The 260594-nt window shown below is 39.0% G+C and overlaps 2 protein-coding genes across 6 annotated transcripts; one reads left to right on the forward strand and one right to left on the reverse strand.

The window, feature by feature from the left end:
- Window positions 1-18381: 18381 nt before the first annotated feature.
- mgat4c (mgat4 family member C) lies at window positions 18382-228171 on the reverse strand. 5 transcript variants are annotated; one of them, XM_067420362.1, is made up of 6 exons: window positions 193421-193820; window positions 115413-115510; window positions 61237-61284; window positions 26092-26243; window positions 24356-24503; window positions 18382-22576 (listed from the first exon to the last, which is right to left on the reverse strand). In XM_067420362.1, exons 4-6 carry the CDS (start codon window positions 26218-26220, stop codon window positions 21420-21422), a joined length of 1434 nt encoding a protein of 477 aa, XP_067276463.1. In that variant the 5' UTR covers window positions 26221-26243; window positions 61237-61284; window positions 115413-115510; window positions 193421-193820; the 3' UTR covers window positions 18382-21419. The 5 variants fall into 5 exon arrangements, with proteins under 5 accessions (XP_067276463.1, XP_067276466.1, XP_067276465.1 ...); XM_067420365.1 differs by lacking the exon at window positions 193421-193820 and adding an exon at window positions 49588-49655 and having other exon boundaries at window positions 115413-115472; XM_067420364.1 differs by lacking the exons at window positions 61237-61284; window positions 193421-193820 and adding an exon at window positions 228084-228171.
- On the forward strand, window positions 55001-64685 carry eps8b (epidermal growth factor receptor pathway substrate 8b). Its single transcript, XM_067420367.1, has 7 exons — window positions 55001-55032; window positions 57390-57483; window positions 58419-58553; window positions 61141-61228; window positions 61471-61648; window positions 63650-63782; window positions 63879-64685. The coding sequence occupies exons 1-7, from the start codon at window positions 55022-55024 to the stop codon at window positions 63954-63956; spliced, it is 717 nt and encodes a 238-aa protein (XP_067276468.1). The 5' UTR covers window positions 55001-55021; the 3' UTR covers window positions 63957-64685.
- Window positions 228172-260594: the final 32423 nt, after the last annotated feature.

Below are 260594 nucleotides of genomic sequence, written 5' to 3' on the forward strand. Positions count from 1 at the left end.
CAGGGGAGTGTAACAGCGGCCCGCCACATAGAGCAGCCTTTACTTGGGTAAAAGCCTGTTGACACGGCTCCGTCCACTGGACCGTATCTGGTAGCCCCTTTCTAGTAAGATCAGTCAAAGGGCTGCTGAGGTCCGAATAATTTGGTATAAACCGTCTATAATATCCCGCCAGCCCCAAGAACTGTCTTACCTCCTTTTTGGTCTTGGGCCTCGGACAGGTTGCAATTGCGGCAGTCTTATCAATTTGGGGACGCACCTGTCCATGACCCAAGTGGAAGCCCAGATACCTTACTTCCACCCGCCCAATCGCACACTTCTTCGGATTGGCCGTGAGCCCCGCTCTCCTCAGCGACCTCAAACGGCCCCTGCCACTTTGACATTAATTTTGAGCTCGACGTTGGGAGTAGAACGAGCACTTTCTCTCCCGGTGTGAATTTGCGTAGTTTAGTACCCCTGTTATATGACCGGCTCTGGCGGTCCTGGGCTTGCAACAAATTCTCCCTAGATAGCCGCCCCAATGTGTGGAGTTTTGTTCGCAAGTCCATGACGTACTGAATTTCGTTTTTGGCCAACGAAGGCCCCTCCTCCCAAGTTTCTCGTAGGACGTCCAGCACCCCCCGTGGCTGTCGCCCGTAGAGAAGCTCGAAGGGGGAAAACCCCGTGGAGGCTTGCGGGACCTCGCGCACAGCAAATAAGAGGGGTTCTAACCACCGATCCCAATTTTTGGCGTCTTCCTGTACGAATTTACGGATCATGGATTTAAGAGTGCGATTAAATCGTTCGACCAAGCCGTCTGTTTGTGGGTGATAGACGCTGGTTTGAATGGATTTAATGCCCAATAATCCGTACAATTCGCTTAACGTGCGTGACATAAACGCCGTGCCTTGATCAGTGAGGATTTCTTTCGGAATCCCCACCCGGGAGATCAAACGAAACAGGGCGTCCGCAACACTCTTCGCCGAGATGTTGCGGAGAGCCACTGCTTCCGGATATCGTGTTGCGTAGTCCACGATAACTAGCGCAAAACGATGTCCGCGTGCGGATCGCTCTAATGGCCCGATGAGGTCCATCGCAATTCTCTCGAAGGGGACCTGCATTAATGGTAGGGGGCGCAATGGCGCTTTTGGGGCGGCCAGTGGGTTCACCAACTGACATTCAGGACAAGACGCGCACCACCTGCGCACATTGTCATGAATGCCTGGCCAAAAAAATCGGGTCATTAAACGATTCAGCGTGGCCGCCTGTCCCAGGTGGCCCGCCATCGGGTTAGAGTGAGCCGCCTGGAAAAGCATTTCCCGGCGGCTCTTTGGTACTAACAACTGGGTTGTATCCACTTTTGTCTGAGGGTCTTGGGTCACTCGATACAACCTATCCTTAATTATGGCAAAATAAGGATACGTGACGGGCAATGCGGGTTGGAGGGACTGACCGTCGATAGTGCGGACCTGTTGGAAAGCATGTTTTAGAGTCTCATCTTGGGACTGCTCCAGAGGGAAGTCATCGCGGTCCGAGAGAATCAGTCTCTCAACCCCGCTCGGTTCCCCTGAAGCTGTTCCCAAGGGTCCCGTATCAGTCTCGCCAACCTGCACTCGCACCGCCCCGTTCCTAGCCTTGTTTCCCCAAGCGGCATCCGCGCATAACGACCCCAATAACGCCGAAAAGGCGGGCCAATTCGTCCCCAGAATTAGCGGGTGCCGGAGGTGGGGACTAACCGCCACCTCAACATTATGCTTTTTCCCCCTAAACTGTATCGTGACTGGGACAACCGGATATTCCACCACATCCCCGTGCACACACCGCACCTTAACCATGCGGCTTGTATCCAATGCCCCAGGCTGCATCAGGCTTTGATGGATCGAGGTTTGGTTACATCCTGAATCCACCAAGGCCTGATATGTACCCCCCTTGATACTCACAGGAATTTGGTACTCTCCTGCTTGATCGGGGGTGGTCCGCTGGACGTCCGGGATCCGGATCATTGTTCCGATGTCCATCATCGGACATCGGTCCACAAAATGATCCGGATCGCCGCACCGCCAGCAGGCCAGCCCAGGCCTACCCGCCGCCCCGGCGGCGGGGAGTGGGTTGGAGGATGAGCGCGGAAAGGGGGCGGAACCAGAGCCATTGTCACCACCAGCCCCCAGCGGCCCCGCCCCCCTGGGCGGGACCCGCGAACTCCCAGACGGTCCAAGGCCCATCCCACCCCGGCCTCTGGGGGGGACGCGAGGAGGGCCTGGAGGGCGGGACCTGGGGAGAGGGACAGGTCGAGAGAGAGAGAGAGAGGGGGGAGAGAGAGAGGGAGAAGTTAGTGGGGGTTCGCCGACCCCCGGGCACGCCACCAGGTGGTCCTCCGCCAGGTGGATGGCCGTCTCCAGCGACGTGGGCCGGTGGCACTGGACCCACTCGGCGGTCTTCCTGGGGAGCCGAGTGATAAACTGCTCCAGCACCACCAGATCGACAACATGGTCCACGTCACTGCCGCCGGCCAGCAGCCATCTGCGGCACTCGTCCCGGAGCTGTTGGGCCAATGCGAAGGGTCGACCGGACTCACCCCACTCCAGGGAGCGGAAACGCTGGCGGTGTTGTTCTGGGGTCCGGCCGACCCGCTGAAGTATGGCCCGCTTCAGGTCGTCGTAGTCCAGGAGGTTCGCGACCGGTAGATGTTGCGCGGCCGCCTGGGCTTCGCCGGATAGAAGGGGGATGAGGCGCACCGGCCACTGTGCCCGGGGCCACCCGCAGGCCTCCGCGGCTTTTTGGAACAGATCCACGAAGGCCTCGGGGTCGTCTTCCGGCCCCATCTTCTGTAGGGGCACGTGCACCGGTGCGCTGGCCCGCCCAGCGGCCTCGGCGCGAACCTCCCGGTCCATCCAGCTCCGGAACCGCTCGCGGTCCTCTTGCTGGCCTTGGACGATTGCCTCGAAGCGGCGCTCCTGTTCGGTCCGAAGGTCCAGCAATGCCTTATGGTGTTCCTGGTGGAGGACCGCGAGGGAGTTGATGATTTCCGCAAATGGCGAGGCGGAGGGCGTTGTCATGGCGGCGGCTCTGTCCTGCTTCCTTCCCGGGTTTCGGCACCAGTGTAGCAAGTTCGATATAGTGAGGAAGGAAGAGGACACGGGGGTCGGCAGGACTGTTGATGCTCTTTATTTTCTCAATAACTCAAATCACAACGTGCACGCTTCAGCGTGTGTCTGTCTCTGTATATGCTCAGTTTCGCTTCCGGGTCACGCACTTCCGGGTTCCGGATATCTCAGTGGGTCGCATCAACAGCCCGACTCTCTCTCTCCCTGGTCTCCGGTTCCGCTGGTGTTTTATCCCGTCTCCGCGCTCATTACTAGAACAAGAGACAGGTGTTATTAATCTGCGTCCAACCCACTCACTTACCGCTCGTCCCGCGGCCCTCTCTCCCGCTGCAGACCTCGCTGAACCACGCCCCCCTTGCCACACTTATTTAAAAAGATTTTTGCTAGCCTAGAAATCTAGATGCACCCTAGCGGCAGCAAATCTAATCTGCCGGGAGTATCTTCTTAGCTGTAAAAACCAAACTCTGGTCAGGCCAATCACATCATGTCTAGAGTCAGTGGGCGGGGCTTAATGCCTGGTTCAGACTAGACGATATTAGCCTGAATTTGGCACGATCTGTTTGACGTAAGGTGTTGTAGGGATTCCTAAATGATAATGGACGTCGGGACGCGAGAATCGGGACGCGAGTGTCATAGTATACGACAACCGAATCCGCGTCTGCGATAGTTCATGACGTCATGACAGAAAAACTAGCATGTTTAATTTTTTTTGTGGTCCTTCACGACGGGTTCTGACACGTGTGACGCTGACCAACCGGAGCACAGACAGTTTTCGTACACAGCTTTCAAATACGGCGAAACGCATGAGAGATGACGGAGCGGCTAACTTTAGGTGGAATTATAAAATGGAGGAAAGGTTTGTGGAGTTGTGGCAATAGTATTCCTGCCTGTACGATGTGTCATCAACGGACTACCACAACCAAATAAGAAAAATGCTGGCGAACAATAGCAGAAGCCCTTCAGGAACCCGGTGAGTAACGTTACTGGAATGTAACCATTGCACTTTTCTAAACACCAAAACACGCTGCTTCAGACATCGTTTGTTTACGCTCTTGTTTCTTAAAGTCAATGACATCACGCACGTCGTGACAACAAGCGATGATTGGTCGAGTAGCAACGTGTAGTCTGACATGTTTCTAGTCCAGGACACGACAAGATTTTAGAAGGAAAACGTACATAATCTGACACAGTAACTATCGTAACAGACAAAAATATATTGTAGTCTGAACCAGGCATAACATAATGACGGCCGAGTTGCACTTGCATGTAAACACAGATGCTGGCGAAAGGTGGTTTTTGAATCAGCTTTGACCGCGACTCTGAAGACTTGGAGTTAAGTTTTTCTCTGAGAAAAGAAAAAACAACGGCACTGAAGTCATTCTTAAAAAGGGAAGATGTGTTCGCAGTTTTGCCGACCGGATACAGCGAATGTTTAATATATCAACGAGCTCCGCTTCACGTTGCAGCCTACAACCAACCAGAGCAACTTGAAGTGGAGCTCGTAGCGCTATCCTATCGTGTGCAGAGGGAGTTTGAAAGACAACCGTTTATCCCGCCCCTCTGATTGAGCCCTGTCAATGGTGAGTTTCCAGACCAAACATCTTGATGTGGGTCTGGCTTGTCAGGCTAGATTTTTGCAGCAATGCCAAGAAAAAAAATGTTGGGCTTAAAATAAGAATTTATTCTTAGTTTAGCTGTGTTTACACCAAAATTACCCAGAACCCTCGCGAGGTAGTACTTTAGATAGCTCGCTAGGGTTCTGGGTAATTTTGGTGTAAACACAGCTAAACTAAGAATAAATTCTTATTTTAAGCCCAACATTTTTTTTTAGGACTGGGACATTTTTACCCAAGACTTAATTTAGAAGTTTAAGCACAACAAGTATCACCACAAAGTCCCTTGGAAAAGTTCCTATGGTGGAAACACAGCTTTTGAAGAACATTTTCATTTAATTTAATTTTCCAAATATAAATAACGTTTTGTGCAATGAAAAGATTCTATGGATGCTAAAGGTTCTTCAAGGAACCACATCTCAATAAAGAACTATTATTTTTAAGAGCGTATGGTAGCAAGTAAAATCACACATTCTACTTAGCTTTTGTTATATGTCTATGAAATAATATAGTCTATGAAATAATATAAAATTTTCACTAAATAAGCCCAATGCCATTAAATGGCAAAGGAAAAAGCAACATTTCCACAGCAAAAAGCAACCTTATCCAATTTGTTCCTCTCATGTGCCGGCTCTTTTTAAAGTTCCCACTAGAAAAGGAAGAAAGAAGCCTGATGGTCTTCGACAGGCTCCAAGCAGAGCCATTAAAGAGCCTGATGGAGACGGCGGCAGTAATTGCCACATGGGAGGAAAGAAAGGTAGCCACTACGCAGGATTTTAAATGAGCTGATTGCATCTCTTTGGTTGCCAAAATTGAAATGACTACCCACAACGTCGCACCTCTATTTTCATAGCCTCGCTCGGTTATTACATGGCCTGCAATGGGAAAGAGGAAGAGGGGATAGGCCAGAGTGCCTTTGTTCTCCACAGCACCGCAGTCTCACCGTTTTTAGTGCTCCCAACAGTGCGGTGCTTTTAAAGAAGAGCCTTGGGAAATGAGCTATCTTCACTCACACGCAGGGAAAACCCTGCCATTAATCTTTAATTAAGGCTGTTACAATGGAGAGGGACACTGCAGTAATAGGAGAGAGAGAGCAAAGGGGTCTGCTATAACAACAGGAGACAGGCAGCGTATGAGTACATTAGTACCAGCTCATTCAACCATCATCAAAAACACGTTCTCTCATCATCTAACAGACTTTGAAGAGGACCCGTGTCTCTTCAGCAAATAGAAAGACCATTTTACTATTGTTATACAGCGTATTGAACTTTTCCAAATATTGATGTATTACAGGGTTGCATCTGTAATGGATGTATAATATTTCCATGATTGCGAGGGCAATCTGTGTTTGGTGTATTGATTATACCCTCACAGGAGAACATGGATTAATATCTAGCCTAATTGCTCGTCGCTTGCAAATTGATCTTTTACACTCTCTAGTCTGCTTTTTTCTTTGTAAAAGAATAGATAACATCATAACTATAAAGAACTCCAAAATATAAGGCACAGAGTTTACTAAACTAAGGGCAAACTTAATACAATAAACACCATTATTATAATAACAACAACAAAATCAATTCAAGATTCAAACATTTCGAAGTTTAGTTTGTGTATTCCTTTAATGTAGAAATTAAAGCGTAAATATCAACGTTATAAAATTAAGTAAAACCTACTCAACTTTTTTGATACTGGTGCTGTCATGAATAATTAATAAGGTTGCTTTTTCGCTGTTTTATCATTGTTTTTTTTATTATGTTTAGTAACTTGCAATTTTGTGACATATGGAGATTTTCTACTTAAAATGGTTAAAATGACACATACTCAAAAACGATCAATTGAATGTTACCGTCATTGTGTACCAAGTATTGTTCAGGTGTCGCGTTACTTCTGTTTATGGAGTCACAAATCTATTGTATTATTTAAATGTTTGTATCTATTGTATTATTTAAATGTTTGTGACTAAAGCATACACATACACATGGTTTAATTCAGCGTTATATTGTATTTCACCCCAAACAAATTATAGATAAATACTAAAATTAAGTTTACTTTATGTAGAACATTTTTCTTTCAACAGACAGAAAAATTAAGTCGTTTCTACAAAGCCTTGTTTGATCTACATAATAAAAATATGCAATAAATAAATAAATAAATAAATAAATCATATTTTTCAAGTAAATCAAGCATAATTTTGTATCAATGTAAGAGCTCTTCTAGAGTACCAATTGGACTTAGTAACCAAAAAAGGAAGAAACGCCACCAAAAGGAACACTACTCACTCTAACAGTCTGGCTATCACCAGACCAAGCTTCATTTAAGTTGACCCCCCCCCACAAGAGGCGGGATCAACTGGCATTATTCAAATAATTCTGTACGCAATTGATAGTTCTTCATCCAATCAGACCACAAGAGGTGTGATCAATGTGCAAACGACCTATCGTTTCTCTATCTGTCATCATGTTAACCCCCCCAATAGCGCTCCAGTCTGTGATTGGTTCCCGCAAAAGTGTAACAGAAGCAGAAGAAATTAATGTGCAGGTTTCCAGACTGAGTTGCCGGGCGAAATCAAATCGCCAGCAGATCAGGCTGGGTTTACCCAGTCTATCTAACAGTGGCATCAGTCATGACTTTTTAAAACAAAATGGAATCAAAAATTCTTATATTCTCATACTGACCAAAAATACATAACTCTATTCAAGTGCAAAGGGTCATGGGTATTCCCCCAGCCACAAGGCTCCATGTACCAGATGCAACAATATGCAAACTCAAAGTTTCCACTTCATAGACATACACAAAGATGTTTCCCTACAAAATCTACAAAAAGGAAGCCTATGTATTAATAAATAAGGTCAATATAGCAACACCTCAAATGGCATCCACAGTTTTGAACATCATTGATCATTGAAACCACTGAGCATGCTCGACAGTCATTAACTCCGACACTTGACTTTGTAAGTTCTTGCTTTTTTAATATTCTGAACTTCTACATTGGACAGTTCTCCGCGCACTCAACAATAAAGGTTCTTCAAAGCATCTTTGCAATATTTAAGGTTCAACCAAGTCATGTTTTTGTTAATTTTATAAAGCTCTTTGCTATATGATTTTTGGTGAATAAAAAAACTTTCTCCCAACAGATCAAACTGCAAAACCCTTTTTGGAGCCTGTCCCTATGCAATCATTTCAACTATCACATTCCACTCCGTCTCATGTCAAAGTGTCTCACTCTGGCATCGGCAGGAGAGGGATATCGATCAGCTGCAGTGTGATGGGCACCATCAGTTTCATAAAGCTTCTCCACTGAGGGAGAGTGTCATCAGACAGTAGTTAATACTTATGAAACTTTAATGGTTTACTGATGAAAGCTGCATAGAGGAACAGGCAGGAGCCCAGAGCAACACTCCGAGGGGAACAGCAGGATAAATGAGACTAATTATTGGATGAGGGTAGATCCGGTTCCAGCGCTTCTAGCATGATATGTGACAGCAGCTGAGAAAAGCCAGATGTGTGTCTCCACCTTGGTGCATTGCAGTGAGGGATATTAAACCATGGTGGCCCAGGGGATAGTAAGCATAGCCAGAAATGGTCCATTCCAACACCTGTGGCATTGTGTCTCTGGGTCCACAGATAAACACCTGCTTATCTGTGTAAGGAGTGTGCTAACCAGCTAATGATTGCCATGAAACGGATCCTTTGTTCTTATCGGACAGGGACTAGGTCTTATTTTATTCCAGGTTTATCCTCCTCCCCTCTGGATTTATCTAAACCAATTGCATCCATGCTATAATTGACTCAGGATTGTCTGCAAAAAATTGCACAGTTCTGTTGTGGTGCTTTGTGAGTAATATACATGAAAATGTAATGCTGCAGCTATACATTTGAAAGATATAGTACGCCAAAAAATGAAAATTATGTCATAATTTACCCACCGTCATGTTGCTCCAAACCTTCTTTGTGGAACAAAAAAGAAGACATTTAAAAAAAAAAAAAAAAACATTCTTTAGAGTATGTGCTTTTATGTTTTTTCAGAAGAAAGTAAGTAATAGCAATCCTGATCTCACAGGAAAACATAAATATTTTACGAGGTGTAAAATTTGATTCGTACAAAAACGTTATATTTTCAAACGACCACCCCTAAAACTACCCGTTACTGGGGTTTAAACAGATCGTACGAATTAGCCACCAATTCAGCAAAACATAAAATAGTTTAATTGACGAATTGTAATGAGATTGTATTGGTAATACAGGTTTCGAATGACATTAACCCTTTCACACAAAGGTAATCTGATTACACAATGCATGTTACTTTTAATGCATTACTTAACTCATTAAAGCAAAAAGTAATCTGATTACATTATGCATGTTACTTGTAATGCGTTACTTTACTCCTCCTTACATTAAAAAGTAATCTGATTATGTTATGCATGTTACTTGTAATGTGTTACTTTACTCCTAATCTGATTATGTTATGCATGTTACTTGTAATGCGTTACTTTACTCCTCCTTACATTACAAAAGTAATCTGATTATGTTATGCATGTTAGTTGTAATGTGTTACTTTACTCATAACTTTAAAAAAGTAATCTGATTATGTAATGCATGTTACTTGTAATGCGTTATTTTACTCCTACATCAAAAAGTAATATGATTACACATGTTACTTGTAATGCACTGCTCATTTCAGATTGAAAACACCTCATTGCTAGGTTTTCTCAGAGGAGAGTAGAAATGTGTTCATCTTGAACATCTGAATTACCAGCTAATAAGTGTAAATCAACATATTCTAGACTGAAGGGGGAATAAGCATTTTCTACACAATCTGAGTTGGGTTTCCACAGTTCCACAGATCTTTGATGGAATCGCGTCTTCTTCTGATATCCTCCTCAAAGATACACAAAGTTCAACTTGAAGTTCAATCTTTCGTGTTTTTATTTTTTGTATATATTTGATTGTTTTCATGATTTTATATAAAAGCATTCATTCGTTTGTTAAATACTCTTGCCGTTATTACTGTATTATGTTTAATACAGTATGTCTTTAGTTAAATTTTTGACAGCGCTAAGAACACCTGCATCTGCTCCATCTCCATATTTATTAGTTTACTATCTCTGTTTAACAGTTCTGTCTAATACATTCTTAGACAGAACTGTTAAACAAAGGCCTAAAAAGCCAAATACTATAGGCCTAATACTTTCTCGTCAGCATTCAGCAAATATGCCTTAATTTAATTAAAAAGTCTTTGAATATATAATATAATAAAAATTTCATTTCACAAATCTCAGAAACTTTGGCGAATCCAACTAAGATCTTCTGAAATGTATACATTTGTGGACTGCATAAAAATGTGTTTTCTGCATATGTATGAATTGGATGCGGATAGGAGAGTTCAGCTGACACTGGATTGTATGATAAACGAACTTTAAATCCTTGATTTCAAACTAAGCTCTAGAAAAAAGAAAGAATTTGGGGAGGGGCTTGATTTTGTCAATCGGGAATTGATTGGATGGTTGGTTTGTTGTGGTTTGTCCAGCCCTCGCGTCAGTAAACATGTCATTGGAGAAGAGATGTCGCAGCAAGGGGGAGGGATAGTTATGTTGATTAAAGATTAAAGATGAATAATGATATGCATGCATAAATCATTTATAATAAATACTGCAATATTCTATAAAACGTCAATTTTGATTTCATAGTGAATTTAAACCTTTAACATTTCTTTTAGCACATAGCACTGGCAAGGTGTTCTTCTACACCAGACTTGAAGTCCCAATTAAACTGAAATAGCAAAAAAATATTTTCTTCCATATTGTGATGTTTATCCGAGTGTAATGGCTTAGTGAAAAAAACAAAAATTGATACTTGGATTTTGAGATATGGGGGTAAATGATTAAATGATTACAGAAGTCCTGCATACGCACATCCAGAGAAAAGTTTGTCATTTCCACAGACACCGACAAGTTCTATAACATGCATTTAGAAAAGAGAATTTACATTTCGTGTCGACATCAACTGTAGCACAATATGTGTTCTTTAACACAGGAGTGCAGAGGTGGTTTGACGAAACGTGGCCCTGTCTCAGTGACTGTTTGTTTCACAATGACACACCCGCCCCTAAACACATCAACACACAGATCACATCCTTGTCATCGCATCCTCCGTGAGCGTGAGAGCGTCTAATCGCAAAGGGACCTTAGATCAGTGGCCGTCAGACAGTCGCCGGCTTATTACAAGCCATTCATCACCCACATCTCTGTTTTGAGCTCCTCTGCTCCTTGGGGAACAGCTTTTTACGGCTCTTTGTTTACCCATCAATCTGTTCATGCTTTTCTTTTCCATCCTCTTCATCACGTCTTTCCCTGACATCCATATCACTAGGCCCTTAAACCATTAAAAAACCCAAATACATGCCAGAAAATTCCTTTGTTTGTTCCATAAAACAGCTCAAATACAATTACAATCATGCCTTGATTGCTCTTATAGAGGCAGGACAGCTATAGAGTGGAGAATATACACTGATCAGGCATAACATTATGACTAATATTAGGTTGGTCCCACTTTCTGTGAGCTGCATGAGGTGGGTCCTCCATGGATCGGACTTGTTTGTTCTAAACATCCCACAGATGCTCCATTAGAGTGATATCTAGGGAATTTGGAGGCCAAATCAGAACCTCAAACTTATTGCTGTGCTCCTCAGTCCATTCCTGAACCCTTTTTTCTTAGTGGCAGCGTGCATTATCCTGCTGAAAGAGGCCACAGCCACCAGGGAATACCGTTTCCATGAAAGCATTAAAATCTTGAGCAATTTGAGCTACAGTAGCTTGTCTGAGCATTGGCCGCCCATGACCCATTCACTGGTTCACCACTGTTCATTCCTTGGACCACTTTTGATAGATACTGACCACTGCACACCGGGAACATCCCACATGAGCTGCATATTTGGAGATGCTCTGACCCAGTCAGCTATCACAATTTGGCCCACTCACAACTCACTCAAATACTTATCCATCTTTCCTGCTTCTAACGTATCAATTTTGAGGACAACATTTTCACTTGCTGCCTAATATATCCCACCAACTAATAGGTGCCGTGATGTCTAGATAATCAGTGTTATTCACTTCACCTGTGTCATAATGTTATGCCAATATTAAAGTTAAGGGCCACCAGATTAAAAGTGTTAATTCAATTGGTAATGTATAAACTCTGATTTACTGCAGCTGCCATTGTAATAAATAACTGAAAATATTCACAGATGGGTGGTAATCCAAGCCACTAGAGAGATGCGAGGTGTTGGGTTCAATAACACATGATCTACACGTTTCAATCTATTTTTTCACCACACTTTTTAAGTTTTATCTAAGCACAGTATTTGAGAAATGACTGGCTTGCAAGCGAAAACAAAACCTCAAACACTGCAGGCATTTTACTTGGAAATGCTTTCAATGCAGTCAAACATTTTAATACTCTTTTTCTTGTCATTCATGGTCCTATTGCAGCATATTACATCAAACACATCTAAAATGTTCCTTAAAGCAATTGCAGTAATACACTAGGAATTTGTTTAATGATTTAATGCTTTAATTTTACAGGAATGTTTGGTTATCCATGAGTTACCGTCCTCCTTATAGCTCTATCACAAATGTTTAGGTGCTTTGACTTACATGCTTTTATAATCCCTAAAGGGGTCAACTTTAAAGCTTTTATTAGCTCCTCTGCTGTGATGTTCCTGAGGCAAATGCAGTATTATTTCTATTTTAAAGTGACATATTAACTTTCAGGCTAAAGTTCTGCCGGAGAGAGGTTTTTGGCTGCAAATTCAACCCCCATGCTGTCACATTAACGGTGTAATATTGAGGTACTGATAAATCTATAGTTTCACTGTATTGCTCTTGGGCTTAATCAGGTTGCAGTTTGAGACAGATCGAAGCGGAATTACTTTCATATGAAACTTGGGTGAACTTTTGGAGTAAAAAGCAATCGATTGGTTCCCACTCCCTGCCTATTATCTTCTGCCTGCCTCTCTGAAGGTATTAACATCCATAATGATTTTTCTTGGGAATCAGATGGTGTGCGAGATCCTGAGTGCGGTGGATCATTTGGGAATAGGATAAGAGAAGCCTCTCCGCCTCAGATTCACATCACCTGATTGTATGGTTTGCTACCTTATTTACGCAGACCGGCTGCCATGGAAACTCAAATCGATTGGGTGATGCACCGTGCGGGGCCAGGAGTTATTATGGTATATTGGTTTTTCTGGACCATTCTGACACCTTTTAAAATGCACATTAGCTACGGTTTCCCACATATCTCGCCTGCCATATGGACTCACCTCAGCATTAGTTCCACTCCACTTTGAAGGGCAGTGCTGCTGTGGCCTCAGCTTGTCTGGACCTGCACTGAAAATGTGGAAATTGCTGGGTCTGCAATAAAAATGTCCTTCCAGTATTCTCCGTATGAGTGATCTGGCAGTTCAGATATACATAATTAAAAGCCCTTTCTACTGAACATGTTAATAAACCGAGTGTGTGTTAACTAATGCATATGCATATATGAGCATGTATGTAATATTTCAAGGTTTAGTATGAAAGTTTTCTTTGCTGTAGGGAAAGATACAATATAAAGGAAGTCTGTAATGTTGTCCTACATGAAGCACAGATTATTGCAAATTTATTTTCTTCTTTGTCAGAAGAAACATTTATATGTTCTTGTAACAATAAAAAGGAATAATATGATCATAACACTGATATAATACAATAATTAAGAGTAAATTCAACATCACCCAAAAATATTGGACATTGAACAAAATATTAACAAAACATTTGAATATTTTTGAGAAAGAGAATTCTGATGTGCTGAATAAGTTTCATCACTCTGGTGTGTATTGCAACTGTCTGCAGTCTCTTCTGCTGTACCCAATATTTATCATGGTACAATTAATTTCATTACTCAAGAAAAGAATTTGCTAAGAGCTGTAAACCGCTTTCAGTTTAGCTTCCTTTTTGTCTTTCAAAAACCCATGACTGTAAAATACATTGTAGTACTTGGTCAAAATGAGAGAGCGAAAAGTAATAACGCTGGTGAAATCTCTATAAAATGTGCATTACTTATTGAGAGCCTGCTTCGCAGGTAGAGTAATTCAGAGTAGCGTTTATTAGAGTGACTGACATTTTACCAAGCTTATGTTTTTTTCAGAGAGATGTTTTGTGGAGGAGGGAAAATGAAAAAGGGGAAAACAGAATTACTGCAGAAGAATACGTTTCCACCATTTTCTATAAAGTGCACCAAAAAAATCTCAATCGGTTTTGTATCAAGACCCAGATTTTACAGAGTGGCTGTCATACAACCATTCAAACAATCAATCATTTAAAAACACACACAAAAATGAAATTGAGCAGCGTTACCACTGAACTAGACAGACCCAACAATATTCAACAAAGGCTGAACAGGAGACATACACTGATCTTACCATGAACTGCACAGGCCTAATGATAAGCAACATTATTAAAGCTACACTGTGTAACTTTTTTAGTTTATTCTTAGCTAAAAAAACTTGGTTCTTTTTAAAAAATGTATGTGCTCATTAATGTATATTTACTTCTTTCAAGTAATAAAGTATTCTCGTAAGTTTATAATATGCCATTGAAAATACATACGGGTGAGGGGTTCGAATGCCGGTCGGCATGTTGCCCCTCCATCTTGAAAGTACATTAGCCAAAGAGGGACATACCCATAAATTCAAGCTTCGCCTTTCGCATTTTAACACTCAATGGCACCGTGTCGAATGTGAAGAGGAGGATTGCCATGTTAATCATGGACTAAATCGTAGGAGTTAAAACGAAATCAGAATTGAGAGGAACTGAAACTAATATTCACTGGATGGTCATATACCTTTACACCGCTAGATGGGGGAAAATATCACACAGTGTAGCTTTAATAAAGGCTAAATAGTGACAAGGAGACTAAAAATTCAGCAACTTTATAGAAACATAATGCCAGAAGTGTGATTTACCACAAGTTTATTTCATCAATCCTTTCATGCTCTCAGCAGCACACATGATCTTAATCCATAACTCCATTTTGCATTTACCTTTACCGCATCCCAGACAGGGATTTTGTGTTAAAAAGACATCTAATAGCTGTCCAAACACAGGCCTAATAAAAAATAGAATGTGGGCCGTCAGTGAAAATTTTATGGACGTCTTGCCCAAGTAGACATGTAAAAAAAAAAAAAAAAAATTGAAACCAAACACATTATAATCACTGTTGACTTTGCTTGCATGAAGGGATTTCATCTCACAAGTTATTTTAGCAAAAACTACATGTAATCAAATACAAGGTTATTTTGGCTAGAAGTGGGTTACTCATAGATAGACTATATCTGGTCTAGAGTTAACCTAGACGATGAAATGCTATTGCTTGCTAGGATATTAAACTGTCAAAATATTTAAACTTTTTATTTTACAAAATATATCATTATAGAGTAAGACATTAGCTTAGATCACTTTTTTAAAAAAATATTTTTTTTTTTTTACTGAAAGTCAAATATTAATGCGAGAAAGTAAAACTAATCAAAATATTCAACAAAAAAGTCCTGGAAGCCCTGGTGAATTTGTTGTTCTCCACTAGCACTTTTAGTCCAAAAGTGAGCACATAAAGAGATGGATTATTAGGCTTACCTCACATTTCTTTAGATACAACAATAACTTATCTGACCAATAAGAATAATAATCAGACCAAACTCTCACATTGTGTTTCATTCATCCGCAATACCAGAGGGTGCACTTGAGCTGTCATGACCAACAAAGAAGATAAATACAGCAGCTGCATCTGAAAACTTAGACAGAGGACTTGCTCTATCAGGCAATTACTTTGCAGGCAGCATTTGGACATGATTTCGAACGGACTTCTGAGGCAGCGTAACAGTTTAATGATCTACAGAAAAATAGAGTGAGCTTTGATGATAATTTGATTAGTGAATATTTAATTAGTACAATAGTCATTTCTTGCTAGAAATTACATCAAAAGTGGAAAATGTTCGTCAAAAATGTACATTTACACACAAACTGACCACCAATTTCAACTTTCAGACAACATCTTTCTTTTTTTAGGTCAACTGTCCCAGAATGGAACGCACAGGATTGTGGGATCTCAAAGGCAGCAAAGGATACATCTATGCTGCCTTCAAAAAATGATCTCAGGAGGAGCTTACCTTTTATAGCTTTGTTCATGGTTTTTAAAATATCATGGAACTTATACATGTTAAACATTTTTTATGTCAAACTGATCATGTCAAAAACAGCTACTGTAGCCTTTGAAAAGTATTTTCTCCTTTTTAAAATGTGCCATTTTGTTATTTTAAGATTCCTGTGCAGAATTATATAGTTGTATTTTTTTGAATTTATTGTAGGTTTTTTTCAACTGTCCTCCGAATGGACCAGCAACCCAATTTTTGCAACCTATTAGTTAAGAATTGCACAATCACAGCCATCAAAAATCTGAAATTTATCAGCAAATGTGTTGCAAAATCCTTGGCATGTACCATCAGTGCATTCTTACAGCATCATTTCGAGACTTACTCAGAAGAAAAACACAGCAATTGCACAGCCTCAAGGAAATATTTTTTGCAATGTGTGTATAATTTATATTTGATTATGTTTGCCATTCTTTTTCAACGTGTGCAACAAACAGAATCATTTCAAAAGAAAATAGTGTTTTTTCACAAAATACTGTAAGCTAGAAATGGAAAATCCACACAAATAGCCTGCACTGTAAATTCATTATGAATGTATTAACATGACACAAAGTATATGAATAAACCAATACATAATGCATGAGGCAGCTACTGCTTTGGGCCATGGTTAGATAGAATCCAGTGACATATGTGATCATTTAAAGACTCTAAAATTACTCTATACTTTATCACACAGGCTAATGTTTATTTCTACACCAGTAAAGAATATCTGAACAGTGTGGCTTGCCTGAAATATATATATATACAGGTCCTTCTAAAAAAAATAGCATATTGTGATAAAGTTCATTGTTTTCCATAATGTAATGATAAAAATTAAACGTTCATATATTTTAGATTCATTGCACACCAACTGAAATATTTCAGGTCTTTTATTGTTTTAATACTGATGATTTAGGCATACAGCTCATGAAAACCCAAAATCTCAAAAAATTTGCATATCATGAAAAGGTTCTCTAGACGAGCTATTAACCTAATCATCTGAATCAACTAATTAACTCTTAACACCTGCAAAAGATTCCTGAGGCTTTTAAAAACTCACAGCCTGGTTCATTACTCAAAACCGCAATCATGGGTAAGACTGCCGACCTGACTGCTGTCCAGAAGGCCATCATTGACACCCTCAAGCGAGAGGGTAAGACACAGAAAGAAATTTCTGAACGAATAGGCTGTTCCCAGAGTGCTGTATCAAGGTACCTCAGTGAGAAGTCTGTGGGAAGGAAGAAGTGTGGCAAAAATCGCTGCATAACGAGAAGAGGTGACTGGACCCTGATGAAGATTGTGGAGAAGGACCGATTCCAGACTTTGGGGGACCTGCGGAAGCAGTGGACTGAGTCTGGACCAGAAACATCCAGAGCCACCGTGCACAGGCGTGTGCAGGAAATGGGCTACAGGTGCCGCATTCCACAGGTCAAGCCACTTTGGGCTACAGAGAAGCAGGACTGGACTGTTGCTCAGTGGTCCAAAGTACTTTTTTCGGATGAAAGCAAATTTTGCATGTCATTCTGAAATAAAGGTGCCAGAGTCTGGAGGAAGACTGGGGAGAAGGAAATGCCAAAATGCCTGAAGTCCAGTGTCAAGTACCCACAGTCAGTGATGCTCTGGGGTGCCATGTCAGCTGCTGGTGTTGGTCCACTGTGTTTTATCAAGGGCAGGGTCAATGCAGCTTCATGCTTCCATCTGCTGAAAAGCTTTACGGAGATGAAGATTTGGTTTTTCAGCATGACCTGGCACCTGCTCACAGTGCCAAAACCACTGGTAAATGGTTTACTGACCATGGTATTACTGTACTCAATTGGCCTGCCAACTCTTCTGACCTGAACCCCATAGAGAATCTGTGGGATATTGTGAAGACAAAGTTGAGAGACGCAAGACCCAACACTCTGGATGAGCTTAAGGCCGCTATCGAAGCATCCTGAGCCTCCATAACACCTCAGCAGTGCCACAGGCTGATCGCCTCCATGCCACGCCGCATTGAAGCAGTCATTTCTGCAAAAGGATTCCTGACCAAGTATTGAGTGCATAACTGAACATAATTATTTGAAGGTTGATTTTTTTTTGTATTAAAAACACTTTTCTTTTATTGGTCGATGAAATATGGTAATTTTTCAAGATAGGAATTTTGGGTTTTCATGAGCTGTATGACAAAATCATCATTATTAAAACAATAAAAGACCTGAAATATTTCTGTTGGTGTGCAATGAATCTAAAATATATGAAAGTTTGATTTTTATCATTACATTATGGAAAATAATTAACTTTATCACAACATTTTTTGAGAAGAGACACAAATGCAGGCCTGTGAACATATAAGGTAGTGAATATTCAGGTGGATCCGGACTGGCTTCCAGCCAGTGTGTGTATTTGTAGTACTTTAAAAAAGTATATCAAGATTTTCCCCCAAATGTGTTTTCTTAACAATCTCTGGATTTGCAATGAGGAAATGGCATTCATTTTTGTCAACTCAGCACTTGAGTCAAAGTATATTTAGGTACAATATACAAGGCAAACAGTTCTAATGATAAATGTAAAAAAATATATGTCATTTTACAATATAGATACAGTACCATGTGACAAACAGTGTGGGAGAAATACAACATAACTCTACATCATAACACATTCTCGTCACCTATGCAGCACAATACGTGTGATGTCCGTTGTTTCAATGTAGTATTAGTACAGTTAAATTACAAATCAAGTACAGTACAATGCCAGTCAATTTCAGAGTAGACACTTGGAAACAAGTCAAAGCCCAAAACCGACAGGCGTACTAACACGGCAGCATTCTTTCCTAGCTCATGCATGAACAATTAATTATTCAGTTGTTTTATTAGGAAGACAAAACCTTCCGATATTTTCAATTGTAACATTTTATTACACACCCAGCCCTAAAATTGAGCTGGCTGTTTCAAAAAAGGACCTGTGCTTTGCTCACAAGAAAGCATTACAAAACTATTGAAAACATACTGTGACATTAAATAGCCATAGAAGTCAGAAATGCATCCAAAAGACCATTCACAAATACAATTGGGCAAGAGGTATTCACTTAGAATAAACTGAATAAAAAAACTATGCAGTTCTGACTCGTGATCGAAACAAATGTATAAAGCAATTTAACACATTTCTAGCCTGAGAAATTGTGCTAGTAATGGCTTCTTGATAATTATGGCATTGATGGTTAATTTTTTGACACATTGGCGCAATGCACTCTTTATTGTTAATTTTGTATCTTGGGTGTTGGCAAAGTCGACTGCAAAAATCATGCAAGGTACAGAGTATTTGTATGATATCAAGTTTGTATGAACTACTACACATGGACTGCATTATGATAACATGGAAAAAATGGCATGTCTCAAAAATAAAGAGGAGATAAACACATTCTGCAACATTACAGTCATGTAAACAGTTGTCTTATTATTGCATTTTTTTGTAACGTTCAGTGTAGCGGCGTAATTAGATGGTTATGAAACCGTCTCTCTAAACATCTCAAAACAAAGAGTAAACTAATTTTTATTCTGATAGATATGGTATACAGTGCATGGACTCACACAATGACATGAAACTGCATTTAGATGGAGTGTCCCGCAATTCCGGACAGAAGTTTGCTATAAGAACGGTCTTCACTAGGGTGCTTGTTGCTGGTGTAATTTTATGGGGGAATGAGCCAAACAAAATCCAATTTACCCTGGTAAAATTGCACTGAGCAAAAGATAGCAGGAAAATACTGAAAAGAGGAAGGAGGGTTACCTCATTTGTCACTGTACTGTCCAATCACAACACTTTAGAAGATGGGCGAATACCCACACTGTTCCAGTCTGTGCCTCCGAAGAAATGCACAAACAAACCAAAACTACATAAGGAGACCCTTTTGGCCCAAGGTTGATTGAATAGCATTTATGTTATCATTCAGTGGGGAGATAGAATGAAATGTTGCTGAGTAGATTCATGCCACAATACAGTGTGTATTCAAGGCATATTGACCCTGTTTTGGCGGAAAGGAGAGAAGGATAAGCTCATTTTTAGATCGAAGAAAAGAATAAACAAATAATAAAAACTTAACCGAAATGAAATGCTTACAATTCAGCTTCAAGCAAGTTTTTCAACGACTACGCTAGGATAATATGTCTGATCAAATTTGGGAAAGAGCTACACTGCAAAAAATTAAAAAAAATCCCTTAAACTACACTGTATTTTTGTCTTGTTCTCCAGTTCAAATATATAAACATTCTTAAAAACAGCTCACATTTACTAAATCACAATTATGCAAGGTAAGTGTTGTTTTTAAAGAACATCGCACATTTTTATTTTAAGCGTAAACCTCGCTAGACCTTAAAGGGATAGTTCACCAAAAAAGCTAAATTAGCCTATGAACCATTTTCCACGCTTTACAATGACAGTGAATGGCTGTTTCTATTTTGAAGTCCATAAAAGTGCATCTATCCATCATAAAAGTGCTCCATATAGCTCAGGGGGTTAATAAAGGCCTTCTGAAGCGATGCAATGCGTTTAAGAAAAATATCCCAAAACTTTACAAACTGTAATATCTATCCGGAGCGTGTGTGTGTTCATATGCAGCACATGATGTATGATGGAGTCGTAGCGTAAGTTCCGGTGACGAATGCGGAAGCGCAGAGAATAGAGCAAAACAAAACTTGGCTCTATATATTCTCACCGGAGTGTCTTACGTGACACGCTGGAACACCATTCTCTTGTGAACGCGTGTATGACAGTTAGCAAAAGTTAGAGATTACAGTTTGTAAAGTTTTAAAGTTTTTATTATTTTTCTTTCTCAAATGCATCACTTTACTTCAGAAGGCCTTTATTAACCCCTGGAGCCACATGGAGCACTTTTATAATGGATAGATGCACTTTTATGGACATCAAAACAGAAACAGCCATTCACTGTCATTAAGCACTGAAAGAGCCTGGACATTTTTTTTTTAAATAACTTTTTTGATTGTATTCGTCTGAAAAACGTCTCGGTTACGTATGTAACCCTCGTTCCCTGAAGAAGGGAACGGAGACATACGTCGGACTTAGACCGACGAATTGAGATCCCAATTTGTCGGTCTAAGTCCGACGCACGTCGAGTCATATACATCTAGGATGAGGGTGCGTAAATCATGGGCTAATTTTCAAACTATCCCTTTAACAGATTTATGATTCAAGTAAACACATGTTTTAATTAAAAACATATTAATTTTGTTTCTCAAATAAAATCTGATTTTAAAAAAGATTTTTAAACTCTTCACTGGAAAACAAGGCAAAAACAACTGAGACAATGTTTTTGAAGAAGAGTACACATTTTTTGAGTAATAATGCTTTCCTCTGATGTGTGAAGTCTTGTACTAGGGTTACATTTTCCTTTAAATTAGTCTGATGAATAAATAATGATATCTCAGGTGCAAATGAATAAATAATTGTAGAAATAAATAAATAGATAAATTAACAGATTCTTGTGCCTTGAGCTACGGTTCAAAATAGTTCTCATTGACTGGCACCTTGTGTAGTCCAGAGGCTTATGCTTCTAATGATAAGCCATTCTTTCTGACTTGCCGTCACCACAATACGAACACACTCAATATCAAATGCTATTTTGTGGTCCACATCATAAACCTCAATGTTTCCATTTTTAAACTCCCCTAAAGTTATATAAGAGGAGCACTGCCTTCCCTTTTTGGTTCCTATTAATTTCTCTCCCACTTCCAGAGCTCCGTGATGCAAAATATCATTCTGGCGATCATCTGTTCCCGTGATGATCTTGATTTTGCTGATTTTTGTTGCCTTGTTGAACACTATAACATAAAAGTCCCCAGTGGACGGGGCCTTGCCCCAAAAGTACTCGTCCACGCTACTGTAAGCTTTGGCAGCATCATAGCTCTCAAACACATTTATGTTTGTGTACAAACTGGCAGGTGGATTGTCTGGGATATCAAGGGAGTCTTCCTCAAAGTCATCATCCTTAAGTTTGTTTTCTGCACCTTTATATGAGGAATAGTAGCCCATGTGTTGGAAAAGGGATGGCTTGAAGCGGATCGCATCCTTCTGGGCCAGTAGGCCTCGGAAATGGATCAGAAGCCAATCACAAGGCATCTCCTGATAGAACATGAGCAGGAAATGTGCAAGTCTAGGAAGGTCTCGTGAGTGGTACATCTTCCCTATGTAGCCCAGTTTGGAAAATTCCAGCATCACCCAATACGATCCCTCCCTAGATGACACCACTTTCTTCAAGGCAGTGAGGAAGTTTCGGGAGCAGCGCACGTCATCCTCCAACATCATGTAGAAGTCTGACAGGTTGGTGCAGAAGTTGAGCAGAAACGCGTAATCTACATTCTGTTTGGAACGGAAGCGTACCCTATCCTCGGGATCATTATAATTTCTCTTCAACCCATCCAGGGACGGGTAGTACTCCTCTGGTGCATGGATAACTAGCAGCCGTCCTGCAATGATATGGTGGCCGAATTTCCTTGAGATTTCCTGAACTAGGCTCTCGCACCACGCCAGGTCGAAGTCCGCCAAGTGGACAACCACAACAATCTCCTTGAGCTCCTCGTAGCTTGATTGGTCAAAAATGGACTTGATGGTCTCCAACAGGTAGTTTCCTCGTTTTCTTTTCACAGATGACAATCCAATGGTGAGATACTCTACAAATTAACATGGAAAATGATGGAGTAAATTAATCAACATGTTTTAATGCATGCTTTGAACTGCTTTATCTTTAATGTGAATACAATATTGTAGTCTGTTAAAATACAGTAATGCTCAAGTTTACATGCATCTTGCGGAATCTGCAAAATGTAAATTATTTTAACAAAATAAGAGGGATCATAAAAAACACATGTTATTGTTTTTTGAGTACTGTCCTGAATAAGTATACATATGCACAACCTGCAAAAAAAGGCTGAATTTATAAAAATGACCCCGCTCAAAAGTTTATGAACCATTGATTTCCTAATACTGTGTGTTATTCCCTGGATGATCCATGACTGTTGTTTTGTTTTGTGATGGTTGTTCATGAGTCCCTTGTTTGTCCTGAACAGTTAAACTGCGTAACATTCTTCAGAAAAATCCTCCAGGTCCTGCAAAATTCCATCCATCTTTTCACACCGAGGACAATTGAGGGACTCAAACACAACTATTACATGTTTTTTTTTAAACATTCACTCATGCTCCAGAAGGAAACACGATGCATTAAAAGCTGGGGGGGGGGGGGGGGGGGTGATAACTTTTGAACAGGATGACGATGTGCAAATTGTTCTTATTTGGTTTAAATATCACTGTGGCAAGCAGCGAGGCGAGGGACAGTGAGAGCGGGCCAGGGGCGAGTGATAATGAGCGCCAGCTGCGAGACACTCCGGTCTCGTCTCACCATGGCGGAGTGACAGGAAAATAAAAGGAGGAGCAAAGACAGTGGTAGACGAGAGAGGACCAGGCCTTGACTTTACGTTGAGTTTTGTTTATGTTTTGTTATGTGTGTGCGGGGAGTCGTCCGTGAGGGGCTGCCCGCGGTTTACTTTCATTTTGTTTATTTAATAAAAGTTGTTGAATGTAAAAAAAAAAAAAAAGGAGTGGTGGCTCCTTCGATTGAGGGCAGTCGGCAGCGAGCCCCGTGCTCCCAGCTCTTCCCCCTAATGGCGGACAGCAGCAGGCTCCGGCCCACGGCGAACATCGGCGACTCCTCTGCTCCCTCCAGGACGGCCGCCACCCCACCTCGACCCAGGCGCACGGCAGCGAGCTCTCCATCCCACCGGTCTTTACTCGCTCCAGCACCACCGCCTCGGGCAGCCCTCGCGGTCCTTCTCCATCCTTGCTGCCGGAACTCCTCAGCACCGCGATCCCCCTCAGCAACGAGGGCTCTTCGAAAGCGTATCCCTCTTTCCTCCCGGGTTTCGGAACCAATGTAATAACGACTCTTAGATGCGAAGGAAGGAGGCGGGAACCGGTGAACATTCAACAACTTTTTTTAAATAAACTAAACGAAAGTAAACCACGGGCAGCCCCTCACGGACGACTGCCCGCATACACATAACAAAACATAACAAAACTCAACGTAAAGTCAAGGCCTGGTCCTCTCTCGTCTTCCATTTGGAAATAAACATTGGGCTTAACTGCTCAGGACAAAAAATGGACTAAGCAAACATATTATTCAGGAGAGTACTAAATAAAAAAAATAACAAGATTTTTGTATGATTTTGTATAATTTTGTTAAAATATTTAACATTGTATTGATTCTACAAGGTGTATGTAAACTTTTGAGCATGACTATGTGAAAGAACTGCACTTCAAAAAAAGTTCTTAATATGTTTTCCATGAACAAGGTGCATTTACTACAGACCTTAAATAATTCAAGACTTCTTTGTTTAGAATTGTTTTACACCGGTGTATACTGCTAATACTAAGTGTACAAAGGAAAGCAGTCTTACTTTTCCGAGGTAAAGGTGTTCCGGCAAGGTACCGATAAGTCACATTGATTGTTCCAGAAAAATTGGTGATATCTTTAAAGGTATGAACATATCGGTCGGAGTTCAGCGGGTGCATTGAGGTTTCTCGCAACTGACGTTTATCTTCCTCCTGAAACAGATGACATCCAAGACAGACAAGTCTATAAGTCCAAGTTTGTCACAGCATTCACTATGAGCCTTAAAGGGTTAGTTCACCCAAAAATGAAATTGATGTCATTAATGACTCACCCTAATGTCGTTCCACACCCGTAAGACCTCCATTCATCTTCGGAACACAGTTTAAGATATTTTATATTAGTCCGAGAGTGTATACAAGTGTATGTACACTATACTGTCCATGTCCAGAAAGGGAATAAAACCATCATCAAAGTCGTCCATATGTGACATTATTTGGTGAATTAGAATCTGTAGAAGCTTCGAAAATACATTTTGGTCAAAATATAAAAAAAAATACGACTTTATTCAACATTGTCTTCTCTTCCGCGTTTGTGTCCAATCCTCAAATAAAGATTCAAACAGTTATAAATCAGTGAATCGATCAATGATTCGGATCACCAGTGTCAAGTGATTTCAGAAGTTTGGCAGTTTGGCATGCGATCCGAATCATTGATCGATTCACTGATTCACAACCATTGAATCGTTATTTGAGATCTGAACACAAACGCGGAAGAGAAGACAATGCTCAATAAAGTCTTAGTTTTTCTTATTTTTGGACCAAAATGTATTTTAGATGCTTCAAGAGATTCTAATTCACCAAATAATGTCATATATGGACTACTTTGATGATGTTTTTATTCCCTTTCTATACATGAACAGTATAGTGTGCATACACTTAGATACGCTCTCGGACGAAATATAAAATATCTTAAACTGTGTTCCAAAGATGAACGGAGGTCTTACAGGTGTGGAACGACATTAGGGTGAGTCATTAATGACATCAATTTCATTTTTTGGGTGAACTAACCCTTTAAGGCTACAGAAAGTGTCTCCAAGACAGGATCATATGTTCATGAGACGCTAAGACGTCTTTAGCATCTTTAAGTGTGAGCTTGCAGGTCATTATTTTTAGATGCGGTATATGATTGCACACTCTTGAATAATCTCATTAAAGTAAATGATGGCATTTGAAAAATTAATTGTACACACGATATTACTCACTCAACTTTTATAATCTAGTATTAAATGACAGCATTGTTGCTATACCACACATGAACTGTTCACACTTTACTAAATCTTTGCTGGCGGTGATGGTGTTTGTGTTTCAATTAAATGGGGGTTATTTAGAAAAGTGACTTAGTCAAAATGGGTACAACTTTTGAATAATTCAACAGACAAACGCACACGACATGTTATGATCACAAAGTTTTGATCATAAAGTTGGCCTCATGAATAATAAATGTGTCTCTTGCATTTGGACTGCCTCTACATCATGAAATTTTAAATAGGCTGCATCGTGAGCTCTGATAATTATACATGCACAACACAGCACCGGCAGCCTTACACGCAACATTTGGTAATTAAAGCATATAAACAAAATAACTTTTCAGGAAGGAGATAATTAATGCTAAATCACATGCAACAACAGTAGTCAAGTTGTTGTGAAGCCCACTATTGTCTTGTTATCTGCTCCACTGGTGATGTAAATAAATTGACCTCTGTAATTTACCTGCTGGATTACAACAGGTAAACAAACTCACCAGCACGTAGCCATCCTCGATGTAGAGGTTTATGAAGAGCAGGAAGGTAATGAGAGCCACCAGAAAAGGAATGGTGGAACGTTTCCGGAAACACCTCATCTTGTCCAGGTATTTTAACACCAGTCTCATGATGGAAATACTACAGGTGGGATCTAAAAGAAAACAAAGAGAAAATACTGCATCAGGATGCTTCATTAATACGCTAATTTTGGTGGAGCAAGAACTATGTACACTGTAAAAAAAATATTGTTGGTTTAACTTAAAAAAGTAAGTAACCTGGTTGCCATTTATTGAAATTCAAATTTTGAGTTGATGCAATGAAGGAAATTGGTTTAATAAATAGAAACTCAAAATATTATTGTATCCGAACAATAATTTTTTTTCCTTAAAAAAATTGATAAATCACGCGTCATCACAAATAAAGCACACAATTACCCAATATGCTTACAAAATCTTTTATAGTTTTTCTCAGTCGCTTTGGTACATTTCTCAAATCAAACTCACAATTTGCAAAACAGTAAGTGCATTTCTCAAAACAATTTGTACAAATAGCAAAACACCATTGATAACCTGCAAAAGCCACTCTCTTGCTCAAAATCCTTAGTTCATCTCTCAAAAGTAAATATCAATGTGTCAATGAACATGTCAGTGCCATCAGAATGACAAGTCCTTGTGTCATTGTGTACGGATAAGACAGTCAAATTGTTTAGTCATGTTGTCAATATAACAGTTTACTCTGGAGGGACGTTCTGATGGAAACTATGGCTTAAGTTTTGATGACAGTTATTGTCAATTGTAAGTTACATCTTAATGTATGTGTGAGTGTAATTGCAAGAGAATGGAAAAGATTCAAATTTACACTCTTACTGTTTGTACAGTATTTTATTGACAGAACATGTCATTGAGATACAGAAATGAAAAGACAGCACTGAATAGCACACACAACATCAGGTAACTTTGAGAATTTTTCAATTCTGATCTGAGAAATGTATCAAAGTGACTGAGAAAAACTCTAATAGCATTTAAATAAAGGTTGTCGGTTCTCAAAAAAAATTCATTGTATTAACTCAATTTTTTCATTTCAATGAACACTAAATTTTAAGGCAACCAGGTAACTACATTAATTAAATTACTTTTTTTTTTTTTTTTTACAATGTACATTTATTGTGCAGACAGACAGACAGACAGACAGACAGACAGACAGACAGACAGACAGACAGACAGACAGACAGACAGACAGACAGACAGACAGACAGACAGACAGACAGACAGACAGACAGACAGATAGATAGATAGATAGATTGATAGATAGATAGATAGATAGATAGATAGATAGATAGATAGATAGATAGATAGATAGATAGATAGATAGAGAGATAGCTCAATAAAAGGATGTCTTTATTGTGAGAAGAAACTGCCATCAATTTCTGTCTGTGCAGCCATCAGAAGTGCACTTATTTTTAAGACAGGACATTCACTATAAGGTCACACTAAAAATAAGTGGAAGCCTTGTGTGCCTCTAAGCCCAGTAATTAACTCGACAACGATGTAGGTATAATACAGACTTCAGCTGAAGAACACGCTGTGAGGTTAACATCCCGACCCTATTCACCAGGCAAGAGCAAACTACAGTACTCTGTGCCTTTAAGGCCTTTTGTTTTTCCCTTTTTTGAGGTCTGTGCTTCAAGTACAAAGTATGGTTCTTAAAAGCTATACTACTAAATGGCATTTCAATTTCAGCTATCTTCATCTGATGATGCATAACTGGAGTGGTTTCAAATAGGAAAAAAAAAGTTTAGCTATGTGCATGAAATAGGCCCCAGGCATTCTTTTATTTTTGACCTCAAATTACACTAATCTAAGAATAGAAAGATGACGCAAGGGTTTGTATCAGCAAGCTTACAGATGCAAGCTTACATGTATCAGCCTTTTGGTTGGCTCCTGTAAGATCACTAATGGAATACAAACTAACTTTTCATGATTCCATGACCAGATGTATTGATCCTGCTCACTGCCAACCTGTTTGAACTGGGAATTGCCAGGTCGATATTCGAAGCTCTTGCTTGTACTTAAAAATGGTGAAAACATTGAGATCATGCATTTGGGGTTTTACACTACTGTTAAAAATAATTTATTTTTTTAATTCAGCAAGATTGGTGAAAGTAAAGACATTTACATTGTTATATCTATTTAAAATAAATTCTGTTCTTTTGAAATTAATAATAATATTTCACAATATGACTGTTTTTACTGTATTTTTATCAAATAAATGCAGGTGAGCATCAGTGCATCATAAATGCAGTGAGCATACTTCTTTAAAAAAAATTCTTATCATTCAAAGAAAACTTTGACCTCTTTTAAACAAATACATTATCATAACATAATGCAGACAGCAGAAAAATCATATTGCCATAACGATATCCATACTGCACATTCAATTTTCTTGTACATTTAATTACACAAGTGACTGGATTTTAAATTTTCCAGTTCAAACCATTTTGCATTTTGACACACGCAGGTGGATTCATGTAATGTTAATGCAGCATAATAGCAATGCTGGATTGATTCAACCTGCAAAACCTGCTTCATCCTTCACTGGCAGTGAAGTGAGGAGACCACTGATGGTTTTGCATTACATCACCTGGTACCTTATTCTATGAGTTTCGCACTGACTGGATATAATCATATAATAACTATAAATAAATAAGAAATATAAGAAATTTCTGAATTGACAAAAAAAATGTTATGAATGACACAGTGAAACACAGTGAGGCTGAGTCAACTGTAATACCCTCTTAAAGTTAATTACTGAGATTAACTAGAGGTGAATTAAAAGGATTGTAGACCCAAAAATGAAAATTGCCATAATTTACTTACCCTCATCACTTTCTTTCTTCTGCAGAACACAAAAGAAAATATTTTGAAGAATTTCGGGGCTAAACGAAATTTGAAAGAATTTTGGGGACTGTATAAACCCCATTAACTTTCATTTTATATACAAAAACTGACATTTTTCAAAATATGTTTTTTGGTGTTCCACTAGCACACAACAAAGAAAATCATGCAGATTTTGGAATGACAAGAGTAAATTATGACAGAAATGTTTTAATTTGTGGGTGATTTTGTTTTGGTAACACTTTAGTGGGGAACATATTCGCTATCAACTATGACTTTTGCCTCAATAAACTCCTAATTTACTGCTTATTAATAGTTAGTAAGGTAGTTTTGTAGCATTTGAGATTAGGTATTGGGTAGAATTAAGGGATTTATAGAATGGTGTCATCATGCAGAATAAAGCATTAATATGTGCTTTATATGCCAATATCCTAGTATGCAGGCTAATAAGCAACTAGCCACAATGTGTAATTTTTCATTGCAAGAGGTCGCTTAGTCAAAACAAACGCATAGCTTGATGATGCCTTGATTCTGCAGAGCTTTTATTATGTCACAGACAACCATTTACACTTCTTCTGGTTGTGTATGTAGGGTACTGGAGCACTGTTTTATCATATTAGTTACATTTGAGTTGAAAGTTATGTTAATATATTGCTACTCTGAATGTTGGCTCGGCGGTTACTATAAGAGACTTTAATACAGCAAAATCCACTTGAACAAAGCAAAAAAAAAAAAGAGTTAAATTAACTTTACTCAGATAACATATGGTCACTCACTACATAGAGTTACAATAATCTGAATCAGTTTTAAATTAATTAATGAGATAATTAAGTGATTAAGTGATGATTGAGCATCATTGATGAACACCTGCTGTTAACAAGCAGAATCACTGAAGGACAGAGAAACATAAGAACTACAACTCTCTTTAGCCACAGCCTGAAATGAAAATGAAATCACCCGAAGATAAAAGAAGACAATACATCTCTGAAGACCAGCTTCACACATTACTAACCAGAATGACTTTATGTATTTTATAAATCTACAGAAGCTCTAAATGAGAATACTTTTTTTTTTTGATTTTGTTGAAAATGTTTTTATTTTTATTTTTTTATGTCACCATCATGGTGGTCAATGTTTTTTTGGTTGAACAGTTTGACAACTTTTTAATGTTAGTGTTTCTCTGGCTGCTGTAACTGAGTTTGCTATGGCAAGAAAAGCAAGAGAGATAATCAGATGTTGTTGGCTGCTCAATGATAAGAATATGATCATTTTGTAGTGACTTAATTCACTAATCTTATGACTGAGAATGAGCAATTTACTGTTAACTTTGTTTTATTGTGATTCTAAAAAATATCCAGCTCTATTTTAATCAGAAAAGCTGAATAAGTTTATTTATTTATTTTAAAAGTAAAAAATAAAAAAATAAATTGTGCATTAAACTCCTGTAAGTTTTCTCTTGTTGTTCTTACCATACAAACAGTTACAGCAGCCAAAGAAAAAATATGTTAAAAAAGTCCAACTTAAGCAAATACTGATTACCATAATGCCGACTACAAACTAAACTATTTTTTCAATAAATCATCAACATCTAAACCTTTGTTGATTCTCAATAAGAGGTTCTGTACATGTATAACAGACAAAAAGTCAGTATGGTTAGTAATGTATTAAGCTTGTAATGCTGTTTGTGGAGTTGTTTAATCCTCCTCTGCTGAGATCTTCAGAGATGTAATCTCTTATTTTATCTTCAGTTGATTTCATCGAAGGCTGTGGCTGAATCTTTTGTAGATCTTGTCTTACTCTGTCCTTCAGTGATTCCGCTTGTTAACAGCAGATGTTCATAATTAATGTACAATCATCCCTTAATTAATCACTTAATTATCCCATTAACTTTAACACTGATTCAGATTTATTTTAACTCTATGTAGAGATGGACCATATGTACTCTGAGTAGAGTTCATTTAACTTTGGGGATTTTGTTCTGTAGCACACTGCAGTACGGTAGATTGATATTAAGCATGGTAAAACCTGGTACTCATGGTAAATCAAGAACACTAGATTTAAACAATAAGACTAACTGTGTTGAGCAATATAACAATGATTAGTCTGTCGATAAATGTATTCAAACGGTCCATGTTCTGGTTAAGATGGCTTTTTTTGTATTAAAACATTCTTGGAAATATTTGGGATAATGTAAGTATACAAATCAACAACAACAAAAAAAAAAACTATTCTAGTGTTTTTTAGAAATGTAATCCAAAAATCGTACATATTGTGCTTTTAATAGTGAGAATTGAACCCTAAAATAAAGTGTTACTGATTTTTTTCCTTCGATTTTCAGTAGCAAACCTTGCAGTATCATTTAGAGCCATAAAAGAATAGAAAAATTGTTCAAAAGAAAGAATGAACGTTCAAATAGCATTATCAATGTTTCCAAATATCTTGTTGTAAACTGGCTGCATTTGCCAGGTATTCTTCCACCCCCTCAAGTCTCCAAGTGTCCAAACACTTCAGACGCACCCTCAGGCTGAAAATAAAACATCCATTAGGAATGTATTAAGCTGAGCTGACATTATCCCTCCTCCTTTCATGGATGCAGAGAGTGGTGTTTGTTGACATACACACAAAATCAATTCTGAGCTTTGAAAACTAAAACAGCTCGAAAAAGGTTGAAAAACAAAGATTTAATAATGACTGAATTTCTTCCAGGCTAAAGCCGCAGATTTAGTTTGTAAAAGGGAAAACCAGCAGCCTGGTACCTTCATATGTTGCGTAATTATACCTGACAGGGTCTGATTCTGGAAGAGCTGAAATTACAGGCAGACGGCAGAGCCGCGTACAGCTGCCAGGGATCTCGCTTTTTCAGAAGTCTCATTTGAGGGAGTGCGGACGTAAATAACCTGAGGTTCATTCCCACTTCCTGTCGCTCTGTAGATCATCACCTCCCAGGGCGAGCAGCCTTTTTACCAGTCAATATAAACTAGGCATTTAGAGCATTACCGCCGTGCTAAACGAAACGGCTCATTTAGAGAACGAGAGAAGTAATCCAAAGAGTTGATTTCATAAAAAACACAGAAAATCCAGATGGTCTTCTGTCTAACATCAGCTTGTTTGTGCATTTCTTTGCGTACACTAATGCGAACTGCCATACTCATAGGAAGTATACGCATAAACACCCATTCATTTCAAAGCGAGGACATTGTGCTAGCATCATTTTGAGCTGCGCATTTGCAGATATTTATCTGACGTTCTTATCTTTTCACTCTCCTCTTGGTGACGGAGGGAGTGTCATTTCTCCCAGGGTGCCATCTCTCTCTCAGCCTTGGTGACATGAAATAGAGAATAAACTTCAGAATGAGAAACAAGAAGCTCCCTGGTGAGAGGAAGGCAATTACAGTCATGTCTGATGTGCCGCAAGACCCCATGAATAAGAAAAACAAATCAGTTTACAGAGTTGGAAATGGCTTAGAGAGATGTTTGAGGAAGGATGTCTAGTAGATTGGGAGACTGCTATGCAATTTTTATTATGTAAATGCACTATGAGAGAATGTGGAATTAGAGAACACTTGGTTTGATTTGGATTTAATACAAACACTCCCAGCATTCAACAGCATCTCGACTACAAAGAGTGAACCTACAAGGACGTACATGAGGGTATTGTGGCTGTTTGGTGTAAATCTGCAATCAAAGATTTACTGAAGTAAGCAAGCAAGTCTTGTGTGTTTTCTAAAAGCCTGATCCTTTAAGGCCAAAATACAAACACGTGTGAGTCAGCAAATTTCCGTACAGCTCAGTTTTAAAGTTAATTAAGACTCTTAAGCATCGCATCAATGAATAATTCCAATTTTCATTCTTAAAAAGCAAGCCAAAGACTCTTGAAGCTCGAATGCTAAGCTAATGTTAAAATCATGAGCCACCCATGTTCTTCTAAACAGCTTCATGAAAGCTTCGTTAGCTGTAGCTTTCATGCTACTTGGGACGCAGAGGCAAACCTTGTCTTAATGCGAAAACCTGCATAGAGGAAAGGGAAAAAAGCCATTTTGACTAAGAGAGAAACAGATTAATAAAGCTGGCAGTAGAAAGCAATTCTTCCACATTTGATCTTGTTATCTGTTTTACATTATTTCCCAAGGGTATGCTGCACCTCGCTGATATACAGCTCTGCGCAAATAATCAATTAAGCCAGCAGATTCTACAGCTTTCTGCTCTTGCTTTGTGTCAGAGCTTCAGCCACTTAAATAGATTTTTCTCCTCAACAAAAGGGCTGAAAGCAGAAAAGAGTACCAGCTTCAGACGATAAGAAACACTGCCTCTAGATGAACACTGTGGGTCTCAGCTCTGTGAATGAACTTTTTTTTGTCAATTAAATTAATTTCTTTGTGTTAATCAATTTGTGCACTGCAACCGTGTTTATTGAAATGTGCCATCAGGCTTGTATAAAATAAAATAAAATAAAATCAATCAAATTCAATTAAATAAAAAAATGAATATTATACAAAAGCATTGATTAATAATTGTATTAGTAGTTGTACATGAACAAATGGAAGTAAAAGCTATAATTATGATTATAGTTCACTGTTAACCCACACATTAATAAATTAAAATAATGATAACTAATAAACAGAGCATAGTAGTACAAGGCCAAATTTCTATTTTGATAATTAAAGTTTGCAAACTGATCTAAATGTATATTCTGTAAATTGCAATGCATGAACAAAATAAATTATAATGTAATGACTGGCCCTATACACGACATACACATTAAAGGGTTAGTTCACCCAAAAATGAAAATTCTCTCATGAATTACTGACCCTTATGTCGTTCGACACCCGTCAGACCTCCGTTCATCTTCGGAACACAAATGAAGATATTTTTGTTGAAATCCGATGGCTCAGACAGGCCTTCATTGACACCAATGTCATTTCCTCTCTCAAGACCCATAAAAGGCACTGAAGACGTCGTTACAAAGCCCATCTCACTACAGTGGCTCTACAATCATTTTATGAAGCAACGAGAACAGTTTTTGTGTGCAAAAAAACCTAAATAACGAAATAGAGTGATGGGCCGATTCCAAAATAAAGTTTCGAATGGTTATAAATCAGCGTAGCGATTCAGGATTCGGAATCATCATGAATAACGGTTCCTTTTTTTTTTTTTTTTGAAATTGGCCCATCACTATATAAGTCGTTTTAAATTAAAAAAATTGTGGACAAAAACTATTCTCGTCGCTTCATAAAATGATTGTAGAGCCACTGTAGTGAGATGGGCTTTGTAACGACGTCTTTAGTGCCTTTTATGGGTCTTGAGAGAGGAAATGACATTGGTGTCAATGAAGGCCTGTCTGAGCCATCGAATTTCAACAAAAATATCTTCATTTGTGTTCCGAAGATGAACGGAGGTCTTACGGGTGTCAAACAACATTAGGGTAAGTAATTAATGAGAGAATTTTCATTTTTGGGTGAACTAACCATTTAATAAAATGGAAAACTAGCAGCCTAATGGTTAAAAATCTTGAATGCTTACGTACAAGCTGCATGTTAAAGTAGTCGCACCTAGCCTATAGTTAATCAGTGTAAAGTGCCAAAGCCTAATAAAGTTTATCCTAATAAAGTTTGGCTATGAAATGTGTTTTTAGACCATCTGACGAAAACATATGAAGTGACCAATGATAGTTTGTTAGCATACTTGCTAACAGTGACGTGCACAGACCTCCACGGGGGTAGGGGCAATCATGTTCCATGTGGGGGTGGGGAGTGTTCCCCGCAGTAAGAATCTCGTCCCTGGGGTGTTGGTTCCACTAATCTAGTAAACTTTGGTCAAATCAATTTGCTTTGTAATAATAAAAAAGGTATCATGTATTCAGAATTTGGTTAAACATCTGGTAAAAAAAATTAGTTTGTTAAAAAAAAAATCTGTTAATTAACTAAATGGCTGATATACAAAATGGCTGATATACAGAAAAAAAAAATCCCATCTTATTTAGCAATATGTCAGCATGCTTTTATCATGGAGCACTAACAGATTACATTTTCGCTTCTATGACTTCTGGTAAACCTTTTAAGGTTATGCCAGTGTTTGCACGCTGCTGAAAGGACACCTCCTGACATCGGTTTTGCTCAACACATTCTAAAGGCATAATAAGATGGTTCACTGGAGAGGTCGCAGGCTTGTAACAGCAGAATCTTCAATAGAACATTGTTCAACTGCTGACACTGTAAGACACAAAACACACTCAGAGAGTCACACATATGCACATTTCCCCCTTTCTTTCTTGTAGACAAAAAGTATCCAGTCATAGTTATTGCTAAACCCTGCTTAGTTAAAATAATTCTTGTTTGTTCCTTCACAGCGGGCTGGGAAATCTGAAGTGGGATTTCTGTTTCTGTTAGAACGCCGTGCAAGTGACAATTCGTAAACACAGTGTGGACTTTTGGTGAAGCAACTGAAGACAACACAAAGAAGGATCTCTTTCCTCACATCTGGGTCTCAAACTTTCCTCTGAAGCAGCTGACATATCTCAGTGTTGCATGAAGTTTCATACTTAAACATTTCTGTGAGATAAAAAGAAGATATTTGTTTATATCCTCTTCCCAAGTCTTGGTGGCGGCCTATTTTTAGAGACTGCATGGAAGCCATGGTGGTGGTTTACTGTGAGGATCTGCCGAATGTCTCTATGTTTTGATGTATGAATAAATCCAGCAACCCCGCTTGGATTTGGGCGCAGTCCAGGCTGCAGCAGGCACCAGCTGTACAGGTGGCTTAGCTTCAGGTTGGAAGCTGTGTGAAGAGCTGAACTGATGCTGAATACAAAGCATATTCTATAATGGCTTACATATGCCAGTTTCCGTGATTGCAACAATAAGGGAGCCAAACATGCTAGAATAGAAAATAATTTCACTTCTGAGCAAAAGGGAGAGATTGCGTGATTCATTATTCCCTTTCCATTGCATTATAAGCTTTTTGCTTCTCAAAAAAATAGAAATACATTTTTCAAGAAATAAATGTTACGAAAATTTGCATAATTGTATTCATATTTCATACATTTAAACTGATACTTTTTAGGAACCCTCTAAAAGCGTACCACAGATCTTTAGTGAGCCGGGTCATCGTTCACTACCCTCAACCTTCTTAGTATTTGTCAATAATTCAAAACAATATTATAAGAAAAAAATTACAAAATCATAAAAGCCTGTTTTTCCTTTAAAGGGGGGGTGAAATGCTGTTTCATGCATACTGAGCTTTTTACACCTTTAAAGACTTGGATTCCCATCCTAAACATAGACAAAGTTTCAAAAACTAATGTTGGACGTTTGATGGAGTATTTCTGTGTCAAAAATACTCCTTCCGGTTTCTCACAAGTTTCGGCGAGTTTTTTTCGAGTATGGGTCTATTTGACGTTAATAAGAGCGGAAGGTCCTTGTATGGGCCGTACGGGCTCTTCTCCCGGTAGGGTGCGCTGGGTGACTAGAGCACGCTGTAAACAGTCTCTCAGCTGCAGATCCAGTCGTCCGTGAACGGCGCCGCGCTCCACTTTATTCCTATGGGTGACGTCGAGCGACTTCAACGCTTCAGCACAGCATTCCGGGAAGGCAGCGCTGCATTTGAACCGATTTGAACGCAGAAATGACGGGAAGCTTGACAACATCGTTTCAGTTGCGTCTCAAAATGGATTTACACGCCACTGCTGTCACAGGACTTTACCAAATCATACCAAAGAAGTGTGTTTCTGACGGAGCGGTCCCAGCAATAAAGCTTCGACGGTGAGTTAACTTAAACTGCTTCTAATGTCTCTGCTATTGGCTACCGTCGCATGAGTAAACATCAGTAAACGACACGATCGCGTGCTTCGTCATTCAAATGCGCTAACGGTTACTCCATTGTTGTTCTGTGTATAACGTTACAGTATGCTTGCTACTTCTAAGGTCTAGTCGCATACAATAGTCCATAAACCGAATCATGTCCTCATACACTGCGAGTAAACACACAGAAATGTGGAGAGGCCATTAAATACAGTAACTTACATACCACAGAGACGGACGTCCTGCTGTTGCCGTTTCTCCTGTTCAATTTATTTCTCCCTCAGATTTGATTGTGGATCATTATCTGTATTAGCTGAGATAGATGGGTTTCTCCACGCTTGAGGACGTCATCGCTTTGCGCGCTTGTCATTCTTTAGCTCCGCCCACACGATACGCCTCCAGGCGCTCGGTTTTTTCCGGAAAGACTCGGTACAGCCTATATTTCTTTTATAAATATGATAAAACTAAAGACTTTTCGGAGATATGAAGGATGCAATACTACTCTATAGGTACTCAAGATTGACATGAGATTGACTGAAACTGAGTGTTTCACCCCCCCTTTAATTTTTTGTACAAAATTGTAAAGGGTCACTAACGAGGAGGGTAAGACTTTTTTTTCTGCACAGCAATAATTGAATCTTTGATGACTGAATAAGTGCAATTCACCTTTATTCCACAAGGTGGAAATGTCTGATACGCAATGATGAAGTTATGCTTCACTTATAGTTAAAGCTGCACTATACAACTTTCTGTCCACTAGAGGGCGCCTATTCAAAACAAAGGTGTAGTTTGATGACACCAAGTTTGAGCGCAGTATCTTGGGACATGTGGTCTTCACCTCAAAGCCGGTGGAAAATAGGACTCGGGCAGAAATCATGTTCTTGGATGCGGTTATTAACCTTACTGTAGTATGAAGCAGAGCAGAACCGAGTGTTGTGGCAGTGTTGAGCAGTATTTCCGCTTTTCCGGTCATGAGGTAAAGCACCTCTGTTTATCATATTAGATACATTTAAGTGTGTTTAAAACAACGTTACTCTGTGCGTTCGCTCGGCGCTGCTGTGACATGTTCACACTGCTTAGAGAAAAGCGCTTCTGCCAAATAAAGATAGAACGCAGATATGACGCGATTAGCATGCGACTCGCTCAAACGCTATGCTGAAAAGTCCTGGGTCCTTGGTAGGGCTGGACGATATGGCCAAAATTTATATCACGATATATTTCTTAATTTTGGTCGATACGATATAATTTCGATATCGATATGAACTATATAAAAGCTTTAGAAAAACTACCAAGAACTGCCACAAAGGATTTCTGTACCAACAAACTTCTGAAAAATTAATTTGTCAAGTCTATGAAACCTCATCCTATAAAACTATAAAAAAAATTGAAATAAAACCGGTACAAATAAATTAATGTTCACCTTTTATTTGTATTTAGCCTTTATACGAACAAGAAATGTGAAATCACCGTCAAATAAGCATAAGACTCACTTCGCAGACGCAGTTTATTGAGCATTTTCGTTTAAGTTTTAAATTTCAGTGAAGAACGATTCATAGCGCTATATTCTCCTTTTATGCAAAACTATAGACCTTTATCTACTGATGCACAAAAAATAAATAAAAGAAGACTCAATTCAGTTGCCTATTTGTGCTCTGTTTGAGATGAGTGCACGCTGCTTTTTGCAAGGCTTTAAACACGAGCAAATGATACGATTTTCGTGAAGCCATGTCTGACCGTCTTTCACAAGCTTTGAAAGGTAATTTAAACGAGAATAAACGCGTTGGTGTTAATAGGTTAATACATGACATTGTGTGCCAATGTGGAAAGTATTAAAACAAATGTGCCACTTGCCTCTTACATAAATAGTCTACATGGATTATTTTTAACGCTTGGCATCGTATTGTTAGACATTAGATTGATGCATCTATGTCGATGTATTGTTACACCCCTAGTCGGCACCTCTCCGGCACATTTTGCAGCACACTGAAACCTGAAGTTTAATATGGCTAATATGGCCCGTGCGAATCGGCCATGTCTGTAATTTGTAAAGTAAAATCTCCCCCGCAAATTAGCCTACCTACCATATTTCGCCGAACACCGAGGTCCTGTGATAACATTAGTCCCGTGCGAATCGACATCTCTGTGATTTGGCCAGGATTAGGCGGATTGTATATACTTTTTGCAAGCTTTTTTTCTTCCTGTGAGCATTTCTATCTTTATCTTTCACGAAGAATAAAGTCTGCATTCATAATGCGCACCGTTATGAATCCCCGTGCAGCCGCGCCCACACGGATTATACTTTCACTTTAGAATGAGTATCAATTTGAGAGTAATCTGATTGAATGGTGTGTTTAATATTAACATCAATACTGTTCTTAATGAAAAACATAACAGAACAGTATTGTACAATGACAATCTTGTTTAAATAGGCGCTTTTACATTTAGTTTTGAAACTGAATCTTCCGCCGTATATTGTCAGCTTCTCCTCGTGATAAATGAAATCTGATTCCTGCCGACTGAACGAAATTATATTTATTTATTAGGCTACTGTAAAATAATCAAAACGATATGGATGCCTGTTTATGATTTCATACAGCTAACTATAACGAAGACTTGACATCATATCCGGGAGAAGTCAGTAAATTCGAGTAAAATCACAGGCTTTGCTTATCCCGTGCGAATGCGCCACGCAAAACTCAGATGTGGAGGAGTCATTTCTAAATCACAGAGGTCCCTAGATAATACTAATCCCGTGCGAATAGTGCTTTAGATAGACAAACCACTTCCACGCCACTAAAGAAAGTTAGTCTTTCTTCTTATCAACTATTTCTTTCTCCTTACTTGTGGAAGCTCGTTCAGTCACATTTGTGTTGCGGTCAGGGAAACTCTCTTTGTAGCTAAAACGTGCCGCGTTGGATCTATCAGCCTACTACTGCTGAGCACTGGCTGCGTGTCCGTGGTGTACGTCATCACGCAAGAAGCCAATCGTGTTCTGCTCTTTCTGATGGCATGCGCCCTGAACGTCAGTCATATCGAAATATCGGAAATGTGTTTAAAAATCATATCACCGTTATTGAAAAAAATTATATCGCGATATATATTGATATTGAATTATTGTCCAGCCCTAGTCCTTGGTTAAAATAGCAATTTTCTCACAATTTACAAATAGTTGGAAACATTTGGGATATTGTAAGTACTCAACTGAACAAAATATATAACACTGGCCTAGTGGTTTTTGGATATTTTACTACAAAAATACTACATAGTGCACCTTTAAAGATGCAGGCAGAAAACAAAAGAATAGTTATCGTCAGCAAAACTTGAAATGGCTCCGAGTTTTACTGTGGAGCAAGAAATGGACACAATCAAATATTAGCGTCACTGTCACTGGATGTGGATCTGGTAAAGAAGCTGTCAGCGATCAAAATATTGATTTAAAAAATTTAGAAAATCATATTTTTGAGAATATATCCGAATATGAGCCAGATGTTGAATGTACTGGGAAATGAGCTCTGACAATGACAGTGATGGCATAAAACATCTGCTCAAACTGAACCTTTAAAAGCGGCAAAAGGTAATATATGTTAAAAATATTTTTTTCAATACGTTTTATGTTATTCTTCTGTAATTGTTACTCGAGTCTAATATCAGGAAAGTTTGATATTATCACAACAAGTAGACAGCCATCTGCGTTAGATATAGATCCGGGTCGCTAAAGACCCGAATATGTAATAATGATTGGTGAAACATTCATGCCTTTTAAGGCTTAAATATGTATTTTATTATAAATATACTTCATGTAGTTACAGTACACACTGTTCTTGGTCCCCCTCGGTAGAAATTGCATTCTGGGGGCCCTAAAGTACGATTGAAAAGGGCTCTTTCATAATAACAGTGCACGCCACTGTTTTAATGTATTATGACACTCATAAACACATATTTACCTATGGGTGGCTAATGAATATGAAGTCTCCTGTATTCACAGGAAGTAGCTTACTTCTGTGTTGAAAAACAAGGTGGAAAAGGCAGCATAAAAGCAGCTTTTGTGTTGTGAGCATACACTGTAAAAAATTATATGTTCAATAAGTTATGACAACATATGTTTTTTCATTGTTTTAACTCATCAAAATAAGTTAAGAAATGTTAAACTTGTTTTTATTAGTTATTCAAGATGTAACTGATTTTTTAAAGTCAGTTTAACATAATTTAAGTTGAAATAACTTAAACATCTAAGTCGATTGTACTGCAAAAGTTCAAAATTTGCCTTTTTTTTACAGTGTAGCTGCAATGCTTTAAAATGCTGTACATTTCTGGAACTGAGCCCCTGACTTTGCATAAGTTGGCAATATGTGCAAACCGTTCTGGTCTACGTTGTCTGACATTCACACATTTTTAAAATCACAGTATGGCTTCTTGCTTAATATGAGTGACTAATGCTTACTCGAATCTCTACCTCTCTGTGCCTTTAGTTATGTGGTGCATCTTACAAGGTTAGCCTGTTGAGCGAGGCTCTGTCATTGCCGTAAGGCAGAATTTTACCTTTAAGGTCAGTCGAAGACACGGAGGCCTTTGAAATTCTATCAGCAGAGAGTGTAATGAGGAAGAGAGGCATGAGAAATGATTCATGTGCGAGCGAGCCTCTCACAGGCGCCTCTTAGCAGTTAGCACTTTGACCCAGATTATAGCACCAAACCAAACCTCAAAGGGGAGCTCTAGAGATGGACCTCAGCGATATGACTTCACCGTTACCACTATAAAAAGCACAAATACACAGTACAATCTTTCTTATTCTTTTGTACAATATTATCATTTTCTTTTACCCGCTTCCACTTTCTTCCTTGTCTTCCTTGCTTCCATTTTTCTCAAGCACACTTAAACAAAACTGCAAGGTTTCTCCTTTCCCTTAAACATAAAAGATCCTGGCCACTAAAAACAGCATGTGTGTGGTAATATAATTCCAGTTGACGTTTGCACGGCTATTATTAATAAAGCTCACCTTTAGACCTTTGGACCAAACAAATCCTCAGTAAACTCCACAGGTGTCATGAAGGCTGCAGAAACGGAGATTAACTTACTTTTGCTGAGTGCTTGGCAAAAGCCGGCTCAATTATAGTTATGTCATGATGACAACTTTCTGAGCATTTGGCATGGCAGTGTTAATTTTGACTGTAAATTTTGATTTAGTTTTATTATAGTGTTTTAAATAAATGCCATTTAGTTTTAGTCATATTTTAGTCACCTGAATTGTTTTTAGTTTTAGTTGACTAAACATTTTAAGATTTTAGTCGACTAAAATCTGGTTTAGTTCAATTATAATGCATTCATTGAGCATTAATCAATTAATCAATCAATCAACTTTATTTATATAGCGTTTTTACAATGACGATTGTTTCAAAAGCAGCTTCACAGTGTTAAACAGGACAATATTGCAACAAAATTTAATTTGGCTGTACAGTCGTTCCAGAGAAAACAGTGATGTTATCAGCTCATTTCAATTTATCATACATCGACAATGTTGGCAGATCAGTATTATAGTTTATAGAATTAAATAAGACATAAACAATTCATTTTATTTGTATATTTAGTTGAATAACTTAGATCATAATTTTAGTGTCCCCAACTGAGCAAGCCAAGCCAAAGGCGACAGTGGTAAGGAACCAAAACTCCATCAGGGCATGATGGAGAAAAATAAACCTTGGGAGAAACCAGACTCAGTCGGGGTGCCAGTTCTCCTCTGGTCTATTATCAAACAGTGTATGATTATTATTCTGGCAACCTTACAGATCAGAAATCATATTAGATTGGAATATTCAAAGTTTCTGGGTATCACGCAAGAGACGGGTTTATTTAGGATGGTGCGTCGATTACACAAGAGTATGAATACTTGAAGGAACGCAGTCATCGCGCCAGAGACGGGTTTATTGAGGATGACTATCCCTATTAGTTAGTCTATTACACAGGACATCAGACGTTTTTAATGTTGTCAAAAATGACAGTAGAATTTTTTTCATAGTTTTTGTAATCCAAAACTGTTTTTTTTCGTAATCTCGTTTTCGTAAGTAAAAAAGGTTGTTGACGATAATTTTGACAAAAATTATTCGCCAACGAAATGAACACTGTGGCATGGTTATGAATATGACAGTGTTGATATATTTGGTATTGGCTGAATAGATCTGCTTCGCTGCTGCTGTTATTTCTGCTGCAAATACGGGACTTGCTACTGAGCAAGTAAGACATGCTGCTACTGATGTACAATATAAAATACATGAATTACCCTTAGATTTATGCAGGTGGAGCTGGGGAAGGTGGAGGGTTTCTGAAAGCATGCTGCACTGCTACACAAATGCTGACCAAGTATTTGAGGGTTTAGCAGCAAGCTCATTGGCTACTGATAGGGCAGGAACCAATCAGCTGCCTGTGCCCTATAATAATGTGATTGCAAGCAGATTGAGTTAAGGACCTATCAGCCTGCATCATCTAGGCTATGGTCATTGTCAAAATTCAATTATTTGTGCATCCGATTGGAATCTGATCTCAAATTATTGACATCCACACTGTGTATCGCAATTGTTCAGATCCGATTTGTGTCCATTTAGTTTTCCAAAATGTTTTCTTTTTTACAACATGACATTGTATTATGAGGCAGCAGCAGAACCGTAGGAGGCTGGTATGGGCGGTTTTGTTCCGCGCTGTCATATCCACCAGTTTCAAAACATGTCTCCTTTATATTGTAATTTTCTACTTGTCTGCATTTTTGCAACTACCCAATCTTGTTTCTGCAGCGACTTTCAGCATGTTTCCTATAACAACGTCTGACATTTACATTTTACATGGCTTGAGAAAGTTACATCAACCACGCAATATACGATCAAAGAGGTCAGACTGAAATGGATTTCCAGAAATGGAGAATCCACAAATTAATGTACCTCGAAACGGATTTATAAAAATCACATTTCATCGGATTTGGACAGACAGTCTGCCCTAGAGTTTTATGATTGCATATCATAATTCGAACTAAAGTAGTTACATTTATATAAAAAAATTAATCCACTTAGGCTGATTTCTCACATGAATGAACCCATATTACATGTCACACTTTAACACCCAAATGTATCTGTTGGGCAGTGGTGGAGGAAGTACTGAATCTCAGTTCTTAAGTAAAAGTACAAATAACCAGAGTAATAACCAAATAACCAAATAATTATTATTATCCATTAAATATCCGAACAAACCCTTAATCTTGAGCCCTGAAACTGATCAGAAAATGTAACGAAACGTTGTAGAAATGTAGTGGAGTAGAAAGTAAAATATTTGCTGCAATATTTGAAATGTAACGAAGTAAAAGTAAAAAGTATGCACTATTGATTCTACTTAAGTAAAGTACAGATACGTGAAAAATGTACTTAAGTAAAGTAACGAAGTGTTTGTACTTCGTTACATTCCACCACTGCTGTTGGGCAATATTAAATTGTGATCACATTAGCAAAATTTCAGTGAAATCTATTGCCAATAGTGTAGCAAGCTCAGTTCATATAACACTTAAGGCATTTTTTTAGTTGGTCAGTGCAACGTATATGCTACTCCTTGCAAAATCTACTTGGGAAAATCTTTCACGTGGCATCCTATTAAAATGACTGGATTTTGCCTATGAGCAACGGAAAATGTGACCAACCCCCCAACCACCCTTATAAAAAAAGAGAATAAAATAATGATTTTGTACTGTTTTCTTTTGAGGAGCCATTGCCTTATTTGCTTCTTTATTTGCTACCATGTTGGTCATGGTAAATAATAAAAATCCAACATAAGTTATCATTCAAAGATCAGGTGATTTCTTTCTTTTCTGCTTTTTTTCCAGGCAGAAACAGCTTGACATCACATGATCCGTTGGCTCTATGGGGAGAATAACTGTGAAAGCCAAACCATTGTGCAAAACTTCCCTCCCTCTCCATTTATGAGAGAGGAATGGTGGGACAGCACTCTTTCCTAAAAGCTCTGTAAAAAGCCAAGGTGACCGCTGGGTCACAAGTGAGAAATGGGAAAATGGCTGTGGGGTTTGCATCCAGTAGCAGATAACATGAGAAAGCACTATCTCCTCTCAGCACATTTGTGAAGAAGAAAGTCCAATGCGTTCGAAACAGACACTGTTTCCTGCTCTCTGTCTCTCTTTCTGAAATGATAGACAGTTCATTGTTTATCTATTACAATAGATATTGTGCATCAAAGTCAAGAGAAATGCTCTTAAAAGGCTCAACAATGCTGTTTCTGCAAAAAGAAAGGTTGAAGTAGACCCTTACATTTTTTTACAAGCTTAACAAAAAGTCAAAAGCGAACGTGCTGTGTGTAAGCCAGCACTCTCATAAAAAACATTAATCTGAAGAAAACAAAAATTAAAGTGTTTGTGACATTTACAGATGCAGTAAACATCAGAGTAAAAAATATGACCATTAACCTGGAAATTGTTTAAACATTAAATGGAACTCTAACGAATAATGGACAGTTAGTTATTGTAAAACAAACCCTTTAAACCCTAACGCTCATAATACTTAATTGGTTTGAGTAGGACAAACTTAAATTAAACAGATAAGTTCAGTTAAAAGAATGTATGAGTATTTAGAACACAGCTTTACAGCATTGACATATTTCAAGTAAACTTGAATTGTATGAACCAATTTCCTTTCATTTAGACAAACTTACTTTAAAGGTGCACTATGCAGCTTTCCGTCCACTGGAGGGCGCCTATTCAAAACAAATGCATATTTTGATGACGCAAAGTGTGAGCGCAGCATCTTGGGAGATGTGGTCCTCTCATCACAGCCGGTGGAAAATAGGACTCGGGCAGAAATCACGTTCATGCATGTGGTTATTAACGTTACTGTAGTCTAAAGCAGAGCAGGACCGAGTGTTCTGGACCTGAGCACAGCTGCTGGAGCGATTGTTAAACAAATTCCCTCCTCGCGAATACCGGGACTTTTATTATGAAGGGACGGGAGAGAGTCGCCGGGCGCCTGCACAGATCCGCTCTTCCGGTTATGATTTTGAGGTAATGTAGCTCTGTTTATCATAATAGATACATTTAAGTGTGTTTAAAATGATGTTATGACTTTACTCCGTGCGTTCACTTGTTCACACTGCTAAGAGTAAAGCGCTCCTGCCAAATAAAAGCCGAAACCAAGGGTAGCACAGATATGACGCAATTGACAGGCGACTCCCTCAAATGCAATGCTGAAACGTCCCTGTCCTTAGTTAAAGGGATCCCATGGTGTTGAGACTTGTATGGCTTAATATAACATAAATGATGTCTCTTACTGAATTATGTAGTAGAAAACCCATGAAAGATCTACGTTATTTTAAAAATCGATTTTATATTTGGACCATGGGCGGCGCCATTTTGTTTGCGTTCTAGGTTGATGACGTAGAGTGGTTGAACTCCTCAATCAGCTGGCATTACCCGTAGCTATTTTTACCACAACGCAACTCGAAAATTGTTTCAGAGTTAAACAAAACCAATGAATTCCTTTGTAATTATACTTAAAACACACTCAAACATACATGTGCACACAAACTCACCTACACAAGTCACAAACAGATCGGCGGGCGCGCACACGACAGGCTCTGTCTCAATCGAGATGTTGGGCTGCTCAGTCTCCACGACAGGGGCTGCATCCGAAATCGACCCTATACCCTTAAATAGGGCATTATTTGAAGGGACGGACATTTGTAGTGTTGTCCGACACCATAGTGGACATGTTCGAGTGCAGTCATTCAGTCTCACGTTCCACCGCAATAACGAGTAAAGCCGATTTACAAACAGCTGTCCGACTTCACGCACTCAAACATACATGTGCACACAAACTCTCTCTCTCTCACACAGACTCACACACACCCCAACAGATCGGCGCGAACACACACACACACACACACACACACACACACACACCAACAGATCGGCGCGAACACACACACACCCCAACAGATCGGCGCGAACACACACACACACACGCACGCACTGCGCGCGCATACATAACCCTCAATCTATTCGTGTTGATATCCTGTTCAACACATCCTGTTCCCTAGATAGACTGTTGATAGTAGATTAACTATAATGCCTAATGTGACCAGCAGAGGGAAATATCTAGGTAGGACGATGGGATAAAGTAACGTGAGGAAGAGAGGCAGGATGTTTTGGTGATGATGCATGCGATTGAGACAGAGCAGTCAGGTGTGTGTGTGCGCGCCCGCCGATCTGTTTGTGACTTGTGTAGGTGAGTTTGTGTGCACATGTATGTTTGAGTGTGTTTTAAGTACAATTACAAAGCAATTCAATTGTTTTGTTTAACTCTGAAACAATTTTCGAGTTGCGTTGAGGTAAAAATAGCAACGGGTAATGCCAGCTGATTGAGGAGTTCAACCACTCTACGTCATCAACCTAGAACGCAAACAAAATGGCGCCGCCCATGGTCCAAATATAAAATCGATTTTTTAAATAACGTAGATCTTTCATGGGTTTTCTACCACATAATTCAGTAAGAGACATCATTTATGTTATATTAAGCCATACAAGTCTCAACACCATGGGATCCCTTTAAAATAGCAATTTTCTCACAATTTACAAATAGTTGGAAACTTCTGGGATATTGTAGGTACTCAACTGAACAAAATATATAACACCGGCCTAGTGGTTTTTGAATATTTTACTGCAAAAATACTACATAGTGCACCTTTAACTGAAACTGGGCTGGGATCTTTTTAAATGCTAAAATGTTTTTTGGTGTGTAAGATTAATGGTAAGGGAGATTTGGTAGTGATTATTAATGTTTTGTTATGCTAATTTAGAAGAGTTTCTGCGGGCTTTGGGAGTTACCATTATGACAAGTGGCGTTTAGTTTGAGATTAATCAAATGTTTTAAGTTGCAGTACTCATTAGGTAAGTGCTATAGGCTACCATGCTATTGTTAACCTGTTAGAAAATAAAAAAGTTAGCATTTTCTGAATTAGTTTCTTATAACTAGCAAAATATTTATTTTGATATAACCTCATAGCCTCTAAGTTAAATGTTTAAATCAGTGTTCTCAAATATTTCAAGTTAAGATTAAAGCAATTAACATACATGAGTACAAACTCAAAACGATAGTTCTGCTTACATAAAATTGGAAACACCATTTACTCAAAAATGTTATGTAACTAATTACCTCACATTTTTTGGAGTTAGCCCCACTTATTTGGGTTTACAGTGTTGTCAGGATATAGCACAGACAGACAGTGAGGAATAGAAGTGCTGCAACAATGCTATGTTTACTGAACTGACAACAGGATAAACACAGGCTGATGAGTACTGACCCCAGACACGGAGCTGGGTTACCAAATCAATGAATATGTAGACAAGAAAAATGATTTCATTTATAATGGCTGCAGTACCTGTATGTGAAGAAAAAAAATCTTCCAGTAAAAGAAAAAGAAAAGTTAATTAACGTACAAAACAATCAGCACAGCAAAAGATGAATATATTACAATAATATTAATACCAATGTCCTCTGAGTGGTTTTCAATATAATCAATGACTGATATGCAGTTATTTGCATATGTATGCTACAAGATTCCAAAAGTAGTGTCAGTTTGATTCAATAGTAAAAATCTGGAAATATCAGACTGCTGGGTGCTGCATTTGACCAATCATAATCGCAAGAGTTATAGAATGCAGAACTCTCATAAATAACCGAACTGTGACTGATTGTAATCCTAAATCAATAAAGGATAAACAATCATATTCTTTGTGAACACTCCATAGTTTAACTGTAAGAGATGTGTTATTGTATTGCACTACTACCATTTTCATTTTGCAGGTAAAATCTATGGAGGCTGAAATCATTAGCATAAAGTGGCTAATTAAAATGTAATTAGCATAAATCTGGACACAAATGGATAGGTAAAGTTCTTATTAGCTCAACCTTTTCAGCTGCTGAACCAACTGAACTGGTAAGAAAAACATCCTCATATCAAAGGGGGAATTCATTTAGTATTCATTTTCCACCAAATCTGTGAATTGACCTAGCTTTATGCAACATAATTATTCATACTAATCCATTACTTTTTATTATTTACATATTTTTTTTCTCTATTACTTATTTAAATGAGCTACACTAATGGTTTTTATTTAATTTAATTTTAATTGTGAGTGATGGAAATATAAGGAAATTAGAAATGATACAGAACGACTAGCAAACGGTTGATTTGTGCCATTTAACAAAACTAACAAGGAAAATTGGGGAAAACAAACTGCAATATAAATATTTCCACTGCTGTAGAAATATAAGCCTTATCTCCTTCAGCTTAGGGAGATGTTCATATGGAGCCAAATGAGGCTCTAAGCCATTTGTAACGCAATCAGTCCATAATTAACGAGCACAACTCTGTTCACTGACATTTATGCTTGTAGCTGTGCAGAATAACTCTCTGACTTCCACACAATAGTTAAGCCATTTATAGTTAAATTCCCCAGTCACACTTTAAAATTAACACCGTCACATCGCAACCTCACACAAAAAGACACGGTCATTACAAGGCAAGACTAGTCTGGTCTTAACACAACTTTCAACTGTAGCATAAATGGTCCAAACCTGGTGCTAAATAGGTTTTTGCTTTTAAATTTGCACATATAATAATTTTAATCGATCATTCAATGTTTGAAACGCATATATTGCAGAGAGGCTGAAATGGATGTATTGTCAACAATCTTCTGGTGAATTGTAACACATCGCAAGCTTCTTGAAAAAAAGAGAAAAGGATAAATAAACATTTCATAATAAACCTGCTGCTGTTGCTGCCTCTTCTTTTTGCTCGCAGTCTCTCTGTCGGCTTTGAAGTTTCCCAGCAAGCCTGAGGTGAAATAAAATGGCAAACTTTTTTTTCTTACTTAACAAAGGTAAACTTTCAGCGCAGTTTCAAACCACAGGAAGAGCTCAGGCTTGGCATCTTTCTGATGTTTAGCACACGCAGCACATGTTCCCCCGGTTGCTCTAAGAATCAATTTGATGCATAGTCTTCCACCCTTTCAGAACTGCTCTTCCAGATGATGGAATAGAAGAACAATGGCCTGTTCTATTGTGAGCACAACAGAATATTGAATCAGATAGCTGTAAAAGCAACGGTTCTTTCATTATTGATGATAACAGAAAGGAATTGGAAGGTGAAGATAACTGCTTGCATTTAGCTCTCACGCACAATACACATTCTTTATGATTCTTCCTCTCTAGCTTTCATTTCATATGTTCATATCCTTTAAGCTGCCATTGTCTTGAATTGTAGCATTTCATTTTTCCCCTCATGTTCACTTTAAATGTTAATCAGGGTTTCTTAGGATTTTTTTGTTTTATGTGACCCCTTTCCAAGCCTAGAAATCTGGACACAACTGGCAGCAAATCTAATCTGCCCACGAGTGTCGTCTAGTAACTCTCAATACACTTCTGAGCTGTAAACGCCAAACTCTAGACAGGCCAATCACATTGTGTATAGAGTTGGTGGGCGGGGCTTAACATAATGACGGCTGAGTTGCGCTTGCGTGCTTCTTCTAGTAAACGCAGAAACTGGCGAACGGTGGTCTTTCAAATCAGCTTTTTGGAGTTAAGCTTTTCTCTGAGAAAAGAACAAAGAACGGCACTGAAGTCGTTCTCAGGAAGGGAAGATGTGTTCTGAGTTTTGCCGACCGGATACGGCGAAAGTTTAATCTTTCAACTAGCTCTGGTTGGTTGTAGCACTATACAATTGCGTGCACGCCGTGCAGAGGGAGTCTGAAAGACAACCGTTTATCCCGCCCCTTGGATTGAGCTGTCAATGGTGAGTTTCCAGACCAAACATCTTTTTCGTGGGTCAGGCTACCACTTTCCATTATGATTATTAAAACTAAGCAGGATATTTTTAAATATTTTTACTCTTCACTCAAAATTCGAAGGAATATTAAATAATTGATTGTTCAAATATTCAATTAAAATATGTAATTATAATTAAATTTAATGGAATTTTACTATTAATTAAAAAATGCGTAACTCATTTTGTGATTGCAGGGAAATAATCTTTTGAATAAGTCAGTGCCATTGTAAAGTTGCATTGTAATGACAACATGAGATGCTGGTTTGCTGGTCCCCAACATGGGATGCTGGTTTGCTGGTCCCCAACATGAGATGTTGGTTTGCTGGTCCCCAACATGAGATGTTGGTTTGCTGGTCCCCAACATGGGATGCTGGTTTGCTGGTCCCCAACATGAGATGTTGGTTTGCTGGTCCCCAACATGAGATGTTGGTTTGCTGGTCTCCAACATGAGATGCTGGTTTGCTGGTCCCCAACATGAGATGCTGGTTTGCTGGTCCCCAACATGAGATGTTGGTTTGCTGGTCCCCAACATGAGATGCTGGTTTGCTGGTCTCAAACATGAGATGTTGGTTTGCTGGTCCCCAACATGAGATGTTGGTTTGCTGATCCCCAACATGAGATGTTGGTTTGCTGGTCCCCAACATGAGATGTTGGTTTGCTGATCCCCAACATGAGATGTTGGTTTGCTGATCCCCAACATGAGATGTTGGTTTGCTGATCCCCAACATGAGATGTTGGTTTGCTGGTCCCCAACATGAGATGTTGGTTTGCTGATCCCCAACATGAGATGTTGGTTTGCTGGTCCCCAACATGAGATGCTGGTTTGCTGGTCCCCAACATGAGATGCTGGTTTGCTGGTCTCAAACATGAGATGCTGGTTTGCTGGTCTCCAGCATGAGATGTTGAAATATTAAAATATATAAAATGGGATTATACTAAATTTTATTATATATTTTTCACTTTCTTACAAAAACTTGCTGACAAATGGGTAAAACCTGGTTTGAAGGATATTGGAAAAGTATAAAGATAAAAAAAATACAATTAAATAGTATTCGGCTGCACTGTGATGCTTAAATAGAATCGTTTAATATATCATCTAATGATTCCCATTTTATATATGCCTAATAAGATTTGATACATAAATATTGTTACACTCTATTGATATTTGGGTGGGTGTCTTTTTTTGTTGTTTTTTTGCTCAGAAAAATATAAGATTAAACAGGACACATTCTAATGTACAGGAAGAAAAACTAAATTTACAGCTGCATTACACCATTTTTTAAATGCTTGAAACCCCCCTTTTCTCTTTGACTCATGTATACTTTTGGGATCAGTGACTGACAGCTGGATTTAGGGTGTTCTTTAATTGATTGATGGACAAAGAAATAACCCGTGACTGTATGCTATTCTAGCTTGTAACTCTTTAAAAGAGCCAGGAAATATTCTTTTTCAAGATATGTCCCCTTTAAATATCCCAGAATAACAACCCGCACTGGCTCTGTCTCGAGGTGAAGCCCACCATAGTTCAAGATGGAAGTTAAGGAGGCCCAGACTTTAGGGAGCAGCAGCAGAGCTCCTGTATTACACATTCTGCTTGTACCCTCACAGCAGCCCAGATCCACCTTTGGCTAATTTCCCACAATTTCCAAGCTTCCTGAAAATGAATATGCATTACTTCTGCAGTGAATCCATTTGCACGGCAGAATAATAATGAAGAAAAAGTGCTCTCAAAAATGCAATTAATCTTATGTAAAACGCCTGCTCAATGCCTCTAATTAGATGCCATTTTAATAACTGCGTATGTTGTACAAGAAAGACAGTTTAGCAAAGGTGGTAAACACCATTGTTCATTTGTTTGATGACATAAAAGCAAAAGTAAATAGATTTTTGTTTGCTGGAATATAACCAATTACTTATTTATCTGAAATGAACCCTCTAGAAATACTGCACATGTTAAAACATGATAAAACCCACACAAAATAAGACAAATAGCTGAGATATGCATAAGATGAGATATGCATTCAGAAAAACAACAACAACAACAAAATGTAAATGCAGATATAAAGGCATTTTAGACGTGAAAATGGATTCACGTTTGGCATTGAGGCTATGTTGTACAGCGAGATGAACATGGATTTGTGGGAGTAGATGCTTTTGGCAAAGGATTACACTGAGCCTGCAGAATAAACCAAACACATCACCAATAGAAACACCAGTTCGTGTTCTAGAAGCACGGTGTCATCATATTTGTGTTATCCAATTGTAGGTGAAAACAGGGTCCTCCCACGACCGGCTCTGGGCTGATAACATCTTCCAATGTTATTATACTATTACAGGTCACAGACTGGGTCGACAACTAAGGATTGGAGAAAAGGTTACTGTTTCTTCAGGCTAAGATGTGAACTGTTCTGTGCTTCAGAAATGCTTGATGTACTGATAGTGCCTTTCTGATAGACTGTCAATCAACCTGACATCCGTGGTACAAGCTACTGTAGGTAAAGCTCAATTCAGTACAGTAATCTCAAATGACAGTATTCGTGGCAAAATGTTGATTACAGCAATAATTAATTTTCTTAATTTTCTTTAAAAAGCAAACATCTATGTTAGTAAGGCACTTACAATGGATGTAAATGGGGCCAGTCCATAAATGTTAGCTTTCAGTAGTATAGCAACATGTAAACATTACGAGATAGCGGTGTAGCGTTACACGTATTCGTACCGAACTGTTTCGGTACAGGACTTCTGGAACCGTAGGCTTGTTTTACACGTGGAACACTGTCCATTTGATCTCAAAATTCAAATAATAAATGTCATTTTGACACTCTTTAATCTGATGTGGCTGATCCCTTTATAGGCGGTTCAAGCGGAAGCGCGGCACGCGAGTGAATGCGATCATCTCTTCCTAGTCAAAGAATAAACATGAAGGTACGTTGAGGATACATTACAGCTTACTGAAACGTATCACGCCGTGTAATCGCACAATCAGTGTTCCAACGGTGGAAAGACGTCATTAACAGCTTGTAAACAATGTCATGTAGCATTTACCTCAGCGAGTCCACTGCTGGTTAGATACCTAGAGGAATGAGGGTCAAACTGCCAGACTGTTGAAATCACGTGACACTGCACTGTAAAAATGTTTTTTTGGTTTTTGTTGGTTTAATTTAAAAAAGTAAATAGCCTGGTTGCCTTAAATTTTGAGTTTATTGAAATGAAAAATTTGAGTTGATACAATGAAGGAAATTTAAATAGAAACTCAAAATAGCATTGTATCTGAACCACATAAAAAAAACTGATAAATCATGAAAATAGCACTATTTGGCATATTTCACTGCGTCATCAGAAATAAAACACACACAATTACCCAATATGCTTACAAAATCTTTTAATAATATTTTAATGTTGTCGAATCTCAAAAAATGTTCATTGTATTAAGTCAAAATTTTAATTTCAATGAACTCAAAATTTTTAAGGGCAACCAGGTAACTTTTTTTAAAATAATTTTTTTACAGTGTGGCAATCCGAATCATGAATCGATTTCAACAAAAATATCTTCATTTGTGTTCCGAATATGAACGGTCTTATGGTTTTACGGGTCTTACGGTTGTCAAACGACATGAAGGTAAGTAATTATTGTCAGAATTTTCATTTTTCAAAATTTTTTCAAAAAACACTCACATTGACAAAACATGTATTGAACCTGAATATTTCTATATTTTTCTATATTTCTTTATTGTTCACTAGAATGGAAAAACTTTAAAAGCCATTTTTAAGTATGCAGGCTGTGATGCTATATCAGACCATCATAGATTATACTTTTCCATCCTTTAATAATTTGTATACAGATAATAATTTATTATACCATTGTTTTAGAAGTATATAAATATATAAAGTTGATAATTACTTTTTTACTGAGGCAATTTATTAAGAGTGACACGCTGAATGGCTACAATTATGAGACTGTTAAAATATATGGTCAGTTATCTGGAGCGTGTAAAACAAACTGCGATTGCAGGCGAAAACAAATCTGCCTGTTGTGTAGTGCAGTGCCAGTTTCCAGCGTTCAGCATGTTTATTTATTTATGGGCTTCAAGAAAAAAGGTCTTGGCACAGGCTGGACACTGGGCCACTGCGGTTCTCCTCAACGCTGTACCACTGGACGAGGAGGGGGAGGGAGGCAGGCCAGCACATTAATGATGCATGGGGACCAGTACGTTCAGTTTAAAGTTCTCCATGCCCTGTGCAGGCCCACTGAAATATGCATGAGTTACACCACATGTGCAGGCTACAGCACGTCATGTTACTTTCCACCTTGGCGGAAGGTGCAGCGGCTCACGGCACGCTTGCAGCAAACCAACCGCAGGATCTTCTGTAAAAGGATGCTCGAGTCGTAAGTTGTCCATTATAATAAACCGGTTCTGCATGTATGTGTTCATCATGTAGTGTTCTTGAGTATTTGTTAGCTTCTTTTTTTAAGGTAAGAAACAATACTTTTCATAGTAAAATGCACCCTGTTGAGCTGATATATGTTCTGTCCATATAGACGTTGTTTGTGATTATTTTACAACTTTAATAAAAGTGGCAGAATTTGTCAACATATCATTAAAACAAAAAGATTGCTTTATTTCTAACTGATTTAAAGGAAAAAACAAGGATTTTCAAAGTATCTTGTTATGCTGCTTGTTAGTTATAATGAGTTGTTTGTTCATGGCCTCTAGACAAAGTTTTTGGTCTGCTGGATTTCCTTGAAAGTCAGCATGAAATCCAAACTGACCCCGTTTACGTTTTTTTTTTTTTTTTTTTGCATTGCTTTATTTTGCATGATTCATTGCTGCACGGTTTTCCAAATGAATTTAAAATGAAGTAACTCTTCCCAGTTACAGGTTGTGCCGGCTATTATACAACTTTATTCTGATGGTCCCCTTTAGACATTAGGCTGACTATAATTAACGTTGCACCTACATGTCAACTAACTCTCATTAGAGTATTAGTAAAGTATTAGTAAACATGTAGTCATAGGCGGAGGGTGAACCAACTCTAGGGTATTAGGATGTGATTCCTCCGTAAAAACCCATTTAAATAGAATGTCCTGAAATAATAACGTGTCGCCTATCAGCAACCTACACATCCCAGCATAAACTCTCGTTATTGAAGTGGTTATGTTCACAAACACCTATAATATGAACAGGCAGGCATAAGAGTGATTGGGCATGCCAGCTAGTGCGAATAGTAAATAGCCTAACCAGTGCCTTATACTTAATTGTAGCAAAACATACATGTTTTCTTTAAATTCTGAATTGAAAATTAAACATTGCCTAGAAAGCCTTAATAAATGAGCTCCCTTTTATAATTCCTAAGCTTTCACTCATCTTTAATCATCACGTTCTCACCTAATTCTACTAATCAAGCTGACTGTACGATTAATATCTTATTTAGCCTACATAATGTCTACACATTTTTGTTTCAAGTTAAATAATAACAATCTCTGCACTAAAACTACTGCATTTTGAGTCGTGAGGGGATTCTCTAACTTAAACTTCTGATTGGCCATTGCGTTAAAGAAATCCTTAGATATGTTTGTGATTGGCTACATCAATAGTGCAAAAATACGTTTTAAATAGAAAAGCCTATTTATTTTTCTGACTATCACCAGTTAAAATTGAACATTGCCTATACCATATCATGTTATACAAGCCAATAGCGTGCCAGGTGGATAAGCCAGTCTGTGATTGGTTCCCGCAAAACCGGGCGAAAAGTTTCCGGGCGAAATCAAATCACCAGATCAGGCTGGGTTTACTTATTTAAACTAGTTTATTTATATAAGATGCTTTTGAGAGCACAATCACCAAATCTGTTTATGTGCATCTGTTCATGATGATATTCGCGAAGTATTCAGTCAGAATTTCAGAGTTCAGCTCGTGCACTGAACAAATCTCTTTTCAGCTTTTCATTTCAGCGATTACTAATCTTAACGCCTTCGATTGGCCATTGCATTCCTAAACTCAACACAGTCATGTGTGATTGGATTTAGTGCACTTTAATGCCACTCTCTGAACTTTTCATTTTCACTTTATTACTAGATTTAGTTTAAATGTGCAGGTGCATTTTTAACCCACACCTGTTCATTTTTGACCCGTAGCCAGGGGAAAGCTAAGCCTTACATGCTCCACCTATGCAAGTAGTATTAGATTTTATTGTGATAGTCTCCTTTAGACATTCTACTGACTATAAGTAACTTTGCAAGTACATTTCAATTTGTTTGACTAACCCTACCCCTACCGGTCTACTAATACTCAACTAATACTCCAATATTGAAAGTTAGTTTACATGTTGGTACATTACTTATCTTCAACATAAAAATATTAATGTTAATCAACAGCTTTTAAGGCATTGCTTTACCAAACTAGCGCAAAACTTACTCTATTTTTATCCAATATTGCAAAATGGATCAAATTCATAGATTTTCACATTGAATATCCAGTTTCATTTTGAACACTTCTTATTACAGAAGTAGAATTGGGTTGCAAACCGGGCTTCATGTTGACTTTTAAGTGTCTACAACAACCACAAAAGCAAAAGTCAGCTCTCGAGGAGGTGTAGTGACTACTTTTACAAATACAGCTAAAAATACTAAATCTAACTTCTAAAAATACTATCACATGTTAACTATGCGACTGCAGTAAGCTGTAGCCTAACCTATGAACGAACTTCCATCTACTGTGCTGTGTTGCTATTTCTACCGCACAGGTCCAACAGCGACCTCCAACATGTCAGGATCCGTTATCACTTCGTGGCGCGCAATGCCAACGAGCTCTCCGTGCAGCAGGGCGAGGTGCTGGAGGTACGGATGACCCTCTGTGAGGAGGTGGAGGAGGATGGGGAACAGGGCAGAACAGGTCTGAGGTACAGCGTGTGGGAGGTAGAAGGAGAGAAAACACGACTACAGCTCATGCAGAGCTCAAGGTCTAGAAGACTCTGTAGGCCGATGTTTGAACATCAATGATGAAAAACAAAAACATCAAAAGTTTGTGGGAAGCGTGTGGGTAACTTGAGGGAAACTAGATTGAACATAACATACCTATAAGATAAAAACACATACATCTAGTTCTGTCTAATGCATAAAATGAGACCATATGCAACTGCACATAAAAAAAAAAAAAAAAAAATCCTGTTAGTCAAAAGTTTGTAGGAGTCCTGAGGGAAACTACATAGTACATAACATACTGATAAGGTAAAAATACATAAAATCTAGTTCTGTCTACTTAATAATGCATAAAACAAGACTATATTTTTCAATTGCACATTACTGAAACACAAGTAAACCCTTGCAAGTGCACAATACCCACAACAAGGGAGCTGAAGTCAAGCATGCAGGCGTCCTTTCAACCTGTCACTTTCAGATGTCTGCCATTTCCCTGAGAACAGCCTCAAACCCTGAGGAACTCTATTTACATGAGAACTACTGAAGTGATCAAGAGGGATTACCCCCGATTGGCTAATCCATCTGGAAACACGGATAATCTTGTTTCTAGACATGCCCGGCCTGAGCCTGGTATCACTGGGATTTAATTCTGATTTTATACCCAATGGTAGGATGCATCATTGGGACACAGTATGACACAATCGCTCCACCAAAACCTTTTAGCTAAAATTAGACAATATGTTAAATGAACGAGGAAGAGTCTCAAAATAGATTTAACACAGAAAAAAATAATAATGATCCATGCACACTCATGCAGTTTACAGAACTAATTCTAGATTTTCATGTTCTTCTAGGTCTTGGAAAACAATAAACAGTGGCGGCTGTTAAGGAACCGCAGCGGTCAGTCAGGCTACGTGCCGTGTAATGTGCTAGAAGAGGTCAAACCAGGAGAGCAGCAGTACGACCGTGCTGCTCTCTTCAACAGCCAGGTCAGCTTGCAGTCTACTTCACTGCCACACTGTTCGCCCACCAGTTTGGTTTAGAATTTACATTTTATGAATACGTTACATTATAGCAATGTGCTTTACACAACACAATCCCATGGTAATGCGCATCAAAAGTAAGAGTGTGCAATGTATATGGCAAAATGAGATGCTATGCAGCTTTTCGCCTGCATACGTTACCCCTCCTGTTTGAAACCACCCGTTGCAAGCAGGACATGAACCCGGGTCTGGTGGCATTAGAGTCGCTTGCTCTAACAAGGAGGCTAAAGGCTGCAACCGCTAGTGTCAGTTGCCAAAGTGTCTCAAGGTCAGAGGAGTGAGGTTTATTCGCACAGTGACGACTAGCTGGCCTCTGTTACACTCACCCCCCAAACCTCACTCCCATCCGGGTCACGGCACCAACGTAACCCCTCCTGTTCGAACCGCCCGCTCCAAGGGGGACTCAAACCGGGTCCACCAACTTTAGGGTGGGACGTTCTAACAAGAAGGCTTAAGGCTGCAACCTCTAGTGTCAGTCGCTGGAACGTCTCGAGGTCAGAGAAGTGAGGTTTACTCGCACAGTGACGACTAGCTGGCCTCTGTCACACTCACCCTCCTTAACCTCACTATACACCATAAAGTGTGTATCATATGCATGCGAAAAACGGTGTACCATATGTACGCCAAAACTCATTTTGCCGTATATATTCCACGTATTATTACTCGTATTATTTATATGCATTTTAATGTTAGTTGATACTATTGTTCACTGTTGGTTCATCTTAGTTCATCGTGCATTAACTAATGTTAAACAGATATTTAGATTTTAAAAAAGTATTATGAAATCAAGTTTTTAATGTTGTTTATTTGTCTATTTGGTGTTTTCAAGATGCTTTTAGACAAACATGTGCAAATCCATATGTCAACACCATTGCTGAGTATTTTCTCCTTAAAACTGCAGTGAACCGTTTGAAATCGCCAGTGTTTCTAACGTCAAAAACTACCTTGTAACAAATCACGTCAACGTGTGGGCGGGCTTTAGCATATCATTACTATGCTACGAAGAAGTAGCCTGACAAGACAGACCCACATCAAGATGTTTGGTCTGGAAACTCACCATTGACAGGTCTCAATCCGAGAGGCGGGATAAACGGTTGTCTTCTTTGTCCTTTTCTCAGAGAAAAGCTTAACTCCAAGTGTTCCAGAGTCGCGGTCAAAGCTGATTCGAAAGACCGCCGTTCGCCAGCTTCTGTGTTAACTAGTAGCACGCAAGTGCAACTCTGGCGTCATTATGTTAAGCTCCGCCCACCGACTCTATACACGATGCGGTTGGCCTGACAAGGGTTTGGATTTTACAGCTCAGAAGTGTATTGAGAGTTGCTAGACGACACTCGCAGCAGATTAGATTTGCTGCCGCTAGGGTGCGTCTAGATTTCTAGGCTAGCGAAGCAGGAGTCTCAAAAGAAGCCAGGTTATCCTTGTATATTTTTATATATGTATATATGCCTTTCTCTACTGACGTTCTATGGTATGATAACCTTAAAATAAGGATGCTGATTTTTTTTAGAAGGCAGACTGAGATGGTGAACTGGAACATGGTTTGTGAAACATTAGCAACACATTATTAGTGGTTTGATAACATAGTCAAGCAAAAGGCTAATCATATTAATTATCATCTGTGTCCGACATTGTAAAGCCTTTGTGCAGTAATTTGAGTAAAAATTTAACGAGATGATCGCTGAGGAGAGGCTAATTTGCATATTCATGGATCTGAATATACTAAATGAAGCAGGAGTGTAGTGTTACATTCAAGCTATTTAAAGCATGAAGATTTTTGTTTTTCACAGGAAAAAAACAATTAAACGTCACATGTCACCTATGTTTAAGATGAGTTATAAGGGATAAAATGACTAAAGGGGGACTTTAAATGTTTAAATTAACATGACCTAAGATCATTTCATGCTGTGGAAGTAGTGTTCATTGTTATTTCAGTTAGCTAATTGTAGTTAACTAATGCTAACAAAAGACACTGTATTGTAAAGTGTTACTGTAAAAACTATTAAATATGTTAGATGAACTGACATCAGGTGGTTTTGTCAAATACCACCAAAACTTGAATGAAAAAAGGATGGAGCTGAAAAGGTAATACTGTTTTATTTTGCCAACACTTTTTGGCGCACAGGCCTTCATTTAAATACAAACAATGTGATTTTGGCCTGTCCTATTTAAAAAAAATATTTTTTCTATTTCATAACATTTTTATATAACATATTTATTTAATATTTATATGTTTACTGTGAGAATATTTAATTGATGTTTAAGCTGCATTTAGCTGCATTAAGTCCCAAAATGTGCTAACAGGGTTGAAAAAATTGCACACCTCATAAAAAATGAATAGAAATAATGAAGCTAAAATAATATATCAGGCCATTTACTGAAGGTTAAGCACTTCCTTTTACCGATCACTTGTGGAAAAAGAGAAAAACACTTTTCTGTGCTTTATTTGTGGAAAGTGCACACATATATTCTCCTACTTTACATGGCAGGCATTGACTCGTTCTTTTCTGCCCCTCTGTTTTTCCCATCTCTAAAGGCTGTGAATCCTTATAAAGGTACCACTGCTGGCCCTGTAAATCACGCAGAGGTTTTGGAGATGAATAAATCCTCCCGGGATAAAGATAGTACGTACCTCTTATCTGCTTGCTGTATTTGCTGTGAGATGGAGAGTGGGGAGAGTCTGCCAAAAAAAAAAAAAAAAAATGCAGAGAAGTGGGAAATGAATTTGGTGTGAGAGTGCTCTTATGTACATAGATAGCAGATTCCCACCAGAGCTCATTGCTCCTGTCTTGGGCAATCTTATTCACTATGTCTCTGTCCCAGTGCTTGTTTCGCTATCTCTCGCTTCTTCTGCCTATTTTTCTAGACCGCAACCAGCAGAAGGAGGTAAATGATGAACTGCTGAAGAGGATAACTGACAATAAGGCCCAGCCAACAGCTCGAAACTTTCGTGTGGAGCGCTCAAGTACATCTGTGCCTATTACGTATGAATCGCAGCCCTTTGAAGTCCATGCTTGGCTAAACGCAAAGGGATTCTCCAGACCGTGAGTGACACGTGAGCTGCGACATGTGACACTTTATTGATTTATTGGTTTTGTAACCATATGGACTGTTAACTGAGGTTGCAAGTTCAAACCCCCACCAAGTGATGAACCATGTACCCTTGAATATAGTACTTACCCCAGGATGCTCCAGGGGGGCTTTGACAAAGATGTACCATAAATACATATAATAATATGTAATAAATACATATAATAATATGTAATAATATGGGGGGAGGGGGGTCATACTGGCATAAAATCTGGCAAACATCAATTTTAATATTCTAAAATATTAAAATTAGTAATATATTATATTAATATAATACTATAATATTCTTACTATGGCTTTAATGTAGACTATGACTGGCAAATATTTAATTGAATTAGGTGCAGTCTTTAATGAGCCTAATTTATATAAAACAAGGCAAGTTTATGCAGTAAAGAATCTCAGTGACTTAATTTAAACATTCAAGCCAGATTCAGCGTCTATTTATAATGTAGGGGGCGGGCCTTTAGGTTCTAGAGAGGATTTGATTGGACAGAAAATAAAATGAGAAGCTGAAGTGCAGCGTAAATATATGTAATATATTTGTAAGCAAAATATATCCATACAGAGTGGTGCAGGTATGACATCACTTTGTAGGCCAAAACCATAGACTGCAAAAAAATATGGACGTAGTGTCAGTGACATCACCCATAGGATTCCGAACAGCAGTTCTGAAGCATAAATTGAGACGAGCTGGACGTTGCCATCTTGCCATTGAGCGTCATGCCTGGAAAATGGAAAATGGGCAAAGAGGCGGGGTGTGGGCGGGGCTAAGGTGACGCAATGACCAACAGACAGCAGATAAATGGCTATCCACCTGTCATTCAAAGGGACCACGCCCTTAATTATGCAGAACTTTAAGGCTTTATATAATGTAAACGAATGAGTTATAATAAAAAAATCACCCCCTCACAGTTGTCATGAAGGTCAAAATTAGCCATATAGACCAAAACCACAATTCGTACCAGGCTGTAAACATGTTTTTTTTTTTCTGCTGTAAAGTTGGGAATTTTAACATGGGGCTCAATGAGATTTTTCTCCTTTCTGGAGCCTGTTCCTAGTGGCCAGTCGATGAATTGCAGTTTAAGCCACTTCGGTACCGCTTCAACAGAAACTGGGGGAGGTTGCTGCTTGGCCAAAACGCAGAAGCAAGTTAGCATTTTAGCACTTCCAGTTCCCTCGTCCCAAAGTTCAATGGGTTTTTTGAATGGGGTTTTAGTCAAAAGGCTGAAAAAAGCTCAATGTTTAATTTAACAACATAACATACATCCGTCTTACCCCACTCATGATTTTTTAAGCTGTTATGTGTCTTGAAAAAGGCGGTTGCTAAAAAGTGGCTAAATGGGACTACAGAGGCTGTCGAGGAGATTACAAGCCACCACGCAGAAAAGGTCTGCTCAGTCACGCTCAGTCCGCCTTTACAGCCTCATTACGCTCATAATTATGCTCTTATAAACTATTCTAACTCAAACGTTCTGGGAAAATGTTTTGAGATAACTGAAAGAGTTGTCGAAATCACAGGACCGTGGTGTAATCCGTTTATAGCTAAGTTTAGCCTTTTACTTCTGGCGACTGCATTTAGGCTTTAATATTCAGAAATGTTGTGTTTATCTGTGATAATTATCTTCATGGACAAACGTGCAAGTAAACTTTTGTTGATCACAGAGAATTCTTTTTGTGATAATCCAAAAGCCTGTGGGAAAATCCTATTGGATTTTTCTCAAGGGAACCAGTGCGATGCTAACTGTTGGTTGGCCTGCAAAGTGGCGTCCTGCCCCACTCTATTGCAAATAGGTTGTGCAACTGTTTAGTGAATTTTCCCCAGTACATTTTCGCAGTATATGTAGCAATTTATCTCAAAAGATCAAATAAAATTAGATTCCTCACGATATGACTCCTTTAAAAAAAGAAAAGAAAAAAGATGATGAATATGATGTAATTTTATCTCCGCACTCCAGGGTGGTGGGATGTCTGGGTATTCTGAACGGGGCTCAGCTATTTTCTCTCAGTAAGGAGGAGCTGAAAGCCGTGTGCGGGGACGAGGGTTCCCGTGTCTTCAGTCAGATCAGTGTCCAGAAAGCTCAGTTAGAGGTCTGTCACAGAGCAATATCACTTCATCTGAATTTGTGTAGATTCAACTTTCAAATGCAGTGCAAAATGGAGCTTGAAAGCCTTTCTTTCTCTCAGAGGGGTCGTGGGGATACAGAGCTACAGGAGATCATGAGGCGACGACAACAGGAGGTGGAAGGCTCAACCTGGGACTGATTACAGTCAATCAGGCCGTCACTCTCATGACCTTATTTCATCACATTTTCTTCAGTACTCTTGTTCACCCTACAATCAACAGCCACCCAGAGGAATTCAGAACAGATGGACTAAACAACTCCAATCATTACTGGATCCCAGTCCAGCCCATTTCTTTTATGACCCGTACAATGTAGCGCTTAACGCAAGTGCTTAAACTGATGAACGTGAATGCACTGAGAGTGAAGTCTTTAACCCCCATTTATAGAGATGAAAATGATTTTGATAGCAGGCATATGAGTGGCGCTGTTAAAGGGATAGTTTATAGCCATTATTTATTAAACCTCATGTCATTTCAAAATCATTTTTATGTGGAACCTTCACACAGCTTCTTTTTTTTTGATGAAATGCAAATAGTGGTCATGTCTGTGAAGTTTAAGTCATTATTTACTGCACTCTCTAGCTTTTACATCAACTACAGTATATTGCTTCTGAGGGTTAGTAAATGAAGATGTTGATTCATTTTCATTTAAGGATGAACTATTTCTTCAATCTAACATTTAAACAAAGTCCCTTCTGTTTCTGCATTAATAATAAATGGTGAATAAAAAAATAAAATGGTATTAAGAAATGCATTGAAGGACTGTGATCTATTAACCACCTACTTAAGTCAGCTAAATGACTACTTGAATATTAATTTTAAACAATGTGTTGTTATTTATTGTTTCAATTCATTAGTACACTCATGCTTCACGCTTCATTAATGCAAATCAGCTCATGTTTATTCATGTTTATGATTAGTAGAGACTATCATACTTCATAATATGATACATAAGAGCTCAAAGATGTATTGTGAAACATTGCTTGTACCCTATCAGTACCTTTTAGTTACGAGTCTGAATATATCCTTTGTCATTAAGCAACGAAAATCAAACAATAAACAAAGTATGCAAGCCTATGGGTAAATCAGTATGTGTGTAAGCTATGGGTCTGGACTTCTGTAAATGATTTAAATCATGTTTACATAAATTGTGTCCGGGCATGTTCATTGATCTCATATGTGCCAGACGTCTTTGTACTATCGCTTTTCACAGAGCAAATTCCTGGTGCTTTTCTTACCCAGTGTTGTCTATAATGCCCCTTTTCAGCCCTGTGAAAACCATAAGGCCGAATCTCTGACCGCCTCACTGACTGACAGCTTTGCTACTTGCCCTCACAGGGGGCACATAACAGAGGCTTTCAGTTTGTCTTGTTGCTTTATTTCTGGAATAGATTGTGAACGCATCAGCGAGTACTGTGCTGTGTTCAGGATGAGTGAGAATGACCTCCATCTCTCCCTTTGTATGCACTGTCAAAACGCCTTCCAGTCTTAAGAGAGGGTGGATGTGGCTGCGTATTGTCACTATGATTCATGGCATGAATCAATGCCTAATGATGGGATTTACAGAGAGGAACATCAAAGAAAAGATACTAGACATTTGCAGTGCAGTGGAACTCTTGTTATTCACGTTGAGGGAATCTACCATTTTTGAGAGAATGTTTCTACTGGCTATCATCTATATATCAGGGATTGTGGTCATGTATATTCTTTGAAGTAATATCCAAGTATGATCAGTGTTGGGGACTAACTAGTTACATGTAACAGAGTTACATAATTGAATTACAATATAAATGTAACTGTAATCAGTTACAGTTACTGAGAAAAAAATTATAATTAAATTAAAGTTACTTATCAAAATGTTAAGCTTAGATAGGTTGAATAATATTAATTTGTTGCTTTGCCTGTTTGTCGAACCACATTGCCACTGAAAGCTTCAGGCTACAATCTGTCTAAGAGTTGCAACCATGGCATCTGTAACAAATTACATTTCCAAAGTAACCTTCCCAACAATAAACATAATCTACAATCTGACATGTAACAAAGAAAATGACATAATACAAAGAGTATTGATATAACATTTCACAACAAAATGTCTGCATTCGGTTAAAAAGATTATTCTAATACACACACACACACACACACACACACACACACACACACACACACACACACACACACACACACACACACACACACACACACACACACACACACACACACACACACACACACACACACACACACACACACACACACACACACATTACTAGAAAAATGTCTGTACTAGCTGTCATAAAGTCTATTTATAAGTAGACATTTGACTCTCACTCGCCAAATCTGCGAGCTCACACACACGCACACGCACACGCACACGCAAACGCAAACGCACACGCACACGCACACACACACACACACATTGATTCGGATCGCCAATGTCACATGATTTCAGCAGTTTGAAGATGAATGGAGGTCTTACGGGTGTGGAACGATATTAGGGTGAGTCATTAAAGGGGGGGTGAAACACTCAGTTTCAGTCAATCTCATGTCAATCTTGAGTACCTATAGAGTAGTATTGGATTCTTCATATCTCCGAAAAGTCTTTAGTTTTATCATATTTATAAAAGAAATATGGGCTGTACCGAGTCTTTCCGGAAAAAACTGAGCGCCTGGAGGCGTATCGTGTGGGCGGAGCTAAAGAATGACGAATGTGCACAAAGCGGTGACGTCCTCAAGCGTGGAGAAACCCATCTATATCAGCTAATACAGATAATGATCCACAATCAAATCTGAGGCTGAAATAAATTGAACAGGAGAAACGGCAACATCAGGATGTCCGTCTCTGTGGTATGTACTGTATTTAGGGGCCTTTGTGTGCAGTTTATGAGGACATGATTCGGTTTATGGACTATTGTATGTGACTAGACCTTAGAGGTAGCAGGCAGAGCGGTTTTGCACGTCAGAGTCAGACTAGTGTTATACAGAACAACAATGGAGTAACCGTTAGCGCATTTGAATGACGAAGCACGCGATCGTATCGTTTACTGATGTTTACTCATGCCACGGTAGCCAATAGCAGAGACATTTGAAGTTGATTTACTCACCGGCTGCTTCCAAAGCAGGACCGAATCTTTATCGCTGGGACCGCTCTGTCAAAAACACACTTCTTTGGTATGATTTGGTGAAGTCCTGTGACAGCAGTGACCGTGGAAATCCACTTTGCGACGCGACTGAAGCGATGCCTTGAAGCTTCCCGTCATTTCTGCGTTCAAATCGGTTCAAATGCAGCGCTGCCTTCCCGGAATGCTGTGCTGAAGCGTTGAAGTCGCTCGACGTCACCCATAGGAATAAAGTGGAGCGCGGCGCGTCATAAGTGTTCACGGACGACTGGATCTGCACCTGAGAGACTGTTTACAGCGTGCATTTCCTCTCTCTCCCTCTAGTCACGCGCGCGCGCACCCTACCGGGAGAAGAGCCCGTACGGCCCATACAAGGACCTTCCGATCTATTTAACGTCAAGTCGACCCATACTCGAAAAAAACTCGCCGAAACTTGTGAGAAACCGGAAGGAGTATTTTTAACACAAAAATACTCCATCAAACGTCCAACATTAGTTTTTGAAACTTTGAACTGTCTATGTTTAGGATGGGAATCCAAGTCTTTAAAGGTGTAAAAAGCTCAGTATGCATGAAACAGCATTTCACCCCCCCTTTAATGACATCAATTTCATTTTTGGGTGAACTAACCCTTTAAGAATAATAATACAGAATAGTATCATGTTACATATTGTAAAATGTAAAATTAAGCGATTCATTAATGAAACCATTAAGGAACTGGAATCCTTCTTTACAATTCCCATCCCTTCCCGTAACCCAGATGAGCTGTGACTAATGCAAAATGCCGAAATCAGACACAAAATGGCCACTGACAAAGACACAACACATCACTGGCTGAAGTGAATTCCAATTTTGGACTACTTGTTCATTTACTACTTCCGACCAGTAGAGAAGATGGCAATAACAAGCCCTTAGATGACTAACTCAGATGCCATGAATCTAATCATGCATAATTTATGAGCTGAATAAAGGCTAAGAAAATAAATAAATAAAGCAAACACAATCCAGATCTGCTCATTTACAGCCAATTATAACTAAGTAACGTGAAAGAAGTTGCTTGGTATTTCATCCTGGTGGAGAGAACTGCCATAACATGTGACATATCTGACATTTGGGGGTATGCTGGTGTGTGTACAGGGGGGAGAAGTGTTTTTCTGAAGAGACAACTCAATGCACAATATCAGTCACACCCGCGCTGTCAGCGCTGTAGGAGACAGACGACTCCAAACTTCTTCTCATTTCAATCTCTGCACCACCCAGTGGGCAGTCACTTAAAATAGAAGACAATAACATGCATGGAGCCCCTTTGAGGTGGCAGTACAAGCGTGCCTGATGGAGTCTGATGCCTGCAGATAAAAGCCGTCTAATGCTGGTCCTGTTTTACAAAGAATACGGCTGCATAATCAATAACCTATCAAACCGCAAATGCATACTTATCCAAACATCCTCAGAGATTTTTGTAAGGTTGATATGGTGATGTAATTTAGCTGCAGCGCATCATCCACAACATAAATCTTAATCTAACCTGAGATGTTATAAGCGATCTGCCACTTTAAGACGCCTGAAGTGACACGGATGATTAGGCGAAAAGGGAACAACATGACAATGTGCATATAGCATCTCCCTAAACCCTTGCCAAGATTCCTAATTCCCTGTGTTTGTTCACAAGGATTAGTGGGTGCTCGGCGCTCTGTACCGACTCATCGAGTGCTCCCACTAATTCTTTTCCAACCATGACAAAAGGCGGACAAATTTCTCGAATGACTCTACTGTTAGTCTTGCATGATTTAGATTCACTCTGCGCCGCCTGGTTACTCAAAGGTGAGGGGAACCACGTTATTAGCCAGTTATTCTGCAAATGACATTTCCCCCCCGCCTTACAGACATTTGAGATTTACACTCTAATTGCGACTAACTAGACAAGTGCCCTTTCTTTTGGCTTGACCTCACTGGCATTAATAGTTCAGATTAAATCAAATGTCATTCCACACTTAGGTAATTGAATTATATCTGTGTGTTCCCCTGACATCTGCAGTGATTCATTTTCTTTCCCCCTTTTGTAAATCACCCTGGACTTCAATTTAGATTTGTGTCTCCCTGTTTTCGCTGAGCGGAGGGAGAGGGATCGATCCGGTCGACCCCCTCAGCATCTGAGAGGGTCTTACTGCTCGCACGGCACGATCGATTTACAGTGTGGAAAGCTGTTTCTTTTTTTAATCCGTCGAGAAACAAACCATGAACGGTAACCGGGCGTGGAGTCCGTGTGTGTGTGTGACGCTGACAGTGAGGACTGAACAATATGTGAGCGGGTTGATGGCCATTTAGCTCAAGGCTAATGTATAAGGATAGCCATTTAATCCTTCAGAACAGAGACAGATCAAGTTAATACACCCTGTCACATCCTCTTTGCCTCAAGACAACTCTGCTCAATGTAAAAAGGCCCTCAGCAAACTCCATTCTGCTGGTTAGATTATATCAAGAGATTCCCGGCCCGTTATTGTTCATATGTGCTTCCAAACAGTTGCAATCTCATCTTTACTAAAATCCCAGATGAAAATGTTTGATGACTTTTTTTTTGTTTTCGTCAACAAGGGCAAAATGCAAAATATGCATGATGATAGTGATAATTAAATTGTTGCTAATGGAAATGAATATTGAAAGACATTAAAGGGATAGTTCACTTTGAAATTAAATTTTGATATGTTTTAGCTTACCTCATGGGCATCCGAGATGTAGGAGTATTTGTTTCCCCAGTAGTTTCAATTTTGATCATTTTAGGTCAAACCGTTCTTGTCTGTGCCTCACATAATGCAGGTCTATGGTCACCACCTCAAAGAGCATACACAGAGAAGTCCAAATTAAACAATCCCCCATTGAAGTATACACTGATGGCCTAAGACACGAAACAAGTGGTTTGTGTGAGAAAACGAACAGTATTTATATCGTTTTTACCTCTTGTACACCACTACGTCCGACTGATCCGAGGGCACGCGTGCGTGTTTCCTGTTGTGACATTTGTGCGTTCTGGCTTTAGTCTGCGCAAGCGCGGAAAGCGCCGGAAGTGGATCTCTCGCGCGTGTACTTCTCTCATTGTTTACACAGAAATATAGGACGTACAGGACATCGCAATGGAAGAAGATTTCGATATATTAACAGACAACCTTGAATTTTTTTCACAACCATATTTATTTGAACCAGAATACACTGATTAAGAATGTGATACCACTTCCGGCGCTTTCCGCGCTTGCGCAGACTAAACCCAGAATGCGCAAATGTCACAACAGGAAACGCACACGCGCCCTCGGATCAGTCGGACGTAGTGGTGTACAAGAGGTAAAAACGATATAAATACTGTTCGTTTTCTCACACAAACCGCTCGTTTCGTGTCTTAGGCCATCAGTGTATACTTACAATGGGGGATTGTTTGCTCTTTGGTGGTGACCATAGACCTGCATTATATGAGGCACAGACAGAAAATTGAAACTCCTGGGGAAACAAATACTCCTACATCTCGGATGCCCATGAGGTAAGCTAAAACATATCAAAATTTAATTTCAAAGTGAGCTATCCATTTAACAATGGTTTTAGAAAAAGAATATGTATATGTTATAAGTATATTAATATGTGTGAGTGCATATGTATAAATATTGCTTATAAAACTAAATTAACTAATATACACATACATTAACGTTAATATTATATATATATATATATATATATATATATATATATATATATATATATATATATACACCTGTTCAATTTTTCATTAATGCAATTATCTAATCAACATCACATGGCAGTTGCTTCAATGCATTTAGGGGTGTGGATTTATAAATATATATATGCACACACTATATTGCCAAAAGAATTGGGAAAAATCATTGAATTCGGGTGTTCCAATCTCTTCCATGGCAACAGGTGTATAAAATCAAGCACCTGGGCATGCAGACTGCTTCTGCAAACATTTGTGAAAGAATGGGTCACTTTCGGGAGCTCAGTGAATTCAAGCGTGGCACTGTGATAGGTTGCCACCTGTGCAGTAAGTCCATTCGTGAAATTTTCACACTACTAAATATTCCATAGTCAACTGTTTGTGGTATTATAACAAAGTTAAAGCAATTGGGAATTAAATGGTAGGGCGCGTGACAGAGCAGGGTCAGCACATGCTGAGGCGCCCAGTGCGCAGAAGTCCCCAAATTTCCTTCAGATTAACTCAAGAACAGTGCGTAGAGAGCTTCAATGAATGGGTTTCTATGGCCGAGCAGCTGCGTCCAAGTGCAATGCAAAGCGTCGGATGCAGTGGTGTAAAGCATGCCGTCACTGGACTCTAAAGCAGTGGAGACATGTTCTCTGGAGTGACGAATCACACTTCTCTTTCTGGCATTGTGCCATGTATAACGTTTGTTGGAGGGGGGATTATAGTGTGGGGCTGTTTTTCAGGGGTTGGGCTTGGCCCCTTAGTTCCAATGAAAGGAACTCTTAATGCTTCAGCATTCCAAGACATTTTGGACAACTTAGTGGGAACAGTTTGGGGATGGCCCCTTCTTTTCCAACATGACTGCGCACCAGTGCACAAAGCAAGGTCCATAAAGACATGGATCAGTGAGTTTGGTGTGGAGGAACTTGACTGGCCTGCACAGAGTCCTGACCTCAACCCGACAGAACACCTTTGGGACGAATTAGAGAAGAGACAGAAGAGTTTAAGCTGTTATAGAAAACCCTACGGATTAAGAATGGGATGTCATTAAAGTTCATGTGCATGTAAAGGCAGACTTTCCAAAACCTTTGGCCATATAGTGTTGATAGTGTTGAGACATGATTTACTATATATATATATATATATATATATATATATATATATATATATATATATATATATATATATATATATATATAAAGTGTATTTTTATTTTTTTAATATATACATTTTCATACTATGGAAGTCAATGGGGCCAATCATCGTTTTGGTTACCCATATTCTTCAGAATATCTTCTTTTGTGTTCAGCAGAAGAAATAAATTAATATAGGTTTGGAACGACTAAATGATGACAAGTAAATGATGATAGAGTTTTCATATTTGGGTGAACTTTCCCTTTAATTAGACTGAATATAGTTGTATATTAAAAGTTATTGTGATGCAACAATGATGCAAACACAGAAAACAAGTTACATGCTAGTCTAAAACATGTACAAATAAAAAGTCTTCAAAGCATGAAGTCTTCACTATGTACGTCGCCTTTGGCTTTTGGCTTGCTCAGTTGGGTACACTTCAATTTCAACTATATTACTGATCTGCCCGCATTGACACTATATAATAATTAAAATTAGCTGGATAACATCACCGTTTTCACCAGAGCAGCTGTACAGTGGAATACAATTCTGTTGCATTGTTAACAATGTGAAGCTGCTTTGAAACAATTGGCATTGTAAAAAGCGCTATAAAAAATAAAGTTGACTAAGTAGCAAATGCATCAGTACCGTCAGCTTAAGCTTAGTAGCGTGGCTTTCCACAACAACAAAAACAGTATTTATAAATTCTATTTATTCATGGTTTATGTTTTAAATCTTTAATGTTCTGAATTTCTCATTCTGATTCTTGAGTCCTTTCTAGAAGAAAAGGAAGAATAACATGAAAAATGTGGTTGACTTAAGCCAATGTCTGTGATAGCACTGGAATGCGTCACTACCAAAAGTCCCTCAGATCTGTACAAAGGTTTGAGTAAGGGCTGCATTGAGTGGCTGTTGTAATTCTCAGAGAGACAGGCCCGCAATCTCCAGTTTCCCAGACACAAATCCTGCTTATCTGCTGAGGGGTATCCTCCCCTCCAGTCCCTCTCTGCGGTCCAATCCCACGAGTTCCACCAGCTAAGCGCAGCCAACCAAGGGGACAAAAATAAGAGAATTATAATATATACACACAGTTGCCAAAACCGACCAATGAAAATACATGTTTGAGAAATTATCATTTGACTTGAATCTTCCAGCTTGTTCCACGAGAGCTCCTTAAAAAAAACCTTGCATGAGCAGAATTTGTAATTCAGGGTGTCAGGCGCTACCGGTTTCAGAATGCATAAACATGCCATATCCTTGGTATAAAAGATCTGAATCCACATTGAAAAGACACTTGGTCTGCCTAAACACAGCTTGGTCTGCCTAAACTCTTTCCCTGTCCCAGAGGACTAACAGAGGGTGCCAGGAGATGAGAATCTGGATTTTGTTCATCACTTGCAGATGGTGGCCCATAATGAGTTTCTGGCCAAACAGGACATGGTAGATTTAAACAGCTCAGAATAGCGTTCCCCAAGCAGGACAACCTGCCAGATTGCAAAGATGTTGAGTGGGAGCTTTTAGCCATTGCATGTTGGCACACCAGGAATTTGCATTTGTCACAAAAACCCAAAAACATAATCTAATTGTGTAAATATCAGATATCACTGACAGCAATATCCATCTTATACTTGTGTTGTTATTTTATTTTATTTTTTTATAATAGACGATCTAAATTCCCCTCACATGTTTTCATACAGCTTTCTCACACTGAATTGCATTTGGCACCGTAAGGGATATTACTGTATGTACATGTGAGGTTATCAATTGATAGAAGACGACCGTGATGACATTAAATGCTCATTCATTTTATTTGCTAAGACAACATACAACTGTGTTGGTGTCTCTCTGAAATCATTCCATAATCGAAATCACTTTAAATGCACATCACTCAACGACTTGACATACACCGATTATTGATTCTGCACAACGTCTGTGCTGCATGAAGGACTACCGTCAAATTAACAAGATCTCAAAACATATATCATACTCCAGTCCGTTTGAATTTATCGCACCTCACTAAATCCAAATCAGGTTTCTCAATTTGTTCTCAAGGACTGGCGGATTATTAAAAATGAACTGGCATAAATTATAAAAATGGATTTTCATGGGATGGGTTTTGAAGACAAATGTTCTAGCGTGTGATGATTATGACGAACTGGCAAAATATCATCATTCACACCACCTCTTCAAATTTCATCCCTAATGATTTAAGTGATGATATGTCATCTTAAACCACTGAGGTGGCTGACACACACGACAGGCCTTGTTCATCAGGTCTGATAAAATGTCCCACACTCAGGTAAAATTAAGCTCATTTCAGGGATAATACAGGTCCTTCAGTGCCTCCCCATAGTGGAGCTTTCGTTTTTCACCATCTCAGAAATACAATACGGAGGTGGCATTATGGCAAGAGTCTTTTCTCCCAAGTATTATTTTCATATGATTTCATGTTGATGTCAAAAGAAATATGAGGTTTATTAGTTTCCTGGTGCTTTGTGTGCTTCATTATTTCGCCATGACAGTTTAGTCTGGAGGAGGGAGGGGGGTGTTTTTCATTAAACGCTTGTATCGTCTCAGATGCTAATGGCAAACGTGGGGAGAGCAGGAAATTAAAACCTACAACAATACGTGAGAGGCCTTGCACAATAACACATTTTCAGCCAGACTTTCAATTCATTATATGCTACAGTGCAAAACATGCACGAATGTTTTTCTATTCGGTTTTTATCGATGAACGAGTGACAAAACCCACAGTCTGCTTCCTAGTGTCTTTCAGCAAGAAGACTGATGGCATTCGCTGGAAATGTAAACCTTTCGCAAACTATTCGCAATCACTTCCACACATTCATCAACTCACCTCTGTCTTTTTTCCCTCCTTTTTCATTACAGCTGATAGGAGAAGGAACACAAAACACATTTGGGCCCTATGCGCTCCATAAAGAATATAATCAATTCTTTATTATTGCATTCGGGAGGCTTGAGGGCTGTCAAGCTGGGGAAAATGATATTGCTGGGGACTGAAGAGAAGATAAATTCACGCGTGAAGCTTTGCTAATGGCGGATGGGATCAGGCACTGTCCGGTTTGTCTGAGTCACGTTACTGATGATGAATGACAGGCCGACGATGACCCGCGGTGCCCCTCCGATGACAACGTGACAACATTCAACGGTAGCATGGTAGCAAGAGCAGATATCAAACCGTTTCCTCTGTCAGGATCCCATGGGATCTCAGGAAACGCACATTAACCAGCCCTCCAGACAGGTGGTAAATCCTCTTGACGTGTTTATACTTATTTTATAGCCACAACAACCACATTAAAGGATGGCAGCTGGAGAGCCAGTATTTCAGCAGGTCTGCCTGTGTTTGTGTGATGACGGTCTCCATAGTGACCAGAGATGCGGCATAGAGGAAGTTGCCAGAGACAATGAAGAATCAAGCATCAAAGGAAACTCGCATTTGCACATCATGTAGGAAATAATCAAGCAGTGTCTGGAGACATGTTCACACTGCTATCAATAATTCTTTGAACTCGGCTTCATAATAACTGACAGCTCTTCTGTTCTCCCGCATGCTTTTAATCTGTAATCTGCAAAAAGTGAGCGATGGCTCAGCACAAAAGAATCAATACAGCAGAAAACAAGGCAATTCTGACAATTTTATAGCTGCGCTAAACTAATCTAGGACTGGGAGTCTTTCCATTAAACTCGTATATGACTCCTCCAGGCCCAACTTCTGTCATCAAACGCTAAACATTAATTGGTTTATCAAAGGTTAATTGCTCAATAGATACTAGACGGTTGGAGTTTAATTGTGCCATTAAAAGCACTCGCTAGAGCCCCGGGTTCAGGTAATGGATTTTGTCATTTGAATGAAAATATTATTTGATGGCAGCTGGACTGATAACAGTGTTGAGCATTGACAGGTCCATGCCCTCACACAGTGTGTCACACAGGGACAACACACAGAAGCGCATCAGTACACATGCTAGCTGCAAAAAGTGATGGCATTTAGCTATGCTTTGTAATTATAAATGACTCATTCTTCACTGTGGCAGAAGTGTCTTCCTGTGCCGAATTTTATGAATGCATCTGCGTCTGCCATTAGGGTGTAACACATCAAAATAGGATGAGGAAATAGCATGAGCCACGGTTGGGCAACATTCAGAATTGAACTGGCTTTCTTTTCAGTTCACGAGTGTGAATTTGAATTAAAGTGGTCGTGCCTGACAGGAAGTTGAATTGAAATGGCAGGAAGAGGAAGTTACTGAATTGCAATTCAAAGTAGTGTGTTTCTCCAGCCTTGCCCACAAAAGAGGTCAACATTGAAATTGTGTCTTTTTTAGTTAATTGGTTAAAGGTAAAAATAATAAAAATAAATAAAAATAATAGTCCAATCAATCGCGGGTGGATGAAAAATAAATAAATCATTGTGTTTGTTTGATAAAGACTCTATCCATGGGCGTTTACTTCCAAGTCTCCAGTGCGACACGACCACCCAAACCCAGCGTTTTGGAGAGAGCCTCAAAACCAGTGTAGAAAATAGCCTATTACTTATAAGTTATGATGTTTTTGAATGTAAAAACCACACGAACATCATAAGTTGACCTCAGACAACAGTATAAAAAAATAAATTAAAAAGCCAGTTCATGACACTTAAATTAATGTGAATTTAAAGGTGCCCTAGAATGAAAAATTGAATTAGCCTTGCCATAGTGAAATAATAAGAGTTCAGTACATGGACATCACATACTGTGAGTCTCAAACAACATTGCCTCCTACTTTTTATGTAAATCTTGTAAATCAAAAACCCCAGGGAATGAAAAGTGCTTCTCAACATAAACCCAACCGTGACGCAAGTGTTGGGGATCATTTATATGCACGCCCCCAATATTTGCATCTGTCCAAACATGTTCATTGTCAGGCGGAACTGCAGCCGAATCATCGAGACTGCAGGTAAACAAACTCTCTCATGGATGCATGTCATGTTCCAGGCTGTGCAGGAGACTTTCTACCCTTCCCACAGATAACAAAATGTCAACAGTCATGGTTGATGTTTATTATAATCCGATACCACAACAATTTAATTCAAGATTGTTCGTTTGCTCAGCCCATTTCAAGCAAGCTTCACTTGAGAATCTGGTCTTAAATTGAAGAAAGTGGCAATTACAACTGTATTCCTGCAAGCAGTAAGTAGCGATTTTATCCACGTATTGACTGTTTAAACAATTTCTGATTGAATTGAAAGTTTCTTAGAGAGACCGCATTGTCTAGATAACGCAAGATGCTAGTACAGTAACAATAGGAAACATACAAAACTAAATAGTGTGTCTAATGACAAAGGTTAATATTATTTTGTATTACAAAATACAACCGTAGATACTTTGCATACAGATCGTTCACTCGATCCTTCTAGCAAACGTCACCTTTTCCACCATATAAGTTAAAACGATAGTCATTTGACAAGGCTATTCATTTTGTAAAAATATAAGTTATATATTTATATTTTTGAGAACTGAACTAGGCCTATGATGTTTTTGCATGCTTTCAGAGTACATCACAGTCATTGCGTAGCCTACATTGTGACTAACGTTATATAAACATGCAATATCGTTGACAAAAAAAAGACAAGTCTAAAATGTAGAGTGAATGACACTTTAAACAGATTCTAGCAGTACATCTCAAATGGAGATTGCTGAAATGCAGCTTACTGGTTTATTGGTGTTTTCAGATCATCCGTGCGCGAGAGAGAGCTCGCGTGCATATGTTTGTCAGATTGGACATTTTTAGGTAAAACACCGGAGAGTATACGAGTTTCTTTTCACAGAAAAGCTCTGTTTGGGGGATTTAATGACTGAAATCTGGCAACCAGACAATCTGAAAACACCAATAAACAAGTAAGCTGCATTTCAGCAATCTCCATTTGAGATGTTTTGCTTAAAGTGTCATTCAGTTGGTCTCTGTTCTGTCAGGACGGTCAGGAGTCAGGACTCACAAGCTGCTTTTCTGAACTGCTGTGAGCTGCTGAAATAAGCCAATGACGGCAGAGCTCAACATTAATATTCATGACCCTTCCAAATAAGGCAAAAACAGAGCATTACATCCTAGGGACAATTTATAGGGTTGTAAATGGACCTGTACAAGTATATCTGGACAATGTTTGCCCTTAAATAAGCCACATACCCTCTATGTAGATATCAGAGAACAATTTAACATATTTTTTTAACTCATTCTAGGGCACCTTTAATGTCCTTACATTTTAATCTGAATTGCAATTCTGAATCATACTTGCTCCCTCAGGAATTTGAAAGGCAATCACAATTCAGTTATGAATGGTGCACATTCTGGCATGAAAAATATGACCTAAAATGTGTTTTTTTTTAATAGATTATCTGAGCTTTTTTATTCAGACGTACTATCCTATTACTTTGTAGAAAAATTCTGTGTCCTTTTCATCATATATGCATTTTTTTTGTGCATTTAGCCTTACAGTATATACATTTCCAAACCTATTTTGTTTCAGTATGCACATTTCTGGGAATTGAACCTGTGACTGGGCCATTACCTCCACAATGCTTTACCCCCATTTTGCTACAGAAATACAAACCTGCAAGAAGCATTGTTGTGCCAACAATACCTCTCATTTTTACCAGCATCTACTTTAATGATCACTGGGTCATCCTCAGCACAATTATTTCAAATAATTGACCTTGAATTGTTGCTTCCAAACAACCATTCTTCTATTCCATGCTTAATTAATCAGGACATCCACAGTAATTAATCTCAGAGGAGAACTGATTATGTGGCATAAAGCGATGGGTTTGTATTACACCGCTCTGTGGCATCAATAACCAAATGTCAAATGAGTGGAGATGCAAAAAAACAAAAAACACAAAAAACGCTTTTATAATTCCTAATGGCTTTGGCTGGGGTCCCAGACAAATAAAGCTTTTTTAGATCAATGAATTACTGCGTGATGTTTTTATTACATGCAAGCTAAAACCTGTGGTCATTCCTTGAGGTAAAGCTGGAGTCAATAGGGGTGATTCCTGGCATGTAGTATTTTTATGTCCTCTTCATATGGCAAATCTTTTGATATTTTAAAACACAATTCTTAAGGATGAAAATCATATTAGTTTCCTCTTATCCCATACGGATAAGCTGAAGACTATTTTTGAGATATGACCAAAAAGCGATATGCACTGTAAAAAAAATGTGTTTGTTTTTGTTGGTTTAACTTAAAAAAGTAAGTAACCTGGTTGCCTTCAAATTTTGAGTTTATTGAAATTAAAAATTTGAATTGATACAATGAAGGAAATTTGTTTAATAAATAGAAACTCAAAAATTATTGTATCTGAACCACATAAAACATTTGATAAATCATAAAATAGCACAATTTGGCATGTTTCACTGTGTCATCAGAAATAAAACACACACAATTACCCAAAATGCTTACAAAATCTTTTAATAATATTCTAATAAAGGTTGTCGAATCTCAAAAAGTGTTCATTGTATTAACTCAAAATTTTAAATTTCAATGAACTCAAAATTTTGAGGCAATCGGGTAACTTTTTTTTAAAATAATTTTTTACAGTGTGGCTAATATAAAATTCTATACTGTTTTGTCCGAATAAATTTAAATAAAAACACAAAAAACTAAATCACTCAAAATCCTAAATGTTATTATATTCTAATACATTTTATAATAATAAACATTATAATGCACTATGGAAAAATTATATGAATATTTATATTTGTTAAAATTACATTCAACAATGAATTATTAATTAATGAATTATTACTTTTAAAGATTACCTTTATGTACACTTTTGGCAGTAAAGGTAATCTAAAAGGAAAAAGGGGGAAATGAGAATAGACAAAAAACAAAACAAAAACAATGGATATGGTACATAGTGTATGCCTTCATCCCTTTCCAATATATATATATATATATATATATATATATATATATATATATATATATATATATATATATATATATATATATATATATATTACAGTTCAAAAAAAATATATTACCTTCAAGAAAGCTAACTTTAGCTCTATTTCCATCCCATTAGCTTCTATCGACTCATCTCATTCACTTTCTATTTACTGTAAAAATCTAGTTATGAATAGTTTAAGTGCCCAAACTTGACAAGAGAAAGTCTGATATACCCATTTATATTAAAACGTCCTTCAGCTACAACACAAGCATATTCATCTTATGATGTTTTATTAATAAAGTTCAGGAGGTACACATTCAAATGATCTACCCAACCAGCATGAGAGTAGACCTATACACAGCCGACTCACCCATGTTCCTTGACGGCAAACACACACTCTTTTGCTCTGATTATTTGTAAGTGTGAACTGCGTGACAGGAATGATCCACTATATGGAATGAATAACATTCGTAAGCCACATGTGTTTTTTTACAATGTCTGTTTGTGAATGCAGTAGTAAAAGTGGTTGCAATTCCACACTGCCATTTAGTGTTCAAGTCAAACATGCCATCCAAATAAAAACAAACACCGGGAACAAAGGCCCCGCGCTTCCAAGAATTAGCATCCTGAGCGAGGCGCCAGCTGTGTTTGCTGTCGCCACAGAGGTGCAACGAAACGCTTGACAGTGTGTCACATCTAACCACTGCCATTCTGCCGACGCTGCAACGTTCTACTTCTGACCCTCGGTGCCACAAAAGAAGTACACGCACTTTCCATCTCCGCAGAGCTCACTCCCTGTCAATCTACTTATTCAAAGGTTTCCCTCTCCCTCTGAGAGCCCGTTCCTCCATCTCTCCATTTGGCCCTGCCTATAAGTGTCACTTCGGTTTAGATTCCACCACAGCCCTAGAACCGAACACAAAGAGCCCCCACGGAGGGTTCGGTGGGGTGGAGCAGGCCTGCTGTTTCATTAGCACTCCAGGGAAGTGCTGGTTCAAAAAGAGGCCTTGCGTCACACTGTTGATCCCTTTAGCTACATCAAAGAGCAGTTGATTGCATGGGGAGATTGAATACCACACTGGGCACTCTTAGTGTGGAGAGAAGTTGTCTGTTCATGCAAACATTTAGCATGCTAATTGGAGTAATGGCCATCTGTACAGTACAATATCTGCAGCCCAAGAGATTTTTTGCTTTAAATGCCATTTTTTATAATTCAAAAGCCCTGGGACAGAGGTTGAAGCAATGATGATACTTTGGCAAGGGGAAGGGGTATGAACTTCAGCATCTATTGGGAAATAAACCAATGTTTGTCAAGGACTTCAGGAAACGAACATCAGTGTAATATAACCCAACAACACCCGGAAAAGCCTGGAACGCTATAGATAAAAAATGTAGGTGTTGCAAAATAAAAGACCCAACCTTAGCAAGAGAGAAACTGCAGACTGCATGAAATGCTAGCTTGCTGTCTGTAGCAGAACACTGGATCAAATGGGTGGACCAAAAGCTAATGGACTACAGCAGTCTGAAAGACATGCACCCACACACACGCACATACATACATACATACACACAAGTAGTGTTTCCATGTTTTATGGGTACTTTCCATAGGCGTAATGGATTTTATACTGTACAAACAGTATTTTCTATCCCCTTACACTGCCCCTGCCCCTAAACCTACCCATCACAGGAAACATTCTGCATTTTTACTTTCTCAAAAGAACTCCCTCTGTATGTGAGTATGCATGATTTATAAGATGTTTTCCTCATGGGGACCAAAAAATGTCCCCACAAGGACAAGGATTTCGGATATTGCCATCTTTGTGGGGACATTTTGTCCTGTAAACGTAGGGATTACCAGCCCACCCACCCACACACACGTTTGTTTTTGTGACATATGGGGACATTCCATAGGCGTAATGGTTTTTATACTGTACAAACCATATTTTCTATCCCCTTACACTGCCCCTGCCCCTAAACCTACCCATCACAGGAAACATTCTGCATTTTTACTTTCTCAAAAAAAACTCATCCTTTATGATTTATAAGCATTTTAAAAAGTGGGGACATGGCCAATGTCCTCATATTTCATCCTCTCCTTGTAATACCTGTGTCATACCCATGTCAATATACACATATGTGTCCTCAAAAACATGCCCCCCCCCCCCTCACACACACTCTTTCTCTTTCCTCTCTCTCTCTCTCTCTCTCTCTCTCTCTCTCTCTCTCTCTCTCTCTCTCTCTCTCTCTCTCTCTCTCTCTCTCTCTCACTCTCTCCACTATTGCTGCATTTGAAATTCATTTCCAACTCCCCCTCTTCACAAAGTCTCACATTTATTTTTAGCTCTTTGCCTGGGAAGCATAAGAAGAACGTTGAACAAAAATTTCAGCCCCCGATATTGGTAAAAACCTATTCCTCTGAATATACTTACCCCTGTACAACACTGATATCGTTACGTTTATCATTCACCTCCACTTACTCCAGCTAGTGTTTAGGACAAATATCCTAAACAGCCTAATGCTTCAGCATGATAGTTGAGGTTCTGTAAAAAGGGAGGCCTTTCTTTATGTCCAGGGTGACTTAACATAGATCACTATGGGCAGCTCTCACATTTAACGTGGTGCTTGCTGTTATACACTTGATTGCGTTCTGCTGACTGAGCTGCAGGCGCTTTCTTGCCCTTTCGCCTCCAATGAAGCCTCCTTAAAAGACGCTGTGTTCAGGGAGGTCAAAAATGCGTGGAGAAACGTAGTGTTGTTTGTGGCACCTTGCTATGTGAGCAAACACAATAAATATGAACATGATTGGAATAGGTTGAAATGGAAATGGTCTTAAAAAAATTCCCACTTGTGATCTTTGTGGTAAATAATGACCGCCATTGAAAATGAAACGGGAAATATGAGAAAAAAAATGAAAAAATGAAAATGAAAACACAGCAATTAACACAATCGACAAATCAGCTACAATGAATTAATGATAGAGGGTTAATAAAGCACCCAAATGTATCAAGAAAGAAGTAGTAAAAAAAAGAAGCACATTGCTTTATATTAAATTCCAGTATGTCACAGAAAGGCACCTTTTACATTAGTCTGTAGAAACAAGAAAGCAGGTGGACATTTATATGACTGGTCACCTATTTGCATTGGTTAAACTATTTATTTATGAGCCCTTAAAACAATCAGCCATAGGTAAAACATCAACTATAATACAATATGAAATGCACACACACAAACGAACAACATTTTTTAGTCAAAATACCTCTATACTGTAAAAAAAAAAAAAATGCAGGTCTCCAATAGAAAATGTTCTAGTGACTGACCACATCTAGATTTTTTAGTTGGCCAAATTGAATTTCTGTTAATTAAATTGCATCAATTCACAGAAATTCAATTTGGCCAACTGAAATATTTAGATGTGATCAGTCACTAGAAAATGTTCAATTGGAGATTATTATTTTTTTTACAGTGAAGTCATTATGATGTAATTATGACATCTACCAGCCGAGGCACTAACCAGCCAATTCCTGACCCCTGGTTGTTACTGAGCAGCCTTGGGGATTTTACTCCTTTTTCACACTCTCTCCTCACAGTCAACCTTGTAGTAAGCTAGGTGAAAACATACATGTTATATGCATAGCATGGCCTAAGGCTGTGTTTTAAAAAAGGGTCACAGGGCATCTCTGCCCATCTAATCTACGTGCAGCCACAATACATGAGCAGGTTTGCAGCTTGAGTGGAACGAATGCAGGATAAGCCCATCGCAAAAGGCAGAAAACTCCATCTTTATTGATCTGCTGCTCTTAAAAAGAGGTGATTGCTCACCTCTCTTTATAAAAAAACAAAAAAACACTCACATTAAGGCAAGGTGCTTGGGATGTTTTTCTAAAACCATCACAGAGGACAGGGTGCGCCAACGGTGAAGCTTAAACGTATAATAAGCCAGATACCAAACAGGCATTAAATACTATATCTTGCATAAACCGTTCCTGCAGAACAAAAGCAGTATGTGAATATAGGCTGGCATATGAACAATCGGATAGTGTTAAGCCAAAATAACAATGTAAAAATAGTGGGAGGGATAAATGGGAGCTGCTTTTTTTGCTAGGAAGAAACATAATAATGTGTAGCTTGGATCAGCGGAGTTCGTCTCCGCCGCCAAACTCTTTATTATAAGATGTGGGCTCCCTGGGAGCTGCTGTACGTTATCAGCGCTCATCAAAGGCACTGTCAAGAAAATGTAAAACTGGGACTTTCAGAGGCTGTCTCAGACGCTGTGCACATTTAAATGAGACAGCCTTATTAATTCTTCAAAAGCTAGGCAGCTTCCTTTTCCCCCCCTCCGACTAATTTTGGCACATTTAGGAACGATAAAAGCTCTGTCACCCTCAAAAACACATGCGGATGGTCTCGGTTGTTCTTGGAGGTCCACTCTAGTGAATGCTGTCTATTTTGCGTATATGTACAACTAGAACATCTAAAACCAAATGTCTGTCTGACTATCTAAACTACTGTTCAAAAGTGTGGGCAAGGACACATTTTGATCAAAAGTAAAGACTTTTACATTGTTACAAAAGATTTCTATGTCAAATATAACTGTTCCTTTGAACTTTCTATCAGAGAATTGTGAAAAAAAGTTCCACACAAGAAATTTAAGCAGCACAACCATTTTCAACATTGATAATAATGCATTTTTCTTAAACAGGTATGTGACACTGGAGTAATGGCTGCTGAACAACTTAGCTTTGCCATCAGAGTAATAAATAACATATTTTTTATCCTCAAATAAAGATTCAAACGGTTGTGAATCATCGTATTGATTCATGATTTGGATCGCGTGTCAAACTGCCAAACTACTGAAATCACGTGACACTGGCGAAACGAATCATGAATCAATCTGCTGATTCACAAATGTTTGAATCTTTATTTGAGGTTTGAAAACAAACACGGAAGAGAAGACAATGCTGAAAAAGTTGTAGTTTTTGTGATTTTTGGACCAAAATGTATTTTCAATGATTGATGATTGATGTCATATATGGACTACTTTGATGATGTTTTATTATCTTTCTGGGCATGGACAGTATAGTGTGCATACACTTGTATACGCTTGCGGACTAAAGATAAAATATCTTAAACTGTGTTCTGAAGATGAACGGAGGACTTACGGGTGTGGAACGACATTAGGGTGAGTCATTAATGACATTTTTGGGTTGAGTGGCCCAGCCAAAGCCGAGACTTGAACCCGATTGAACATCTCCGGAGGAAGCTCCCCCATCCAACCTGATGGAGATTGAGAGGTCCTGCAAAGAAGAATGGGAGAAACTACCAAAAATAGGTGTGCCAAGCTTGTAGCATCATACTCAAAAAGACTTGAGGCTGTAATTGGTGCCAATGGTGCTTCAAAAAAGTATTGAGCAAAGGCTGTGAATACTTATGTACATGTGATTTTGTTCTCTCTTTTTTTTTAAAATAAATTTGCTAAGATTTCAAACAAACTTCTTTCACGTGGTCATTATGGGGTGTTGTTTATATATAATTTTTATTTTATTTAATCAATTTTGGAATAAGGCTGTGACATAACAAAATATGGAAAAAGTGACGTGCTGTGAATGCTTTCCGGATGCACTGTATATGGATGACCAAACATGAAAGTTGCACTAAACATCAAGGTTTCACCTACACCAGTTTAATTTATGGACAACTATAAGACATTTGTAGGCTCATTTCCAATCAAAAGCGCAAACACAGCAAGCTCTGTGGCAACATAGCAACAGTGGCTGTGTCCACAGTCCAAAAGCCTAAACATCTGACTTGTTGACTTTTGCAGGCAGTGTTTGCGCATGAAGGAACCTCACAAAACTGATTTTGGACAGACTTCTGAGGCAGCGTAATGGTTTAATGATCTACAAAGAGCTTCGATGATGACTAAGCAAATATTTAATTAAAACAATAGTAATTTCTTGCCAGAAATAACATCAAAAGTGAAAAAGGTTGGTCCAAAAAAAAAAAAAAAAAATCATATTTAGACAAACTGGCCACCAACTGCACCTTTCAAATGCCATAAACAGTTTTTAGCTCAACAGTCATTGAATGGAACACACAGGATTGTGGGATATCAAAGGCAGAGATGTATACATCTATGCTGCCTTCAAAAAACAATCAGATGAAGGCGTCTCAGGAGATGGGAAGTCAAGCTAACATTGGATTTGTGATTTGCCTTTGGTGCCTTCCTACCTTGGAATGCATCCTCCAAAGGCAGCATTTTTCAGCTTTCGGACCCAGTCAGTGGCTCAACCAATGTAGTGAGTTTGGGGCGGGGCTATCTGTTTGGCTTGACCAATGGCAAGGGATACAGAAATGAAAAACTTCAGCTTTGAAAGGTAATGATGCACGTGACAGTCAAAACAGCCACACTTGAGTGCTAGACACTTTCAGGCAAATATGTCATTACATAGACAAGAAATTCCAATTCAGCTCATTGAAAACACATTAACCCGCCTGGATTACAAAGCAAATAGATAAAGTGTGGTGCCAGCATTTCCTCTGAGCTCCCAATGATGCTGAGATTTGTTCAAGCCATCATGGCCATTTAAAAAAAAACAAAAAAATCTGTTACATTAAGACTTGTGTCCTATTCAATTTAAATGGAAATGGTGCAGCCTGGGGAAAAAATAAAACAGTAGAGAGAAGGCTGACTTTGAGGAAAGCTACAAATGAGAAAATAAGGTGATTAAATTGGAGAAATCTCTTGTCAATACAAATGTAAATGAATTTCTGCAGTCTGTTTATCATCCATGAAGGACAGTGCAGTGTGTGAGAGAGGGCTGTTGCATATTCATTGTACAGTAGCAGCGCTCTCCCAGTCGGCTATAAAGAAAGTGAGGTCAAATGAATATGGAGAGGAGCTGTAGTCATGACCTCTTTCTCTGAAACAAACCTTTCTCTTTCTCCCTGAAGAAACTCGCTTGAAGGAAGGGGATAAGAGCTGCACAAGGCCTTGTTTTCATGAGGAAATGGATCGTCTGGTTTTTTATGTATATAGTTGTTCCGCGGTGGAGTTGTACTTTCTGACATGGGACATCAAAGCTCTCATTATCTTAATTAGATATACTTCAGAATCTATTAGCATCAGCTGTTTTGCACATCTAAGGAAGCTTCTAAATGTGCTATTGAAAACAGATTTTGAAATGCAAATTTTGAGGCTTTAACTGATATAATTTATAGATTGATAGGCTTTAGTGTTTTGGTGTGGTCTTGGTAGCTCATTAATAATCCCTAATGAGTCTCGAGCTAATACATTCTGGAGGGCCCTTTTTTTTTTCTTTTCCTTAGAGCAAACCTTACTACATTTAATCTAAATTAAATATTAATATTTTGTTCAAAATCCATTTTTACTCACAATCTAAATAAACTCATAACTCTTGTCCAGCAAACCTGTCTAGGCATAATGTGTACTGGGTTTTATTTATTACTACCAAATATTGAGAGAATCTTTAAAAAGATTGTTTATACAAAAATGAAGTGTCACCATTTACTCAGCCTCATTTTCTTCCAAGCCATTTCTTCTGCAGGACATAATATATTTGGATGGATATTTAAAGTTTTGTACACACTGAAAGTCAGAAGGATCTAAAACAACACCGACGCATAAAATATATTTTGTGTTCCACAGAATAAAGAAAGTCATACATTGAACAATGACAGAATCTCCATGTCGGGTGAACTGCCTTTATTAGTTGGTGGAAAACTAAGTTTGATTTATGTATTCCAGAACCTTCAGTTGTTAGTAACCCTTCTTAAGCAGCTGACTAAATTTGTGTCTTCCACCAGTCCTACTTTTCAAAGGCTCACCCCCGGGAGCACTTCATTTAAACAATCAATCCCCTAAGACTGGCCCACAGCAAGAAACGGCTGTTCGTTTTTTTCCAGTCAGTGCGTCTGAAGGGCTGGCCGGTGCTGGAGCTTGGGTGGATAATCCGTTGGATCGAGCCTCCCTGGGTAAGGGCCAGCCAGCAGCCGGATGGTTTTGGGCAGCCCGCCCGGTCAATCCCCACACTCTGGAGGTCAACATCCAGTAGATTCCAGAGGTCAGAGAAGAGACAGACTTGCTGTGACTATGTGTCTAGCAAGACCAGAATCTGCTTCTAAAATGATCAACACGATGAAACGTTTTTTCAACAGCCTAATAGATAGTTGTACAATGTACTTTATATTATTCGAAGCCATTTGTTCTCTTTCACACTACAGAAAAAAATCTATCAGGATCTATACACTCTAAAAATTCTGGGTTAAAAACAACCCAAGTTGGGTTGAAAATTGACATAATTGGGTAGAAAATGGGTTGTGTGAACACAGTGAATGGACCAATTTAAACAACCCAATTTCTGGGTTTGTCCATTTTTAACCCAACCCAATTTTTTAGAGTGTAAGAGTACCTTAATCAAAAGATTCTCTCTCTCTCTCTCTCTCTCTCTATATATATATATATATATATATATATATATATATATATATATATATATATATATATATATATATATATATATATATATATATATATATATATATATATATTTCAAAGATTTACTCCCTAAATATGTCAAACCATCATCAAGCTAGCCTAGAAATCTAGACGCACCCTAGCGGAGGCAAATCTAATCTGCCGCGAGTGTCGTCTAGCAACTCTCAATACACTCTAAAAAATGCTGGGTTAAAAACAACCCAAGTTGGGTTGAAAATGCACCGACCCAACAATTGAGTTGTTTTAACCCAATGGTTGAGTTGTTTTAACCCAATGGTTGAGTTGTTTTAACCCAGTGGTTGAGATGTTTTAACCCAGTGGTTGGGTTAAATGTTGCTTAACACTATCCAATTGCTGGGTAAGAACAACTCAACCATTGGGTTAAAACAACCCAATTGTTGGGTCGGTGCATTTTCAACCCAACTTGGGTTGTTTTTAACCCAGCATTTTTTAGAGTGTACACTTCTGAGCTGTAAATGCCAAACTCTGGTCAGGCCAATCACATTGTGTATAGAGTCGGTGGGCGGGGCTTAACATAATGACGGCTGAGTTGCGCTTACGTGTAAACAGAAACTGGCGAACAGCGTTTTTTCAAATCAGCTTTGACCGCGACTCTGGAAGACTACGAGTTAAGCTTTTCTCTGAGAAAAGAACAAAGAACGGCACTGAAGTCATTCTTAAGAAGGGAAGATGCGTTCCGAGTTTTGCCATCCGCATACGGCGAAAGTTTAATCTTTCAACTAGCTCTGCTTCACCTTCATTGCTCTGGTTGGTTGTAGTGCTATCCTATCGCGTGCAGAGGGAGTTTGAAAGACAACCGTTTATCCCGCCCCTTGGATTGAGCCCTGTCAATGGTGAGTTTCCAGACCAAACATCTCAATGTAGGTCTGGCTTGTCAGGCTATCACCAAGCTACAGCAACAAAGAAAATGTGTATTGATGTCACTAAACCCTTTTGAATGAAATCCAGTTCTATAGCAAAACATGCAACCTGTGTTAAACATCCATTAGCTGCTCAATACATTTGGCCACATGGTTAATTGTGCTGCATTTTCTGCATATTTTGACATTTTTGGACACACATTCCTCTTCCTGATTTCTCTGCACTGGCTCCCAGTTGCTGTCAGAATCAAATTTAAGACTTTGACTACCTCAGTACATTCTTATAAGTGTATGCACCCTCCTACCAGTTACGGGTACTGAATGAGTGGCGCCTTGCCGATCCTTCACAACGAGGTGCCAATCACTTTCCAAAACCTTTAACCTATGTACTCCTCTCTGGTGGAACGAGCTGCCACCTAATCTGCTGAGGCCATCAAAAATGGAAAATGCTTAGGATAAAAGTGTCTGCTAAAATCACATTTAAATCCACAAAAATGGCAAAGAGAAGTGTAGAACAAAAAAAGCAAATACTCCAACTGAGAAAACCAAAGTTCTAAAATACACAAGAAAACAAATTCAATAAGAAACTGGTACACTCTAATCCATAACTTGAGCCCCATTTTCACTGCAATTACCTGGAACAATTTGTCCCAGGAACATTTTCTCCCAGACCTGTTGCTGTCTTCATTTCCATCCCAGTCTAAAGTACCATGAAGATTAGTCCAGAGACATAGGACTATGGGGGTATTATTGTTGCATTATTCCAAACAAATATATTGTTATCCACAAATAAACGAAAAGTGATTCACAAAAAATAAATAATTTCACAAGTCAATAGAATGAGATCCACAAATATATGCAGGATGAATTAGATTCACAAATAAATACAATCGCATTTGTGAATAACAAAAAATCCACACATATGTTTTTATGTCACAAACTCACAACTCTGCCTTGCATAAGTTGCATTGGATCTTTTCTTGCACATTTGTAAATCGCATGGATTTTGAAACATTTCTAGCGTCTAGACTCAAACAAATTTACAAATAGGCAGACTCCACCCACCGTCTACTTAAGCCAATCAGATAACGGCCATGTCGTGCTGACCAATTGTAGCACGTTCTCGCTCCAACCAATCACGTTTTGGCCAGTGCAGCTGAAAAACAGAGTACGACCACTGATCTATATAAATCTATATATCTATATATCGATCAGTGGTTAGGACACTTCCATAGGAACGGAGGAATGTCACAGAGCGACCAATAATTCCAGCATTAAACATTCATTTCAGTGTAGGCTATCTCAAGTGCACTCGCTAGAAAATTGATGAAAATAATGCATATTTTGAGATTTTATGGCATTATTGGCCTCTCAGGAATATTGATAGAAGATGTATTTTATGAAGCACGTTAGAGTTGATGTACATTGTTATATAATAGATCGTCAGACTCTAACTGCAGTTTGATAATGTGATATCACTGCTAAAACTACTATATCCAGATGCTTTCTGTCATTTCAGCAGTTTTTAGATTCTCTGAGATCTTTCGGTCAAATGCGTTTATATTCATTCAAGGAATAACGTATAGCGTCTAAATATAAAGAGTTGAATAAATTGGTTGCCTTGTTTTTTAACCACCATTTAAAACTTCTCTCTTGGGTAAATTATATAAAAATATATATTCTAGCATCATTCCTTTATATTCACCTGTTTTGTAAGCTTCGAGTATCAAAATAACATTAGGACGTTAACAACATTGAAAATAAGAATAAAACACTTTGCGTAAAAACTTGCACTAAAAGTAATTCAGCGTTTTGAGACTGGATACAGAGAGGATTCTCATTCACGGTAAATTAAACATATGATTGGTTATTATTTTCAATAGAAATGCACGTGATTGGCTACAACACTCAATGCTGTAAAATCATATGTTGTATATTCGTGACCCAAATGAAGATTAGCGTTGTCTCTTCTTTATCTCTCCCCAGAATAAAGAGCTGTGTGCTTGTGACAAAAAATATGTGTGGATTTTTTTGTTATTCACAAATTTAATTGTATTTATTTGTGAATCGAATTCATTTTTGTGAAACTCCTGGATATATTTGTGGATCTCATTCTATTTATTTGTGAAATTATTTATTTTTTGTGAATCGCTTTTCGTTTATTTATGGATAACAATATATTTGTTTGGAATAATGCAACAATAATACCCCCATATAGGACTGCGTATGACTTTTACAGTTCCCACTGGATTTCGTCCAATGCATATAAACTGTATAAGCTTAATCCTTGTTGTTGGTCCACCTGTCATATTTTTTAAACTTCATTGCTGATTCGAATAGCAAACAACTATTCATGATTCGGCTCACCAATGTCACGTGATTTCAGCAGTTTGGCAGTTTGACACGCGATCCGAATCATGAACCAATACGCTGATTGATAACCGTTTGTATCTTTATTTGAGGTTTGAAAACAAACACGGAAGAGAAGACAATGCTGAATAAAGTCGTAGTTTTTATTAATTTTGGACCAAAATGTATTTTCGATGCTTCAAGAGATTCTAATGAACTAACTGATGTCACATATGGACGACTTTGATGATGTTTTTATTCCCTTTCTGGACATGGACAGTATAGTGTGCATACACTTCCATACGCTCTCAGACTAAAGATAAAATATTTTAAACTGTGTTCCGAAGATGAACGGAGGTCTTACGTGTGTGGAACGAATGTCATTAATGACGGGCGAACTAACCTTTTAACTGCAATTAATTTCATGACTCCAGAAGTATTTGAGGTGACAAAGTAAAATAATAAATATGATACATTAATTTTTTTTAAATAAATATTTAAGTCTTCTTGTGGCTCCTTTGGATATTTTCTGAGGTAGAGATTAAGAAGCACTGTACTAATATTTTAAATGTAATTTATGGTATCAGCTTTTTTACACATACAATTTTTATATATTAGACCCATTTCAATTATGCTACAGAACACTAGGTGTCCATGGACCCTCCAGGGTTGAGAAACACGGCTTTAATCAAGTAATACAATGAATGTCGGAAACTCCATGATAGCTCATCTAAATTAAATCACTGTTCTGATTAATCAATCATTATTAGAATTTGCAGGGCTACTCCTGTCATCCCTGCACATACCCACACAGCTTTTGTTTCACCAAAACCTGACAGTTTTTTTTCTTTTCTCACCTCTAACACACTCAAAAATACACACAGTCTCTTTCACACTTTCACCCTCTCCCTCTCGCACCTCTCACTTGCTTCCATGCTCTTTCCACAATGTCTCGGCAACCTTCCTCTCACCCCATGATCCTCGCTGAAGCTCTGTCTCTCTCTTCATGTCAGGTCTCATCTCAGGGGAATTTTAGGGTTTTGCACAGAGGAACAGCATCTGCCGGGGGACCGGCGAGTTAAAGAAGAATTCCTGGACTTGAGCATCACCACTCCTCTGGAAACTGTACCCTCTCCTCCATTACAAGAGAGATGTGTTTATTTTCATGACCTTTATTGGCTGCCTTCACTCCAATCCAGTGTGCAGTCGCTCGGTGGTTTGCCATAATTACTTTTGCAGATAGAGGTGAGACAGGGTGCAGCCGTCGCATCATACGAGGCACTCTCAGTGGTCAGGTGTCTGCATTTTCCAGCATACAGATTTGAATGTCAGTGTAAGGTTAGGCCAAATGATTTCAAACAGTGTTTCCTCTGAGATGGTTCGAATTGAGAAAGAAACGCATTAGGCAAATGTGTGTGAAAGAAACGAAAGGGCAAATATTTAACCCTGTTAAAATGAGACCATTCTATCATTATTTACCAACCTTCATGTCATTTAAAAAAATGTTTATTCCCTTATTTATTTATAAAATATTTCTTTATTTGCAATTATTTCCTATGCGACACACAAAAATGTAAGGTATGAGTCACTATTAAGGTCACCTCAAATCAAACCTATTGCCTGTGAAGCAGGGTTTTTTTTTTTTTTTTTTTTTTTTTTTTTTTGGTGTTCATAACCAATTGTGACACTTTTAACCTGTCACGATATTACATTCTGAATCTGTATCACGTTTGGTTTTGAGTTTCGGTTTATTTTTAGTGTGCAGTTCTGATGTTATAGTAAACTTACACAAAACGTAAACTAGACAAACTTAAACTAAAACATGACTTGAAAATAACCACAAACATAGACTTCTGCCCTGCTTATCTTCATGTGACGTTACCTGACTTAAACCTCACTCCAGAACGAGACGATTTAAGTCTGCTTCAGCTATGTTTCTGCATCAGGTCAGTAACTAGTCGTCTTGTCTGTATTTCCTATGTGGAGTAGTTTATCAAATAAATGAAAGTTCCAATCCTTTATTTTAAATATGCTCATGTGAATAACCTTTATATACAGTATAATTCCTCAACTTGCAATATTCTAAAACAATATCTGAGGCAATAAATACTACATTAAAGGTCCCGGTCTTCGCGATTCCATCTTTCAAACTTTAGTTAGTGTGTAATGTTGCTGTTAGAGCATAAATAATACCTGTAAAATTATAAAGCTCAAAGTTCAATGCCAAGCGAGATATTTCATTTAACAGAAGTTCCCTTTCAAAGCCTACAGCGAACCGCCGGTTTGGACTACAGCAGGAAGTGCAGGGATGTAATGACGTCACTAGAACCGTTTGTTGACAAACCCTCCGCCCACAAGAAAACGCAAAAAAGGGGGCGTCTTGTTGCTCTCCCACGTGGAGAAGAGCGCGCATTCAGCGCTTGCATCTCCCCCTAATGGTAAGAGGCGGGACTTTTCTGGGCAAAGTGCGCTAAGCTGCTGTCCAATCACAACAGGGAAGCGCTGGCCTAATCAGAACTCATTACGTATTTCTGAAGGAGGGACTTCACAGAACAAGGAAATCATCAGGACAGAGGAATCAGCGCTGTACAAATAAGTAAATTGTGTGAAAAATACTGTGTTTTTTTACACGCAAAACATGAACTCATGTTATATTGCACACTGTAAACATAATCAAAGCTTTGAAAACACGCGAAGAACGGAACCTTTAAGGCAATTCTAAGATGGTATTCTATGTGTTAGTTGGGTAGCTACTAAATCTGTCCATTATCAATTGAGCACTGCACGCTACCTTCAGGTTGAATAACGCAATGACAATAAAATTCTGCCCAAAGTGAGTCTATGTTCAACAATTAGAATATAAAGCTTATAAAATGTTAAAGCTGCACTATGTAACTTTCCGCTAGAGGGCACCTATTCAAAACAAAGGCGTAGCTTGATGACACAAAGTTTGAGTGCAGAATCTTGTCATACCTGTCAAGTATCCCGTTTTGGCTGGGAAAGTCCCGTATTTTCCTGTAAATATCCCGTATTTTAACCTGCGTTATTAAAAAATAATAATACCGGAGGAAAAAAAAAAGCATCTCCGATCTGAGCTCTGTAACTAGCCTCGCGATAACTGCCATCTGCAATAGCCTACAGTACTGTAGGTGGCCGTTGTCGCAAAGTTTGTGTGTGAGGTCAGATGACGATTGACAACGCGGGGGAAAAAACAAAAACAAAACAGAGACGGATGATGGACGTAAGACGGAAGGCACTCCTGCCAAAAAACCAAAACCCTCATGTAAATACCATGATCAATGGGACAGTGAATTTAATTTTTCTGAAGAGGAGCAGGTGGGCAACAGTCATGTGTTTTGTAAGTTTTGTAACGGCGACTTCAGCATCTCACATCTGCATCATGTGCGACAGCGAAAGATCTTTTAAAGTTACTGTAACCACTTATAATGACAATGTAAAGAACAAAAGTAATTGCTCACTAAATATGCTCTGCTCTTGACTAAATAACTTCAGTAACTTTAATAAGGATTCATCTATAATTCATAACTTATGCAGTGCAAACTGATAACAATTTATGTATATTTCCTACTTGTTAAGTTGTTATTATGATGGGACACAGTCGCTGGCACCATTTCCGCTTTTCCGGTCATGAGTATGAGGTAATGCAGCTCTGTTTATCATATTAGATACATTTAAGTGTTTAAAATTATGTTATGACATTACTCTGTGCGTTCGGTCGGCGGCTGCTGTGACACCTGTTCACACTGCTAAGAGAAAAGTGTTTCTGTCAAATAATCGGAAACCGAGGGTAACGCAGATATGATGCAATTGACAATCGACGCCATCAGACATCCCGGTTCCTTGGTTAAAAAATACATTTTCTCACAATTTACAAATAGTTAAAAGCATTTGGGATATTGAAAGAACTCAACTGAACAAAATCTATAACACTGGCATAGTGGTCCTATATAAAATCCTACATAGTGCACCTTTAATCATAAACTAGAGCTAAAAATCTGCCCTAATTAAATTTACATCCAGGCGCCATTACTGCTTAAAGTCTCCCTGTAATCAAAATTGAAGTTTTTTGGCTTTTAGCATGTTAGTCTTGCTTTTAAGCTAGTGTGCTCCAAAACAAATGACAACATTTTTATTCAGACGATATATATTCAAAACTTACAGTCTCTCACTTCCATCAATATGGATCAACAATTTTAATGACATCACAATGTACTTCAGCTTCTCATCAGATTTTCTATCAAATCAAATGCTCTCTAGAATCTGAAGTGTCCCGCTCCCTAAACAGATATTGAAGCTGCGGCTGAAATCGGTCATTTACTATTTTCCACATGGTGAATGACACATAGTGCACTATATACGGGACAGGGAACGATTCAGGCAGTGTAAATATGCGTTCAGTTGAGGCGAATTAAGTCTGGTTTCAAGTTAGTGTCATACGCACCGCCACAGCACACACATACAGTCTGCTCTGGTCCAGAGACACGAGAGCACAGAGCGGCTCACATGCACCAGTCAGCGCAGACAACATAACATATCGGACATTTGAATTCTGTATTTCAAAGCAATATGTAGGAGATTATGATGAGAAGGTTAAAGATTAGGGGGAAACTCTGGCTTTACAAAGCTGAAAGGTTCTAGTCAAGCTGTGATATAAACAAATGCTATTGGCCGTTAAAAAAAAAAGGGAGGAGCTGTTCGATACATCCCGCCGTGTCTTGCTGTTTCAGGGGAAATAACGTCAAAACAGACTGAATAATGTTGCATGTTTCAAGGCACTTCAGTGGGCCTTTAAGCATAAACATGAGCACTGACATGAACTAGAACATAGACTCACCAAACAATGGGTTACATGGACAAAACTAGACAAAAGGCAACGGTAACATGAGGGCTCTTTATAACCAAGGACTAATCCTTGAACAAATCAACCAATAAGAACACAGGACACATGAACGACCAATCAGAACATGACACACAGACAAGGGAAGCACTTGACAAGATACATGATGGCAAGGGAAGCGCATGGCAAACAGGAAGCATGAGAGTTACTGTCACGGATCTGCTGGGCTCCTCCTCTTTGCTCTTTCCTGTTGATTACGTCTCCCCTACAGGTAATGGAGCACAGGTGTGGTGTGTTGTGCTGGTGATTGCCTCAAGGATCGCGTGTGATTGATTCCAGTATCTTGGGCTTTAAAGATCTCTCCAGAGCTGGTTGAGGGGCCGCCGCTTCTTCTTCTCTCCCGCACCATTTTGACATTTTTGTTTCCTTTTTGCATGACACTTCAAATCACTTATTGCATACATGTTTTATTTCTCAACCTAACATATACACTGACTTTATTTAACTTGCATTGTTCATTATTTATCTTTAATAAATATATATTTCTTTAAACGAACACTCCGCGTGGTCTTCCCTCTCTGTTTACATAGCCTGGAATAGGCAGAATGTAACAGATTGGGGGCTCGTCAGAGATCTAAACGACATTGGTAAATATTTTTTTTTCTATCTTCTTTTTCTTTTAATGCTTATAACAAGGTTTTGAGTAGCCTTGTTGTTTAAAGTGTTAAATGCAGATTCGTTTTGTTTAGTTGCGTTTGATTTGGAAAGCGCTGTATACGGATCTTGTAAAAGAACCGATACAGTTCATTGAACTAAATACGTTGTTTTGAATCGTTGGGAAGACGCATGGGGAGTAATTCAGATTTGTTTTTGTTTTCGTTGTTGGTGCGTGAGAGAAGGAGAATATTTTGTTAATTAGTGCCTGGGCTGTTTTTGAAGTGAGCCAGGTTGAAGAATTGGCGGTGGGCTATTGTTTGGCAGGTGTGGATCTGCACTGCGCATTTAAAAGATTGAGTGGAAGTTGCGAGTGCCCATTAAGTATTAACAGCTTGTTTGTTATTTTGATTTATTGTTTTAGTTTTTTGTTTTTGTGCTATCCTGGGCAGAGGGCACAGTCGTGGAAGCCTGCTTTAACGACATTTTGTCGGGGGAGTTTAGGCGCCGCTGATATAGTGTAATAAAAATCTCTGTCCTTGGGGTATGCATGAAGAGGATCGTTGTTTTTTGTTGTTGTTTTTTTTTCTTTTAGGGCACTTCCTTTAGTCTCGTCTTGATGCGCAGTGTTGTGGCCACACTTGCATTGTAAAAGGTGAGCTTGTTTTTTTTTCCTTTGGTAGTCTATAAAGATTGTATGCTGTTGAGTTCATTTCATTTGTATGGCTAGTTTAGAGGATTTTTTCGTAGCTCCATCAGTGGAGGTTTTGAATTGTTTGACAAAGGATCAGCTACGTCAAGTTTGTGAACATTATAATTTTGATTTGGGTTTACCTAGAACAGCGAAATTGGCCCAGATAAAAGTGTCAGTTCAGGCGGAATTGGTTGTTAGGAATATTCTTTCATCACCTGCATCTCTAATTATGGAGGAATTAGCGCTAGGAGAAGCAACGTCGACACCTCTTTCGGCAGAGTTTTCCAAAATGTCACTTACGTTTGAGCAACAGAAAGTGTTAATAGAAATGCAACAGAAAGAGAGAGAAGCTCAACGTAAAGCAGAGCAGAGTGAAAGGGAAGCCGAGCGTCAATTAGAAATGGAAAGAATAAGAAGTGAACGTGAAGTGGCTTTAGCACGTCTGAGACTGGTTGCTGAAGGTAGGCTTTTATCTGATGGGGATGAGGATATGGCTCCTAGGGGGTCGGTGCGTCCCCCTGATATATCCCACATGGTTAGGTTGCTTCCAAAGTTCAATGAGAAGGATCCAGATATTTTCTTTTCTTTATTTGAGAGTGTGGCTGATGACCGTGGCTGGTCTGACTCTGAGAGAACGTTGTTACTCCAAAGTGTTTTTGTCGGTAGAGCGCAAGAAGCATTTATTGCGTTGCCTGTGCCAGACAGGAAAAATTATGTAAAAGTAAAAGAGGCAGTGCTTAAAATTTATGAATTAGTTCCTGAAGCTTATCGTTTGCGGTTTCGTAGCTGGAGAAAGGGAGACAAACAGACGTATACAGAGGTAGCAAGAGAGCTGAATAGCCACTTCAATCGTTGGTGCTCTGCAGTGGGGGTCGCTACTTTTGGAGAGTTGTCTAATTTGATTGTTTTAGAACAGTTTAGGAACATCCTTCCGGAGCGAATTGCTATACATATATCTGAGCATAGGATGAAAACAGCAGCAGAAGCTGCAGTTGTGGCTGATGATTTCACTTTGACACATAAGTATAGTTTAAAGGAAACCGTTGCTGTTAATGTTTCTCAGGAACATTTTGGACGTTTCCATAAAGTTTTGAGGCCTTCTTCGTCAGGTTCATATTTGCCACCTGCTCAGAGTAGAATAGATTCACATGTTAATCGGTCACACAAGGGTACTGTGGGTTTTCACAGAGAGTCTAGGTTTTCTGCTTTTACACCTGCTAGTCAGGCTAAGAAGGATGCGGATGTGTGCCGCTACTGCTTGGACAAGGGGCACTGGAAGAAAGACTGTCCTGTTTTAAAGGGGAAAAATCTGAGAAATGGTACTGATGTTGTTAGGGGGGTCACGCTTGCTGTATCAGAGTCAGTTATACCTTCTAACGTTTTAATGGCTGAGAATGAGGCTAAACCTGAAGAGTTTCTGGCTTCATATTCCCTATCAGGCCTGAGATCTGCTGGGGCTAGTGAGAGTAATGTTAGGGCTGATTCAGTTGAAACAGGTGGAAGTGTTTTTTTTCCTTTTGTTACAGATGGTTTAGTTTCACTGGTGGGTAGTTCCAGCCAGGTGCCAGTTAAGATACTTAGGGACACAGGGGCGTCCGAGTCGTTTATATTGGAGTCCGTTTTGCCTTTTTCTACTGACTCAAGCACTGGGAACAATGTTTTAGTCCGAGGAATTGGGTTACAGGTTGTCTCTGTTCCACTGCATAGGATTAATCTGCAGTCCGATTTGGTACAGGGGGAAGTAGCAATAGCAGTCCGTCCCTCTTTACCTGTAGAGGGCATACATCTCCTGTTGGGTAATAATCTGGCTGGAGAGCGTGTTTGGGGTGATGTACCGCCCCCTGTAATTGTTAGGAATATTCCCTCCATTCCAGCTGACAGTGGTGTTAGTGATCAGAATTTGTCTGTCTTTACCGCTTGTGCAGTGACACGGGCTATGAGCCGTGCCACTAATGACGTTTCACAGACTAGGGAGTTAAAATCTGTTGTTTTGCCTAATTTACCTTCTTCTCTCTCTCATAGTGATTTTGTGGCAGCTCAGAAGGAGGATGCGACATTAAAAGATCTGTTTGTTGGGGTGTTGCCACCTGAGGAGTTGCACAGTGCAGCAAGGGGTTATTTTGTTCAGGAGGGCTTGTTGATCCGGAAGTGGTCTTCTCACACTGACGAAGGAGTTGAGGACCCAGTGTTTCAAGTGGTAGTGCCAGCTAAGTTTAGAGAACTGGTCCTTCAGACAGCTCATGGGGATGTAGCGGGGCACTTGGGGGTTAAAAAGACCTATGACCGGCTTATGAAGTACTTCTACTGGCCTCGCCTAAAGAAGGAGGTGGCATGCTTCATTAAGACGTGTCATGTTTGCCAGTTAACAGGAAAGCCTAATCAGGTGTTAAAGCCTGCTCCACTTTACCCTATACCAGCTATAGGAAAACCATTTGAACATTTGTTAATTGATTGTGTGGGACCGTTGCCTCCATCTAAGTCCGGGTGTGTTTACCTGCTGACGGTGATGTGTCAGTCTACCCGATACCCTGCTGCCTATGCTTTGCGTACAACATCTACTAGAGCTGTAGTGAAAGCACTTTCACGATTTATTTCCATCTTTGGTATCCCTCACACTATACAGAGTGATCAAGGATCTAACTTTACATCACGTATGTTTAAAGAGGTGCTTGAGCAGTTACGTGTGAAACATCAGCGTAGTAGCGCTTACCACGCCCAGAGCCAAGGTGCTCTGGAGCGTTTTCATCAGACATTGAAGTCGCTGCTCAGGGGTTATTGTGTTGAGCTTAACAGAGACTGGGAGGAAGGGCTCCCATGGCTAATGTTGGCGGCACGAGAGGTAACTCAGGAGAGCACGGGATTCTCACCAAATGATTTGGTCTTTGGTCATAGAGTTCGTGGGCCTCTAGCAGTTTTGCAGGGGGAACTAAAGTGTCCTGAGTCTCCTGTTAATTTGTTGGACTATGTTAATGGTTTTCGTCGTAGGTTGTTTTTAGCCTGTGAGATGGCGACTGACAACCTGACGAAAGCCCAACAGAAAATGAAGAGTTGGTACGACCGTCGGGCTGAGCCAAGGGTGTTCAGTCCAGGTGATCAGGTTTTGGCATTATTGCCGATAGCCAATTCCCCTTTCTTGGCAAAATACACAGGTCCATATAGGGTTCTTCGGCAGGTGTCAGACCTGAATTATTTACTTTCTACACCAAATCGTAGGCGTTGTACACAGCTCTGTCACATTAATCTTTTGAAGTCCTATTACAGCAGGTCTTCGGCCTCTGGGGCAGCAGAGTCTGGGAACCTGGTTATGCCTGTTTCTTTAGCCGTGGCTGTTGAGACTCCTGGGGCCTCTCCCTACATGGTGGCAGCAAGTAGTGGTGAGGAAGTAGGTCCTGATAGCAGTGTTTTGCAACCTCGTTTGAGGAATTCTGAGAAGTTGGCGGACTTGAATATTTTGTTTAGGCATTTGTCAGATGAACGGGCATCTGAAATGATGTCTTTGTTGTCTGCTTTTCCCTCCTTGTTTTCAGACACACCTTCATGCACTCATTTAATTGAGCATGATATTGATGTCGGTGATGCAGAACCAATAAGACAGCGGTTCTACCGGGTGTCACTGGACAAACAGCGACATCTAGAGGCAGAGGTGAAGTACCTGTTGGATAATAGGTTAGCAAAGCCTTCTTATTCCAGTTGGGCTTCACCTTGTATATTGGTCAGTAAACCTGATGGGACATATAGATTCTGTACCGATTACCGTAAACTAAATAACATCACAAAATCAGATTGTTTTCCACTTCCAAGGGTTGAAGATTGTGTTGATCAGGTAGGATCTGCAAAGTTTGTGAGTAAATTTGATTTGCTCAAAGGTTATTACCAAGTCCCTTTGTCAGCTCGGGCTCAGGAGGTTTCAGCCTTCATAACACCCTCTGGTTTATATTCCTACTCTGTTATGAGTTTTGGGTTACGAAATGCACCAGCCACATTTCAACGACTTATGAATCGTGTTGTTTCTGGTTTGCAGGGGTGCGCGGTGTACCTCGATGATGTGGTTGTGTACAGCGACGATTGGTCTGAACATGTGGACTGCATTCGGGCTCTCTTTACTAGGCTTGTGGACGCTCGCCTCACTGTAAATCTAGCTAAGTGTGAGTTTGCCCAGGCCACTGTCGTATACTTGGGGAAGATCGTAGGGCAGGGACAAGTGAAGCCGGTCCATGCTAAGGTCATGGCTATTGATAATTTCCCTGTTCCCACCACCAAACCTGAGTTGCGGCGCTTTTTGGGGATGGTAGGATATTATCGTAGTTTTTGTTCCAACTTTTCTACGGTAGTAGCCCCTTTGACTAATCTGTTAAAAGCTAAAGTGAAGTTTGAATGGACTGTGACCTCTCAGGCTGCGTTTGATAATGTTAAGTTGCTGTTGACCTCGGCCCCAGTTTTGATGGCACCCCGTTTAGATCAGCCTTTCCAGATGCAGGTTGATGCAAGTCATGTGGGTGCTGGTGCTGTGCTCCTGCAGAGTGATGAGCAGGGGGTGGATAGGCCAACGTGTTTCTTCTCTAGAAAGTTTAATTGTCATCAGTTGAATTATTCCACTATTGAGAAGGAAACATTGGCATTAGTGTGGGGTCTGCAACAGTTTGACGTGTATTTAGCTGGGGGCGCTGTTCCTATTACCATTTATTCGGATCACAATCCACTTACATTCCTTCATTCATTAAAGAGTCCTAGTCAGCGCCTTATGCGTTGGGCTTTATTTTTACAGCCATACAATTTACAGATACGGCACATTCGGGGCGTGGACAATGTCATGGCTGACGCTTTGTCCCGTGCCCCAGGTGGGCTGGAGTGAGTGTTTTTGTCTGGTCTCTGTCTCTTTCTCTTCCTGTTTCTCCACTCTCTTCTTCTGCCTGGTCTCCTTAAATATAGCTTTCCAGGTACCGGGACTTGCTGGAGTTTTGGTATGGGGGGGGGGGAGGGCGATTGAAGCTGCTGGAGGGAAAGGGGATCGGGGCCTGTGGGCAAGTGTCCTTCTGTCCAGTTCATGTATATGGGCTGTCAACACTCCTGGACCAAAGTTAAGTGCTCACTTTATGGAAGTTGTTTTAAAAATTAGAAATAATAAATTGCTTATTTTGTTGTGTGTAGGGGGGGTTTTGAAGACGGTTACAGAGGCTTTGTAAGAGCCTCTGTTTTAAGGGAGGGGGTGTCACGGATCTGCTGGGCTCCTCCTCTTTGCTCTTTCCTGTTGATTACGTCTCCCCTACAGGTAATGGAGCACAGGTGTGGTGTGTTGTGCTGGTGATTGCCTCAAGGATCGCGTGTGATTGATTCCAGTATCTTGGGCTTTAAAGATCTCTCCAGAGCTGGTTGAGGGGCCGCCGCTTCTTCTTCTCTCCCGCACCATTTTGACATTTTTGTTTCCTTTTTGCATGACACTTCAAATCACTTATTGCATACATGTTTTATTTCTCAACCTAACATATACACTGACTTTATTTAACTTGCATTGTTCATTATTTATCTTTAATAAATATATATTTCTTTAAACGAACACTCCGCGTGGTCTTCCCTCTCTGTTTACATAGCCTGGAATAGGCAGAATGTAACAGTTACAAAATAAAAGACACCAAAGTGAACCAAAGTTCACACAGCAAAGGTGGTTTTCAGTGAATAATTTCATTCAATTCCACAAACAAAGCTGTCATAGAGTTGTATGATACGCTTTTATGTTGTTTTTATTTATTTCTCTTTCTTTTATTCCTTTTTTGTGTTCTGGTTTGGAATAACATGATGCCAGAATTATTATTTCCGGGGGAACTATTCCTTTAGGATTTAATCTCATATTCTATTCAATATGTACATGCACCGGGAATTTCTTGCCATATGCAAACAGAAACAGTTTACTGTAACAGTTGTACACATCATGCTTCTATATATTCGAGAATGTACCATAGCATTAATTCTCAAAATCAATCTCTGAATTGGCAATTATGTTAAATACCTGGCTTTGAAAAGATTCACTGAACTGTGAAACACACTTTTAATTGTGACCTGGAAAATGCTTAGCCAATTTTCATCACAAGGTGAAAAAAGAGAAGAAAATTGAAAAATAAACGCATAACAAGACAAAAAAAAGGAGTGAAAGCGCAGCAGCACAACAGCAACACAGGGACCTGCTTTCTCCCCATCAGCACACCAACAAGCCTTGGGGTGCAGCTCTCGCAACAAAGAACAAGAGTCTCTCTCGCTCTTCTGAAGAATATGATTTTCTCTCCTTCTTCTCTATACCCTTGTACCCCGCTCACATTCTGCCCAAATCCCCTGCACAGGGATTTACATTCGGCATGCCACAAACCGTATTCCCATATGTCACAAAACATAAGTGTGTCTCAACATCACTTTCTTTTTGCTTTTAATTTTCCAAGGAATTCTAGTGTCATTTCACGCCTCCCTATACGTGCCTAAAGCCAATACCCAGTGCATGAGAAACTGCCTCTACAGCTCCAAGGGAGAAAAAAAGAAGCTCCAGTGGATTTTCGGATTCTGTCTGCCAATGAGATCTTTTGATCCGCTGCCAGGTGATGACAGATGATCTGCATTAATCTCGCTCTTTCTGTGACTCTTTCCAAGCAGAGGGCAGAAAGCAAGGCTTGTTTGTTTGAAAACTGAAATGATGCCACGTGGGATTTCCTAGTTTCTTATTTTCTCCGCTGTCTTCTCCGTGCCTCGTTGTTAGAGGAAAACTCGATGACATCAGCAGAGCTGAGTCAAACTCGCTGCAAAACAATGGGGGGATGAGGTCAGACAAAGATCTTGTTAGGTTGTAGAATGTTTGCCTGGCCTTTAGTGGGATGGGGGTTGTTTTAGCGCTGACCTGTGCGGTTGCATTCGAGCCGAAGGAGCGCCGCTTGCTTCCTTGCGATTCAATACATGAAACCTTGCGAATTTCTAAACAATTTAATCATTTATGAGAGTGGAGCTGCTCTGGCTTGACTCGTGAATACCCCATCGATAAAACACTAAAACAAATTTGCTTATTATTTTAACTAAGTTTTAATTGCGAAGACAGACACCCTGCAGCTTCCCAAATTACCTAAAGAGGCGAGTAAACTTCAGTGTCGACAGTAGTTTCAAGTTGGCTTATACAAATTCCAAAATTTGTGGAATGGGCAAATTTGCATGTGCCCATTCCAAAAATGTTGGAACACTCTACAAATTGTGAATAAAAAAAAGGAATGCAATAATTTACAAATCTCATAACCTTATATATTATTCACAATAGAATATAGATGAGTTGAAATTTTTAAATGTTGTGCCAAATATTGGCTCATTTTGGATTTCATGAGAGCAACACATTCCAAAAAAGTTGGGACAGGTAGCAATAGGAGGCTGAAAACGTTAAATGTACATATAACGAACAGCTGGAGGACCAATTTGCAACTTATCAGGTCAATTTACAACATGATTGGGTATAAAAAGAGCCTCTCAGAGTGGCAGTGTCTCTCAGAAGTCAAGATGGGCAGAGGATCACCAATTCCCCCAATGCTGCAGTGAAAAATAGTGGAGCAATATCAGAAAGGAGTTTCTCAGAGAAAAATTGCAAAGAGTTTGAAGCTATAATCATCTACAGTGCATAACATAATCCAAAGATTCAGAGAATCTGGAACAATCTCTGTGCGTAAGGGTTAAGGCCGGCAAACCATACTGGATGGCGTGATCTTCGGGCCCTTAGACGGCACAGCTTCACATACAGGAATGCTTCTGTAATGGAAATCACAACAGGGCCAGCCTGTAGTCCAGATCTTTCACCCATAGAAAACATTTGGTGCATCATAAAGAGGAAAATGCGACAAAGAAGATCTAAGACAGTTGAGCAATTAAGCCTGTATTACACTCTAAAAAATGACCGTGATTTTAACGGTGTAAGGTTGTAATATTCTACGGTTAAAAACTGTTATTTGGTAAACAGAAAGTTTCCGTAGGAAACAGTACAGGTTCCGTACTATATACGGTGAATAACTGTAATAGATCTAACCTTATGCCTGTAACATTTACAAAAAAACAATGTAAAATCCCAACAGAATATTATTAGAACCCCAAAAACATATATTTTTTGTTTAAATCACAATGAACTTTTGTAAACTGTTAAACAGAATATTGTGTTATATTTACAATATGTGATTACAAACAAATTTGTTTGTTAAACCTACAAATATTGGTATCAACAACAGAGAAATACTGTAATACTTTAAAAACTATTTTGTTAATTTGATATCTAAATATTGTAAAAACTTATGTTTTAGTCAGTTGTTCTTAGAAATGTAAGTAATTTTACAAGTTTATGCACTTAAAAAATGTCTAAACATGTATTTGAATTGCATATAAATGTTCCATGCATTTTGATTATGTAATTTTGACAAACAAATTAATAAACTTAATGAAAATCTTATTTGTAAATCAAACATAAATGAAACAGGTAAGATTCTCAGATGAGAAGCTCACTACTGAGTTAAAGTACTATTAAACCAGTGTTGACATTAATGAGATAATTAAGATCCGATTGAACATTAATGATGAACACCTGATGATAACAATCAGAATCACTGAAGGACAGAGAAACACGAGAACTACAACTGACTTCAGCCACAGCTTTAGATGAAATCAACTAAAAATAAAAGAAGACATTAAATCTCTGAAGATCTCAGCAGAGGATTAAACAACTCCACAAACAGCATTACCAGCTTCACACATTACTAACCAGACTGACTTTATTTGTGTAATTTATGTTTTAATGAAAATAATAGGTTTATTTGAAGTCACCATGATGGTGAGTAGTGTTTTCTTTAGTTCGGCTTTTGACTCTTGACTCTCCAACATTAGTTTTCTGGCTGCTTTAACTGTGTTTATAAAGCACTTTTGTTATGGCATGGAAAGCAAAGCAAAAACATGGCCAGGTGATTTGACTCTTTGTTCATGATGCTATAATCATCATCTAGAGAGCACTGATCTTTTTCAGAGTCTAAGGTCCTTGTTATGTGTGTTAATTTTGTTTTATTCATAATAGTGGCCAACTAGCTGTTTCGTTCTACAGCATGAGTTTCAGCAATGTGGTGGCAATCTAATAATATGCAGAGCTAAAAAAATAAAATAAAAAAGTGTGCAAAAGGTTTTAATCTATGGCAATTATTAGACACAAACAGATATCAAGAATCAGTGTATAAATCTCAACAATGGTGACAATCAATGAAAAGCTTCATGCTGCAGTGCATGCTGGGTACCACCAATCAAAACTCTCCCATGGGTCCCAGCATGCATTGCGGCATGAATAAATTATCCATCTGAATTGACAAATTTTCTTTGATTCTTACAACTTTTTTTTTTACTTTTGCTGTTTTTCTTGTGACGTTTTATAGTAGCTTGTTTCATGTTAAGAGTAGATGTTTATCTGATTATTTTTGCTTGTCACCATTGTAGAGATACATACACTGATTCTTGATGTCTGTGTGTGTCTAAGTTATGCTGTAGTTTAAAACTTTTTTTTATAAACCTGCATATTGTTTGATTACAACAATCATACTGGTTATCATACTGCAAACCACATGAATATTTCTACACATACGACTAATCACCTTTATAACCAGAGCATTAGAATCTGAATGAGCTCAGTGATTCAACCACCACATGACGATTATTTAATCGTCACTAAAGAGCCAAATCACCTGGCCATGTTTCTTTCTTGGCTTTCCATGCTATAACAAAAGTGCTTTACAAACACAGTTAAAGCAGCCAGAAAACTAATGTGAAAGAGATAAGGGTCAAGAGCCCAACTAAAGCAAACACTGTTCACCATCATGGTTATCATCAGGTGTTCACCACTGATGCTCAATCATCACTTAATTATCTAATTAACATCAACACTGCTTCAATGGTACTTTAACTCAGTAGTGAGCACACACATGAACACCGGGAAGTGTTAATTTAACATGAGCATTTTTCAGTGCGCTTTTCCATAATTCTTAACTGTTTAATTTACGTATAACTGGCATATATCAATCACATTCAGTTTATTAATACAATTACACAAATCTTACCCGTTTAATCTGTGTATACTTAGAAATATGAATCACATTAAGTTTATTATTTTGTTTATGTAAAAAAAATCCAAATCCATTGGAAATTTGTATGCAATATGAATACATAAATCTTATGCTTTTTGTTTCCTTTTTTCTTTTAGTCTTTTATTTTGATGTAATACTTACTGGTTTTATATTTATATTTATGTAAAAAAAAAAAAAAAAAAAAAACAGTGCCTCCTCTAACCACGCCTAATTTTGAATTTCATAATGTGCATAGTTTCATAATTCTCTGGTAACGGCAGCTGCCAGCGTTTTCCCGTAAAAACAACAGTTTTTCCCCATAAAATTTACGGTAAAAAACCGGCAGCTGTGGTTGCCAGAACTTTACCGTAAAAAATACGGCAGTTACGTTTTAGGTTTTACGGGACAGCACCATATAATTTAAAGGTTTATACTGTAATTATTACGGTTAAAAACCATTTATTTTACAGGTTAAAACTGTAAACATTTACAGTTAAAACATTTTATTTTATTTAACAGTAAAACACCGTTAAATTTACAGTTTTTCGAAGTGAAAAAGAACAGGTCATTGTGTAATTAACAGTGAAAAACCGTAAATTGACATTCCCAGAATTCCTCACGTGACACTTCGCATTTGATGCATTTTCATAGAATTAACAATGTTTCTTCTTAGTTTTTTCTAATCACTTATGTACATTAAGGTTTTATTTTACATCTAATGTTGTTAAATTAATGTTTATTGCATTTTTTAAAAAGCCATGTCTGTTACCATGATGGTGTTTGGTGTTTAGTGTTTGTGTGTGCACCTTCTATATGTTAATATTGTCTCTCCAAAAGCTGCGTGTGATGAGCTTTGATTCATCATGTGATTCTCATCACCACTGTAATTGGTGGCTGTCAATCTATATCAAAGGTACATAACAGATATTAGCATTTCAATAAGTTGGTAATTTAATATTATTTCAGTTAAATATTTTTTTACCGTAATTGTTTATAGTGCACTGTGTACATATAATTATTACAATATAAACTTTCAAATTATGTGGTTTTGAACTGTAAAATAAACAGTTTTTAGCCGTAATTACCACATTATAAACCTTTAAATTATATGCTGCTGGTCCATAAAATCTAAAACGTTGCTGCTGTATTTTTTATGGTAAAGTTCTGGCAACCACAGCTGCCGTTTTTTTACCATAAATTTGATGGGTATTTTTTTACAATGTACAGTTTTGAATGGTAAAATAAACGGTTTTCAACCGTGATTATTACATTATAAACCTTTAAATTATATGTTGTTGCCCCGTAAAAACTAAAACGTAACTGCCGTATTTTTTACGGTATAATTCTGGCAACCACAGCTGCCGGTTTTTTACCGTAAATTTTACGGGGATTTTTTTTACAGTGTAGACAAGAATGGGACAACATTCCTATTCCTAAACTTGAGCAACGTGTCTCCTCAGTTCCCAGACGTTTGCAGACTGTTATAAAAAAGAAGAGGGGATGCCACACAGTTGTAAAAATGGCCTTATCCCAACTTTTTTTGAGATGTTGATGCCATGAAATTTCAAATCAACTTACTTTTCCCTTAAAATTAAATATTTTCTCAGTTTAAACAATTGATATGTCATCTATGTTGAATTCTGAATAAAATATTGAAATTTAAAACATCCACATGATTGCATTCTTTTTTTATTCACAATTTGTACAGTGTCCCAACTTTTTTGGAAACGGGTTTGTACTTTCAAACACTGAAGAATATGAGATTGGTATGTAGCTGCTATAAAGTACTATAAATGAAGTTGAGAAAAGCTTGTATAGAAGCAATTATATCAATATTTTTGGGAATAAAAGTAGTATTAAATATTGCCAAGGTAAGTAGTATTAAATATTTTAAAGGAAAATTCTGTAATAATATACTCACCTTGACTTTCTTTCTTCTGTGAAACACAAAATAAGATATTAAAGAATGTTTTTGTCAATACATTGAAGTCAGTGGGGTCCAAAACGACACTGAACAGACCAAAACACAGACATTCTTCAAAAAAAAAAAAAAAAATATATATTTTGTATATATATATTTTGTATATATATATATTTTGTGCTCAAAAGAAAAAAAGAAAGTCATACATGTTTGGTACTACATGAGGGTGATGACAGAATTTTCTTTTTCCCCCCTACATATAGTGTAGGAAAATCATCTCTCATGAAGACAAAACCAACAAGATATATATTGCCTGAGCTTCATAGAGGACAAATGGCAGACGAGAATATGTCTGATTGTCTTCCATCAGTTCCAAATTAGCCTGAGGGATGCAAGTGTTCGGTCTGACACATGCAGACACACGTTCATGTTTCAAACAGGGCCTGTCAGGGCAGACTGACCCCTCGGCAGATGGTGCGTATCACATGTATCACCCCAGAATCATCAGCATGAGAGTTGTCACTATTAAGCCGACCTGGACCCCTTGCCCCTGTCTCAACATCCAGGTGTGAGGGTGACGAGACAGAAGCATCATTTCTGCAGGGTCATGGCCTTGACTCTATATAGCTCTTGCCTCTGGTAGCTCCGGTTCTACGCACAGCACACAAATATTATTATGCCGATTTCTCTCCGCACCTCCAGTCACAGCTAACAGCTGCTGATGAACGAGAAGCGACGGCTTGTGATGGTGCTTCTCCATTAGAAAAACATAACCAGCTGTTATTTCGAAAGGGGATGGTGGGCTTATTACCGTGATTTCCAGCGGGAGTAGCTCTCCTGTTTGGCTTATTATTTTGTGTGGCTGAGATTCTGCAAGGGAGGTACGTGTTTTGTGTTGCTGACAGATAACAGCCTTTTGCTTTCACCAAGGTCTAGGGACAAAGGACAAAATATTTAATCCCGGAAATTATTATATCCGTCTGAGAAAAGACATCAGTGAGGGATTTTTATGTCGACAAAAAGGGGCATATTGTTTTACATGACGCTCAATGCTGAATTTGTAATTTTGTAATTTTGTGAGGGTTAATGTGAACTCTCCAAGACCATTAAAGGAATAGATCACCCAGAAATGAAAATGTCATCATCTACTCACACTCATGTTGTTTAAAAGGGCAGAAGGCAAGATTTTATGGGAATAATACTTTATGAATAAAATTTAAATCGAGAATTCGGAGCTTTCGTTCTATGCAAACCAGTCCACTGTGGTAAGTGTTTGTGTTTCAAAGAAAACACATTTCAAATGACATTATTCTGAGAAGGTGATGTTGAAGATGAGAAGATACACATCTCTGCTAGCGATCTTTCCACCTCTCTTGTGTGCAAGCATTTTGCTTAAACTAATTTTGTTTGCTAACAAGTGAAATCATGCTCTGAATAAGTCAATTGCTGTAAATAATGTGTTCTGTGTTGGATGTGAGTAATACTTAATAAAACTAACCAAATGAATACATTTGTCCAAAATTACATTCATTTTAGTGAATGCCTTGAACTATAAAGGGAATAAAGAAAGCGGAAGACTACTCAAAAAGGAAGTAAGCGCATAATAGCTAAATGCTGTATGATTTATTATAAATAAAATCATAGAGAAGAGCAAACTTCATTGCCAAATGTTAGCTCATACTTTCAAGTTAGCTTATACTTTCACTAATGTAAAGAAAATGACATTAGTATTGCTAAAAGCTGATTTCTGTTCATTTTTTTTGAGAACATTTCCAGCTAGAATGTTCTGTTACGTCAACAATTAGTATTCACATTACATACACTATATTAGCAAAAGTATTTGGACACCCTTCCAACAGCAGCTCAGCCATGAAGTGGTAGGCCACGTAAAATCACAGAGCGGGGTCAGCACATGCTGAGGCACACAGTGGCAAGAAATCGCCAACTTTCTGCCGAGGCAATGGCTACAGACCTCCCAACTTTATGTGGCCTTCGGATTAGCTCAATAACAGTGTGTAGACAGCTTAATGGAATGGGTTTCTATGGACCGGGCAGCTGCATCCTAGCTTTACATCACCAAGTGAAATGCAAAGAATCGGATGCAGTGGTGTAAAGCACAATGGGCGGAACACCAGTCTCTCATGAACGTGTGTACAATAGTTAGTGGAAGTTAGAGATAACAGTTTGTAAAGTTATAAAAATGGCTATTTTTCTTACACAAATGCATCACTTTGCTTCAGAAGGCTTTTGTTAACCCCCCAGAGCCGTGTGGAGCACGGCACTTGGGGGGTTAAAGTGCCGTGTGGAGCACTTTTATTATGGATAGATGCACTTTTATGGACTTCAAAACAAAGACAGACATTCACTGTCATTATAAAGCTTGGAAGAGCCAGGAGATTTTTTTAAGAACAAACTCTGACTATATTTGTATTAAAGAAGAATGTTATATACACCTAGGATAAGGGTAAGCAAATCATGGGCTAATTTTAATTAACTTACTATCCCTTGAACTATCCCTTTAAACCCTATGGATTAAGAATGGGATGGCATTAAAGTTCCTGCCTCATGTAAAGGCAGGCATATATAGTGTGTTAGGCAATATAGTGTATTTCCATTTATGCTAATAAAGAGACATTTTATCCTTATTTACTCACCTTCATGTCATTACAAAACTGTATGACTTTCTTCATAGAACACAAAAGAATATATTTTAAGGAAATATTTTTGTCCATTTAATGAAAGTCAAAATGGTTCAAAACAACATTAAATGGACCCCCAAAAAAGACTGACATTCTTTAAAATATCTAAATTCCATTTTAGTTGTAATGAATGAAATCACCTCTGAATATAATTTTCCTAGTTGATAGTTTGGCATGCTTTCAGTGCCGCCTCTGTTCTGCCGTCTTTCTATCACTGACAATAAACTGAGAATTTGCGGTTACTATGTAGCATTTAAAATGGCCTGTCACAATTAGGTGTCTTTAACTTCTACGCACTTACATGAAAAAAATATGTACAATGTATATATATTGTGTTCATGTTGCATTGCAAAACACTTCTGGTGCTACTTAGTTGGGCTATATGGGTAAGGATAGGGACACATTTAAGTGTTACGGTGGGTTAACAGGTAAAGGAAGGGTCAACAGTGTAATTATAGAAGTAATTACTGAAATTAATTCATATGTAATTACATGTAGGTAATTATAATAATATATGTACAATGTAAAAAGATGTACTGTATCAAATGATTGATTTATATGTTAGTACATTCTAAAGAGTGCCCAAACATCATTTACTCGCCTAAATAAAGCCAAGACCACTTCCAAAAGGCAAGTGGTACTGATCAGTTAAATTACTGAAAAACAGCTCCCTTTTACTTTTAACTGAATCATAGTCATTTTGAAGTTGTCAGCATTGCACAATGATAATTAAGAATCCATGTTTTCTTGGACTTCAAACCAGTTATCAGGCTAAGTAATCAAACTTGTACTAGTACAAAAAAATGTACTGTTCATTCTCAGTTCACTCCAACTTTATTTTTGAGCCTGAACTTTACTGTGTCAAGTTCAAGCACAAAATCCTGAAATGCTGCTGTCATAGTTTTCAACTTTCAGTCCATGGATTTCATGTTTTCAGTATGAGGTAAACCCTTCAATCACTGAAGACAGTGCACAGACAGATATCTCGGCTGACTCCGCTGCTTGTGTAAAACCCTGAGCTTTAGTAAAAAATTTCACCCTTGCTTCCCGCACTCTTCTGCTTCAGAATCAGAGCACATAGTGGTGGATCGTGCTGTCCTGGATAAGGAACAGCTGTTTGAATGAATCTTTAATGTTCACTCACATCAGTGTTTGCCTCTGCCAGCTGTACATCTGTACCGCAATTCTTCACAGCTTCAAGTGCCTATCATTCATTAGCCCACCACAGCATTTTCTCATTTATGCATGCATGCATGTTTTGAAATCAGTCTTTGTTATGCATCTCAGGAAAATGGTCTGTTAATGTCTACGAGTCTGGAGCAGGCCTATAGATTCGGATCTAGAGCACTTACAACTGCATGCTTTATGCATTTGGCATTTGCTTTTATCTAGCGCAATCTGACATTCTAGTTATACATTTTGCTAGTATGTGTGTGCCCTAATCAAACCCTTGCCTGTGGCATTGCTAGTATCATTGCTAGTATTGCTTTTAATATGTAATAATATTAATTGTATGATAGTTGTATGTAAAAAAAAGTGTTGAAAAATAATGGGTTGAGAAATTAACTAACAATTATTAAACTATTAATAATTGTGACAATAATAATATATTACGTTCAAGTTATGCATGTTTGAAAGTGCTTTGAGTACCTAGAAAAGGGCTATACAAATTTAATTTTGCACGCCCAATTTTGCACGCCCAATTTTTCAGTTTTTGATTTTTTAAAAGTTGGAAATAACCAATAAATTAAATTTTGTTTCACTTCATGATTGTGTCCCACTTGTTGTCGATTCTTCACTAAAAATTACAGTTTCATATCATTATGTTTGAAGCCTGAAATGTGGCAAATGGTCGCAAAGTTCAAGGGGGCCGAATACTTTCCCAAGGCATATATATACACACACACACACACACACACACACACACACACACACACACACCGAACAAAATTATAAATGCAACACTTTAGTTTTTGTCCCCATTTTTCATAAGTCAAAGATCTTAGACTTTTTCTATGTACACAAAATGGCCTATTTATCTCAAATATTGTTCACAAATCTGTCTAAATATGTGTTAGTGAGCACTTCTCCTTTGCTGAGAACCGAGATAAATTATTCACCTCACAGGTGTGGCATATCAAGATGCTGTTTAGACAGCATGATTATTGCACAGGTGTGCCTTAGGCTGGCCACAATAAAAGGCCACTCTAAAATGTGCCGTTTTTATCACACAGAACAATGCCACAGATGTTGCAAGTTTTGAGGGTGGATGGAATTTGCATGCTGATTACAGGAATGTCCACCAGAGCTGTTGCCCGTGAATTGATTGTTCATTTCTTATCTGAACCAGGAAAACCCCAAAAGCAAAACTAGCAGGCATTCTAATATAAACGTAAAGCTTTATCTTTAAGTGCGCAGCTTACAGTGTTTCAGCAACTTCTTTTAAAACAGACTATAACTGCACATTTACCGCTAATGAATTGCTCCGGGTACTAAGCCATTTACTGCACTGTTGAACTTGATGCAAATTTTTAAAATAAAGCTGCTAGACAATATCTTGCAAAACTGCTTTTATGGAAAAGTTAATGCCTGCTATAGATAGAGATTTCTTACTTTGCCTCTAATACCTTATCTCGATACTGCTGCATATCTATAGAGTCCACCACTTAACCCTAAGGTGGAATAAATTCTATCAGAACAAAGAGAGTCTTTCCTTGCATTTACCTCTCTGTTACCTTTTAGCATAATTACAGCACGATGTTTAATGTCAGCTCAAATACCACGCTAATCAGCATCAGAAAATAGGCCAGACTGTATTACAATTATTGCCTGCATTCGAAGGGATAAAAGCATGTGCTTGATTCTGCATTATAGCAGATCCTTTGCTCTCCTCTCACCCCTCCTTTTGTAACTCACAATGGAAGATTAAAGCAGAATGGTTGTGGTGCAATTAAAAGCAAAAGCGGTTTCATTAAGTTTTAGACTCCAAAAGACTGAAAAAGCAAGGACAAAAATAAAAATTAAACACAAGTTACCTGCTTGCAGGACTCAGATGTTCTTGTAGGAACGAGCCTTGTGGTTTGAGAAGACAACGATCAATAGATCCATAGAACCATAGAAACCGACTTGTTATCTGTGAAACAAACAGAAGAGAAGAACATTGCTCATTTTCTGCAGCTTGTGTGAATGTAATGTGTGAGTAAACATGAATCTTCTTGTTTAGAATTCTATTTTTCTGTTCTTATTTTCTTTGGGAGGGGGCAGCCGTGGGTGCTCTGGAGAGTAGCGCAATGTGGGATTCCATAGTTCTCACACACATAGGAGGCCTAATTGGCGCTCAGTGAATGGCCATAACCATAGATCACAAACCCAATGCCCAAGCTAACAGCCAGCTGAACTATTACTGCCACAGTTGCCTTTCCCTCGCGTGCGCACGCTCGTATCCTAACTCATTCGGAGACAGATATTAACACAAACAACATGTTTACACAGGAGAAAGAGAGAAACAACTGAATTCACGATTCACAGACACAAAAGAAAACTCACATTTGAACACACTCAGACATCTGTACATGTGGTCTAATATGAACCCAGTGAGGAAAAAACACCCATGGCGATTCATCGGTTGCTCTCTGGCTGTGAATTCACGCTGCCTGCACAGCAGACGGGTCCTCTCGTCATTTTATTAGCACTCAAGGGTTGGGGAAGAGGTGTCTGCAGAGAACACAGCCACTTCGAGAATATAGGATCTGACTATTGCCCTCTTTGTTGTTTTGTGTGTGTGAACTTGTGTGTTATAACCTTTGTGGTGCATACTCATTAGACTCCATCAATACACCCAGAAGGAAAAAATATTGCTCATTCACATTTGAACTATTAACTTTGTATCCTTATATTCCTAATTACAATGATTTGATTGTTAACATGTATTACAGACACAGAATAAGGATTCACTGATATAAAAATGATGATCTAAAAATAAAATAAAATAAAATCTTATGGCTAGCAAACTTTATTGTTAGTCCAAAAACATTTTTATTGTTACCAAGCCCAGCGAGAGACTCATTGTGAAATGTGCCTATCTATAGATATGTAAAGACTGCAGAAGAAGTCAGTGCCTACTTCATCACTGCAACTTTAGCCCCAGTCACTGGCGTGTTAGTGAGATGACGAGAGGAGAGAAGAACAATAAAGGATCACTTGACTAAAAATAACATTACCTTTTGAAGAATGCCATGAATGTGTTTATTTATTTTCAACAGTAACTGTGTTAATTCTAACGCCCGATCTGGGACCAGTGATTTCTGATAAGTAATGATTCATGTATAGTCAGATGTTTGTTGTCTATGTGTGAGTAAATCAAACCAGTGAATACACGGTCAACTTCACATTGTTTCTCTTAGTAGGATGAAAATAATCTGTAATTTAAACGGAAATAAAATTTCAAAGAACGCTCCCTTCACAATCTCTGGATCTGTCAATCAAACAGCAAAAGTTTATCAGTGACTGAGTTCTGGATTCTTGTCAAAACTCCCATTATACTCAACAAATCTCTTATTTACATTGTGTTCACACTGTAAGTTATGATGAAAGCATTTGCCAGTGTGCAGAAATTGAGTTACAATGACAAGATCACTGCATTTATGCTCTCAATATGTCAAGACTGATCACAGCAACCTTTCATGCCACAATCTAAATATAATGCCATAGATCTAAATATAATGCTATAATCAACACTTTCACAACCTTGAGAGCTGTAATAGTAAAAACATGCTAAAAGTTTTGAGTTGCACACAAAATACTTAGCAATTTCATATGCAAAATGCTATATATATATATATATATATAATCTTTGAAGCCTGAAATGTGGTAATTGTAAAAAATAAAATAAAACTGTAATATAAAACTGTAATTTTTTAGTGAAGAATCGACAACAAGTAGGACACAATCATGAAGTGGAACGAAATTTATTGGATATTTCAAACTTTTTTAACAAATCAAAAATTTAAAAATTGGTATAGCAATTTAGCAAAACATAGCAGTTTTCAGTTCTTTCCACAGATTCTTGATTGGATTCAGGTCTGGACTTTGACTTGGCCATTCTAACACCTGGATATGTTTATTTTTGAACCATTCCATTGTAGATTTTGCTTTATATTTTGGATCATTGTCTTGTTGGAAGACAAATCTCCATCCCAGTCTCAGATCTTTTGCAGACTCCATCAGGTTTTCTTCCAGAATGGTCCTGTATTTGGCTCCATCCATCTTCCCATCAATTTTAACCATCTTCCCTGTCCCTGCTGAAGAAAAGCAAGCCCAAACCATGATGCTGCCACCACTATGTTTGACAGTGGGGATGGTGTGTTCAGGGTGAAGAGCTGTGTTGCTTTTACGGCAAACATAACGTTTTGCGTTGTTGACAAAAAGTTCAATTTTGTTTTCTTTTGACCAGAGCACCTTCTTCCACATGTTTGGTTTTTCTCCCAGGTGGCTTGTGGCAAACTTTAAACAACACTTTTTTATGGATATCTTTAAGAAAGGGCTTTCTCCTTGCCACTCTTCCATAAAGGCCAGATTTGTGCAATATACGACTGATTGTTGTCCTATGGACAGAGTCTCCCACCTCAGCTGAAGATCTCTGCAGTTCAATATTATCGCTTGCACAGTGCTCCTTGGGATGTTTAAAGCTTGGGAAATCTTTTTGTATCCAAATCCGGCTTTAAACTTCTCCACAACAGTATCTCGGACCTGCCTGGTGTGTTCCTTGTTCTTCATGATGCTCTCTGCGCTTTAAACGGACCTCAGAGACTATCACAGTGCAGGTGCATTTATACGGAGACTTGATTACACACAGGTGGATTCTATTTATGATCATTAGTCATTTAGGTCAACATTGGATCATTCAGAGATCATCACTGAACTTCTGGAGAGAGTTTGCTCCTTATGTTTGAAGCCTGAAATGTGGATATATATATATATATATTTGTGCCTATTGATAGGATAGCATCTTGCAGTTGATGGAGATTTGTGGGATGCACATCCAGGGCATGAAGCTCCTGTTCCACCACATCTGAAAGATGCTCTACTGGGTTGAGATCTGGTGACTGTGTCTGGTGATTTTAGTACAGTGAACTCAGTGTCATGTTCACGAAACCAATTTGAAATGATTCAAGCTTTGTGACATGGATGGTGCATTATCCTGCTGGAAGTAGTCATCAGAGGATGGGTACATGGTGGTCATAATGGGATGGACATGGTCAGAAACAATGCTTAGATAGGCTGCGGCCTAAAGTGTGTTTTTTTAGAGAGAATATTCAAACGTCATTTTTGAGCAATTTTGACAGCCCTAGTAAACAGAATGAGAACATGGATCCATCAGGCCCATACATCCCCGATCTGAACAAAACTATGTTCTAAATGAGACTTTTATTTCATAAGACACTTACTGTTATTCCATTATGTATGTTTGTGCCATTCTGGATGCAAAATATCTGATATTCAAATCCATAAATTAGCCAACACTAGACATGTATCTAATTCACCACTCAGAGATCTTGAATGTGATGTGCACACACAGTCTGTTCTTGCCCTGGTTTCCTAGGGAAAGAAGCCACAGATCAGGGCACAGGAAGAGAGACGGGGGAAAAAAGGGAAGAGACAGAAACACTCTTCTCTGACTGGGTCTTCACAAGGAGGAGTGAATCCATGGAGGGGGAAGAGAGAAAGAATGTCTGCTCATTATTCAGCCTGGCACTCGAGGCCACAGAAAATAGCTCTCTTCATTTTTCTTGTCAAGCTGTGGCTCTGTTAATGGTGTGTTCTCAGTCAGTGGTGAGACAAAAGGGGGAGGGGGTGGGGGTGTTAGCCGGGCAGTGAGTCAGGATAAGCACTACGACCCTTTCTGATGACCGCTTGCTCTGTTGGTCATCGAACGCCTGTGAAGGAGAGCTAGCATTTGAGATAAAACATCTTAAAGAAAGCTGGTCCCTTTTTGTAAGGACCACATTCCTCCACTGGAACTAAATAAGCTTGCTGCCTTGAAAAAACATCGCCAATTTCCTTACTTTCTAGACAAAGTTTCGGTGAAAACTTTTTGCTGTGGCACGATCAGCTGGGTAATAAATAATAAGAGCTGAATGGGTAATAAGAGTTGAATCAGCCATGTTCCATTAGAGTGTAAGACTGATTTATAAGCATTGCGTTGTACTGTGTCCGGTCTTTCCTCCATTTGGCTCATGATTGGTCTAATTCAATGAGCTAATAAGCTGAGCAGCTGTGACTGCACTGTTGGGCTTCATGTGCTGAGATGAAAGTGGACCGGCCATCATTATGCACATATTTTATTACACCAGTGACGGGAACTTATCCATTTGCATGCATGCACAAGAATGCAATGCAAAGATTCCACTGGGTTATGCATCTATATTGACAAATGCGTTGTGGGATTACATTTTTATAATGAATTATGGATCCTAGCTACTGTTAGTTGCACAATCACAGTAATCAGGAGGAAAGTCATGGAACAAGACAGCCATGACAGAGTCCGGGGTTATAGCCACATGTTAGGCATTCTCACAGTATCTGTTATCTGACAGTCTATAAATCCTGCATTACGTTTTTGACAAGTTTGACAGTTTCCTGGTTTGTCATGTGTCACGTCACTTTCCCGCCGGAACACGCCCCCTCAACCGGGGCTGTTTGGCAGAAGAGCAGCTGCGTGAGTGGAGTTAATAGAGGAAAACGTGAGTAGAGCAAATGATTATCAGTTTAAACTGAAGGTTGGGCTCGATATAGTGGTTCTTACAAATTACCAAAGATTCAGTGATCCATGGATAATGACATGCAGCCAGGAATCGTGTTTTCCTGACATTTTCTATGAGCCTGATTTCGACTTATCCCGTATGTATGCGGATGGGTCAGTGTATTGAAGCGTGTATGTGGTAATATATGTTATAATCACTAAAAGCTGTCACTCATTCAACAAACGCAATCTCACAAAGTTCCACTATTAATCAGTGAAGCTGGTATACAATGAATCTCTTATTTTCCCAATGTCTGCACTTACAGAGGATTGACGCGAGTGTTAACTGAACTCAGCGCCTGGACAAACACTCGAGCAGTGAGTGGTTTCCAAATTCAACACCTGTGATTGGCCAATTCCGTTGTAGAAATCTGCAAACATGTCTGTGATTGGCTACTTATCACATACATCACCTTGATGCACCCTGGACACATCCTCAGTGATGTTACCTGGGGTCACGGAGTGTTTCGGGTCTTTCAAGCATCATACACTCTCACCCAGGCGACCCAGCCGGGGTTGATCAGGCCCTAGCTTGTGTCCAGGTAGCCCTACCCCACCCATGGTTCTCCTCTCTTTATCCACAGCCACCTTGAGGCAACTTCTGCTGACTCTGTGACCTCCTTAATGGCCCTTCGCTTACTGGCCCCTATGATGCCCAGGATGGCTTACAGAGGATTACAAATTCTTACAGAGGATTACATATCCTAGACAAGCAGTTATGGACAGGTTTTCCCTCTAAAAGCAGAAGCAGCAGCAGGTGGCAGTGGTTTGAGTGAGAAAATGACACGACACACTATTATTAAGTCTCTCTCAAGCTCGGAACAGCGATGTCCATTGGGGATGTCATTAAAGTTTATGTACATGTAAAGGCAGGCGTCCCAAAACTTTTGACAATATAGTGTATACACACACATATACTTACATGTGTACAAATAATGCAATTAAATAGCATTTGCTATTTAAACAACATGGCACTGAAAGTGAAAATAATAATTACGTCGGCCTGAAACTAGCAAAAAACACTTGCATCTTGCCTGGCGTCTCATTGCGCTCGTTGAGTGTATGATAAGGCACATGAGGTGCAATGTCACTTAGGATGCTGTCTGGATTTCATGTTTTGTAACAGAGCTCATGTTTTTCTTGTCTGTGACCCACACACACACACAAACACACACACACACACACGTATGTGTATATATGTATTGTTATAATTATCATGTATATTTAAATACACACACATATATTTAAGAAATATTTGCATGTATGTATATATTGATACATAATTTATATTGGTAACACTTTATTTTATGGATCAGTTATTAAGTATTAACTAGTTGTTTATTAGCATGCATATTACTAGGATATTGGCTGTTTATTAGAACTTATAAAGCACATATTAATGCCTTATTCTGCATGACCTTATTCTACATCCTTTAATCCTACCCAATACCTAAACTTAAATGCTACAAAAACTACCGTACTAACCATTCATAAGCAGTAAATTAGTTTATTGAGGCAAAAATCATAGTTAATAATGAATGTGTTCCCCCATACTAAAGTGTTACCATATCTATCTATCTATCTATCTATCTATCTATCTATCTATCTATCTATCTATCTATCTATCTATCTATCTATCTATCTATCTATCTATCTATCTATCTATCTATCTATCTATCTATCTATCCATCCATCCATCCATCCGTCCGTCCGTCCGTCCGTCCGTCCGTCCGTCCGTCCATCCATATATTTTGTGGGGACATGGCCAATGATAGTTGGGTCATTCAATAAATGACCCCAGTGACTTTAATTTTAGAAAAAAAACAAATCAAAACAATAAAAAAGTATTTTCTTTTATACTCTGCAGAAGAAATAAAGTATTGGAAGGTTTATAATAATGTGAGGGTGAGTAACATATACGATGACCGGTTTTCATTTTTTGCTTAAACATTTCTTCCAGCTAAGTGCTACTTTTGTTAGTTTCTTGTTGTGTTACCAACATTATTTTAGAGTAGCTTGACTGTTCTTACACTTTCAGTTTGGCTGTTGTTTGCCACCGGTCTGTAGATGCAGACATCTTTTACATTGAATACCACTGGGCAAAATATCCACATGGATTTACAAATTCCCTGAAGCAAGGTCTAAAGCTAATTAAAGCCATACTGTGTGAAAACAAATCAGGGGAAGATGAGTGTGTAAACAGAGGTCAGTGCTGCTTTATCAAACAAAGACAGTTAATTGGGTCAGAACTGTTCTGCTAACAAGTCACAAAAGTTGTTCTCTTTCTGAACCCATTGTGAGGCTTAATACAGTGCAAGAATACGCATTTATTTTATTACTGCAGAATGATCCAAAAATAGACTACACTGATCTTGAACCTGCTGTGGAGATATCCTGGAGCCAGTGACTATCAAGAACACCTTCTCTTTTTAGGCCTTTTAAGCCGTCATGCAGTAGGTGCGCTTCTGACACTGTTCCAAAAAGTAAGCACCTTAATGTTACTTCCTAAGGCAGCTTGCTTTAGCCAAATTCTATAACAACCATCATTCAAGGGGAAGACAATATCAGAATGCATTATAACACGATCTCAAAAGAAATGGGTGAGTCAACAGAAAGGCAGATCATAAATAAACATGCACTACCCTTCAAACGTTTGGGGTCGGTAAGATTTTTTAAATGTTTTTCTCTTAAGCTCATAAAGGCTGCATTTATATATGAATATTTATATATATTTATACAAAAAAATGAATCACGGTTTTCACAAAAATATTATGCAGGTCACAGTAGTATTTAATATATATATATATATATATATATATATATATATATATATATATATATATATATATATATATATATATATATATATATATATATATATATATATACTACTGTGACCTGCATAATATTTTTGTGAAAACCGTGATTCATTTTTTTCAGGATTCTTTGATGAATAAAAAGTTTAGCATTTATTTGATATGATTAATCTTTTACGATATTAGAAATGTATTTCATTTTGATCAATTTAATGCATCCTTGCTGATTAAAAGTATTACTGTCTTATAAAGAATAACACAAAAGCCATTGAACTATAGTGTATTTCAATCTGAAAAGTATTAGCAACATGCCAACCATTATCCATCTGTCTTCATAGCGTCGTTTGCGCTCACTTCACACACACACACACACACACTTGATTTGGCACAGGTTTTACGCCGGGTGCCCTTTCTGACACAAAGCAACATCAAACCTTATTCAAATCAATTGTGAGTCGAGTCTTCTGTGCAGAACCATTTCCAGTTGCCCTCTTATGAGGTCCCATGGTGGTTACTGTTGTGTGATTACAGCAGCTCATTTTTTTGAAACAGAGCTCTTATGTTCAAAATAACTATATTCATATCAGTGGTAAAGAGTCAAATGAATGTTTCTTCATACTAGGGATGAAGTTTCACGAACAACAACGGTAAAATGTACTGATGGTTAGTAATATCGTTTGAAATTTAATTATCATTAAAACCGTCAGTGATTATCACGATTTTGAAAAGTTGCGGTAAATCCTATCCAGTCTGGTGCAGGCACGCGCAGCACGTGACGCAGTGTTGTTTTCTGAATGAGAAGAAATTACGGGAGATTGCAGCCTTCTATAATCTGAGGTGTGGCCATATTATGGCTTTTACAAAAGTCCTGAGGGAAAATTAATCGAAGATGATCTGGTCACCCTGTCTGCAGCGGAACATGCCAGAAGAAAGTCGCTGTAATAGGGGAAACGCTTCAAATCGGCGAAGAATTGTGAACGCAATGCAAGTGGACTTTGACCTCAATACCAAACCTCTGGGAAATAATAACGTGAAGCTTGAGCCAAAGACGAACGAACACGTTCAGACACGACTAAGGTGACATTTAAGGAATAATAATCAGGGCTTGACATAACACTCGCCGTTTGTTTGGTGTATTTTGGCTGTGGCGTGTAACAGTCACTCACACTAGTCACTGTTGCTAGTCACCCACTTAGGCTTCTCAAAAGCCATCTGTTATAATCGTGTTGCGCATTATAACCTATGACACGTGTTTCTATTGAGTTTATGAATGCAATGACTAATAATCAGATGCGTTCAGATAAACCAGAGTTGTTCAGAGCACGCTCTCACTCACTGGAATTCACTCAAAGCAGAGATGAACGTGCGGTGTACGCAGGAGATTCATTCAGCATACAGTTGAATGTTTTTTTCTAGCCTATTTCAGCAGCGAAAATAGTTTAAAACAAACACCGCAGTACCATATGGCGCATCTGATATGACTGGCATAAAGTTGGCTTGACGTTCGAGATTCGCAAATTTTGGGACCGTCTCTAAAGTTACATATAACATTGGTATAAAACTGACTGTAAAGTGTTCATCTAGTTGTCGTGTATAAGGCACACCTTTTGGATTTTTGATATTTAATAAAATAAACTCGTATGAAAATTCATATAATTTTCATCATATGAAAATATGGATATGATTTATTTTACTGGGATACTGTTTGGGCTCATACACAAACTATGCTAGATTTAAATGCGTTATAGCTGATATAGGACACTGATGAGAATATTGCTTTAACATATTTATAAAGATAATATTAGAGATTATATTTACACCAAATTATTATTTATGCATTATATGGTACTATATGCAGAATAGAATCTTGCTTTAAAAAGGGGCATAGAGCAGCTTTATTTATTTGTTGTTTGTTCATTTTCAAATATAAAACTTGTTTAAATGTTTTCAGTGTGCGCATTGGTTCTTTTTGAACACATCTTATTTGAACAAAACCGTGATAATATTGATAACCGTGATAATTTGGGTCACTATAACCGTGATGTTAAATTTCCATACCGTCTCATCCCTACTTCATACTCACTTGCACTCAAATCAAATCATATTTTATTAATTTCTATAGTATGTCTGTGTCGTTTAATAATCATTTAAAAAGCAGAACATAGCAGAGACTATTCAGAACAGTGAATGAGACGAATTGTAGCTTAATAATCAGCACCACGGACAGCTCCCTTCATGGACACAGACACTGATGTTCATTGTCTTACGTTATAGCAGGCTTTACTGATATAATAAATCATTACACACTCACACACAATATTAAAAATGCATTCAATTATCTATATTATCCAACAATTCCCTTAGGAAAAAGACAATAAGCAATGTTATTCTCATTTGTCTCTCTTTACACCATTATCGCGTTCTCAAGTTCAGCTGTATATCCTAGCTAGTAGGAGGGTGCTGTACGTTCGCATGGATGACCTCTCATTGTTTAAAATCACCGCTCACTCCTCACGCTTTTATTCACAGTTCGGCTCGTCTGCGGAGCCAACGGTAGCACTTAAATGAGGAACTCTGACCGTGCAGCTCAGGGTTATCTGTGCCTTTCAGCAATCAGCTTCGCGACCTTATTTCCCAGTGCTGGTGCACATTTACTCTCGCCGTCACTATTGTATAGGCTTCCTCAATCTCTATTATAGGCTGACATATGTTGTTATTCTGCTTACATGTACACGTATTCCTTTTTCAGATCAAACCCTGAAGGTCATGTATGTTTCTGTTCTGAATGGCGTATGGGAATACATCGTGTGATGTTTGTACTTCATATAGAGATCTGATACATAGAATGTCTATGGAGATCAAAAGGCCATGAACGTTTGTGTGTGTGTGTGTGTGTGTGTGTGTGTGTTTATGTGGGCATGTTTTTGTGACATATGAGGCCACAAATGTGTATAATGACATGGGTATGACACAGGTATTACAAGGAGAGGGTGAAATATGAGGACATTGGCCATGTCCCCACTTTTCAAAATGCTTATAAATCATACAGGATGAGGTTTTTTTAGAAAGTAAAAATGCAGAATGTTTCCTGTGATGGGTAGGTTTAGGGGCCGGGGCAGTGTAAGGGGATGGAAAATACGGTTTGTACAGTATAAAAACCATTATGCCTATGGAATGTCCCCATATGTCACAAAAACAAATGTGTGTGTGTGTGTGTGTTTACTCCTAATAACCAAGTAACACTCCCTTTACTATGTGATAATTAAGCAATAATAATTGTGTTAATTACAGTGACAATGAATGAAGAGCTATTTTTATATAGCCTATAAATACATTAACAATGTGGCGGGTACAATAAACTATGAATAATTCATAAACTAATACTTTGTTAATGGTTTGTAAGCACTTAATCACTGTATATTTATTATAAAGTGTTCTGAACAGCTATATGGCCTACAGTACAATGTGAGAGTAAAAACAAAACACAAAAACAGCAATTCAGCATTTGGTGACTCTTCACTGCTACTTGATGGAAAAGGAAGCTTGTTACTGGAGAAGTTTGACAATTTTAGAAAATAACTAAAATATGTCATACTACTGAAAAATGTAGTTAAGCTAGTAGCGCTAATGCGTTGGTCCGCCTCAATACTGTGTCCGGTATTTCTAATAATTACGTTTATTTCCTTTTTACAATTTTGTTTCCTGCAAACTTTATCATTATAATGGAAGGATGTATAGAAGATGGAATATTACAGAGGAACGGAGAATCTTTTTGGGTGTTTTTGATGTTTTTGATGGGAAATAGCATTTTCACAGGTGTCGCTCTCCATTTTCTCTCTCTCTGTGATGGATACCTGTTTCAGCCTGTAGATTTCCTGGTGACAGCATGCTTTCCCACCACTGATGAAACTGAAGGAACTTTCTCAAGCTGTCAAAGATTTCCCTCTATCTCACATAACTGACAGGCTAACCGTCATTACAGACTCTCGCTCTCGCTCTCTCTCTCTCTTCAATTCTCTCGTGTGCGCGCACACACACATACAAAATTCAGAGATAGGTCTGCTGTCAAATTGGGACTACGGCTGATTTCCTTTGAAAGGATGAAAAGAAAAACGTTTTTACTGAACGCTGAACTTTACTAAAGTGCCATACAAAAGAAAAAGGTGCATAATGTTATCTGCTATCTTCTCAGAACCATTTATTTGTCAGCTTCAAACCATATTGATCCTTTTTTTTGTCCCTTACAAAAATATTACACCAATAAACTCAATGCACAAGATGTTTTAGCTGTCAAGATGGTTTATCAGACAAGCTAAAAAAAAATTAATACAACATGTCTTTCATTTCAGGTGCAATTATATTTGTACACAGCGGTAGCAAACATGTTAATCTATGATGAAGATGCAAAGTCAATATTGTATTCATTTTACGCTGAGGTTGAGGTTAGAGGGTTACGCATGAATTATGAATGATATGAAAAGAGATTCTGGAGATCCGAGCACACTGTGGGAATGCCATGCGTCTGTTTTATGGATTCTGTTAATAAAGGCTTGCCCACAGAGATGCAACATATATAGCAGATCGATAGCGTTCCAAGACATGCAGCCAATAAGCAAGTGCCACACAAAGCAAGACAGATAAAGGCAGGCAAAAGTCAATACCACTGTAAATACATCCAGCTGCACTCTCTTATATGGCTTATCCTATGTGCTATTAGTGCTGGGGGCTTTCTGCACAAATCAAACGGCCATGCATTTAAGACTGAAATAGATATGGAATAAAAGACAAACATTGTGGTTAATATTCATAATTTGAGAAAAGATGGTGGGAGAATTAAGGCCAACAAGAGTTTGCACTCAGCCACTAGCACAACGTCAGACCAGTGGAGAGAGAAGCCATTGATTTTTCACCGATGTGCCAGTTCATCATTCTTGGGGACACTTGCGATCGATCCCTCCTTTCATTTGTTTGTGATTTTGTTAGTTTCAAAGCTGGTCGCCATGATAAATTCAACCCTTTGGTGCACATCTGAAAAAAACTGAGGTATGAGGAATGCCAAGATGAAGAGATAGGGGCATGAGAATATGTAAAGGTGAATGAAATATTTAACTCTGATAGTTCTAGGGTCATGAAAGCAACTGAGGGTTTGAAAATTCGACTTTAAATCAATTACATCAGGTTTGAAAACACGAATCCAGGATCAAGTTTGTATTCTTATAAACGGCAAAATAAGAATCTATCATATATGTACATACAAAAGTCTGGGATCAGTAAGATTTTTTTTATTACTGATCAAAAGTGCTATTTTAAATAAATACTGTTGATGTCTAAAATAAATGTCACCTCCTTGAGTGTAACCATAGCGCTCTTCCCCAAAAGAGCCACATTTGCGAAACGAGAATCAAGAGGGGATAGAAGAGGAGGGGGAAGCAAACCCATAGCCAGAGACTTGTGCCTCCATTGGGAAAAAAACACGTAAAAGACGTAAATGACATGATATTAGTTTGAACAGCTACCACTTGTCACATCTTAGTCATGTCTTAGGCCACATCCACACGAAGCCAGAGCTTTACCTATCCAATATTTTTTTCCTTGTCTCAAGAAATTTCTGCATACACTGCAAATAACCACTGAAACCACTCAAAACGATGTAGTATACATGCCAGACCAGTATGTCACTGTAATACTGCCACTAAAAATGGCGGAGAAGACTTGGGGCATGCGTGAGACGTGGCCGTGCTGACATCATCGTTTCACAAAATATACGGATTGGCTGCACACACGAAGAGGCAAGGATATCGTTTTCAGATTTATCCACTCTGGGACCTGGTTTAAAAAAATAGCGGTTTCAGACTCCCAAAATTCTGGATGCGTCTAGACCAAGCGGCAACCTCCCGCGATCTCTCTTGAAGCCAATATGGAAGTAATGTAAACTGCAATTCATCGACTGGCCACTAGAGGCAGGCTCCAGAAGGGAGCAGAATCTCATTGAGCCCCATGTTAAAATTCCCAACTTTACAGCTGAAAAAAAACACATTTACAGCCTAGTACAAATTGTGGTTTTGGTCTATACGGCTAATTTTGCCCTTCATGACAACTGTTAGGGGGGTGATTTTTTTTTTTTACTAACTCATTTGTTTACATTATATAAAGCCTTAAAGTTCTGCATAATTAAGTGCATGGTTATTTGACAGGTGGATAGCCATTAATCCGCCGTCTATAGTCATTGCGTCACCTAAGCTCCGCCCACATCCCGCCTCTTTGCCCATTTTCCGTTAACTGGGCGCGACTCGCGATGACATGCTGCCAAGATGGCAACGGCCAGCTCGTCTCTACTTTTCGCTTCAGAACGGCGTATCGGAATCCTATGGGTGTTGTCGTGGACATTACATCCATATTTTTATACAGTCTATGGTCTGTACAAAACGCGGATATGATACAAAATTTTTACGTATAAAACTAAAAGACATTGTCTTTATTCACCTTTTTCTTATGGTTTCTCAATAGAATTCATAAAAGTATAAAATAGAATAGCATAGTTCTATAATAGGGGCTCATTGTAATGCAGTGTTAGAACGCACACCCCCTGTGCAACTGGAATTTAAACCCAGATAGTGTCTTATGCTGGTTAGATCAACTATTAGAAAACGGCAATGGCTATCTCAATGGCTAAATAACAGATATAAGGTTAAAATGTCAGATTTGTCGAGTTTTAAATCAACACAAAAAACAGAGATGAAAAAGCAACTTTAGAAATGTACTTTTGCTATGCTTTAATAAAGTTCATTGGTATCTTCCAAAGATTTTAGAATTTTTCTGCAATATTGTTGATAAGGGAACTAGTAAATACACCAAGTTTTGTCATGCTGACATGGGTGGAAAGTTTTAAATCATGTGTGTTACAACTAGCCCCACATTAGGTTGTGGCCCACTCACCCCCTGCCATACATTCAACCTTAATATATTCTATTAAAAGCTAGCAAAAAAAAAAAAAAAAAAAAAAACGGTTCTAAAAGGACACCCTACAGTGCAGAGAGTGTACAGTCTATTACCTTCAGTGGACACTTTCATCTGAATCCTGTCTTTAATCATTTCCCAGCATCCGTTGAGCCTGGTGGGAAGTAAAGGAGGGGGATGAATCCAGAAATCTCTCTTTCCCCTTCTACAGCAAAGAAAGAGCCGAACCTATGACCCCAACCCACCGCTCCAGCAGCTAAAAAAAAAACCTTCAGTATCTTGGGTAAAGCTAATGCAGCTTCAAAGCATGTTGGCAGTATGGAAGACTGAAGAGGACCACTGGCGGTGACACCTATCTGAGAGAAACATGGCTTCTGCTGTCTGATTAATCTGGATTTAGATGAATCAACCATAAAAGGTGCTTTTTATCTCAGAGTGATAATGGAGGAGCAATTTCATTTAGTGTGTTCTGTGGTATTAAGATAAATCTGGTCAAATCAAAAAACATTTAATCCGGAATGGACAAAAGCTACATCTAATATTTACTTTTACTCTAATTACACTTCAAACCCTTTCATTTTAAATAAACCCCCCAAAATGTGCCTTAGTTCCTGTTTGGTATCCTATAGGCAAAGCTTTCCTATCCCTCCTGATCCCTCTCCCCAGGCCTTTAAAATACTATTAATACCTAATGGGCTTCTTCATTAGATGCCCTTCCAAACATATTCTGGCTATTATGAGCTCCATTTACTGTCGGGCCTCATGCCTACATACACAAATGTGAGTCGTCTGCCTTCTTGTCTGCCTTCCCTCTGTGCGCAGCAAACATCTAATACTGGTATGAAAAGCCCCAATAGTTGAATGTCTGTGTATATGTACCTATAGCCCAAAAACTTGTTTTGAAAGAACCGTTTTAGTGTAGAGCACAAACAGAGGTATTCACATCGATCACGTCTTTTCTCCCCAGGAAAGCTCAGGGAATCCCTTGTAACGGTTACTATAAAGTAAGAAGTGACCTCTGACTGTAATACTGCACAGTGCTTGGCCTTGAGAGAGAAGCTCTCTGAAAAGCTTACAAAATAACAATGCTCTTTTTATATGCTTGCTTGCTATACAACTATACTAGCAGTCAAAAGTTGAATGATCAAAGTTGTTTTAATATTAATAACTGAATCTTATGCTCACCTCAGGCTGAATTTATTTGAGCATAGAGCAAAAACAGTAACATTGTATGCAACTTTTTCTATTTTTAATGTCATTTATTCCCGTGTTTCTATTTTAAATATATAGTGTTCTCTGCTTTGCAATCACAGGAATAAATTACTTTTTTTTTTATTCTGCAAATGACTGTTATTACTGTATTTTTTTATTTTATTTTTGTAAAAAAAATGTAGCCTTGGTGAGCATAAGCCAGATTTCAGAGGTTGTTTCTTGCCAAAATGTATTTGAATATTCATTACAACTTCTGAACTTTCAGTTTATAGTGTAATTGCAAATGCACTATGATTTGCATCCGATTTGGCACTTACCAATCCACTGCAGTCACATATTGAGGAATGTCTTTTTTAAAGGCTGTTATTGGCTAAACAGAACTGCACTCTTGCACTCATCCAACATTCTTGCAATCATTCAGGCGTTCTTTTATTGGAAAAAAAAAACCCAGAATAAGTCAAAATGATTTCCAATTAAATCAACACGAAATGGAACTTGTTCTAAATTGTATGAGGATAGGGAATGTAGTAAAATTAATAATTCATTATTCTGACAAGCATGTACATGAAATCAAGTCAAATGTATTTGTATTGCATGTTTCATGGTACAGAGGGTTTAAATTTTTCCCCACAGAGGGTCATGATGTTGATATTTGTAATGTGAAAGAGGACCTTTTATGCTTTTTACATCTTTTAATTTTCTTTAATGCCGCTGTTCGAGCATGAAAAAGGTCTGCAAAGTTACAAAGCACAAAGTTTCTGAAACGCCTCGATTGTCGTCTTGAGTTTACTTCCAGGAATCCACACATCCCAATATTCACAAATAAGAAGCGGTAGACCAATCTGACCAATCAGAGCACTTTTCAGAATGAGGGGTTTCATAAAGACTGGAATTAAACAGGGGTGCATTTCCCAAAAGCAGCGTTAGCCAACTATGATAGCATGCTCTGTTTTTGGCAATATAGTTTAAAGCGATAAGTTCACCAGTCATTAATTACTCACAGAACACAAATTAAGAGATTTTTGATGAAATCTGAGAGCTCTCTGCCCCATCATCCACAGACAGCAATATAATTAACACTTTCAAGGCTAGAGATAGGCTCTTGACATAGGCTGGAACGAAAATGTTGAATAAAGTTGTTGTTTTTTATTGTTTTTGTGCACAAAAAGTATTCTTGTCGCGTCGTTAAATAGAATTTTTATTTTTGGGTGAACTACCCAGAAACCATAGTTCCAGCAAACATTTGCAAACAGCATCCCATATTTAATTGGTTGGAAATTACATTTACAGCTCTCGAGTTTCTTGTTAGAATAGCATGTGGACTTTAATAGATCATGCTCTTTGGCACAATAAACAAGCTACCATGCAGTGAGTTCTATATCATTAAATACATTTAAACCATTTTTTAAGAATGTGCATGTCTGTAAATGTTCAAGGGAACTTGACAGTATGATATACAGGAAGCCTGCAATGAATCAAACATCAAATTAAGCAAAATTACATGAAACAAAAAACTGAAGTATATTCATCAGGTGCCTTTTTTCTCACTTAACGCTTTCAGCTCTGTGATTGGTGTTCCTGCTGTGAAATTACTGAGGGCCAATATATTATGAATATGCTATGAATATGCTATATGTCACAATATTATTTAACCATATTCATAACAAGTCAATGACAGGCGAATTTCGTCGTTCCTTTTAATGGGTGGGACTTGTTGTCGCTATGATTATGATGCGTTCCGTCCGCTGTGAGGAACATGATCGAAAAAAGAAAAGAAAAACGCTGATAAAATAGCTAGCACTTTTCGCTATGAAAATCCACAAGCAACAATTAGGAGGACAGTGTTGCTAATTTATTATTCTGCCGTTCTGGAGAATGGAAAAGGAAGACCTACACCAGAGCTTAAATTTGAGCAGAAAGCCAAAACTGTTCATTTTAACCACAGCAATTATGAGTGATACAAGTGGATGACAGCATCATTCAAGAAGCTATCATCATTGTTTGCTGTTTGGGTACCCTTTTTAAAAATCCAATATTATGTGACAGATTTTATTCTGGTCACTGCTGCCACTGTTTTATATGTTAAAGCTACACTGTGTAACTTTTTAAGTTTATTCTTAGTAACTTAACACTTAGTTCTTTCAGAAATATGTGCTCATTAATGTATATTTACTTCTTTCAAGTAATAAAGTATTCTCGTAAGTTTATAATATACCATTGAAAATACATACGGGTGAGGGGTTCGAATGCCGGTCGCCATGTTGCCCCTCCATCTTGAAAGTACATTAGCCAAAGAGGGACATACCCATAAATTCAAGCTTCGCCTTTCGCATTTTAACACTCAATGGCACCGTGTCGAATGTGAAGAGGGGGATTGCCATGTTAATCATGGACTAAATCGGCCACCGTAGGAGTTAAAACGAAATCAGAATTGAGAGGAACTGAAACTAATATTCACTGGATGGTCATATACCTTTACACCGCTCGATGGGGGAAAACATCACACAGTGTAGCTTTAAGTTTTAGTTGAGAAAACGGTTATTTTGCAGAATTGCTGGTCAGTCTGTAAATTTACTATCTGGGTGATCATGCACATTTGCTGTAATTCTGCATAATAGTATAATTTTCTCCAGATCATAAGTTTAATACGGTCTGTTACATATATTTAATCGGCTGCTGTGCCCGTCTAATGATGTGATTTATTATCATCGGGAAAGTTCTTAATGTGGAAAGTATCTGTCACTATTGTGTGCTTCGGTCTGAGCTTTGTCAGGATGCATCGGCTTACATTACATTTTGTTTAATGTGCTGGTTTTGTGGCCAGTTTCACCATATTCAGTTGAAAAAAGTGTGATGCAATTAATTGTAATAATGATTTGCCTTTTTATTACTTTTTTTATTTATTTAAAAAATTTTTAATGATAACTCTTACAGTCACTCTGATGTTTGCTTGTGGCATTTCTTGTCAAAAGTAAAATGTATTATTATAAAAGAAAACACTGTAAGCTGGCCAGGAGGAAAAGGGGGTGAGAGGGCCGAGGTCCAAGAGTCACGGTTGAATACTAGCACATAGTAGTTAAAGGCCCAGCTAACCGGAAGTAACAAGTGACTTTTCTTCAGTGCTGTGAAGTATTTCCAAGTGAAACGGAATATTGAAAAGTGGCCCAGGTTTTACTTCAGCACTTCTCCTTTCCATCTTGCGCTCATAGCACACTAAAGGTTGGAGGGGAGTGGTTAAAGGAGTACTTCAGTGCTGGAAAGAAGAATCTGTATTTAAACTGGGTCATTAATGTTGCAGAAATGTGAAATTATTTTTGAATTTGGTGCCTTTTAGACAGAAAAGACAGAAAATGTATTTTTGTCTCATGGGGATGAAAAATTCCCAGAATGCTTCACTGCCCTGTGAGGCCAATCCCAAAGCCACTGCGACTGGATTACAGTGACTGAGTTCAGAAAGTACAATTAAATACTGAACGTGTCTGTTCAATATAACGATCGAGTCGCCTCGTGAGTCTCACAGCACTAACTCAGATTAGGAGTCAGATTACATTTGATGTCATAAATGAGCTGATGAGCACTCGTGATGAGAGCTGAGGTAATCGCGACCACATTCGCAGCATACATTCACAACGCGTGTTCAGTCTGGCGCGTTTCAGTTCAATCCTTTGGAAGCTTAACTTTCATAGAAATTAATTTAAGAAGTTAAAACACTTACATTGCTCAGCATCTGTTTAAATTAATGCCTGTAGCTGCCAGCTGTGCTGTAAGTGTGATCTCCCATTCCCCATGCGCGAGTTGAAAACATGAGGAAATGGCTCCCTCTGCTGGCTGTAGTCTTTAGGCTCTGGGCAAACATTCCAAAGATGACGCAAATATCGTCAATTTGCGTCACAAGAGGAATTTTTCCAGAAAAAAAATGCATAAATCTCTCATCTCAGGGGGATATAAGAGGGGGAGCACGATCATTTGAATATACTCCAGGGTTTCTACTGATACAAAGCCATATGCTAATCGCTGAAGTAACCCTTTAAGCATTTTCAAACTTAAGCCGTCAAACTGCCGTCATCTGAGAAGGAACGCCGTTTCCAGACCGGAAGTTACTTTTCAGATTTTGATTAAAGATTACAACGACAAAAGATTTTTTTTGTGTATTAACTTGCACTGATTAATTATTCAACCTAAGACCTTTAATAGGTGCTAAAAAAAAGTAAAAAGGGCACATTCTGATTTCATTAGGACTATATTGCTGAACCAATGTGGTTCAAACGACAGATGAGTCACCATGAAGAATCGTACAGTGGTTAATCAGTGAGTTACACCGTTGTACAGGAAACACACACATGGCATTACAGACAGACTAGAAATAGAGGTGTTACAACAATGTAAAATATGTGAACAATTATGTAATAACATTCAAGCATTAAAACAGCAAACCCCCAAAATATAATCTTAACTTCTTAAAAAGGCATATTATGGCCTCTTTAATATCTTCATGCTTAGTTACATTTAGCAAATTAGACCTGGGTAATGATATAGTTACTGTACCATAGTATATTTCGCGTCATGCGAGTATACTGTATTTAAAGTTGAATATGTAATCAGCTTTATACATAGAGCTATGTGATAATAATGTTTACATTTTGAGATAATATAAAAAACAACTCTTTGGTTATTTAGCACCTTCCCATATGGCAGTCATGTTGGATTGTATGCTTTATAACTAATATATAAAAATAGAAATCAATCATAAAAGCACAAATAAACATTTTTGTTAAATTGTTTCTTTTTCTTTTCTTACGTCTAAATCTAATCAAATTTATTAATGTTTAGAAAAGAAGCAAAAGGGTAAACACTTGGGAAAATCAAATGGGAAAATCAAATAGCTACATAAACACTCGCATATCTATGAAGATTGCTTTGATCGGTATAAACTGAGGTGGCCAACACACACACATCAACCTAAAAGTGATCATTTCACTCTGAGCCATTTAATGACCGTTCCCATAAACCTCCTTTCCAGGGAAAACAGCAAGTAATTAACATAGTGAGTGGATTATATGACTGCAGTGACTTGTGGATTAATGTACAATGTTATTCCTAATATCTCTAAGCCACACTGACTGGGGTTCTTTTTAATGGCCAGTTTCCACTCTGCAAGCACATAGAACGAGACAGAAAATTGCTGGGTGATAAAATTGCTAATCATAAAGCTAACTATTAGAGCAGATGAGCCTCTTCCTGAAATGGCTTTGATTTTCGAGGAGTGAAAAGACAGATCAATGCCTAATTGACAACAACAATGGATCAGCATGGGAACTACTGTGAACAGCACTTAACTGAAGCCGATCAACTCACAGCCACTCGCTCACAACTGCTCTGAGAGAATACACACAAGGACGCACGCATGCCTCACGGCACTGTTTCCTCCGGTGACAACTATATCAGCGTAGTGTGAGCGGGACGTGTGCCAGGCTAAAAGGTTCTGGCAGGCCTTCTCGGTGCAGAAGAAGGCCTGCCTTTCAACCCTTATTTCCCTCTCACATCTCATCTTTGTGAGAGTGAGTGCATATGATAATGTCCAGTCCTTGACATCTCACTGTGTCAGACAGTGAAAGGCACAATCCATTTAGCACTTTCCAATGGCTGTAAAATGGCACAAAAACCTGCCTCATTTGAATTGCCATTAATAATTAAAGGTTAAAAATATTTTCTAAGATTACAATTAAAGACAAATCTTTCCTCTGAAAACACATTAAAATCAAGAAATCAAGGCACAGGTGTCATGCATTCCCCTTTTTTTAACAGGTACATTGTATAAAAAATTGTTAGTTTAACTTAAAAAATTAAAGCTACACTGTGTAACTTTTTTAGTTTATTCTTAGCTAAAATCACTTAGTTCTTTCAAAAATATATGTGCTCATTAAGGTATATTTACTTCTTTCAAGTAATAATGCATTCTCGTAATTTTATAATATACCATTGAAAATACATACGTGTTGAGGGTTCGGATGGCGGTCGCCATGTTGCGCCTCCATCTTGAAAGTACATTTGCCAAAGAGGGACATACCCATAAATTTAAGCTTCGCTTTTAGCGTTTTTACACTCGATGGCACTGTGTCGAATGTGAAGAGGAGGATTGCTTGAGGCTGCTATATGATGATGGAGGATCACTCTTAAGCCCCTTTCACAATGCACGTCGGACCCGCAATATTCCCGGAACGTGAAAGCAACCACGTCCCGGAATTGATTACCGAATTCGACCCGGGTCGGGGACCTAGTAACATTGCGGGATATGTATCAGAGTCGCCAAGAAAGCGGAAAAGAGAATTAAGACGGCAACGCGACAGGCAAATCAACAAGACAAAAGTAAATATTGGAGTGGCCTTTCCAAAATGGAAAGAGCTCATGAGGAGGAACGATTTTAAAAAGAACGCCGACGTTGCCTGCTTTCTTCTCGACAGGTAATATTAATTCAGCCTATTTGTGCATATTGGAAGTTTTATTATTGCTTGGCTAATTATATCATGGTGTGCTGTGCATAACGTTAACACTAGAACGACGTCTAGGATAGTTTTCCTCGCGTCAATGATGACAAAGTATTGTTTACCTTATACCATAAACGTCTCGGTTACGTATGTAACCCTCGTTCCCTGAAGGAGGGAACGGAGACGTACGTCAGAACTGAACCGACGAATGGGATCTTACTTTAGAGACCAATCCTACTTCGAGCATCTAACAACGAGCCAATGAAATTTGGCATGCGATCACGCATTCCACGCTCCGCCCCGCAGCGCGGGTATAAATAGGAAGTGGAATGGTAGATCAGCGCTTTTCCTACTGAGGAGCCGAAAGGTGACCGGACTCCCAGCGGAAGCACAGCATCTGGCGACGGGACGTACGTCTCCGTTCCCTCCTTCAGGGAACGAGGGTTACATACGTAACCGAGACGTTCCCTTTCAGTCGGTCACGTTCGACGTACGTCAGAACTGAACCGACGAATGGGATCCCTATGGAAAACGCCAGGATGCTGGCCCTTCCAGCGTCCTGCTTGAGCGCACTGCACCGTCTAGTATGGTACGGAAGTCAGGGCTCCAAGCAGGGAGTACAGTCACTGCTGTTTCTGCAAGACCCACTCAGAATGACTATTGGATAACGCTGGGAAAGCGTGCCTACCTCGTACTTGAGAGAGAGGGTACGCTGCGGGGCCACGTCCTTCAGGGAAGGAGAGGTGGCAGAATACACATAAGGACTAACCTGGCAGGGTAGTGCAACATATGGCAGTCTCTGGGGTGGTTCCAGCCTGATTGAAGGGGGGAAAGAACACGCCCAGAGACGACAGAGCGGGCTCTGTCGAGGGAAAGACACGGGGCTAGCCCGAAGGGTAGCTGATACCGTGGAAGAATACACATATGGGGTTGCCGTGAGGGAACCGCTACATATGGAACCCAGCCTACAGCCACGTTTCACAAGCATACGGGTGCAGGCCTGGCGTCAGACGGTCCGCAACGTCTGACACCGGAGGGGTGACGGAGGAGCTCGACAGGGTTAGCCGGTTTCCCGGGGAACACAACTGGAGACAATAGACGCACGTATCCGGCCCAGAGGGCGGGAGTGGCGTTTCGCAAGCCGACACTTAGAACGGGCACTTAGCGCTCCTGGCCACTGGGGGCGAGGATGCGGGAAGATACCGGCTCTACACGTAAGCTATAGAATCTAGCAAACGTGTTAGGTGTCGCCCAGCCCGCAGCTCTACATATGTCTGTCAGCGAGGCGCCTTGCGCCAGCGCCCAGGAAGAAGCAACACTCCGAGTGGAGTGAGCTCTTACACCGAACGGGCAAGGCACGTCTTGGGACTGGTAGGCCAAGACTATATCATCCACTATCCAGTGGGCTAACCTCTGCTTGGAGACAGCCTTTCCCTTCTGCTGGCCTCCGTAACAGACGAAGAGTTGCTCTGAGGTCCGAAGGCTTTGGGTCCGGTCAACGTAAGCGCGAAGAGCGCGGACCGGACACAGCAAAGCCAGGGCTGGGTCTGCCTCCTCCGAAGGCAGCGCTTGCAGGTTCACCACCTGATCCCGGAAGGGAGTGGTAGGAACCTTGGGCACATATCCGGGCCGGGGTCTCAGGACGACGTGAGAGTTACCTGGCCCGAACTCTAGGCACGATTCGTTGACCGAAAGTGCATGCAGGTCCCCTACCCTCTTGATCGAGGCCAATGCCGTCAGGAGCACTGTCTTCATTGACAAGATCTTAAGCTCACAAGACGCCAAAGGCTCGAAGGGAGGGCTCTGAAGTGCTCTGAGCACTAGAGCTAAGTCCCAAGAGGGTATCAAGGATGGACGAGGAGGATTTAGTCTCCTCGCACCTCTGAGGAACCTGACGATTAGGTCGTGCTTCCCCACGGACTTACCTTCTACTACATCATGGTACGCTGCTATTGCTGCAGCATATACCTTGAGGGTGGAGGGAGACAGCCTTCTCTCCAACCCATCTTGCAGGAAGGAAAGCACGACACTGATCGAACACCTTCGGGGGTCTTCCCGGCGGGAAGCGCACCACTCAACGAACAGGTTCCACTTCAGAGCATAGAGGCGCCTCGTAGAGGGGGCTCTAGCTGAAGCGATGGTATCTACGACAGCTTGTGGTAGTCCATCTAGAACCTCCGCGTCCCGTCCAGGGACCAGACATGAAGATTCCAGAGGTCTGGACGCGGGTGCCATAGCGTGCCCCGTCCCTGAGAAAGAAGGTCCTTCCTCAGGGGAATCGGCCAAGGAGGGGCTGTCGCGAGGAGTGTGAGTTCTGGGAACCAGGTCCGGTTGGGCCAATACGGCGCAACTAACAAGACCTGCTCCTCGTCCTCCCTGACCTTGCACAGAGTCTGTGCAAGAAGGCTCACTGGGGGAAACGCATACTTGCGTAGGTCCCGGGGCCAGCTGTGCGCCAGTGCATCTGTGCCGAGGGTACCCCCGGTCAGGGAATAGTACCACTGGCAATGGGTCGAGTCCGGAGAGGCAAACAGGTCGACCTGTGCGGCTCCGAACTGGTCCCATATCAGCTGGACCGCCTGGGGGTGGAGTCGCCACTCTCCCGGAGGTGTCGGCTGACGAGAGAGCTCGTCGGCTGTCTGGTTCAGCACACCAGGGACATGAATGGCCCGAAGCGACCTCAGCTGCTTCTGACTCCACAGGAGGAGGTGGCGGGCGAGTTGGAGCAGACGACGGGAGCGTAGACCACCCTGACGGTTGATGTACGCAACGGCCGTGGTGCTGTCCGTACGGACCAGTACATGCTTGCCACGCAGCGGCCCCTTGAGGCGGCGGAGTGCCAGATGTACTGCCAGTAACTCGAGGCAATTGATATGCCAATGCAATTGCGGCCCCGTCCACAGACCAGCAACTGCATGCCCGTTGTACGTGGCCCCCCAGCCCGTGGTGGAGGCATCCGTGAATAGCACAGCATGCCTGGACACTTGTTCTAGGGGCACCCCGGCCCGGAGAAACGAAGTGCTGGACCACGGGCTGAAGGTTTGGCGGCAGTAAGGAGTCACTGGGACCCGGTACTGACCGCTCTGCCACGCCCACCTCGGGACTCGGCCATTGAGCCAGCGTTGAAGCGGTCTCATATGAAGCAATCCGAGCGGCGTGACCGCGGCTGCAGATGCCATATGCCCCAGGAGCCTCTGAAAGAATTTCAGTGGGACCGCTGTCCTGCTCTTGAACATATTCAAGCAGTTCAACACCGACTGGACTCGCTCCTCGGTGAGGCGCGCAGTCCGGTTGACCGAGTCCAGCTCCATACCGAGATAAGAGATCCTCTGTGTGGGACAGAGTTTGCTCTTCTCTCGGTTGACCCGAAGGCCCAACTGGCTGAGGTGACTGAGCACCAGGTCCCTGTGTTCGCACAACTGGTCCTTCGACTGGGCTAGGATCAGCCAATCGTCGAGGTAGTTGAGAATCCGAACGCCGCGTTCTCTGAGTGGAACAATGGCTGCCTCCGCGACCTTCGTAAAGACGCGGGGCGACAGGGACAGCCCGAAGGGCAGGACCTTGTACTGATATGCTTTCCCCTCGAACGCAAAGCGTAGGAACGGTCTGTGTCGAGGGAGAATAGACACATGGAAGTACGCGTCCTTCAGGTCGATCGCCGCAAACCAATCCTGGGGACGGATGCATTGGAAAATGCGTTTCTGCGTCAACATCCTGAACGGGAGCTTGTGCAGGGCCCGATTCAGAACTCGCAGGTCCAGGATTGGCCGTAACCCACCCCCTTTCTTGGGCACAATGAAGTAGGGGCTGTAAAACCCCGTCTTCATATCGGCTGGAGGAACCGGCTCGATCGCGTCCTTCGCCAGTAGGACCTCGATCTCTGACCGCAAGACTTGAGCATCGCTGCTTCGCACGGAGGTGAAGAGGATGCCCTTGTACTTGGGTGGCCGGCGTGCGAACTGAATCGCGTAGCCGAGTCTGATGGTACGGATGAGCCAGCGAGACGGCCTGGGGAGACCTAGCCAGGCCCCCAGAGACCGTACAAGCGGGACCAACGGCACCACAGACGTGCCCGGGGTGGGGCAGCGAAGCGGAGTACTCTGGCCCGACTCGGGAGGCCCGGAGGCGGCCCGTAGTGTTGCCTGAGCACTCCTGGTTTGGACAGAGAGTGGGTGAGAAGGCCCGGGGGCGTCCTCGGAGCCCACTCTGCTGTCCACTGCCCGGAGGCAGGGAAGTGAAGCACTCAGCCCCGACCCGGAAGGCCCGTGGGCGGCCCGGAGTGTTGACTGAGTGCTCACAAGAGAGGCAGTGTGTGGGTGAGAAGGCCCGGGGGCGTCCTCGAGGCCCACACAGCTGCCCCCTGGCGACGGGAGGGTAGGAAAGGAGTGACAAGGCCCGTGGGCGTCGCACACTGCCAACCTGACCCTCTTGGGGCCCAGAGAGAGAGGAAACTGCTCTTTTTGTGAAAATGTGGGTACCGCTGGACTCCGGAGAGCCAGCGGCAGAGATGTTGTGACCAGTGAAGTCCCCCCGGTCCTCCTCCGGGGGGGTGGGAGGGATGCGGACATCATCTCCCTCAGAGCAGCTCCTCTTCTCCCTGGGCTGCCCGTCTCAGGGCCGCTTCCCCTTGCGCTTGCCGGCAGGCTTGGCGGGCCCTTGGACGGGTTGGGCGGCCCCCTTGCGTCCGGCGCCCTGCTTCGCGGGTGGAGGCTGCTGCTTGGGCTTAGCAGGGGCGGAGGCGGACGCTGGAGGACGCCCTCGGCGACGAGCAGACTGGGGGGCTGCCCCGGGCGGCTGGGTGGAGGCAGCAGCGGGCCGCCGGGGCAGGATGTTTTTGATGGCCTCCGTCTGCTTCTTGGCCACCGAGAACTGCTGGGCAAAGTCCTCGATGGCGTCGCCGAAGAGGCCGGCCTGACAGACAGGGGCGTTTAGAAACCGAACCTTGTCCGAGTCCCGCATGTCTGTCAGGTTCAGCCACAGGTGGCGTTCCTGGACCACCAAGGTGGACATCGCCCGACCCAGGGAGCGGGCCGTGACTTTCGTCGCCCGGAGGGCGAGGTCCGTCGCGGCTCGCAGTTCCTGCATAACTGCCTGGTCGGAACCACCCTCGTGCAGTTCCATGAGCGCTTTGGCCTGGTGGACCTGCAGGAGCGCCATGGCATGCAAAGCTGATGCAGCTTCTCCGCAGGCTGTGTAAGCCTTGCCCGTCAAGCCGGACGAGAACTTACACGCCCGGGAGGGGAGACGCGGGGCCTGCCTCCAGTCCGCAGCGGTCTTAGGACACAGGTGCATCGCAACCGACCGCTCGACTGGAGGGATCCCCTCGTAACCCTTAGCTGCACCACCATCGAGAGTGGTGAGGATGGAGGAGTCAGTCGATCGCTGGCGTACGCTATACGGCGCTACCCAGGACTTCGTGAGCTCCTGATGCACTTCCGGGAAGAAAGGCACCGGGGCGGGACGCTGAGAACCAGCGCGACCCCTCCCGAGAAACCAATCATCCAGCCGCGAAGGTTCGGGACGTGGTGGAGGGTTCCACTCAAGCCCGACACTTGCGGCGGCCCGGGCAAGCATAGCCGTAAGTTCCGGGTCAGACTCGGGCAACGCTGTCACACCCGAAGGGGGCAACGCAGCCGAGTCTTCATCCTCGGAACCCATTAGCTCATCCCCCGATGCAGCAACCGACATCTGGTCCTCCGCCGGAGCCCCAAAAGAGACGACTGGCGCTCCGCGTGGGAGGTCAGCGCGCCCTTCCGGAAGCTCCACCGGTACAGTGGAGGGGGGAGGGGCCCGAGGAGCCGTGAGACCCGTCGGGTTTACCCTGACCGACACCCTCAGGTCCCCACCAAGGTCATCAGCCAAAGTAGTAGCCCTCTGCTTTGCAGCTGGAGGACCACTAGATCGGGGGATGGACGATGGTGTTCCACCTCTTCTGAGGTACTGGAGACGGGACCGCAACACTGCAATGGACATATTCCCGCAATGGGAACATGTCTCATCCACGAACGCAGCCTCAGCGTGCTGTGCGCCCAGACACGAGAGACAACGAACGTGTCCGTCAAGCGGAGACAGAAATCGACCGCATCCAGAAACACACGGCTTGAATGACATCTTGAAAAAGACGCAGGGTCAAACCGTGTTGCTCTTTTGTGAAAAGGAAGTTGCTCTTTTAGTGCTGAAGCACTCAGGGAGATGACCGCGGCTCCACGCAGTTCGATAGTGCAAGCCTGCGTGAGCTCTCAGTGATGTGTATGTGTGAGCGCCCAGCGAACCAACTGTAATGTGTGTGTGTAAGGAAACGCTCAGCGAACCAACAGCTCTTTGCACACTCTATCACTGAAGTGACGGTCTCTCGCTGACGCGCCGTATCACCCGCACTGGCAAACTCTTTCACAGGAAGGTTTTGACTCGTAGTCAGAAAGCTCTTCGTAGAAACAGCAATGAAGACTGTTCGGCTCCGAAGTAGAAAAAGCGCTGATCTACCATTCCACTTCCTATTTATACCCGCGCTGCGGGGCGGAGCGTGGAATGCGTGATCGCATGCCAAATTTCATTGGCTCGTTGTTAGATGCTCGAAGTAGGATTGGTCTCTAAAGTAAGATCCCATTCGTCGGTTCAGTTCTGACGTACGTCGAACGTGACCGACTGAAAGGGAATCCGTGTTCTATGACGGATAACATGAGATTAATATTTTAATTGCATTATAATTTGTTTGCCTTACGCTAGTGATGTTGTAAAATATACAGAATAACGAGAGCACTGATAAAAGTTTACTAAGAGCTTGCATTCGTCTGGGAACCTGATAGCCTATGTTAGCAATGAACTGGTTAAAAATAATGAAAACGTAAAACTATTATTCATTTTACATAGATTAATTTGATCATAGTTCATTTGGTAAATTAAATAACTGCAAATTATAATAGTTTTCAAAAATTACCTCATCAATTGAGTTGAAGCAACACTCACCGAATAGGTCGAACTGGAAGCCATGACTAAATCGGCCACCGTAGGAGTTGAAACGAAATCGAAATTGAGAGGAGCAGAAACTATTATTCATTGGATGGTCATATACCTTTACACCACTAGATGGGGGAAAATCTCACACAGTGTAGCTTTAAGTAACCTGGTTGCCTTCAAATTTTGAGTTTATTGAAATTAAACATTTTGATTTGATACAATGAAGAAAATTGGTTTAATAAATAGAAACTCAAAATATCATTGTCTCTGAACCACATAAAAATGTGATAAATCATAAAAATAGCACAATTTGGCATGTTTTACTGTGTCATCACAAACAAAACACACAATTACCCAATATTCTTACAAAATCTTTTAATAATATTTGAATAAAGGTTGTCGATTCTCAAAACAGTTCATTGTATTAACTCAAATGTTTAATTTCAAATGAACTCAAAGTTTTAAGGCAACCAGGTAACTTTAAAAAAAATATTTTTTACAGCTTACCAGCGACAGTTCTGACTGTCAAAAATTAAATAAATAAAACTGACATGACAACCACTGAACCCCATACATTTTAGATTCATTGACAAAAAAAACAAAAACGTCACACTAGAAGCGCTCCAAAAAACAGTTTGACTAAAAAAAATCTGTGTGTGCATGAATGACGTTTCTGATTGCAGGGACATATCAGTTAGCCACCTTGTTCCTGTGATCACACATATTCCTTTGCTCCATTATAAACTGTCCAAGGCTCCCTATCTCTGGTGCGAAAGGCTTCATTGGCTATCTGGACAATCATTTCTTATGCTTTGCCTCTGATGGTGATACGATCTTTAATCCAGTACTAGCCAACTCGTCCTCACATCCCTCATGCACTCCGGCAGAGGCCCGAATGAGCCTATCTCTGTTCCTTAATAATCATCCGGCGTCTGAATCCCTCTCATATCAGAGCGGAACTTTGCCTTGGTGTGAGGGTTGGATCTGAAACACAAAGTGTGTGGCTGTGTATACAGATTGGAATAGATTAAAATGCAGCTACATCATGCCAACGGGCCCTTAAGCATTGGAAATGACCTCTGGATGTGTAACAAATTAGCTCAAAAAGGAAATACTGTATACACAATTAATTATAATGGGTATATAATAATATATAAGATCCACTTACAACATCTTCTAATTAATTATAGATCAGCTCAGAGTCCTGCAACGGGTCAGGTACCCGCATAAAAGTGGCTAAAACAGGTGGATTGTGACATTTATAAAATTCACGGGCAGGGATGCGGGCGGATAATTCATTCTGTGCGGGTGGGTAGAAGCGTGGATGAAAAATATGTGCAATATTTCTATGGCGAGGTGGACGAGTGAGAGAAAGAGCGAGACCGGGGTGTGATGGCGTCCTCTGCGAGCCATTCTGGTCTCAAGTCCTCTCATGAGGGAGCTCGGCATATTAGGGCGAGAGATCACCAGACCTGGATTTTACGTTGAGTTGTGTTTATGTTTTCTTATGTATGTGTGCGTGTCAGTTGTCCGTGAGGGGCTGCCCGCGTTACTTTAGTTTTGTTTGGTTAAAGTCTTTTAAATGTTCGCTGGTTCCCGCATCCTTCTTTCCCCTCAAACATACTGTATTACAATTTCTATGTCCAAATTACCATTACACATACACGCAACAACGATATGCCATTTGACCCATCACGTCACCACCAATGCAACAGTATAACTTTTGTGCCTCTCGTATCCCAGTTGGAGCGAGCGCTGCAGGAGTAGATGGATGAAGTAAAAGTTGGTGAGTGGAGTATATAAAATTGTTGACAACGAGTCTTTAAAAGCACTTTAGCCTGTTTCATTAGCCCATTCATGACGCTGTTGTGATGTTGAGAGAGGTGCAAGATAAAAAATAAAGTATTTTAATTGGAATCATTTTAGAGTGTGTGATTTATCGCAGGCACGGGTCGGGTAACGGGACAAATAGTAACGGGTCTGGGCAGGTGCGGATTTAATTTTGATATTTTCACGGGTCGGATCCAGTGCTGAACCTTGCGAGTACGGGCGGAGGCGGGTCTCCAAAAATGGACCCATTCAGGACTCTAGATCAGCTTTCAGAAATAACTGTAGCAGAATTAAAGCTGCACTATGTAACTTTTCCGTCCGCTAGAGGGCGCCTATTCAAAACAAAGAGTGTAGCTTGATGACGGCAAGTTTGAGCGCAGAATCTTGAGACATTTGGTCTCCACCTCACAGCCGGTGGAAAACAATCGCTCATGGATGCGGTTATTAACGTTACTGTATGAAGCAAAGCATGACCGAGTGTTGAAGGAGCTGAGCAAGGTCGCTGGAGCGCTTGTTACGGAACACACGGCTCGTGAGCAGCGGGACTTTTATTATGACGGGACACAGTCGCTCAGCGGCTGCTGTGACACTTGTTCACACTGCTAAGAGTAAAGCACTTCTGGAGAATAAAACCCGAAACGCAGACATGACGCAATTGACAGGCGACTCCCTCAGACGCCCCAGTTCATTGGTTAAAATAGCAATTCTCTCACAATTTACAAATAGTTGGAAACATTTGGGATATTGTAAGAACTCAAATGAACAAAATATATAACACTGGCCTAGTGGTTTTAGGATATTTTACTGCAAAAATACTACAAGTGCACCTTTAATATCTGTTTGTCGACCAAACCAACAGTTAAATCTTCTATCAACTGTTAAGAAATATTATTATCTTGGTCGATGAGGATAAATATCTTACTCTATATATGGTACTAAACACAAAGCATAGCAAGATCAAACGTTTACGTGACTTTGATTTGTGAGGCGCAAACACAGAGACAATAAGGCATGGATTTAGAGTAGCAATAAATGAAACTACAGGTGCATACACCTAAACTAAGCAAAGCATATAGAAATTATAAAGAAAAGGAAAGGAAAAGAGAGATAAGAGCAAAGAATGGCAAGATTTACAATGTTAACCCCACCATAATGAGAATCAAAATCACCTTCTTAAAAAGGGGTCAAACTTAGAGGCTTATCTAAAGATTGATAAAATGGTTACTTTCATTTGCTTTGGTGATGAACAAGAGTCCGGATGCGTGTAGAATACAGAGATCTGTTCTGCAGGAAATTTGAACAAAGTAAACTTGTTAAAGTTGCTGGAAACTCAGAAAGTGTCCATCTCACAAGGGAATGAGCAAAGTAGGGAACTCTTAAAGCCCTATCAGTCACGTCCACCTTTGGTGAAGTAGCCAATCAGAGGTGTGAGTTTTGAGCGGGAGAACGTATCTTCGTTCTCACTTCACACATTTGCTGCGTTCCAGTTCGTTTTTATTATGCCCTTCACTCGCTAACTTCCCTCCGTCTCGTTCACTCAGATGTACGTCATTGCTTATGTTGCATGAGTGCCCACTACTGGCGGAACCTTTGCAATGGACTGAACTTGATCACTTGGAAGCCCTTGATCACTTGGAATCCACTATGGATAGTATTTATTATTTATTTGTTTCCTTTACGAAATTGTTTAATGCAACATTCTATATGTATACAAGTGAGTTTGTGTAGTTTTAAGTGTTTTTAAAATTAATTACAATATCATAGAGTTGTTTGTGGTGGGGTAAATTAAACGTGATATGTGGTGACGTCACAGTCGCGTTGCATTGTGGTATATGAAGCTGCCTGAAGTGTACATATCAAGTAGACTCGCTTCCTCGGTCAAAATCGAGGGAGCAAGGGTCTGTCCATATAAACTTCCCTTGTCCATTTCACGAGGTGGAACGCACTTCAAAATGGCGGCGGGGATTCCCCCGAGGGGAAGTGCTTAGGGAAGTTCGCAAGTGCTTGTCTTAGGGCCAGCAGCCCTATCACCCTGTAGCCCAAGACTGGTTTCCCACTGAAGCTAAGCAGGGCTGAGCCTGGTCAGTACCTGGATGGGAGACCAACTGGGAAAACTAGGTAGCTGCTGGTAGAGGTGTTAGTTAGGCCAGCAGAGGGTGCTCACCCTGTGGTCTGTGTGGGTCCCCAGTATAGTGATGGGGACACAATACTGACAAAAGAGTACCGTCCTATGGATGAGGCGTTAAGCCGAGGTCCTGACTCTCTGTGGTCATTAAAAATCTCAGGATGTCCTTCGATAAAGAGTAGGGGTGTAACCCCGTCATCCTGGTCAAATTTTCCCATTGGCCCCTGTCCATCATGGCCTCCTAATAATCCCCATATAATGATTGGCTTAATCCCTCGGTCTCCTGGTGTGTGGTGAGCGTTCTTGCGCAATATGGCTGCCGTAGCATCATCCAGGTGGATGCTGCACATTGGTGGTGGTTTGAGGAGATTCCCCCTTCTATGCAAGCGATTTGAGTGCCTTGAAAAGCGCTATATAAATCGAACAAATTATTATTATTATTATTGTCTAATAGTGAAGTGGAACACAGCATTAATTTGCATGTTTACGGTGGTCTAGAGCAGTGTCTCCCAACCACGATCCTGGAGGCACACCAGCACGGCACATCTTGCATGTGTCCCTGATCAAACACACCTGATTCAAATGATCATCTTATCAGTGGAGACTCAAATACCTGAAATGGGTGTGGCAGGGAAAGAAGACATGCAAAATGTGCAGTGTCGTTGGGCCTCCAGGATCGTGGTTTACACCAAAGTATGGTAAAAATAGATTGGTGCATTTTATAGTTACATACTACCATTAATTAAGATATGAGAAGAGGTTGATTTCGATATCAAAAAGATGAAAACATTAAAGCAGTGCTCCATTCTTAAAACTGGATATCAGCATTGAAACATTAATTAACCTGACTCGCTTTGTGATAATAATTTACTACAATGTTCAATTGAGGGTAAAATGGAGCCAATGTCCTTTTCGCAGTGTATAGCAGTTTTTGTAGGACCACATGGCTGGTGATGGGGGAGATGTTTCTCTCCCCTCTGGAATGCCTTTGAAGTTTGAGGAGAGTCGTGGAGCCTTTCCTTGTCAGCATCCACAAGGACAGGTAAGGTGATGACGATCTTTTAACGTCCGGTATTTGGAGTCGGGCTGGGGATGCAGAGTGAATAAGCAGAAAGGGGGAGAATATTACGAAGCCTAAAGCACAATCGAGCATCGTGATCACATCCAAACGTAACAGAGGAAACCTTATAATTTCATAAAAATCTGTATTTTGCTATTCAAAGAGTTTATGGCCAGCTGCATGTTATAATAAGCATCCAGCATTGTTTCTTTCCCTACCTTTTGCAACCCTATCGGAACAGAGCCCTGACCTACCAGCTGAGAAACGAATGCTACATCTACAACGACCAACATCCAGTCTTCTGCATAACGTTTCTGCGTTTTCAGATGCACAGTTTGTAGTGTTGCCGCCTGCCTGCAAGACTGCTGGAAAGCTATAAAAAATGCTCTTTGAAAATCAATTGGGCCTCAGCAGAGCATGAAAAAGCAGCATCAACATAACCTTAAATTTATTTGTTCATTGTTTTATGTGGCTATTCCAGTGACCTAATGCACTTAAATTTACTATTCATGCCCCAAGCAGCTCTTCCTATTAAACATTCGGATCCATGCTCTTCAAGTTTTCACTCACGCTGCTCAGAGAGAATGTTGCTCTTGACTAAACCAGCTATGGATGCTCTGAGGAAGCTGGAGGTTGCTGCAGCTGTGTTGGTCCACGGTTGATCTATTTCGCGTGGCTCCTGAAGCGGGACGTGCACCTGTACGGTGCGCTTTACGACCAAACCGTCCGGTTACTCCATCACATATTGCTACGATCAGCAGAGCGCATAACAGATGCTGCGCAGAATAACAATTACGGTTCAGTTTGTTACAGTTCAGCACAATTCTTTTGACCCATTTATCAAGCGAGCACATATGGGCAACCAGACTCAGCTACATCAATATTTCCAATCCTCATCCTTAACGGCTACACCATTGTGACAGTTAGTAGCTTTTAAAAACATAAATACTAATCCAGTTTCTTGTGGGAAACGTCTTCTTGAAGAGGTCAGATTAACATCAACGTCATAATAGGGTGCATTGGCAAGCAGGTAGGGAATTTATATATAGGATGGCATTAGTAAATGTGGCTGACTCATTGGAAATGGATGAAATGGTACAATAGGGCCAAGAGCGATTTCGCTGATTGAGCTCCCCTGCAGCAACTGGGGGCATCTCACTGTACTCCACATTCAAGTGTTCACACACCTACCGCAGAGCATCCGCTAAACATGTCACTGCTCATCTTGCTAATTACCGTCATTACGCACCAACTCGGGCTGCGCTCCTGCCTGACTAACCACACACAGCTGTCAACCTCCATTTAGGTGCGAAGAGAAGGAAACAATGCAGGTTTAAGCTAAAATAGTATCATGCATTGTATAACAAAAGATACTTTAACAATTTAAAGATTACACTACGCTTTTAAATAACAACCTGAGCAACTTTAGTGGGGCATAACATGAAAACAAATGTATCTGTTGAAATAAAAGAGTTCTCTGTACTATAAAAATAGCCTCTTTTAGATCTTTGAAACGAAGCTGTGAAAAATGTCTTATTAAAAACTTTTTTGCAACTTGCACAACATGTCAGCGATGTCTGTGAGGTGCTTGCAAGCACAGTAATTGAAGGTATTATTCCTAAACATCAAAAATGTAATAACTCCCAAACTAATCTTGCACTGTTTCTTAGCTGTGTGCAGCTGCTCTCTGAATGTCATCCTGAAGGATCCCGACATTAGAATCAAGCCGCATTTAGTTTTTAACAAGGTCCCGTATCATTTTAGGCTTACGTTGACAGTTTGTGTGGCATTTGGGATGGACCGCGCAAACCATGTTGGACTCGAGACCTGTAGTCAGTGTAGTCAAAAAAGAGGGTGTTTACATTCAAGTCTTAAAAATTCAAAATGTTGAGATCTAAGGGTCAGTGAATAAATAATGTCATGAAAAAAGGACTTAATTAGGAGTTGCAAGTCATTATAAGACAAATTAAAGGCACAGTAGGTAATTTTCGTTGCTAGAGGTCGCTTATTCAAAAAAAGGGCATAGCTTGATGACGCCTTAATTTCAGGGAATCATGGAAGTTGTTGTCTTCACCCCTACAGCTGGGATAAAATGAATCTGACAGGACTCTAGGGCTGTCAAAATTGCTCAAAAATGACGTTCGAATATTCCCTCTAAAACAAGCACTAATATTCGAACATCTGGGAGCGCATTTTGTCAATTACGGGACAAATTAATACAATGCATTACGTCAATAACGGGACAAATTAATACAAAGAGACATTAAATACTTGTATAGTTTGTCTATTTAAGTTTATACTTTACAAATACAATATTTGACAATGTATTACTTACACAAAAACAAGTAGATTGTTATTATAAATTATATAATTATTATATAAAAATTAACTAATGGCCAAGACGGCAGAGCGCAGACCTCTCTCTCGCCCTCACGCTCTGTGGATAACGGTTTAAAACAAACTTTGAGTGCTGATCAAGAGTTTTGTGCAAGCAATTTAAGGTCGCGAGACTCTTGTCCCAAATATAGCAGGCTTCATTCAGTGATTGAAACAAATATTATTAATATTAATTGAAGTTTTACAGCATATTGAGCGCTCCGAGCGAGCTGTGCTGTGCTAAACATGGAGCTTTTTCCTTGACATGGTAAATAATCACACCAGTGGAAGCAGTGCATGTATCCTTTATTCATGCAATATCTCTTCAGTCAGTACAGTAGCCCACATTTTAGAAATGTTTCTATTTGACATTAAATAAAATGAGGCATGGTATGCTAACTGTATCTTACATAGCTTGCATATAACTTTATCTCGCGGCTCAACAATTTTACCTCCTACCGACCAAAATCCAACATACTTCCAGACATGGCTTTTTATATTATGGAGTTAAAATCTCTTTCTCTGCTGCAGTCGAGTTGGGCTCTGCACTTTCTGCCATCTTCCCTGCAAGACGCGTCAACTTTCAGCAGTGACAGTGGAACTCCTGCGACCTGTCCCTGAACCCTCAGGCGCGCGCATGCTCGCTCGCAAAGCAGACAGCCACGCCTCCACTAGCGCGGCGGGGGATATTATAATAATAATTTGAATATTAATTTTCACCTTCGAAATTCCTTTTTTAAAAACTATTCGAATATATATTCGAATTTAGAATATTCGTTGACAGCCCTACAGGACTCGGGCAGAAATCCTATTCATGGATTAGCTAATGGAAAGATGTATTAAATTTACTTTAGTATGAAGCAGGAACAAGGCAGCTGGAGCAATTGCTAATGAGAGATGAGCATGGGGAACACGGGTATGTTGTCATTGAAAGGCGGACACAAGCGCTTGGTCTGTGTCCTAGTTAAAATTGCTTATTTCTCTGGATTGCTTATATTCTTGGAAACATTTCGGATAAGTCCAAAATATATAGCATGGTTCTAATATTTTTTGGAAATTTTAATCCAAAAATCTTACTTATTGTGTTTTTAAAAGTGTGCTTTTTACTAAATGTATGATAACACTCCTCTAATTCTAATAATGTCAAAATGGTGAGTAGGCATATATATTGTTGACATAAAAATGTGCACTTTTGCAAATGCAGAAAGTTTGTGAGAAAGAAACCGTGCATGTGCACATTTTGGATGCACCTTTGAGGGTTTACGTAAAGTGGGGCTCAAAGCGAACAGTCAGCATCTTTACTGCTGGCATTACAAACCAAAGAGTTAGAGCCAGCTGTAAATTCTCTACTTTGGAATCATATTCCATTCCTCCTTGGGGGCCACAAAATGCTGTGTCAATTTAATAAAAAAAGTGAAATTCCAGTGTTGCCCATGAACAATGTGGACTGTATATAATCTGCAGAGAGAACTCTGGACTGCTCCAGCCATGTTGTTTTGTTTGTTTGAATTCCACCAATGTCAGCGAGAGTTAGTCTCAACTAATGCACCATCTGCTTCTTAAGGAGCCCCTCATTAAAATAGAGGAGATACATAAAAATGTCTTGTGTTTTCTCAAATGAACCAGATTCAGACTGGTCATGCTGGGAAAGGGAAAAGCCCAGGGATCCCAGACTGGCCTTATTCCAGTCCATAATCCATTAGGTGTCCATTCACAGCTTGAAAACCTAATCTATTGTGATGAGCGCTTGGCAAAGCAGAATGTTTCGTCATTACAGCTGCCCAATATAAAGCACAACAGAACTGTCTTTGCCGTGCACTCGGAATTCATAATCTTCAGCTAAAAGCTAAATAAATAATTTGTGTTTAAATGATACATTTAAGAAAATAATTGCTCTACATGTATTGGAAATCTGGGCAAGCCACTCAAAATGCTCAAAAACACTTTTTATCTTATTTTATAATATTTCACAATATTACTGTTTTTGGTTTATTTTTGACCGCATAAATGCAATCTCGGTGAGCATAAAACCCTTCTTTAAAAAATCTTACCAACCCAGCCTTTAGTATGAAGCAAATACTGTAAACATCATCCATCACTGTTACATCCATCACAAAATCACTAATGGCAAATTTTAAAAGTTTTTGATGCTTTCATTGTTGCTTTACTCCCACAACCCTCATACAGCTTAGCTCCGTATATAGACAGAATGAATAGAAAACGCCTGCTCATCTCCGTGCTAATGGACATGTACGGTTAGATATTTGAGCCTTGGAGAAGAAAAATTCTCTCTGTTTACCAGGGCAGTTGAAAAAGCAATGCTGTTTGCATATCAATGGGATTGGGAAACCATTAAGGAAGGAGATGGTTCTCTTACCCAGAGAAAAGGTACTTTCTGTCTTATGGATTCATCTTAATTTACCAGAAAGTCAATACATGGATGTTCCACCTTTAGCCCTAATGTTAGCCAATACAAAAAGAAATGTTCTGGATATAACAAACATTCCCACTGGGAAATAAAGATTAAGGCATCAAAATAAAATCAAACTGTGGTTAGTCTCATGTATTGATTCGCTTCTATAGTTCTAAGCAAACACACATATTTATATGGTTTTTCACCTATAATATTTGTATCTCATCTGTATATGTGGTAAAGCATATAACCAAGTAAATAACATCCTCCTAACCACTTTAGTCCCGTGTGGATTTGTTGTTTTGCTACATTTTACGCTGTTGTAGCACTGAATTCTGGTGTTTACACAGATGTACATAATGTTGTTCCCATCACTAGTGTAAATCAGTCTTTTATCTGCCTGCCATCGTTCGGCCCAGCTGAAGGTCACTTCAGAATGAATACTGGCTCCTTTACGAGACATATGATACACTCTAATGGCTTGGCTTTAACCCTAATGCCAAGACAATTAAACTTTCCATTACACTCACAGCCTGAAAATATAGTCAATCACCCGCGCGGCCTAAATAACGTCTTAAATTACACCGAGCAAGTCTTTTTCAATTGCCTTTCATTTCACTGGATCATTTCGGATACCTAGCTTGTGCACTGCAGCGCACCGCCGGAGACCTTGTGTTCTTTTCTGACGCTATTTTGCTGTTATTCCAGCCGCACAGTTTCTGATGGCGAATCAGTAGGATTGCCTTGTAAGCTTGATATTTACAGTTCTTCGCACTCAGCTCTGCTTTTCTTGGAGAGTTTCGAGAGCTCTTAGGGGAAGAACACACATGCTACACTGCAGCACTATGAAAACACTACAGGCTATGTAGAGGAAAGGGGGAGCGACTTAGCCTAAAAATCCCAGAGGTATCAACTACAGTCGGCCTCTTCATGCCTACGACAACTATAGCCAACTATTTCTTCTCTAGCCCTTTCTTTTTCTTTTCTTTTTTCTCTCACTGGTGGTTTCAAAAGTCTCAGCACGGATGTTTGAAGGTTTAAATTGGTAACATAAAGAATTAACAACGATATTTGAATTTGATATACAGACATTTCTGTTGTTGATCATTGCTGTAATATCAGTATAGTCTCTCATCTTGTATTAGATTATCCTATTAAATTAAGCTGATACATGTGTATTGAGCCATACATATTAATGTGGGGCTCCCAAAGCAATCAGACCACTCAACATAAAAATAAATGGATAAATGAATGGGGGAAAAAAAATTGAAAAAGCAGTGTAGAGGAGAAAATAACATAACTTTATATCAGTTACAACAGTTTCCACAAAATTATTATTATACATTGATAATAATAACAATATATGTATCTTTAACAGCAAATCAGCATATTAGAATGATTTCTCAAGTATCATGTAGCACTGAAGACTCAGCATCACAGGAATAAATAACATTTTAAAATAGAAAATAGTCATTTTAAAGCTGCACTTTGTAGTATTTTTGCAGTAAAATATCCCAAAACCACTGTTATATTTTTTGTTCAGTTGAGTTCTTACTATATCGCAAATGTTTCCAACTATTTGTAAATTGTGGAAAAATTTATATTTTAACCAAGGAACCGGGACGTCTGAGGGAGTCAATTGCGTCATATCTGAGTTACCCTCAGTTTTCGGGTTTTATTCTGCAGAAGTGCTTTACTCTTAGTAGTGTGAACAAGTGTCACAGCAGCCGCTGAGCGAACGCACATCATAACACACTTAAATGTATTTTATATGATAAATAGAGCTGCGTTACCTCATACTCATGACCGGAAAAGCGGAAATGGTGCCAGCGACTGTGTCCCTTCATAAGAAAAGTCCCGCAGCTCGCGAGCCGTGGGTTGCTCAACAATCACTCCAACGGCCTTGCTCAGCTCCACAACACTCGGTCCTGCTCTGCTTTATATTACAGTAACGTTTATAATCGCATCTATGAAAAAGATTGCTGCCAGAGTCCTATCCCGATTTTTTTTCCACTGACGGTGAGGTGAAAAGCACGTCCCTACACTGTAAAAAATGATTTAGAAAAAAGTTACCTGGTTGCCTTCAAATTTTGAGTTCATTGAAATAAAAATTTAGTTAATACAATGAACTTTTTTTTTTAGATTCAACAACCTTTATTAAAATATTATTAAAAGATTTTGTAAGCATATTGGATAATTGTGTGTGTTTTAATATTTGATGACGCCGTGAAACATGCCAAATAGTGCTATTTTCATGATTTTTCAATTTTTTAATATATTTTTTTAATAATATTTTGAGTTTCTATTTATTAAACAAATTTCCTTCATTGTATCAACGCAAATTTTAAATTTCAATAAACTAAAAATTTTAAGGCAACCAGGTTACTTACTTTTTTAAGTTAAACCAACAAAAACCAAAAAAAAAATTACAGTGTAGATTCTGCGCTCAAACTTGGCGTCATCAAACTATACCTTTGTTTTGAATTATACATTATATATTAAACATTATATAATTAGATAGTTGTAGTTTTAAAAAGATATTACCAACTTGTAGGTAACTAATGTTGCTTGACTGTAGCATTCCATTACTATTTTAAAGCTTTAATACTTTGACAAGCAATTTTCAAATAACTGTTATGAAACGGAAGGTTCCTTTTCTTGATTCATTCCGTTTATACCGCCAAATTAACACTGACACTTTATATTTCAGTGACAGGCTTTTCTCTGATCATGCAGGCAGTGGAAATTCTCTCACTTATTCACTCTCGCTTCTGCTCTTTCACTTTTACATTCCCATTACCTCTTACTAGATTGCGTGTGAGCGTGTTTTTTGAATGCAGGGAGCTATCTGTATTTATGTCATTTTCTCTCATCTGGCTCACACACCATTACTCCTCCACGAGTCTCATTTTGTGAAGCGAGAGTGGTTCCCATCTCCCCGTAATGACCCCCACCCCCTCCTTATTATGACCTCTGAGGGCTCACCGTGTCCCCCGCGACCCACCGTACTGCACCTGTAATTATCTGTCCTAATTACAGCATATCTGCCATTGCGATGAGTTCTCAAAGAACATTACTCTCGCTCCTAACCATGGCAGGAGAGAAAAAGAGGAAGAGTACTAGAGGAAGGGCAATAGAGAAGTGATAGAGAGAGAAATATCTCTACTTTGTCGACCCCTCAATGCGACCTGCTCCCAGAGGAAAGCAATTTAACGCTTGACTGCTTCCAGAGCAGTATATCTGAATCACAAAATAACCTTAGATAAATTACAGACGGCTACTTTTTCAGCACCCTATCTTGAGTCTGGAGATCTGTAGACTCACTTCGGTGAAGACACAAAAACCACATAGCAGGGGGCCAGCGGCACACTGTCACTAAGCAACGGTCGCCAAATTGAACATGTAGAGACGTGGTGGGTGGGAGGAAGTCGGAATGCATTCCTACAGTGTGCTGTCTGAAGCAGACAGTCAGAGTCAGAGTTACGCTCATCAGGAGCCCTGACTTCTGTTTGCCTGCGCCTCTCCTTATGCGATCGCAGACCCTCTAGTTCGGAATCACGTTTGTGTACACACACACACGTTTAAAAGGGGAAAACAAAATACTGTAATCTCCACAACCTGCACCAAAAATGTCTGTCTAGACTAGCGCTTTACCACAAATCTTTGCTTAGCTTTGCACAAACAGCTGCAAGTCTTGTTTTGTTGTGTGTTCGGAAGACCAAAGCTTTGTCTATTTACCTTCTTTGTACCACTTTGGTCAGCTTCCAGACACACGGAAGAATTCAATTACATTGTGACTGGGGCCTTGACACGGCCCCTCTTCTGTTTCAATCACCCCAGAGTCAGATATAAAAAGGTGCAGGGGAGGCTGTGTTACGTGTGCGTCTGTGCGTGGAGCGGCCAATGAGCCATGCAGTGACACCAGGACCACTGGGAACGGGACGGAGAGATACTGATCCTTGATGCTTTCTATGAGAACCTGGGACACACAAGTAGGACACAATCGGCCCCAAAATGGTTTACACTAATTTAGGCGAGAAACAAACAAACAAATATTTATATTTACAAAATAAACACTAATTATTTATTATTTACAATAAAATAAACTATTTCAACGTGCAAATTATTAAATAATCATTATTATTTATAATGAAATCATTTAAATAAATACAAATATTAATAAATCAATGTATCATAAATCACTCATTTTTAAATTGTGAATAATATTAATAATAATATTATTAATAATAACAAAATAATTGAATGACAAAAATTAGCAATCATTATTATTTACAATAAAAGCTTGATAAATGTAAATAACATTTTATAAATGTATAAATTACTATACATATTTATATTTATATATCAGTGCTGTCAGTCGATACCTTTATTAATTAAAAAAAAAAACATCTGAGTCTTTCACATATTGTAATAATTCCACAGTTACTCTCCAAATTAATGTAGACACAACTTTTTTTAAAACTGCATCTTTTTATAAATGAAGGCCAGTATCACTGATACTAACACTGCTACGGATGTCTATGATTTATTTTATTTTTTTAAACAACACATTCAAGATTATAGTATCATTTAAATATATCAATTTACTTTTACTTTTACTTTTTTTACAATTTACAAAAATACTTTTAAGTGAAAAAAATCACATAAACACATTATAATAAATGTCACATTTACCTGTGGCCTTCATATATAATCATAATTGAATAAAGTTAACAAACACTTACAGTTAAAACTGCATAAATTATAAATGAATATAGACTTTTAAATTCAATCAATCAACTTTATTTATATAGCGCTTTTACAATCACGATTGTGTCAAAGCAGCTTTCACAGTGTCAAACAGGATAATATTGCGACAAAATTAGATTTGGCTGTACAGTCGTACTGGAGAAAACAGTGATGTTATCAGCTTAGTTTAATTTATCATATAGCAACAATGTTGGCAGATCAGTATTTAAGTTTATAGAATTAAATAAGACCTAATTCATACATTTTATTTTTATAATAAGTTGAGTAACTTTAATCATATTTTTAGTGTCCCCAACTGAGCAAGCCAAGCCAAAGGCGACAGTGGCAATGAACCAAAACTCCATCAGGGCGTGATGGAGAAAAATAAACCTTGGGAGAAACCAGACTCAGTCGGGGTGCCAGTTCTCCTCTGGCCTATTAACACACCGTGTAAGATTATTATTCTGGCAACCTTACAGGTAAGAAATCATATTAGATTGGAATATTCAAAATTTCAGGGTATCACGGAAGAGACAGATTTATTTCTTCCTTACTTAGAATTCCTTACTAGCTAAATTTTCCCTGTTACAATTTGTGTTTTGAATAACTTTCACAAAAGACATCACAGCAACTGTTTTAGGCTGGATGGATGAAAAATATATTGGTTGTAAAATACTTATATAATAATAATAATAATAATAATAATAATAATAATAATAATAATAATAATAATAATAATAATAATAATATAATATAAACATTTTGTATACAGCAGTGATATATTTCTGTCATAATTAAACCTAACTTTTATTTTGATGGTTCGTTATTAAGATCTCTCAACTTAAGTTTCAGTTTCAAAGTTTATTTGACGCTAGCTTTTCTCAAGTGAAACTGTGAAATTAGCTTGTGAGGTGACTCAAAATCACCCTGGAGCTAAAGTTCATGTGTTCCTGTCCTCATATATTGAGACAGCAGCTGCTGAACACACTGTGAGGGTCACGTGTGTGTTAGACAAAACAGCGCTGTTCATTCACACAAAGACACACAGAAGTCACTTATTTGCGACATGCACTGACTGGCCACATTCATTTCTGCTGTGTGATATTCAGTTAGATTAATCCTAACTAAGTAAAAATGTCCAGAGCTTATCATGGTTATCAACGCAAATTTTATTGCGATCTTGATATGATATTGTTTATCACCCAGTCCTAATCTGAGTCACAAATGCCATGTAATCCCATGACATTACCACAACAGTGACTGGCTGATGGAATTTAAAATGAGCCATTTCTAAAGTACATCATAGTGTGTTCATACACACATAAACATCTTAAATAACTTATGTGTGAAGTGCAGAGAGGGAGCAATGTGATGACTAAACTGAAAAATGACTTGAGTTTTGTGTGGGAGAGCTGTATGGAAACTCAGTTATGTGCCAATAACAGTTTTATGGATATACAGTACTGATTGACTGGCTGCCCACTGTTTGGATGCCGCTGGTTTCTAGGGGGTGGAGGGGGAGGTGAGACAGAAGGAAGCGAGACAGCTTTTGCTGTGGGGTTAAGCCCTGATTATAACCTGTGCCATAAGTTTACTGTGGCTGCAGATAGCAAAAATATGTAAGTTTAGCCAAGTATATTCTCTTCAAGACACGTATCATACTTTTAGTTTGTTATTTAACTTTTCTAGCTGAGGTCCATTTATATAATGTTAGAAAAGTAATGCTGTGCCAAAAAAAACCCATCAACAATCATACTTCACTAATTTAATATACATTGTATGTAAATAACATCCACCCCCTCTCTGACTATTATGCCTTTAAGTCGCCACGTAAATATCCACTTTGCATGTATAAATGAAAAACCGTGGGATTGTCTCTCATTTTCCTCTGTCAATATGGTCTAAATCTTTAAAACTTCAAGACTTTAAAGGGGACCTATTATGCAAAATGTACTTTTATAATGTGTTTAAATATCCGTGTGTGTCCGCAGTATGAGAAGAACTAGCCTTTAATGGTAAACTTTTTTTTAAATTTAATTATTTCCCATATATCAAACAGTCTCTTGAAACAAGTCGATTAAGATTGACGTCATTGTATAGTGAAACATCACCTCAACATAAGATGAAAAACGCCTGATTCTGTAGCCCCGCCCACTGACTCATGCCATGACATAGCCCTACATGGAGCTAAACCGGATCAAATTTCGAAGCAATAAACATATTGCATAAGCTTCATTCGGATTCCAGTAGACTCGGGTATGTATAGGCCAGGGCTTGTAAAGGCCAACGTCCCGGGACTATGTGTTTTCCAGACGGGCTACCAAAATGTATCACCGGCCTGCCGACGGGCTATCTTAAATAGTGAAATAACATTCCTTTCTTGATATCTGTTGTTCATTCTCTTGACGTATACATGTGAAGGAAAAAAAACAATCGCGGAAGTTTTAATCATGCTGTCTGCAATGTACTTGGAGTGTGTGTGTGTTGCACAGTTCGCTCTTATATCCACTAATTGGGCGGACTAAGTAATAAAAAATAACATTCCAATCAATTGCAGGTGGATGGGAGATAAATCATTGTGTTTGTTTGATAAAGACGTTTTTCGTGCCCTGTGGGATGAATCAATCCAGTTTCTGTTTCCCAAACTCTTTCAAAACAATTCCCAAATGTGCTGACAGAGAGGCTGAAGCTCATTAAATATGCAAATCTTATCCAATCCTAGCAGTGGGCGTTTACTTCCAAGTCTTCAGTGCGGCACGCCCAGAAAAACCAAGCATTGCAGGAGAGTCTTTTTAGACACAGCATTGCAGGAGTGTCTAAAAAGTCCATGGCACGTCTGCAGCTAGTGCACAATGCAGCGAGCAGGTTGCTGACTGGAACCAGAAAATACTCCAGTATCTCTCCAGTACTAGCGTCTTTGCACTGGCTTCTCCAAGGCTTTGGAATGGTCTCCCAGTTTACATCAAGTCCTGTGACTCCATGCTGGTTTTTAGTCTATGTTAAAGACATATTTATTTTCCATAGCTTTCAACTGTCCTTAGTTATATGTGGTTTTGAATGTTTTGTGTCTATGGATGTCTGTTTAATGATACTGAACTGTGGAATCTGTGTCTGTAAAACAGAATATGATTTGTAAAACAGCATTGTCACGTCACTGATTAAAAGTGCAAAGAAAGAAAGGCATAATAAATAATAAAAAAACCAACCCCAATTCATTGCTTTTGATGTTAAGAAAGAAATAACATTGTCCAACAACTCCTTCCCTCCCTGTGAAACGCATTTGAACGCACCCCGTGTGTAATTAACAATCCCACTGTCGTCTGAGCACTCAATAAGCCCCTTCAGAAAGTGAGCTGATAAAAAACACAAATGATTTACAGGAAGCCCTGGTGGGTTGATGAATTATACCAACTGCACAGAGAAGCGCCACACTGTCAGGAAGACAAAGAAAAAGAGGTTGTTGTGTCAAGAAAACTGACTGACAACACAAAGTATCGCGACAATAATTTATGCAGCGCGAGCTACAGAAGGTTTGTGATATCTGCCATATTACCGTGGAAATAACAGACCCTGTTAATGTATTCTGTCTCAGGCATTGCCTGGGGACAATGTTTTCATGTCACCAGCCAGGAACTGCTGGTGCCACTGCGATTGAGCAGACTGCCTCGTGCACGCGGAGACCGAGAGCCATGCAAGCCCTCCTGGAGCTTTAGAGCGTGTGCATATTCTCCGAACTGAGGGTATATCCATCAGCAGAGGTCTCTAGAGCTGGGCGAAGTGTTAAACCAGGCAGGGCTAGCGTGGACGCTGCATTCCCATGCGGCTATAATATGCATCACATTTCTTTATTCCCCTGAGGGCCCACTGTCCTGGATGACTGAGCAACCGTTTGTCTAAAAAGAGGCCATCATTTAACAGCCATTCCTCTAGGGACACTCTACTTTTCCCTGCATTAATCCCACCTAATTTTTCTCCAACAGTCATTTATTTAAAAGCTCCTAATACTCTGCATATCAGTCTGAGAAGTGCAAATTCGATTTCTGACAGGCAGGAGACAAACAGACAGACATGTAGAGGACATTCTTGTGAAGGTTAAAAGCACAATAGATTTAAAAATACAGTACACTATAAAAAAAAAGTTTCTATTGTAATTTCTTATGCAAACCAAGGCTGCATTTATTTGTTGAACAATACGGTAACAGTTTAGTATTGGGAACACATATTCATTATTAACTACGACTTTTGCCTCAATAAAGTCCTAATTTACTGCTTATTAATAATTAGTACGGTAGTTTTTATAGCATTTAAGTTTAGGAAGGGTAGGATTAAAGGATGTAGAATAAGGTCATGCAGAATAAGGCATTAATATGTGCTTTATAAGTTCTAATAAACAGCCAATATCCTAGTAATATGCATGCTAATAAGCAACTAGTTAATAGTTAATAACTGAACCATAAAAATAAGGCATTACCAAAAATACATAAAAACAGTGAATGTGAAATATTTGTGAGATATGTGAAATATCTCAAATAAGTGTCGGCTATTTTAAAATGTCATTTATTCCTGCGATGGCAAAGCTGAACTTTCAGCAGCCAATACTCCAGTCTTCAGTGTCATAAATGTCACCTTTGAACTATTTAATGTGTCCTTGCTGAATAAATTGATCTCTTTAAAAAAAAAAAAAAATTTACTACACACACATGCGGTGGAGACCATATTTAAATGGGATTAAAATCCTATCCCCTTAATTGTCACGTCCCACCGGTGGGACGCACCCTTTTTTGTATCACATATTTTAGTAGTATATTATAAATAAGACATTTTACGAACTCAAAATTCATCCTGTGAAAACCTTTTTGAAATGTTCCCGTTACCATGGAAACAGTACTCTAAATTCTTCTAGCGGGGCTTCCCCCAGTTTCATATTACCAAATTTATTTTGACTTTTTAATAATCGAAACCTTTTCTGACCTTGACAAAACACACACTGTTGGAAAGCCTCAAGGTTCCATTATTTGGTGACTGTTTTGTTATAGAAGTGATTTTTGGACAGAAATTTAGTAATTTGTTACAACAGAATACATTTTTAAAAAATGAAATAGCCCTGGTGGCTATTTTTGGTATAGCGCCTCAAAAAATCTCATGGGAACATACATTTTTGTGATATCAACTTCAAATTTGGAACACAAGTTGGTTAGACATATGGCTTTGATTTTATAGTCATTTTTTAGTATTTTTTAATATATATTTGATATAAAATAAAGTATTTTTTTACAGTTTAATTTACAGTAAATTTTAAAATCCATTTTTTTTCATACTTTCATTTTTTAAAGTGATTTTACTCCTCCAAAACGTTTGCAATAATCTGCCGAGTGTCTTCTTTAAAACGAGACTAACCTTAGGGCTATATTCCAAACCATTCTAGAATTACAGCCATTTAAGTTTGGGTAGTGCATTTGCATGACTATTATCAAAAGGGGAAGGGTGACAGTAAAGGGGTTGTAAACCTGTAAAAGCTGAAAGTTTAAAAGAAATCGTGAAAAATGTCACAATTTTTTTTTTTTTTGGAACTATTTCTGGGTCACTAATCAAATGGGTAAAATATGTCAAAATGACAGTGTAAATGTTTTTGCACAAAAGGAGTGCAGAGGTAATTTCCAATTCCACTGAGACAAGATGCTCTTAGTAACATTCTCAAATAATGCTGGATAACATGGATCATTAGGTTTAACTTGTGGTGTTCAGCTCAAGCGCTCCTTTCTTTCTGAAATGCCTGACATTTTCAGTTCAATTCTTCACTCAAATTACTATGCTTAATATATTTTAAAAATCGTATCGGATTAGAAAACAGCTCAGTTTAAGCACAGACTTCTGGGTCCAATTGAACTGTAAGGCTAAGTAATATACAATAAACATTTAACAAACTCTCTCTCTCTCTCTCTCTCTCTCTCTCTCTCTCTCTCTCTCTCTCTCTCTAACCTGTGGTTACTGAAAAGCCTAATAAGTTGATTTAACTCAATTAATATGAGTAAACTCGTTCCCTCAATTCAACTGAGTAATCCCAAAACTTGTATATTTAAGTTCACTTAACTTGGTGCTCACGTTCACTATACCTAAATTGTTAAGTTCACCAAACTGGGTAAACCGGAAGTTCAGTACACCATGCTGGGGTACTACCAATCAAAACTTCCCCATGGGTCCCAACATACATCGCGGAATGAATAAATTATGCATCTGATTTGTAACAAATTTTCTTTGATTCTTACTATTTGCTTTTATTTTTGCTGTTTTGTTCAGATGTTTTTGTAGATTTGTTTGATGTTCAGAGTTGATCTGTTTATCTGATGTTTTTTTTTTGTTTGTTTTTTTTGATTGTCACCATTGTAGAGATACATACCGTATGCGGATTATTGATGTCTGGGGGTGTAACTAATACCGAAGATTTCAATTACCACAACAGTGAAGGATCTATTATTATTAATACTTCAAAGCTATATTAATAACCGCTTCAACAACCAGAGCATTAGACTCTGCGTGAGATCAGGGATTCTGCCAATACATGCTAATGTTATTATCATCATCCATGAATAAACAACATCACTTGATGATATTTTCTCTTGACTTTTTGTTCCATAACGAATTTGTCAGACTAACACAAAGCAGCAGAGACACTAATATTACACAATCAAGGGTCAAGAGCCCAACTAAAGCGAACACTTATCTCCATCATGGTGACTTCCAACAAAACTATTATTTTCATTAAAACAGAAATACAAGTAAATTGGGTTAGTTATAAGTTAATTCACATATTATTGTTAGGTGTAGTAACTTACGAATTTTTACTTACCAAATTTAAGATTGCATACAATGAAAAAGTCTCTGTCTTGATTTAAATCAGCGACAAGCAACAGACAAGGTGAAAATGACCACCTTTTGTAAATGTCCTCCAATCAGTGAATTAGTTCTCTTATTGCCAGACAGAACTCATTGAATGGCCAATCACATCAAAGCAAGACCAGAGTGAGCGATTTTAATTAATTATGATTTTGAGTTTATACAACTTGAAATCTTAAGTTTATGTATTTTGTATGTAAATAAGTTATACTAACTTATATTTGTGAGTTTCTGGACTAAACTAGTAATATTTAGTCAAGATTATTTGATTTGTTTAAGTAATGACAACATTAGGGTATATAGACCTTTAGCAAGATTCCAGGCTTTGTCAGACCTCATTCAGCAAGACTTAACATTTGCACCGTCTTTTCATTGCCAGGTGTCTCGCTCTCCTGCTCTCTCACACACACACATTTGGTTTCCATGTTTTTTGGGGACTGTCATGTTTTTTTTATCATGTGAACTGTATATTCTATCCCCTTAAACCTACCCATCACAGAAACCGTTCTGCATTTTTACATTTTCAAAAACAATGTCTCTACAACATACGAGGACCACACACACACACACACACACACACACACACACACAACCGAGCCTGTGGGAATTCTAGTTTGTTGTTATTTGTTGATCCTAATCCCATTAACATTTGCTTTAATATAGCTTTAATTTTTAATCATATGTGTCATCAATACTTAATGACAGCTTCACTCTGTCCGCTTCTTCAGATAGATGAGTTTTATAGGAATTACATATAGCATATGCAGTCATTCATTGTTTAAGCATTTGTTTTAAAATAAAGGAAGTCGTCTTGTAGAGCTTCATGCTATAGAGCTAACATCTCATCTCTAAACCTACTTTAAGATGGTACGTTTTTTTTTAATGCTTCCAAAAGAAGTCTCTTGAGCTCAATAAGACTGCATTTATTTGATAAAAAATTAATTTAAAAAACAGTAATATTGTAAAATATGATTTTTTTTGTATTTAAATGTAGTTTATTTTTGTTACGACAAAGATGTCTTCAGTGTCACATGATGCTCCAGAAATGATTGATTATATGATATGATAATATGATGATTTGATGATAACAGTCATTTATTTGAAACATAAATCTTTAGTGACATTATAAATGTCTTTACTGTCACTTTTGAAAAATTGAATGCATGTTTTCTGAATGAAAGTTTTAGTTTTTTTTTTTTTACTGACCTCAAACTTTTGAACACTAGTATACTTCGGATCTCATACACAGAAATAATACCTGTAGATACATTCAAATCACTGATGTGAGGGTAAAATCAAGATATGAATTATAATGCAGCTTGTGTGTGCGTAAGAAAAAGTAATTAAAAGGTGTGATATTTTGATTTAGGCCAGTACACAGTACACAACTACCTGCAAACTGCACAGAACTGGCAACCACTCTGAACAAATTTGTGGCAATTATATTTTTCTTCAGTAAAACGTAAACATCTAGTTTATTTTACATAGGACATATTGAAGAATTTACAATTATTCTAAGATATCTATAGTATACTAAAAACACCATAAATTCCCTGCAAAGGCTAAATGTACTAAATTACCAGCTCACAGTGCAATGAGCCACTAAATAGTTAACATGGCAATGAAGTTCTACTTCACAAAGCTCTGAAGGGTGCGAAATGGCGCTGAGAAACTCTAGAGATGCCAAGAGTGATAATGAGTTATATTTTAAGAGCATTACATTTGTCAAGAATATTCAACAGCACATGTTGTTGATGAACCATCAAGAGCTTTATCCTATTAATGGTCCATGGAAAAGAGTGTTATCCATCATTTTCACAAAGACTTCGGAACAGGAATGTACCGTCATTTACTAGACCACACAAAACATGAAGATACACACGCTAACGAGTAATGGTGAACCCACACTCCGTAATTGGGTGCATCATAAGAAAACACAAGCTTTCAATCAAATTAGCAATGTAGATGAATATGGGGGCTGGGCAGGAACACATCTGAACTGCAATTATGTAAAATTCTCATCAGATGGGACAATCATACATCTTTTTCTCATCAGCTGAGCATAAGGAGCCCTAGGCACGAAAAACATACAAGGAGATGAGAGCTGCAACCATTAACCAAGTTTATTTCATTGGGTAAATTCAGGATCCTTCTGCATCTAATCCATCTCCTGCTCATGAAATGGCAATAATTATGTACCGCATCAGTTAAGTTTCATATAGTCTACGTGCTGTATCTATCAAAGCTTCAGCAACAGGGTTCAGATCAATAAGCGAATAATTATAAGCATTTTTTAAGCCTGCGAGGTAATACCCTGTAGCTAGGACTTTAGAAATTAAAGAAATATCTCCATTCTGGAATACTAGCATAAGGCAACAAAATACTATGCAGGTCAATAGGGCTGACTAACAGGGCTGGGAGATATATTGAATATTCATGATATTTGCAATGATTTTCTGGAGAGAGAAAAACATTGTGAATACTGTGATGATTTTAATGCACTTACTACTCAGCCAGTATTCTATGGGTCTCTCGTCTACCTTTCAGTAGCAGTAAAACAGTGGTTCATTTTTGTGAATTATTTCAAATGGTCTGTGCTTGTTTTTGTTTGAATTATTAAAGCTGCACTATGTAACTTTACCCTCCGCTAGAGGGCGCCTATTCAAAACAATGGCGAAGTTTGATGGCACCAAGTCGAGGACCACAAGGGCAGATATCATTGTGGCAAGCAGCGAGGTGAGGGGCCGTGAGAGCGGGCCGGTGGCGAGTGATAAGGAGCACCAGCTGCGTGACACACACCGGTCTCGTCTCACCATGGTGGAGTGACGGGAGTATAAAAGGAGGAGCAAAGACAGTGATAGACAAGAGAGGACCAGGCCTTGACTTTATGTTGAGTTTTGTTTATGTTTTGTAATGTGTGTGCGGGCAGTCCTCCGTGAGGGGCTGCCCTCGGTTTACTTTTGTTTTATTTATTTAATAAAAGTTGTTGAATGTTCGCTGGTTCCCGCCTCCTTCCTTCCCATCTAAGAGTCGTTATTACATTGGTTCCGAAACCCGGGAGGAAAGAGGGACACGCTTTCGAAGAGCCCTCGCTGCTGAGGGGGATCATGGTGCTGAGGAGCAGGAAGCGCGGGGCTTGCTGCCGACTGCCCTCAATCAGAGGAGCCACCGCCAGCCGCCAGGGGGCGGAGGACGATCGGGCCTTCCACCTGGCGTCCAGCACCATCGCATGGCACCACGAGGAAGAGCCTCTCGGCTGGTGAGACGAGACCGGTGTGTGTCACGCAGCTGGTGCTCATTATCACTTGCCACCGGCCCGCTCTCACGGTCCCTCACCTCGCTGCTTGCCACAATCATGTTCATGGATGCAATATTAACGTTACTGTAGTATGAAGCAGAGCAGGATTGAAGGTTGAAGGAGCTGAGCAAGGCCGCTGTAGCGATTGTTACGCAAACAAAAAAAAATGTTTATGACGGGACACAGTCGCCGGTGCCATTTCCGCTTTTCCGGTCATGAGTATCAGGAAACGCAGCTCTGTTTATCATATTAGATACATTTAAGTGTTTAAAATGATGTTATGACGTTACTCTGTGGTTTCACTCAGAGGCAGCTGTGACACTTGTTCTGTGACAAGAGTAAAGAATAAAACCGGAAACTGAGGGTAACGCAGATATGACGCAATTGACTCCCTCAGACGTGACAGCTCCTTGGTTAAAATAGCAATTTTCTCATATGTTACAAAACAACCTGATCTCACAGATTTCCGTGAAATGAACACGGACCCTTAACTCAAAAAATCCGTGGTAGTTTCACGGAATGGCCGAAAATACACGGGTACACGGAAGCGATGCCTATGTAAGTCAATGACAGTCAGCATCCGTGGTCCACGGTGATTCCCTGTTCCAACACCTTATATTCATCAGTTTGATTCAGTCAACAATTTATTTACATTACTTTTTATTCAGACACGTTTTGGACACGTAACTTCATCCCTTCCCTAAAGCTACCCATTTGTGTATTATAAAAAAACAGGATATAACAGGCAGATACACAGATACTGCAGGCACAATTTATTCAGAAACTACAAATATTCCAAGTGTTCCAAGGCCAAACGATTGATTTCTGTAAAGAAATTCCCCAAAAGTGATCAGAACGTCGAGTCCATCCGCCAAATATTAATACATTTCAAATACTGCCGCCGGAAGAAACATAACTTCAGCTTTGACGGCATTGGCTGTTGTATGTCGCGTGACCAATTGCGTCATTACTGCTTTGATTGTAGAATGCCATTGGCTCTTGTGTGTTTCGTGATCGATCGTGTCATGCTGAAGAGTCGTCTGTATCATAACGAGTGCGTGTGTGGAGCGTGATCCTCATTTCAACGATTAAAACATTAAGATCAACATTAAGATTCATGAAGATATCGTATGACTTCAGAAGACTTGGAATGCAACATGAGATAATACTTTTTTCTATACTGTAGTGTTGTCAAAAATATCGATATTTCGATATGTATCGATACTGGAATATCTGAAACGAGACGATTCTTAGTTTTTACGGTATCCATACCAGCTGCGCTCTCCTCTCCGACCGAAAGCGAGTTGACACACACCGGCATATTCTCACTCAACCCAGTTAACCTCTGAGCATGGCGAACGCGTGTTCTGCTGGACTTTTTCCTCATGAAAGTGTCTTAGTGTTAGTGTGTGATCGATCTGAATTTCGCGCGGGATTGCACATAAATTAATTCTACTAATCCCTGCAGATTTCGTGCTCACATCTGAAGCGCACACACACATAGCCTACCGTAATAAAGCCGCCTCTGACATGATACAAGTGCAAACATTTACTTCTATTTCCAGCTTATTATTGGTCAAATACACTCAAAGAATTATCAGTGCACATCTGGAAGAGTATTAACGTAAACACAGTGAACACAGTCACAGGAAGAACGAAGAACAGCAACAGTGTTTAGGATCCATGCGTCCGTGAGTCTTAAAGGGACCGCAGTCATTTGTTATTCAAACTACAAAAAGACAAATGATCACACTGATCTTGACTGATCAACTTGTGTAACTTTAATAGTTTCATCTGTACGCTAATTAATTTTTTACAAAGAACATTATCCAATGTTGTTTTAAATGTAATTACTATGCATTTTTTATTCAGTTTCTTATCTGAATGTTAGACCTACCTGAAAAAATAAAGCAGTCTATTTCATTTGTATCTTCTATTCTATTGTATTTATTTGTGCTATTGTTTGTAATCTGTTTATTTGTTCTTATTTTATTACTGTTTACTCGTCTTTTTAAATTTAATTTACCATTCGAAATCAAGCTTTTTTGTGCTGTGTGTAAGCTATTGCAACACAATTACCCCATTGTAAAAAATACATTGAGATAGCAAAAATTTGTGAGATAATTTTAATAGTAATTGATCAATTGATCCATAATTGTTCAAATCAAAACGATGCCCAACCCTAAGGAACATGCTGGCCACATGAATTTTTAGTAAAAAAAAAAAAAAATTAATAATAAGTTCTCTTGTCATATTAAGCATCTTATCTTATCTTTTTTTTTTTTTTTACTGTGGTATCGATTTAGTATCGATATATCAATATTTTAGTCTGGTATCGTATCGAAGTCATAATTTTGGTATCATGACAACACAACTATACTGTTTCTAGTCCGTTTTTGCAATAAATAACTGTGACTGTACATTTATTTGCCAGTTATGTGTTTTATATTGTTGAGTGGGTAGGTTTAGGGTAGGAGTGGAGTTAGTTGCTCCGAAATATAAAAGTAGACTATAAATAGTCATAAAATCATGTCTACTTTTACAAATGCAAATAATTAAATGTGTGTTGGGAATCCGTGTGTGGACCACGGATGCTGACTGTCATTGACTTACATAGGCATCACTTCCGTGAACTCATCATGGAATTTTCGGCGATTCCGTGAAACTACCACAGATTTTTGAGTTAAGGGTCCGTGTTGATTTCACGGAATTCTGTGAGACCAGGTTGTACAAATAGTTGGAAACATTTGGGATATTGTAAGAACTTAGCTGAACAAAATTTATAACAATGGCCTGGTGGTTTTTGGATATTTTACTGCAAAAATACTACAAGTGCACCTTTAAACAAACTGTCTATGATGCTATATTGGTGCATGTACATTAAAAATATCTTTACATTTGAAAATGTCTGTAAAAAAAATAGTGTTTAATCGTTAAGATTATATATATATATATATATATATATATATATATATATATATATATATATATATATATATATATATATATATATATATATATATATATGTATATATATATATATATATATATATATATATATATATATATATATATATATATATATATATATATATATATATATATATATTTATATATATTTATATATACTGAATATCATTAAATATATTTCCTTAGCTATATCACCAAGCCCTTTTACACTCTCAGGACACAAAACAAACCAAATAAATGTCAAGGTGACTTGTATTATATTACATGTGAATAACCTTCTGACTCTTACCATGACCTCAAACCCCCTTTATAACTATTCCACTGTGAATCTATAGTGTTTTAATGCACTTGATTATTCAAATGCATGTCGCTTCTATGAATTTCATGGGCTTGAAAGCAATCAAGTATGAACAAAACCCTGAATGCTGAAATGAGTGCAATCACATAAGGCTATTGCTCTGCATTTTAGTAATCCACCCTATTTTCCCCATTAATTTCAATAATTAAATAATTTGGGTTTTAAATCACCCTCTGTAAACATCAAACACCAAAGACCAATTTAGAGAACGCAATAAGAAGATTTGAAATCCCTAACAGGCTGGTTTAAAATAATAAGCACAAACAAGAGGAAAAACAGAAGCCAAATCCGTGGAGAAACAAAACACTTTTGCCCATTTGCTTTATTTAGCAGCCGTGACTCATATGAATTAATCTGCCTTGTTTCATAAAGATTTGTATGCATGCTACCAGTGAAGAAATTGCATTTTATGCCAAGAATGTGACTCAGTAAGTTGAAAGTGCGTCGAAAGTAACTGATACAGAGATAAAGTGACCGTATGTGATTTTGGTACGGTATATTTGAAGTGGCGAGGCTCGGTGTGCTCAGCCGCAAAACTGGATGTTAATAAAGGACACTTTATATAGTGATTTGCTTTTTCCCTCTTCCTGGGGCGATGGCTGCCTCCCATGAAGCTATAATGTATGAGATTTGTCAGTGTCAATTTTACAGCTAATCTCTCTGGTCCACCTAGGCCCTCCCAATCCCCGCCCATTAATTCTCTAGCCTTGTACACCAGATAGTAGATGGAACAGAGCGAGAGAAACCACTACGCTTTCTCTAGACAAGTTTGTAGCCAAAGTAAAGTGGAGTTGCGTAGTTTGTGACACTGCAACCTCACAAAAACACTCCAAAAAGTCCTATTAAAGGAAGACTCCATCATAAAATGACATTTCTGCCATCATTTAATCACCTTCATGTTTTTTTGGTGTAACACAAAAGCAGATATTTTGAAGATTCCCATCGACTTTTATTGTATTTTTGTCAATATAATGGAAGTCAACTCATTCTTCAATCTTCTTTTATGTTCCGAAGAACGGATGTTAAACAGATTTGGAACAACATGAGGGTGAGTAATAAATGACAGAATTTAAATGTTAGGGTAGACTATCCCTTTTGGAATACACAATACAAATATAAGAGAGAGAAAATTTTATAAGAGAGAGAAAAGATTTTTCACAACACTAGATTCCCAGGGTGGACATGTGTAAATCTTGCACTTTTACAAGCCACCAAACATATCTATAGATACAAAGTTTTTTTTTAAAATGGCCAAGAAAGTGGGATCAATATCTCGCCGGTATAATATTCCTCTCATAAAGACTGTGCTTAGTGAGAATGAAATTGGCTGGTTGTTTCAGCTGATATATTACACACATACAAACGCATTGTACAACCTGATAAAAATCCAGGTCTATTGATCTGCAAGTTCTGTGAATGTAAAAGCTCAAAACCACTCACAAAGCTTTAACACACACATTATACAGTACCTCTGTGATAACTTGTGTCAGAGTGAACTGGTTATCCAGCAGGGAGTTACACTGCCATACACTATGTACTTGCCCCAAAAGAACCACCTGACAAACACAATAAGACTTGTTTCAGAGAAACTGAGCCTTATTCATGCATAAAATAAAGCTGTAGAATGGCTGATAACAAATTCATGCAGTGATGAGAATATATTAATGTTGCGTTTCAATTTTAATCAGCGTACCCTTTACCATACAGCGAAATTATAATTATTACAAAATATTATTGCATTGTTTCATTAAAGTAAAAGCTAAAAACATGGCTCAACGGTTCAAATACTGTCAAATTCAAATTCAAACAGAAAATACTGTCATAATATACTCACCCTCCATGGTTGTGAAAGCCTTTTACATTTCTATTCAATTTCTAAATTTTTACTTCATGATGCAGAATTGCAAATCATATTTGAATGTAAAGAAGTATTATTACTATTATAATATTAGTGTACAACAATCTGGATGGATGGATGGATGGATGGATGGATGGATGGATGGATGGATGGATGGATGGATGGATGGATGGATGGATGGATGGATGGATGGATGGAAGGAAGGAAGGAAGGAAGGAAGGAAGGAAGGAAGGAAGGAAGGAAGGAAGGAAGGAAGGAAGGAAGGAAGGAAGGAAGGAAGGAAGGAAGGAAGGAAGGAAGGAAGGAAGGAAGGAAGGAAGGAAGGAAGGAAGGAAGGAAGGAAGGAAGGAAGCTAGCTAAATCAGACTCCTGGGGTGTATAGAAAGTGAGAAAGGCTATATGGAAAATTGGTGAATAAAAAGATTTTCAGAAAGTATATATCCTGACCCAAGGAGTTTATGTGCAATTTATATTCTGTACCCACCAATAAATGAAAAATAACACCAGAGGCTGAGGCAAATATGCGCTTAGTGGCCACTGAACTGAACCTAATCCACATGTAAACAGCCCCAGTCAGTGGGAACCACTAACATTTACATGTTCAGCATTCAGCAACCGTACAAGCTTTTTATACCGCAGATAAATTAGCATTTCACTCTGAAAGGTCATTGCTCTTTTCACTCTCCGTGCTGTTTTCCGTTATAGAGAAAGACAAATATCAACCTGTCTATGAGATGTCTTAGACCTCAATACCCCGCACCCACCCACACAGCAGCTGCATTTTACAGAGGTATACAGCCTGAAAAATACACATTAGTTAGCACTCAACTCAGAAAAGCCATTTGCACAGAAAAGTGTGTCCTTTAAAATTAGACGTGATGGATGGTCAATGGTGCATGAAATTGTAGTTTAGTCATTTCCCTGAAAGCTGTAGATACAGTTAGAACGAAGAATTCTAATTCTATAAAGTTCAATAACAGATAAGTTACTGTAATTATAACACCCATTAGTACAGAGTGGCAGAGTACATCGTGGCATACTGCATATTTTAAGAGATGAGGTTTTGTAACAAATTTAGGATTCCCGGGACAACCATCTCCTTAAGAGCGTGTTAGCAAAACAGACCAAAAGAGGCTTCCTGTGCCTTTAATATATAATGAATGTGAAGCCCTGTATTGCTTAACTAGCAGCACTAGAGAAAGCAAACTATAGGCAGCACTAGACCTCACAAACCCCAGGGATCAGCACTATTCCTCACAAGACAAAGACATTCCGCTAGCTGTCCAATTAAGAGAAAACAAGACTCCCTGCACTTCCTACTGCAAAATGTATGTCTTTGTAGGGGGAAAAACGACGACTTATATTTAATATATATAGAGACGTTCAAGAATATTTCAGTCTTAAATACCGGTGTGGCCAAAAGAATGAAGTATAAAACCCATTTCAGAAAGAAAAGAAAAAAAAAACAGAAGAAAAAAACGATAAGGGTGGCAATGTTTTAAATAATATTTTTGAGTTGAGAGTTGATTTTATTATATTTTTGGTTTGGTTTTAAATCCAAATATATTTTGATTACAGTTTTTCTCAATTGCTAAAACACTATTTCTGAAACCTTGCTCCATTTTCTGAAACCATTAAACACAAAACCTCCTCTTCGAGCACTATTCACAAAACCTCTGACTTCTCTTGCAAAATGAAACTTTCGCCTCAAAACAGTTTTACCTGTGTTCAAAATCAAACACTGCTCTCAAATCATAAACAAAGTGATCAAAATGATAAACACTATCAAGCAATCAGTAAACAATACAGCAAAAAATAGAAAACACATTGTTCAAAACAGTTCTCAGGCAGAAGTAAATTTTTAATCTTAAAACAAATTTCATATTTTTCTGTCATTGTCTTGTGATGAATGAAAACATGTTTCATCATAGTAGCTCGAAATTGATCAGAAATGATTACTATTCTGCTTTGCTTTGCAATTTTTTGTTCTTCCTCTTGCTTGTAGCCCTATTTTTACCAACTCATTCTCATGAAATGCATATACATCACAAATTGTATTTATTGTGCGATTTCTACAGCACAATTATTTTTTATGTGCATATGATTTGCATTGTCACACCATTGGGTAGGTTGAGTTGTTTGGAGTACGTGCACATAACACACTATAAAGTACATATCATACGCACACGAAAACTGCGTAACATATGCTCATAAAAACTCATTTTGGCATATAAATCGCACGATAAATACAATTTGTGCTATAGATATGCATTTTCATTAGATTAGGCTGATTTTTACAGTACTGTACTCTGCATCTCACAAGCTCGTTCTTTGTTGATATGAAACTGCAACCAGTCAAAATCTATTGAGCAGTCAGTACTGTAAACAAATGGAAAGCAACATGGGCAATAAGATTTGTTACTGTAATTGTACAGTATACAGCCTACAATGCACTGTACTTATATTGGTTGTCTCATCATTTGAAACAGGTTAAATCAGTTTTGAGTGGTTGTGTTCATTAAATGACATTGTGTTCTCTATTTGTATTTGATTGTTGCCACTTGTGTTAACCCGTATGGATGACATGTGCATTAGAGAGAAGTATGTGTCTTGACAATGAGAATGTGTTTAGAGTTTTGCTGAAAAGTCTAAGTGAGATCTGCAAATTGTGTTTTATGATGTGAAATGGTTTAAGGTATTGACAACAGACTGCACAATTAGCTAAATGAGTTCAGGCAACTGAGAAATTTGTTCAGCCGATGGGTTTTAGTGTTTTAGCAATTGAGAAAAACTGTAATTCGTTCAAATGGCCCATTTAATATATGAAAAAGCAATGCTTTATATAGAAAAAAATATTTTGCTGCTTGTCATAAAATACTCTTATTTGTGTTCATTTAGCAAAAATAGTCTTAATGTTTTTTTTTGTTTTTTTTAAAGATTTTTACATTTTTAAATAAACATTTTCAAATTTTTAAATGTTGAAGGGTGGGGTCATCTTTCTATTCCACCTCAGAAGAAAATATACAAACAATGACATACTGTATGTACTGAACATCATCAAAAGACATAATATAAATATGTTTATATATGAGGAAAATATATGTTTTATCTTCATCTCCCAGCCCCACTCTTAAGCGTCCCCTGCAGTTTGTAAACGGACTACGTGTAAAATAAAGATGTGTGAAAATTGTGGCAGGTGGAGAAAAGCTGACCTGGCGTAACCCACTTCTCACTGATTTATGGTGGTGGCCTGCCCCGCAGACAGCGCTTTGCCCTGGGTGTCATCAATCTCTCCAGATTTCCGATAACAGCCATCAGCTAACCCCGATCCAACATCGGACCACCACACAACTAAAAACGCCCAACCTAAAGCTAAGAGTACAAAACAGTGAGTAAAGCTCAAACTTTGCAAAATATAATGATCAAATTATAGACTGTTCCATGTCTTACACCGCATATTCCATCTAAATGTATAGTTAAAATGTATATGAAAACTCATATGCATTCACTCTTTACGTTTGAAAAGGGGCCTGAAAATCTTCTGGAGACTCAAAATATAGTGCAAAATCATGTAGACTACTTTTAATGTACTTTTATTGTGGGTTTGTCCATTTTGGAGCTTGATACCCGTGGTCACAATGTTGATATGGAAAAGAACTTCATATTGGTTCTTCAAAATTCTCCTTTTGTGTCCTTTTACAACAGCGTAAAGGGTTAGATCTTCCAAAATTCTGTTATTAATTACTCACCCTCATGTCGTTCCAAACCCATAAGACCTTCGAAATGAGTTCACAAATTAAGACATTTTTGATAAAAAAAATCAGAGAGCTTTCTGACCCTAAAGACTGCAACATTATTACTAGGGCTGGGTATTGACACAAATTTCACAATTCGATTTCAGTTCCCAAGCTTGCAGTTCGATCCGATTTCGATTCGATTCAATACAAATTAATTTGAATCGGGTACAATACATGGCAAATTTTCTCAAGGAAAACAATTCTCGGTCCCACTTTATATTAGGTGGCCTTAAGTACTATGTACTTACATCAAAAAATAAGTACAATGTACTTGTTCAAATTGTATTGCAAAACACTTTAGCTGATATTGAGGTGGGATACGGGTAGAGTTAGGGACAGGTGTGGTTATATGGGTCAGTTTAAGGGTAGGGTTAGGTGTAAGGGAAGTGCCAACTGTGTAATTACAAATATAACTAAAGAAATTAATGACAGATGTAATTACATGCAGGAATTTTTAAAATGTAAGTACAATGTAAAAACAGGTATGTACACAATAAGTGCATTGTATCGAATGATTGCAATGATATCGAATGTATCAAATGATTGCAATGATATCGAATGTATCGAATGATTACAATGATAGTTACAATGTTAGTACATAGCAGTTAAGGCCACCTAATATAAAGTGGGTCCCAATTCTCTTAAAGGAAATGTACATAAGATTGTTGCCAAAACTGGAACTGCAATCACTTTCAAATTACCATAGAGCGACGATAATTTTCCTAGCTCACTGATGAGTTTATGGACACTGAATACGGTTTTTCTGAGGTAAAGCTGTTTTACTGACATCTTTCCATGGTTGAAACACTGATTGAGTCATTCCATGTCACATTATTCAGATTTTGGTAAGCTTTACTAAACAGGTAAGTATTCCAGTAAGTGTTTTTAAAATTTCCTAATAAAATGGACATAATTTGACTTTTTTTTTCATATCAGTATTGCGATTTATTGGATGGGAGGTACGCTACAATGTCCCGTTCATTCATAAAGTGAAAACAGGATGACTAATCGATTCTTGGGATTTAAGAATCAAAATTGTTATTTTTTATATTTATATATATATTTTACCCAGCCCTAGTTATTACCACTTTCAAGGCCCATTTTAAAATAGTAAAACAGTGCTTCAGTGCAAATACAGTGCTTCAGCCTTAATGTTATGAAGTGATGAAAATACTTTTTGTGTACAACACCCCCGACTATATTTAACAATTTCTTCTTGTCTGTGTCAGACTTGTACGATGTTGACATAGTAGACACAGTGCAGCACTACCAGGTTCTACATCAGAACGCCGGCTCTTTATTGGACGGCACTGGTCACATGAGCACCACAACACATGCGTGTGGATGCTGGTGCAGGAGCTGGAAAATACAGAGCTGGCGTTCTGACGTAGAACCTGGAATTGCTGTTTCCCGGTGACAGAATTTTAATTTTTGGGTAACCCTTAAACAATTATTTTTTATTATGTTTGACTGTTCCTTTAAGCAAACAGTACAGAAAAAGAAAGCAGATGAGAGGCTGTGAAAGGGATGGAAGTGAGAGGGGGAGATTTCCCATTCAAAGCTTAACAGCATCACAGTCTGAACTGTGAACACACAGGAAACCCATAACATTTATTCCATCAGAGAGAGAGAGAGAGAGAGAGAGAGAGAGAGAGAGAGAGAGAGAGAGAGAGAGAGAGAGAGAGAGAGAGAGAGAGAGAGACGAGAGAGACGAGAGAGAGAGAGAGAGAGAGAGAGAGAGAGAGAGAGAGAGAGAGAGAGAGAGAGAGAGAGAGAGAGAGAGAGAGACGAAAGAGACGAGAGAGACGAGAGAGACGAGAGAGAGAGAGAGAGAGAGAGAGAGAGAGAGAGAGAGAGAGAGAGAGAGAGAGAGAGAGAGAGAGAGAGAGAGACGAGTGCTTTTAAGAACTGTGGCTTGTGTATCAAACAGAGGGATGGAGTAAAAGAGTGGAGTAATATGTGAGAAATGGTCAGAATGCAGGAACAGGAATGCGTGTTTGTGTGTGTGTGTGTGTGTGTGTGTGTGTGTGTGTGTGTGTGTGTGTGTGTGTGTGTGTGTGTGTGTGTGTGTGTGTGTGTGTGTGTGTGTGTGTGTGTGTGTGTGTGTGTGTGTGCGTGTGTGCGTGTGTGTGTGTGTGTGTGTGTGTGTAGTTCCCCACCTGCCTAAATGATCTCCGTGACTCACACAGGAGCAGATAATTGGCTCACAAAAAAGTGCAGCAAACATTCATCATAATGGCAATGGCCTGCTGAAGTGAGCAGACACTCTTCTCTCGCTCTCTCTCCCATGTCTTTCTCTCTAATATGCAACCTTTCTTTCTCTCTGACGTGTGTAAACCCTCCTCTTCATTGGCTTTCCTCCTATAGCGCTTCATGTGGTCGTACAGATACAGTGCTCATCTGGCCCCTGCGGATTTTAGAATTAACCCTGATGAGACTCTGAACACTATGTGCTTAATTGGTATCAATAATTCACAGGATTCATTTAAGCAGAGACAAATGAGTGTCTAGACAAGGGGTCAGGAACCTTTTGGAAATGAAGGGCCAATTTGAACAAGAAATATTACAGCTTTGAACCATTAAACCTACATCAAGTAGATAACTGCTTTACTTGTGCAAAGTTTATGTTTCGTTTCTATACAAATCATAATTGTGTGCAGTTGCCAAGGACAATCAAACAGGAAGGTAGCTTCATATTTTAATGTATAAAAGAGCCATTTATACTGTGTGAGATAATTAACCAGAACTAATTAACTGTGAGCATTACATTTGTTAGTAAATAAAAATACAGCTGTTCATGTTTTGTTCATGTTAGTTCACAGTGCCTTAACTAACGTTAACAAGATTTTAATAATGTATTAGTAAGTGTTAAAATTAACAAAGATAAATAGATGGTTTATAAGTGCAATTCATTATTAGTTCATGGTAACTAATGTAGTTAAAATCAAAGAAAACTAAAATCTGCACACTGCACACATCTATTAAAAAAGATAACATTTGACCAAAAAGGTCTTCGTCAGGCAAACAACAAGCACAAAACAGGTCTCATTTGTATCTGTGTGAACCATCACATCTAAGTCTAACTTCATTAGTGAGCTAATTACCCAATCCTCCAATATGGTATAAAAATGTATATAATATAAACCCAAATAACCAATATCATAAACAATCATAAAGAAATGAAAATTGGGGATTGTATAACACAAACCATTATAATAAACAATCATAAAGAATTTTAAAAGGGGATTTTATCCAAACGCTTTGAACAACTTAGAACGACAATGGAGAAAGGCATATAGTTCATCATAACATCGTAATATATATAATTCATCTGCTATATTGCTAAATGTACCTGATTTTTCATATCAACAAAAAATATATACTTGGATAACCTGACTTCCCCTGGTTTGCTGCATATGCTTAAGCCTGGCCACACATTGATGTGATTGGATACAATATTACTCCAGTCTTCAGTGAAGTATCATCCCTAAGAAATCATTTTAATATGCTGATTTGCTGCTCGCTGCTTAATATTCCACATTTATTGACCCTATACTTTTGAATGGTAGTGTGTATAAACTCTTTATTCGCCAAAAGTATTTTTTTTTTCTTTTTTGTAAAAAAGAAACAAACAAAATCTTGAAGGAAAAAAAGTCTTTAAGGAGACACATGCATCTTCGCCATTTCAGGTAACTTACATCCTGCCTCTGATGCGTTTATTTCCGAAGTCGTGTCTACGGTGCTGCAATCTAAAACAGCTGTTGCCAGAGAGTTGGCTCTTCATTAAATAACCGTTTCCAATATCCCACCCCCCATAACAAACACACAGTTTTGCCTTTGTTCTTTCTTTCACTTCGATTGATGCATATTTCATGGGGAACTTTTGTGTGCTTCCTTTGAGTTGAGAAGACTACTCCAAGCTGACAGGCTGCCTATTACCAGACATTACAATCTCCACTGTCCCCATCGCTCGGAACATCTTTCTGCTCCAGATCCACATGCATTAACTTGTTTTTGTGAAGGTAATGAAATAGCAATGAAATAGTAATGAAATGCCTCTGTGCGACAAATGAGATACTAGCATTTTTTATTACATTAGCCTTAATAATGTGGCTACTGATTTAGTAGACAGGATGTGGAGTTTTTGTGAAAAAGCAAGCACATCTTTTGGATATGTTGTGTCTCTTCTGCTGACTGTTACCTAAAGGAACACATGCAGGAGGGTTGGAAATGAGAGAGCTCTTCTGAGCATGCTCACCTCTTCCTTTCATGTAAGTGCCAATACCCAAAAACCCTGAAGGTTGGAAAGAGTAATGCATGGAATTAATGTGCTCTGTAATGGGCTACCTTTTGTAGTCGGAATACATTTTTCCTGATCATGCAAATAAGAGCCTTTCACATGATGCAGACTGTATTAAGAGCAAAATAATTTTGAAACTGGGACTATTTCAACATACTGTACTGTACATACTGTAAATTAGCATGCGGTATAAATGATTACTGTACATTTTGGACATGTCATGGTTTATAAACAACAAGAGGTTTATGATACCAAACCTTGGATGAAAATTTGAATAAGAGTTACAAGTTCATTGTGCCATATTATATGTTCATTGTGTTCATTTTTGTGGCATATTATGTAACAATTTGTAAAGGAAGTGAGTTTTTCACACTGTTAAAGACTTGGATTCCCATCCTAAGCATTAGGGAAGCCGACTGCACCGTCACAGGACTTTACGAAATCAACAATGTTACCAAAGAAGTGTGTTTTCGGTTGTCCGGGCAAGGCCCAGCTTCCCAAAGAACCCACCTTTAATGGGATAGTGAATGGAGTTTGTTTTTACGGAGCAGCAATGGAGTTGTGCAAGTGTTTTATGGTTTATAAACAAGGAACAGTTCAACTCTGGATTTGTAGCTTGTCTATTGCTGAAAGATGGAGCATTTCCAGCGATTAAGGTTCACGGTCGTGTTGGAAACAGGCGGTGAGTAAAACTGCTTCAAATGAGTTTGTGTGTTAGCTATCGACTCGTTCATTCAAATGCGCTACTATTCCATTGTTTTTCTATGTAAACACGCACTAGTCAGATGTGTAAAACCGCTCCGCTTGCTACTGCTAACATTAAATCTAACATTAAACATTAAATGATGTCCTCATAAAACGCCAGTAAACGCACAAAAATGTTGTAAAACTCACGAGCAAGACAAGCCGCTAACCAATAGTAACTTTACATACCATTGAGATGTGCTATAGTCATCATTGCTGCTTCTCCTGTTCAATTTCTTCCTCTAGATCTGATTCTGGATCATATGTAGGGCTAAATCTGATTGATATCAATGGTTTTCTCCACGTTTAAAGATGTTAGAGCTCAGGCACTCTTAATGGAATAGCTGCACGATCGCCATTCTTTAGCTCCACCCACACGATATGCCTCCAGCCGCTTTTTTCGCTTTTTCCTTTTCTTTTTCTGGAAAGACTCGCTACAGCCTATCTTTCTTTTATAAATATAATAAAACTAAAGACTTATCGGAGATATGAAGGAAGCAATACTACTCTATAGGCAGGGTTGCCAACTTTTAAGTTTAGGTTGGAGTGAGATTTTTTGAGGGCCGGGGGGGGGGGGGGGGGGGGGGGGTGTAATGCTTTTGATCTTGATTCAGTATCAGTTTATATCTAGTATATATACTGTACATAATAATATGTTTGTTTTGGCACTAGTTTAAACATGGGTCAAATTATATGTGCCATTCCTTAATATTCACTTGTGACTGCTTATATAAGTATCATTATTCATTAAAAATATTAGGATGCAAGTTATTTAAGTTTTGAAATTTCACATTTAAAGAAATCTAGTGTTTGATCATCATATCTAAATATTTATTAGAATGCAAAGACTGCAATATATTTTTGAGCAACTAGATTAAATACATGTATATTTATTAAAGAGCCATAAGGCAAGGCACCTAATGGCATTACAAATAAACATTAATATTTTTTAGCCACAAAATGACTAATTTGCCTCTTTGAATTGGAATTCTCTATTTTAATATTAATTACTACACTAATTGTAATATAAATTTTAGAAGAAATACAAATATTAGAAGAAAAATGTTTTAAGTGGTCATTTATTGACAATAATTGTTGCACAAATAGTATTTAGTACCAAAAGATCTCCTCAAAATATTCAATAAATATAATTTAATGAGTATGAGTGTGACCTATTAGTAAGGAATACCTGAGGGCTAAATACAAGAATAACATTAATGTTAATCCATAATAAAAACGATCCTGTAAATATGGCTGACTTAATAATCAATAAACACTAACACTAAGCTGTACTGTTTACCAAAACTTGCAGCAAACATCTATATGGTGAAACTGTTGTGTATTCGCTTAAGCCATTTAAACTCATTGGCACAGCGCTAGAAGTATTGAGCGCTCATGGGCCACGTGACCAGCGCGCACCGCAGGGAGACGAGAGCATGCAACTCCGCTTTTCAACGCCTCTGGCTTTAACATTATGCCACATTAGCGCCAAAACGCTATTTATTATTTGAATTTCATTAAAACACATTTTAAAAAATTAAAGCTTATAGCTTTGTTTAATATCAAAAGCAGGTTTGGCAATTTGGCGTGAGATTGAGTTGGGCGGAGTGAGAGCGTGAGACAGAGCCTGAAAGCGTGAGTCTCACGCCAGATGCGTGAGAGTTGGCAACCCTGCTATAGGTACTCAAGATTAACAGGAGATTGACTGAAACTGAGTGCCCCCCCCTAACTAAGATTAATAAATGCTGTAGATGCATTTCTCATTGTTAGTTAACCACTGTTAAATAATATTAACAAATGTAACCATATTGTAAAGTGTTACCAAAATTGCTTATTTATCCCCATACACTAGTAAATAAAAAATGTGAAGAAATGCCAACAAACAGTATCTCAATACCACCAAATACTTGCTTGAGGTATATAATCAGCCAACCAGAGATTGCTGATTTAATATTATGCTGCTGTTACAGAGACGTCATGTCTTGTCACTCAAATGAGCAACAGAAACACTGATGAGTCAGATACAATGAGTCACCTAAAGCAGGACACTACAGCGTTTGACCAAAACAACTGGCTGTCTTTTTCCTTCTGCAGCACTTACTACAAACCACATATGAAAGAGCCATTTAAAAAAAAAAAATCAGTGAAAATGGTTCTCTGTCTGATTTCTGTAGCACTGTGCCTTGCATAAAATACTATCATTTGTAACCATGATCTGTGTCAGTGAACATGAGCTCCCAGAAACCAGGCTAAATTCTGCCACCCACCTCAATTCTCCATTATCTAACTTTAGGGCAGCCAACAGTATCTGACTTCTAATCTAACTTAGATCTAATTTTATCTAATCAAGAGCCCATAATGTGCAAAACGATTCATTCCCTTACGCTAATAAAATGAACATTATCATCACTTAATAATTGCACCTTGTGTTGGCATTTAACTCTGAAAACAAGATAATCATGATTAACAAAATAATCAAGGTCTTAATTATTACCCATGTTTAAGAAGCAATAAAAAAAATAAAAAATAAAAAAAATCACAATGCTCAGGGTTTTTTTGTTTTTTTTCAGACTATACTGAACCAACTCAAGAACTGCACTGGTTAAGACAATATAATTACTGAAGTACTGAATTATTAAATTGCCCGAAATCAGATATTTCTGGATGATTTAGCCTGTCCTATCTATTGCTTTTCAACTTAACATGCCCATGAGTTCAAATCATTTTCTTATCTTTTGTATAATACCCAACCTATCATTAAAATACATTGTTTTTAATTCTCCAACCAGAGTTACCTGTTTTCAAGGACAGCATAACTAACCAACGAAGAATCAAACCAGTTATTCAAAGTTTTACTTAAATTGTGACAAATTTCACATTAGTGGCTAAGTAGCGGCTATATAACTTGCGGTTAACCTTATACCTAATTTGCTAGTACCATTTGTTCCTACAGCAAGACCTATTTAGTAGGTCATAAGCTCTAAGAATAGTAACATGTAGAAGCAGAATATTATTATGTTCACCTTTATTTATCCAATAAGCAGCCTTCAAATCTGCAAACAAAAGTAGCTGCAAAGTCTGTTTAAATATTGATGCGGTTAAATATGTAAATAATAAATATTCAGGAGCTGTATCTAAAATTAATTAGGGGCAATAAATAAATACTAAACTAACTAGAAAAACTGACGTTTATTTATTTTAATTTAGATGAAAAAGTGCACCACGTGTCACCACAGAAGATAGTTAGTTGTTCATTTATATAGTGTTATCTTATAGTAAATGTCAAAATAGTGCTCTCTCAAATACTGTATGCAGTACTGGCATGGTCATGAATTTTGTGCTGAAGATTAATTGTGATTCATGGTTTAATTCTGTTTTTTCACGTCTATTCTATTGCAAGCATATTTTTACATGAAATCTTATATAATATATAGTAATAAAATAGTTCTATATGATAAACTTCAATGCTGTGAAAATGTATAACATTTATAATAAAGTATAATATATATTATAATTACTACATATATATGAAATATATAGTGTACTAATACAATATATATGAAATTTACATTGCACAATTATTGCAGTTATCTCGAATAACTGTGATTAGACAGAATGAATCATATACGATTAATAAGCAATTGGGAAATAAGTTTAATAATGCAACTATAACTAGGCCACAAATAACTGCCAGTTCTCAGCTAAAACATTCAAATAATTAATCAGAAATTAGAATTTCAATATCATCACTGTCTGCAAATCAAACAGAGAGCAGGTTACTTGGATTAAATATGAACTTTATCTTAAAAAGCAGAGACAGAATGTGAAGCCAAAGCACCTCATGACACTAACAAATCAGGCTTTGGCTTGAAATTTCACAACAAAGCCTGTTTGTGCGGTTGAACGACGTCATCCTTGCCCACAAAATATCACTTGCTAAGTCTAACAGATGGCCCAGATTCCTCCCACTTTCCTCCTCTTATGACTATACAGTGACTCTGCCTCTTCCTCACCCTTTCTCAGCCTGCATTCATCAAAACCACCGAGCCAAAACCCTGCTTCTTCCTCCCCAATGCGAGGCAAATGAAATTCACCTGTCCTGAGAGCAATTTCACCTTTCACAGAGTGGAAGACAGACACAATTAGCGCCTGCACATGCATCACATCAGTAATCTTTCAACTGAACACGCTGCACTCAAGCAACACCTTAACCTTGTTAAATCACACTCTTAAACAGAAAACAGTTCTAATCCAGGTTTAAGAAAGTCCTCGTTGAGTAATAACCAGCGTTTGTGATCTGTAAAAGTAAAGTTGCGGTCAAACTGGGCTTTGTGCTCCATTCAATTACATTTTTACACAAATGCTGGAGAACATAAATGGTAGCTCATGCAAGGAAGTCTCATATTTTGATGTGTTTGGTGAATTCATATGTGAATTTTTATAAAGGGAAAAAAAAAAACTATTGGCCATGAGAGAATGCAAACGTGACCCCCTGGCTCAATGCAAAGTTTTAAAGGCATAATTTTGGATTAAAAAATCCACAAACCACAAGAATAGTCATATATTTTGTTGACTTGTGTACTTACACTGTAAAAAAAATTCAGGTCAAAATGTTCAAGTGACTGATCACATTTACATTTTTCAGTTGGCCGAATTGAATTTCTGTGAATTTAATTTCATCAATTCACAGAATTTCAAATTCGACCACCTAATAAAATTTAAATTTTTCAATCTGAGACATTTTTTTTTTTACAGTGTACATTATCCCAAATGTTTCCAAGAATGTTTAAATCCAGAGGAATAAGCAATTTTAACCAGGGCACGTACCTTTGTCCTTGAGTCGCCTGAAAGCATGAAAGACGCTTTAATATATCATATGTTTTATTAGACAAGGGAACAATTGTTAGGAGACATTTATAGACAGAAAACTAATTACTGTACAGTAATACAGCCTTTTCTCCATCATACAATATGTTTTAAAATAAATTGCATGCTATTTAGCAACACAAGCCATCCAGCATTTATTAATATGATTTTTTTAATATCGATCTAGCTTACTGCAGTGTGCAATAAGCATCTCGTATAAGCCGCAGAGCAAACGTACAGAGTAACGTTATAACATAACTTTTAACAAACTCAAACGTATCTAATATAATAAAACAGCGCTGCGTTACCCCACATCCATCTGCGGCATAATAAAAGCGTGTCGCGCTCGTCTCTCATTAGCAATCGCTTCAGCGACCTCGTTCAGCTCCCTCAGCACTCGGCCCTGCTCTGCTTCATTCTACATTAATGTTAACAATCTCATCCATGAACATGATTTCTGCCCGTGTCCCGTCTCGATTTTTTTCCACCAGCTGTGGAAAAGATGACAACTCCCAAGATTCCACGCTCAATCTCAATCTTTCTTTTGAATAGGCGCCCTCTAGCAGCAAAAAACTACATAGCGTGCCTTTAAAAAAAAAAGTTATAGCTTTATAACTTATGACGGAGCAATAGCCTTGTGGGGAGTGCTGACCGAGTTTGAGTCCCGGCTTGAGGTCCTTTGCCTGTCCTGTTCTCCTTTCTCTCCACCTTATTGCTTCCCACCTCATCTACACTTTACTATCTTTATATTTTTATTGGATTTTTATCATTATAATTAATTATCATTATAATCATCAAAATATTAAGAAAAACAAAAATAATAATAGTTATTATTATTAATATGTGATCTAAAACAGAAGCCCTAGAGCATGAATAATTAGTGTATTAATAATTCTATAATTATTTGTGATTTATTATTCATTTCAAAAAGAAGCCCTTTAAATATTATGTTGCATAGATATTATAAAAGATATAAAAAATGTTCATGATCAACCATGTGACCGCACCTTTAGTCGCAGGACAACAGCTGCTCGGGGTGAGCGTTCTTATCCCAGAAGTGCCCAATCAGAGGTCAGTGCTAGAACAGCGATTAAAACTGTGGACAAACGCGAGAGAGCGTTGGCACACCTTTTCCACCTGCTACCCTTAATCACGGGCACCTAAATCCTCTGCCACAGTCAAAGCCTGGCATCCTCATGTCAGAGCACATCTATAGTGGATTAAAAAAGGACAGCTAATTACCATTTACCTCTGTAGGATCATGGCTGGATGTTTCTAGCTTCCGTAACGCGTGTAATTGTCTGTTGAATAATGCCGACCCACGCTCCTTATATCTGACTTGGCTCACTCACTCCTGAAAAGACACTCATGAGTTGATAAGCGGGATGCTGCAGCTTAAGCCTTTCCAATAACACTAATGCCAAGTGCTGGTGTAGGTCCCCCTTATACGGCGTGAAAAGTAGTTTATTAAATCTCACTCAGGAGTCCCACGGGTACAATTAGTGTTGAACTTTGCTTTACGGTAATCATATACTGTATGTTTTCTAGACTTTCCTAAAACAACTCCTCTTAGCAAAAGAAAATTCATCATATATAAGAACATTATGCTATAGCTCATTGTGCTGATTGGCTATGCGATTGAAGGTTAAGTCACTGGTTTAAATCCAAAAAGTACAGCGCAGGCCTCGACACAGAAGTGCATCTGAAATATAAATGGTCTATTTTTACTCAAAAGGCTTTGGATGTTACAGTGGCATTAATAACCTACAACTTCCAGTCACACACTTCTAGTGTGCCACATATTTATAGGGCTGCAGCTATCGATTCTTTTTGTAATCGATTAATCTACCACTTAATCGATCGATTAATCGATTAATCGGATAATAATTACTTTTTCTTTATTAAAGAGCAATAAGAGACACTAAGACGCGTATCTTAAAATTAACATCTAATTTGTCTTCTTTTTAGAAAAATTAAGTTTTATTGCTGAAATTGCATACATTAATAACTGTGAAACTAAACAATTTTAATGCATACAATTGCCATATTATATTAAATAAAAATCTATTTCAAATTACTTTAAAAAGGTAAACATAGTTCAATCTAAAACTAAACCTACAACCAATAAATCTAAATAGTAGTAATATAAATAACAATAATGCCAATATAAATAATATAAATATTCTATAAATTCTATATAATATAAATATTCTAATATTCTATAAATATTCTATAAATAATATAAATAACTAAACATTGTATTTATGTTGTGCAACTTAACTTTCATGTATCAGCTTCAGCTCAGGCATGACATACGCATTTACTGTCTTATTTACTCCTTTACTGAAGCAAAATGTATTGGACAGGTTAACTTGGAAGAAGAGATGTGCGGATCAGCTCTATCGTCACCGAATCAGCTGTTAGAAACAAACCATCCACCAGCACCCGATAGTCACAACTTCAAATCCTCCGTGTTAAGCGCGATGCTATCGTCACATATTAGCTACACTGAAGTAGGTTGCTAAACAAAACAAAAAAATATATTTTGGCAAAATTACATTTACATAAACCAGGGTCGACAACCTATACATCACACGGAGGAATAACCGCTAGAACGTGATCAAACGCGAGATATGTTTAATTCAGTTAAAGTACATCACGCATGCTGATCTTTTGAGCTAATCATTCATCATTGTAACACAGCTTGTTTTAAGTTAGTAGCTATAAATATGATTAAAGTGTGATTTTTTTTAAATTACACAAATCAATGAAAGCACGCAGCTCTGAGGTCTGAAAGCACGAGCGCTGCTCATCACACACACACACACACACACACACACGCGCGCGCGCGCGCGTTACAGCTTGTTCTGATATTTGTTGCGCCTAGTATTGAGAACATCTAATGGTGCATTTCGAAGATATTATCAAGTAGGATATATAAAGTCTGATGAAAGATTTCACACACATCACAATGACGGTGATCCATGTGCAAAGCTGCAAACTCCATCGAGTTCATGTGTTTGGAGTTGCTCGTATCTCCTCAGCTGACGCGTGTACTGCCGCAAATGAAACTTAAATGTTCAGCGTCGCATCCTGAAGCTCAACACACAGTTGTCTTCATTTAAAAACAGCGATATTAAATGATATTACCAGTGCTGATGCCCGCCCGCTCTCTCTCTCTCTCGCATTGCGGTCTTTGGATCTCGACATGAGCTGAAAACGAAAGTTAAAGAACGACACGCATTCATTGCGTTTTAGCGTGATATGAGAGTTCCGCGTCTTTATTAAAATCAACATATTAACGATTTCTCTCATCCACCTGCAATGTTTGGGATGTTTATGCACCTGAACCGCGGATATAACCGCAATCCGCTCATACTCCGAGTCCTTACACAAAAAATGTCTTTCTGCAATATCTGTGTGTAGTTAAATGGACTAAGCGAAGCGTCGAGGCAGATGATTTTGCCTCGAGGATTTTTTTGATTCGATTAACTCGAGTTACTCGATGAATCGTTGCAGCCCTACATATTTAATATATTTACTCATCCAAAATCATTTGGAAATAATGTCATCCTTCAAAATGTTACCCATCTAAAAAAAAAAAAAAAAAAAAAAAATGAAAAGATAAAATTTGGTACAGAACTGCACTGTATAATGAAGGCTTTGAAGCTTTGATGGACCTTTTTTGACGAAAGAGAACTATATTTCTGTCTGAAATAAAAGTAAAATATATGGAGGGATCCGTTCCCTCTGTAAACCCTTGTTTTATTTAATCTCAGTCTCTCTGAGACTTTTCCTCTCTCAGAAGGGCTTTACGGCATCTATTCTCATTAGAAATGTTCTCTCTGAGCCACTTCTCCACATTCAACAGTCTAGGCGGTTTGAGATGCATTAAACATGGCCACTGGTTCCCAATCTAAAGTGCACGGAGTGCTTCTTTATGTCTGAATTGGTAATACTGCCCACAGGTCAAAAGTACTGAGGACAGAATAAGGAATCCGCAGAAGACATGTCCTGCAAATATGTTCCTTTAACGATATCATTTATCACAGTGCAGTGCAGCTGTTCACTAACAAATCATAATATCTTAATAATCATTTCAGCTTTTTATGATGAGATATAAAGGTCAAAATGCAACTGTTCATTTGCCTTACCTTATATCTTGAGCATCATTTAATATAATGTAGACTACTGAAAAAGACTGAACTTTTAATAAAAAGAATGCTTGACACCTAATACGAGATCTCTTGAATTTGATACAATATAGACAGCCTTCACAGTATGATTGAATGATTGTTGCAATGAATGATTTACCCCACTAGAGGAGGAACTAGTGGTCCAAAAGGCTCAAAGTATTACAGACGCTGTTCTGAGGTTATCATAGGGCATTACCTATATAAATATATGTATAAGATATTTTGAAAGCCGTGTTTATTATAAATTATATTTAAGACGAATTGGGTAGCTCACTTTAAACATGAATTATTCAACATTAATATTTTAGGATTAAATGCACGATGACGGGATTACGTTTAAATTCTTTCACTTGTCCATTTCATTGACAAATTGAACTATCCATATTATTATTCATTTTAACTTTTGATCTATTCAGTGAAATCTTAAACTAACCACGTAAAAGTTTAAGCCTCTGTTAAGCCACATTCACATAATTCCCAGTCAGATTCAGTTTGTCTGAAATCTTCTAAAACATCCATTAATGAAGCAAGTGCTTCTCTAAACTACATTCAGTTTTCACAAAGAGAAAAAACACTTTTCCAGCATTTAATACGTACAGTTAGATACAAACAAACAGAGCCACGACGTTCCATTAAGTTCACATTCTCTAAATAAATATCACCCATTACAGCCATTTCAAGCTTTCAATGCCTTTAGGGCAATGTGACACACAGGTTATATCTGTCCTTACTTTATGCCAGTTGAGTCACCTATTATTTCTCTTAAAATATCCCAGAAGTCAACAGCGTGCAGAGGAAAAGACATCTGACAACTTTGAGTCTTTGGGCATGAAACACAACATAGACTCGTGAAAACGACGGAGAATGTGGTAGATTGTTTTGATAGGAAGATGTTACATGTACAGGTGCGAGTCCCTATCCTTAACAAAATCAAGTTGCTAACAGTATTTGAATTCCCCCATAATAAATGCCTGTTCTTACCGTCGATCCAAGTGCACAGACGATTCAGCGTGGCATCTTCAACTTCTCCGCACGTTCACACATACTGTACATGTGTGTGTGGACAGCGACAGTGAATGAATGCTGCCCGTAGCGCGCAGGAACGCGGTATGCCCAAAAAAAGCTGTCTAGGTAGGCAGCTCACTAGATAGTCTGACGTCTTGCAGACTCCCTTTCCATCCACGTTGTCTGCCCCGTGTTAATTTAAACAAAAAACCCGGATCTCGGTGCTGTTGACTACGTTGGTAGAAATCTGGTGCGGGTTGTGTTTATCGCGGCGCAGTCGGTTCTCCGCAGCCGCCGTGCCCTTCCTCTCATGCCGACTGAGGATGTGAGCGCAGCCGCCGATATGCTCGATCGTGGTGCGACCCGAGGCAGCCCAGAGCAGTCACCCAATGTGATGAGCCTACTAGAAAGAGGGCGAAATACTGAAAACAACAGGCTGTTAGGTCGTTTCACCCATTCACATGACAACATGCTTTCTGTTAATTACAAAGGTGAGGCAAATGCGAGCACATTTACAACGTTGATTCAAAGTGATTTACCCGTAAGGAATAAAAAACGTATTTAAATAAAAAAATAAAAAAACATTTTAAATGAATAAAAACAGGAAGCCTTTTGTTTTTACACATTTCTTCTGTAATTACATTAAAACATGAGTTTTTAATATTTTTATATTGTTTTATTAACAGTTATTATTATCCATATTAATGTAGAAACAACTTAAAAACAGTATTCTTTAAATATGTATTAATATATATTTATGAATGAAGGCCAGATATAACGTAACCGATATTAATACTGCAACTGATGTCTCTATGAAACAGATTTTTTTAAACCACACACATTAACATTACAGTATAATCAATTTCAACTTTTATTAGGCTTAAAAAATCTACTTTTAATTGAAGTGATCTTAAAACAATCTTCACATAAACCCATTATATGTCATATTTACTTACACTCACCTACAGGATTTATAGGAACGTCTATTAAATTTCTCATTAATCCAATTATCTAATCAACCAATCACATGGCAGTTGCTATAATGCATTTAGGGGTGTGGTCCTGGTCGAGACAATCTCCTGAACTCCAAACTGAATGTCAGAATGGGAAAGAAAGGTGATGCAAGCAATTTTGAGCGTGGCATGGTTGTTGGTGCTAGACGGGGCACCTCCTGAGTATTTCACAATCTGCTCAGTTACTGGGATTTTCACGCACAACCATTTCTAGGGTTTACAAAGAATGGTGTGAAAGAGAAAAACAATTAGTTTGCGGCAATCCTGTGGGCAAAAATGCCTTGTTGATGCTAGAGATCAGAGGAGAATGGGCCGACTGACTGAAGCTGATAGAAGAGCAACTTTGACTAAAATAACCACTCGATACAACCGAGGTATGCAGCAAAGCATTTGTGAAGCCACAACCTTGAGGCGGATGGGCTACAACAGCAGAAGACCCCACCGGGTACCACTCATCTCCACTACAAACAGGAAAAAGAGGCTACAATTTGCACAAGCTCCCCATAATTGGACAGTTGAAGAATGGAAAAATGTTGCCTGGTCTGATGGGTCTCCATTTCTGTTGAGAAATTCAGATGGTAGAGTTAGAATTTGGCATAAACAGAATGAGAACATGGATCCATCATGCCTTGTTACCACTGTACAGGCTGGTGGTGGTGGTGGTGTAATGGTGTGGGGGATGTTTTCTTGGCACACTTTAGGCCTCTTAGTGCCAATTGGGCATTGTTTAAATGCCACAGCCTACCTGAGCATTGTTTCTGACCATGTCCATCCCTTTATGACCACCATGTACCCATCCTCTGATGGCTACTTCCAGCAGGATAATGCACCATGTCACAAAGCTTGAATCATTTCAAATTGGTTTCTTGAACATGACAATGAGTTCACTGTACTAAAATTGCCCTCACAGTCACCAGATCTCAACCCAATAGAGCATCTTTGGGATGTGGTGGAACAGGAGCTTTGTGCCCTGGATGTGCATCCCACTAATCTCCATCAACTGCAAGATGCTATCCTATCAATATCGGCCAACATTTCTAAAGAATGCTTTCAGCACCTTGTTGAATCAATGCCACGTAGAATGAAGGTGAAAGGGGTCAAACAGTATTAGTATGGTGTTCCTAAAAAAATAAAAAAAATAAATAATCATACTTCTCTCTAAAGAAATTTTAAGTCAACATGCAAATTCTAAGTTTTGCCAATCATAAGTTTTTCATCAGCGTAGATGAATACAGGAGAAACAACATTTATGAACAATTATTTGTCTTTCAAAGTGCTTTTCCTTTCCAAGTGTGCATTTTTTTGGCAAGAATATGCTTTAGATTAGGTTTTTGTCAAATGATAGCTCATTTTAAAATATTACACTGACAAATGTATTTGCATAATTACCTTATTGTGATAATATATTATTACGTTCTCAGTGCTTGATAATCTTCTATTATATATAATAAACATTGTCATGCTCTGAAATTATATACATAATATAAAGAGTTTGACAAAAAAAATCTAAATTGTTTGCATAGATTGAGGTTTGATGTATTCTCTGTCTCCCCATTGTTTCTTAACAGGTGAATCACAAAATCTACTGGCCAGCCTTGCAAAGTCCTGTCTTTTCCCCCCACAGCCTCATTTGGAATGCGTCCACCAAAATATCTAATCAACAGATCAGTTTTATTCTTGGCCAGAACTATTCATTTCCACAAGCTACCACATTGTCATCAGCGTGAATCAAAGACTTCTTTAAATGAGGAACTTTAATCATGCTCTCTCGAACCTAAGACACAATAGTTCAACTAAATTGAATGTTTCAACAGTCTGGGCACATCAAGGACACAGTCGACTACATGAAGAATGTACTGCATGTGTGCAAGATTCAGTCTCCATACAACTAATGAGTTTAAAGGGTTGTCGACCCAAAATAGCCTGCCCTCTTAAACATACAGAGGTCATAGTTTAATTTTGTTCAAAAGACTATAGCATGCCAAATGAGTAGGATGTTAGAATATGCTGAATTCATGAAATAGAACATTAATTCCTGGTTGACAAGACATACAGCATCTATTGAGACTCTGCAATGCAACCACTGGACAGTTTGCTAGCTCATAAGGCCACAGGTGCAGAGAAGCTGTCCGTATCTAAAATGCATTTTAGAAAAAAAATGCCAGAGAACTGTGAGCTGAGCATCTCTTTTCAAGTCTAAACACTTTAGGTAACAAGTTGTGCCTTGTACTACAACAGTGAAAGTTCAAACTCAAATACATAATCTGAACGTAGGGCAACTTTGGTCATTTTAATATGGCAGATGCTTTGCTGGAAATAATTTCAGTCTCCTTTTATCAGTTCATGAAAATAAATGAATTGTCTTTTTATGACAATCTTTTATCAGCTTCAAAGCCACTTTCAAATTCCACATTCCCTTTCCAAGGGTTTTTCAGCAAAACTTTGCTGTTTGTTTGTTTGATGATGTCTTGATTTGGTTTATATCCGTCCAGAAAACCATAGAAAGAATCTGTTTGAACCTCTGCTTGCTTAAGAACAGTCAGGAAAGTAAAAATGGCATGTATTATCCCACGAGACCATGTTCAAAGTATCTTTGTCCCATGAGTATATAAACACAATTCATGTCAATCCCAGTGGGTTTTAACAAGTAAAAGAAGTTAGTTTATTTATTTTTGGAACATGTTTTATATAGTTGTGAACAATGTGCTATTAGTAGGGATGTTTTGATCACATGCTTTTTTTTACACGGATTTCTCTTTTTTTCACTTTTGCAATTTCAATCTAAATATTTAATGATCCGTAACCATTGTCTGGATATTGTCTTTTCCATTGCCATACTAAATTACTTTCCAATTATGAAAACCAAGAAATTAAACTTTTGAAAGAACTGAAGTTTAATTTGGAAAAGCACATCCATCATCTGCTTGTGCAGATCTTATCCTTCAATTACTCCATGCACTCCAAATTAGTCTAACTTTCATGAAGACAACATTTTTAATGACTGTAACCACAGTTCTAGCAGGTCGTACTGCTCCCTTGCCACCCCGTATCCTTGTGTCACCCACAGCGGGGAAGTGGGGTTGGAAAGGTTGGGGTCAAATGTTGTGCTGAAATCATGGGTATGAACATAATTGGCCTATTTGTGCAATGCCTACAAATTACAGAGTGAGTGGAAGGCAAAGGACAAACCCTTTGCCATCTAATATCCAATCTGCTGTCAAAACAAACAACCACACTTGTGCAAAACTGCTTTGGAAATGGTCCTTATGACTAACTTGCCATAAAGAGAGAGATTTATAGCTAAAAAGCTAGCGCAATTTATATACTATATAGTGTGCATAACTGTGACATTCATGGCTTGTTTTTTAATAGTTTCAATGTCATGTTCTGTTTAGTTTGGGGTATGTTTACACAACACCCTTTTTAGCTTAAAACAGAAAACGTTTTATGTGTTTTGAATGTTCATTTACTCGATAATAGGCGTTTTGGGTGCCAGAAAATGCAAGCTTTTACAAACAGGTTTCCTGTAGCCTAGAAATCTAGATGCACCCAAGTGGAAGCAAATGTAATTTGCACCAAGGGCGTCTAGCCACTCTCCATTGGCTTGCAAGCTTGAAAAACTAAACTCTAGTCAGGCCAATCACATCGTGTATAGAGTCCGTGGGCAGGCTTAACATAAATGACAGCAGAGCTGCAATGGTTCCGCATGAATTCCCTGCTACTTCCCTGCTAACAAAGAATGGCACTTAAGTCAATCTTAAAAAAGGAAGATGTATTCAGAGTTTTCGACCGGATACGGCAAAAGTTGAATCTATCAACTAGCTCCGCTGGTGGGATAATGCATGGGACTCAGCCACAACCCCTTGTGATTGTTGTCTCACCACTGATAGCGCTCTGATTGGTTGTAGCAGTATCCTATTGTGTGAAGAGGGAATTTGAAAGACAACCATTTATCTTGCCCAAACCCCCCGGAATGAGCCCTGAGAATGGTGTGTTCACAGACCCAACATCATGATGTGGCATCTTGTAAATTGGATATCTAGCCACCAATTGTGCAAGTTCTCCAACTTAAAAAGATGAGAGAGGCCTGTAATTTTCATCATAGGTACACTTCAACTATGAGAGATAGAATGATAAAACAAAATCCATAAAATCACATTGTCTGATTTTTAAAGAATTTATTAGTGGAAAATAAGTATTTAGTACCTATGATGAAAATTACATCCTTCTCTCATCTTTTTAAGTGGGAGAACTTGCACAATTGGTGGCTGATTAAATACTTTTTTGCCCCACTGTATTTTGTTGACTTGTGTGCATGATTGTTTTTTGCCCCACTGTATTTTGTTGACTTGTGTGCTTATACATTATCCCTCAAGTTTCCAAGAATATCGTTTCTTTGTAGATTTAATTTCCGCAGAGAAATATGCATGAAATTAAATTATCATAAAATGCATATATATAGCACGTATTTTTATTGTGCGATTTATACACCAAAATTAGTTTTTAGGTGCATATGATACGCATCTTCTCGCATTTGTATGAGATCGGGCTGGCAATACCATACCCCTGATTTTATTTTGTAGTAACCATGGAAACAGCAAAGATGCTTTATATTATAGTTTTATTAGAAAGGTGTTAGACAACTGTTTGAACAGAACAAATAATTATTATACAGTTCAACACAGTCTTATTATTTAAATCTCATTTTCTTGATTTACTGCCATGCCTAATATTGATCTAGCTTACTGCTGTGTGCAACAAGTGTCTCGTAGTAGCCCCTGAGAGAATGCACAGAGTAGCAATATATAACATAACCTTTAATAGACTCTAAATGTATCTATGATAAAAATAGCAATGCATTACCCCACATACAGATGACCGGAAGAAGCGAAAGTGGTCGTCTGCGGCATAATAAAATCTCCACGAAAAGCCACCTCATGCTATGCCTTTGTTTTTGTTTTTTGACATATTGCAAAAAATTACATATTGTGGCTTTAACATGTTAAATTGGATGTTTATATTATCTGTTTATAATGGCTTCAAAAGGCACATTTCTCGATTGCAAGCAATTTTGCACTTAAAAGACATCTAATAGCTGTCCAAACACAGCCCTGACGCCTCTGCTAACACAAGACGAAAATTGGGCTGTCAGTGAAAATTTTATAGATGTCTAACTAAAGCTCAAGAATAAACCAGCCATCTAGAACATGAACATGTCAAAGAAATGACACAACATGAGTTTGCTTACATAATGGAATATCTTACATCTCACAAGATATTTTGGCAAAAATTAAATTAAACCAAATTCAAAGTTATTTTGGTTAGAAGTGGGTTATTCATCGCCAAACTATATCGGGTCTATAGTTAACCTAAACGGTGAAATGATGGCTATTGCTTGCTGGGAAAACACTCACCTTTAGTAATCTAAAAAAAATATGCACACTCCCTGAAGAATGACACTGCTTTATTGTCTGATCAGCTCACAATTTATCCGTTGTTAAATAGAACCAGATTCATTTCGTACTCCAGAAGGTTCTATGAGACAGAAGCTATAAAGTTCAGGTGATATGTCTGCATCAGGAAAATACAAACTGTTACTAAAATTAACAAGACGCAGAGGTTGAAAAGCTCTTTCAACACATCACCCACAACCTTGACAGAGTAAAGGAACCAGAAAGAATTGATCCCAGAGGGAAACCATAGAAAGGAGTGTGAATATGGGCTATAATAGTAGAATCCAAGAGGTTTTAGCACTGTATGTAGTTCATCTTGGAGATTGTCATTGATGCTCTGTAGTCCACAACGTTCCCTGACAACAAACCCGATGAGCTCATGTTCCCAAGGGTATGCGTTTTGTATATACGCCTGTCTGGGCAGGATTTCCCAGCATATTTAGAAAGCTAATGAATACATTATAAATCTCTAAGAACGTAAAATCTACAGTGGTGAGCGTATCCCACTAGAGGGCAATTTTATTTGAGATATGCAGCTTGTATTGATTCTCCACAGCCATCGCTTTGCACAGAGGTACAGCTGGATAGAGAAACGATCATGTTGCAGTGTACACTATAATTACTTAAAAACATGAAAATTGTGACACTCAGGCAAGCAGAATAACACATTATTTCCTGACAAGTGGGGTTGTTCTTTTGACGAGTAGATAAGTGATGCAGATCTTCATTTTCACCAAGTCAAGGGGAGCTGTGAGGCTTTAAATTAGTCATGCAGTGAAAACACACTTTTTAGGGAGTGAGAGAGTGTTTTCACTAACTTTACAAGGGAAATCTTGTTTTCTAATCACAGTTATACAGCAATCAAGACACCTCACGGATGTAATTGTCTGCCAGAGTGTGTTCTCTAAAAATGTCACAGGGTGTGAAACAGATCTCATGCTGGATTTAATTGAGGGAGTTGTAACACAACCTTATTGGATGTTTTAGCTTGTGAACAACCGCAGTACATTTATAGGCACTTAACTTCTTTAAAGAGGTTATAGTTTTTACTGCTGATCACTTCTGTTTGGTAGTACACCACAGACTTTGCAGAATCATCATCGTTATTTAGGTCTAAAAAAAAAATCAGTGTGTGCTAGGTCACATCGATTCAGGTTTATCTAACCCTGTTCTCTGCGGGCTTGAAGATGAAGGAAGAAATTTTCAGGATTTGGTCAGAAACACAAAGCCTATTAAATCCAGTGACACAGGGAGATCAATACGCTCTTAAAGTGTTTACGCTTGTCCTTTGAGGTTGATATGCTCGCTGAATGCATTTGCATTGAATCGTGGTGGAGAGTCTTGGAACCATCATTTGCTTGTCATTATATGGATCAGTCCCAACCCCGAGTTCAAACGCGTGCTAAGTGCCAAGTATGCGTGCTTAGAGTTTTATTCCCTAGAATTAATTAAACAGGGGTGCAATATGGGAAAATCTGCAGATAAGTGTGCAATGAGAAGTTCAGGCTTTAGGGGATTCTATATGAAGGTGAAACATCTGTAAATAGGGTTTAATGACAACAGCGCCTAACAAATAAGCCAAATGCTTATCTTGCTGCTTGCACATTTGTCTCTAATGGGATAGACTGCTGCTTTTTTCATTTTGAAGTGAACTCACATAACGTTCTCACTTAGAACAACAAGCTAACTATCAAAATGATTTTGTCTCACTTTATCTCTCCTGCCAACAGGGACGATTTCATGCCAGATATTTGTTTGTCAGAGTTCCTTGACTCAACTCCATGTTGCCCAAGCCAATTCAGCATGCCCATCTGTGCTCTGCAGTAATCTACACTCTGCAGCAATGTAAATCAAATGAACTAATTGTCTTAATTGCCAGAAATCTCTGTTGTCATTAAGTTTCTACTCTCTTGGATAAACTCTTTGCAATTTTATCCGCCTAATTGATTGGCCTGCTGAATTAAGCATTCGGAATTTTTCTCACACATCACTATTTTTTATAGTTAAATAAATGTTCTCATTCTAAATTGAATATATACTGGCACAGTATGTCAATATATTATATATTTCTGTGCTTGGTGAGAACTTCTACAGCTTTACAGTTACATTTTTACTCTTTCTGTTTCTTTCTGTCACATATAAATGACTTCCAGAGTGAGTCATTTGTGATTCATCCAAGAATTAAACAAATGAGTCATAAACACTCATTCAACCAATTTTCCCAAAAACGCAGTTTCATTCAGGATCAAAACAAATTATTCAGTGGGTTACTGAGTGTCCTTTAACTCTTTTAAGAGCCAAAAACATCACAAAGAAAACAAGTGAAAGAGTCATTGCATCACTCATTCAACTGATTAATTTAAAAACACTGGCTGCGTTTTAAATCGCATACTCTCTTGAGTAGGTACTTACAGTAACACTTAGTATAGGGAACAATTCTTTTAACTACTTGCTTATTAGATTGCATATTGGCTGTTTATTAGTACTTATAAAGCACATATTTATGTGTGACCATATTCTACAAGTGCAGTGTGTAGTATTTATGAGGATCTATTGACATAAATGCAATATATTATACATAACTATGTTTTCAGTGATGTATAAAGACCTTACATAATGAACCGTTGTGTTTTTATTACCTTAGAATGAGCCATTTCTATCTACACACACCGCTGGTCCCCTTACAGTGAAGTAACCATTCTGTGCCGCCATGTTTCTACAGTTGCCCTAAACGGACAAACTGCTCTACAAAGCGCTAGCTACTTTCTGTTCTCTCCGACGACGACATTTTTATCCTGTTTCGGCAACCGTAGTTTCTCTATGTGCTCAGAAAGGGAGGGATGAGCGGTGGAATTTATACTGCACCTTTAATCCTACCCAATACCAAAACTTAAACGATACAACTACCGTCCTAACTATTAATAAGCTGTAAATTATGAGCTTATTGAGGCAAAAGTCATAGTTAATATTAAATACGTTTCCCCCCTCCAAAATTTTTTTTTTTACCATAATTACTTGCCGTATAATGGCCGCTAAAAAAAATGTGTGTATGTTTGTATGTTGAATTAATCACTTCATACAATGCACTTATTGTTTTTACATTGTACTCACATTTTTAAATCACCAAGATGTAATTGGAGATTTGGTGGAGAAAGGCATATTCTGGAGAAAGGCATATTCAAGTGGAGAAAGGAACACCATACTAATACTGTTTAACCCCCTTTCGCCTTCAGAACTGCCTTAATTATACATGGCATTGATTCAACAAGGTGTTGAAAGCATTCTTTAGAAATGTTGGCCCATATTGATAGGATAGCATCTTGCAGTTGATGGAGATTTGTGGGATGCACATCCAGGGCACAAAGCTCCCGTTCCACCACATCCCAAAGATGCTCTATTGGGTTGAGATCTGGTGACTGTGGGGGCCATTTTAGTACAGTGAACTCAGTGTCATGTTCAAGAAACCAATTTGAAATGATTTGAGCTTTGTGACATGATGCATTATCCTGCTGGAAGTAGCCATCAGAGGATGGGTACATGGTGGTCATAAAGGGATGGACATGGTCAGAAACAATGCTCAGGTAGGCTGTGGCATTTAAACAATGCCCAATTGGCACTAAGGGGCCTGAAGTTTGCCAATAAAACATCCCCCACACCATTACACCACCACCACCAGTCTGCACAGTGGTAACAAGGCATGATGGATCCATGTTCTCATTCGGTTTATGCCAAATTCTGACTCTCCCATCTGAATGTCTCAACAGAAATCGAGACTCATCTGACCAGGCAACATTTTTCCAATCTTCAACTGTCCAATTTTGGGGAGCTTGTGCAAATTGTAGCCTCTTTTTCCTATTTGTAGTGGAGATGAGGGGTACCCGGTGGGGTCTTCTGCTGTTGTAGCCCATCCACCTCAAGGTTGTGGCTTCACAAATGCTTTGCTGCATACCTCGGTTGTAACGAGTGGTTATTGCACTCAGGACTGCCGCATACTGGATGTTTTTCCCTTTTCACACCATTCTTTGTAAACCCTAGAAATGGTTGTGCGTGAAATTCCCAGTAACTGAGCAGATTGTGAAATACTCAGACCGACCCGTCTGGCACCAACAACCATGTCACGCTCAAAATTGCTTACATCACCTTTCTTTCCCATTCTGACATTCAGTTTGGAGTTCAGGAGATTCTCGACCAGGACCACACCCCTAAATGCATTGAAGCAACTGCCATGTGATTGGTTGATCAGATAATTGCATTAATGAGAAATTGAACAGGTGTTCCTAATAATCCTTTAGGTGAGTGTAGTTCATCATAACATCGGGATATAAATCATATAGCTTCATAATTCACCTGCTATATTGCTAAATGTAACCCATTTTTCATATCAACAGAAAAATATAGTGGGATGACTAGTCTTCTTCTTGAGACTTGCCTGAGTGGTCATATTAATGACATGCTAAAGTCCGCCCACGCGTTGTTATTGGTTACGATATAGTTTGTGATGTAAGAGGCACCGGCGAGTTCAAGACAACACGTCTTTGATTCACTGGACTTTAAAGGAGAAAATACTCAGCAACCGTGTTAATTCATGAATTTGCATGGTTTGTCTTAAAGCATATTAAAAACACCACACAGACATAATAAACAAAATAAAAAATTAGACTTTCACCAAGGGGTGACCCCGAATGGTCGAAGATTCGATGCATCGATATGCGGAGCCGGATTCGACCAACAATCTCACAGTTGAATCTTCGCAGGGTTTTATGAAAGAGGATCATACCGTTTTGGCAATATGGAGGTGCTCAATATTTTAAAGACGTGGCGCAGCGCTGAGCTACACGTGCGATTTGAACACGTTTTCAATGAGTGTACACAAACTGGCAGCGGCATTCAGCGCCTGTCCACAGCGAATCAGGAAGTTGTTTAAAATCCTATATCCCATATTTCCCTCAAATCGTCAATTTACATACTGATTTCACCCTGTGCTAAAAGATACACCCATCCTGCAGCTCTCCTGTCAGAAGTCGATTCAAAATTGAGCTTGCGCATATATAATGTGCGTGTCCGGTGTGAGATACCTGAGACACGGCACTGAGCTACGCGTCCGGTATGCGACCCCCTTAAAGCAGAATCGGCTTACATGCACGTTCTTAAACACACTCAAGGTGTTCTTTTCCTCTCTAGGCAGGTATTGTTTTAGGTTTATTTATTTAAATGTTATTTTATGTATGTGTGTGATGTTCTATATTTCGATCGCGGCTTTAAAATGTTATAATGTTTATTCACCACATATCTTTTAATTAAAAATAAATAAGAAAGCCATTGTCAGTTCGTCTGTCAGATGGCAGGCAGTTTTGGTCGCTTTATTAAAGGTTGTTGCTGTGTGCAATGTGTAAAGGAAAATAAAAATAGTTTTACCCTCCTGCTGACTAGTGTCGTGCCCCTCCCAACCTTTTCACACACACAGATGATTCGACTATCTGTCGACCATAGAAAGCTTCAACAATTCTGATTTGAATGTGTAAATCCTTAGTCGGGGACACCCCTACTTTTACCACAGAGGGAACATTTTTATTTTGGCGAAGCAAAAACAGACTTTATAGTAACTGCAATATTGTATTAAAATCAACATTAATGTCATAGCTCTTGAACTGCTGCTATAAGCAATGTCATACTCACAATCTGTTGTTGTCACTGCTTAAATCTTTTTAGCACGTCCTTGTTTTTTCCTCACTTGTGGTGAAGTTAAATGTACACAACACTGTGGGGCTGTTCTGAGGATCGGCCATTATTTACGTAACATTATGCTCCATCTCATGCTCTTTTGCTACCTTCCTCTAATTTCAAAGAATATTACAGATATCAAAGCGAAACTTCCTGTGCTTCTTTCTATTTTTCACATGACAGACTCACTGAGACTCAGAAAAGAGATGCGTATCAGCATCTTTAAAGAAATAACCTGAAATGCCATTTTTTTCTTTTCCTTTTCTCTTTTTGAAGTAAGGTTTTTTGAAGTTAAAAGGAAGAGACAGTGTTGGCTCTGCCTGCTGTGTATGTGGCCCGCTAAAGGGATGGTGAGGAGACAAACAGGCATGGAAAACTGAGTATATTTTCCTGTGATTCACATTTATGTCCTTCTGTCATAGCCAACAGAATGGGACATTATTAAGCTGATTTTTCAGGTCTCTTTCAAGATTGTGTGTGTGTGTGTGTGTGTGTGTGTGTGTGTGTGTGTGTGTGTGTGTGTGTGTGTGTGTGTGTGTGTGTGTGTGTGTGTGTGTGTGTGTGTGTGTGTGAGCCTGTTTATGTGGTTTATGAGGACACAAATTTGTATAACTACATGGGTATTACACTGGTATTACTCTATAAATGTGGTTTATGAGGACATATCAAATGTCCCCATAATTCAAATAGCTTTAAAAACATACTAAATTATGTTTTTTTGAGAAAGTAAAAAGGCAGCATGTTTCCTGTGATGGGTAGGTTTAGGGGCAGGGGCAGTGTAAGGGGATAGAAAATACGGTTTGTACAGTATAAAACCTATTACGCCTATGGAGAGTCCCTGTAAACCACATAGACCAACGTGTGTGTGTGTGTGTGTGTGTGTGTGTGTGTGTGTGTGTGTGTGTGTGTGTGTGTGTGTGTGTGTGTGTGTGTGTGTGTGTGTGTGTGAGAGCGAGAGAGAGAGCGAGAGCGAGAGAGATAGCTAGTACCTATTATGCATATTTCTGTGTGTACTAATAACAGACATTAAATGGACATAAATCATGTAAAAGTGTTGGACTCCCATAGCACTGTGACTGGTAGTGGTGCAAACCATACTAACTGCAATAAATAAAATGCAAGAAAATATATAAATGCCCATGGTGAAAATACCAAAATGGGTAGGCTTATCAACTTCCAGTATCTTTTGTTGCTGACGTCAAATTCATCTGTCACTTGATAATATGGCTAATACTAATGCAGTGTTTGTTCTATGTGTTAGGCTGGTAAAATCACACTTTGGCTGTTGCATATGCATAATGTCCAAAATGGTAGTCATTTTGCATATTATTGTGTTCATGGAAATAAATGTCAGTTTTTTTATTTAAATAAGACATAAATAAAAAAAAGAAGTGTTCTTCTGTATGCTAAATAAGGTATCATGCTCATCCGTGCCATCAAGAGTGTTATTTAAGTTTAAAGCACTCATTTTGAAGACTGAGGACAAAAAAACATCCATTGCTTCAGAGCACCGCCATGTTAGATTGCATCCAACGCTCACCGAATTCTGATTGGTCAAGAGGACATATCACATTTAGGCTAAAAACTGGTTTGGCGCTTAAAGCGGTTTGGATAGAAACTGCATCTTGGAGTAAATTTTAAACAAGGAAATTTGGCATTAAACATATGAGAATATGTTCTAAAATGGCATAACAAACACGTTTTTTTATTTATTTGCCATTTACCTCGTTTTGGAAAAGTGCTCTTCAAATGTTGGTATATAGGGTCTCCATTTGATGTAAAATGTAGAACCTGAAATAAAAAGAACCACAGCTCTAGCATGATCTTGATCTAATATAAACCAGTAGACAGACAGCGCTCAGTCAAGAGGAAATGGAGTAAAGTGGACGTCACATGTGCTCTTGCATGATGGATGGGACTCATCCAGGATGATAGCTGACTTTGAACTCTATTGTTTTCTTCCATGCAGAGTTAGAAAGCAAGACAACACAGCAGCTCTGGCGGCCCCCATGCTCTCTGGCGATGGGAGTTTTGCCCTTGAAAGGATGTTAGCGATAGACAGAAAGTCGGATAGAAATTTCCTTCATGTTATTCCAAATTCACTACCCCCCCCCCCCCCCCCCCTCCCTAAAAAATGAAAAAAATGGCATTTCTTTCTGATGATTTCCAGCACTATCATTTGTTTCGTCTTCCCAAAGCTGAATCCAAACAAACAGACCTAATTAAACACACGGAAAGCAATTAAAATCCCTCTATCAGCTATGAACAGCTTTGAGAGCTTTGTGAGACATGACACACAAAGACTGTGTATAGCGCTCAAAGCCTGATTGAATTTTTGTGTCGAATTTTTTTATTTCTCGTGAAGACTGACAAAATATTCTCTCCTTCACAGAAATTAGGAGGTATAATTTGATATTATTACTGTAATTGACTATAAAATTGGTCCCGTTTTAATATTCAGAGGAGGAAGTAACCCTCTCGAGTACAGTGCATCCAATATATTATGTAAAGTTAATAAATAGAAGCATTTGCTGAATGAATTATTTTTTTTATAGTCCAAAATGGAAAATGTGCCTCCATTCTCCCGAATGTGAATTCTCAAACAAATTTTTTTTTAAACTCCATGACAGAAAAGGAGAGATCAGGACCTGATTGAGTCCATATTGAAACCTGCATTCCCATGAGCACATGCACTACCCAATGCACCACTGCTCCAACATTAACCGCCATTGTTAAATTATACAAATGGATTAAGTATTTTATAGCATAACTTGGCATGAAATGTCAACATGATGACTGCGGTATTGCACTGCGCAGTGCCTGTGGTGGTCAAGTAAGCATTAGCTATGGTAGGCAGCCATGTGAAACTCTCTATAATAGCAATCATGATGTTCACTTACCCACCCGGTGTGCATTTCTCTTTTTTCTGTCACTGCTGTGATGTTACAAGGTAAAGGGAGCTGTTTCACTTGAGGGTGGTAGACTTATATTCTCCATACCTAAACTCTTATTTCTGAACAGTAAGATGCTGTGAACAGATTTGAGTCTGTCGGAGAGAAGCAAGACATCTGTAGTCGGAAAATCAGCGTTAGCAGCAATAGTGTTCGTAATATTCTGTGTTAGTAGATGGCCTAGCAGCTGTCTCGTCGTCTTTGCTGGCTTTCTTATGAGCTCTGCTTTAAATAATTCTTGCCTTGGGGTTTTGCCTAAAGAATGAAGAAAATGTTACTTCTCGCTACTCACAACTCACTACTCGCATAGATTGCGGTTCACTAACAATGGCATTGGTAGGCTTATGTTCTATTTGTGTCATTACTACTGTAATTTCCCTTGATCTTTGAGGCCCGATTTGCATATTTCTTTGCCATTGGAGTTCCTTTTAATGTCTTTGCCGTTCAAGTCTCTCAGCTCAACTGCCCTTGTGTGACGTTAGGTCCAAAAACGTATTGCTGTTTTTTTTTTTTTCCTCTGTGTCTGGATGTACATGCGTGCCTCTCTTTTTTGCTTTCTCTCCCCCTCTCTCCTTCTCCCCCTCAGGTGGTTCCACTTTATTTGAACATATTCAAGACTACCCAGGAATTGGCGGACTGGAGTGGAGCGTCCCTTTAAAATACGACAGGGATGCTGACGTGGCAGACAGAGTTATAATTGGGTTTAGTCAGTGGACTTTTTGTTTGTTGTTTTGGCCTTGCCCAACCCTGAAGCCTTTGCTTCATTTTTGTTTTTGATGAAACTGAAAGAAAAAAAGGGTTGAAATGGCTTTTCAGATCACATTTTACCTCCCTGACACTAGACCAGGGTCATAACAGCGATATGATGGGGGGGACCATAAACAACGACAAAACACTTATTTGCTATTGAACAGTGAGGTCTGTTGCGTTAACATATCTGTTTTCAGCTCAAATTCGCCCCTAGAAAAAAGCAATGCATGAGTTAGTTAGAGCTTCAGTCGTCATTAACTTGCATCAGATTATAGGCTTTTCGAAAGGAGGATTGGCTAAATGTCAACAAACATAGATGTATAGTGTTTAATCAAACCCTGTGACCTTTTGAATTGAAGTTTTAAGCTGAATTTTTCTGTGCTGTTTATTGGCAATATGAAAACACTTTTAGTGTAAAATAGTTTTGATGGCTTTCACACTCAGTGCAAACTTCACAAATATGATTCCTTTCATCATGGCTCTGAAGAAATACAGAAAATGGCATGGCCTTTTAACATGGTGGGCCTAAACTATGCAGTTGCGTAAGTTAAAGCCACAGTATGTAATGACGTTTCCTGTCGATGAATGTATCCAAACAGTTTAGCAACTGTTTAAGAAAACATAATATATTAAAGCGTCTTTGAAGTTTCCATAGTTTCTACAAAGTAAAACCAGAAATCAAAGGTAACGCGAGTATGATGCCACTGATATGCTTCGCATGGACATGGTTTAAATCCAGAGAAATTGCTTATTTCTCTGTATTTAAACATTTAAACATTTGGGATAATGTAAGTACACAAGTCAACAAAATACATAATACTATTTCTAGTGTTTTTTTTAGATATTTTAACCTATTCAGGTCTGGACATTCCAGCCAGCGGGAGCCTATAGCTGCAGAATTGCTCATATGGCAGCTTTTAGTGTTGTCGTCATAAAATTACAGGAAGTAATTTTATAAAATACTTTCACGGTACCTACCGTACAAAAATTTGACACGAAACTAAGTCTATTTGTGAATAAGAATGTGTGTTTGTGGGGTAGTGCTTGGTGTAAGATACTGAATTTATTCTGGCTTCACTCAGTAATTACTTCTCTCTCCTCATTACGATAAGGTTTAGGGCAATTTCCTCCAGATTCATTTAACAGTATGTCTCCATCAATGGAAAACTGCACTTGAGAGGTAAATTGACTGAAAGAACAAAGGCATTTTAAAGAAATTCAATTGGCAATATAGCCTGACGTGGTCATACTCAAATCTAGTCAGAATATGAGTCTGAAACTGCTCCATTGGGCTGTGATTATGAGGCGTGTTTCAACCAAACCAGGAAAGACATCAATTGGATAGACCTACAGCCAATCAGAGCAACGAAGCAACGTCAACAGAGCTCAACTGCACTGTGTTGCCCATGGTGTTGCCAAGTCCGCATTTTTTTCCCCGCGGGTTGTTTTCTATTTCCACGGGTTGAAGCGACTATTATGTGATATATAGACCCATGAGTGCGGATTTTAGCAGGCAACCTTGCCAAAATAACACACATTTTACCCCCGAAATGCCATTTTTCCCCCGGAGAACCCCCCGAGAAGCTATTGTTTAGGGCTAGTAGTTGGCGGGTTTTGTTGTAAAAACTTGGCAACCCTGTCTGCACGCGCGCTGGTATCAGACTGGAATACACGATCTTTGCCGGTTTTAATGATACACAGAGTACTTACCCAACATGATCATCATTTCTGAGAGAAATTGTGATGGTGAATGCATATAGAAGCAAGCTCTTCGTTTAGGATTCGAACAAATATAATCCAAGCCACTTTGATGACGTGCATAATTATGTTATCATCTGTCCGTCATCGTCTAAAGCCCGCCCTGATGGTTTTATTGGTCCGAACAGTTTCTGTTTGGGGATATTTACTCCTCTATGGAGCAATGTCAGACCGAACTGCCCGACCTAAAACATTTCTGGGCGGGGCTAAGTTCGGCTGGCATCCAGGCTATTGGCAAATACCAAGAAGTGTCGTAATATACAGTATTTTATCAATTGCATTTTATACAAAAATTAAAAATTCTGTCATCAATTTATCACCCTCATGTCGTTCCAAGCCTATAAGACTTATGTTCAACTGAACACATTAAGATATTTTTTATAAAATCTGAGAGACTTCTATCCCTCCATTGAAATTCATTCTCGCAAAGTTTGATCTTTGGCATTAAGTGAGTTCCGATGAGTTTCTGTTTACCATATTTGAGTCCTCTATGGCAATTTCATTTTATAGTACAACTGTCAATACTAATATTTACTATTCATTTCTTGATGTTAAACTATCAAGCTTTTATTTATCAAAATTAAAATGTGCTTGTCCCTATATAAACTGTGATCCATACACAAGTGCTACTAAATTTACAGGTGTTCAGTGCAGAAAACGCTCATGCTCATAAGTGTACGTCAAACTAAATTTGGCTGCAGCCAAGTGAATTTGCGCTACACACCTTTTCCCATTCTGCGACCAACAGTTTGTAAACCCCACCTCTATGTACATACATCAATATTAAGTAATTATGTCATATTAGGTAATTCAGAAGGCTTGGGATTATCTCCTTATAAACATTTTGAACCATCAGAGTTTTGGGTGAGGTTTGGATGACTTTCAATGAGTAATTTTCATTTTAGGGCAACTATCCCTTTAAAGTAACTTCGGTTCAAGTAATAATAGTATTTAAAGCTTAGTATTGTTTTAGCATGCTACAACTGCTTGAATTCAGAGTGCATTCCCAGCACTGATCCAAGATGCGGAGATATACAAGATCACAGAGGACAGTCTAATCTTCCAGCAAACATACACTTTCACCACCCTAGAAAAAAAAATCTCCCTCGTTATTTGTTTGCTCCTGGCGGCATTCTGTCACAGTTTTCATTTGTATTTTTATTAAAGTCTCCTCACAAAATGCTAGCAGCAGCACACAAAGACCTGACAGCATGCTGGCACAATCGCTAATGTCATAAAAGCACTGCAGAGGGGGTTGTCTTTTTGGACTTAGGATGGCTCTGGGGGGTGACGGGGCTGAACTAATGTGAGCTCGTAGACAGGACGCAAATACCTGACACATCAGTTAACACGTCTCTCAGCAGGGAGCTGTTCCAGTCCTGACACGGCCAATCACGTCTCTGTACGTGCTGACTTCCGGCACTGGCACCACTGCACCCATCATTTATCATTTACTGGACTTTTGTGAGAATCAGCAGCACTGCACCCCACCACCGGGTCTAGACCAGCCCATCGAGCCTAATCAAAGAAGGTGGAAGCCATACGTGTGCCAATAACAGAAAAAAGGAGATAAGTTATCATGGTGGCCCAGTAATGTAATGGTGCTCTTGAATCAGACCGTACCTTGTCTAATTGTAATGGCAGGGTGTTTTAATGACTTCTTGCACTTTCAAACTATTACTTAAGAATGAAGAGCAGTTCAATAAGTTTTAAAGGAGTCCTATTATGCCCCTTTTTATAAGATTTTTATAAGAAGTTTTTGATGTCCCTAAAGTGTTTATTCAAAGTTTTAGCTCAAAATACCCCATAGATCATTTGTATAGCATGTTAAAAATGCCACTTTTTGAAGGTAAGCAAAAACGTTTTTGTGCGTTTCATTTTAAATGCAAATGAGATGCTGCTCCTGGCCCCCTTTCTAGAAGAGAATGGAGCTTCAAGAGCCAGCTGATTAAGAAGTGACAACATGTAGAATGCAACAGGATGCTCCTGAATGGTTAGTTAATGAATTTATGTAGCTGATGTGGACATCAATCTTTCAAGTCACAGATTAGCATATTCTGTCATGATAATTTATAAATTGCTTATGTGGTTGTAAAATGCACAGAAAATATATGCTACATGAATATATAACAGGTATAGTTTAGTTTAATTACTGTTATGACTTGTGTTGTCATCTTGCTTTTATGACATGCTATTGCAATTGTGTTAGGTACTGCATTGCACTAAATGTGAAAAGACGGATGCGACAGCTTGAGCAGACTCCTAAATGTGCTCAACTACACCAACTCTTCCTCTTCTCTAAAGCAGCCCAACGTGACCTAAACCCCTTTGTTGCATGTTCCCATGGGCAGGGTTTATGTAAATTGTAGGGTTTGTGATGTCACCAATCAGGGAAAAGCTTGTCATAGTCCTTACCAACTGTTTGTTGTAGTCCTTAAAAAGCGATTGTACTAAAGTTCGTTGATGGAAGGAAGGAGGCGGGAACCGGCGAACGTTTAACAACTTAACTTCAAAATAAATAAACAAAACGAAAGTAAACCGCGGGCAGCCCCTCACGGACGACTGCCCGCCCATACACACAATTAATAACGCAGGCAGCCCCTCACGGACGACTGCCCACAAACACATCAATAAAACGTAAGCAAAACATAACGTAAAGTTCAGGCCTGGTCCTCTCTCGTCTTCCGCTGCCTTCGCTCCTCCTTTTATGCTCCCGTCCCTTGGCCACGAGATGAGACCGGTGTGTCACGCAGCTGGTACTCATTACCACTCGTCACCGGCCCGCTCTCGCGGTCCCTCGCCCTGCTACTTGCCACACCACATACCCCCATCGAGACTGCGCTCTACTCCGAACCCCATTATGTAAGAATCTAACTACATATTGAAGTTAAAATTATTACTATTGCCAGCAATCATATGGAGAGAGGGAAAACGTTCTTTGTTTACCTACTGTGTCGAAAGCGTTGGACCCAAGGTCTTACATATCGTATAAAGAGGTAATGAAACTCTTGCTAGCAACTTTAGAAACACCAGTGCAAAAATAGTATTATTAACCCTTTTGCTAAAATTATAAAATTACATAACCATTAAAAAAATACTGATTCTCAAGGCTGTGACACACCAAGTTGACGTAAAAGAACTAGCGGCAACAAAAGCTGACTAACCCTAACACTGAAGACTGGAGTAGACTGGTTGCTGGAAATTCAGGAATAAATAAAATGTTAAAATTTATATAAATTATATATAAATATATAAATTATAAGTTATATCAAACTAAAAAAATGTGTCACAATATTACTGACTCTATTTTGGCTAAATATATAGAAACAAGATTGGTTACTGGGGACAGTGGTTAAATAAACAATTTATCCATTATTTATACAAAAATATCAGAATAAAGTATTTCAGAGAGGCCTATAATAATTCTTTGTATTTGTAATACATATTAGGAGATGGTTCTCTATTAGACTAAGTCATTCTAATTTTTACTCATGTTAAATTTATAATGACCGAGTTTCATCATTGTTATGCTGCCCATGTTTCCCAACATGAAGTGTGTCGAGGTCTAGACCTCCTGATGGTTCATTTGCTTTGCCCTGTACTCTGATTTGGACTCAAAAAGTATTATCTGCGAATCAGCATCTTAATTAAAATGGCATTTAATTAAAGGAGCCAAGGTGTTTACATTATCTCTCTCCTTCCTATGATAATGAGGAAAAGTAATTTAAAGGAGGATGAATGTTGGTGTGTAGTTAAATAGTTGAATGCAAATCACTACATGATTTTCTACTCAATACTGTGCACTATTGGCTGGCATTACATTATGAGATGATAGATAGATTGGATGAACATTTGCTGAAAGAAACCTTGGCAGTCTGTCAGGTTGTAGCCTTTCTGTTTTCATGCACATATTAATGAACAGTTACAGTAATTAGTGCAAATGTAATTTGACATGTCTCAATAAAATATTATTTGCAGGCAAAGGGTACTAATGCAACTTACATTACCAGTTTATGCCTATTGATGTCTTTAATAGGGCTAAATGAGCTAGCATTAGCTGCATGATGTTAAAGTCAGCCAGAACATACTGAAACTTGTATTGCGGCTATAGTTAGCCTAAATGTTAAACCCTACTTCAAGATAATGTACCTACCATACCAATTGTGACTTTATTCAAGTGTTTAATTCAAGTGCTTAATTCATTTTTTTCCATAAAAATCTATTAATGAAAAAGGCATCTATTAATCCCAGCAGTTTTTATGCTCTGTATGAAGTGGAAAAAATGCTGTTGTTACCCAGAGGGTTATTTTCACAGAATGTGGCACATAAAAATTACTTTTAATAGAGTCGCCTAATGAAGTTATGTTGATTCCGTCAACTTCTAAAGATATACACTCACTTATTAGGAACACCTGTTCAATTTCTCATCAATGCAATTATCTAATCAACCAATCACATGGCAGTTGCTGCATTTAGGGGTGTGGTTCTGGTAGAGACAATCTCCTGAATCCCAAACTGAATGTCAGAACAGGAAAGAAAGGTGATTTAAGCAATTTTGAGCGTGACATGGTTGTTGGTGCCAGACGGGCCGGTCTAAGTATTTCACAATCTGCTCGGTTACTGGGAATTTCACACACAACCATTTCTAGGGTTTACAAAGAATGGTGTGAAAAGGGAAAAACATCCAGTATGCAGCAGTCCTGTGGGCGAAAATGCCTTGTTGATGCTAGAGATCAGAGGAGAATGGGCCAACTTACTCAAGCTGATAAAAGAGCAACTTTGACTGAAATAACCACTCGTTAAAACCGAGGTATGCAGCAAAGCATTTGTGAAGCCACAACACGCACAACCTTGAGGCGGATGGGCTACAACAGCAGAAGACCCCATCTGGTACCACTCATCTCCACTACAAATAGGAAAAAGAGGCTACAATTTGCACAAGCTCACCAAAATTGGACAGTTGAAGACTGGAACATTTTTGCCTGGTCTGATGAGTCTCGATTTCTGTTGAGACATTCAGATGGTAGAGTCAAAATTTCCCATAAACAGAATGAGAACATGGATCCATCATGCCTTGTTACCCCTGCGCAGGCTGGTGGTGGTGGTGTAATGGTGTGGGGGATGTTTTCTTGGCACACTTGAGGCCCCTTAGTGCTAATTGTGCATCGTTTAAATGCCACGGCCTACCTGAGCATTGTGAAGCTAGTGGAGGTGGAGGAACTACCAGATTCGGATGTTGAATGACAAAATAACCATATAAAGTTCATACATGGTTGTGTACATACTGCATAAGTACATAGTGTATAGTGCGTCATTTGGGACACATCTTATATCCTTACAATCACAATGAACAGGTCCTGAAGCTTTCAAGCTTGAAGAACATAAAACACTATGCAATTTTCATTAAAGTGGTCCATACAACCCTTGTTCTAACTGTTTTCTGAAACCATATGATAGCTGTGTGAGAAATACAATGAAATTTAAAACAGAAATTTTCTTTGAAAACCACACAAAGGGTCTGAAGCGGATGGCGCAGGTGCACTTTGGGCGTGTCTGAATCCACTTTTGGTGCATCAGGCTCATGGTCCAAAAGCATGGGCGTTGGAAACATTGTATGTGGGTGGGACAAGACCCACCCACTTTTTAAGACCAATGATATTAGACCCACTCACTTTTATCATCTCTAATTCAGCACGTTTGTTTACTTACCCCTAACTGATAAACACTTATCATTAAACACGTTAGACAATTTATTTTTACTTTTTTAATATTTTTTTAATTTTGACTGAAAATTAAATATTTTCCAATCTGATATGTGATAGGAAAAGGGAGTAGAGCTTGTTCGGCAAAAGGCGATTTCAAACCTCGGATTGATCTGCTTCATAATTTTTTCGTGTTTTCCGTAATTTTGTCTGGCCCAACCAGATGTTTAGTAAACAAAGCAATATATTTGTACTTAATGTAAAGGGCATCTACTCCAGTAAAAAAATTCTGGGAGAGGACCTGCACCCACATTTTTTTATTATTTTTTTTGCTTCCAAAAGGGTTGTACCTAGTCTTTTAACTCTTTCCCTGCTAGAGTTTAAACAAAAAAAAAGTTGCCAGCCACCACCAGGGTTTTTGACAATTTTCACAAAATTTAATAGCCCATAGTATATTTTGTTTAATGAATATCTGAGCATGCAATATATCAAAATAAAGAGCTGACCCTCTTCTTTTAAACAACAACGAAAAAAGTTTTATTCTAGCTTCATGCATTCCTTTTATATCAGCACTTGAATATGGGTAGGTTTCATAAAAAAAGATACATTTTGAACAAAAAGCTGACGTATTTGTGAAAGACTGTATCCAGATCAGATTCAGAGCGATGATCAAACACAGATGGAGTAGATCAAGGCCATCAACACTCCTAATGCTTGCACAGTCATGTCGCTCGTCATGGGTCCACATTTCATTCAGTAACATTAGGCAGTATTGATTCATATGCTGTTTATTGACAATAATCACTTTATTTTTCATATGCATATGATTACATGCGATCGTTCGTTTCACTGCGTCTTACTCGCGTGTGTTTAGATCATAGACCGTAAAAAAATATGGACGACTCGACATCATCCGTTTCCGCTTGGCAGATTTGAAGCTTTCAGGCGGCCTTGCACGGCGCGGACATCTTGGGACCGAGTCTGCGCAGTAGCGATTTCGGGGCCGGAGTTGCGCAGTAGAGCGCAGGAAGTAGAGCAGGAAGTACAGCCGCGATATCAAAAGCCCGCCCACACTCTCGCAGATGCAGAACAATTAATTATGTTGGTGTGAAATAAACAGTTATGGAAATGTAGAAATTAAAGCTAAAGCTCTAATCTGCTCCCAAAAATTTCGAAAAAAGTCCGTTAGTGCCTCAGTGACAACTTCACTCAGAGAAGCCGTCAGTCTCAGCTGTCAATCATGACGTCACACCCCCCGTTTTTATAGCATCAGATAACTAACTCAAACTAAACTTATTTTAAAAACGAACACCTGAAATGAAATCATCGTGATGATAACTGCCTTCAGTGACATAAACTAACTTTGGGGAAACATTTTTGAAGTGCAATTTTATTATTTAGTTTGCCTCGCGTCCATTAGAAAACACAGAGGGGCGGCTATACTGGGACCGGTCACCGGGGGGCGATCGAGGCCCGAAAGCTTCAGTAAATGAGAGGGAGACTGCAGGCTTGGTTTAGATCAGGAGATCCAGTACTCATTCAGAATATGCGCAATAGCGCCCCTAGCGTCCGACAGTGAAAACACGGAAACACGGAAAATTCCGTTATTGGCCTGGAAGCATCTTTAAATAACACAAAAAAATACTGCACTATTGACTTTAGACCAGGATTTTGTTGGTCAATGGTGCAGTCATTTTGTCTTGCTATCACCAGACCGACTAGTTGAATGACTCTGTACACAATTGGATAGTCCTTCAATCAATCAGACCACAAGAGGCGTGATCAACAGTCAACAACCCATCGTTTCTCTATCCGTCATCATGTTAAACCCGCCAATAGCGTCCCAGGTGGATAAGCCAGTCTATGATTGGTTCCCGCAAAAGTGTAATAGAACCAGTAGACATTAATGTACAGGTTTCCAGACTGCGTTGCAGGACGAAATCTAATTGCTGGCAGTTCAGGCTGGGTTTACCCAGTCTAGTAGTCATTTTCAGTTGCCTCAAAATAGCAACACACCAACAATGCACCTGAACACACCTCGTTTTCAGACCAGCATGCACATGGGCGAACAGATGGGCATGAGTGCGTTTTCCATTTAAACAATGTAGCACTGGATATGAAAATGATAACTGAGTCGGACTGAAACTAGCAAAAACACTTGCGTTTTTATCCAATAAGAAGAGATGTGCATAAGCTATGATGGACACACATTTACCAAATAAATACCTTGATGCGCAACAAACGCACGTGACTTTGCCTCAGCAGAGGAAGTGATTGGATAACTGAAACTAACCCGTGGACCAATTGCATCACACAACATCTCAACTAGTTTGATGAGTCTGAAATGCCTAAATTCCCTCCCAGAAGTGTCTCACGATTGCATTCCCAACACCTGGCATCTGAATGCAAGATAACATGATGGCGTTTATTTTCGTCTATGCGCTCTGAGGTGCAAGACATTTATGATGTAGGGATTTTTGTTGTTGTTGTTGTTGCAGCCACTTCCATTTTTATTAAACATATTTTGCGGCAATTCCCAAGGAAGTGATGACGTTCTCTTGAACAAATAGGATGAAAATGGTGCTTTATTCACAATTTTGCGTATTTATTTACAACTTTGGATGGAAACTTAGATACTGACCCAATGATCCGGGGTCAGCAATTAAGATATAATGAATATTATCAGCAAATAAAAAATTATGAATTTTCAGATTCAGAATATATCTTTTACAGAACCAGAATATGTGGCCTGCCATTACCACATTTGTAAGAGTGTGTGCTGAAACGTTGTCCAAGGTCTGGAAAATGTCAAAGCTCAGTGCTTTTTCCACACTATCTAATACCATATTGGAGAATATTTGAGGATAAACATACCCCTTTACCCCAAATTTATTTATTTCAATTTTAACGTTTTGAAAAGCAAAATGTGTAAATAAAGCTCAATAGCACAAGACTATTTGGTCTAGAAATTACGCCTAAAATTACTCATTCAGGGTTATTGATATATTTTACAATGGACCGTGTGGACATTGCCAACTGAACTGTGGAAATTGGGGCCTGTACATCAAAATAAGCTGTTTCAGAATGTTACACTCATGCATACTTCAGAGGTGACTGAGACTTTGCTCATGTGTGCAAGTCCACAAAAAAGAAAAGAAAAAATGCAAATGAGATTCTAATAAGAATGCGATGTAGCAAATGAAAAAATTGCCTTTGTTCTGGGTGTTTTATGTAGCCAAAAGCAATGTCAACGAAAGTTGATGTGTTGAAATTCTGAGAAGGCTGGTTTTCTGACGCAGTGCCACTGCCTCAAGCTCAGAGCAAAGAGAACAACAACAGCACGCCAGATTACGCATTGCTCCAGGTCAACTGCCGAGTGTTCTACATCTCATCATTATGAGTGGGTGTGATCAGCCTCACCAAAGGGCACAGGCACCCAGCCATGAAACTAATACTTCACAATTAGTGGGAGTGCCCCTTCCTAAAACAGCAGTAAGAGACTTTTAACTGCATATCATGATGCAGTTGATGTGTGTGAGTGTGTGTGGTTAAGGTGGGCTGTATGACTAAAATCTCATAGACTATCAATCAAAAGTTTGGAAAAATATAGATGTTTTTTGTTTTCATGATTCCTAATTAGTCAGGACCAATAATCATTTATACTATTGGCAAAATTAGCATATTCTAATTATTTCTGAAGGATCATGTGACACTCAAGACTGAAGTAATTGCTTCTGAAAATTAAGCTTTACCATTATTGAATGACATTTTACAAAATTTAGGTTCAGGAATGTGCTCCATTATTAAACTGGAACAGGCCCCACCCACAACTAGTAACAGAATCTGGAAAAAATGAAGAGACCACTTAACATAGATTTCTCAATGTTAAGTGGTCTCTTCATTTTTTCCAGAGCTGTATGGTATAATAAATGATATGTGGTATTTGTGGCTGAAACTTCACAGACACATAACACTTAGGGAACAATAAGACTTATATTACATCTTGTAAAAGAGGGCATATGTCATATGATAAAAGTCATATGATCTAGTTATTCTTGCATTAGGGGTTAACAGTATTCAGGAGTGCAATTAATTAAAGAACATTTACTAAAGTATAGTTTGCAGTTTCAACAGCAGAAACCAGCTTCAAGTCTCAAAAGTAGTTTATAGGCCACGCTCCCTCTCTCCCAGTCTCGTCATCCCGCATAACATACATACAATTGTCCCAACAGTGATACTGTTTTTAAGGTCTTTCTACATCATTACTGCAAGGTGGATGATTCTGATTGGCTCAGAGAAAATGCACAGCCATGGTAAATTCCCACACATGGTCAGTTAATCAGATGTGTCCATTGATCACGTGTTGAAGCTTTCACCCTGAAATTGGGCATGTAGTGACCTTCCAGGTCTGGAGCAGGCGGCAGCTTGCCCAGAACAACAAGTCCACCCGTCTCTTAGTATGTCCATTGTACACCTTTTCAACACTGATCTGTAACACAGAACATTGTGCACATACAGAGATACACAGTCTCTCCCAGGTTGGAGCTGATTAAGCTCCAGTTCTAACTAGAATGTTCCCCAAAACAAACTGAAAGAATGTGCTTTCTCTTAGTGAGAGTACAGAGAATAGTACAGGCAAAATTCATCTTGACTCTTTAGTGTTTCAGTAAAATGAAATATAAAATGAATAAAATATAATAAATGAAATAAAAGATAACTCCACATTTCATATCTGGAAGTCGGGCTAAGTGAGCAAACAATGTTCCTGCACTCCAGTCATGTTAGGGGTGTGTGACACCTCCAAAATCCAAACACACAGTCACTCCTCAGAGACCAAATACAAACTTTAGAAAACAAGAAACAATCAGAGGTTATACTAAAGCTACACTGTGTGATAATTTCCCCAATCTAGCGGTGAAAAGGTATATGACCATCCAGGGAATAATAGTTTCTGTTCCTCTCAATTCTGATTTCGTTTTAACTCCTACGGTGGCCGATTTAGTCCAAGATTAACATGGCAATCCCCCTCTTCCCCCTCTTCACCTCTTGGGTGTTAAAACGCGAAAGGCGAAGCTTGAATTTATGGGTATATCCCTCTTTGGCTGTGTTTTTAGCTAAGAATAAACTAAAAAAGTTACACAGTGTACTGTAGCTTTAAGTAAATCAACATAATAAAGGAGGATACATATTGATTAAGGCTTTGATTATTAATTTAATTTTGATATAAACAGTATTGAAGCGGCAGTGGATTTCAGAATCCCCCTTTCACTTGCAAGAAGTTCAAGCCCAAAATGAAAACAATTGAATAAGTCAAGCAAAACTACAAAAATGACATTACATGACTCTGACACTTAAAACAGTAACACATTATAAATATGCCTAGACAAGCTGCTTTTAAAGGCATATTACAGCAGAATCTTTACACATTACTTGACACATTGAACGCATGTTATATACGGTCACACTGGCCAGCCCTAGCGTGCGGTTATGTCTGAGTGCATGGATGAGAGCACCTTCTGTCAGTTAATGTGTGTCAAAGACATTTACCTCTGCCCTTCACAGTTCGCTCCCTCATCCATCTGTTTTTCATCTTGTGTCCTAGTGCTAAGGACTGATTATATTCTTTAACAAAGTGAGAGGCACACATAATGCACACTTCAGATTCCCCGCTGAGAATCATTATCTGAATCCCCATGATAATGCAAAAGGTCAGACGGATTCCAACAGACTGACACAACGCTCTGGTGGGTCACTAAATCGTCGACATTAATCTCTCTACTTTGTTGTCAACCATTGAGGCTTCTTTTGTACTGGTCTACAAAAGTGAATGCATTAAAAGCATATCTCTCTCTCTCTCTCTCAATCGCTCTCTCTCTCAATCGCTCTCTCTCTCTCTCTCTCCTCTCTCTCTCTCTCTCTCTCATTGAGACTATATGCCTTACTAATAACTGAAAGCATCTCTTTATTTGCAGCCATAATGGATGGGGTTGGTCTCTTGAAGCATCGAAAATCCATTTTGGTCCAAAAATATCAAAAACTACAACTTTATTCAGTATTGTCTCTCTCTACTGGGTTTGTATTCAATCCTCAAATAAAGATTCAAATGGTCATGAATCAGCATATTGGTTCATGATCAAATCGCGTGTATAACTGCCAAACTGCTGAAATCACGTGACATTGGCGATCCGACTCGTGAATCAATCCGCTGATTCATGGCCGTTTGAATCTTTATTTGAGGATTAAAAAACAAACCCGGAAGAGAAGACAATTAATGGACAATAAAATCTAGAACAAAAATTGTTAACCATTAACTGCATATTAAGATATCTGGGTTTAATTGAAACAAATTAAAATTAAAATGGATGATATATTGACAGAAAAATCTCATGTAATAGATGAAAAAACATTTTAAAAAGCTTATTTTATCACCCAACCTGCTACCTTTACTTTAGCAATGGAAAATTTGCCTTTTGACTTCTGTTGTGTATTCTTAAGCACTTTTACTGCCAAAAACGATGACTCAAAACAAATCAAATGCTTCACTTAATACCATACATTATGTTCTCTTCAAAAATATTTTACTCTCTGGGAGGTTGTCCTGATGTTTTAGAAATTGATGCTTGGTCTCTTGCCCTTTTGTGTTGCTGAAAACTCAGTATGAAAGCATTAATAGCCAACTGAAGACATAAATTGTAAGGACTAAAGTACATCACATCTATAAAAAGAAAAACACTGAGAAAAAAATTGCATCATAATTGTTGGTTCAGACTGAAAACAGATCTTTGTTTGAAAAAGTCAATGATGAATTCAATCGCATTGCAGATCTCAAAGTAAAAGGGTGTTATTTCACCAAGAAAAAGCACAGTGATTTTCTATAAATGATTTGCAAATACATTTTTATGTCCCTTTACATTTTATGCAATTTATATATGAACAGATTTATAGATTATTTACACAGAAATTAGTTGGCTCAAGTTTCATGATCAAGGCCTTGTTTGACTATAACCTTGGGTAAGATGTTAACAGACATCTGTTTATAATTGTAGATATGCATGTCTGCTGCTGATAGTGTGATTTCTGCAATCTATAAGATCATTGCAAATCACACTGTATGACATGGATCTAATAAACTTGGGGATGATCATGTATACTGTTTGAATTTTTGGTTGCAAGACACAACAATTTTTTTTTTAAATAAAATGCTGCGTGAGCTCAACCAGTCAGCATATTCAGCGGCCAAGTCCCACCCCCAAAAGTTCATGAACTTTGAAAAAGTACTACCTCGCAAGCAGGGCCTTTTTAAGGGAGAAATCTTTATCCAGAACTTCATAGACCCTGGTTCCACCCCAAAATCCCAAGTTCCTGGAGAAAGTTCTGGTAGTGGAAACGCGGCTTAATAAGTTACAATTAAAGTTAGTGAGTCCATGCTAATGTACAAACCTAAGTAATTAACTATTTTCACGTACAGTGTAGGTCAAAACCACACAAATTTCAGTATTAAATGTGAATTAATTTAATCTCAACCTGCGGTACATAAACAGTGTTGACCTGGATGTTGTCATCTGCGATCGTGACAACCGTAATACGTGGCTTCTCTTAATTGCATTGTGAGCTGTAATCCCTCGCTTCCAAATTAATCTTATTACCTACCATATTTATTGAAAAAAAATGTATATATCCCTACTCCATTATATATTTAAGTCCCATTTGAATGCTCCTCGACGAAAGGTGGAAAGGTCACACTGACAGCTGTCAGTTAGCAACTCTGTTTGTTTGTTTGTTTGTTTAGCAACAGTAAGGGGCAGTAAATCGCAGTATTGCAGGAAGTAAAAAAATTAATGAATGAAGTATGGTTCTTTACTAAGAATAGACAAGATTGTGAAAGGACTGTCAGTGCCAAGTAAAGCAGACAATGGATACTTAAAATGTTACAACTACACCGAAAACAACATGTCTACACCAGACGTGAACAACGCGGAAAAATGCAAATACAACCCATTATTAAATGGCACAAAATGGCACAACACGCCAAATTCCATTCAGAATAATTATGCCCCATTTGTGCTCACACAGCTTCTAATAGATTTGTATTAGAAGGCGTACAGTATCTACATCCACGGATTCATCGGTACAACGGTGGGTAATGAAGAGAGACCACAGTGTGTTGCGTGCAGCAAAAACTCCTGACAGTATGAAGCCAAACAAGTTAAGACACCACTTCATGACTTCACATCATGAACGCAGAGAGAAACCTATTGAAGTACGTATTAATTACAATGTTTCACATAAACATATCAAGCAAAGTCATATCTGAGAGTATCCTTATGTGGGTGCATGTAAGTGTGTTTGTGTGTGTGTGTGTGTGTGTGTTTGGGGGGGGGGGGGGTCCATTACACAGCTGCCTTGTTGTCCCCTATGATATAATGTTCACTAAAATTAATAAAATCAGGCAAAAAAAATGAGTGAAAGGAAGAAACAAGTGGATGTTCATTTGCAATAATGAACAATATTATTCAAAGCATCCAGAACTTAAAATCTTCAATAATTCAGCACTCTGCTCCCTTCTAATTCCATATTGATTTCTACGCTTTCTCTGTTAAAGAGATAAAAGGCCAGAATACATAATGAGAGCAGTGTTTCACTGTGTTCAAAAGCTAGTTCTGTTCACCTCTCAGTAACTTCCTTTACTTCAAATCGCTTAATTGGATTAAACAACCCAATGTGTCATCCCATCCAAGTTATGCCCAGTTTAAAGTGCCCCTATTATGGTTTTTCGAATATTACCTTTATGTAGTGTGTAATTTATTAGTGTAATGTAATAGGTCTGCAAAGTTTTAAAGATTAAAGTGCACGATAAATGGAGTTATTGAACTGCCTGAAATGACAATAAACTGTCAAGAAATCCAGTCTTATGGTGTTTACAAGTCAATGTTCAAAATTTTCACAAATTCACGTTTTTTTTGTGATTTACACAGAGACGAAAACTTTAGGCTCTCAAATTGATATGGTAAAACCATAGAGTGTAAAAAAAAATATGGACGTAGTGTCCGTGATGTCACCCATAGGATTCTGATAAGCCGTTCTGAAGCTTAAAGTAGCGACGAGCTGGCCGTTGCCATCTTGCCAGCTCGTCATCGCGCGTCATGCCCGGATAACAAAAAATTGGCAAAGAGGCGGGATGTGGGTGGAGCTTAGGTGACGCAATAGGTGTGTTCGACATCAGGCTTGTTCGACTTCACCTAGCGATGCGCAGACCGATCGGCGGCTGACTTGAAGCACTGCATGCCGGTTAGAAATGTTGTCCGACTTGAGACAGCGCCGACAGCACGTGACTGTGACGTATGTCAACAAAGTACCGCGAGAGCGATTCGAGAGCAGCCGGCTGATGCAGCCGCTGCAGATTCTCAAGGGGGACTGCAGGAGGATGCAAGAGCTCTGATGACGACACAGCTGATCCATGATTGGCCGATTCACCGCATGACAGCGAACACGTGCGTTTCGTGTTTATTCTAAAAACTTATGTCACGCTAATGCTCACAAATCATTTATTTATAACAGTAAAACCTCTTTTCATGTAGCTGCGATGTTATATCATCATGTTTATCAAACTAAAACTGATAAAAACCGTTGACAACACTTCATTGATAGTGTAGGTTTATATGTTGAACATTAATCTTGTCCAAATAGACGCTTTATTAAGCAGTACATAAAGTGTTAAATGAAAATGTAATTTGAAACATCTGTATATTTGAGAAATATTGCATTTATTTAACTTCAGCTGTGATAAAGTTTGCAAACGCAGTGCAAGCGTCACCACGGGAAGCAGAAAGTGTCCGACTTCACGTCTCCGTTTGCAGCTCCTCCCCGCCTGCACTCGGCTACTCTCGCCGATCGCATGCATCCAGCCGCAGCCGATGTCGAACACACCTATCGGCTGCGGCTGGATGGATGCGATCGGATCCGTCTCAAGACGGAAAAAAATTCTAACCGGCATACACTGCTTCAAGACAGCTGCTGATCGGTCTGCGCATCGCTGGGTGAAGTCGAACAAGCCTAATGACTATAGATGGCGGATAAATGGCTATCCACCTGTCACTCAAAGTAAACACGCCCTTATTTATGCAGAACTTTAAGGCTTTATATAACATAAACAAATGAGTTTCACCCCCTCACAGTAACAAAATTAGCCGTATAGAACAAAACCACAATTTGTACCAGGCTGTAAACATGTTTTTTATGTGGCAAGTCGAGGAATTGCATTTTAAATTACTTCCGTCTGGGCTTCAAGAGAGACCGCGGGAGGTTGCCGCTTGGGTAAAACTGACACTCATAACTGTTCGTTTCTCTGTATTTTGTTTCCAACATGCACTGCAAGCACTAGACCACACACAACAGACAGGAACATCTGACCAATCAGAGCAGAGTACACTCTTTAAAGGTTGGGTTTTAGAGACACCGAATCCTTTATCAAGCAGTTTCAGACACTGTTAGAAAAGAGGTTGTGCTGCAATATATGTTTTCCACCTTGAATGCATGTAAACCTATTATAGGAGTCCTCCAAAAACAATTTTAGTCGCTGTTAAAATGGCATAATAGGGGCATGTAAAAAATGTTAAGCTCTAATCTGGCCACCCAAGTTTACAGCATGATTTAAATCAGCTTCACCATTGTATAACAGGTCGTAAATACAACAACAGACTTGTGAGCTGTATGCTCCTCCTGTCTAAAATGAAGAAGAAGAAGAAGAAGAAGAAAAAAAACGCTCCTTCAAGATTGAATTAGTCTTTTTGATCTCTTAATCAATTTTGAAAGTGACGAATAAAGTTACAGAATTCTACTTTCACACTCAAAGAAAATCAGTCAGGTTGGTTGTGGGCAATTGGGTGTCGGTGAGAACATTAATTTGCTTCTGCGCTTATCACTATACATCCATGCTTTTGATCTGTGCTGCCACACAATATGCTCATAACACAAGCTGTAAGATGAATAATCTATAACTTCAGTAGACCTTAATGTGGCAGGTGATCTTGTTCAGCCTGGAGGATTTGTTCACAAGTAGAAATGTGTGTGGAGGTCTGTTGCAAGCCTATATAAATCATAACCTAGGGCAGAGTCAGAGCATTTGCATATAGGTAATGGAATATTCAAATGTGCCAGAGCACTCGTAGATGGAGCAGGTGAGTATGTAATGATGACACAAAACCCTGCAAGGAACAGAAGTGATTAATGAGGACTGAACGCAAGTCACACCAACCTTACGCGCACAGGCCAGAAAACTGGGTCAAACTCACAGGTTAACGCTCAGTCAAGCAGCGGAGCTGAGACTTCTGCGGTCTTCACGTTCCACAAGTGAGCGACGATAATGGCATCAATCGATGTCTACAGAGGGCATAAAAGAATATTTAAAAAAAATGAGAAGGTGGAAGATCAAAAGGAGAAAACCGTTTGCTGTGCAGGCGAGAGTAAAAACACTGAAAAAAATGACACTGAAAACCTTTTTGTCAATTAAATTGAACATAAACTGCTCTAAAGATTATTTTAATGTTTTTGAAAGAAATATATTATGCTGACTTAAGGCTGCATTAATTTGACAAAAAATACAATAAAATTATACAATAAGATTATAAATTTATTGTAACATTACAATAAGATTATTGCAATGTAAAATAACAGATTCCTATTTTAATTTATTTGAAAATGTAATTTTCCCGAGTTTTTGTAACCGAGATAGTATTTAATGAATAGAAACTTTAAAAGAACAAGACTTTTTTTAAATAGAAAATGTGTAACATTATAAACAGTCTTGGGAACGTATGCGTTACAAAAGTAATGTTACAGTAACGTTTTCCTTTTTGCTGTAACGCAGTTCCCTTTCGGGGAACTCGAGCTGCGTCGAAACGCTGTGAGAACGCCTCTGCGTTAATGCGTCGTGAAGCGCCTGTAGAACCATTCCATCGGAAAAAAGATCGATCGTCGGCGTGATGACGTCATCGACCGGAAGCTATAAAACGTCCGTGAAAACAAACAGGAACTAGCTTCTGTGCCTTCAGTAAGCGATCTGTGTGAACCTGTCTGTCTATTTGGTGTTTTTGTCTGTCTATTGAAAGAGTTTTTCCACCCTTTGTTAAATATTCCATATATTTACAAAAAAGAGAAAATAAATAGATAGAGAAATGGCGAGTGAAAGCAGTAACTTTAAGAGGTGTGTTCATCCCTGCCCACGCTACATCACGAGTGGGGATACACACTCTCTTTGTGTTGCCTGCTTGGGAGCGCAGCATGCCCAGGCAGCCCTCGAGGGGGCTGCTTGTGAGCACTGTGAGCGTATGCCACTGAGAACGCTGCGCTCCCGCCGGGCACTCTTCGAGGAGGGTGCCTCGGCTCGTGTTCCCCGCGGCTCTGGTCCCGCTGCTGCCGAGGCAGAGCGGAGGCTGCAGTCGTGGGGTTCACAATTGGATGTTGCGGAGGGGTTTGAGACGGGCGCTGCCTTATCTCTGCCCTCACCCGCTCCATCCAGCGGTTCGTCTCGGGGCTTGGAAGCACGCATTGCGGTTTCTTCCCCCCCGAGAGAGCCGCCGGTGCTCCAACTATCCAGCTCCGAGGAGGTGGACGTTGAGAGCATCGCGACTGAAGATTCGCCACTTCAGTCCCCTGCGAGTGATGAGCTCGTTGAGGTTCTAACGCGAGCCGTGGCCAGATTAAATATTGACTGGCCCGTAGAGAGATCTGAGGCAGGAAGGAGACGATCTAGTAAATTAGATGAAAGATTCCTGCCCGCTCGCGCTTCAGAACCTCAGCGGCGGGGCCTGCCATTCTTCCATGATTTGCACACCGAGGTGGCAACATCATGGAGGAGACCGGCATCATACCGTGTGTTCAGCCCTCAGACTTCGGTCTATAGCAACATCATGGGGCTGAAGCACTACGGTTATGGGGCGATGCCAAAGGTAGAAGAGACGCTTGCGAGTCATCTCTCGCCTTCCTCGGCATCGTCCCTAAAGGCCCCGACTTTGCCCACCAGACCATTGAAAACAACGTCGGCACTGGTGGGCAAAGCGTACTCGGCGGCAGGTCAGGCTGCTGCATGCCTACACACCATGGCAATTATGCAGGCTTATCAGGCTGACCTGCTCAGGGATCTAGATGGACGCGATGAAGTGGGGGGTGACGTCATAAATGAGCTTAGAACAGCAGCCGATCTAACTCTCCGGGCCACCAAAGAGACGGCCAGATGTGTTGGCCGCTCGATGGCAGCATTGGTGGCTACGGAGAGACATTTATGGCTTAACCCCACCGAAATCAAAGAGAGGGAGAAGAGCTTTCTGCTCGACGCGCCGCTGTCTCCTGGTGGCCTCTTCGGTGACGCAGTACACACTGTCGCCGAGAGGTTCCAGGAGTCAAAGAAACAAGCTGCGGCGCTAAAGCAGTTTCTCCCTCTCCGAGTCCAGGTCCCTGGGGCTGCCGCTGACATCAGGCAGCCCAAGCCGAGTACGAGCTCAGCTCACAGGGCACAACAAAAGCAGAGCGTCGCCGCTCGGGCTCCCCCTCAGCGCGGGGACGAGGGGCGGCGCTCTCAGGCGAGGCCTTCGAGGGGCAGGGCTGATCTGCGGACAGTCCTGATCGCCAAGAAGGCCTCGTCGAAGCGTTCCTGACGCCAGAAGCGTCAGGACGCTGAGGGTGGTTCCCCCCGTAGGGAAACGGTGTCTACCCCTGCCAACGGTACCCGTTTCCCTGCGGCACCCTCGGGGGGCCGCGCTGCCAACCCCGCCGCAATGCCGGGGCGCAGTCGGTCTCCGCGGGCCACCCGAGGGTGGTCCGCACCCCCTTCGGGGGGTCCCCGAGCAGTCAAGTCAGTCGTTCCCTGCCGGTCCGCCGCTTCAGGGCACTGCATTTGTTGCTCGAAGAACACCAGAGGCCAGCCTCGAGAGGCTGGTTCCCTTAGTAGATTTTCTAGACGAATGGAAACGTCTATCAAATATATCTCATTGGGTCCTGCAGATAGTAGAAAGGGGGTACGCCATTCAATTCAGAAGTCGGCCACCTCCTTTCTGCGGTGTCCTACCTACAGAGGTGGGCCCGGAGCAGGCTCTGGTAATGGCACAGGAAGTAGAGACACTCCTGCAAAAAGGGGCTATAGAGAGGGTTCCCCCTCCCAGCAGGGAGTCTGGCTTTTACAGCCGTTACTTCATCGTGCCGAAGAAGGATGGGGGCTTACGCCCGATATTAGATCTGCGGCTATTGAATCGCTCGGTGGCCAAGCTCAAATTCAAGATGCTTACACTCAGACAGATTGTAGCGCAGGTCAGATCGGAGGATTGGTTTGTCACCATAGACCTCAAAGATGCGTATTTTCATGTCTCCATCCTTCCACATCACAGGAAGTTCCTGAGGTTTGCCTTCGGGGGAGAGGCATACCAATATCGTGTACTTCCCTTCGGTCTAGCACTGTCACCCCGCACGTTCACCAAGTGTGTGGATGCAGCTCTGGCGCCGCTGCGTCTTCAGGGCATCCGCATACTGAACTACATCGACGACTGGCTGATTCTAGCGAATACAGAGCAGATGGCGGTTCAGCATCGAGATGCTGTTCTCGCCCATATGTCGAAGCTGGGGTTGAGGCTGAACGCCAAGAAGAGTGTGCTTTCTCCGGCTCAGAGAACCACTTTTCTAGGTGTGAACTGGGACTCGATAATTATGCGGGCGCAATTATCGCCAACACGCATAGCGTCGATCCTGGCAGCCGCCAAAGAACAGAAGCTAGGCCGAGCCGTCACTGTGAAACAGTTCCAGAAACTGTTAGGTCTCATGGCAGCAGCGTCCAACGTGATACCTCTTGGCCTACTGTACATGAGGCCACTGCAGTGGTGGCTCAAAACACAAGGGTTCTCCCCGAGGGGAAATCCGCTCCGCACAATCAAAGTCACGCGGCGATGCCTACGTGCTCTGGTCATGTGGAAAAACCCGGGGTTTTTATCTCAGGGTCCCGTGTTGGGGGCTCATGTTCGTCGCGTAACGCTAACGACAGACGCCTCCCTCACGGGCTGGGGGGCGACCATGAGTGGTCGCTCATCCCAGGGTCTATGGCAGGAACATCAGCGGCACTGGCACATAAATCGGCTAGAGATGCTCGCAGTGTTTCTTGCATTGAAACAGTTCCTGCCCGACCTCAGGGGCCACCACGTACTAGTCAGAACAGACAACACGTCCGTGGTGGCCTATATAAATCACCAGGGGGGTCTGAGGTCTCGTCCGTTGGACAAATTGGCACATCGGATCCTCCTGTGGGCCCAAGGGAAATTGCTGTCAATCAGGGCAGTATATATCCCGGGGGCCCTAAACCAGGAAGCAGACAGCCTGTCGAGACAGGGGCCGAGGCCCGGGGAATGGAGACTCCACCCAGAGGTGGTGGAGCTCCTATGGAAGGTTTATGGGAAAGCAGAGATAGACCTGTTCGCTTCGGCGGAGAACTCTCACTGCCCGCGTTGGTTTTCTCTGACCCATCCGGCCCCGCTGGGGCTGGATGCCATGGTATTGGAGTGGCCGAGGCTGCCTCTGTACGCCTTCCCCCCGATTGTCCTGCTTCCAGGAGTTCTGGAGAGGGTACGCCGGGACGGGGCCCAGGTACTTCTAGTGGCCCCGAACTGGCCGACCCGAGTATGGTTTTCGGACCTGATATCTCTCCTGGAAGGCTCTCCGATGGAGATTCCGACCAGGAGGGATCTACTCTCTCAGGCGGGCGGGAGATTCCTGCACCCACGCCCAGAGATGTGGAAACTGTGGGCCTGGCCTCTGAGGGGGCTAGGCTCATAGAGGAGGGTCTCTCGGCCGAGGTCGTAGAGACCATCCTTCACTCCAGAGCTCCGTCCACGAGGAAGCTGTACGCTTTGAAATGGAGACTTTTCTCAGCTTGGTGCAGAGAACGCCAGTGGGATCCAGTTAACTGCCCGGTTGGTACAGTGCTGGAGTTCCTGCAGGAGAGGTTCTCTGCAGGGTTGACCCCCTCCACACTTAAGGTGTACGTGGCGGCCTTGGGTGCTGTCCACGTCCCTTGCAGTGGAGTGTCTTTGGGAAGACACCCTCTAATTACACGCTTCCTTCGTGGCACATTAAGGTTGAGGCCAGTTATGCACTCGAGGGTCCCGGCATGGGACTTGGCCATTGTTTTGAGGGGCTTGTCCGGACCTCCGTTCGAACCTCTAGAGGAGGTTTCGGATAAGTTCCTCACCCTGAAAACTATCTTCCTTTTGGCCATTTCATCTCTTAAAAGGATATGAGATATTCAGTCCCTGTCAGTAGGGCCCTCATGTCTAGAGTTCGCGCCTGGGATGGTGAAAGCATTTCTGCATCCCAGGCCGGGTTATGTCCCCAAGGTTCCTACGAGCCCACGGGGCCCCATCACTCTACAAGCCTTCTGTCCTCCTCCATTCTTGACGTCAGACCAGGAAAGATTAAATCTGCTGTGTCCGGTGAGGGCACTGGATACTTATGTCCACAGAGCTGCCCTGTGGAGAAAAACTGAACAATTGTTTGTTTGCTTCGGACCCCCTAAGAAGGGGGCTCCTGTATCCAAGCAGAGGATGAGCAAGTGGGTGGTCGAGGCCATTTCACTTGCTTATGAAGCTACCGGGCAGCCATCTCCTTTGGCTGTCCGGGCACATTCAACCAGGGGTATGGCTGCTTCTAAAGCACTTTTGTCGGGGGCTTCCCTCCATGATATATGTAACGCGGCCGGATGGTCGTCTCCTTCTACCTTCGTCAGGTTCTACGAGCTAGACCTGGCATCTACAGTAGGGGCACAGGTTCTCTCGTAACCGTGTGCGCTTCGGCTTCACACATACGAGACACTTGGTCCTATGGCGATGTGGGTATAAGCGTTCTCACAGCGTTTCGACGCAGCTCGAGTTCCCCGAAAGGGAACGTCTCAGGTTACGTATGTAACCCTAGTTCCCTGAGGGAACGAGACGCTGCGTCGCTCTGCCATACTCCCGGCGTGTCCGTGATCACTTACTTCAGGCTTTATCAGAAGTTAGTTCCTGTTTGTTTTCACGGACGTTTTATAGCTTCCGGTCGATGACGTCATCACGCCGACGATCGATCTTTTTTCCGATGGAATGGTTCTACAGGCGCTTCACGACGCATTAACGCAGAGGCGTTCTCACAGCGTTTCGACGCAGCGTCTCGTTCCCTCAGGGAACTAGGGTTACATACGTAACCTGAGACGTTGTGTGTGTAAGGCATTACTAATCAATTTTCAGTAATATTATATTGTTTAAAAAACAACAACAACAACAAAAACAGCAAGACCGTGAGACATTAACGAATGAAAAATGCAAGTTACCTACCTGTGGTCAGCCAAGCCGCGTGCGTGTGTGTCCAAGTTTGCAAATAAAGACTAAATGACAGTTTCTGGGTTCTGCTATATTTGTATAGCGATTTATTTCATTAATATCTCTTTTGCTGCTGTACCTTTGTATTGTGTAGGACATAGTCCAATGAAGGCGCGTTTAGGGCGAGTTTTACAGAACTGCTGGATGTATGATTTCGGCCTCTGTGTTGAAGTATAGCGCGTCGAGTATAAGCACCTGCCCAAACAGATGAGGCGCACGCGCAGTCAGCGCTTGTTTATTGCGCGATTGTTAATTGACTAAACTTTAGTTTTCAGTGTGTTTTTTTAGTGTGTGTGTGTGTGTGTGTGTGTGTCTGTGTGTGTGTGTGTGTGTGTGTGTGTGTGTGTGTGTGTGTGTGTGTGTGTGTGTGTGTGTGTGTGTTTAATCTCGCCTGCACAGCACACGGTTTTCTCCTTTTGATTAAGGCTTAATGGGTTGAAGATGGCTGAAGACTACATTCTCGGGATGGACGGATCCGCAAAATTCAAGTTTGTCAGACAAAGGACAAGAACAACGTATTAAGATGCAAATGCAGTCAAATGCAACTTTTGCCTAAAACTGAAAGAAATGAAAGCTTTAGCATAAATTCTGCTGGGAAGACTACTACGTCACTTATTGCCTTCACTCTAATCCAATTATATTCTCATGCTCACTGTATAAAAGCTCGGTACTTACACGTTTGAGTTCGCAGACACTGAAGCGACCTCTTGAATTCAAAGAGAATAAAATAGTGACAACAATAAGAAAAGAACAAATGTGCATCTTGTCATGCAGTTTACAAACAGGTATGTTGTGTGTCTATTCCCAGATATTGCCAGATAATCACTTTACCTCTATACCATATAGCCTACTTTTAATAGACTTGAATCGTTTGTGATTCTTGTCATCCTTTCTTGCATTATCTTGAGCCTTCACTTTGGCAATTATATGCTATATTGTTAGTAGCCTATAGCCCACATTCATTATGCTACATCATACCTTATGGATGTGAAATACTCTAGCCTACATTTTGTCATTTTAGAAAGCTATATTCTACTTATGTACAGTTATTCCGGTGAAAGTAACTCAAAAGTAATACAGGAGTAATGCAGATAACAGATTACAATTCTGAGACAGTAATATTGTAAGGTAAAGAATTACTTTTAAATAACAGTAACAAGTAATCTTGAAGTAACTTGTTATAAGAAATAAAGAAGTAACTTGCACAAGCCTTATTATAAATGTCTTCACTGTTACTTTAATGCATCCTTGCTGGAAAATAAAATTGTCAAAAAATACTTTTAAACAGTAGTTTAAATCTCAGTAGTATAAATGTCTCATAATATGACTTTTTTCACATTTACTGATCTCATCTCATTTTTTAATTTATTTTTTTACTAGTACTAATTGCACATCATAGAACTGAATGACCATACTCATGTACTATAGAAATGGTACTCCAAGGTTCTTCAAAGAACACCATGGTGCTGTCTAAGGGTGTTTTCACACTTGGGCTCTCTTTAAAAGAACTAAACTCAGACTCCTTTAAGGGGACCACGAGATGAACCAAGTGAAAAATGACCCAGTTTCCATAGTCAAGAAACACTGCTTACTTTCATTATGTGGAATTCTCTTACAAAATAAAGCTAATTTTCCAAGTCACTGAATTAGAATATTCATTAAAGTGCATTAAATAGCATATTTAATGATGACTAAAATATTCTCTGACCTTTTGAGACAAAAGAGGTCACTGTAAAACATACTGCATCTTTCAAAACTGAACATTTTGCTTACTTAAACTCAGAACAAAAAAAGCACACCTATACTTTTTTGTTCTTAAGAAAAGTCATGGAGTTTTGTATCCAGGTTAATTCTGATGTATGTATATATATATATATATATATATATATATATATATATATATATATATATATATATATATATATATATATATATATATATATATATATATATATATATATATATATATATATATATATATATATATATATATATATATATATACACACACACACACAGTCACCTAAAGGATTAGGAACACCCGTTAAATTTCTCATTAATGCAATTATCTAATCAACCAATCACATGGCAGTTGCTTCAATGCATTTAGGGGTGTGGTCCTAGTCAAGATAATATCCTGAACTCCAACCTGAATGTCAGAATGGGAAAGAAAGGTGATTTAAGAAATTTTGAGCGTGGCATGGTTGTTGGTGCCAGACGGGCCGGTCTGAGTATTTCACAATCTGCTCAGTTACTGGGATTTCATGGACAACCATTTCTAGGGTTTACAAAGAATGGTGTGAAAAGGGAAAAACATCCAGCATGTGGCAGTCCTGTGGGTGAAAATGCCTTGTTAATACTAGAGGTCAGAGGAGAATGGGCCGACTGATTCAAGCTGATAGAAGAGCAACTTTGACTGAAATAACCACTCTTTACAACCGAAGTATGCAGCAAAGCATTTGTGAAGCCACAACACGCACAACCTTGAGGCGGATGGGCTACAACTGCAGAAGACCCCAGTGGGTACCACTCATCTCCACTACAAATAGGGAAAAGAGGCTACAATTTGCACAAGCTCACCAAAATTGGACAGTTGAAGACAGTTGGAAAAATGTTGCCTGGTCTCGGTTTCTGTTGAGACATTCAGATGGTAGAGTCAGAATTTGGCATGAACAGAATGAGAACATGGATCCATTATGCCTTGTTACCACTGTGCAGACTGGTGGTGGTGGTGTAATGGTGTGGGGGATGTTTTCTTGGCACACTTTAGGCCCCTTAGTGCCAATTGGGCATCGTTTAAATGCCACGGCCTACATGAGCATTGTTTCTGACCATGTCCATCCCTTAATGACCACCATGTACCCATCCTCTGATGGCTACTTCCAGCAGGATAATGCACCATGTCACAAAGCTCGAATCATTTCAAATTGTTTTTTTGAACATGACAATGAGTTCACTGTACTAAAATGGCCCCCACAGTCACCAGATCTCAACCCAATAGAGCATCTTTGGGATGTGGTGGAATGGAAGCTTTGTGCTCTGGATGTGCATCCCACAAATCTCCATCAACTGCAAGATGCTATCCTAACAATATCAGCCAACATTTCTAAAGAATGCTTTCAGCACCTTGTTGAATCAATGCCACGTAAAATTAAGGCAGTTCTGAATGCGAAAGGGGGTCAAACTTAGGATGGTGTTCCTAATAATCCTTTAGGTGATAGATACATACTTGCCCATTTTCTGAACAAAAACTAGAAATGTTTATTTACATAATATCTATGCTACATTAAGAGCTAAAAAATGAAAAGGAATAAGCTGCTTAAATGCTTTATTGGCTGGCTTGATTGGACAGGAATTAATTTTTACCAAGATGGCAGGTCTCTGCAGAGCGTTTTAGTGGTTTTCCCTTTTAAAACTGTCGAGGATCTCCAGACAGCAATTTAGCGCTTTAGCTCTTATAGCCCCGCTGTCTGAGATATAACTGGAGTCAGTCGCTGGAGACACCAACATTAAAGCCCAGCTCTTCCAGAGTCTCATTGGCTGCCTGTGTACCAGCATGCAGATGAGGCCAGATGGCAGGAGGCCCCTGCTGAGGCCCTGTCAGGTGAGCACCGGAATTCTCAATGAGGGCGGAGAGGGACGAAACTGAGGGGGAGACAGGTACTGCTGCTGTCCAGCTCAAACAACCTGACAGTTCCAAAAGGAGAAAAAAACGACTGCTGCCAGAGAGGATATTGGGCCCCTGGACGATCCAATGTGTCTCCCTGTATTTCGCCTCACGGCAGAACTAACAGGGCATGACTGGGAAAGGTGTGTGTCAGAGACCTCGCCACATCCTGTGAGATGGGAATCCAGCTCTGATGAGAAGTGCTCGCCAGTTGACTTCACCTGCGTTCAAGCAAATGCAGCTAATGATACAGCAGCACATATTTATTAAGGGTCACTGATTACAGAGAATAGGCCTACTTCCTATTTCCTCCCCAATACAACAAAGTAAGAAAATGCATTATTGCATTAGCATCATTAATTCAAGTATGACACTCTGATAAAGAAATACTTAGGGTAATACTTTTCTTTAAAGGGTTAGTTTACCCCAAAAAATCATGTCATTCCAAACCCGTAAGACTTCATCTTCAGAGCACAAATGAAGATCTTTTGAAGATGAAATCTGAGAGCTTTCTGTCCCTACATTTACAGCTTGGGAACTGAAACTTTGACGCTTCAAAAAGTTCATAAAAAGATCATAAAACAAATCCATAATTAATTTACTTTCTTCAGTGGTGCCTTCAGTAAAGTGTATGGCTAATAGATCATTGTTTTCACGCGATTAACACTGGTTCGAATCCTTCTTTTTCAGAGCTTGCTCTTCTCTCTTTTCCCATCACATGTCACATCAGAAAGGCATTTACTTCCAAAAAAAAAAAATTAAGAAAATCTTCTAAATGTGGAAATAAAGTGCCAAACAAAATGTTTAATAATAATAAAAGCATTTATTGGGTATGGTTAGGGGTAGGTATAGGGGGGCTTTTAGTATCCCTTTACAGCAGCCATTATTTTAATAATTTAAATAATATACAAAATAAAGTATAAATTACATGTAATTTTTTACACACTGCAAAGAACTGCTACTTTTATATTGTGTAAATATATCCCTATTTTCTCTAAGTAAGTTGCATCTTAAGCAATTTGCACTTGTATACTTGTATATAACCCATCCGGTCATAATTGTAAGATGTTGTTAGCTGGACTATCGAGCTTGTACACTAATGTTATCGAGTTGTTCATGAGAATTGTTTGTGTTTTGGGATCGCTATAACTCTAATCTTGACATAATTGCAATATGTCATCAGCTGGACTGTCGGCTCCTGTTCTGTCGAGTTGTTCATGAGAACGGTTTGTGTTTTTGTGATGGAAGGGGTGACTTTTTTATTGAATATTCGACCAAGATTAGTTAGACACAGATTCTGCCATAGTCGTTGCCTGGGTTACGTATGTGTTGGGCGGAGCTATCAAAATAGGGCTGAGACCCTTTTTGGGAGTAGGGGTGTGTTTGTTTTGGTGATTTGAAATAACAACAACAGTTACCAGATATCACTTACACCCACCTTGAAAGTGGTTCCCCTATGATAACAAGCCAAAGAACCACTTTTAGAACTATATGCACCGTTTTTTTTTTTAGAGTGTACTTTAGTGGTGTGTGTTCCCCTTGTGGTGTTTTGTCTTTGAATGTATGATCCTGTACATGAGCATTGGCCCTGTTTTATGGACATGCAGCTTAAAATGAACTTTTATTATTCATGTGGCTTTATATTGTACAACCTGCATTATTAGGGTAGTTCATTTTAAGGTAAAAGCTTTATATCTCTTAATGAAATATGTGGTAATAATAACATGGTCACAGTATTTTTTTAAAGGGAATTTTACCCAGAGATGCCAATTCTTTATAGTACATTTTAAAAGTATTTTATAGGGATTTGGTGAAGATGTAGTTTAAGCTGTTGCCATTCTTTTTAACGGCTTTTCAATTCTGTCATTAGCATCATCAAATGAAAATCACAAAAATAACTTTTTCCAAATTGTTTTCTCAAACACTTTAACTAAATGTTTTTTTTTTTTTAACATTGGGTGAGAAAATGACATAAAATATAAATGTGATACAAAAAAAATGTACTGTGATATGAATGTATGCATTTTACCTCATGTACATGGAGTCTAGGGCACTGGATCATCATCTCTTGCTACTGCTTTTGTCAGGGAATTTTCATTATCCAGGATTATTTAGACAGAGGTGACTGGCCTTTCATCCACCACCCCTGCAATTAATCGAAAAGATTTCAAAAGGCACAGAGGCAGATCCCTTGATATAGCCATCCACTCCGTCTTAGCCAGCTAAGAAACTCTGCAACAGAGACAATGATTTAGTGGCTGTTCTTAAAGGAAAGGTCATAGCTTTCTGTATCACTGCAGTGGACCCCCCTGTAAATACCTCACAGCTTCAGCTCACCAACCAAACTACCATGACTCACAGAGGTGCCTCATATTTCATTTTTCCCAAGCAAACAGGCTTGAGGGTGTGTGTATGTGTGTTTACAGCTTTCTTCACAATTCATCTCATAAATTGTAGCTATTTGACTATAGGTAAAGATATTTGTAATGAACAAAGTAGTGCTGGAGAAAAATGAATCATGATTAATTGCATGCAAAATAAAAGTTTGTGTTTACATAATGTACATAATACTGTGTATTATTTTATATATATAATAATAATAATATATAATCTCAATAATTCAATAATTATTATGCATATATAAATACACACAGACACTAACAGTTTAAGACACGTCAAAGTCCATTTTACGTCAACATATATTGATACATACTGAGTTTCGTAACAATATGCCAATGCGTTCGTAAAAAAATATGATTTTATGATAGCAACAGAGACAAAAACACTGCATATCAATCTGTCAATCAGATCAACGGTACTGTAGTTAGAGACGATGTTTCATGTTTTGTTCAATTTTAGTGGCGCCAAGGGGTGCAGTCCCACCACTTTTTTTTGTGTCCTCAGTGTGCCCCCGTACATATGCGAGTCAAGTTTGGTGAAAAAGTTATAGACGTTTATATTTATGAGCAAGAACATATTTTAAAAAAAAACCCACACCTGACTTTACAATTTTTTTGCCACTTACTATGTGGCCATTTGCCTAATCTCAGCCCGCTATGATTCAAATTTGCCTGCAGTGGTTTTGCCTTGATCAGAATAAAGGTTTCGAAGATATTTGCAAAAGTTGTTTAAACGCTAACCATCAAAATGTTGCACAAACCATAAGGAAAGACCTAGCATTTTTGTTATCAATGGACTCGGCAAGGATTCAGTAATCTAAGGAGATAACTGTCAAACGATTTCCTGTGAAAATAAGTCCACCTAATATAAAGTTATAAGCACATGACTTTTTGATTTTACCACAAGGTGGCGCTGGCTCTAAACTTTCCATACGCTAAAGTGTTGTGGAGATTGCATCCAATTTGGCGTGTTCTTTGTCAAATTCATTCACACATTATTCTAGAACGGTTGGGTTTATCAAAAAAAATTGATAACTTTTTGCCAGCATGTTCTGATTCGCATGGAAGCCCGTTTCCACCACAAAGTAAAAAAATAATTGTGTAGAGTAATTGTGACTTTTTATCTCAGAATTCTGACTGTTTTTGTCCCAATTGCAAGTTATAAAATCCTAATTCTGACTTTTTTTCTCAGAATTGCGAGTTGTAAAGTCAAAATTCTGATGGAGAAATAAAGTCAGAATTCTGCGATATAAATTTGCAATTGTGTGTTATAAAGTCACAATTCTGACTGAGAAATAAAGTCAGAACTGGGACTTTATAACACAGAATTTCAAATTTATATCGCAGAATTCTGACTTTATAAATCGCAATTGTGGGGGAAAAAAGTCAGAATTGTGAGTTTACGCAAATGTGAGTTTATATCTCAGAATTCTGACTTTAATTGTGAGGGGGGGGGGAGTCAGAATTGTGACTTTATAACTTGCAATTGTGAGAAAATAAAGTCTGAATTCTGACTTTATATCACACAACTGCGTGATATAAAGTCACAATTCTGACTTTATTTTTCAGTCAGAATTTTGACTTTATATCACGCAATTGTGAGTTTATATCTCAGAATTCTGACTTTATAACTCGCAATTGCGTGACAATTACTCGCAATTAAGAGTAATCGCAATTACTCTTATTATTATTTTTATTTAGTGGCTGAAACAAGCTTCCATAGATTTGTAGGAAGAGTACTTTTTTGGCAGGAAATTTTTCACGACGAAAAATGACGTCATATAGGGTATTGCTATTGCTATTGAATCATCCTGAGCCAATCAGCAGAAAAAAATATTTTGTTCTAGCACTTATGGCTCAAAAGTGTTTAGCATTATAATTAAAATAAGACTGATTAGAAAATTAACGAATACAATAGGCCATTGCAAGACTTAATAGGCATTTAAAAAATGTTGTGTGCATCATTAATATTTGTCTAATACCTTGTTTCAAGGTTCCCTTTTATACTAGATCAGACATACTGTACAGAAGAAAAGGCCTAATAGGACTGAAGATCCCTATATGACTGATGATAACAGATGGAAATTGCCTACAGGATATTTTTGTATAGTTACTGAAATAAATATTTTAGGCCCTTTGAGATCTCTAGGTAAATACATCTCTAACATCAGAGGTGTGTGTGTAGTCCACTATTCGAACCTCTTATACATTTTCAAGTACCCAAGAGAATTTCTATCTCAGTGTAAGTTAGAATCGATTAGCATTTCTGGCTTGCCTACAAAAGTAGATTGGCATATGCTAGGTTTCTTGTGAACATGGGTACCATGGGAACAGAAAAAGGCACAGAGGAGCACAGAAAATCATATTGTCCAGTAAGAATGACAAGTGATGTAGTGCCCGTAGAGTACTTAATGGTTACATGTTGATCCATACAACTGGCTGAAGGTATTGTATTAAATCATAGTCTTGTTTATAATTATTTTGAAGTGTAGTTCTTTAGAGGTGGAACTGCACTGAACCCGAGAAATACAAAAGAGGCCAATTGGTTGTGCAGAGATCTGCAAAGCTGATCTGAAATAGCCAATCAAGTCAATGTGATAATTCAATGGCACATATCCATTAAAATATTTGCATAATAATAATAATAATAATAATAATAATAATAATAATAATAATAATAAAAGTAGTAGTAGTAGAAGTAATAATTTAAAAAATGTAATGTGCATTTATATGACAGACACATTACACACTGTATGTAAAAAAAAGTTTTGATTGTAAATGCCTTTAAATACACAAACAAAGAACAAATCCTTTGTTCTGAGAAAAAAAGTTTCAGTCTTTTTCTTGCAACACAAAGCAGAGCACTTAAGTATTAAATTATGATCGATAGAGAAAATTGAGCAATTATTTTGAGGGTTCTTAGGAACATACGTTCTTATGAAATACATACACTTGAATCAATGATTCATAAATATAATTACACAGATTCTTGGAAAAAGAAGAGGTGCAAGATATAAAAAGTACCATAAAAAGTAATATAACATTTATATTTAATCCATTTAGAGACTTATGACAAATAAGCAATTCATCCTAATTGTGCCACAATGCATATCCAAACAATCACAAAGAAAGACAAATAATAATAATAATAATAATAATAATAATAATAATAATAATAATAATAATAATAATAATAATTCATTTTATATAGCGCTTCTAGACACCCAAAGCGCTTTACATATAGAAGGGGGAATCTCCTCAGCCACCACCAATGTGCAGCACCCACCTGGATGATGCGACGGCAGCCATATTGCGCAAGAACGCTCACCACACACCAGCTGATTGGTGGAGAAGAGACAGAGGGATTAAGCCAATCATTATATGGGGATTATTAGGAGGCCATGATGGACAGAGGCCAATGGGCAAATAAAAAAAAGCTAAAATTGTGTGCAACATAAGCTTTATCTTTATATAATGGGAAATATTTGGATTATTTATAGTCCTATCTCTAATTGATGGATTTCGATATATTATCTGAGAATGTTTGCATCCATCCACCTGCAGTGAGCTGATAGCCCCTCAACAAGAGCTGTCCGAAGATTGCAAAACTGGCTTTAAAATATGCCCAAATACCATATGAACTAAACATTATCTGAGGCCTCATTGCATGCTCTACTTCACAGACTCTGAAAGCTCCCAGTCAATCAATGTTCTTCCTCTAAACAGCCTACAAAGGACAGCTTTCTGAGGGACACTTTAATATTTCCAAAGAAGGGCAAATATGTAGGACAGGGGTTACAAACAAGACTGTTCATTTGTCTCACTGTGGGCAAAATGGTTAAAAAATGTGTCGTTTTGTTCTATTGTTAATTTCATATTATTTCCCTCTATAGCTTCTACTTCAATTAATCTACTACACTAATATATATATATAAACATAAATATATATATAAACATTTAAGAGAAGTTCAGAAAAGGTGTCTCATAAGGGCTGATCTTAAAAAGACTTTTTATGTTGCATGAATGGAGGGAATAAAATCCAAAATGTGGTTTGATGTAAATTCACTGAGCCGCAGAAAGCTCAACATCCATACCTGTTAAGTTAAATGTTTTCCTAAAGAAAAGCCACTATTTATTCACCAACAGGGGACTTGTTCAAAGCCGACTCAAATAAAATGCAATTTAAGCATAATAACTGCAATGTGCTTGAACAGATCGATCAACTACAGGGGAACCTTGAAATAAAAAACATAACAAAAACATTCAATATAAAACTGTTGTTTTATGAATTCTTCTCAGTGGGAATTGCTCACAAACAGGGCACAAGATGAGAGAGCCTAAAACTGACAGCAATGAACAACTAGCCTTTTACATCTCTTTTATTTTCTTACCACTTCAGTTTTCACAGAGCATAAAATAACTCTGTCCAGAGAGCATGCAGTGAGATTATGAATCTTATGGGGAAAATGTGCCAGCGTGTGCTGTGTCACTCAATGAAACTGATTTACTCTTCACTAACATATTTTTCAAGGCAATACAAAGTTTCTTTTTTTGCAGACACACTACACAAAATGGCTTAATACATCACTGTCATGCAAATCATTTAATTATTGATGGTACAGTTAGCATTAATGCGACATGATAAAACATGCTAATTATTGTTAAACAATAGAAATGCATTCATACATTAATTTTGTGTGACTGGATAGCCCACAACACATGATAATATGTTCTCATGATACATTTCTCAAATGGCAGACTGAATATGTCCAATTACATATCAACGTTGTGCTTAGACAATATTCAATCCAATGTGACCATAATCCTCCTTGCCCTTAGTGTTAGAAATGTCCTTCTAGGCTGCAGAATTGTTTGAACTGAAACGGTATACGGGTTTTGCTTAGAAGCCTGTTACCTTCGAATTCTACAAAATGAGCCACAATGGGTCTGCGGAACTTGCATAGTGAACTCCCACCACCAATTGAAAACGTATGTGCAGTATACTGTCCCCTTCCAGAAGGACCAGAAAGGTAATAAAAACATCATCAAAGTAGTCCATATGTGACTTATTTGGGTTAGTTAGAATCTCTTAAAGCATCAAAAATACATTTTGGTCTTGAAATAATAAAAACTACGACACAGGTGTCACACAGAATCATAGATGACTACTTTGAGGATGTTTTTAGGGGTACATACGTTTTCAATGGAGAGACAAAAAGCTCTCGGACTAAATATAAAATATATTAAACTGTGTTCTGAAGATGAACGGAGGTCTTATGGGTGTGGAACGACATTAGGGTGAGTCATTAATGACACCATTTTTATTTTTGGGTGAACTAACCCTTTAAGGGTGGAAGGAGAGACAGCTTTCGATCCAACCCTTCTTGGAGGAAGGAGAGCATGGCCCCGATCAGGACTTTCCTGGGGGTCTTCTTCTCAGCGAGAAGGTGCATTCACTGTGCAAACTCCACAAACCAATGGTTAAAACCACAGGGGCATCCAGATAGCTCACCACATTAGGTTTGAAAATAATCACCATGAATTAAAATATAGCAGAATATCTATTAAAACTTATAGGGACCGGTGATCTAATCAGCAGCGTTTTGCCCTTTAAAGATCCCTATCAGACAAAGGATGCAGGCAGACTCTCAGACATCCAAACTGGTCAGCTCCTGTTTCAAGCTTCATCTCAGCAAAAAAAATATCAATGTTCTTGCCACTCTGATTGTTGGAAATCATTATTATCTGCTCACAGAGCTCAGAAGTGAACAGTGACAATGTGCAGAATTCAAACATGACTATGCTATCAGAATATAGCAGATATTAAGACTCAAAGTCAAATGTATCACAGCAATCAAAGGCTGGAAAGGTCAAAACCATAAGGGTGCTATATTCTATACCTTTAAGTTAAAGGTCATATCTGAAAAATAATAAATTTGACTAAGCAGAACAGCACGTTAAGGCACATCTCTGGTTTGTATTTGTATGCTTCCTTGATTGTTTCATATCTGCCTACATTTGGGCTAATCTCTGTTTTTAGATCTTTTCATGTGAATTTGAACATTTAAAAATATTGCGTTGGGAATTGAAAGAAGCCAGGGTGGGGGATGGGTCCAAAAGGAGAGGAGTCTTCAAAAGAATAACCTTTCAATTACTTTAACAGCTCTTACAATGCCAAATGAGGTTCAAGCTACTCGTGGGAAAATGGTTTTCCAAGCTAATAGTTTGTTCAAACTATAATTTTTGTTAGATCCATGTAGGCCTATGTAATTTTAGTGATTAAAATACTTCAATAAAATTAGTTTTCTCCCCCAATCCGAACATGTTTTAAAGCCTCTGAAGCCCCCCACAATAATTTACTTCTTCTAAAGGTGCTTGTATCTTTTCCCATGCAGACTATTTGGGTGCTTTTGGTTTCCACAACACAACAATTATCTTGAAACAGGCATTGCCATAGCAACAGTGACAGATTTGGAGCGATACTGTGAGAAGTGGGTTGTTTTCAGGGGGTTGGGACGAGGTTGAGGGTCGTTGACATGGACACAGGTCTTATATGGTAAATGTCATGGGCAGTAGCTGCACTAATAAGGGTTAGATATAGAATGGACCCTTCAAGCTTTTCCAGGAAGGGTATTGATTTTGCTGTGTGGAGCTGATGGGCAAGTGGTGGATCAGCAGCAGAAGACAATGGCAGGATTGAGCTCTAATGAGAGCAGGACGTACACAGGAAGTGATGACATAGAACGACGGGTGGCAGAGTGCGTAGGATACCATATCTGATGCACGTCTGCTCTGCTCTGCTCTTTTAATAGTGGGCTGAATAATGATTTGGGAAGACAGTTTGACAATTAAGAGAAGATAAGAAGAATAGAGGGGGAGGGAACACAGGATGCTTTCAATAGCTGTTGCTTGAGATCAATGTCTTACTGAGATGCCTGTTCCACATTATTGGTTTGGCAGTGTTTGAACATCTAAATACTAAGCTGTTGAGGCTTTTTAGGACCATCTAATCAGGTCACAAATATTCATAGTTGTAAAATAGGAAATTTCATGCAGTGGAAAACATTTAGATGACTTGACATTTCGCATCACATATTCTATATTCTCTGTCACAGAAAATATCATCGTTATCGTAAAGTATCATTACTTGGAAATGAATTGTGTACATCGGTCCCACATGAATGAAATGCATTAAACAAACATAATTTGTTCATGTAACTTTAACATCATGGAATGAATACATTTTTTGTGACTCAATTAAGTAGTTTCAAAGTGAATTTTATGACTATATGACTCAATGATTCAATTTCATATATTCCTTCATCCACTTTAATTTCATATACTTTAATGTTACACAACTGAATTATAAAACTGCACTAGCTAGCTGACAAACTTTAAGCTAGCAAGAGCACACATTAGCATCTTAAATGCTAAGCATTAATAGTTCCTTCAGCAAAGTCATTATGACAGTCCCACAATAATTCAAATATAAAATACCAACATTTACTCTTATATTTGCCATATGCAAATCATGCTGGAAACTGACCAGCCCCGCCCAGTTTCAGTTAATGCAACACAAATCATTCATGTAACACAACACAAACGGATTAAGTTTGAATTTAATTTGACTTATATTCAAGTGGATTGAACACAATCAAATTAAGTTTGGACAAAATGTGTAGCAATTGTGTTGCTTTTGCTCGTTTTAATTAAGCTATTTGAACAAGCAGTATAAATATATTTTTTCAGTGCATGGGCAGATTTATAGTCATACATTCAATAGTAGCATGCTTATATATATATTCACCAGACTGTGATTGCATAAATATGATATTCCCAGGTCTCCTATTTTGCCTCCTCTGCATATACACCCTGGAGGAAAAGGCAGACATGCAGGATCAATTTTTGAAAAGTGTTTGTCAAACTGCTGTCACAACATATTTGCTTGTGAATATTTGCTTTATCATCAGTCTCTGAGACTGGCACTCCATTCTTGCCCTGTGACTTTTGAATGTCAGAATATTATGATGTATGTGTCTGCTGTGCACAGGCATTGATCTGGCACAGTTAAACCAGAGCTATAGATCAAGCTTCAGCTTGTCCAGTGGCGAGTAATTGCTCTACATTGCCAATCTTCGATCAATAACCATCTAACATATATGAGCCGAATCTCTCTTACTATGCATATTTTGCATTAAAAGGCTCTAGTGACATTATGTTGAGGCCGTCATGTGGTTTACTGTTATTCAAAAACTTTTTAAAGGCCGTCTCTTTAAAAATACATCATTTCAGAACAATGAAGCTGCAGCAAAAAGGGCTTTAGTAAAGTGTCAGGGGAAAAGATCAATTTCAGCTATGAAAAATTGAAAGAAAAAAGGCATAAAGCTCAAATTTGAAACAGAAAATGCCAGGCTATCAAAAAATGATGAAACATAAAATGTTCATTAAAAGCTCCCACTTAAGGCCTGTTCACACCAAGGACGATAACTATAAAGTTTTAATAATCAATCTATTCTATAACAGTATAAGAGGAACAATGCCATTGCTAATGCTTGTGTGCCTCAGTGTAGCCCAGTGGTAAAGCTTGTGTCCAGTGTCCAGTGAGTGTGTCTGAGGTTCAGTTCTGGGTACGAACTCTCCATATGTAGAGGCCAGCTAGTAGTAGTTGCTGTGAGAGTAAAACCTCCCTCCTCTGACCTCAAGAGACGCTCTAGCGACTGACGCTAGAGGATGCAGCCTTTAGCCTCCTTGTTAGAGCGTCTGACTCTCATGCCAGTGGACCGGGGTTCGAACCCTGGTCCGAACAGAAGGGGTTACATTGGTGCCGTGACCAAGATGGGAGTGAGGTTTAGGGGGTTGACTGTAACAGAGGCCAGCTAGTAGTAGTTGCTGTGAGAGTGAAACCTCCCTCCTCTGACCTCGAGAGCCTTTAGCCTCCTTGTTAGAGCGTCTGACTCGCATGCCGGGGGACCGGGGTTCGAGTCCCGGTCCGAACAGTAGGGGTTACATATAGAACCAACCCCCACACCCCACCACCACCACCTCCCCTTACAACAATGTCGATTAGCTATGGACGCTTGTTTCCTCCACAGAATAAAAAAGGTAGTTGCTACTTTTAATCTCACAATTTTGACTCTCAGTTCTCGGAATTGCGTGATATAAAGTCGCAATTGAGAGTTATAAAAAAAATGAGAATTGCGTGTTATAAAGTCTATAAAAAAATATCTGTGGCGAAAACAAGCTTCCATAATTATCAGCTGAGCATGGCTTAATTGCATTATAAAATTTGTTTATCTGACATCTGAAGAAGAAAAAAAGAATATATGCACACACAGTGGGTTGCCATTGCAGAGTTCTAAACCGAATGTAACATAGATTATTAGCATAATTGCAAGGAGATTGCTGTGTAAAATAGCGGCAGAGTTACAACACTGTTTTGTCTCTTGGGTAAAGCAGTGTGTTTTATCCAGGCAAAGTTTTTTTTTTTTTTTCATTCCATGTGGTCCCAAAAATAGAAAGATCATCCTTTTAAATGTTTAGACTAGTAGAAGAATAAGACCCCTTTATCTGAGATTGAGATGCATTCGTATCAAGCAATTTGGCAGAACTCTGATAAAGTTTTATGTGTAATGAATCTACTTTATGAATTCGTGGAGAGGCAGATGCCTCTTAAGGTGGTGGCCTGGGATATCAGGTAAGCTTCTGCTCTGGTTAGAATAATTAAATGAAAGTTATGGCAAGAGAGGTCAAGGCAATTTTATATAGATAACTAAATATTCATCAGCTTGACCCTAAAACCATGCAATGATTAATTGCATCCCTGATGTGATCAGAATTTAAATACAGTTTCAAAACCATGAACTCACTGAGCTGAGACATACAGAATTAGCAATTTGTGCTTAATGCATAAAATATGCAGTGCGCGGTGTAGCTTTGCGTTGTCATTCTGCTCCTGATAGCTCTGCATGTTTCCAAAGTCCTCCCAGGGAGGGAAGTTTAAATGATTTTCGATGCATAAGCGTCTTCCGTTCTATAACCAAATTTTGCGAAAAGATGTGTTTTCACAATACATATTATGCCAAAGCAGCTTTACAGAGAAACCAAAGCAGCTTTACAGAGAAAACCAAAGCAGCTTTGTAGCGAAACTGCATAAATGGAGCAGTTTTACAAAAATACACACACAGCTTACAGGCATGCTAAGCGTTTTGTAGGTCTGTGAATGCCTTTAATATGTTTGAATGGCATGAGGGAGAGTAAGTGATGGCAGAATGATCATTTTTGGGTGAAATGTCTCTTTAAGTATTCTACTCAATGTCTGTATTATATGAACATTTGAGTCTGACCCAGTTTGCAGGCCTGTGTGGCGCGTAAGGTTGGTGTGGGTTGCGTTCAGTCCTCATTAATCACTTCTGGTTCTCTTAGGGCTTTGTGTCATCATCACACACTCACCTACTCCATCTATCCACATTTCAATATGCCATCACTTGCATGCAAATTTCTAAAGTCTCATCTGTAAAATGATTAATATTACTTAATATGGATCCGAGTAAATACATTTGGAAATAGCAGTATCTTAAAAGTAAGGTCTGATTGGGTTTTGTTATTCCGAACATTGTAATCAAACAGTTCATAAATCAAATATACAACTTTTGCAAAGTGAACGCTGGAAATTACATTCATACATCATGATGACAAACTCTGAATATTCACCATAAGGCTGTGAAGTATCCGTACGGCAGTTTGAAAAACAGGTGAAAAGAATCGCATTTTCCCCGCAGCTTCTTACGGCCAGCAGCCACAAGTGATTTATTTCTTACATGCTTGCTAGTTGAAAACTCCACTGTTTCTTTTTCTTAGCTTTCCAAATCAATTAGTAGATCAAAAGACTAATTCAATCCTTGAGGAGCTGTGCTTAGACAGATATTCCCTAGGAGCCCAGAGGAACTCATCCATAAAACATTGAAGTCAGTTGTGTCATTCACGTCTCCGCTGTTCACACACCGGCTAGCCACCCCAACCATTCTGCTCACGTTGCTGCAAGTCAGCCCTCTTAGTGTTTGCTTTTGAGGTAATTAAACTGCATTTGATGGATAACCTTGTTAAAGTGAGAAGTTTAGGTAATGATAATCCAATTAGATGTTTTTATACTGGAACTAATTCAAATATAGTCTAAATTACAGCACAAGCTGCTGATGTTGACATACCAAGATCATTTTTTGCATATTTGGACAGAAGTGTACCAACATATTAGCGACTTCAACTTACTGTCTTTAGAAGAAGAAATATTACATACAAAAGAAGCCATGATTTCGCTAGCGAGAATTGTCTGTTTCAATAATGCCACACACAATGACATTTGGCACAGACAATTTGTTGTTTTAATGATGAGCTCCAAGGCTCTGTGTCATAACCTAATGACAATTGGACGGCATCTGTTGTTATGGAGGAGGCTTATCTCAGAAGCTTGAGAAATCTCTTAGAGACAGCGCGATTTCCCATTATGTTTCGTTATTTAGCACCAGCGAGGTGCAAACTCTGTTTAACACTCTTAGACACACTGACTGCCCTCATGGGGAGAAAAAGGCATTAGAAATGACTCCGCCGCTTATGAAAAATATTTATCTGTCTGAGAAGTTTCTGAATAGTTCCCCAAGCACAACAAAGTTCCATATTCCAGGATGAAAAAGTACTGTCAAGTATGATCATTCCTTTTTTCAGTCCAATGTTTCGGTTTTCTTTTTCCTAATGCAAAACCTCAGCAGGCACTCACATATGCTTTTTTAATATACTTGCCTGTATATTAAAGTAAATTTAATAAACGTTTTACACACGACAGCATTTCCAAACATCGAATGCCCGAAAATTAAATTGCAAGTAAAGTCTACTCAAATAGGAATTAGACACGTCAAATTATCCCAAATTAATCTCTTGCAGTTTACTACTATAGCAAGAAATAATGCACATGTCATTGTGAAAGTATTTTAACGAATGCAATGTGTAGCAGGAACAGGAAGCACAAGGAAGAAGAGAGTAGTCAAAATGACAATTTAACGGTAATTGCTTTTTGGGTATACCACACATCCATTCTCAATCTAAGCACAGCAAGATACACTCTACACAAGGGTAAAGCCATAAACCTCCAACATAACAGACACTCTTCCACATCCTTATCTCATCTTAATCAAAAATGGCACTTATTTTCAATATTTACACATCTAACGCGTGCTGGGAAGTGGAAATTACCTTCCTGGTTTCAACAATGCAAATTATTCATAGATGGATTATGGAATCTAAATCGAAACACACTGCATGAAACAAAAGTTGCAACCGAAAGTAGTGCACTTGTTAATGATGAATAAGACTCACTGGGACCCGAGTCCTGGGTCATGTCCTGATTCTGTTCCCCCTCTTTATCCCCATTTTCCTACATATAAAGCTTTTAAAAACAACTGGGAAAGCAATATAAATCATTTTCTGAGTAAAGGTTTTAGCACAATATCTGATTTTGCTCACTGTTAAGTTGTTCACAGCAGATGTCCAGAAAACATATTGGCTAGATGATTTGTTGATGAGTTGATTAGATTTTTCTGTATCTTTGCGCTCCAGGATATTTGGCAGGTTAGACTTATTCACTTCTCTTCAGGACAACTAAAGCATGGGGGAAAATATTATAAATGCAAATTCCCAGTAAGAGCCCTGAATCTATGTTGAAAGGTCCTCTCCAGGAGATAATTACAGCCTGCTTCGATTATGTTCAAAAGACAAGATTGCCATAAATCTCATAAATAATTCAAAGCAACAAAAACACCATCAAGCTTCTTTTTTTTATACTAGTCCTAGGGTGAGGCCATCACTGCTTTCATTCCAGATGTTAGACTCATTGACATGTACACAGTCTGACAAGTTTGCTTCTTTTGCAGACTTTAGGGGTAAGTACACTTCTTGACACTTATCTATAATTCATAACACTTTTTTTTTTTTTTTTTTTTTTTTGAAGTGTTGTTTAACTCCCTTTGGGTAAAAACTTTTTATTTACACTAAAGCATAATTCATGAGCATGTGTGAAATGTTTCCAATTTTTTTAAAATGATTTATGATTTATTTTTGCATGCACGTTTAAGTGAGAACTTGTTGATCTAGGCCTATAGCATTATCCAAATTAAAACCTAATTATATGCCGTATTTAGCAGTACATTCAAAAGTAGAAATGTGTGTGTGTGGGGGGGGGGGGGGGTTGCTCAATTTAAACAGCAAACAAGTTAACAACACAGCGGAGTAAAGCTACAATAAGGAAGCCGCAACGGAAATAGTGTGCACGCACACAAACACAGGACCCATTATTGTATTTTTTATTATTAAGAATAGGTTTTCATGCTTGATTGTTCCAAAAAAAAAATCTTTTTCACATATTTCACATCACAGCTCCACTCTCTCGTGTCTGGCTAAAATCCAGTTTAGCTCCTGTTTTGATGAAGCCACTCCTTCTGAAATACGAAATGTGCTGTGATTGGTCCATGCAGTGTGTTGTGTAGCAATAAGTAAAAATAACTACTTAACTATATATTTTTTTAATAAAAAGTCACCAGTTCTAATGGAATTTTAGTCATTTATATTTTGACAATTAACATCTACCTTTTTTGAGGAATTAAACTCTTCAAATCTGCCGAATCAGTTTGTGGTTGTGTTGTATAGACGTACGTTATTAGGATTTTTCTGTCTAGCACTTTACAGCTCTGTGATAGGTGGTCCAGCTGTGAAATAACAGAGGGCCAAACCATAAAAAGTCAACAGTCTCAGACCAATCGGCAGCTACTTGAGGCAGTGCATGCAGTTAGACATGTTGGCTGCGTCCGAAACCTGGAAAATGCTGCCTTCAGAGGACAAGTATCCATTGGTTGCTTCACTTCCTGTCTCCTGAGATAGCTTCATTTGATCGATTTTTGAAGGCAGCATACATGTATCCTTTGCTGCCTTTGGTATCCCAAAATCCTGTGCTTTCCATTCAGTGACAGTTGAGCCGGGGGAAAAGATGACGTCCGAAAGTTGTGTTTGCTGGTCAGTTTGCGTGTAAAAGTAGCTGTGGTTAAATAAAATATCTCGCTTGGCATTGAACTTTGAGCTTTATAATTTTACAGGTATTATTTATGCTCTAACAGCAACATTACACACTAACTAAAGTTTTAAAGATGGAATCGCAAAGAACGGGACCTTTAAAAATAGTAATTTCCAGGCCTGGAAAAGTAAATAAACCACAAAGTTTTGGAAAAGTCATGGACATTTGTTTCAAAATATTTATGTAACAGAATATATGTTTAAGTGATAATACTGGTTAAACAAACTTTGAAACTTCATAAACACTTGCTAGCAGTGAATAGCTACATGTTAATAGTGATCAGCTAAATCAGGCTAAGAACATGCTAAGAACTCTATAAAAACTCCATAGGAACCATGGTCAGCTACCAACTACTGTACCTAGTAACACCATAGCAACCACCCAGAATACCTTTGCAACAGGCTACCAACAACCCAGAATACCCTAGCAACTGACTAGTGATGCCCTAACAACCACCCAGAATACCGTAGCAACCGCCTAGCAAAGCCCAAGCTCGGTGTATACAACAGCGAGTTCCAATTCGCACAACCATTGGAGAGGACGCAAAACATTCCACAATCAACAACCTGATAAACTCTATGCAAAGGAGATGTGTTGCACTGTGTGAGGCAAATGGTGGTCACATAAGATACTGACTGTCTAATCATCATCTTGATATGCCACACCTGTGAAGTGGATGGATTGTCTCGGCAAAGGAGAAGTGCTCACTAACACAGATTTAGACCGAATTGTGAACAATATTTGAGATAAATAGCTTTTGTGTATATAAAAAGTCTTAGATTTTTGAGTTCAGCTAATGAAAAATGGGGGCAAAAACAAAAGTTTTGTTCAGTGTACTTACAAGTTGTGATCCATAAACAACAGATTGTCCCGGCAACGTCTTTCAAGAGAAGCTTTTGTATGTAGCATGCATTGTACTCTTTTAGGTTCTAGCAGCTGTCCTCCATAAAATGTGCAGCACACAGAACATTTTTATAATTTTCAGGAAAAGTGTTTAAAATCAATTTTAACCACTCTAGGTTCATCTGCCTATCTTTTTCCAGGGAGAAAAAACTATTATTGTCGTAAATTACTATTATTATTTTTTATGAATATCCCATGACAGCATGAACTTAGGATAATGGGTACTTTATTAATTTATATTAAGAGAAAAAAATAACATTATACATATTACAAAGGAGTTTAGAGAAGAATTTATAATAACAAAAAGCTTTTCACTTTGTTCACTGTCATATAAAACGTACAAACACAAGCTTGCCGGTGAGAATACATAAATAATGCATGACACCAGAAGTGTTTTCACTATGCAGTGAACAAACAGTTTATGAATACAATCTGAAAAATCACTGAGTAAATAAATCAGTTTTATTCTTCAGGTTTATCAAGGGCCTTGATGAAATGCAAATTTTAGCCTGAATTCACAGGGCTCTGTCTTTGGGATTCAGTGTGTACCTCTGTAAAACTGGGGCTCCTGCTGATGAGCTTGTTTGTCTTGTGCATTTATTTTCCACTAATTGCGGTAATTTGTACCATTTAATAATTGTTAATTATTAACATGATTCATTCTCTCCTTTCCTCTGTTTCCACTTGGTTAAATACAATCCATCTCCGTCTCTGGTATCTCTCCCATCATTGAAAAACATGGTGGGTGGTTCAGTGGTGAATTACGCATTCCAGACTATTGATTGGGGTCATGTGATATGGCCTCTGAGTGTGTCAAGCTCCTTTATCAGTTGTAACTGTCCTTATTGATTCGGATACCGAGTGTGTGGGATGGAGCCAATCACAGAGAGAACTTTGCGGAAGTGACCCTTGAAGCAAATGTCTAACTATCAAACCTCTGACCTTTTCCTGCATGCATATTTTATGACATCCCAGTTGTCTTCATTTAACACGAATCAACCATGCATGGTGAATAATATGGCAGAGTACGATGTCATGATATTTTCTCCCGCATACGTCTGTTCTGAGATCCTCACAGATATGAAATGTCAAGGGTGTGTTTGGAATATTGCCCGATACACTGAAGTTTTCTGTAATGACAAAGAGATATATCTTTGCAGCGTATCTGGATATTGCCTGTAAATGTCTCTCTTTTCTCACTGTCTCCTCTGTGCAGAGAGAAGAGCGGATGGCCTTCTTTCGGATTCCATGAACTGCCAGGCTGGAGGCTTTGCGCGGAATCCCTCAGGGCTCTCTCTTCGCATACATACATACTCATTTACAAACCCATCATTCCTTTTGATAATGCCCTCCAAGCTCTATCAAGCAGATGACTTTATTTTAATACAACAGGATAAATGAATAACAATGCGCAATCTTCAGAGAATTACACTGTAATGATTGAGATGTCGCTGAGGATGATTTATCAGAATATGAGATTATGCAATTTGCCCATTTCAGTTTTCACAATTGGAAATAATGGCAAACAATGTTGTGTAAATATTAAAATTCAAAAGTCACTGAGTTTTTATGAGTGATTGTCAGTCAGGGTCATCACAAAAATAAAATGATATTCTCTATGCGCTAATATCATTTTCCTGCACACTTTCAGGTCTGTATTGTGATTGCTGGAGGGCTGCTGAGAATTGGAAATGCATAATCAGACAGAACAAAAGAAAAGTGTGAAATGATGTTCAGCCATCAGCCTTTTGGAAAACTTGTTTTATGAATTCAGGCATAACATTATGGCATAGGTGAAGTGAATAACACTGATAATCTCATGGCACATGTTAGTGGGTGGGATATATTAGGCAGCAAGCGAACATTTTGTCCTCAAAGTTGAATCTGTTAAAAGCAGGAAAAATGGGCAAGCGTAAAGATTTGAGTGAGTTTGACAAAGGCCAAATAGTGATGGATGAGTCAGACGACTGGGTCAGAGCATCTCCAAAATGGCTGTGGAGGTGAAGACGACTCTCCATGCTAATTCATGCCGTCAACAAGCTACGCCTTTGTTATTGTTTGTTATAAGCGACCTCTAGCAGTGAAACTTATACTGTGCCTTTAAAATATTGACTATAAATCCTATTGGCTTCCATCGCTCAAGTTTATGAAATCGCATTTTAAAGCAGCACTTGGCAACTTTTGCTCTCGGGGTCCCCCTACAGTTTGGAAAAAATAAAGTCCTCAACTACTGTCGTAAGCTCTGTCATCCTACAACAGGGGATGCCATCGCGCGTGCATTTGTTGACATGACAACCCTGATAGCCCTGAACTAGTGATGCGCGGGTCGTCTCATAACCCGCCTATTTAATGTCTATTTAATGGTCGCGGGTGCGGGGCGGGTTGTAAAAATATATACAGTGGTGCGGGGCGGGCCAAATAACTTCATAAAAGTGGCGCTGCGGGTTGGTGCAGCACTAACAGTTAACCTGAACACTGCAGGAGGAGTTCAAATGCAGGTGTTCTTCTGGCGGCGCGTGCGAAATGTCTTCATCCCAGGTACAGTCAGTGGCATATGTTTCAGCATGTCATATGAATATCATTCCATGGGTTTTATTTTTTCAAACGACAAATAATCACGATGCTCACGTTTACAAGCCAGCGTCATTATAGTAGTCTATTGGTTACCGTTTTACAGAATCTATATGATACTTCAGTTCAATGTTTGAGTGGTAGGTAATCACCATAACAAGCATGACAGCATCGGTCGGGGACGCCTCCTTCAGCTCACGCCGACGAGCAAACGCTGGTCCAATGTTGATCCTCGTCCTGCCTTTAATCCCATCACTTTTTCGTTTCCTCTCATTGCTTTCCTCCAACAAAACCTTTTCTTTCTTATTTGTCTGTGCTGCTTCGGACATGACTATATTATCCGACGAACAAAGTTGGGCTCGCATGTCCGAATGTAAGGAAGTGTGGGTGTTGGTGGAAGTGACGTATATGCCGTAAAGCAGTCGAATTTTGTAGTTCTTTTTGTTCTCGGGTTGCGACCCCAAACCCGAAGTTTAAAAGTACGATTAAAAACGATACAGACCTCATCAGGCTATGGCAGACGTGTCATTCAACCTATTGTAAGTCGATTTATCATCACAAGAGTCTTGAAAATATATTATGATGGTTGAAAAGTTACCTAGTGCTACTTTAATGACACGCAAGCGACAAAAAGATAAACAATAAACAGAAATCTTCAAAAGGGTTACATATTTATTACGAGCATAAATAGTGATTAAAGTGTTTATTCCTTTTAACATTACAAATGGTGTACAAAAGAAACTTGCACTAAATAAGTAAAAACTGTATTTTTTATTTCTTTTTATTATACTGACTTTAATGTGTATTTTGCTAATAGGTCAATTTCTAAGTTCGAGTACTGTATAGAGAACATGTATCAATGACATAACAAACACACTGGGTTACCAGCAGGCATATAGACAGTAGTAGAAAAGAAAATACAACACATTGCCTTTATTTATTGAAAACATATTTATTCACTAGATCTCAGTGGAATGGATTCTGCGTTCTGTTGAATAATGAAAAGACAAAACTGTACAGAGGAGCAGGCATGCAAAATACATATTCCTTAGAGAGCTACTATTTTCTGAAAAGATGATGAATCTTTGTTGTTTTATAAAGTACATAACTTAGATTATGTTGATCTTGACATGTCTTAATCGATTGACTTTGAATGTAGCTGCTGTGCTGGAACACCATGAACGTTTAACTAATGGTTTAGATCATTCACGCTGTCCTTGAGGCATGCCCTTCCAGCTCTTACAACACTTTGCTGAAGTGGCTGACCTCACAAAGCAAAACACATGTATTTAGCTTTAGGAAAGAGGGATAGAAAACAGACTGCTTTTTAGTCCCCTTTTTGGTGTGTGGTTTTACATACATACTTTACAGAATTTATCCAGAGTTTTTCTTCACTATAGTCCCCTTTATCTTGCTCACTGGGGTTGTAATTGTAATGTAATGCTTACATACATTTATTGTGAAAGTTGCTCAAACAAATAATTGTCTTCTTCATGTTTATACATTCAACATTAATATGCTGAATGTATAAACAATATGTTGTATTTATAATGTCACACTTACTATTTATCTTACAGTTTAAATGCTTTTTCATACATAACACTATATACACTCACGTAAGGGATTATTAGGAACACCATACTAATACTGTGTTTGACCCCTTTTGCCTTCAGAGATCTGGTGACTGTGTCTGGTGATTTTAGTACAGTGAACTCATTGTCATGTTAAGGAAACCAATTTGAAATGATTTGAGCTTTGTGATATGGTGCATTATCCTGCTGGAAGTAGTCATCAGAGGATGGGTACATGGTGGTCATAAAGGGATGGACATGGTCAGAAACAATACTCAGGTAGGCTGTGGCATTTAAACGGTGCCCATTTGGCACTAAAGGGCCTAAAGTGTGCCAAGAAAACATCCCCCACACCATTACACCACCACCACCAGCCTGCACAGTGGTAACAAGGTATGATGGATCCATGTTCTCATTCTTTTTACACCAAATTCTGACTCTACCATCTGAATTTATCAACAGAAATCGAGACTCATCAGACCAGGCAACATTTTTCCAGTCTTCAACTGTCCAATTTTGGTGAGCTTGTGCAAATTGTAGCCTCTTTTTCCTATTTGTAGTGGAGATGAGTGATATCCGGTGGGGTCTTCTGCTGTTGTAGCCCATCCGCCTTAAAGATTGTGCGTGTTGTGGCTTCACAAATGCTTTGCTGCATACCTCGGTTGTAAAGAGTGGTTATTTCAGTCAAAGTTGCTCTTCTATCAGCATGAATCAGTCGGCCCATTCTCCTCTGACCTCTAGCATCAACAAGGCATTTTCGCCCACAGGACTGCCGCATACGGGATGTGTTTCCCTTTTCACACCATTCTTTGTAAACCCTAGAAATGGTTGTGCGTGAAAATCCCAGTAACTGAGCAGATTGTGAAATACTCAGACCGGCCCGTCTGGCACCAACAACCATGCCACGCTCAAAATTGCTTAAATCACCTTTCTTCCCCATTCTGACATTCAGGTTGGTTCCACCAGTTCAGGATATTATCTTGACTAGGACCACACCCCTAAATGCATTGAAGCAACTGCCATGTGATTGGTTGATTAGATAATTGCATTAATGAGAAATTGAACAGGTGTTCCTAATAAACCTTTAGGTGAGTGTTGATGGATTTTAGGAAGGGGTTCTTTATAAAAGGTTCATCATATTTGAGGGTCCTTAGCAACATAAAGTTTGAAAAACCCTGGTTTAGTGGGAAA

Source organism: Pseudorasbora parva, chromosome 16 (assembly GCF_024679245.1).
Source record: "Pseudorasbora parva isolate DD20220531a chromosome 16, ASM2467924v1, whole genome shotgun sequence".
In the NCBI taxonomy this organism is placed as follows: domain Eukaryota; kingdom Metazoa; phylum Chordata; class Actinopteri; order Cypriniformes; family Gobionidae; genus Pseudorasbora; species Pseudorasbora parva.

What these genes read in the sequence shown, in the direction of transcription:
- mgat4c (XM_067420364.1), bottom strand. Translation starts at nt 26,220, where the DNA reads ATGAGACTGGTGTTAAAATACCTGGACAAGATGAGGTGTTTCCGGAAA. An exon ending in TCGAGGATGGCTACGTGCTG is followed by an intron (nt 24,504 to 26,091) that starts GTGAGTTTGTTT and finishes CATCTGTTTCAG; the next exon opens with GAGGAAGATAAACGTCAGTT. An exon ending in AACACCTTTACCTCGGAAAA is followed by an intron (nt 22,577 to 24,355) that starts GTAAGACTGCTT and finishes GTTAATTTGTAG; the next exon opens with AGTATCTCACCATTGGATTG.
- eps8b (XM_067420367.1), top strand. An exon ending in AGCAGGGCGAGGTGCTGGAG is followed by an intron (nt 57,484 to 58,418) that starts GTACGGATGACC and finishes ATGTTCTTCTAG; the next exon opens with GTCTTGGAAAACAATAAACA. An exon ending in CTGCTCTCTTCAACAGCCAG is followed by an intron (nt 58,554 to 61,140) that starts GTCAGCTTGCAG and finishes CCATCTCTAAAG; the next exon opens with GCTGTGAATCCTTATAAAGG.